Source organism: Carettochelys insculpta, chromosome 1 (genome assembly GCF_033958435.1).
Source record: "Carettochelys insculpta isolate YL-2023 chromosome 1, ASM3395843v1, whole genome shotgun sequence".
NCBI classification, from domain to species: domain Eukaryota; kingdom Metazoa; phylum Chordata; order Testudines; family Carettochelyidae; genus Carettochelys; species Carettochelys insculpta.
Genome location: NC_134137.1, coordinates 148,632,568 through 148,905,904, shown reverse-complemented (window position 1 = coordinate 148,905,904; position 273,337 = coordinate 148,632,568). Strand labels below are relative to the sequence as shown.

The following is a 273,337-nucleotide window of genomic DNA, read 5'->3' as shown; positions in this document are numbered from 1 at the left end:
TCACACCCTTATGGACCATAACTAAGAATACCCAATACAAGTCACACTGTGGAGAAATAGGAGAAATACACCCTGAAATGCTAGTGGTTATCCTCACATCAGATATATAAAACTAGCCACAAAGATAAACTTTTGTCTCACCACGCTGGCTAACGAAGTCCTAGAAGCAGTTTGCTGAAGCATTATGATCTTCGTATCATCCCCAAAACAACTAAATTTAACCACAAGTGGTTCTTTACAACCAGTCTCATCAAGTCACAGGTTCTTCAGAGCCCAGAGGACCAGCCACACATCAGGTCAATATACAATTCAGATCTTAACCTAGTGTTCAGCTTGGGAGAGAGCAGGGACAGCACCCAATAAAGGCAACCACTGTGGAGTTGAAAGCCTGTAAATGGGATTCCTTTGTGGACTATGAGGCACAAGTGCAAAGGGGCTGAATTGTGACAGTGAGAACTTTTTATGATGCCCACAGTCATATCCACCTGCTTATTCACGAGGGTCCTCCAGCCACCACCTGGATTGCCTTAACATGGTCTTTCCCTCTGCTTTGCAGCCACAGGCGGGCTAGTAGAAAAGACCTAGCAACACTAGCCAAGATAGTCCGGGTGATTAAGACTTGCAGACCAAACAAATTGGCTGCTACCTTTGAGTGAAGGGGTACAAACAGACACCTCTATTTCAAGACTGAAAGCAACCAAGGGCTAAGGTCCAAATCCAGTCTCTGCCTGCCTGCTCCGTTTCCAAGAGGATATACTCAAGTGCGGGTGGGTACAAAAGGTTGGCAGTTAGAGCACATGACTGTTTTTGTCATTCTGAATTCAGAGTGACAGTGTGTGATCATTGGGATTGAGATGGGGAGAAATGCGCTGTCAATTGTTCAATGTATTATGCAGTTGCCGCACCTTTATATGAACCTTATGCTTCACTTCTTTCTCTCTCTCTGAAAGAGATTTCTGAAAAGCTAGAATTCAACCTTAAGGTACAACAGTGGAAAGCAGCAAATTACTGTAATTCAGTGACTACATTATTTCAGTAATTAGTTTTACTAGTCCCAATTGAATATTTATGAACTTTCTGTAAGAGATGGTAGAATGTAACAAGGAGCCAGAGACCATACCACCCGTTTTAGAGAAATTGCCTCTGTCTAAAATAAAATGTTGTTCTTTACTGCATTCATATTGTGAAGATAATCTTTCCAATGTAAATCACTGTAATACCACTCTCTTAAGGCACACTAGCAGACTCTATGATGTACGCAGGTGAATAGATATGGTGTGACTTCCTTTGCCCAAACCTATAGGAGGTTCACGCTCTGTGACCACATGATTGCTTTGGGTTTTTTGCAAGGCACTAACATTTGATAATAAATCCAACACACAAGAGTAGCAATCTACCTTTCATCTGAATTATAATCGGGGGTCTCAGTGTGTCTCTCAAATTATTGCACAGGCCCACTTGATTTAAACTGGCTTCTATTAGAAATGGCATCCTGCCCTCAAGTTGAAGCTGAGCCTGCATTACTTAATGCAAGTGAAGGAGCAAATTCTGATTGCCTTACCCAAGTAAGCATCATCCTTGGCCAGAATTTTCAGAAGAACATAGAAGCAGGAGGGAAGGTTCAATTTTAGATCCCCAACCTTAAAAGATCTAATTTTTAGAAAGTGCTGAGCTATCAATCTTTGCCAAACATCTTTCAGTGTTTCCAGTTGGGCATTTTAACATAAAGGCCCCTCAGGTCACTAGTCATGTTTACAGATATTGTCCATACAAGTTGACTTTAGTGGGCTGCTCATTTAAATAAGATGGGCAAGATGTTGACCCAGATCAGGCACCATGGGAAACAACTTTTTTGAGGGTCTGGAGAAACAACTTGCTCGAAACTTTTTATGAGAAAATACTTGCTCTTGGATTGAGTTATGGCATGAACAAGATCTGAGTGTTGATTCTCCTGAAATCCAATAAGGGGAGCACATCTGCTTTCTGTGTAGTATTTCTCTAACTAAGTAGATTATTCCTAGGCAAGAGTCTACATAGTGGGGACTCAGACCCCACCATGTGTCGGGGAGCTGGCAGCCCTCTCACGGACCCCAGATCCTGGGGAGGTGGCCAGCCAGTAGCTGGGAACCGGCATCCTATGGTGGCCAGGCAGCTTCTATCACAAAGCTGAACTGCAAGTGACAAGAGAAATATCTATGTTTGTGCCTATTCTGCTCCTTTAGGAGGTATGGAGCTGTAGAGCTGGCCCTCCCTCTTACTGGGACCCCACTCTTTAAATACCCCTCTGAAACCCTCCCCCCCACTCATGCATCTGATGAAGAGAGTCTTTGCCCACGAAAGCTTATGCTCCAAAATATCTGTTAGTCTATAAGGTGCCACAAGACTTCTTGTTGTTTTCTGTAGAGCATATGTTTCCTTTCCCTTTTCTCATGTTTGATTTTACATTACACATCACAAATAAAATGTTGTTTTCTTTTTCTGGATGTTCTGTGGAGGATCTGGAAGTCAGCAGTACACAGGGAGCTGGCAAGCTGAGCTATCTCACACTAAGAAAAAGGCTACGCTTGCTTCCTGCTTGCCTTTCTAGGGCTCAACACAATGGAAATTGCTTAGGCCCTGAAAGGACTCCACAAGAATCCTGTCAGTGTGGATTAGGGACAGAGAGGAGATATAATCATAGAACACTAAAACTGGAAGGGACTTTGAGAGGTCCCCTGCCTTCACAGCAGGACCAAGTATCATCTGTATCAACCCTGCTAGTTATTTAACTAACCTGCTCTTAAATATCCCCAGTGATGGATATTCTACAGCCACCCTAGGTGATTTATGCTGGTGCTTAACCACCCTGACAGGAAATTTTTCCTAATGTCCAGACTAACCCTCTATTGCTGCAATTTACACCCCTTGCTTCTTGTCCTGTCATAAGAGGTTAAGGAGAATAATTTTTCTCCTTCCTCCATGTAACACCCTTTTAGGTTCTTCAAAGTTGTGATCATGTCCCCTCTCAGCTTTGTCTTTTCCAAACTAAACAGGTCCAGTTCTTTCAGCCTTTCCTTGTAGCTTGTGCTTTCTGGACCTTTAATCAGTCTTGTCACTCTTCTCTAGACCATCTCCAATTTCTCCACATCTTTCCTAAAACATGTTGCCCAGAACTGAATACAGTACTCCAACTGAGGCCTAATCAGCACTGAGTGGAGCAGAAGAATTACTTCTCTTGTCTTGCTCAATACACTCCTGTTAATGCATCCCAGAATCATGTTTGTTTGGTTTTTTGCAACAGGGTCACACTGTTGATTCATACTTCACTTGTGGTCCACTATGACCCCTACAGCCCTTTTTGCAGTACTCCTTGCTAGGGAGTCACTTCTCATTTTGTTTGTGTGAAACTGATTGCTCTTCCTAAGTGGAATACATTGTATTTGCCCTTATTGAACTTCATCCTATTTGCTTCAGACCATTTCTCCAGTCTGTCAAAATCATTTTTAATCCCATTTCTGACCCTATTCTCCAAAGCACTTGCAACACCTCCATGGGTCTTCTGCCCTCAGAACAGCTCACGAAGGGGAGTGCCTGCTGCCTTGTATTTTCACGGCAGTACAGCAGCTGTACTTACAATCACTTTGTGTTCCCACTAAAAAGGCACAGCTCTTGAGTCCTCTGGCTACAATGGCATGGCTCTTGATCCTTGATCAGCATTTCCTGGTTCTTTCAATTGTAGGTTGAATTTCACTTTTGACCTTTTCTAGACTAGGATTTAAAGGTAAAATGTTAGCATGTATGTAATAGGTTGTCTGCAAGACTTTACTGACCCATTGTCAGGTGTTAGAGAGTGTATGCTTTATCTGGATTAGACTTTAAAAGGTGTTATTTGGCACCTGTTAGCAAACATCTCTGCGGTGTCAAACTCCATTTCTCTAAAAAGTGCCAGTATCTTTCAAGAAAAAATTGTCAGGGTGGAGGGTCAGGTCCAAGGCGTAAGATTTTAATATCTATAGTTTACTCTTCAGGTTCACTTTTACATGTCATGAAAGCTGGAACGAATAGGACTATTTCCACATGTACATTCTAGCCTTCTTGTTATAAAAGGCCTTTTTATGTATTTATAAGTACCACAGTACTTTTGGGGGCTTTATTGTGGCTAACGCAATGTGAGTGTGTGGGTGCTATCAGAACCAAATAATAGACCCTTGACAGGCTCTCTAGCTTTGACTATTTTTAAAAAAAAATATTTTGCATATTTGTTTGTACCTGAACCCTTATTACTCAGACATCATCCTTGTATAGTCAGGTTGCCATCCATCTGGCTTTCACCAGGACAGTCTGGGTTTCAGATGGTGCATCCAGCTCCCAAATGACAAGTCTTAATGTCCATTTGTTTAATCGGGGCTGGGGGGGAAGAGGCAGAACAGAGGTGGGCCTAAGAGGAAGGAGGCGGAGCAGGACCTGTGGGGTCCAGTTACCAGCCATTAGAAGGATGGCAATCCCATATGTACTCACACCTTGTGGGGCTAAATCCCATTTGTTCTTGTTATGCACATAACCCCACTGCAGTCTTGAAATTCGTTCTCTTCTCACTTTACACCAGTTTCAACCTGGTTTAATTTCACTGACTTCAGCTGAGTTATTCCTGATTTACACTAGGGTTTGATCCCCCATTCACGCTAATATCCCTGCTCCAAAGTCTGACCCTCATCAGGACGCCACCTAAGCACATCTTTAACTCCAGCAATATACTTAAGCCCTACAGTGTGATGTAAGCACATGTCTAAAAATAAGCAAGCATGTGCTTTGCTGAATAGGAATAGATGCAAGCATAAGCATAAATGCTTTCTGAACTGGGCTTTAAACTTTAATTCCCTGAGTACTGGTAGCTGAATTTTTGTATGCCTGGTGTCTTTTAAAATGGAAATCCTGTTGTTTTTCTTTTAAGGCAAGTATTTAAATTCCTGGCTGGAGGTGAAAGATCCAACTGGCTGGACTAATAAGAGTTACATCAACGGCATTAAACGAATTCTTATGCTTTTTTGCAACAGTACTAAGATTTTTCACTGTGTAACAGTTAACTTTTGCAACACGCAGGTGCATGCCACCTAGTGACCAGATCAAGAAGTACAATTTATAAAGAATGGCTATATTGCATAGACTATAACAAAATTATACCCAATTAAAGTGCTACACCAAATCTTGCTCTCATCCTTTTTATGGGAGCTAATTAAACACTGGGATTTAACTAATCTGTCATGAAAATGTATTAGTCTATTTAATTGTAATGTACTCTGAAATCCTCTGACTAAAACACTGCAGTTACTAAATATCACATTTTTATTTTCAGTCTTAGTAAAGAAGCTGATTACGATTTGAGAAATCATAAATAAAATACAATAACTTCATCTCTGACTTTGCTAAACTGTGTCAATTTATGTTCATAAATATTGCCTGAGGTACCTCTGGTGTTAGTAATAACATAGAGGATTGGATTGTCATATACATTAGCTAGCTAGCTAGCTATATCTCATAGAGCTGGAAGGGACCTTGAGAGGTCATTGAGTCCAGCCCCCTGCACTCCCAGCAGGACCTGTCATCATCCCTGACAGAATTTTTTTTTAAATCCCAGGCCCTTGAAAGGCCTCCTCAAGGACTGAGCTCATAACAGTGGGTTCACCAGGCCAATGCTCCATTTCCATGTCCTTAAGTTAGGTGATATGTAATCATATTTGCCTTGGAACACAGGATCATTTTCCCTCCAAAATGGTAGTTTCTACCTGTGAGTTTGACAAGGTGAACGGTGTAATCATTTCTGTGGTAAAAACTGTGGCAGAAGGGGAGAGAGTTGGTTCTCTTGAATTGTAAATTTCCTGTTTCTGGAAGATAGCTTTCTAATTAAAAGTTCATTTCAAGGCAGACAATTGCCTTATTTTTCTTGAAGCTTCTGGAAAGCATTACCTTATTTTGCTGCTGGAAATATTTCTCAAAGGTTTTTCAGTACGGGGGCCTCAGGGCAGGGGGTCAGAATGTGTGCAGGGGGAAGGCTGAAGGCATGGATTGAGGATGGGGGCATGAAGGAGTCAGGGGATGGTTTGTGGGTCTGAGGGGCTCAGGGCAAGGGCTGGGGTGTGTGTAGGGGTAAGTGTGGGGAGCCAAGAGTGCCATTTGGGAGGATGGGGAAGGCTGCAACAGCACATAGTGGGACACTGCCACTCTTTTTCCCCTTCCCCTGACGATCAGGGAATGAGGGGAAAGTGTGCAGCTTGCGTGAAGTACTCCTTTGCCCCTCCCCTCAATGGCTGGGAGAGAGGGGAGTGCAGCAAGCAGGGCACTTTCTCCTCACCCCCTGAGAGTATGGGAAAGGGGAAGAAAAGTTAGAGTGCTCGGACATGTGCCCCCAGACCCCTCCCAGGGGCACACAGGGGTGAGGAGATAGGGGCTGAGGCAGGCCTGGACTATGGGGGTGAGGTGCACATGCCCTCAGGCAGCCCTTTTCACCTATTGCGCTGTCTTCTGCTTTGCATGGCAGCCTGCAGAAGAGCCCCCGAAGTCTGTCTGAGAGCACCTGCAACCGAGCGCTCCAGACGTCTGGCTTCTTGCCAGGGCCCTGCACCGGGGCACACTGGCTTACCTTCACCTCTGCATTTGTCCCATTTGCTCTTGCCTTAAGGGGATGCGGAGGAACATTTAGGCAAGAGTAAATGGGACAAAATCCCAGTTCTCCACCCCCCAGCCCTGCCCAAGCAGACAAAAGGCCTGACATCCAGGATATCAGTTTGGACCAGCCTGGTGGCCCTTGGAGAAGGTAGCAAGGCATGGAGGCGTGCGGGATGAGCAGCAAGGCTTGACAAGACCTGATATCCCATCATTTTCAGGTTCAGGAAATATAGTCACCTTAGACCTAAACCTTTCTGCCTCCTATGGGAGAGTGAATGTTCTACTGTGGAAAAAGGATATTACATTGGATGTTTCAGCCTATGCTCACTTCAAGGGAAACTTTTGAGCAGTAAACAAAGAGAGCATACTTCCTTTGCTCTGTGAGGAATGCTGTAGATGTCATCTTGCTTATCACAGCGCAACTGAATATCATTCGTCTTGTACCGCTTAGAGGACAATCTTGTGATCGGTAGCACTTATACATTGATATTTCCTCATGCTTGCTTCCCCTGGCAAATGGGATAATGACCTGAATAATGTAATTTTGCTCTTTTGCTAGGACACATCACTTTATGCAGTGCTTCCACTGGTCACTGTCTGCATCCTGTTGCTCTTGCTGTGTGCTACAAAACTGTGTGCATGTTTAGTGAGACTCCTGGACGACTGTCATTGTAGTGCACATACCTCCACTCAACCACCCAATCCGCACCTTTACATATTTCTTTTTTTTTTTTTTTTTTTTGCCATGAACTGCATCCAAGGTAACTTGAAGCCTCACTTTACCTCTGTTGGTCAACCCAGTGTCTCAAACCATTTGCACTCTGGCATAATTACTAATACCCTATGCTGGATTTTCTTACTACAGCCCATAGGAAGGTACAATATGTGTCCATATTCTCTGTTGTTGAGGGCCCGTCATTTTTCTTGCCACTTTCCTATTTGCAATCAGTAACTTTTACAGCCTTCTTCCAAAAGTCATGATTGTATATCTCACTGTTATGCACATTGGTTTCTCCAAGGTCTGATGATGTACAAGGTTTTTTGCCTCCCACTTGATTGTCTACCATCCTTCATTGCAAGGGCCATCCTACCCACAAAGATCTCCTCTCTTGTGGCTGGTTGAATCTTTATGTGCATTAGGATGGGCTGAATTACATTTTTATACACTCTACTTTTTAATTTTATTAACACATTTTATCACATAGGACTAGGATCAGCTGGTGCCATTTGCAAAAAAGTAGCTTTGGTAAAATGCCAGGCATCATTCAAGAGGGTAGCATCATTAGCAACCATTGAAACTAGTATTTAAATATTTTCACACTCTAAGGTCTCTGCCTCTGATGTTCTTAGGGTGAAACCTCTTCCTTCAGTTTTCAAAGCCCCGGCCTTACCGGTGTTCACGCTGAGTCTCACCAGCTCAGAACTGTGTTGTCACTGTTCAAAGTTGTTTTTCTGCACATAACTAAGGCACCAGTGAAACACATATTCCAATGTGGATCCCTTTGTTTCTTCTCATTGGATACATCTAAGATGATCACAAATTAAAAAAAAAATTCAATATTAACCCCTAATGCAAAATTTTGAGGAGTAAAGGGACTTCAAAGTACTCTGGCCACTTCAAAGTACCAGAAGGTTAGCCACGGCTAGACACGAGCCGGCACGTCGAAGTTTAACACTTCAAAGTTGCCGTGGGTGGGGGAATTTGCTTAATGAAGTGCTGCATATGCACCACAGCACTTCACTAATAAACTCCCAACACCCTACTTACCATCCTCCCTTCAAAATAGGGAGCTAGTATAGACAAGCCCTATCTCTTCCAAAAAACTAAGAAGTTGATATGATAATTAGACAAATAAAGTAAAAATTCATAATTTGGTGCCTCTAAATTCCATTTCTTGAATAAAATGTGTCAGAGAACACCTTTGTTTGGCACTGTTGTGTATTGGGTTGTTGTAGTCCTTGCAAACCAACTCCTGCCATTCTCAGAAGAAATTCTCTCAGAATCCCATTGTGGCTTCCCACCACTCCGAGGAACAGCAGACATGATAGTCACCACTGGGAAACTGTAAGAAAAATGTCCTGAACAAAACCAATCCTTACACATGAGTTTCATTGACTTGACCAAAGCATTCAACTTACTCAATTGTAGCGCCCTGTGGACCATTCTCTCAAAGACTGGCTGCCCCCAAAAATTCATTAATGTCTTGAGGTTACTTCATGACAACATGACTGCCACAGTACTGACCAACTACGGATCCCACAGTGACCACTTTGAGGTCAAAACAGGAATCAAACGAGGCTGTGTCATTGCCCCATCTCTGTTCTGCATCTTTATTGCCATGACCCTTTGCCTCATTGATGGCAAGCTTCCAGATGGTGTGAAGATTGTCTATAGAATGAATTGGAAGCTTTTCAATCTCAGGAGACTGAAGGCCAAAAGTAAGACCTCCACAGCCTCGATCATGGAGCTCCGGTACTCAAATGACAACATGGTTGCTACTCTTTCTCCCGCAGCCATTCAGAGCACCTTAAGTGCCTTTGCTGAAGCATATGAGAATCTCGGCCTCACACAGAACATGAAAAACATCAAGGCGCTCCACCAAACCTCACCAATTGGACAATCTCATGTACCTTCTATTGAAGTCAGTGGAGAACTGCTGGAAAACGTTGAGCACTTCCCGCACCTTTGAAGTCATCTTTCTGCTAACGTCGACATTGATGCAGAAATCCAGCATCAAATCAATCCTGTTGTTGTCATAGTAACTGATCATTAGGGGCTTAGGCCAGCCAGTTTTGGTTGGTTCTAGCTTATAGTGTGGGATGAAATAAATGTGTTCAAGCGATTTCTTCCTGATCTCGGTGACTCAGAACAATATAACAAAGCGGCGATGAGGATGGGATTCCTGTGCTGCCCCCAGCAATAGAAGACAATTTAAGAAAACAAACCCTTTTGTTGTTCTTATGTTGGGAACAAGGGGGGTGAGAACTGACTGTTACACTGACAGTACAAACTGAAACTAAAACCAGCATCTGCTTTGTTCTGACTGGAGTGAAGCCCTGAGGCTGGGAGATTTGAAAAACAAAACAAAACAAAACCAAAAAAAACCATGGCTATATTTACAGGGCCACTGGGACTTTTTGAGAAGACTATAGAGCAATGGCACATAAATACTGGTTGTTTTGAGCTTTTGGTTATTGCAAATGAAATTGAGGAACAAAAGATGTTACCAGTAGTTTTCAGCGTTGTAGGGACTAAGACCTACTCCCTGGTATGCAGTTTACTGAACCTAGTTAAGCCAGAGACTAAATCTTACAGTGACACTGTGGAAATCCTGGGGTCACATTATGCTCCAAAACAACTGGTAAATGAAGAAAGGTGCAGGTTCCACAAAAGACACCAAAAATAAAGCGGAACAGTTGCACAAATTGTAGCAACACTGAGAAAGCTTGCGGAACACTGAATTTAAGGAGATGTTAGATGAAGCCACACGTGACAGGCTAGTGTGTCACTCGCACAGTGAAGCTATATGGAAGTGCCTATTAACAAAGGCCCAGTTCACCCCTCAGAAAGCTATTGACATTTCATTCTCCATGGAACTGGCTACATGGAAGGTGTAATACCTCAGTGCACCCCCTAGGATGCATAAGGTAACCCAAGAACCTCCCCCAAGAACAGTGGGTAAGCTGTGGTAAGCAGGTCACAATGCATCAAAATGCTGGTGTAAGGACCTAGAGTGTCAACAACGTGGCAGAAAGGGACACATTGAGTGTGCCTGCAAGCATAAGAAAAGGAGGTCTGTGGACTTGGGGACCAAAAGGAAAATCTATGTATCCTCAGGCAGACTCAGGATGATAAGTGACACCACATCCAAAAAAGTGCCACTTCTCACTCGCTGACCATCGACCCCTGACTTCAATTTTTGATCCACATGCAGGCATTTCACCAATGGTTGCTAGTCATAAGCAACAATGGGCATTCTTACTTTCTAGACACACATATGAGATATTGGAAATCCATTCTGCATGGCAATTCAGATGGTCTCTCAAAGCTGCCTTTGCCAGTCAAACATCAAGATATTGGACAGAAGGAAATCTTCTACTTTGAAAAGGTAGAGAACATGCCCATCACCACTACTCAAGCTAAGAGAGCAACTCATGGTGACTCAGTGCAGCCACAAGTTATGGATCTAGTGGTTCATGGAACCTTTCTACAGGACTCTCAGGTCCCACCCAACTCTGCTTCCTAAATGTTCAGGAGGACAGAGTTATCGATCCATTCTGGGTGCTTGTTGTGGGAAATGTGCATCATTATTCCAACACTACTGAGACTACAGATGTTAGAACAACTACATTTAGGTCATTGTGGCACGGTGTGCCTGAAAGAAGATGCACAAAGCTATTTTTGGTGCTCTGGCTTAGACAGTGCCATTGAAGAGAAGGCAAGAGCTTTTACTTCAAGTCATGGTTTGAGAAATGCAACCCATTTAGCACCTCTACTCTCATAGGATTCACCTGAAAAACTGGCATTATGTTCACATTGACTTTGGTGGCCCATTTGAAGGAAACATGTTCTTGGTGGTGGTAGATGACCGTTCTAAATGGCCAGAAGTCTTTATAATGCTGTCCACTACTGCTGAAAGTACTATCCAAAATCTTTAATTGCTTTGGTCTGCCACAACAACTTGTGAGTGACAGTGGCCTGCAGTTCATCTCTCGGGAGTTTGGAAATTTTATGAAGGCAAAAGGAATTCATCACATCAGTCCAGCACCTTATCATGCGCCTGCCCATGGATTAGCTGAAAGGTTTGTGCGAACAATTAAACGAGTTTGAAATCAGCCAGGGGACATTCACCCATTCAAAAGCACCTGCACACCTTCTTATTATCCTGCAGAAAGACACCAAATACTACAATCAAAGTTTCCCCAGTCTTTCTAGTGATAAGGTGTCAGCTGTGCACTTGCTTTGATCTGCTGAAACCTTCTGAATCGCCACAAATTGTGTAACATCAACAGCAAGTCAAGTCATCAGGTATGCATCCAGGGCAAAAGATGAAAAGATGTCCAGGACAGCCAGTTTTGATTCAGAACTATGCTTCTGGAGCTACATGGGTCTCTGTCACCATCATCACTCAGATAGGACCTATTTCCTACACTGTCAGACTGCAGAGGATCACATCTGGCAGTGGCACATACATCAGCTGTTGCCAGGTTATACATGCTGTCAGGACACATCTCCAGTTGAGTTGCCTGACTTTACCACTACTGGTGAAACACTAAGTCAAGAGTCACCTGTTCCTGATTCTCCTCCTCCATCATCCACCACCTGCAGCCAATACAAACCCCTCCCTGAGCAGGCTGACTCAACAGTCTCACCTGTACATGCTTCAAGTTTTGAGAATAGTCAGCTCCAGATGCGTAACACCGGCGAGCGCAAGAACACCAGGCATCTGTTGTAATCTACCTAGAGAAAGGAGGCCCTCTCAATGACTGAATCTTTAGTTAAGGCTAACCCTCAGTTAAGGGGTAAAATAATCCCCAGGGTTAGCAGAGAACTGAGGCAGTCTACCCTCATTCCTTAGTTTAGTGTTTGTTCTGCTAAGAAGACATTCTTATTAAGGGAAGAGGAGTATGTTGTACACTTGGTTGTCATAGTGATAGATCTTGTGTTTTGGTTTATTGTAGTGATAGAGCTGGTTTCTGTCTTAGTAACTGAGTTAGATCATTAGGGGGTTAGCCCAGACAGTTTTGGTTGGTTCTAGCTTGTGGTGTGAGATGGAATAAAAGGAAAAGCAGTTCTCTGCATTGAAGTAATTTCTTCGTAATCTCAGTGACTCCAAACAGTATAACAAGCACATCATATATATTTGCCATACTTACTAGGGTAGGTCTATACTTAGTAGGAGATCGACCGGGTCAGGGGTTCGATTTCATGTGCCTAGTGGCGTGAAATCTAACTATCAGAGCTCAACAGTGGACCCCTGTGCTCCTCATTATCATCAGAGTAAAAGAGGTCAAGAAGAAAATTTCTCCCATCAACCTATCTCTGTCAGGGTGGCCAAATAAGTCAGTCCCAGATACGTGAATGCCAGCTATGCAATTGTTGTAGCTCGAACTCCATATCTAGGATCAACTTTCAGGACTATTGTAGATCTGGCCCTTAGTAGTGTTCGAGACACTTGAAAATATAATGAAAACAAAAAAGCAGTCAAGTAGCACTTTAAAGACTAACAAAATAATTTATTAGGTGAGCTTTCATGGGACAGACCCACTTCTTCAGACCATAGCCATACCAGAATAGACTCAATATTTAAGGCATAGAAAACCAAAACCAAAATACTGAGTCTGTTCTGGTCTGGCTATGGTCTGAAGAAGTGGGTCTGTCCCACTAAAGCTCACCTAATAAATTATTTTGTTAGTTTTTAAGGTGCTACCTGACTGCTTTTTTGATAGTATATAGACTAGCACGGCTCCTTCTCTGTTACTATTCAAAATATAATGAGTTTGACATTTGATTAAGCACAGAGATACTGGTGACAGAGAAAAGTGATGTCTGTTCTAAATAAGGTCTTCTGTTTCCTGAAGCAATGAAGGAACAAAAGAGGGGAGCTGTATATTCCTTATTTTGAATTCCAGAAGGTGGAAGAAAATAGTCTTATTCCTGTTTTTAGAAGCAAACCACTCCATAAAACACCAGAATTACGTATGCATTATTAAACACCATTACTGTAGCAGTGAAGAAAATAGTGGAAAAAAAGCTACTTAAAGAGGATGAAATGAGGTCACAGAACATTGCAATATCTGTCTTCCCTATGGCACAAAGGCTGGCATACGTACCACTAGTTGCTATTTGTTGTAATTTGTATGTTTCAAGGTTATTCTTCCACCCTTACTTGAAAGGTCTGCACAGTGCTCTTTTCTCAAAGGAAAATTGTAAGTGATAGCTTCAGCAGAATTCCACTTGATTCATCCAATCATGGACAGCTATCTTGTACAACAAACAAAAAGTAATTTCTTAGAAGACAGTGTTACAGCACCCTAGGCATCCAGTTGGGGAGGCTTTTCAGTGACTCTGCATCTAATATCTGAGAGACTAGAAATAAAAGATGAGGAAAGAAAGCCCAAATATCCTCTTTCAAATACAGAAAGGGTGAAATTCTGCCATCTCCTCTCACGTTGAGTAGTGATTATTCAGCAGCCCCATTGTAATCTGCACCAAAGGGACTGGACCACAAACAAAAGTAATTTAAGATTAAAACATGCCCCACCTCCACACCCTGCTCCCCCCACCCTTCAAAAGGGGAGGTGGAGAGAGCTCTCTTTCAGGCCTCAAACAGCCCCTTGCACAGTGGGTCTGACTCTTGGCTACTGCAGAATAGAATATTCTGTGATAAAACCATGAAATACTTTTTTTCTGGATGGTTGCAGTGTAACACTGTTGTATGTTTAAAAATCCAGACCTTTAACACACAAGCAGGGCTGCTGACTAGGGTGGGGTGGGGGAAGGAAAAAGTAGATAGCTGCCGCAGCACGTGGCAATTTTAAAAGGCCCAGGCTTCCTGGCTGTTGTTACCTCAGCCGTGGCAACAGCCAGGGCCCCAGACCTTTTAAATGGTCACCAAAGCCCTCCTGGTGTGTCTTGTGGCCCCAGTGGCAATGAAGGGCTGGCTGATGGAGCCAGTTCTTCCCCTTCTGCTGACCCCCCTGACCCTTTCAGGGGGGCCCAGAATCAGTCTCCCCTAGGGCCCAGCAAAGTCTCTTGTCTGACCTGCACAAAAGAGCCAAGCACAGAGGGAGAGAGAGCAGATACCTCCCCAAGGCAAGGAGGTACAATGGACCCCCTTCTTCTCGCCTGACTTTTACCAGTTCACTCCGATTCTAATTGTATTCATTCCTACAGTGCCCCCCCAGCCTGCAAGCATGACCAGGAAACATCTTACAAATTAAAGTGGCAGCTTATGTTTCTAATACTGTTTTCAAATACACTAGAAGCTGTGGGAGCCCTGGCTCTGGACAGTCTATCTGGTGAGCAGGCCTGGCCCTGGGGACTCTGGAAGCCCTGGCTTTGGGACAGTGCATGTGGTAGGCTGCCTCCCTGATGGGACGAGTCTGTCTGATGGGAAACCAGGAAGCCTGGACTCAAGCCAGGTAGCCAAGAAGCCAGGTGGTTAATCTTGTAGGAAACTAGGCAGGATTCAGATGGAAACTTCCCTGGCAGGCAACCTGCATGGCTTCCACTGAATTTTATCTTAATTGACATGCGCATATGGACCATTTCAATTTGGATGAATTATCAGTTTCTGTTGCAAACACTTTGGTGTCTGAACATATTTATACCTTGGATAGACTATATGAGAAAGCTTTCATTACCTTGTGCACCATGTGCTAAACTTCTTAACCCTCAGCTTTTGTTAAGTATGTGGTGTGGACTCAGCCATCAATCAATGGATCTCATCTTCTATGATGCTACTGGTGAACAGCTAAGCCAATCATTGCTTGGCAGAGCCAATTATAGATGTCTCATAAAAATCTGCCAACTGTGGGTGTTGTAGGTTCTTTTTGCATCCTACACTTTTCTTGTTGTGCCTGGAATCATTGACCCCCAAAGCATCTGAGGGCCTGTACAGTGGTCTGCTGCCAGGACACACAGTCCTGAATCAGAATTTCCAAATTACTAGAAGATATGCCACATGACTTCATGTTGACCTTTAAGATGTCTTTATAGCACGTATACTGACTGCCAATAGAGCACTTACCACAAACAAGCTGGTCATAGAAAACCATCTTTGGTATCTATGTATTATCCATCCTCATAACATGACCAATCCAGTGAAACTGTTCATGAGAATTTCTTCCATGCCTGTGACACCACACAACTCAAGAACCTCCATGTTAGGAATTTTGTCCCACCCATCAGTCTTCCTCGGACTGCACAAATGAAAGTGATCAAGTTTCAAAACATGGTGGCAATATATTATCCATGACTCTGAGCCATAAAGCAGGATATTCAGGACAACTGCTTGATAACCTGCTACCTTGGTTCGGAGTTTAACATCATGGTGATTTCACAGGTGTTTGGTCAGTTTTCCAAAGGCAGCGCTGGCTTTGGCTAATCAAGCAGCTACATCATGATCCATGTTTATGCTAGAGGACAGTACGCTTCTGAGTTAGCAGAACTTGTCAACGGCCTTAAGTATGGTATGGTGCTGGGCTTTTTACGAAAAAGCTGAAACTTAACCTTTGTCTTCTTGAGGCTCACTGTGAGTCCAATCTCCCATTAAGAGTACATATGTGGCAAATCCCTCTGAGTGCAATCCTCTACTAAATGTGATGTCAGTGACTACTCCCATTATCCCCCTCCCCACTGCACACCCCTTTCATACTGGCATGGTGAAGTCCTTGCCAGGAAGTGTTTGGCTCAGTCTGGAAGCACGGGCTGCATGGAAAGCAGAGAGCTGCAAAGAAGCTGGATGGAAAGAGGAATTCCCAGGAGCTCATTGCAGAGTCATGCTTTGAACAGGAATTCACTTTCTCCTTATCACATTCTCACTTCTGGGTTTTTTCCTGGAGGTGACATTGAATTCTGTGCATACCAGATGATTATGGGGGTCCTGACTTTGGGAGAAAATGAAGCTGTCATCCAAGTAAATAACAGCTTGGTCCAGTATGTCTCTCAAGATATCATGTATGAAATGTTCAAAGCAGTGCTTAATTTATAGTGAAAAAGATGTAGGACTCAAGCACTTTTTTTACTTTCAGAACTGCCATAGTGGACAGGTGCCCGGGTTTTGAACTGCCAAGCCTAGAGGTACCAGAGCTCAGTCCTGGCACAAATCAAGCACTGGTTGGAAGGCTGCCAGCAGAAGTGGGAAAAAGTACCCCAAAAATTACTTGAGTAAAAACTCAGCTGCTTTCACTTCTGGGTACTTGAGTACAATAAAGATGTGATGTGTGTGTGCGCGTGTGCACGCACGTGTGTACTTTTACTCAAGTAGTTTTCCAAGGGACACCAATGACTTTTACTTAAGTACATTGTCCCCAAAGCAGCTGCACTTTTACTCAAGTAATTTCTTGGGTACTTTTTTCACCTCTGTTGCCAAGGCACTGACAACCCAAAAAGTGTGACTAACTGCTCAAAATGACCATACTTGGTAAGGAAGGTGGTCTTCCATTCAGCCCTTGTCTAGGCCCTCACCTGGTTATAAGCTCTGTGGCAATTCAAGTTTTTGATGAGCTTGGCAAAGCAGAGTCTTTTGAATGGTTCATTTAATAAGTGCTAAGATGTACTACTTTGGGATTTTAATCTTGTTCAAAGCTCAGTAGTTCACTGAAGGATGGAGAAACCCTCCTTGGAAAAGGCTGAGGAAGCTGCAAAGACTTCGATACTACACTGTGTGGATTAGATAAATACATTAGGTGGATAGATTTGTTGACTCACTTTCTTTAGCATCAGCACTGAACAGAATGTCTCTGTCTTGGTTCTAGTAGACTGAATGATGCTATATCTTATCACTCTTCTCTATATGATCCCAGAAACCTGGCCAAATTCAACTTGAATAATTGTGTTTGCAGCTTCCTCAGCCTTTTCCAAGGAGGATTTCCCATGAAAATATTAACCTACCTGTTGCTGCTTGGTGTTTATTGAAGGGTGGAATAAGATGCACCTCTGAGATGGTATGGGTGCAAATCTATATGTGCAGCTATCCATCCTACCCACATTCCTTATTCTGTATTACCTTTTTGGTGACCCTTTCTGAATGCAAACACACCTCAATGAGGCTCTAAGCAGCAGCCATTGTTGGAAGAAAGACAGTTAGTACACATTCTGCAGAACGCTAGAACAACCCTGCCAGAAGGGTTTAGGTCCAGGGCTAAAGCGGAGGCACAAGTTGTTTGTGTAATTGCACATATTCCAAGGCCAAGTGAGCCGCTGTGATAATCTCCTAGTCTTCAAATTCTCACTCAGTGAGTCCAACACTTTAGAGCTACTTCATGTCTTTTGAGAGACATCCAGTCTTGATTCAAGCAATTCAAGTGATGGAGATCCCACAGCATTCTTGATGAGCTGGGCTTGCCAGCTGGCTCTTATCTCCAATAGGTGATATTCTTTAGGAAACATTGTAAGCACCCTTATACTGCTACAATGTTAGTAGTTTTCTTTAATGAGTTTTGTATTACTCTTGAAGGTTACACTTACTATTCCTAAAAAAAGTTCAGCATTGATTTAATGAAAACTTTTCTGGTATGCTTCTGAAGGATGACACAAAATTTGTAGGGGGATTTGAAAGATAATGTACAGGATTGTGAAACAATTTCAGGATAACTTTAAACTCAAGCTTTTGAATTGCTACAGACTTAATGCCAAAATCCTTGTGCAAACACTCTGGGATTCTTTTCTTCCTTCACAAATCTTCATCTTTTGTTCCAGGGGAAAAATGGAAGGCTACAGTCCTTCTTTCTTTCTTCTCCAATAATTTACATTAGCTCATACTGCTTTGTTAGAAACAGCTTTTCTTCTGTTTGTACTACCAAATCAGTCACATAGTTACAAGTAAATGAGGCCAGACAAAGCATCCCAGCCGCTCTTGCACTGCTCTTTGGCTGAGATCTGAGTCCAGGAAAAACTTCAGCCATCTTCCTGGCAGAAGGATTAAAAAAAGCATAAAAGGATGTGGAGGAGGCCGAGAGAGATTTTTTTGTTTGTTACCAAACGGGAGGGCACTGTAATAATTCACTGCTAAAAGAAAGCTTTTTATTTATAGACGGTCAGCTCAAACAAACCTGGAGTTCCCTGAGAAGTTGGGAGATTGCAATCTATTTCTGCAAGGTGTGTGATCTTCTCACATCATCTGCTGCAGACTCTCACATCACACACGTTTAAAGAGATTGAATCTTACAGGGAACTAGAAGGTTAAATAATGATGTGTCCAGAAACGGTGTGAATGTCTATGGAGGGAGTTAAAGGCACCGTAGATGGCACTTCCGTGGGGACAGGCAAAAGAACTCATAATGCTCCTCAGTTAGGGCAGTGACAGGAGATGTCCTGATTCCCAAGGAAACTCCAGTTGTTATCCTCACAGAGCTCTCTGCCAGCATGAAACAGCTTGCACTCCATGTGGCACAGGAACATGAACAGTAAACGTCACATTAACATTTATGGGGACCCAATGACCTGTCACTGAAGGTTTGGCAGCATTATCTGAACTCTCCCTCCCTCCATGGATGAAATAGATTGGCACACATAGGGATGGATTACCTGCCCTTGCAAGGGTGTATAGTGTGTGAGTGGGGGCATCCACGGGAGGTCTGCCCCCCACTTGTGTGACCTGTGCAAAGGAAGACACAATAATTGTTCTTGTGAGCCCACTTCTTGCTCCGTTTAAGAAACCACTTACTGAGAAAAGGGCTGGACCAGAGGTGACAAGATGGAGCTGTGGTCCTGAATTCTCTTTTCCCTACATGGAGATGGGGGCTGAAGCACTGTGGGTGTGGGGGGACAGGACATGGGATGCAATCCTTAGGGATGGCACAATGGCCACATGAAGCAAGTATGTGACGGATTGAATCCCCTAAGGCACAATCCCCTCCTAGGGGTTGGAACTCACAAAAGTTCTGCACTCACAGATGAAGGCTGTTTCCTTGTATTAATGATTACTATTCTTTCATTTCAATGGAAACTGCTCTACAAGTGCATGGATAAATGGATTGGAAAATTGTCTGTTCCACTCTGTCTACAATAAGTACCTTCCACACAGCAATGCACTTGGGTCAATTCTTCTGGCATTATTCTGAAGCAGATTTCTATCCCTTCCCAGTGTTGTATTAAGTAGGTAGGGAGGCTATCATCCTCTCTCCAGGAGTAGAAGCACGACCATGACAGAGGTTCCCACTTGACCCATTTTCTGTACGAAAATAGCAGAAATTACATTTTTTTTGAAGCAGTGGCAGGGGTGGAGAACATTAAGAATCATTGCTACAGCAACATATGGCTACTGACAGGATGCTTGAACTTGGGAAGACTCAGATCAGATGCAATAGCATCTGGATATGCTGTGTTCCTGTCAGAAAGGATAAACCCAACCAAGTAATGTGGAGCAATTCCTTCTCTTGACTTTGATATTCCTGAGAACTATTATAATGCTCCTTTGGAAGCCTGGAGTGAAAAGTGGGGAGGGAGGAGGGAAGGTGTGTTGCCTTAGGAAGATTTGTGGACAGCAAAGTATTTTTAGATATTTTTTTTCTCCCTTCTGTGAGGTAGTTGCTGCTTATTGCTAGCATATGGCAGGGGTCTCCTGCTGGATTTGTCTTCCTGGTAAGATGTATGTTCTTAAAGAAAGGCGAAGACAACTTTGGCGTCTTTTCATGTTTACTCTTCTAAACCCAAACAACGAAGCTGAACTAAGAAGCAAAGATAACTGAGATTTGAAAAGTGGAAGGGCCCTGTGAAAGCGTAACCACACTGCCTGGTTTATGAGGCTGGTTACAGTCTTGTCAGTAATTTAACAGAAAGAATGTCAGTAGAGTGAATCCGATTTACACTACTTTGAGGATCTGAGCCTCAATTTTGCAGACTGGGGCCCTGCAACAGAGCAAAAGAACAAAGAACTATCAGGCTGCAATTAATGTCCCAACTCCTTCCAGACTTCAGCTTCTGTTTAAGTGGAAGATATGCAATCAGTTTTCTTCTAACTTTTATGGTTCAGAATAAGAACAGAGGAGTCCAAACATGTGCTGATACATAGTCAAAATGGGTGTAAAGGCCCTGAGCTTAGTGAAGATGAGTTCAAGTGAATATGGATTTCCTACAGTTGAACCTCATTACAAACCCACAGGTCAGCTTTGCGGTCATGCCTGTTCATCTGGGCTCCCTGGACTCAGTAATGTAACTAATAGTGGTTAGATACAGAGATAAATGAAGCTGCTTTTTGTATGTGACGATATCAGGTAACTTTAAAGTAACTTTAAAAATGTGGGTAGACTAACCTAACCTCTGTGTGTGTGTGTGTGACAGGAGCAGAAGCAGACTGACTCTCACAAGTCCTGGTGTAAGGCATGTGGTAGCAGGTGGAAGATGGAAAAAGATACATAGTGTAGCTGTCGGCAGATAGGCAGAATCAGACTGCCATCTCTTAATTATTCCACAGGGCTCTTCATTACAGGAACTGTGTCTTCCTATATATCTGTAATGTTCATAGTATGTTTTGAGTGCCACTACAATATAAATATCATCCTCTATCTTATTTCTCGTTTCCTCTTTCCTGTGCCAGAAATTCATTCTTAAAGAAACTCTAAGAATACACTGGCATATTTTCATGTTTGTTCTTTTAAACCCAAACAACGAAACTGAAATAAAAAGCAAAGATGAAGCCCTGTTCCATCCTTTTTCTAATTTCTCTCATGAGTTTCTCTGTGCCTTCTTGAATAATGCCCAGTATCCATAGGGGGGAGCCCCAGTGCAAGGAGCAGTCTTGGATGGCTGGATCCACCAGTTTTCCAGGTCTTTGCTCTGCTCCAGGCATCAGAATTTTGTCCACAAACTACTGATTGTGATAGAAGTCCACAAAGGATGTTACAAAATAATTCTATAAGGTAGAATTTCCTTACAATGCATGGTGTAATGGAACTCTTTGCTAAAATACTTTATTATAAAAGTTAAGGCAGAAATTTTCAATGGTGGTTAGTTTTTGTCAGTTTTTGAGTGCCCAACTTGAAATAATTTAAAGGTTCCTTTGGAGCATCCCAGAAAATCGAAGCATTAAATTCAGCTGGGGATTTTTGAAAATCTGGCCTAGTATTTCCAGATTGAACAAACTGCATAATTTTTCAAAAAGAGACTAATGCTAGCTTCAGGCAGTTTCTGAGATCCACCAATCAAGGATTTTGAAAGAGTTTTCCTTGAAAGATTTTTCTTTGGAAGAGAGACTAATGATATTAGCTCTGAAATCTTATCCTGAGGTTTAGTAGTGTCAGGAAGGATCGATTTTTAACACTGATATTAATGGAGCAGCTGAAACTTGAAATGATATTAGTAGACATTTTCAGTGTTTAGCTTGTCTGTTCAGTACCAAAAGAACCAATGATATCATTGTTTTTGAAGGATTTATTCACTACAGGCAGCCTGATTTTCTAGATCTGTGTGAGACATAGTTTAAGGTGCTCTAAAGATGCTATGAAAAGAAATTCTGCATTCTTGAACTTTGGCAGCAGGATTTGAAAGGTGTAATTAAGAAAAAATCACACACACAGGCACTATTCCTGGACCAGTGATAGAACAGTTTAGCTCACACCTGTTTCAAAGGAGCTGCAGTAATTAATTATGGCAATGTATGCTTGGCAAGTCTTTAGCCATTGGATCTGCACTATAACTCAATATTAAAATTAATATTTGTTTTTAAAAAAAAGTTTGGTAATTGCAATAATTTTATCAAAGTTGCTATTCTGCTCAAGTATTCAGTTATTTAAATTGATATTTAGAGGGTTTTTAGTACTCAAAATATAAATTCATATCAAAGGCTAATAATGGCTCGTAATATTTCCTTATGGAAACTGAAGTTAAATGTGCAACTGGAAAAATAGCCTATATGAGAAATTTCTCCTCTTTGAGTGTCACTCCTGATCTTTAAACCACAATAGAGATCTCAGCTGCGCAGTAGTGGGTATGCAGAAATTTTTTGTGGCAGTGGAAGATTTGTATGGAAAGGGTAGACTAAAGACTTGTGCAGAGCCAGCACTAGGGCTAGGCATACACCAATTAACGCCTATAGATGCCTTTTTTAGGGCCTTAAGGACATGGAACTTGTATGGTTCTCCCTCTGCACAGGGGTCAATTACATCCAGAAAAAAAGCAGAATATAAAATTATATTGCTGTAAATCTTCAATGGCACCTTTTCATCTTCAAAACCACAGTGTAGACAGAACCTCCACCAGATGGTGCTGTATCTTTATCTTAGTGTTGTTTTGATGTTAGCATGTTGTGTTGGTTGCAAGAGAAGGGTCACCAGGAAACGTTAGTTCTGGCTAGGTATGCAGGAGATGTTACTCTTAGGCTGTGTCTACACTACATTCCCCTTTAAGAGGAGGAACGCAAATGAGGGACATCAAAAATGCAAATGAAGCACTGATTTGTAAATCGCATGCCTCATTTGCATAATCTCACATAATCTGAAACAAAACAGGAAGAAGGGTTCTTTTGAAAATGGGTTTTTTCCCAAAGGAACCCTGTCTACATGGCTGTTTTTGCTTTTGGAAAAGTCTCTTCCAGAAACACAATCACATGAGATTATGCAAATGAGGTTCAAGATTTGTAAATCAGTGCTTCATTTGCATTTTCAATCTCCCTCATTTGCATTACTCCTTCTAAAGGGGAATGTTGTGTAGACACAGCCTTAGGGTAAGTCCACACAGCAAACAGCCATTATTTCAAAATAACTACCCTAGCATCTAGGCAACACAACCGCTGTTTTGAAATAATTTTGAAATAAAGGTTGGCATATTTCAGAATTGGTAAACCTTATTCTATGAGGTGTAAGGAATGTGCCAGCAGAAGCTCCATGTTGCTGAAGGAGTTGGGGAATGTGTCCTGCAGAGATCATTTGCATGAAAATACAAAGGTGTGCATATGGAATGCCTTGTAAACAAAGCGTCATGGGAGCAGGCAAAGCAATGAGGTTTTGTCTATTGTGAACAACATGTTATTGTAAAGTCACAATTTATGCTATAACCCAGTGTGAGAACTGTCCAGTCTCAACCATGCTTGAAGTTTTGTGGGGGTACAGGGCAGTCATCACCACTGTGAAAGATATGGATTGCAGAGGTCTCCCCCACTTCAAAGCATTGTGAAGGTGAAATGGGGGTAGGTATAGTGGTTGAACTAGCTAGCTGGAAGCCTTTTAGCTCTACAGCTGTAAGAGTGGTTTGATGAGTTCTTCCTCTAGCTGTTCAAAAGTAGACCTAAAGGTGGGCCTATAGTTGTTCTGTGAGACTCTACCTTGGTGGATACTGAGATGCTGTGGCTAGGCCTGGAGCTGAATGCTACTATGAGCTGAAATCACTGACAGCTGGAATTGCAGGATTTTGCCTACAGCAAAACCCACAAGACAGCAGTGGGTGACTGGCAGACAGCTGGTAGGAGGAGCAGTGGACAGACAGCAGACACAATTGGCAGATGGCCAGTAGGAGGAGCAGTGGGTAGCTGGCAGGCATGACCAGCAGGCAGCTGGTGGGGCAGCTGGCAGGGAGCAAGAGGAACGCTGGACCAGCCTAAAGGTGGCATTGCCTCTGGTTCAATGAGGGAATGCATCAGGGTGGTGTGTCAGGGCTTGTTCAGATTGGACTGAGTTGTAAGTGGGGCATTTGAAGAGGGGTACGAAGAAAGTTTGGGTGTGTGGATTGGCTGATTACAGTATTGGACTGGTGAGCCTGAGAGGCAAAGTACACTGCTCAATCCATTTGAGCTGGGACAGTTACCTGAGGGCTGATTATGAACTCTGGGTGTGGTGTTTTCCCGTGAGTATGCCATATGACTTTTCTGCTTCTTTCATTAAGGTTACGTCTACCCTAGCCAAAAACTTCGAAATGGACATGCAAATGGCCATTTCAAAGTTTACTAATGAAGCACTGAAATACATATTCAGCGCCTCATGAGCATGCGGGTGGCCACGGCACTTTGAAATTGAAGTGGCTCGCAGCCATGTGGCTCATCCAGATGGGACTCCTTTTCGAAAGGACCCCGCATACTTCAAAGTCCCCTTATTCCTACGAGCAGATGGGAATAAGGGGATTTAGAAGTAGCTGGAGTCCTTTCGAAAAGGAGTCCTGTCTGGACGAGCCATGCGGCGGCAAGCTGCATCAATTTCGAAGTGCCGCGGCTGCTCACATGCTAATGAGGTACTGAATATGTATTTCAGCGCTTCATAAGTAAACTTCGAAATGGCCATTTGCATGTCCATTTCGAAGTTTTTGGCTAGGGTAGAAACAGCCTAAAAGTTTCTTTTCTACACTCAGACTCTGTGTTTGTGAGTGGGGAAGCATTACCTCTCTGAGGTGCCCAGGAATGTGTGAATTTCCCAGGTTACTGGGTCAGGGCTCGAGCAGGTTATGTGTGAGATGGACGAAAAGGACCCCCTACATATTGAACCCAGCCCTGCTTGCTGCCAACTCCTTCCAGCAGAAGGGTTACAGAGGAATAATGCCTATTTTGAAATATCTATTTTGAAATAGTGCTGTTAAGACAGGTAATAGAGTCCATTTCAAAATAAGTCATAGTGCATCCAATGGCACTATTTCAAAATAGGATCTGTGGGTACTTCTACACAAGCAAGTTTTTTCAAAAAAGCTGGGGCTCTTTTGAAAAATCCCTTGGAGTGTCTACACACAAAATAAGTTCTTTTTCCAGCAGCCCTCTTCCATTCCCAGATGAGGAAAAGGGTTAGGATGTGGATTAATAGTTAAGTGAAATTGTGTTTTATTTTAGACTCTTAAAGTGTGACTCAGAAACTTCATCCAAGAGCGCAAAATGCCTGCCTAGCAAAACACACAATAGTTATTAGTATTCTGTAGTTTGCTGGATGTCCAAGCTGTATTTCAGCTGATCTATGTATTTTAATCCATTGCAGTATATTAGCAGCTCAGACTTAATCAGTCTTTAGGGAGCTTTTGGACCTTATCCATAAACAGGTCACAGATAACTAAGGCAGATCATTCAGTGCTATAATAGCTACAGCAAGTGACATTTTCAGGGACATCAGCCAGCAGGAGAGACTAAAGAGATTAAGGGAGGTTAAATGAAGGGGGTGTGAGTAGGACACTGATATTTTCAGACAAAATCACTTACTTTGCAGTTATGTTTTCTCTGTTGTTATGCTGGTAAATACGGAAATTTGCTTTGATAATATATCCCTTTCCATTGACTTAAGGCAGCAGTTCTCAAATTCATTGTGCCATATACCCTTCTGACAACAAAAATTACTGCATAAATCCAGGCATGGGCACCAAAGCCTGAGCCTGCCTGAGCCCTGACACCTCAGATGGGGAGGGGTCAAAGTCCAGCAGGGCCTGGAACGTGAGCCCTGCCAACCAGGGCTGAAAATATCCATCTATGTCCAACAAGTCTAAGCAGCCTTGGCAACCCCATTAAAACAGGGACACAACTCACATTTAGGTCCCAACTTGCAATTTGAGAACTGCTGATTTAGGGCATGTCTACACTACAATCTTAAGTTGACATTATTGTTGTGGCTGATGTCCACGCCACCATTTTTCTTTCAGTGGTACATGTCCTCACCAAAAAGGCTTCCAGCAACAAACGTGGGGAAGTGCAGGGGGACCCAAAAGCCAAGGGTCTGAGCTGCACACAGCGTGGCTGACAGCCCAGCTGCCTCCCAGGGCCTCTCACCTTCCCACTCCCACCTGGGAATGCAAGAAAGCCACCTGGGACTTTTCACCTCTGAGGGGGAACTCTACACCAGAAGCACAGTCATCTGCTATGCACATATCAGGAAGCAGGTGGAAGGGATCCCAGGGGGCAACATGTCTCCTAGCAAGGAGGGGAGAGCCCAAGTGGCAGCCCAAGCTAGGAGCTTACGTGGCAGTCTACCTTGGAGCAGAGACCTGGCAGCAGCTCAGCTGGTGAGCTGGGTTTCTTATTAATTTCAGTGACAGCTAACAGCTGAGGTGAGGAATGCAGTGTCTCCACAGACACTGTGTCACCTTAACTATACTGACATACTCCTGACATCTTGCACAGAGGTGGAGTCATGATGTGATTTTAATAAGGCACTTGCATTGCTGTAGGACTGTAGCATGTACACTGACATCTTTGGTTGACATAAGATGGCTAATGTTGGCCTAACTCTGTAGTACAGACCAAGCTTTAAGATCAGAACAAATCACTGAAATTGAACAGACAAAGCTAGATTAGAAATATTGAGTGCCAGAAGTCAAGCAAAACCATTGCATACTGAAATGAACATCCAGATGGTTGATATTCATCAACGGCTAGATCCAGTCGTGAAACAGTTGGAAAGAGTTTCTGTTTAAATGAAAAAAAAAAAGTACTGAAATACACTGTTAAGGCAATAGTTTATAATTATAGACTTTAATCAGAGGAGACTTTGCTTAAACACAGTGAATGTACTTAGCAAATTCTTGAGCTTGGTTTTTGTTTTTTGTTTTCCGTTTTGTTTGTTTGTTTGTTTGTTTTTTCTTTTTGCATTTTAGAAAGTAATGGACCTCAATTCTTGGAGCTTGTGTGTGTGTGCGTGTGTGCAAGCGCGCGCGCATGCATGCACAGAAGCAGGATTTCAAACCTGCTAAGTGCATCAGCCTGCCTTTGTTTTTGGTTTGAGCTTGTAAAAGAGAGAAGGGGTCTCAAGAACTGAAGTGTGGGTAGAGGACTGTGATATTCTTCTGTGTAAGGGACAGATTTCCCCTCTTTACCCTATCCGCAGTGCTACCATGTTTACCTGTAGCATGCAATTCTTTCAGCTCTCATTCTGCGCTAAATGCTGGACAGTGACCCCTTTCCTCTTTTTCCACTGAAAGTAAGTATGGAAACCTCTTTTTAAAGCAACCTTGAAGATCTTGTGTCCACCCGCACCGCCCTCAGGAGTGCATTAGCTTGTCATGGGAAAAATATACTCATTCCTGTCAGGCAAAAGTTATTTGATCACCTCAGGCCAGTGGTGATGGAACTATTTTGGAGGTGGATGTGCTGAGGGGTCTCTCCCTAGCCCTGTTTGTCTCGCTAAGTGGGGTCATACTTAGAGCCAGCTCTCCTGGACTGGATGCCATTCCCACAAATGGTGTTCAGTATGTGAAAGCTGGCAAGCTAGTCACAGGTAAAGGCGGCTGTGGAGCCCCAAACCAGTGGCGGGATCCCAAGTGACAGCGCAGCGTCTAGGGTCAGTGACTGGAAGCTGAGAGACAGTGAGCTGCAGCACCTGAGGGGACAAGGGTGCCATTTAGGGAGAGCAGCGGGAGGGGCTGCAGCCACACATACCAGGATGCTGCTTGCTCTTCTTCCTGTTCCCCTCCTGACCAGGGAGTGAGAGAAAAGCACACAGCTTGTGTGAATTACTCCTCCCCAGCTGGGAGTGAGAAGAATGCACACAAGCACTTGCTCCTTGACAGTCAGGGGAATGGGAAGAAGAGTAAGCCATGGGCTGGTATGCATGGCCGTAGTTGCCCCACCCCCACCTGTCCTCCCCGGAAACGCTGCCTCTGCTGAGGATGCTGGGAGGTGAGCCTTGGGAAGATGAAGCTGGCAGTGGGTCAGCAGCAAGGTGGCCCCTGTGGGGAGGGAAGCTGGGTACAAAATCTGAGGGTGCTGCAGCAGCCCCACACCCCCACTTCCCATGACTATCTCACAAGAATTTGAATGTGCAAATAAAGTCTTATTAATCTCTTAAAAAATTATGACACTCCCTGGCACAGCTGTGTTCAAATGGGCCATTTTTAATTGCATAGTGGCAGACATCTCTGTTTCAGATTCCTATGCTCGTTAACATCCTTTGCCTAACAACAAAAGGAAGATGTACTGTCTCCCGTGTGAAATAAATGACCAGTTCTTTTATTTCCTCATGGAAATCTTGCTAAAACCTCTCTTTCCCTATTTGCAGGATTCTATTCTTCTCTTCCTTACAGCACCATGTGTCTTGTTAGGCCTTTTACAATAGGGTTTTCAGTTGTATTACATTCCCTTAAACTTGTTCCTAGCAAAGGAATGGCAGTACTATTTAGCACAGTATTGTAAACATGCATTTTAGAGTCTGTCAGTAGGTTTAAAAAGGTTTTCAGATCTGGATTGTGGGAGTCAGGAAACCTGGTTTCTATGATAGGTCTTGTCATTTATCCATGGAGTGATCTTTGGTAAGTCACTTCCAATTTCTGTGATTCTCCTTTACCAGCCGACCCCTCGTTTGTCTTTTTTACTTAGACTGTAAGGGTTGCGTATGGGGACTGCCTCTCTCGGTATTCGTTCAGCACCTAGCTGTAATATAAAAAATATATATCAATAATAAGTTTTCTTTGTGATCTTGTCTATCTTTATCTTTTCTATAAATACACATCAAATGAAGGATGATATTTTGAGAGCATTAGATCCCAACATTCAGTACCGTAGCACACTTTATAAAGGACCGTCTAGATTGTTCTATCATGGTTAACAAAGGGAGTACCCATCAAAAGGAAAGGCAGCCAATGCTGGAATTGATCATAATGAAAACAGAGATATTGCAGAAAAAGTTAGGTTTGGGATTTTCAAAGGCAATCAGCATTGGCCTAACTCTGCTGCCACTGACATTAGCCGTAAAACATCCATTGACCTCAACGTTAGCAGAGTTAAGCCGACGCACAGAAACAGCTTGTAAAGTCAACAAAAGAAATACCACTGTAGCCAGCTAAAATTATGGAAAGGTTAGAACACCAAAGGACTCAGAGACTTGGTTTGACCTCACAGCAATCTGGGAAGTGGCTGCTTGTCCCAGTCTATGGCAGTTGTGCATTAGTTCAGAGACTAGAAAACCTCTTATATAACTTATACCAGTACAAACATTTTTTTCTGCCATGAAATAAATGGGGTTCTAAATTAAGATAAATGGACATATTGCTGTCAGCACCACCAGCACTGGCTGTGTTTTATTAACTGACCCTTCAAGAACTTCTCTGCAGGAGACTAATAACATTGATTCAGTATTTTGGTTTGATAGATTCTTAAGCTCAAGGAATTAGAAATATTCTTGACACTGTCAAGTGTTTTTTTTTTCCAGTTACTGCCTGAGATATGTTGAGTTCTTGTTCCCCTTACTCCTGACTGTTAGGCTTGGAGGATATTGAAGTGAAGTGAGCCATCTACTTCTTTATCTCCTGCTAAATGAATCAGACCGTTAAATGTTTTAAAGAAATCGCTTATTAGGGATTGACCTAAAACCTAGTCAAGTCAAAAGACTGCCATTGATTTCAGTGCGGTTTGCATCAGGCCCTTGGAGAATGTTGTTTGTTTCGGAGTAGTTCCGAATGTCTTCCACCAAAATCAGGGACCCACTGTGCTAGGCACTATATGGATACATTGTAAGAGACAATTCCTGCCCCAAGTTGCTTACTTTCTAAATAGACAGGAGAATTAGAGTTATTTGGGGAAAAAGCACAAAGAAATAAAGTGACTCAAAGTGACAGCAGATGAGAGAAGAGAATTCAGCTTTTTTGAAACCTAATCTGTATCTACCAGACCATGCTGTCTCCAGTTGACATAGGCCATTGCTTTTGTATTCATGTATTAATAAACTTGTGTAACTGTTGATACAAAAGCTAGGTGATAAAGGACAATGAGATTTATTCTGTGCAGATAGGATGATTATTTTTTCCTGACTACAGGTTGAACCTTCCTAGTCTGGCACTCTCTGGTCTAGCAGCTACTGTGGTCTGGCTTGATTTTAGTTAGCCAGCTGGCCACTTACCTTGGGTGTGGCTGAGTTTCCAGTAGTCCCATAAAGTTTGTTTACAGCCACCAGTCCTGGCTCTCAGTGTTCTGTGCCATTATTTAGCTGTAATTTACCCTGAATATCTCCTAAGAGCCCAGTAAGCAGTGGAAGTGTTGGTAATGCTGCTAGACAATATTGACCTCCCATGGTTTGGCAAGTTGTCTGATTTGGCACCAGTCAGGTCCCAAGAGGTTCAACCTGTAATATACTTTGTTTTTCCAATAGTTTTTACAAGTTGTCTGAAATTAAAGTGGAAAGAGCAGCTATTTCCATTCAAATATTAGAAGCAAACTAGCTAGTTTGAAATTGGCGATGTTCTTGATGCATTTGAGGTCACCTCAGAATGTGCTGAAAACTGGATTCATAGGCAGTGAAACTGCTAGTCTGGTGGGCTATGGAAGAACATTTAGGGTTGCCGATACTTTAAGGAACATATTTTTATTTACTGGAAAACTGGAGCAAATTACTAGTTAAAAACAAATAAAAAAAATAAAACCCCACTTTTTGAGAGCACAGTTATGGAAATATGTACAAGTGTGGTAAGACTGACTCTTCTGCCAGACAGCCTTATTTTGACCCCGGGGAAAAAAGAATGAGAGAAGAGGATTTTTATTTTCCCATTCACGGTATTAAATGATTTTTAATTGTTTGAAAATGTTAGCAATAATTTTCATTTGCAAAAATCCCAGGTTGCAAATAATTTTAAGACTTATATTCAGTTTGTCTGTTTTCCTGCTGCTCAGTAATACATGGGTACCTGCAACGTCTTTCTGTATCTTTGTTTATTTCCATGTTATTGTCATGTAAATTGAAGTGCATGAGAAAAAAGCTGCATCCACAACTTTATTCCTGTTTTTCTAGTCTGCTTCCAAATATAGAAAGATAGATGTTAATACTGTATTGCTCCTGGTTGTCTGAATATAACCATTAAGTGTGACTTCCTTTTGATATGGACTTTTGACATACCTCCAGAATTTTCAACTAACTCCATTAAGTGGGGAAGTGAGGTAGCCAGATTATGTAAAATGTCTTCTGCCTGCCTTTTAATTTTGGGCGCTGTTTTATTCGCATTGCATCCTTGCTGCTTTCCACTCTATAGCTGGGGTAACTATGACATAGAACCATTCATTAAGACTGATTCAAGCACAGCGCTTTACAGGCTCTGTAGCCAGTTCTGTAGGGCTGGACTGCATTCAGAATTGCTTTGCACTGCCATCAAATAGTCATTCAGCCCTCTCAAAGGCCTTTTCAGCATAAAGAAGATAAGGCTACAGATTGATTTCTTGACAGTTAGCGCCTGGAATATTAAGTGAAATATTTTTGTAGGTGTCATCTGCCTCAAACCTTCCTTTGACAAACCCTGCTTGGTCCTTCTGTATAAAGGTAGAAATAATTTATCTGAGCCATGTTGCTAATTTCCTGGACATCCTTACTTGCCATTTGCAGGAAGGAGATGGATCAGAAATTGCCAAAGCTAGGCTCGGCATTATCTTTTCACTTTAAATGAGTGAAATCAAAATTCCTTTCTCATGCCACATGACAGGTTTGCTTTCTGAGAAATTGCTGTGAATCCATTGTCTGATTCATACCAGCTGTGCTCAGAATGTTTTTAAAAATATCAGCTAGAAAGTCATCTGCACCAGGTGTTATTCCTGTGTTTGGGTCCTGTGTGACCTTTTCCTTCTCCCCAAGTATTATAAACCTATCTGATGCACCTGAGTCTCAGTGAGTGCACTGAAGTGAAATGTGTGCAGGAGGTGTTCAAACCAACCCTCTTAGAATAACTGTTATTAGCAAAAAGAGATTTGTAAAACTTCTTGAACCAGGTTGATGAGGATGCTGGTTCCATCATTTCTATCTACTCTTTATGTGGTGAGTGTAATGTTATAACTTAAGCCCACAGTAGTAAACTCATTCTGTGGAGAAAGGTCAAATTCCATATTTAAGGATGCTGTAATAATATCAACAGGTGGAAGTACACATCTCATGGAACTTAAGGGGACCTTGGGAGGTTGTTGAGTCCAGTCCCCTTCCCTCTTGGTAGGGTCAAGCACCATCCCTCATGTTTCCTTTTATTTGCCCTAGCTCCCTAAATGGTCCCCTCCAGGACTGAGCTCACCACCCTCAGTTTAGCAGGCTAATCCTCAGACCACTGAGCTACCTCTTCCCCTGTATTTTGAGGCACTATGTACACTGAGCTTGACACACCAGGCTTACACTACACCACATTTCCCACTGATGCCAACAGTAGTTTTGCACAAAGCTCAAGGGCCGTGTCTACACTAGCCCCAAACTTCGAAATGGCCACGAAAATGGCCATTTCAAAGTTTACTAATGAAGTGCTGAAATGCATATTCAGCGCTTCATTAGCATGCAGGCGGCCACAGCGCTTCGAAATTGACGTGGCTCGCCGCCGCGTGGCTCGTCCCGATGGGGCTCCTTTTCGAAAGGACTCCGCCTACTTTGAAGTCCCCTTATTCCTATAAGCAGATGGGAATAAAGGGACTTCGAAGTTTTCGGGGTCCTTTCGAAAAGGAGCCCCATCTGGACGAGCTGCGCAGCGGCGAGCCACGTCAATTTCGACATGCCGCGGCCACCCGCATGCTAATGAGGCGCTGAATATGTATTTCAGTACTTCATTAGTAAACTTCGAAAGAAGTTTTGGGCTAGTGCAGACATAGCCTTGGAAGTATAATTTCTTTTTGGAGCATCTCCTAGGACAGCACAACTATGTCCCTAACTCGTGACTGAGACGCCGAGATCAGTCTGCCCTGTTTTTTGTACAATGTAACCCAGCAGCTTTCGAGGTTGTCTTGCAGAATGAAGAAAATGGAAGAAAGAGGAAGAAAAGGGGGCAGGAAGAAAAACCTATGCATTATTATCCGCATGTTTTCCAACCTTCTTCCAGGTTTTGTGGGCTTTTAAAAGACTGCTCTCTTTTTCTATAGGATTGAAAGAGCTGAATTGCTTCATTAGGAGTTAAAAATACAGGTCTCTTTTTTTTGCCCACAAATCAATTACCAAATTTAAATTGACTAGACATTCGCATGTTCTTGAGAGCACCTGGACTCTGTTAGTGAAGCACTTCTGGTCACCAAAAGGACTTAGTAGGTTCACCCAAGTCCAGTGTGAAATATCAGAACACATAACAGCTCACGTGAAAGGCTATGTTGTAGTCATGGGTATTTTTAGTAGAAGTAATGGGCAGGACGTGGGCAGTAAACAAAATTTCACAGTCTATGACCAATCTATGACTTGTGCTATATACCCCTGACTAAATCTTGGGTGTACTAGGGTAGGTGGTGACCCAGGGGTGGCTGGGGGTGTAATGGGTTTTCTGGGGTAGGCAGTGACCCATGGGATGTCACGGGTGCTGTGGGGGGCAGTGGCAGTGCACAGCCTGGGACTCCTGCTGTTGCTGGAGGAGGGAGCTCAGTGGCTGGAAACTCTGCAGCTGCTGGAAGCATGAGGAGTGCGTGGCCCAAGACTGCCCCAGCAGCAGCTGGTGCGGCTGGTCACGGGGCTGCCCGAGCTGCTCAGACAGCCCTCAGGCTATTCACACCAGTCATTGCACAAGTCATGGAGGTCCTGGAAAGTCCCAGAATACACGAATTCTCCACCCCTCGTTAACAGACCCTGAGCCTTACTTATGTGACGTCAGTTCCTTTGAAGCTTTTCTTCAGGCAGCAGAATGCTGCTCCCTTTTCATTAAGCTCTGTCGGGAAGTCTGCATTCATTATCATCATTTTGTCACAGTGAGTAGCTTAAATATCATGGGCTTCGTTTGTCTTGATATCCTTATCTTAATGTGGTACTCTCTGTCTCAATCGGAGGCACATGTGCCTCTGCAGCTTTAACAAGGCAGGGAGCAGTTTTTGCAGCAAGGTCATTGGCTCCCTTCCCCTTGCCTCCCCCTCTGCTAGGCTTAATATATGAAGGTTACTCCTTTGGGACCTAGTCTCAAAATCCTCTTGTTTCTCTTCAGTTTTCTCCATATGTGCCTTTAAAAGAAGCTGCCCTTTGGCAGCATAATTTTTTTTAGTTTGATTTCCCCCCAGATAAGCATTCATTTCAAAGACAGCCTTTGAGAGACTTTTAATATTCCCCACAACTCAGGGCTAACTGTGTGGACATCATTTTTCTGAGCACAATTTCCTGTGAGAGTTCCTGATGCTGAGCCGCCATTGTTTCATTGTTAGGCCAGTCTTCTGACACACTTGTTGTTCTACTTTTTGTCAGTGTGGTCTATTTTTTGTGGTTCATCTTCTGTTTTGCTATTCTGTTACCAAGAACTTTGTAAGTAAAAGCTTGGGTTTTATTTTCTCTGGTGTGGGAGAGGTGAGGCGTACACAGAACAGGCTGCTGTCCTTCCCTCCTCAGACCTAACCACAGCCGACGTTTTGTGCTGCTACCTGTGACGTGCTGTATATATAAATTAGTTAATAGGTTAATTTGTGTTTGCAATTTTCCTATAGCCGTAAACTTTGTCTTTAAAAAATTGTACATCTAGTATAGCTCTAACAAACAAAGACCTTGGCTTATTTACAGGGCAACAGAAAAACAAGGTTCTTCTCTGATCTTCAGACCATCTGCTACAAAATTTTTTAGCAACTGCTAACAGTCAGTTAGTCTAAGTGTGTTGGTAATCTTGTGCTGCATGAGCTGGACCTGAGACCCACCAAATTCATCTCACATAGGGACCACCGAACCTTCTCTCAGTGAGAATAATTTTTAATCTCAACTAAATTGAACAGGTTGCCAAATTAGTCTCTAACAGGCTTCAAAGCTCCTTTAAGATGTTTTGAGACATCCACCGCTACACCTTCGAGATTGGAGCGCATCTTCTGGAAAGACAAGTTTGTTAAAGTTCTCACCTTTTTGCATAGGCAGGGTCTTCCCCTCTGCACATACAAACAACATCCCGTCCATTGCTGGCACGGTGAAATCCTGATCCTCATCAAATGGCAAAACTGCCATTGAATTCAGTGGGGCCAGGAGGTCATCTTCAGTGTTTTTAAGCTATCCCTATAATTTGTGTCCCAGTTAGTTCTTATAAAGACATATTTCAGGAAATGGGAGTTAAACACTACAGGGACAATAAAAGAAATAAACGCAATACTGCATCTTCATTCACCGCTAACTAGAATAGTTCAGTGCTTTTTTTGTGAAAAATGAAGAGCTGGCACGTCAGCTTCTTGCCTCGCTCCCTGCATCCCTGTGCTGGGTACCCACGACTGGGGATACTGGAGGGGCAGTGGGGGCTCCAGCGCCCAGCTCCTGCTGCTGCGGGGCAAAGGGGGTCTCTGGCTCCCAGCCTTGCTCCATCATAGGGTGCCGGGGCTCTGGCTCCCAGCTCCACAGCAGCCTCCCAGTCCCTGTGCTGCTGTAGGGTCAGCAGGGGCTTGGGCAGCCCTGTGGCTGGGACCCAGCTGAGATGCAGAGCCCCACTGGAGTCCCAGCTGCGGTAACCCTGGCAAGGAGGTTCTTGTATGCATTACCAGCACGTACTGCCAGCAAATAGCCCCGGAATTGTCAATTATGCTGGCGTCCTTCCCTTCATATACATATTTTTATCCCAGTGATTCATCCGTTAGGTTTGAAGCCACAGCCATTAGCTAGGTAACAAAGACCTCTCCCTCTTCAACCATAGGAGCATCTGGTGGGCAAGACCGATGATTGTAGTGTTGCAGAAGAAGACAACACAATCCAGTTTATCATTGAGTTACATGACTTGTGAACTAGAGTGCTGGTCATCAGGATTCCTGGGTTCTCTTCCTGGCTCTAGGAACACAGGTGTGTTTGAGTTAGCCAGGGAGTAGCTAAGTGTAACAACATCCTTGTTTGGGTTGGCTGTAATGAATAAACGTTGTTATCTCTGAGCATGAGCTTCCACTACTTGATCTAAAAAATTATTGCTTATTAGTCAGGGGGGCTGTAGCAGACTTAGTAACCTTTCTATGTAGCCTTGCCACTTGAGGGGTACTAAGAGCCTTATTGTGACTGTGGGTTACACAAGTTCACAATGTGGGCCATTTCGTCTGGTGGGCCGTGTGGCCTCACTCTGTCCTGTGAGCGAGCTGGCTTCTATTGTCAGCATCCCTGCACTGGCCATGTGCAAACTTCTGCTGTCTTACTTGTTCAAGTGGTAGGCACTTCCCTTAAAATAGGGTATGTGAGGCCTTAGTTGATAAAGGTTGTGAAGACCACAGAACCATTAAGACCACTTAGGAGAGAATTAGAGCCAAGAGGCTTTTGACTTGTAGCTCAGTATTGTTTTCGCAAAGGCGACAGGTTATTAGGCCCAAAGGTTGCCCTTCCCTCCTTTCCTAACCTGCAATTCAGGGGTCTGCCAGGGGTGGCACCCTTTTCCTCAAAGGTACTTCAGGGCTGATTTAACTTGTGCTGGTGGATAAAAGCCCTCAAGGCTCTGCTTACCAGAACAAGATTGCTGCCCTTGTGTTAAGATTCATTCTCACCTCCGAGCCTGCCCTGGAGTGCTTCCTCACGTGAGGTAGGGGAGTTCAGGAGGGACAAAGTCAGGCTTTGCAAGAGTTCCCCCAGGTGATGCTGTCAGTCAATTTTCTGCTGCTGTAACAACCAAGAATCGGGCTTTGAATACTAATTGCATAACCCCCAATGAAAAAGGAGCTTGAAAAGCAAAGAAAAATCAGTAGCACACTTAGCTTTATTGAAATTGAACAAATAACTTTTTTAATAAATGCTCTTACAGCAAGTGTAAAATTTTAATGCTCTTGTTATGTTTTATCTTAAGGTTTGTCTTTTGTCTGTGTAAGCAAAAATACCTTTTTATTTCCATTTTTATTTTTTTCTACTTTAAAACATGTAGCAAGTATTTGAACCACGTAGCTCTGGCACCAAAAGGTAACAGGTTATGAAAATCACAGTACAGTTTTAAAATTCTTAGGTTAGTCAATGATATTTAAAATGGTAGCCACTTTGAGTAAAGATACAAATTAGAGGTCTGTAAACAAGTTGTGTTTACCTACAGAGCTATCAATCGCAGCTACAAGGAGAGCAGTAACAGAAAGTCAACGCTAAACTGAGCTACACCAGCTAGGAAACAAGTTTTTAATAAATAGTGTGGTACAGGGTAGCACAATAGGAAAAATACAGTTTGGCACCTCAAGTTGCATGTAAAAACAGCAGAAATTAAATGAAGTAAGTGCACTCTCTTAGAACAAAACCAAAATAGGCAGTTTAACTGGTTTCTGTGAGTGTCAGCTGTCAAATAAATAGCACAATACACAAGTTTGACCCCAAAACTGCACTTCTAATAAAGCAAGATAATTTTAAAATGTACACCTACAAGGATATTAAAGTATAAATCATTCTTCCCTGTTAGTAAAAATAAGTTACAATGCACAAAAGGACTTCTTGGTGAACTGCTAACTACAGACATTTTATGGAATGTAGCTCAGTAGACATATTTCAGATAGAAAGGCAGCATTATCCTGAATAAGTTTGGTCCTCTTTTAACTCACTGTACTCTAGCAATTACAGTCCCATAGTCGGTGTTTCATGTTGCTCAGTGGTTTTTATTTATTTTCAATACATTTGTGATATGGTTGGGTAAAATTTGGCCCTGTTTAAGAATGTCTGATCAATGCAGAATCTGGAAGAACAATATTGAGTGTATGTAAAGGGACCTTTATTGCACGGTCCTACTGCATCTTGGTTTTGCAATCGGTCACTTTTTGCCTATGCTTCTTCTGTTCCATTTTTGTCTTATTCTCTTCAGTAGCATGGGTGAAAAAAATTCCTCAGTCCAAATGACGGAAAGACTCACTGTTTATTTACAAGCAAATAGCTTTGGCTGGAAGGTCCCTGAACTCCAGAGAGCCGCCTATTTCTTGTGAATATCCTCATGCCGTATAATTTTGTACGTAATCCAGTAGAAGATGTTGAAAATGAGGAAAGCTAGTGGGAATGCAGCCCGGGAAATTGTATCAATCCGTTTTGCACGGTCAACAAACTTCTTTTTGATGGACTCTGAATCCTTGGGTGGTGCCACAGGAGGGTTTGGAGGTGTGGCCTTGACTGTGGTGCCATCTTTGACCTGGAGACAATGACCCATTCCATAACCACTGAAGTTGAATCGACTGTCACGGGTGACATCATCTTCCTGGAGAATAAAGGACAGAAATAAGAGAGATTCAACTGTCTGCAGAATACAGTTATGGTGGTTGCATCAAGGTGTGCTGCCTAGCTTCTTAACGAACCAGCAGACAAACTTTGGGGGTTTGTGATATGAGTTCATATAACACTGCCTTACAACATTCCACTGGTTCACTTGCCTCAAGCTGGATAATGTTTTTTGTCAGGTGAGTAAATATTATGCCTGTTATCATCGTTCTGATAACTGGGTGATGACTTTGTACCTGACCTGTATCAGAAGGGTAGCTGAGTTAGTCTGTGTCTTAAAAAACAACAAGAAGTCTGTCCTGTGGCCTCTTATAGACTAACAGATATTTTGGGGTATAAGCTTTCGTGGGCAAAGACCTGCTGTGTCAGATGCATGCATTTAACAAAGTGGGTCTTTGTCCACAAAAGCTTATGCTCCAAAATATCTGTTAGTCGAAAAGGGGCCACAGGACTTCTTGTTGTACCTGACCTGGTAAATTTTCATGACCATTCTGCCAAACCAATACAATCATAATGTTTGAGCTAAAGTTACTGGCAGCCTCCATGAAGGATTCAAAAACACCAGAAAAGAGACGCTGTTCTCCTGCAGTCTGCTTGAGATGAAAATCAAGCTCCAAAGCAGCCCTAGGTTACAATTTGATTTGGCTGAGGACAGGACTACTCAGTAACAGCTGGAAAAGCACTCAGAACCCATAACCTGTTGTGCTATATTTATTTCACTGTTGTCATTACTCCACTTTTTGTGGACAAATGTTTCACTGATGATTTTTAAACAGGCTCTCCTCAGGCTCACAAGTGCAGGACACTCTCTCATGTCTCTGTCTCACCCTCAGCCTTCTGATGGCAATACAGGGCAAGGCATTGCAAAAAAAGCAATGGGCCACATCCACAGCTGGCACAAAGCTTGATAACTACACTCTCTCTTCGCCAGGGGAGGTTTACCCATCTGTATCACTCTGTATCATCAACCTTGCTTTACTTACCTTACAGCTTATATACTGAGGCGAGCAAATAACAATGCATCACGAGCCCATGATAAAAGAAATTGTAGTGAGTGAAGGTAAAAGAAGTGAAGATAACAATACCGCCATGGATAGCCAAGTACTTTGGTTTGAAGACTGCCATAATTATATATATATATATATATATATATTCACATCTCTATATTAGATGTATATTAACACAGGGCTTGTTACCACTTGAGTCCCTTTCACCTCAAATCATCAGCAGTGTGAAAGTGATATGTTTTGCTCTTATTGCAATTTATTCGTGTACAATTGTCAGTCCTTCTGGGAAAAGCTAAAAAGGTAAAAGTTCTGCTCCTACTAGCTATTAGAAATAAAGTGCTTAAAGGTGACACTGCTCAGACAAGAGTTATGGGCATGGTGCTTCTCTTGCGTTAGTTAATGACATTTCTAAACCCTGCTACAGCACAGGGAGATCCATCGCCGGCAGAGTTTTCTGTGTCACTCGCATAGTAGACAAAAAACAAACGCAGGACGCAGAAGATGATTAAAGGGTAGCAGATTTGCAGCAGCTGTGTTAGCACAAGTATTTGTTTTCATACAGACATTCTGTAGTTTGTGAGATAGCTTTGCTGGGGGGTGCAGGGGGGATTACAGTCTGTCGGACAGAGCACAACACTGTGAGATTCTAGAGTTCTAGTCCTAACTCCGCCACTGCCTTGTTGTGTGTTGCTGCACAAATCAGTTCAGCGCTCCAGGTCTGATTCTGACCTTACACTACTGTAAATCCAGGGTAACACCCCGGGAGTCATTTCCAATTTATACTATTGTAACACTATGCCGATTTCTAGCCCCTGTATGCAATTTTTCTTGTCTGGAAAAGGACTATCATAATAAACACCTACATCATGACTTGTAAGGAATAAGTCATTTTCATGTATCAGAGAGGTAGCCATGATAGTCTGTATCTGCAAAAATAACACGAAGTCCTGTGGCACCTTATAGACTAACAGATATTTTGAAGCATAAGCTTTTGTGGGCAAAGATCCACTTGTTTGTTAGTCTATAAGGTGCCACAGGACTTCTTGCATTTTCACATGTGTAGGGTATCAAAGAAAGAAAATGCTATGCAGCGGGAATACAGTACTATTACCTTTATTCGTTTGGTTTTGTTTTTTTTTAAAAATAGCTTTTCCAGTAATGTTTAAAAATACTTAAGGTTTACACATATTTTTCTGCAGCACCAGCAAGCAGCAATATGTTCTTACAACAGCTGCCAAACTGGTTTGTCTATGTTGCATGATAAATTATTCTGACCCAACAGCACAAGGGAAGTTGTGGGGGAGAGAAGAGGTATCGTTATCTTACTTATTAAAAACACACTAGTTTCAAGGTGCCTTGATAAAATGTAAAACAATATCCATCATAATAAAACAGAAACAGAAATATTAACAGTCCCAATAAACCAAGTGCTTCTGAAGGAAACATAATCCAATTTCCCAATCTTTTGTACTCCCATCTGCTAATCTCTCCATCTCACACACTTTATTTAGCTCTTCCCAAAACAGTGGCCTTTGCTGTGTGACTTGAACATCAAGGCTACGTCTTCACGGCGGGAGCTATTTCGGGATACTGCAGTATCCTGAAATAGCTGCCTTGCATCTACACAACGCACATGTCATTTTACAATATTTTTCAAAAAAATGGGCATGCTATTTCAACATGCCTGTACACCTCAGAGTGGGAGGAGTAAGGATGCCACAAAATAGCACTTTATTTCGACATGTGGAACCATTTAGATAGTAACACGTGCCAAAATAGCTTATTTTGAAACTGACTTGAAATAAGCTATGCAATTTGCATAGCACAACTTGCATGCTTATTTCAAGTTGAGGCTGTCATGTAGATATAGCCTAACAGACCCAGGCTATATCAGCTCAAGAGAAGAAATGAATTCCAAATTGAATGTGCAAGCTTCTCAATGCAGTTGTATGCCAGAAACAGAAAACCAGCTTCTCAGGTCAGAGCTAACCATAAACTTGCACTAGTTTAACCACAGTTGTTTGGTTTTAAATAGGCTTAATTAATCCAGTTCAAGTGCATGTGTAGATAAGGCCTCATATAGTTAAGTCCCAAATTATTTATGGCTTTATAAATTAAAAATCTATCAATTTCCAGGTGGAATCCAACAAACCTTCATTGCGGAAGATAATGTGTCCGTGTCAAGTGCTCATTTCACAAGTGAACTTGCTTCAACTGCTAAATGAATGCAAGATTAGCTTAGTTCACAACATGGCTGCTATCCAAACTAGATGTAATGAAAGTATGGGTAATAGAGAGACAATGTTCCCTGGAATCTTTCCCATCCCTGTGTAGATTTTTTTCCATCCATGTGCAGAATAAACTTTTTATGTGCACCAAGGCATGTGTGAATGGGCACCAGCAGTAGAAACCAAAAAGCCTAGCTGGGTGGCATTTAAATATCTCCTGGGTGGCCACACAAGCATGCACATTACAGAGAACACTGGCCAGAGCTGAGTGAAACAGTCTCCACCTTCCTAGCAAGGTACAGACCAAAAATTGCTGCCATTTTCACTGGCTATGGTCTAAGAATATGCCCAAATTTCTCACTTGAGTAATAAATGGACACAATCTGCATCAAAGAAAAAACAGCTGTTGGCTTACATCCTGTACTGTGGCCAAGACACATTCAGAAATGGACTCTGTGATGTGGAAATGAAATGTGACAGTTGCCCTGTCATATATTCTTCTTAAATTTATGTCCTCTTATGGAACTAAGACAGTCAGGAGGGAAGGACCTGTACTTTTGTTAGTGTGGAGAGCTATAACTTGCATAATAGATGAAAAAGAAATACACAGCAAGATTGATGTGCCGTGGCCCTTAGCAGTTCTTTCCCAGATTTTCAGAAGAATTGTACTGTGGAAATTAAATACACTAAACTACATACGCGACTTCAAGTTGCGTTAACTTGCTTTAACATGAGTTAAGCACAACTTAATGCTGCTCTGCAGCCCCTTCTCCCTGCGTTCTCCCGGCCGCATGGCTGTCAGCCTGAACAGCTGTGCAGGTGGGGGAAGGTAGGGAGAAACAGCCAGGAAACTGCCCAGCCCTGGTGGGCCGCTCAGTTTCCCAGGTCTGCAAGTGGCAGGGATCTGGGAACCAAGCAGCAGCATGGTTCCAATCTCCCCCCTGACTTGCGTGAAAATGTGAGTTATGCAGGGGTTGCAGGAATGCAACCCTGCCCGACCCCCATGTAATTCAGGAGTTTACTGTATATTTGGTTAGTGCTAGGACAATAACATTGAAAATATGGCAAAGGATCTATTTCCTAATGCACTTATATTTTCTTCTTGTATCTTAGATGCTAGCTGCAGAATTATTTTGGTAAAGGAAATGGAGTATACTGAGAAGTGTAGGTGGGGGAGGGGTGTTCCTACATGTTTTGCTTAATGTTTTCTTCTTCGTGAATGGGATCCGCTTTTGTTTTAAAAGTGTTAGATCCCACTGAATTAGACCTTGAGTGGGACATACAAGAATATATTTCAGGAACATTAACTCTCCTGATTTCCTTTCCCCGCCCCAGTACAAAACTCACTTTTTGAATGAAAAGTACCACAGATTTCAATAATGCCTCCTCTGAGGCCTAGTCCTGAAATCTCTGCTTACTTAAAGCTCTGGTCACAGGTCTGGGTCCTACTGTTAACGTGAGGAAGTGAAGAGATGAGGAAGACTCATTAGGCCATCCAGATCATCTCTCAGGTGATGTTGGACTGTTAATTGAGTGTATTTTCTAGAGAGATGTCAGCTATAAATACTGTACAAAGAGAACAGCGAACTCAGCTCAGTGTTTTCACAAATAAAATAATCTGTTTCTTGGGCAGGTGTTAATAATTTGAAATCAATGTTGTATTAACTAGTTCTCAGCTTGTGATCAGGTATTTCTGTGATCTACTGCTAGGCACTGATGTGGCTCCCCCTGAGGTACCGCAGACACTGTAGTGGAAATTTGGGACTGGGGTAGAGAGCTTTCTCTTTACCTTCCTCTTGGAGAAGTGAATCTGGGTGGGCTCTGTTCGAGAAGAGAGACTGGTGTGATGGGTATAGCCAGCTGGTGGTTTTGATATTTAATCCATGTACCAGAACAGTGGTGCTACAGCTGGGCAGTATGGCCCCTAAGGCAGTGTAGATACTCCCAGCATCTCTGGCTCTTCAGCAGTTGGCTAACGTGAACAATTCATGTACAAGATGAGATAAAGGGAAAGCCTCGACACTTGTCAGTAGGAGGGGACAAAACAGTATAAGTCATAGTTCCTGTGCGCTCTACATGTTCAGCACGTGTGATGGTCAAATCCTGAATGAGTTGCCTGAAGAACCAAAATGTCCATGCTCCTGTGTGGTGCAAGAATGACTGACTGAGTATTACCTTTCTGGGTATTAAAGTCTGTCAGAGCAATAACGCCTGGATAATTCATTGCCTCTAAAGCACCTGCCACTGGCCATTGTTGGAAGACAGGATACCAGGCTAGATGGGCCTTTAATCTAACCCAGCATAGTCATTCTTACAACTTCATTACCAGGTTGCATAACAGGTCTGCCAGTTCATTTGTGATGTACACCAGAGTTGTCTGGTTAACATATCCATGGGAATCTCGCATTGGGTTGCCTCTGGATATACATAGCAGAAGAATGCATCCACATTATTTCGATCTGGGGGTTATTCCCCTTCTGCACCCGATGAATAAAGCATAACTCCCTCACTTCCCTTGTCCTGTTTGGGCTTGTGCAGCTGTGAGTAGACGACAGTACAGTTATTTTAAATGTATGTAATTAGTGCTTCATTTTAATTAAAATGTGAAACAATCATTAGCAGAGCTGCTAAATTGTAACAAAAGGAGACAGGGAAGTTTTGTTAAAGAAGTGACTGTGCACCCAGGAAAATCCTTCACCACAGCAACCACTGCTGAGATGAAGAAGGAAGGGCTATAGGGGCAAATGCCTGAAGAACCCAACTCGGAGAGACTCACAGACAGTCAGCGGAAGTGAGGGAGGAGCAAAGAGAATTCAGTTCCACTCTGGTTAAGTTTACAGCTGTACTAACTCAGCATAGTTACACCAATGTAAAAGCAGCACAGTTTGGATGGGGTCTCTGGGTCAGTGATGAATTCCAGAATCCTATCTGCCCACAAGACAAATATAATTTAACTTAAAAATATACTTCCTGAAACCAAAATTGTAAATCTGTAGGAGAAACTTCCCTGGCACAAGCCTGCCTGCCTTTCTCATTCATTTCTATGGGCAATAAATTGCTGACCAAAATAAGTGGCTCTCAGTGAGAGGGAAATGGTTGCTTCTGTAGGGTCCCTACACTTACTTCCCTGTATAGATGACCTACATCTTGGATCACAGTTCAGGCTGGGAACCCCTTGGTGGGGTTGCCACACTCCTTTCCATGCATATGAGTGGGGTTTCGGGAGGAGGAGGGGCAGACCAGGGCCAGGACAGAGCCTTAAATCACTTTTCTCCCCTTGCCCGTTTCACCAGCCAGCACAGTCAGCAGTGGCTAGTAAGAGGCTGCTGCAGGTGACACTACTTCTCTGCTGCAGCATATGGTGAGCCAGGGCATGCACAGTGACGCTGAGATAGGTGATGCCCCTTACATAGGGCAGGTTGTATTCTTACAATCTAGGCCTCAGTGCAGGCTCACTGAAAAGGGGGAAAACTGAAGGAATTGAAAGCAAGGGCTGAAAAAAAAAAAGCAGGAAAAGATTCGTAAGAGTCAGATCTGGTGAGCTACTGGCCGCATGCTAGAACTTTAACCAAGACCTAGGAGTTTGTTAAAGACACTACAACTTGATATCATTTTGTCTTCTGAACTGGACTGGGTGTCTGGGGCTGTCCAGGTCAAAGATCAATAGTGCAGTAATCAAGTCCCTCAAATTGATTCTACCTGAAGCATAGACCATAGAATAATTTCCCAAGGAAGCAGTGGAAGCCTGATTGCCTGAACCTTTTAAGGTTTGGCTGGGTGAAAGCACTAGGGAACTCACTGTCAAGGAATAATCCCAGTGGGTTCAAGCTCTTGTGGAGGCATTTCCCTTGCCAAATTGCAGTAATGAGGGGGACGTGGTGGTGTGCTCAGTGTGCCCACAGGGGGCAGTACAGGTGCATAAGACACTTCCTTATGTTTTTTAAATGAAAGCCCTCCTTCTCTAAGGCCATAACTAGACTGGGTGGGTGTGCACTAACATAGCTATACCAATAGCCTTCTCCCCATTCTCCTTCACGATTAATGCTCTCACCATCTGAATACTTCTAATCCCCCTCCTGCTTCCTAACATGATTTAGCCCCAACATATCCCTTTGGATTCTCTCTCTCTAAATAAAAGCATCCAGTATATTCTCAGTAAAATATCCTTGGATTCACCAGCCTGTCTGGCTTCCACCAAAACTCATTCTTTCCCTTTACCGCTAATTATTTTAAATATGTCATTTACAATTATTACCTAACGTTCACTGACCTCGGCCAGTCTGTGTTCTGTCCCCATCACTCCACCAAAACCACTCTGACAAGGGTCTCTAGTGATCTCTCTTAGCTAATCTCAAGGTCTCCACAGAACCCTCCCTCTTGACTTGTCCACCACTGCTGCAATTCTGTACTCTCCTCATTCTGTTCCTAATGTTTTAATTGTTACATTATCATCAATTTTGGTGGAATTTTCTCTTTCATCCTCCCAGTATCAGCTGAAGCACCACAGGGCTCTCTTCACCATGCTTCACGGTTGCTTCCTTTCTTTGGCTGTTCCCTTGGTTTCACTTGGTTTCAACCATCATCTCTATGCTGATGAGCCTCCAAGCTATTTCTATACTCATAGATGATATGTGAGGGGGCAAAATGGGTCATGTGCCCCCTAGATTTTAATTGCAGAAGCCAAAGCCCTTTACTCTGCTCCCTCCCTGCCCTGGTCCCCTGCAGGGCATGGGTCATATCTGACCTTTCAAAAAAGAGGACACCCCTGAGAGGGAGTATATCTCTATCAATATCTGCCACATGAGCTGGTAGATATTGATACAGATACACTTCTTCTTAGGGGTGTCCTTTTTTATATGGTAACCCTACTTCTGTTTGTACCCCACATTAGTATCTCTCCAGCCAATCCTTCACCTCCGTTTCCACTTTCTTAAAATGCTCCTAAACAAACTCCCTATCTTCCCACTCCAAACCCTCTCCCTTATCACCTTTTTCAATCACTGGGTCCCCTGGGATGTTTCAAAGCAGCTGTAGATTCTGGTGAATTTGTCCTTTAGATATTTAAGAAAGGCAAATAATTTCACTCAAGGCACTCATATTCAACATTTGAACACCTTGTTGACGTAGATATTTGCATCCTGATCCTTTGGCAAAAGCTACTGTTTATAGGGGAACATTTCTGCACTCCAGTTGGACTCTTAAGAACGCTAACAACTCCTAGTATAAAAATGCTGGGTCATGGGCGGTCAATTGCCAAACTGTTTTAGTGAACAACATACATGTGGCTAAGCAGGTATATGAATGTCTACTTCTTTAGTTTCAAGGATTGTAAATTACTCAGAAATGCAGATTTTTACATAGAAATTGAATAGAAAAATAATTAAATAGAAGAAAATGTATCTGAGTTTGGAAATTCTTATATTTTCACTTGCATGGTGGTAAGTATTAAAAGGGTAGCCTAGTTAATTTGTATCTTCAAAAACAACAAGAAGTCCTGTGGCACCTTATAGACTAACAGATATTTTGGAGTATAAGCTTTTGTGGGCAAAGATCCACTTCTCATGCATCTGACGAAGCGGGTCTTTGCCCACGAAAGCTTATGCTCGAAAATATCTGTTAGTCTATAAGGTGACACAGGACTTCTTGTTGTTTTTATATTTTCCCATCTCAGAATTGTTCTAATTATGCAAGACATTTCTGCAATAGCTTGTGATTTTTTTGTGCTACATTTCACATTCCTAGATCCTGACCTGAAATATAGATGAACATTGAATCATGTTTATCAGCACTTCCCTATCTTGGGTTGTTCTCACGGCTCAGAAACTTGCAGCATGATCCGCTTAGTGATTTTTTGAAAATGAATACTAAAAGTACTCAAACCCAGAATGTGGAATTTTGCTACTTTTCTAATTTTGGACCTTAACAAAAAGAGTTGTCAGTCATGCATATTAGGTGTTTCTGTATGCCATGCAAAACTCAGTCACTTGCTAAATTATCTGTAAAAGGTGAGATTAATGAATCAGCATATTGCTGGATCTGCAGTGCCATATCCAGTAATAACAGGCACTGTAATGGCATCTGCCTTATTTTAAATTATCTAAATTTATAGCCGTGCACTAAATTCTACATTAGCATACACACTGCCTCCAGGAACACATGCTTAACAGATAAGCAATATTTGTTTAAGCTTTAGGTGTTTGCAAAAGATAAGGCTCAAATGAATGTGTTTTCGACTACTGTTTGTTCTGCTCTTAGGGAAAGAAGTGCAGCGATCAATAACATTAATTGTATATATTCCTTTAATTCCGAAAGGAGTTTCAGTGTCTTGCAGTTAGAAAGTTATGTCCCTAGGGTTCTTGTATATTCAAATCTGTCTCAAATTTCAAGATGATATCATTTTCAAAGGCATTGCGGTTATTTGTCTCCCATCTACAATTTGCACACAAGTACTGTTATTCACACAAACCTATGAGGTATCCAGAATCCATTTTAACTGTACAAAAATCAACCACTCAGAACAGAAATATTAATAATAATTCAGTCTGCTGCTCTGGAAATCACTGCCATATTGGCTGGAACAGTGTAGGAAAACAGTCCTATAAAACACGTAATAGTGGCAAGGCAGTGCCACTACAGTTACAGTTGTATCACAACTTCTGTTTTAAGTCTGAGCTTTCCGTGTCCTCCAAAATGGACATAGTCCATATTTCTTCTAAAATTAGGTATAACTTGTGACTCTGTGTGTGTGTGTGTGCATGCGTGCGCGTCCATGCACGCACGCACGCATGCACACAGCACTTAGGTGGTCTTAGTCTGTCAAGTTTTACACAAGGTAGTGCATGGAACTCACTAAAGCTTGGGGATGCCCAAAATGAGACCAGTCTTTAAAAAGGCACCTCTTTTTACAATGTTCATGCATCAACTATGATTAGAAGGTTTCATTTCTGCCATTTTATATTCTTTGAAGTTTGATAAAAGCATGCCAGAACCCAAATGGTTAATCCAAGTACTGTGACATTTGATGTGTTTCATGGGAAGAGGGTTTCAAATCTGGGGTCATTTGACCAATGTGTTCCTGAGTTACAGAGAGATGAAATTTAAATTTCTTATGCACGCCCCGGGAGTCATTTAGCTATTACGGTGGCAGGGGCCAAGTAACTGGACACATCGTAAAATGAGAGCACACTGTCTGTGGATCTCTAGCAGTGGCCCAGTTTGCAGTGATGTAGTGTACCACCCACATTACGATGCTTCCTCTTTGATGTTCCTTTGCAAGATTCCAAAGCACAACAGGCAGATTTGAATTGGCAATGACGTCTAAGCCTCGGAAAGCTAGCATCAAAGCAAAGTTCCATTTCCAAGTGCCTCTGATGATAAAGGAATATATGTCCCACTGTGCAATAAAACATAGCCACCATCAGATAAAGCCCTCTTTGGGGCTAAATGCAGCACCCAACTGAGATCACATGACACAAAGAGGGAGGGAAATATAGGCAAGAAGATCAAGGCCAAGCCCAACTCTTACACAAAGTGCTCTGAAGTCTCTAATATCCCCTGTCCCCTGCAAAGCATGTCCTTTGTCTTTAAACTATCACATACGAATAAGTTACAGGGAAGGCAATGCCTCTGCCTCAGAAGGATAAAGGGCTGTGTCATCCCTAGCACCAGTGTGAGGGAATCTAGATATTTCAAAATGTGTGACATTTTGGCTACCACTTCAAGCGACAGCTACGCAGGGGACATTTTAAGTGTGTTTGTCATGTTTAAAAAGCTTTCTCTGCCTTGGAATAACTTCTAAAATAAATGAATATATAAGAAATACAATGTTCTAGTTAGTCCTGTCTTGAATGCCCAGGACTGGACTAGACCACCTCTTGAGGTTCCTGCAAGTCCTGCACTTTTATGATTCAGAGTTCATATCCAAATTATGACATATATCCAAGCTATGATCATTCCAATCACACCTTCATTTCAGTTTGTGGGGAAGGAAATAAACTAAGCCCCATTGTTATTCCTATTCTTGGTATGATTATATGTATGTATGCAACCTGACAAGCTAAGATATTAATTAGTTAATTGAGTCACCGGACAGTCCTTGATGCCATGTTCCATTTCTGCTCAGCAGGGCCTGCTGCCTGTATGTAACAAAGAAAACCAGACAGACTGTTCCTTTTTAGGTAATTATAAGATGATGTGTTTAGTGTGCCTAGCTCTATTGTCCTGCTTATTGCCTCAAAGGTTAAAAATGATATGATTTCTCGCCATTATATGTGGCTGCTCTTTGTTTGGACTGTCCTCAGGCAGAAATCCAATACTGCCTTTTTGTCACACACTTATCTAATACACACACTGGTGCAAGGCCCAAAATGAAATAACTACCTGGCAATTTGCCAGTATGGCCTTTGGAGCCTTGTAAAGGTTCTTCTGACGTAACCACCAAATGCTATGTCAGTAGCCCAGATGGCAAACTGCTACAATTTATTGAATTCTAAGAACCCACCATGGGCTCTATTTTCTTTTCATTCACCTGAATTGCCTGAGCATAATGAAGATTTCACATACCTTAAATATTATGTAAGCACTTCAAAGCTCTACTTTCCTGCCATCAATTTTAACAGACCTATGAATGCAAAGCTAACTGCAAACACAGCACGGTCAGATTAGGATGCCTTCTGAGACTGCCCTATGCATTTAAGTTTTTGTGTGCCACTGTAAAACAATGGTTGGATTACTCTTCGCTTATCACACAAAATTTGAAAATAGCTTCTTCAACCAACATATTAGTTAGTAATGGGAGTAACTTCTAAAAGGGTCTAGATAATGGGGAGCAGTTTGCAAGTCTGAGATGGTGAACAAGGCTAAAAAAAGACAGACAAGCTGATGCGAGCCTGAGAAGAGTTTTTGAAACATAACATCCCAATACAACTCACACTACATTATTTGAGTATCAAAAGCTGCTTCATCTCTGCTGATACAATAGAAAGAGAAGTCAAAGAGACACAGTTCTAGAATGGAATAGATAGTAATATTCTGGTCCCAGATAATGCTTAATTTTTTTTAAATAAGCCTTTGTTCCAAGTCTCCTTGGGGATCAAGGAAAATTATGGGATGCCATCAGAAATACTGTGTTTGAAGTCAGCACATCCACAAAGCAGGTAGAGCTTCAATGAAGAGCTGAACCCTCACAAATCTTGTTGAGGAACTCACAGACTGACACCATATGTAATAGCCACGCAAAGGAACAAATTATATGGAAACACTGATGAATATTTTCCCCTGCTCTGAACCGCTGAGTACACTGCATGATAGTTCTCTCCATAAGAGTGGGATAGAAATGAACAATCTACAAGGCCAAATTCTTTTCACAGTTCAAACTGCGGTGTGTGCCCAGACCAGGGCAAGAGAGCTGGAGTCTGGCAGTACTTGCCCAATTTAGAATTACGCTGGCTGGGCAGAGTTCTCCCTTGGTATCATGCTGTTGCCAGCTCCAACAAACATCACCCTTTCCTTTTGAGCCTTGAGGCTTGAGTAATGTCAGAATCAAATCTACACTACAGCGCTTTGCCAATTGTTAGCTGGCATGTTATACCTTAGGGAACATAATCAGCTGACATAAATCAGACCAGCTCTTAACCTGCTCTAATTTACACCAAGGCCAGAGGAGTTGCAGTGTCATAATCAAGGAGCCACAATTTACTCTCTAACATCCCTCAACCTTTTTGCATGTGCATTGAGTGGGCCTCAGTGCTCCAGATCTGGCCTGCTGGAACTGAGCTACACTTCTACACTGCAGGGCTACTGTTAGGATATGACATTAGTGTTAGAACACAGGGAACTGAAACCTAAGAGGAAAAACTAACAAAACTCAACATATGCTTTTGGTTGTAATGAAACCACATATAAGGTCACATAGGATGAAGAAACCAAATAAAATAACAAATGTCGAGATTGAACTTATGCAGCTGATACAAAAAGATCCTTCCTTTGATATTTGATCCAGATTCCCAAAACAACTACGAGATAACACAGAACTAGAACAAAGAAAGGTAACAAAGTCTGAGTCTTCACATGGCAACCGCAAGTTGATTATATTTACCTCAAAACAACACAATGTGAGCCACAAGAAAAAAAAGAGAATTAACAATCAAAGAGACAATAAGGGAAACAAACAATACAAAGATGTATCACCAGCATAACAAAATAATAAAGGAATAAGAAATGGGCAGCAGAACTCTCTGAGATTTCCCATGGTCCCATAAAGTTTGTTTACAGCCACTAGTCCTGGTTCTCAGTGTTCTATGCTGTTATTTAGCTGTAATTTACCCCTAAATGTTTTCTAAGTGCTCATTAAGCAGTGAAAGGGTTGGTAATGCAGCTAGATGATATTGACCTCCCATGGTCTGGCAAATTCTCTTGTCTGGCACCCGTCAGGTTTCGAGGGTACCGGATTAGAGAGGTTCAATCTGTAGTGGCCCTTAAAAGGGTTGTTGCATATTTGAAAAAAAATACAAACACAGGTGCTTCTTTATATAAACTACAAAAGTCTTCTTATTCACAACAAGAGCTCTGGACATCATTTTTGTGCCTGCAAAATTTGCTTGCGTCAGACTCTTAATACTCCTACAGTCCCCTTGGTCACTGGAAGAAGGAACAGCATTATTAATCCCCCCATGCTGACATCCAGAACATAAATATGTCAAGAACTTCAACCCTTTTATGAAAACTAGAGCTGCTTGACTTACTGTGCATGCTAAAGGAATACACAACACCTCCCAAAGAAGTAAATGGAGGGATTGTATGAATTTTGAAAGAGAACTGCAGCTGGTGGCCATTCAATTGCATTTATATGTAGACCCATCTATCTGTAGGAGCCTCTGAGTGTTGAGGGCTGGTTCTAGAGTCTACAACTCCCAGAAGGCATTGGGAGGAAAAGGGAAGGAAAAAGGGTTTTGGGTAGGCTGGGGAAGGAAGATGGTGTTCTACCTCTTTTTGGAGAGTTAAGGCTGATCAAACAGATTCCTGCAGGGCAGGCATGGAGTTTTCTTGCAGCCAGGAGCTTCTTTGGGAAGCTGCAGCCTGCTAATGAGACCCTGCAGGGAAGGAACTTTATCTGTGTAAAGTGCTGCAGGAGGCCAGCTCCTGTTAAGAGGGCCTGGTCAGCTTGTTGCCTCGCCTGGAGTGACATATAGAACCCTGACCAAGCTGTCTGCAATTCAGTGGAACAACAACCACATGCCAACACAAGCAAGTAACTGGAACTTGGATAATTAAAGAGTGTACACTCTGGGGTGGGAGAACTGATGGCAGCACATACGTCGATTATGTTTCATTTAGTGTTGTGTATGTTGTGAAATGATTTCATTCATGTTTAGTCTGTAACCTGTCTCCTTAAGTTGTTAAGTAAAGGGGTGTGTTGATTCTGATTTGGTCTGTTAGATATATACTATTTATAATTGCTGTTTGGAGTTAAACCCAGATTATAACTGGAATAAGAATTCCTGGAAGTTTCCAAGGCACACTGTTAAGTGTGTACAGGGGCCAGTGACGGGTAGACACAGCCATTTTACAGAGCTTTAGAAATCAGGGTGAAAGGGGACTCCCAACCATCCAACATCACCACTGGGACACCCAGGATTTCCTTTAATATTAAGCCCTTCAGGTGCACAAGTAAGTGCTGACTGCTCCCGAGTAAACCAGGGAGGAAAGAAAAGGGTTTACATATGTACTACTTCAGTTTGGTATAAAGTGAGAGTTGCAGCAAAGGTCTGAAAATGGAAACACTCAAGTCTCCAAATACTTGAATAGTGCAGGTGTGATGAAAAAACCTGCATCATCCTTAATTTGACAACTGCATCATCCTGAATCTCACAGGCTGCATCTGCGCTACAGCAGTTTTTCAAAAGATGATCATCCGGAAGATGTCTTCCAGAAGATCTTCTTTCTAAAGATCATGTCCACGCACCAAAAACTAGATTGAAGGTTGATCTGGTCTTTCAATAGAGACTGTCCACACAGCCCTTGCTCTTTCAAAAGAATGGGCCAGGGATCGAAAAATCCAGCACCATGAGGACTGCTCTTTTGGAAGAAGGGCCTGTGGAATGTCTACACACACTTTTTTTTTCAAAAGAAGCTTTCAAAAGGAGGTGCTCTTCCTGATCCGGGAGAGGAAGAGGAATTCTGGAAGAAGAGTCGTGTTCTTTCCATTTCAATCAAAAGAGCGCATTCTGTGTGTGGATGGTCTGTGTGCTCTTTTGAAAAAGGGCCTGATTTTCTGAAAGAACTTACTAGTGCAGACACAGTTACACTGTTTTAGCCCATAGGGTGATACAGCTTGTGCTCCCACCTGCAAGGTGCTTCATACATCTTGCTGAGTGCTACCTTTCATGGAAGCTGAGGGCTCTCTGTACTTCTGCAGTGCACCACCCTTAGTGTGATCAAGACCTTAAATATCGTACTAGAACTGGTGCACTCTGTCTCGCACCCACACATGCACACATCAGGAAATTAAATACAAAGAACAGGAACTCCTTGCAAAGCTAAGACTCAATCCTGAGTCTTGTTGTCTGGAGGGGTTCACGGCTGTGAATGCCAGCTTCAAAAAGCAGGGCAGAGATCACAATCTGGTGATATTGTTTGTTTTCACCAACCTTATAATTAATGTGAATTCCTGGATCACTGTGCCAGACTTACCATAGAGTCACAGACAATCCACTGGGGCAAGGCAACTTGGACTTAGTCATACATGATCACTTGCATCAAAAATCACAACATATTCAGATTGCTCCCAGTCCCAAGAGACCAGTCACTTACCCATGGTCAATTTGTACCTTAGATCTGATATGAAAGACAAATCTGGTGGCTGATCCTATAGCAAATTATTTTTTTGTTAACTAGGAAACAATTGCCTGCATTAACTTCTAAATAACTCTCTGCTTCCTAGGAAAGGGAAAAGCAAGTATGTTCTTAAATTCCAAAAGGTGACAAAGATGTAGTAATCTGCCCACTGAAGCTCATTAGGTCTAACCCAAAAAGACCCTGAGGATTTCTGCTTTTGTTTCCTAGCTCCAGTGCTTGCGAGTCTCAAAACATAAAAAAAAAAAAAAATCTTCATGTCAACTATCTTTAATTCCCGCTTCCAGACTCCACACTAATGGGATGAGACCGTCTGCCCTAACTTGTATTGAGGCAACAGGCCAAGTGTTTGTAATGTGATGTTTTACAATCATCCACCTAGATTCACCAGTTCTTTGATGTGTGGAGTGAACCACTCCTCCCTATGTCAGACTTGGCACCTCCAGTTGTAAAGCAAAACCTTCAGATTACCTTATTGCCAGGGTGGGATATCAGCACTGCAAGTTAAGATTAATTCATAAACTAATTTACAAGCATTTTAGAGTCGAACCATTAAACACACACTTACAAGTCTAACACCTATCTTGAATATTATTAATATACAGGTGGGCTGGTCTGATTTCCAGCTATGAATTCATCTGTGCTCAGCTGATGTGTACACCATTGGCAAGAGCTGGCACTTGGTCTGCCAGTGTCACACCTGCTTTCCTGGTGGACTGAAGTCAGTGACAACTTTATGCACTATGAATCCCAGATTGGGCCCCCAACAAGACACAAGCATTTGTAAAATATAATAAAAGTTGGAGCACTTTGGATCACTTATCTGTCCAACTTGCTTTCAGCTAAGACTTACTCTTTCTTCATTTTACTTATTACCTCTCTAGATTAATCTTATGTTATGTGGTCTCATTGCCAACTTTTTTCATCCACAGTGGACAGCCTATTCTAAGACCACATATTCTAAATACCAGTAAATATGTCATGACCAATTAAAGAAAGGTGCTAATTAATTCATAAATATTAATGCTGAGTTGACTAATATATATCATCTTTCTGGATTGGGCATTCTACACTGAAAAGACACAGCAGTTTCCTGCATGACTCCACTGTGAATTTCAATTTGCATTCTCTAATTTATTTGCAAATGCAAGAAACAATCAAGAGGTGACATCCCTACCAAACACTTTGTAGGCATAACTCTATTTGCATTGTAACTATGGATTACAATGCAGGACGACAGATTGTTTAGCTCAAGCAGTAAGCATCTTCCTTTTGCTCTCCATATGAAATTTGAATTAATACATTCATGGTTTTGCATTTCTGGCTGTATTATTGAAATTGCTTTCACATCTAGAGATTACTCCATGTTATTCCTAATAAATAGCTCTTACTACTACTCATTCAGATGTCCCATGATGACTCATTTCTGCTGTGATTGCTCCAATAAATGTCACACTCACACATCAGAAAATATGTTGAGGTAGAGGAACTTCTGGGGATAGAAAATACATGAAAATTTACATAGGAGAGGTTGTGCAGCCACCAAAGGAAATGCTAAAGAAGGAGAAAGATTATTAAAGCACAGCATTGGAAACATAAGGTACAGAAATAGGAAGAGAGTTGAGACCGACAAGGGGTTTGAAGGCAACAGACAAATCAAGAAGAAAAGAATGTCTTCAGCTTAGCTAAAACAACAAGAAGTCCTGTGGCACCTTATAGACTAACAGATATTTTGGAGCATAAGCTTTCCTGGGCAAAGACCCACTTTATAGCCGTGTCTACACGTGCATGCTACTTCAAAGTAGCGGCACTAACTTCGAAATAGCGCCCGTCACGGCTACACGCGTCGGGAGCTATTTCAAAGTTATCTTCGACGTTAGGCGGCGAGACGTCGAAGTTGCTAACCTCATGAGGGGATCGGAATAGCGCCCTACTTCGACGTTCAACGTTGAAGTAGGGACCGTGTAGACGATCTGCATCCCGCAACTTCAAAATTGCCGGGTCCTCCATGGCGGCCATCAGCTGGGGGGTTGAGAGATGCTCTCTCTCCAGCCCCTGCCGGGCTCTATGGTCACCGTGGGCAGCAGACCTTAGCCCAGGGCTTCTGGCTGCTGCTGCGGCAGCTGGGGATCCATGCTGCAGGCACAGGGTCTGCAACCAGTTGTCGGCTCTGTGGATCTTGTGTTGTTTAGTGCAACTGTGTCTGGGAGGGGCCCTTTAAGGGAGCGGCTTGCTGTTGAGTCCGCCCTGTGACCCTGTCTGCAGCTGTGCCTGGCACCCTTATTTTGATGTGTGCTACTTTGGCGTGTAGACGTGCCCTCGCAGCGCCTATTTCGATGTGGTGCCGCGCAACGTCGAAGTTGAACATCGACGTTGCCAGCCCTGGAGGACTTGTAGACATTATTCATCGAAATAGCCTATTTCGATGTTGCTACATCGAAATAAGCTATTTCGATATTGGCTTCACGTGTAGACGTAGCCCTGTAGTGCTATACGGGGACAACATGTGGTGAAGATAGTTATCTCCAGAAGAAGATGCTACAACAGGATCCAATTCATGAAGAGAAGGAAGATTCCTGCACAGAATAAGAAGCTTACTTGCAAGCTGGCTACAATAACTCCCTCTGAAAAATGCTCAGGCACCTGCTGCTTCTTCCATTCCCTACAGTTGTACCCACAAAAAAAAAGGTAATTTGAACGTGCACAAGAGAGGTGGCACCTTCAAAGACAGGCATACCCCATTACCTGATTTTCACACAAATTGCTGTCCCTTTTTGTGGGCACAGGAGTGCAGGTAAACACTTTTGTGAGCCTTAGATATTTTATAGACACACACCTTGGACCTATCTTTCAAAATGTGACCCTGAATAAATATATAAAAATACTGCTGAATAGATTCATAATGACTAAAAGACAGAGGATTAAGGACTTTGCAATACATTTTAAAGACAGTAGAAGCTACCGAGGGTGCCAAAATAGAGAACTCTTCTCATATGTGATATTGTGCCCTTTTGTGATAGTCTCATTCTCTGCTGGCCCTTTAAAGTGGAGGTTAGAGTCTGTACTTTAGCTTCCCTGGCCTGCTGATCTGAGCACAGTACAAAGCTTGTGTGAATGAAACTCAGAAGATGTAGCAAACAAGAAGACTGACAGTATTTGATTCTACTCTATGCTCTGTTAGGCTTGAAAACAGTCACCCCAGCAGAACTAGGTCTGTGCTAGAGTTGTCTGTTGTATCGCTCCCTTATCGACTTGAAGACACAAGTAAACTACTCTACAGGGGTGAGACCTCAATACGAATATGATGATGAGGAACCTGTTACAAGTTACAAGGGAGCAGTTAGGTAAAACTCTTGAAAAGTGATATGCCAGAGGGTGTCTCGCTCAGCTGTCTGTAGAAATTTCAGAACTTTTCATTCCGGAGAAAAAGGAAAATGTATTCTCCTAGAAGGATGAGAGCTTTGATGATAACAGATTCTTGTAATTTAGCTCCTATTTAAGGAACTTGGACTGCAATTTTAATTCTTAATTGGCAGTTCTTTTGGCAGATGAATATTATGGAGCACCAGGAGGCAGCTCTCCATTACTGCTCAGGAAGGCACAGCACTGGAAATGAATGAGTGATTCACAGAGTGCTCTAAATGAAATCACTCCACGCAGACAGCTGAGGGATAGCAAGGGTGGGCTGAAAATGGGTAAGGTATGAAGATGAGGGCTCTGCACCTTCAGCCATGTTAAATGTGGCATTAGATATCACCAACGTTTCCAGTTGCTATCATAAAATGATTTGTAGTTACATATGTACATTTCAGAATGTTTGTGTAAGCGACGTCCATGCGATAAATCTCATAAACAAATTAGATACTTGACACATTAAAAGCCGGACTAAACAAAATGTATAAATATTTAACAGTGAGGTTATTTTATCATTAGTACAATTTATCTAGGGATGTGATAGTTTCTCTATAAATTGAAGTCTTTCAATCAAATCTGATAGGTTTCTAAAAGGTGTGCCAAACATTATGGGGCTGATGGTAACATCACTAAATGTGGCTATGTGGCTTGTGTTATGCAGGTCATGAGAACAGGTGATCTGGCCTTAGAACTTATGAATCTAAGATGTTGTTTTGAATTCAGTGAGCTCAAAAGACATCCCAGGCTCACCCTTGGAAAGCTAGCCCCATTAATAAGTGTCCATAACAGTCCCTGTGCACCCCGATGCCATCCCCCAATGCCATCACTCCTACCCGTCTTTTTTTTTTTTTGTTTTAAGTACTTGTAGGGAACAGGTGACACACTTAGGCATGTACTAGAGTTAGGAAAATACTAGTCTCCTAACTTTAAATGCATTAACAAAAGTTCAGTTTGGATGCTATAGGGTTGAAGTTCTACTTATGAGAGACTGTATAGGGTGAGAGACTGTATAAGGTACCGGGGAGAGCAAAGGGAAAAACTAAAATAGAAAATAAATAGTGTCTGTTTCTGACAAAACTTCTGTCGACAGATCTCAGCCACATATGAAAGTGTATCACTCTGTCAATCTATTCTGTCAACAGAGAGTGGCTGGACTGCCCGGCCGCTCTCTTGACAGAACGGTCATCTGGAAGCACAGCAGACAGGGCTGCCTGGTGACCCGGAAGTCCTGTCTGTTGAAAGATGGCCTCCTGGAACGTCCACACGGCTTTTTTGTTGACAGATTCTGGTGAGAAAGGTGTTCTGCCTCATGAGGGAGAGGCAGAAGGCTGTCAACAAAAATGCCAAGTTCTGTTGACAGTCTGGCTGTTCTTTGTTGACAGACTGATCTGCTTTCGTGTGTGGCATGATCTGTTGAGAGAAATTTTGCCAGAAGACATCTTCAGACAGTAACTTCTGTCGACAGATCACTGTAGTGTGGAAGTAGCCCAGATATGGCCTCAGCAGCGCTGAATAGAGGGAAATAATAGCTTCTCAAAATCTGCTAGAAATGCTCCTTCTAATACACCCCAATATGCCATTAGCCTTTTTGGCTACAAGGGCACACTGTTGTAATTTAAATTCCAGTATGTTGACAGAATGCATTTTTAGGGCAGATGCTCCAGTCCGTGAGTTTTGTCGACAAAACTGTCTAGTGCAGACATAGCTGTGGAGTATTGCATCCAGCTCTGCCCCCCCGCCCCGTATAGAAAGGATGTGGATGCATTGGAGAGGGTCCTGCAGAGGACAACCAAAATGATTATGGATCTGGAGCACATGACCTATGATGAGAGGCTGAGGGATTTGGGCTTATTTGGTTTGCAGAAGAGAAGACTGATGGGCAATTTGATAGCAGCCTTCAACTTCCTGAAAGGGGGCTCTAAAGAGGATGGAGACAGGCTGTCCTCAGTAGTGATGAAAGGCAGAACAAGGAGCAATGGTCTCAAGTTACAGCGTGGGGAGGTCTAGGTTGAATATTAGAAAAAACTGTTTCACCAGAAGGGTGTTGAAGCAGTGGAATGGGTTACCTAAGGAGGTGGTGGAATCTCCATTCCTAAAGGTTTTCAAGTCCCGACTAGACAAAGTCTTGGTTGAGATGATTTAGTTGGGGTTGGTCCTGCTTTGGGCAGGGGGCTGGACTTGATGACTTCCTGAGGTCCCTTCCAGTCCCAGGATTCTATGATTCTATGAATGGCAAAACTACAACTGATTTCTCCCTAGAAATTTTGCAAACCATCAAACTCTCATCCTAAGTAATTCAGTACATTTTGGGTATGCTCTACACCACAAGCCAAGACACACAGCTGGCCCAGATCAGCAGACTTAGGTTCATGAGGGCCCATGCTGGTGGGGTAACATTGTAGTGTAACTGTTTAAGCTCAGTCAGGGGTCCAGGGTCTGAAGCCTAAAGAATAGGATGGTCCCAGAACCTGGATTTCAGCCCACGCCTGAATGCCTGCACTACAATTTTATAGGTCTGCAGCCCCAGGGCTGCAAGCCTGAGTTAGTGGACACATGCTAGCCATGGCTGTGCCCTGGCTTTTTTACCGCTGCATAGACAGACCTTTTTATTGCTCAATGTTGTTTGGACAAAGTCATTACAGAATGCTTGACAACCACTTACGTTCAATCAGCAGCCTTTATTCCTTCTGGAGAAGGGGCTTAATTGGGTCACAGGTAAGTGTACATTTCTTGGATCCTACTAGACACTTGCCTACCCACGCATTTGCCATGTAATTTGAAACCATTGGTGTTATGTGTTTTGAAGAGGCTCAGCACTGGCCTGGCAGATCAGGATTGAAATACATTGGTAATCTTGCACAGGCCTTTCTATGTGATGCCCCTGGCTGCAGTGCTGTGTGTTACTCCCCAGCTGTCCTGCAGGAATCCTGATGTATTTATATATACTTAAATGCTGTTGTTAAAAAGCAGCTTTCAGAGATGCTGTGAAGGGGAGACTTGTATTATGTTCTGTGGTTTGGACTGTCCTCTGACCATCTGAACTCAAAAGGGCCTCTTTTCACATGGCTCTCTCCACTCCCACACAGAAATGGGGGCTCAGCCATTTTTATAACGCTAATCCTCCTCAGTCCCCATAATGCTCTGGATCTTGTGGATCTTGGCAAGGAAGAGGATAAAAATTGGATAGGATGCAGGAAGAAGACAGCAACCCAGGTTAGAATAATAGAATCATAGGGCTGGAAGGGACCTCAGGAGGTCATCTAGTCCAGCCCCTTGCTTCAAGCAGGATCAACCTCAACTAAGTCATCCCAGCCAGGACATTGTCAAGCTGGGACTTAAAAACCTCGAGGGATGAAGAATCCACCACCTATCTGGGCCACACATTCCAGTGCTTCACCACCCTCCTGATAAAGTAGTTTTTCTTGGTATCCAACCTACACCTCTCCCTCTGTAACTTCAGACCATTGCTCCTTGTTCTGCCATCTGACACAACTGAGAACAGTTTCTCTCCATCCTCCTTAGTGCTCCCCTTCAGGAAGTTGAAGGCTGCTATTAAATCACCCCTCAGTCTTCTCTTCTGTAAACTAAACAAGCCCAGATCCCTCAGCCTCTCCTCATTGGTCATGTGCTCCAGCCCCTTAATCATTTTTGTTGCCCTCTGCTGAACCTGCTCCAGCACATCCACATCCTTTTTATACTGGGGGGCCTAAACTTGATCACAGTATTCCAGATGTGACCTCAGCAGTGCTGAATAAAAAGGACAACCCACTTCTTTAGAGCTGCTCAAAATGCTTCTCCTAATGCATCCCAATATGCCATTTACCTTCTTGGTACCAGGGCCCACTGTTTACACATATCCAGCCTTTCGTCCACCATAACCCCAAGGTCCCTTTCCGCTGTATTGCTCCTTAGCCAGTTGGTCCCCAGTCTATAACAATGCTTGGGATTCTTCCGTCCCAAGTGCTGGACTCTACACTTGTTGAACCGCATCAGATTTATTTTGGCCCAATCCTCCAATTTATCCACGTCACTTTGGATCCTATCTCTACCTTCCAACGTAACTACTTCTCCCCTTACCTTAGTGTCATCCACAGACTTGCTGAGGGTGCAATCTAGTCCCTCATCCAGGTCATTAATAAAGATGTTGAACAACACTGCCCCCAGAACTGAGCCTTGGGGCACGCCGCTTAAAACTGACCACCATCCAGATATTGAACCATTGACCACTACCCACTGGGCCCAACTGTGAAGCCAGCTTTCTATCCACCTTATAGTCCATGTATCCAATCCCTACTTCCTTCAGTTATGGAAAAGAAAGCTGTGGGAGACTATCAAAAGCTTTGCTGAAGTCAAGGTATATCACGTCCATTGACTTCCCCATGTCCACAAAGCCTGTTATCTCCTCATAGAAGCTAATCAGATTGGTCAGGCACAATTTAACCTTGGTAATCCATGATGACTACTTTTGATCACTTTCCCCTCTTCCAAGCGCATCAAAATGGATTCCTTGAGAATCCACACCATTTTATTTTCCCAGGGATTGAGGTAAGGCTGACCAGTCTATAGTTCCCTGGGTTGTCCTTCTTTCCTTTTTAAAGATGACCACTAAGTTTGCCTTTTTCCAGTCATCTGGGATCTCTTCTGATCTCCACGTGTCTTCAAAGATAACGGCCAAAGGTTTGGCAATGGCATCTGCCAATTCCCTCAGTACCCTTGGGTCCATTAAATCCAGACCAATGGATTTGTGTACATCTAGTTTTTCTAGATAGCTCATAATTTGTTCCTTTCCCACAGGTAGCTGGCCTCCACCTTCCCATACTGCACGGTCTAGTGTGGGAGCTGTAGTGTAGGAGCTGTCCTTGTCCGTGAAGATTGAGGCACATCATCTGTCACTAGGTTTCCTCTCTCATCCAGTAACAGTCCTACACCTTCTCTGATAACCCGCTTATTGTTAACATGACTGTAGAAACCTTTCTTGTTACCCTTCACATCCCTTGCCAGCTGCAGTTCTAGTTGTGCTTTTGCTTTCTTGATTACTCCCCGGCATCCTCCAGCCATACATTTATACTCCTCCTTTGTCAACTGTCCACGTTTCCATTTCTTCTATGCATCCTGTTTGAGTTTAAGCTGTTTTAGGATTTCCCTGTTAAGCCAAGCTGGTTGCCTACCGTAGTTGCTTTTCTTACGGTGGATTGGGATGGTTTGTTCCTATGCTTTCAGTAAGACTTCTTTAAAATATTGACAGTTCTCTTGAACTCTTTTCCCCTTCATCTTTGTTTCCCAAGGGATCCTGCTCATCAGTTCTCTCAGGGAGTCAAAGTCTGCTCTTTCAAAATCAAGGGTCTGTGTGTTACCACTCACCCTACTTCCTTTTGTAAGGATCCTGAAATGTACTATCTCATGGTCGCTGCAGCCCAGGTTGCCACCCACTTCCATTTCTCCTACTAGTTCTTCCCTGTTTGTGAGCAGCAGGTCAAGTTGTGCATGGCCCCTGGTTGGTTCCTTCAGCACTTGCACCAAGAAGTTATCCCCAGCATTCTCCAAAAACTTCCTGCATTGTCTGTGTGCTTCTGTATTGGTCTCCCAACAAATGTCCGAATGATTAAAGTCACCCATGAGAACCAGGGCCTGTGATTGGGAAGCTTCACTTAGGTGTCTGAAGAAATCCTCATGTACCTCATCTCACTGATCTTGTGGTCTATAACAGACACCAATTACAACATCACCTCTGTTACTTCTGCCTCTAAATTTAACCCAAAGATGCTCAACTGGATTTTCTCCTTCCTCATACTGGAGCTCTGAGCAATCGTACGGCTCCCTCACACAGAGCGCAACTCCTCCTCCTTTTCTCCCCTCTGTCCTTCCTAAACAGTTTATTACCTTCCATGACCGTGCTCCAGTTATGCGAGTCATCCCACCAAGTCTCCATTATTCCACCCACCTCAGACTTCTTTGACTGTGTCGGGGCCTCTAATTCTTCCTGTTTGTTCCCCAGGCTTCTGGCATTTGTGTACAAGCATCTTAGAGAAGTGGCTGATTGGCCCACTTTCTCCTCTTCACCCAGGAAACCTACTTGATTGTTCCCTCTTCCTTCCCCACTTACCTCAGGTTCAGGGCAAACAGTATCTCCCCCCCAGCCCTATGGAACTTAAGCCAAAAAAGGTAAAAACAATATATACAATCTCCTGGGAGTGCATTATCATTTTCACAAGATGCCTATTATGCACCAGAAGTCTTGGGGTGCAGCTAAGGTTAGAGACAGACCCTAGAACTCCCCTCAGTTTTTGTTGAAAAAAAATTGATGAATGTTTTTCCAACCAGTTTGACTCCAAAAGATGAGCAGATCCACGAGCCATAACTCGTGAAAGGAGTCATAACTAAAATAGGTTTGTCATGGGCTCCAGTGGGCCCAAAACCGGGATCTTGGGTAGATAGAATGATGATAGAAAATTATGATGACCTTATTTAAAACACTGGGGACAATAAAGGTTTGGTAATATAACCTGGACCCTACTTGAATCATGGGATGTTTGTCAAAAATAGTGGCTGAGCTGTGGAGAAAACATGGAAAATTTCAAAAAAGTAATAATCGATCTTCATTAATTGCCAATGACAGTGCATGGAGTGGGGCTGACACCCAAGTTAATTAAAAGCAAAATTGCAATGGAACCCTAATATTTCAGGATCCTCAATGTCTGCAATATTGTGAATTAAGTAGGGCTTTAAATATAACACATTTCTTCAAAAGGTGCATTTAGAGTTTGCTCTTGTTACTTTTAAACATGAAAATACTCACTTTGCTTCCTGGCTGTTTTGCAATTTAGCCTGCCCTATTTTCAGTTTGCACTCTCCTCTAGGTACAATAAAGAACGAGGTATTTGCACACAGCAGGAGAGCACCTTTCACGATTTGGAGAGTTCATTTCTGATGTGTTCCCTGCTGCTTATGAGTAAAGTCTATGACAAACTCAGCCAAGTGAAGTACAAACCCTTTGGTAATTTAGGCCTGTCACCTTAGCACTTATTTCATGCACTACATGTTCAGTAATAACACGAGAGGACTTGTTTCTAGCTCTAAACTGGTTGTTATTAAGAGATGCAGTCCATGTCTACGCTCCCTGGCTCATCTCTGACACATCTTTATCCTGAGATGTGAAGTATGAGTCCATCTCATCAGCTCTTAAACCTGCTGGAATTACTTCTTGGTCCTCTTTTAGAAAAACCATCTCAATTTGCACACACAGCCCATCCCTGCCCCAGCAGTAGAGGGCAACCTCCTGTGACATTTGCTTCTTGTGATCAGGTCAGTCCTTGATTATGAACTGTTTTACTTCCTGTAGCACTCCATTCTTCTCAGTGCAGTGCTGCACTGCATGGGGTCGCCCATTAGAGAGGCAAAGCTAGTGTAGCATCTCTATAGATTCTCGCTCCAGTTCCACCGAACCATCTGTAGCATATTGTGGATGGTGTACGCTGTGCAGTGCACCTGCCACCAATAGTGTCTTCCCTGGGCAGGACCTTACCCTGACCTCATAGTGCTGCAGTCTCAATAATATATCATAGTCACTTCAGTACACGCAGCAGCAGTGTCTTCAAGGCCCTTTCTATTGGTTTGTGAGCAGACTGCATGTCCACCTGTGCCCAAACACTCCAGTCCAAAGAGCACTGCAAGCAGCTCATTTTCTGTTTGAGTGTATCCTCTTTTTATCAAGGCTCTACACTCAGCTTCTAGCTTTGCATCAGTGCTTCTCCTAGTCCTCCTTATCTCCCTCTACCTCTAGCTGCTCCCCTGGGTTTGCAGTACTTTAGGGTTGATGCCTTACTCACTTAATGCCTGTTTTTGTGTCTCTGACCATTCCCATGCTGCTCCATTGTGCATTGACTGTGTCAGTTCACAGGCTTCTGATAGGAGTGTTCAGAGGCCAGAAAGATAGTTGACCATCACTATACACCTCCTGTACTCCTTTCAACATATTTTGGCCTATTCATTTCCTTAATGGCTCCCTGCTTCTCATGGTCTGGCTGGAGTCCCTCAGCTGGCGTCCCTCTGAAGTCATCAGATGTTCAATACAGAGGAGCTCCAGTTCTCTTCAGCTTTTCTATATTCAGCCTCATATTCTACTCCCAGCACCTTTTTAGGAGATGTCACAGCTTGGTACCCTGATCCTGGATTGCCCCTCCCTCCTCTTTCTCTGACAATAAGAATGCCTCCATTTATAATCTGGATGCCTGAGAGTGCCTCTAATGCAGCAGTTCTTAACCTTTACTGCAGCCTGCGCCCCTTTGGTTCTCAGAATATGTTCTCGCACCCCTCATCAAAAATCAAAAAGGAGATGGGTGGGGCCTATACACTTTTAAATGCATATTAAATATATGTAAAATAGTTTCACGTTACTACTCACCACAAATAATAGTGCAGGAGGCATGCAAAAACACGCAGGTCCTACCCAGAGATGTTGCAGAGTTCTGCTGTGGAAGTAAACTGTAACCTACCTGCTAACAGGTAGCAACTAACTGAAGTCATACACAGGTTGGATGAAACAAAGGAGCTGTACTTACGTGCCTGTGCGTAACTGGTGTTTTGGATGAGTTATTTTCTAAAAAATGTGGCAAGTCTTGCACCCCCAAAAAGGGTATCCTGTGCGCACAGCTCGGGTTAAGAACTACTGCTCTAATCCCTGGTTCACTTACACTTGAAGAACTCTGAGCAGAGATGACTCAGGCCTGCTGATGGGGTTTGGATGGAGGAGGGTAAAAGGGACAGTTGCCTTTCAAGGGGGCCTGGAACTCTAGCCACCTCTGCTGCTGTGGCCAGAGCTCTGGGCTCCCTTGAAGTGCTGGTAAGTACTGCATTGTTGCTCTGCGTGGCTGTGGGGGGGCCAGCATTGCATACCCGGCAGCACTAAGAGTGTCTGCTGTTGGACCCACCCCTTCCATCCCTGGCCCTGCCCCTTCTGGGGGCCCAGAGCTGAGCCCCTCCCCCTCCCCCTTTGCCCCAGGGCCCACAGTGGCTGTCAGCCCTGCTGCTGCTAATTGGGGAAGGCAGGGCAGTGGAGTGAGGGCAGTTGGCTTCAGCAGTGTTACAAAGCATGTTCAATCCATGTGAGCATGCTCAGTACAAGCCAATCAGATCGGGGGCAGGGGAGGACATGTGGTCCCTGCAGGTCCCTTCCACACACACTCATCAACTCTGCCTCTGAGTCTGAGCTGATGGCCTTGGGCATTCATATCCAGCAAAATAAGGACCTGCAAAAAGGTGTGGAAAACGTTTTCGGGTGGCTGAAAGGCTCAGTTAGCTCAGTGTTCAAGAATCCACTATTCAGTGAAAACTTCTGCCCTGGATAAGTTGGGTAGCATGTCCTAAATCATTGGTGACTTCTTTTCAATGCATGGTTTGGTTGGTTTTGGTCAATGCAAGATCCTTTGCTTACCTGAAGTTTTTCTCACCACTAGTAGGCTGCTTAGCCACTCGGTACTTGTTTCAGTGCGTGGAATGATGCCTCTTCTTTGGGAGCCTTCCAAGTCCTCCTTCAGTGACTCCCTCTGGGCTAGTGGGCTAAGGCATTCAGTGGGCTAATGCCTTGGCTTCCCAATCAACTTTAGCTTTCCATGTCCATCTCCTTTCAGTATGAACTTGTATTCCTTTCGACTTCTGGGCAGGACCCATTGTGACCGTTTTCCCTCCTCTCTCCCACTTTGGATAGTCTGGTGTTGTCCAGCAATGAAATCCCCGGCTTGCCCTGCCTTTGGCTCTCAACGGTGGGTGGTATTCCTGTGTGCCAACTTATATCTTGTTTCACAGGCTTCTTATCAACAGCCTGCATTTGCTTATTGGCCTCGGAATGGCTTTACTGTACATCACCAGCACTTGGTTATATGTCTTCAGTGTAATGTTGCTGCTTATCAGTGTTGCTGGGATTGTACTGAAGCTGGCTTCACAAGCTGTCTGGAATCAAATTTTTCATTGGTCTAATAGCCTGATTTCAGATGGCCGGCAGCCTTCTGCAATGCATCTGCACAGAGAGTCTTTGGACCTGCTAGTCATACTGCAGCTGGTTCTCTTCTCCACTGGAAATCTTTACATTCTCAATCACAGCAAGTATTGCTGTTTTCCAGTTTCTGGAGTAGCTGTGGCCATGGGATACAAAGTGGTCTGTTTCATATATCCCTTGCACCACTGCCTACTGGCAGGGCATTTTTCATTATGCCTCTCATATTGTTTTCCACAGTATATACACTGCTCAGTCTGTTTCAGTCATTTTGGTTCATCATTTTCAAAATGAAAACAATACAGTTTTCTGGGTCGAAATGACTTTTCAACCAATAAGTGATGTATAGTAATATATATATAAAAATAAAAATAGCCAAAACTAAAGTGAAATGTTTCTGGATTATCAGAACAAACTGTTTCAACAACCCCAAACTGAATTTGTTGGGGGATTCCCCCCTGCCCAGATTTCAACTTTTCATCCTAGTTTGGAAAGAAAATTTTCCAGAAATCTCAAAAATTGTAATGGTCTGGGAAAACAGTTTCCTGCCCAGTTCTATTAACAGCCTTTCATTACTAGGTACAGAAATTTTCCTACTGAGCTTTCAAGAGAAGAATAGTAAAAGGCAGAAGTGTAGGCAACATACAATTTTACAATGAAAGCATCACGTAAGAGAACATGTAGTTTGATCGAGATACATGTAGAGACATACACTAATATTTGTGACAAATTAGTGTATCAAATTGCTTGTGCATTCATATCTACAGTAGTAGAAGTGGTTGAACTAAACATTTTAGCCAATTATTTGTTGGATTTTACCATTTTCCACCCTTTGTGTTTGGGGATTGGATGTGAGCCATTCATTGTTATTATAAATGTGTTCATTATTCAGAATTGCTAGAGAATCGTTTATATGACCATATTGAAATAGGAGTTTTTATGAAACAATTCATAGTGTTGTTTCTAGTGGTTGATATTCAGAATTCAATATCTGTGGTCCTAGGGCAGTTTCTGTCCCCTGACTGGATACTTTTATGAAGAAGAGACATGCCTGAAGAAACCACTGGGACACTGACAGTGCTCTAGTCCTTACAGAAAAGTAAGTGTTGGAATGAGTAGCACACCCAGAATTTTCCTCAGAAGGATTGAGGGGGTGGACCCTTGCCCAGTAGGGTACCCGTCTTGGGGCAGAGAAGATGGTGGGACCAAGGGTGCCCCATGGATTTGGCTTGACAGGTTTGTAGGGCTGCAGCCGGGGAAGGAAGTGCTGCAGTATGTGAAGTCGGAGACTCAGGGCCAGTGCATGGCATAGCCCAGCGTGCAGTCTTCTAGGTACACAGCACCCCTACTCCTTGTGGAAAATTCTGGCACCTAGCTGCATCCTTTCTCCCCACTCAAAGAAATACAGGGGCCTCCCTGTCACTCTGCAGCACAAGAACTTTAAGCAGGGCTTCTCCATTGGGTGGATGCTCCAGCCTATTACTTGCTGCATGGGCGGCAGGTCTGAGCTGCTGTCTTGGGTGTGGCCAGGAAGGGAAGAAGCAACTGCAGTCTCTGCTTCAGTCCTCTCCTGTCTGCACCCCCTGGGCCATGGACCAGAAAGTATCACTGGTACTTCCGCATCTCCCTTTAAGTGATAGTACAGGAAGTACCAGAATGGTATTCCAGTTCCCCAGGAAAGTGCCAGAATGCCATTCTGGAGCATTCCAGCAAAACTCAAACCCTGGACACCAGATCTCTCAGGGAGAGGTTGGACACGACTTTGGGGAGAAAGATAGCAGGACGTAAGCAGACCTATCCCTCTGGAGCACGCTTCCTTGTGCTGGTGCTACCTACCTGGCTTCTGCTGTAGGATTTGCTATGACCCATACGTCTGATCTGTGCTGCTGCTGCTGTCGCTTATTAGCTCCATGATGCCGGTGACGGGATTGGTGTCCTCCTTTCGTCTGCTGTCCTTTGACATTATACTGGTAGGTGATCTCCCCGCTCTGCCTGCCTACATCATGCATAGGTGTTGTTCCATAGAGCAGTTTTGCATTGTATACTGATGCCTTCACCTCAGTACCTGGGCACAGAACAGGTTTTGAGACTAGAACAGATGCAAAGAATGGGAAGGAAATGGATTTTTCTGCTACTTATGCTGCACTGTTTGCCAGCCTCAGTCATGGCTGCCCATGAGGAACAGCTGGTGTGATTGTTACAAAGAAGAAGGCAAGAATGCAGAGTGTGGGTTTCAATAAGGCCTCATCTTTTATTTGTCAGATTGAATCCAATGTTTTCATCAGGGAATGGCTCAGTGCAGTCACTCACACCCTACTGATATGTGGCTAGTTCTTGGGGGCTTCCACCACAAGGAAGCCAAGCAACATGCTCAGATGCTCTTTGGCCACTTCCATTCACCCCCTTGAATCTTTCGCCCCTTTTGGGAGCTGAGGCAAAAGTGGATCTCAGTGATGCCCCTCAGGGTAGCATCTCAGCCCCTGGTTTGCATTTGGCCCCAAGGTGTTGGACATAATGTCCCCCCTCATAAGAAGATGCCCTTGGGATGCCCATCCTGCTACATTTTTGGATCTAGAGCCTAAATCTGAGAGTTCCTCCACTGGGCACCTATTGTAAGTAGGTGTTAGCATCAGAATGGCCAACCCAACCCTGCCCTGAAAGGGCTACCTACAAGTTCAGCTAATGCAGTACCAAGATTTTCCAGGAGCAAATTGGCTTCTGTGCTCAAGGGTGCACTCCATCCTGTTGGCAGAGCTCAGATGCGCTCTGCCCTGTGCAGCCCTATCTGATAACTGAGCCACTGGGACTGCCTGGATTCCAGCAGTGAAACTTTCCAGTTGGCCTTCCTCGAGGCCCCATTCATCTTTTGTGGGTTGACTGCAGCAGTCTGCCAAACCCTGCAAGCCAGTATCTCCAGCCACAATGATAAGCATGTCTCCAGCAGTCCAATTTCGTGCATAGTCTTCCAAATCAGTTCAAGCCCAGGCTGTTCTCCCCTAGATGAATAATGACACTATACAGCATGTTCACATGAGGTGCCAGCCTATGCAAGATGGGCAGAAGCTAGCCCTTGTGAACGTCCTATCTGCCCAGTTAAGACAAAATCACGTCCTATCTGAAGCCCAGCTGCAAGCCTGTCTCTGAATTGCATGCTCTCATGTAAGCACACTGCTGTGCCTGCCTTAGCTGTGGGCATGTTCTGACACATTCTGTTTTATAGACATGGTGGAGAACAGACCTGGTCAAAATGTAGGGCACTTATGGCCCATCCACTGCATTGACTTACCATCAGGCAGCTGTATATAAGACTTATAGGCCCTGGATCAGCTGGGGCCTTTAACCTGGTCCTCTGATGCACCCAGACCCAATTTGTTAGCTGCCACCAGGGTTCCCATATGTAACAAGTGGGAGCCACAATTTCCCTCAGGCAAGGCCTTTCCTAAACACTCCCACAAACTGGAATTTGATTAGAAAGGAAACAGACCTGTGCAGGAACAAGGGACCCTCACCGGGTAGGTGTTGACCCACATATACCTGAAGTTTCCTGTACAGATCAAGGGTTCCTCTTGCTTCGCAGCACACAGCAACAGCTTTGGGACCCCTCTTTAATAAGTTTTTGACCCACAGGCCTTGCAAGAGCAGAGGTTTTCAGATGGTGACTGGGAGTATGGAATGTTTTCTGTGGGGCATGAGAAGCTTTAGGAGAGTGGTAGCTGCTGACTGGGTGCCCAGCTCTGAAGATAGCAGTGCTGCCAGCAGCAGCAGAGAAGTAGGAGTGGTGTTGCCATGCCATGCCACCCTTAATTCTGCACTGTGGTGGGTGGCAGTGGTGCTGCCTTCAGAGCTGGGCACCTGGCCAGCAGTTACCACTCTCTGCTCTGCCTGCAGAGCTGGTCAGCTATATGTATACTTGTGCAGCAGGCTAGTGGTGGATTTAAAACATTACGGACACAAAGAAGGATGAGGTGCAATCAAATGCAGTTAAGAACCACTGCTGTACAGAGTCATCTTCCCACTGCACATCATGAAGTTCAGGAGCCCTCCCTGAAGAGACTTCCTTGACCAAAGGGACCAGCTCACTGATATGAAAGCCGCCCCTCCCAAGGAATGCCACCAGAAAGGCTGCCTAGCAGAGTTCAGCCTCACCCCTGGAGGCAAATCTGAGGAAATGTTGCAACTAATTTCGTAAGGATCTACAAGTCACGGCTTCCCAACATTGCTCCATGTCCCAGTCACCTGAGCCCAACCCTCCAGCATTTGGTTAGTTAGGAATCCCTCACAGGGGCCTGGATGACCCATAGGCCTACAACAAAAGTCATCTCAGCTAACTGGTTATTTATTGTCGGGGTGGGGGCAGGGAGGCAGCCCCTGCCTATATAGCAAGACCATGAACTATCAGATATGGGGTTCTGATATAGGCCAGGCCCTGGGCAGATGACAACCCCCCAGATGGCTGAAACTCTTTAAACACCATTGTAAAAGCCAAAATGGTACATGATGCTCGTGATCCCTTGCCCACAGATACTGCATCCAGGAATCCAGATTCCACAGGGCTGCCAACATCTGGTTGGGCACCTCTGTAACCTCCGACACTAGTGATCAGAATCTGTCAACCCTGTAACAAGTCAGGAGTCTCATCTTTCACTGGACAACCATTTTCCAGGAAACAATCTTGTCCGACATGGACTGCATCACCTCCATAAGTTGCCTTATCCCTGGCCACATCGGAAATGGTTTCTTTCTTGGCCTCTTTCTCTTTTCCTTCTCCTTCCTGACCTCCTCAAGTGCATCCTGTTCCAGCATAAGCAACACGTGGCTCCTGAATTAAGTGCCTGAAGTGGGTCTATTAGTCTGTCTTGCTGTCCCACCAGATCTTTGCCCTGGCCCTTCATAGCCACCCATGTCTAGTTTATGGTCCACGTGATCCGCATGCTCTGGTCCTCTGGCTGCTTGACACTAACAAATGGGCAGCGGCCCCGAGAACAATCCTATCATGATTCTAAATGCCATGCCCTATCCCACAAAACCTGCAGCCCAACCCAGAAGACCCAGGAGGGCTATAACATTTGTGAGATCCCGCCCATGCTATCCTCCTCATCCTCTCCTTTTGTGGAAATCACCATAGTTCATTTGCTAGGCCCAGGGCCCTCTTTGCATCTAAGTCACTCTTCTATTGTCCTCCATCTCTTAAGATCCTCAGACCCTCCTTTGCTAACACACAAACTAAAGAAATACAAAATAGCTGGGCAACCCCTGTATTGTGAATATTCTCATTCCCGTGCAGCTAGCCCTTTTGCATGAAAAAGGGTATGCATGGTCAGATGAAATCAAAGATTGGTGTAAGCAAACATGTTTGTGAATTTACCACCCTGCCTTTTGCCTGGGTCTATGCAGTAATGTAAGTCTCACTGTAATACAGAGCTAAACACCCAATTTTGATACATTTATCTTCTGTTAGCCTTCCTGGTTAGAATGCTAATGTAATTGCCCTCAGGAAAAAAAAATCCCAGAATATTTCTACTCCCTCTTTAATCCATTCAGTAAACAAGAGGTTAAAGCGAGAGAAAGTCATTCAGACTTGGAGTCTTGTTTTTCACAATGAAACTCACATGCCTGAGCTTGCTAAAAGTATGCCAAAAATAGCACAGCACAAAGGGTTTTCCTCAACCACTTCCATTATTCACATGATGCGGCATGTTACATAATGCAGACTGTGCATGCTAGGCCACAGAGTGCTGTACACAGAGATGTTGGAGCATAAAAATGTCCACCAGGGACAGTAGTACTGAATGTTTTAAAGGCAGTCAGGCTTCAAGACCACACTGTTTCTACACACAAGGCTACGAAAATGAATTGTTAGGAGGTCTGTTAGATTTCAGTAAAGCCTTCTTTATACACAAACCTTAATCTGTGTTTACTTCCTCGCAGGTCACCCATTATGATAAGAGAAGGTTCCAAATCACAGGCACTGGTTCTCATGGGAGATTTTAATCGCCCTGACATTTGTTGGGAGACCAATACAGCAGCTCACAAGAAATCTAGGAAGTTCTAGGAGAGTATTGGACATAACTTCCTGGTGCAAGTGCTGAAGGAACTAACCAGGGGCTGTGCACAGCTTGACCTGCTGCTCGCAAACAGGGAAGAACTAGTGGGAGAAATAGAAGTGATTGGTAATCAGGGCTGCAGCGACCATGAGATAGTACATTTCAGAATCCTGACAAAAGGAACAAATGTGAGCAATAAAATATAGACTCTTCATTTCAGATGAGCAGACTTTGACTCCCTCAGAGAACTGATGGCCAGGATCCCTTGGGAAATGGATATGAAGGGGAAAGGAGTTCAGGAGAACTGGCAGTATTTTAAAGAAGTCTTATTGAAGGCACAGGAACAAACTATCCTGCTGCGCAGTACGAAAAGCAAACATGGTAGGCAGCCAGCTTGGCTTAACAGGGAAATCCTTGACAAGCTGAGGCTCTAAAAGGATGAATGTAAGAAGTGGAAACTTGGACAGATGACGAAGGAGGAGTATAAATATAAGGCTGGAGAATGCCAGGGAGTAATCAGAGCTGCAGCTAGCAAGGAATGTGAAGGGTAACAAGGATTTCAACAGGCACGTTAAAAATAGAATGGTAATCTGAGAGGGTGTGGAGCTGTCACTGAATAGGGGAGGTAACCTAGTGACAGATGTTGTAGGTAAAGCTAAACTACTCAATGCTTTTTTTCCTCCGTCTTCACGGACAAGATCAGTTCCCAAACTACAGCACTAGGCAATGCAATACGGGAAGGAGAGGGACAGCGCTCAGTGCAGAAAGAACAGATTAAGAGCTACTTAGAAAGGTAGAGGTACACAAATCCATGGATCCAGATATAATGCATCCACGGGTACTGAGGGAATTGACAGATATCATTGTGGAGACTTTGGCCATTACCTTTGAAAACTCATGGAGATCAGGAGACATCCCAGATGATTAGAAAAAGGCAAATGTAGTGCCCATCTTTAAAAAAAGGAAATAAGGGCAATCCAGGGAACTATAGACCAGCCAGTCTTACCTCAGTCCCTGGAAAAATCATGGGGGGATCCTCAAGAAATCCATTTTGAAGCACTTGGAAAAGGAGAAAGTGATCAAGAATAGTCAACATGGATTAACCAAGGGCAAGTCATGCTTGACCAATCTGACTAGCTTCTGTGACAAGGTAACTGGCTGTGTGACATGGGGAAGTCAGTGGATGTGATCTACCTTGACTTTAACAAAGCTTTTGATACAGTCTTCCACAATATTGTTGCTCATCATTTAAGGAAGTATGGATTGGAAAAATAGGCTGTAAGGTAGCTAGAAAGCTGGCTTGATGGACAGGCCCAGAAGGTAATCGTCGATGGCTCATTGTCTGGCTGGCAGCTGGTTTTAAGTGGTGTGTCCCAAGCATAAGTTCTAGGGCCAGGACTGTTCAATATTTTTATTAATGACCTGAATGAGGGGATGGATTGCACCCTCAGCAAATTTGCAGATGACACTAAGCTAGGGGGTCAGGTAGATACATTGGAGGGAAGGGATAGGCTACAGAATGATCTAGATAAATTGGAGGATTGGGCCAAAAGAAATTTCATGAGGCTCAACTAGGAGAAGTGCAGAGTTCTGCAGTTGGGATGGAAGAATCCCAAGCCTTGTTGCAGGCTGGGTACCAACTGGCTAAGTAAAAGTGCAGCAGAAAAGGACCTGGAGATTACAGTGGATGAGGGGCTGGATATGAGGCAACAGTGTGCCCTTGTAGCCAAGAAGGCTAATGGCACATTGGGATGCATTAGGAGAAGCATTTCCGGCAGATCTAGAGAAGTTATAATTCCCCTCTCCTTGGCACTGGTGAGGCCACATATAGAGTATTGCCTCCAGTTCTGGGCCCCCCAGCATAGAAAAAATGTGAACACATTGAAGCGAGTTCAACAGAGGGAAAAGAAAATGATTAAGGGGCTGGAGCACATGACCTACGAGGAGAGTCTGAGGGATCTGAGCATATTTAGTTTGCAGAAGTGAAGACTGAGGGGTGATTTGATAGCAGCCTTCAACTTCCTGAAAGGGAGCTCTAAAGAGGATGGAGAGAAACTGTTCTCAGTTTCTCCACATTAGCAACTGACAATGTGCCACATCCCCCCGACTGAATTGACTTGATTTCTCCTCTCTTGATGTTCACAACTCCACATTAACTGCTGATAATGGACCACATCCACCCTGACTGAATAGACCTTGTCAGCTCTGTCCCAGCCCATTGACTGAGACTCCTTCTTTAAATCTTCCTCTGAAACCCACCACTCCTGCATCTGATGAAGCAGGTCTTTGCCCATGAAAGCTTATGCTCCTAAATATCTGTTAGTCTATAAAGTGCCACAAGATTTCTTGTTGTTTTTGAAGATAGAGACAAAGTCAGCTATGCCCCTAATACTTGTTCTCAGTGGTGACACAGGGCAGAACAAGGAGCAATGTTCTGAAGTTACTGAGGAAGAGGTGTAGGTTAGATATTAAGGAAAACTATTTCACCAGGAGGGTGGGTGGTGAAGCGCTGGAATGCGTTACCAAGACAAGTGGTGGAATCTCTATCCCTAGAGGTTTTTAAGTCCCAGCTTGACAAGGTTCTGGCTAGGATAATTTAGTTGGAGTTGATCCAGCTTTGGGCAGGGGGCTGGATTAGATGACCTCCTGAGGTCCCTTCCAGCCCTAGGATTCTGTGATGCTCTACACAAGATTGCAGTCCTGGTTTAGTAAAACTGCCTGTTTCTGATGTGATAATTTAATTTCAGGCCTAATTAAATAATCCAACTGTGCCCACTCATGCTAGTTTGCATGTAGGTATGTTTAGTGGGGAGTGGGGAGTAAACACATTCCTCTGGGCCTGATCTCTTGGAATGCAAGTCTGTTATAACCACCTGCTACAGACCTGAGCCTTTAGTTCAAGCTGTGGAACGTTGCACTGTATTGCTGTTAGTCACCAGTCCAGTCCCTGGTTTTAGCCATGATAGCAGACACCATAAATACATCAGAGCTAAGGGAATAATTATCAAATTTTTTGCAATGTACTTACGTGCTGTAAAAGAAAAAAAACTCTACTGTAATATCTAAAAGTGCAAATATCCTCTTGTTCCTTTTACCTTCACTGTGTTTCTCTATTTATAGGTGTAATTGTTACTCCTTTTTCTAATGGGAATATCAAATCTGATGTAACTAAATTCTTATGCTCCTTCGGAATCATGCCATTTGGAAATATAAGTAAACCTTACCTGTAATTATCACAAATTAAACTAAAAACAGGTCTTTCTCTGCCAAGCAATCTGGAAATTTTGCAAAGTAATATATTAATGTAGTAAACAAAATTATAATACGTTTCGTATCTAATGGCAAATGATCCCCCAAATTTACTTCTCAAAAGTAATTAATATATTTAATATAGCTGAAGAACTTCACCTGTGATTGAAATACAGTCACCCATGGAAAGAAATCTGCAAGTTTTTAGCACTGCACAGAAAACTACACAACTATCCGAGACAAGAAGTGACCACTATAGCCGCCTGAAACTGTAAGGAAAGCCTGGGACACCAAAAGAGGAAGTGATCACACACAATGAAACTTCGATACTGGGAATAATCCCTAATACTGTGGGATGTGTAATGATCGTATGTGGTCACAACCATCTCAGGTTTTATTTTGTATGAAAGTAGATATCTCTTAATAGCTCAGGGCTCTCCATTGCAATGGTGGGGCATTGTTTCACCACTGAAGCAGAGAGAGGAAAGCCACTTACTAGATTATTAATATTGCTTCCTGAAGTAACCTAGGTTTTCCCTGGAGGTCACTTAGCCAAGTATTGGTTGGGTCCAACTTTGATCTCATAAGGTAAACAAACTCAGATTTTCTAGCTCTCCTATGGAACTCCATCTCTGATTACACTACTTTTTCCACAGAAGAATGACACTTCTCCCACTTCTCTGTGGTTCTATGTGTATAATATCTACACCTATCAAAGTAGATAGGAAGGCTCCTGCTGACCTACTCAGATGCTATGTCTATACTCACCAAAAAATAGGAAATGGCCATGCTAATGGCCACATCGAAGAATACCAATGAGGCACTGAAATAAATATTCAGGACCTCATTAGCATGCCGCCGGCCATGGCACTTCAAAAGAAATAGCAATCAGCTGATAGGAAAAAGGGGATTTCGATGTTGGCAGAGTCCTTTCAAAAAGGACCCCCATGTAGACGAGCCACGGGGGGAGCGAACCGTGGCACTTTCGAAGGGCCGCAGCCAGTGACATGCTAATGAGGCACTGAATATTCATTTCAGTACGTCATTAGTATTCTTTGATTTGGCCATTAGCATGGCCATTTCCAAGTTTTTGTAAGTGTAGACACAGCCCTTGTGTTCCAGAGGTAAAGTGGATACATGGGGCCTGCACATAAAAGTCCTGGCTCTTCAGCAGTTCCCTTTGGAACTATGCAGATATGAGTCAGTCTTGGGGGATTTCTAGTGTGATGGTCATTCTTGCTATTTCTTCCATAGATATATCCCTTCACCCCAAACCAAAGACCTCAGAGAAAACTTGATGAGTGGAACCATTGCAGTTTTCTTCCCCTTAGGTCCCATCTCAGGCTTTTATTCACGTAGGTCACAATCTGTTTTTTTGTCCTCTAGCTCTGCCTAAAGGGAAGGAAGCAGGAAGTGCTATGAACCCACAAAGAGAGGCTCAAGTAAAGACTGGGAGAGTAAGCAAGACAGCTGCTTGTATATTGTGTTTAAAGCCCAATGTCTGCGTGAAGTATTAAGCCCCGATGAAAGATAAGAGACTCCGCACTAAGGATGTACAGGAACCTGGGTGGCTGTTCTGTGTGTTCAGGTACCACACGTACACCTGTGGAAATGGTTTACGTGTGTAACAGACTAGATTTGTGTATACATTCAGGCTGTGCTCTGGTGGTTGCCTCACAGAGAGGAGGAAGAGCTAGTGGCACTTGAAGAAAGACTCCATCAGATCAATGAAAGAAGCCTTTTAATTCTTCTCTTATCTACAAGCTGACTGCTGACTGCAGCATGTGCATTCACTGTAAATTCGGTCCAAGACTTTCAGTGCAGTTGATGACCTGCAAATCTCCTACACATCTGTGAGCCTTCTCAAGGCCCCAAGATCTAGGTCAAGGATCAGCAACCCCTGGCACAGCTGCCAAGAGTGGCATGCGACCTGATTTTCATCAGTAAGTGAGGCAGGATCTCAGCTCTGCCCATCATCCCCCATGCAGCCTGCAGCTTGCTCAAAGCTATGTTGCCTGTTGATTAGCAAAAGACCAGCTAATGCTACCACAACCACTACCTAAATGGTAAAGCTCTACATCTTCATTTATTTATTAATGAAGCTGTTGTAAGTAGGACTGTTACCGACTTTGAAAAGTATCACCGGCACTCGGACTGTACATAGAGGTCAAAAGGTCAATTTCTGGCACTCTGGCTTGGAAAGGTTGCTGACCCCAATCTATGTTCTACAGGTTGAAACCCTGGAACAGGCATTCTCTTATCTGGCAAGGTCCGTCATCCAGAAGAACCACAGGTGTTACTGGACCAGAAATGCCATGGTTGGGGAATCTAGTACTGAGAACTTGGCTGCCCTGGGCACGGGAGCCCAGCGGGGCTTATGTCCCTGACCAGAGGCATAGCCAGCTTCCACAGGGACAGAGTGGCACCTGCTAACCATGGAGCTGGGGCCATGCTGACAACCTCACTGGGGCTGCACCAGGTGTTCACAGGGCTGGAGATCCCTGATCTCCATGAGGCCGGGGCTAGCGCTGGCAGCCTGTCCCATGCTACAGCCAATCTTAGTGGGGCCAGGCCTGTGCCAGTATCCTGGCCTGTGTCACAGCCAGCCACGAGCCTCAGGGGCTATGCTGGCAGCCCAGTCAGGGCTGAGCCAGTGCCATGTGGCCTCAGCCATGGCCAGACCCATGTCAAGAGCTGGTGCCCACAGGGCCTGGACCACGTCTGGCAGGCTATCCAGGGCTGAAGTGATCTCCACAGCCAGTAGGCTGATGTGGCCAGGTCAGTGTCAGCCTAGTAGGGGCTGAGGTCCAGGCAAGAGGTTAAGAAGGCTCAGCAGCTGGAGTTTGGGGGACGGTGGGGGCAGAAATAGGAGCTGGCAGCAGACTAGGTGGCCTGAGCAGGGGACCACTCTTCATCTGGTGAATTCCCTCACCCAGGACCAGTCAGGTCCCAAGGTTGCCAGACAAGGGAGCTGGACCCTGTGCTCTGCTTCACAATCATCTACACTGTACAGTTGGGTGATCATCTACGTCTCCAACAGCATCTTCCCTGGAACTTGCTCCATATCTTCTCCTGGCGAGGTGACGCTCGTGTGTGTTTTGCGGGGGGGAGGGTGGGGGCAGAAGTGGCTAGCCTGGTACGTGACCACGGGGAATATGCATTCTCTCCCACTGACATTGTGAAGATTTCCCAAGAGCAAACTGCTTTTTACAGTGGATGTTCTCGTGGCACAGTTCATGGCCAACGAAACCTTGATAATGTAACTTCACTGGAGTCCAATCTGCCAAAAAAGTGGTGCCAAAAATACTGCAGAGGTCTGATGCCTCTATGGTGATGATCACAGGCTTATATGCAGGAGTAGTGCCATCATGGAAGTCAAGGAGGGACATCTCTGTGGCCTTTACTCAGGAAAGGGAAATCAGGCTCTATGCTGGCCTCCCCTAGATGTATCCAAAAGTTTTATCGGAACTGCACAGCAGAGCATCTATTTCAATTAGTTTTGCTATAATGAGTGTGGTTTCCAGGCATGTATATTATTTTTGCAGTATAAACACATTAATTTCACCTTGTAGAGAAAACCTGACAGTTCTCTTGTTTTGGCTAGTACTGCATATGTCTAAATATGGTCACACCTAGGGCAAAAACACTCTGTTCACACTGCAAGGCCACTGCTGAATCTTCTGGGTTGCATATGGAATCCAGCGTAGCTAGAGGCTCCACCAATCAGTTTATTGAATTACACAGGAAAAAACAGAAGAAGGGGCTCACACAGGGGACTGTGTTGTTCTGCTTTGAGCAGGAAAGCTCATGCTGCCTTTATAATGCAGCAAAATCTCCCGAAACCACTTTTTATTGACCTTGGTCAGTATCAGAGGCATTAAACAAGGCAGCAGTTTTAGAGCAGAGATGATCAGAGGAAGCTGTGTTTTTGTTTTGGGAAACCAACTCCAGGGAGGTTTTGTTTTATCTGAACCTCTAGAGTTTTATAGGTCAGCCACTAGTACTGCATAACAAGCAATATCCCTAAAACTATTTCTCCCACTGGTACTGGATTTACCTCCACTTTTCTCCCATAATCTGTATCTATCAGCTGCCAGTACATTGCTGCAAAAATAACCTGTAAATAGAAAAGGTTTCAGACCACATGTTCCTCACAAAATATACTACTACTAATAATAATAAAATCAGTTTCTTTTTAACTATTAGCTGTTCACACTCCAAAAAAATAAGAGTCAGAGCATGCTGAGGAAGAACAGAGTAGGGTTCAGGTTTAGGAATGAATATCATGTCGATCAATATGCATTTCACTACACAAACCTTGTTTTGTTCGAACACATTCATCTGAAAGATGAAATCAGAGAGGCTTTTTCTTTGGGCACTGTCTACTCTCCTGTCTCCACTCACTATACAGTAAAGACATTTGTGGGGGAACGAGGCTATAAAATGCAAATGTACTCTTCCGAAGAAAATTTGTGATAACTGTTCTATAAATGTAGTTATGAGGAGGCGGGGGCTGAAGGAAAAGTATAAGGACAGGGCATGACAAGTGGAAATGTTTAGCATGAAACAGTTTTTCATGCTGGAGATAGTACTGTATATTTCACTGTGACATTTAGTAAAGAGGACACAAGAGGTGAAAGGTGATGCCATGAAAATAGGCTGTGCTGCCAATTTATGACATTGTTTTTACACCCAGTGTCTCTCTTGGTCCCTCTTTCTCTCTATAGTTTTACCCTTGAGTTTGAATTGTAGATCTGATTCTCCTTCCTGTATGTTGGTGACTCTTTATTCCTCAAGCCATTCATGCGCCGCACCGACTCAACGCTTTCATTTCCAACAGTAACAGTCTGTGTCTGTCCCCAGATTGTCAGAACATATAGCAGAAATGAGAATGGAAATAGCACAATAGTGAAAGAAAGAAAGCAAGAAAGAAAGAAAAGCGCAGTTAGAGAAGACCATCATGCAAAACCTCATGCGTCAGCTCAAAAGGAAATAAATTGTGAAAGTCAAACTTAAGCAAATAACAATGGAAATAATAAAATTAAAAGGATGTCTTAGAAACTTCATCTCTTGTGAAAAACTAGCACCAGGGTTCCAAGGAAAATCCAACAAAACCAAGCCAAATGGATAGCTGACTTGTTTATTTTGCATTCTTTTAGCCCAACAAAATACTTCCATGTATCTTTCCCATTTGATTAATGTACTAGAGTCAAATTGGCAAAGAGTAAAAACAGGTCAGCACAGCAAGTGATCGTAGACCGTAAGAAGAACGAGATTGGCCAGTGCCATATGCTTCAAAGGGAATGAACACAACAGGTAAGCATTAAGTCATCCTTCCCTCGCCACCCATTACCAACCTCTGTCAAATAAAAGGCACCATCCCTACCCATTCTGGCTAATAGTGATTGATGGATCTATCCTCCATGAAACTGTCAAGTTCTTTTTTGAGCCATGCTATGGTCTTGCCCCTCACAACATCCTCTGGAAAGGAGTTCCACAGGTTGGATATGTATTATGTGCAGAAAGAAGAGCAGCACAGCTCCTGACTGCCTTTTACTGTTGCTGATCATTGCACACACTTTTAGGGCTGGGTAGTTACAGTACAATCACTTGCTAATATTAGCCCCCTAACAACTCATCCCCTGCCAGAGAAGTCAGGATTTCCAAAACTGGAATTACGATGCACATGAAACAGCTTCTGCTGCCACCACATGATGCTTGGACATCAAGGGCTCCAGAAGCAGCACTTCCGGCACACATGGTGTCAGGTTGGCAAGTGTATTTTACACATACCTATGGGGTAAGTGACTCTTAAAGGGCTCCTCTCTTCACCTGACAACAGCATTAAATCAGAGGACAAAACGTGGATTCTATCCAACACTGCCCCCCAGGTAATACAGTAACAACCACAATTCACAAGTTAAACAAAACTGTGCCATTGCTGCCAGCCCTTCCTGCCTGAAGCATACACCCTACTAGAAACTCAATCACAGGGTTAACCTTGATTTTTCCTACTATCCCGACCAGTTTTCCCTTTAATTTATTTTTTCTACCCATAGGCTGAATACATTTTGTTATGTGGACCAAGGCATGTGGGGATGTGTGCCACCAGTAGAAACACACACTAGTGGATGGGCGTGCACTGCTAATGAGCTGGGCAACACCTGAATCTCTCCTGGGTGGCTGCCCAAGCAGACAGCTTACATAGAACTCTGATTATGACTAAGGGTACATCTAAAATGCACATGAGAATGTGCGGAACAGCACTAAAAACAGCAGTGTAGCCAAGTTAGCAGGGGCAGAGGCTCAGGCTAGCCACCCACAGTGGGCTTGCACTCAGCACCTCCTTATTATTTTTAGCACACAAACGCAAGCAGGGCTAGTGCACGTGCATCTACCCGTGGCAGGACGCATGCTTTCAACTGCAGTGGAGACACAGCTTCAGATACAAAGAAGGTGAATAATGGAAAGCTCTTATAATTCTGGGAATGACCCCGCTGCCCTAAAATTGAATTTAGTGCCAATTTGAAGTGTTCCTTTCTTGGATGTTACCCTGAAAATTCAGACACAATGTCTCTGTGTCCTGAATAAATAGGAAATGCTCAGAGATGGATGTTTAGGATAAAATAAGCTTCTGTTCTAAATGTCAGGTTATGGGATGACTTAGTCTGTTGGGTTTTTTAAACAACAATTTCAGGTCTGCAGAAGTCAACAAATTGCAAAGTAGTAGAACATGGACAGGAGATATCAGTCTTTGGCCCTGATCTCCCTTTTAGCAGTTTCACACTCCACTCTGCTGAATGACAACTTTCCTAATGTAAACCAGTTCAACTGAAGCAGAATTGTAATCTTTCCTATACTAGATTTAAAACAATAATAATAATAATTAATAAAAACTCTTCTATGTCATGAAGTTCTTGCCTCAGCAGGTCTAGAAGACACAGAGGTTACAAAAAATATTTGAAAACTTTGATGCCCTGGTTACTTTAGTGCTCCCAATTTTCTACCCACTAATGAAGCTGCATCCATGGTAGTATAAGAATTGAAAATTAAAAATAACTACCGCCTAATATATCTGGCACTTAACACTTGAAATCACAATTGCCTCAGGGAGTCTGATTGGAGAATGAGACACAGAGGATCAATGACCAATCCACTGACACCTATTTATAAGGGTAATGAACTGCAGATAGAACCTGTTGCAAGCTTTCATTGTAGTTTTATCTGTGAGTAATCAATCACTGGAAAGGAAGCTTGAGAATGTGAATTTAAAACAGCTGTACCTTGCTTTGTCTCTTTTGTCTTCTTCTAAGCCTCAGAAACTCTTTGTGCTGTCTTGAAACAAAGTTGACTGCTGCATATTCCAGTAGTGCAGCAAACACAAAGAGAAGGCACACAGCCATCCAGATGTCAATAGCTTTTACATAGGAGACCTAAAATAAAATTGAAACAGGAAACAGAATGCCCGTTAAGTTTCATATATGGAATCACAATTCTTCTTAAATAGGAGATGCTTATAGAAAAAAATGTATAACTACAAAAAAAAAATGAACAGACTTCAGCACAGCATTAGTTCCAACTTTGTCTCCTTTGTTTGCCAGGAACCACACCACATTTAGAACACTATGGCTATGTCTACACTTGCTCCCAACTTCAAAGGAGGCATGGTAATCAGGGCCACGGGAGATTACTAATGAAGTGCTACAGTGAATATGCAGCACTTCATTAGGCTTATTTTCCCCCGCGGCAACTTCGAAGTGGCAAACTTCGAAGTGCTGGCATGTGTGTAGCTGTGTGCACTTTGAAGTGTCTGCGCTACTTTGAAGTCCCTTTACTCCTCAAAATCAATAAAGGGACTTCGAAGTAGTGTGGGCACTTCGAAGTGCCCTCAGTTACATGCATGCCGGCACTTTGAAGTTTGCTGCTTCAAAGTTGCCGCAGGGGAAACTTAGCTTAATGAAGTGCTGTGTATTCACCGCAGCATTTCATTTGACATTGGAGGCAAATGTAGACACAGCCTATAAAACACATTGAAACATCTAATGGCTGAACAATACACTTCAAAGTAAACATGTCTGCACTCAGTCAGTACTCATAGCTGTCTCAATGACAGAGCAGGTAAGGGACACATCATATCTGTCTTACTCTTCAGTACTTTAAACACATGTTGCCAATTCTCTAAAATGGGTTGCTTTGTAGATAATATCACAGCTACTTTATTTCTTTGCTATTGCTCACTGTAGTGAGTTGGTATGGCCCTCTTCCAACTCAGAGGCAGAGGAGGATGAGCAGAGGCCCTGGTGGGCGGGTCTGGAGCCAGAAGGCCAGAGCCCCGCCCCTCAGAGGGCAGAGCCCAGGGCTAAAAGAGCCCAGGGCGGGGCTCAGGGCTCATTAAAGGCTGGGCCTCCGGGCAGGGAGGACGTGCCTGCCCGAGCTCCCCGGCGCCCAGGGCAGAGGGCTTGTCGCCGCCCGGCCAGGCCGGAGGAGCAAGCCCCCAGCGGCCCCCAACATTCCCAAATCCAGATGCCCAAGGGGGACTACCCGGACTTCCCAGACCTGCCAGGACCTTCATGCCGGCAGAGACCCCCCGCCTGGGAAGAAGCCCCGGGAGCGGCCTGCCACAGAGGCCCAGCGGACCACTGTAGCCCTCAGGCCCCGGATCACCACGGGTCCCCTGTGCTACCGCCGCCCGACTACCCCAATGACATTGAGATGGGCGACTGGCCGGAGCCCCCGAAGGTGGATGACCTGGAGGAGACCGACCTAGAGAGACCCCCTGACCAGATGGACTGGGACCTTCCACCCGCGGAGGTAGAGGTAGGAAGTGGCCCGGGGAATGATGCTCCCGAACCCATGGCAGTGTGTTGCGGCCTGGATCCCCACTGCCGTGGTCGTGTGTGAGCGACCCCCCAGGCCGGGTCGCAGTGGAGTGGGAGGGCCTGCGACCCCCTACCCCCTCCTTGACAGGGCCAGCCCGTGCTGGGCCTGTGCTTAAGCCCTTGTGCTGGTGCCCCACCCCAAACTGAGGGCTGAGCTTGTACTGCTACTTTGAACTGCTGCCCCGCCCTGGACTGAGGGCTGGGCTGAGCTTGTATTATTACTTGGTGCTGCTGCCCTGCCCTGGACTGAGGGCCGGGCCCAGAACTGTATTATTACCTGGGGACTGCTGCCCTGCCCTGGACTGAGGGCTGGGCCCAGAATTGTACTATTACCTGTGAACTGCTGCCCTGCCCTGGACTGAGGGCTGGGCCCAGAATTGTACTATTACCTGTGAACTGCTGCCCTGCCCTGGACTGAGGGCTGGGCCCAGAACTATACAGCTCTTGTGAACTGCTGCCCCGCCCTACATTGAGGGCTGGGGCCTGTATGGTGTTGTAGCGGTGAGCCGCTGACTGCCCGAACTGAGTAAGGGTTGGTGCTCTAACCCCCTTTTTGCTGCCACCTGCCCTAGGCCAAGGGGCTGGGCGTCACTGGACTTGTTACACCCCCTTTTTGCTGCCGCCCGCCCTAGGCCAAGGGGCTGGGCGTCACTGGACTTCCTACACTCACCTTTTCACACTCCTAACAGAGCAAGCCCACTTCATTTATTTTTGCATATGAACAGCTTCAGTCATGTGGGTCTGATCAAAAACCCACAGCAGCCTATGGAAATAGTTCCATGAATATTAGTGTGCTAAAGATGGCCCTATGCACTGGGGGTTTGGGAGGCCCCATGTGCAGAAGAATTAAATAATTAAAGAATTGTAAAACAAAAAAGCAGTCTGGTAGCACTTTAAAGACTAAAATTAGTTTATTAGGTGACCTTTTGTGGGACAGACCCACTTCTTCAGATCATACCCAGACCAGAACAGACTCAAGAACTGTAGAAAGGATAAAGGCCTTCACCCTGCATTCACTGAGCAGGATGCAGAGAATTTCAGAGATTCTCCCTGTCTCTCAATGTTGAGTGGAAAACATGGCTGTGTCCGGGTGAGGCATGGTGATTAGGCTTGCCAGGGCCATTTCTACACAGGAAGAAGGGGCCTCCGGAAGGAGGATTTCCTTCCGGGAGATCCCCAAGGGACTGTGCCTCTACACGCTGTTTTGGAGTCCGGAAGAGCTTCTTCCGAACTCCAAATCATGTGACCATATGCTAATGAGGCTCTGGAAATTTACATCTGTGCCTCATTAGCATTTTTCAGCCCATTTATTTATGTGCCACTTTTGGAAAAAGTGGCAGGTGTAGAAATGGCCCAGGTGTCCAGGTTTCAACAGGAACAACTGGTTGAAAAGGGACCTTGGTGGTTCCAGTCAGCACCGCTGAGCAGGTTGCTAAAAGTCTCGTTGGGGGCACAAGCAGGCTCTGTACCTGGCTCCGCACAACTCCTGGAAGTGGCTGGGATGTCTGTCCTGTTCCTAGGTGTAGAGGCAACCAAGAGGGCTCTGTGCACTACCCCTGCCCTGACAGCTAGCTCCACAGCTCCCATTGGCTGGGAACTGGAGCCAACAAGAGCTGCAGAGGAAGTACCTGAGGGAAGGGGTAGCACACAGAGCTGCCTGGCCACATGTCCACCTAGGAGTTAGAGAGACAAGCCTGAGGTAAGCACTGCTCGGAGTCTGCAGCAGTCACCCCCTCCTGCACCCAAACTACCTCTGAGAACCCACAACCCCTCGTGCACACAAATTTTTCATCCCACCCTGGACTTTCACCCCATTCTCTCCTGCACCCCAACCTATGCTCCAACAGGGTGAAAATGAGACAGTGAAGCCGTGTCTACACGTGCACGCTACTTCGAAGTAGCGGCACTAACTTCAAAATAGCGCCCGTCACGGCTACACGCGTCGGGCGCTATTTCGAAGTTAACTTCGACGTTAGGCGGCGAGACGTCGAAGTCGCTATCCTCATCAGGAGATGGGGATAGCGCCCTACTTCGACGTTCAACGTCGAAGTAGGGACCGTGTAGTCATTGCGCGTCCTGCAACTTCGAAATAGCAGGATCCGCCATGGCGGCCATCAGCTGAGGGGTTGAGAGACGCTCTCTCTCCAGCCCCTGCGGGGCTCTATGGTCACCGTGGGCAGCAGCCCTTAGCCCAGGGCTTCTGGCTGCTGCTGCGGCAGCTGGGGATCCATGCTGCAGGCACAGGGTCTGCAACCAGTTGTCGGCTCTGTGGATCTTGTGTTGTTTAGTGCAACTGTGTCTGGGAGGGGCCCTTTAAGGGAGCGGCTGGCTGTTGAGTCTGCCCTGTGACCCTGTCTGCAGCTGTGCCTGGCACCCTTATTTCGATGTGTGCTACTTTGGCGTGTAGACGTTCCCTCGCAGCGCCTATTTCGATGTGGTGCTGCGCAACGTCGAAGTTGAACGTCGACGTTGCCAGCCCTGGAGGAAGTGTAGACGTTACTCATCGAAATACCCTATCGAAATAAGCTATTTCGATGTAGGCTTCACGTGTAGACGTAGCCTGAGTGAGAGTGGGGGGAGGGAATAAGGTAAGACTTTGGGTAAGAGTGGGACAAGTGTTTCCCATTTTCTGTGATTAGAGAGTTGGGAACTCTCGGTGGAGTTAGTGGCCTGGTATGACATCAGGAAGCCATGCATTCAAATTAGATGTAGCGCAGGTGTAGTTGAAGTTGCGGGCTACACCTTGGTAGGAAGGTTCGGCAGCAGCTTTTAATCATTCTGCATAGCCTAATGAAAACCCCTCCGCATTCCAAGCACCCTGCAAAGCATGGGCAAAAGACTGAGGCATTGTAATAATCAAGGCACCACAATTATTTCAACTATATAGCTGCAACTAGCCTTCTGATAGTTTGTTACCATCTTTCAAGGTGCAGCTTGTTTTCACATAGAAATACTTTAGTAATCACATTTGGAATGCACAAACCCCTGGCATTTGCTGCCAGGAACATTGCATTGTGGGACATGCAGCTCCATGGATCAGCATTTCTGGCTGAGCAAGTCCTGCACTCATGTGCATAAGGCACTGAAGGCAACATCATAAAGAAATTCCTGAGTTAGCCATCCTGCCACTTGTATAGAACTGCTGTAAAGTTTGTGCACACAGTTGCTTAGCAAGCTGAACTATTTTAACTCCATCTCGTTCAGCTGGGACTAGACAAGCAGCAAAAGCAGCATGCTTCATCATGATCATCATCGTCAGCAATAAAAACAACCACCATTGGCTCAACACCCATTGGTGTCTGATGCCTCCCTCACTATTTCCTTCCATCTTTCCTTGTCCAGTGTAGAGTGGCTTAGTTTCTCTATACTAATTCTGCACCAATCTACTATCTCATCTCCCCATTCTTTGTGGGGTCTGCCTGTCCCCTTCGCACTATCCATTATGCCGAATCCCAGGGTCTTCATATTTTGTTCATTGTTCATTCTGCAGATCTGCCCGACTTGCTGTAACTTCTGTTGTATAACCAGTGGACATAATATACCTAGATTTCCAGAAAGCCTTTGACGTGGTCCCACACCAAAGGCTTTTATGTAAATTAGGCGGTCATGGGATAGGAGGAAAGATCCTTTCATGGATCGGGAATTGGTTAAAAGACAGAAAACAAAGGGTTGGAATAAATGGTGAATTTTCACAATGGAGGGGGGTAACTAGTGGTGTTCCCCAGGGGTCAGTCCTGGGACCAATCCTGTTCAACTTGTTCATCAATGATCTAGAAAATGAGGTAAGCAGTGAGGTGGCAAAGTTTGCAGATGACACCAAGTTGTTCAGGATAGTCAAAACCAAAAGGGATTGTGAAGAACTACAAAAAGATCTCAGCAAACTGAGTGATTGGGCAGCAAAATGGCAAATGAAATTTAATGTGGGTAAGTGTAAGGGAATGCACATTGGAAAAAATAACCCAAATTACACATACAACATGATGGGGTCAAATTTAGCTACGACAGATCAGGAAAGGGATCTTGGAGTTATAGTGGATAGTTCTCTGAAGACATCCACGCAGTGTGCAGCGGCAGTTAGTAAAGCAAATAGGATGTTAGGAATTATTAAAAAAGAGGTAGATAATAAGACAAAAGATATCATACTTCCCCTATATAAAACTATGGTACACCCACATCCTGAGTACTGCATGCAGATGTGGTCTCCTCACCTCAAAAAAGATATTTTGGCATTAGAAAAGGTACAGAAAAGGGCGACTAAGATGATTAGGGGTTTGGAACGGGTCCCATATGGGGACAGGCTAGAGAGAGTGGGACTTTTCAGTCTGGAAAAGAGGCGATTGAGGGGCGATATGATAGAGGTATATAAAATCATGAATGGTGTGGAGAAAGTGAACATAGAAAAATTATTTACCTTTTCCCATAATACAAGAACTAGGGGACACCAAATGAAATTGATGGGTAGTAGGTTCAAAACTAATAAAAGGAAATTTTTCTTCACACAGCGCACAGTCAACCTGTGGAACTCCTTGCCGGAGGAGGCTGTGAAGGCCAGGACTCTATTAGGGTTTAAAAAAGAGCTCGATAAATTTTTGCAGGTTAGGTCCATAAATGGCTATTAGCCAGGGGTAAAGTATGGTGCCCTAGCCTTCAGTACAAGGGCAGGAGATGGATGGCAGGAGATAAATCACTTGATCATTGTCTTCTGTTCTCCTTCTCTGGGGCACCTGGCATTGGCCACTGTCAGCAGACGGGATACTGGGCTGGATGGACCTTTGGTCTGACCCAGTATGGCCATTCTTATATTCTTACGTTCTTATGTTCTTAACCTTCTGCAGTAGGTTCTTGTAGCCAGACAAAGTCTCCCCCTTACAAGCCAGCTTGCTCGCTGCACCCCCCCCACTGAGAAGCACACAGGGCACAGAAATGGCTGCTGACAGCACAGTCTTTGATGCCCTCATTGAGGCCCAGATGTGCTAGCTTATCGTGACCCTGAGAAGCAGAAAGTACAGATAAGCGGCTAACAGGCCAAACTGTCAACAAGAGGGCGGGGGGAGAACCCCTCAGGAAATCACCCCAGCTGGCATTGATGAATTTGATGACCACACAACCATCCCAGAAGGGGAAGTCCCCACCCACACAAAAAGAATGTCCTGTACTCTCAAATTGCTTATCTCCTGTCTTACAAGTGCAAATTAAGTAAGAAATGCCCTTGTAACAAACTGGCGTCACAAAGACAGACCAGTGTGATCTGGCACCTTAGATAAGAAAGAGAATACGTAACCCAAAAAAGGGGTATAAAAGATGGGTCCAACAGAACTCTAACTTTGAGTGCATCTCCACCAACTACCTGCTGGTCGGGTCAGGTGATTGCCTCCCGAGGTGCGCAACTGGGGGCGTCCAACCTTGTATTCGTCTTTCCATGGAACTGAGTGACCGATCCGGCTTGGCTACGCTGGTATCGAGAGACGCAGAGAGGGTAAGATATAGCTATGCTAGGTCTCCGTTCCTTTTTTTGTGCACAGCTAAAGAATTAGAGCTCTGTAACTAGATGTCGTTGTATCAAGATATCATTGTGTTAGATGGTAACAGATCTTTGTATTGGATTGTAACGTAACTTGTTAACACCTGTACTTTGCTAGCATATAAGAAGTAGACAATAGCCTTTTGTAACCACACACTTATAATTGTAGCTTAATAAACTTGTAACTAGTTAAGATCTAAGCCTGACCCTGTTACCCTTTTGTCACTACAACACAGCCGGCACAACAAAAGAACTGTAACCGTTTGGTTACTACAGCCTGGCCGTGGGTGAGAGTGCTAGCAGCTCCCTGCTCTAACAGTAAAAAAACTGGGTTGCTTAGGACCCAGGGGAATCCGTCAGCCTGTCTCGGCTGCTTGCAGCGACGGGCTCCCTGCTCTTGCAGTTTTAAACTCGGATGATAACAAGGGCATAGTTGGTACCTCACCGCACATTACCCGGCCACCGGCTAACAGTTCTCTTTCAATAATATCTTACTATGTAATTCACCATTGGTGATCTGCATCCATCCTGTTCTCAGGATCTTTCTATAACAACTCCTCTTGAATGCCAATATCATTCTCTTTGAATCTTCCATTATCACCCATGTCTCACATGCCTACAACATGCTGCTTAATACACGTTTTCAAGCTCGACTTTGTTCCTAAGCTAATCGCTTTGCTTTTGCAGATCTTACACATTGCCTTCAAACTCGCTCTTGCTTTTGCTACTCTAGTCGCTATTTCCTTCTTTACAGTCTAGATCCTATGTTATGTTGCTCCCCAGGTACGTGAACTTCTCTACGTTCTCTAGTTTGATCCCCTTTACACTGATCTTCCTTCATGTTGCCTTATCTCCAGGTACCATTGGTTTTGTTTTATCAATGTTCATAATCAGTCCATACCACTTCCCTTCCTCATTTAGCATGTGCACCGTTCTTGGTCACGTCTCTTCATCTTCCTCAATGGTAAATATATCATCCACAAACCTCAAGTTGTTAATTCTTTTCCCAGGCACTGATATCCCTTGTACCTCTTCCATGATAGTTGGTAGCTGCCTAATTTGTATTACCCTCTACAGACTCCCATGCGTGACACAGTGCTCATTGAGGAAAAGAAAGCAATCACAGTATAACACTGCATTAAAAAAAAATCAATAGTTCTCTGATAGGATACACCAACTGCTTAATTTCCAAAACACTGTGTATTATTTTATATATGTAGTCCTAGCAAACAACTTATGCCTTCTTCCACAATTCACCAGCAAACTGAACAGTCTCTCAGCCCATTGCCTCTGCTTGTTCCAAACCTTACAAAGGACACACGTCGTTGCAAGGCCCACACAAACTAACTCACAGTAGTCACAGGATTGTTTGTTTGTTTGTTTGTTTGTTTACACCACAGTGTAACATAAGGGCTACGTCTACACTAGGACACTATGTCGAAGTAGCCTATTTTGAAGTAAGAACATCAAAATAGGCTACTTCGATGATTATCGTCAACACGTCCTCCAGGGCAGGCAACGTCGATGTTCAATGTCGAAGTAGCCCCGGGGAACATTGAAAAGAGCTGCCCCGGAAGGAAACGCGGAGCGTCCACACACACAAGCCCCCTCTTTCAAAATAAGGGGCCAGGAAAGCCTGCAGACCAGGTCACAGAGCACACTAGCCCTTCTGGGGCAGCTGCAAGCCGCTCCTTTAAAGGTCCCCTCCCAGACACACTCGGTCTGCATCACACGAGCAGCCCTGCGTTGGTGATACAAACCTCGCAGACCTCGAGCCCGCAGACATGGATGTCCAGCAGCAGTTGGAAGCCCTACAAGCTGCCTCCCATGGAGCAGGCGCCCTTCTAGATGCTGCCTGGGCAGCCGCCCAGCAGCTTCTGGAATGGGATCCCTCCCCAGGAGCACCAGAAGACACCCCCAACCATCGGGCCCTCCCCCCCCCCGCCGGGTGCCCCACCGACTCTGGAGCTACCCCTCCAGCACCGAGTGGTGAGAGCACCTGGTTATGGGGGAATGGAATGATGACCAGTGGCTGCAGAACTTCTGCATCAGCCAGCAGACTTTCCTGGAGCTCTGCCAGTGGCTCGCCCCCGCACTCAGGCACCACGACACCTGGATGCAGCGCACCCTCGCCATCGAGAAGAGGGTCGCAATAGCTGTCTGGAAGCTGACCACTCCAGACAGCTACCGCTCCATGGGACACCAGTTTGGAGTGGGAAAGGCCACAGTCGGGGCTGTCCTCATGGAGGTAAGGAGGCCCGGGGCTGAACCCCCTGGGTGAGGGGGGCCTGGGTGAGGGGGGCCTGAGGAGGGGGGCCTGGGTGAGGGGGACCTGGGTGAGGGGGTCACACTCTGCAAACCTTCACAGGCACCCATGTTCCCTTCCCACAGGTGGTGCGTGCACTCAATGCCCTGCTGCTGAAGAGGGTCGTCCGAGTTGGGGACCTGGAAGCGGCCATCGAGAGATTCGCCACCATGGGATTCCCCAACTGCTTTGGAGCCCTTGATGGGACCCACATCCCCATCCGCACCCCAGACCACAGTGGTGACCGCTACATCAACAGGAAGGGCTACCACTCTGTGGTCCTGCAGGCCATGGTCAACAGCTGTGGCCACTTCCAAAACATCTACATGGGCTGGCCCAGCTCTACCCACGACGCCCGGGTTTTCTGGAATTCGGGACTATGCTGCTGACTGCAGGCGGGGACCTACATCCCCCAGAGGGAGATCCCTCTGGGGGATACCACCACCGTACCCCTCTGCCTTGTGGGGGATGCGCCATACCCCCTCCAGCCTTGGCTTATGTGGCCCTATACAGGCCATCTCACTGATAGCCAGGAGTGCTACAACGCCCAACTCAACCATGCCCGACAACCGGTCGAGTGAGCCTTTGGGTGCCTGAAAGGCCGCTGGCGTTGCCTCCTGGCACGCCTAGACCTGGGCCTCCCAAACATCCCCCAGGTTGTGGGGGCCTGCTGCACACTCCACAACCTGGTGGAAAGGAAGGGGGAGGCCTTCGTGCAGGGCTGGGCACAGGAGGCCGCAACAGCCTACCCCCAGCCAGCTGCCACCCCGAGCCGCCAGGCCCACCAGGACAGGGTTCGGGTCTGGGTCCAGGTCTGGGAGGCCCTAAGGGAGTACTTTGACCAGGGGGCCCAGTGAGCAACACCCCCAGCCATTCCTGCACCCCGCCCCAGCACCCACACCCCACCCTCACCAAAAGCACACGGGACACAGGTTTCTGGAAAAATAAAACTATTATTATTTACAGGAACAAAAATGTCACCTCTTTTCAGCATATAATATTAGCAAATAAAACGTATTCAATGAAAATAACTATATACAAGTGGGGACACCTCTAATAAACCATGTACAGGGGGGGTCAACTATAGATAACTATAAACAGGGTGGGGACAACTATGTACAGGGGGAGAGAGGGGCAGGCCACACATCGGCCCATCATTCTGGGGCAGGGGTGGAAGGGCGCAAGCCTCACCGCATTCGGCTGGCCGGTCCCCCTCTCAGCCGGGGTCCCCGGCGAGGCCGGCTGGGGGCCTGGAGGACAGGGAGGTATGGCTGAGATGGGTCCTCGGCCCCGGGTGGCTCCTGCCCTGAGGAGCTGGTGGGTGGGGCAGCAGGCAGGACATCAGCAGGCGGGGCAGCAGGAGGGACATCAGCAGGTGGGGCGGTGGGGAGGGCAGCACGGAGGACATCGGGGGGGGCAGACGGGCCACCAGCTCCTCAAAGGTGTCGGCCACCCCGGTTGAAGGTGGCCATAAACTCCCACCAGGCCTCCCAGCACCAGGTGGCCTCCTGCTCCTCAAAATGGAGCCTCCGCTCCATGAGGTCTGCCTGGTGCCGGAGGGCTGCAGCCACCTTGGGGTCATATGTGATGCGGCGGTGGCCCCAGCAGGGGTGGGCCCATCCCGGGGCAGGCGGTGACCCCGGGACTTGGTGTTCCGGTGGTCTCAGAGGGCTGTCTGGGACCACGGATGGTGCAGCTGCAGAAATAGGGGGAAATGGGGAAGGGAGGCCATGAGTACCCAGCCTTGACCCGTGGCCCACCCCCCATCCCTCCAAGGGCCTGTGTCCCCCGCATCCATCCCCCATTGGTGCATGCAGTGATCCTGTGGGTGGCCCCTTCCAGTGGTCCGCCCCTCTCCTCTCCCATGGGGGTGTGGGGCACAGCACTGTCCATGGGCGGAGGTGCTGCTGGGCACTGGTGGCTGTGGCACCATCCCTGTGCCATGGTGTGCCCAGGCCATGGCAGGCTGGGGTGTTGTGGGGATGCGTGGGGCCCCCAGGCAAGTGGTGCTCCTGCCCCATGCTCAGGGGGTCTGTGCCCTGTGGGGTATGTACCTGATGGTGCACTGCCAGGATCAGGAGATGCCCATCTAGCAGACACCCAGCTGGAGCTGTGGGATGAGATGTCCAGCATGAGCTCCCCCTCCTTGCTGGACCACTCGGTGGCTGGGGTGGAGGGTCCCGGCTCTAGCCCTGGGGGGGGGGCAGGTCTGGCCTCCGGACCTGACCCTGGCTCCGAGGCCGGCTGGGGCTCATCGGCCATGGTGTCAAGTGTGGCTGGCAGGGAGGAGGTGCCCCAGGGTCCCAGGATAGCCCTGAGCTTCCGGTAGCAGGGGCAAGCAACTTGGCCAGCCCCAGACTGGCTGGCCAAGTCCCAGGCCTGGGCATAACCCTGCCACAACTCCTTGACCTTACTCCTGACATGATCAGGAGTGTGGGCAGGGTGACCCTGGGCAGCCAGGCTCTCAGCTAGACGGGCGAATGCCTCCGCGTTCCACTGCTTGCTCCCCATGATGTACGGCACCTCCTCCTCACCCCAGAGCTGCAGCAGGTCACGGAGCTCAGGGTCAGTCCAGGAGGGGCCCTGCTTCCTACCCTGCTGGCTGGAGGCCTGGGAGCCCTGGGATGGCCTGGAGGGGGAGCTCTGGGGGCGCTTGCGAGGCTGGCTGGCTGCCATGGTGTCCCTCTGGGCTGTGCAGGGACACCTCGTGGCAGGGCTGCTTCGTGCACGCTGCCAGCTTCCTGCTACAGGGTTTCCAGGTCCGTGCAGCTTTAAGAACCATGGGGCACAGAGATCATAGAGACCCGCAGGGGCTGGCCAGCATGTCTCAACCCCTCAGCTGATGGCTGCCATGGAGGACCCCGCTATTTTGAAGTAGCAGGACGCGGATCGTCTACACACACCCTACTTCAACATTCAACTTCGAAGTAGGGCGCTATTCCCATCTTCTGATGGGAATAGAAATTTCGATGTCTCGCCGCTTAACGTCGATTTGAACGTCGAAATAGCACACGGCGCATGTAGACGCGACACATGCTATTTTGACATTGTGCCGGCTACTTCAAAGTAGCCGGCTAGTGTAGATGCAGCCAAGGGCTACGTCTACACGTGCCCCAAACTTCGAAATGGCCATGCAAATGGCCATTTTGAAGTTTACTAATGAAGCGCTGAAATGCATATTCAGCGCTTCATTAGCATGCGGGCGGCAGCGGCGCTTCGAAATTGACGCTCCTTGCCGCCGCGCGGCGCGTCCACACGGGGCTCCTTTTCGAAAGGATCCCTCCTACTTCGAAGTCCCCTTATTCCAATGAGCTCATGGGAATAAGGGGACTTCGAAGTAGGCGGCATCCTTTCGAAAAGGAGCCCCGTCTGGACGCGCCGCGCGGCGGCAAGGAGCATCAATTTCGAAGCGCGGCTGCCGCCCGCATGCTAATGAAGCGCTGAATATGCATTTCAGCACTTCATTAGTAAACTTCGAAATGGCCATTTGCATGGCCATTTCGAAGTTTGGGGCACGTGTAGACACGGCCAAGATGTCCCATGGACTTCCTCCACTACACATTTAGCTACTCTTCCTTCAGTTCTGCCCTATTCCTTGCCAAACACAACTATTTCTCCAGCATCTTTGACTTCCATGCCAACAACCCCAGCTGCTTCTGTGCTACAGCCTGCATCAGAGATGGGATGGTTTCCTATTTATGCCTTGAAATAATTCCTGGATACAGAAAATACAGTGGCTACCTTTGAAAAGTTTCCACTCTTGCCGTTGACATCTACACAAATTTATCTGATCATTAGCAGCCTTTCCTGTATCTCCTGATACAGAAAAAATTGCAGATTCTTAGGAAATATTTTTTCTTTCTCAAGCTTAATTGAAAAGAGTTGCATGTTTCTGAAGCTTGACCTCCAGAAAACCTTCAAAAAACCATAGCACATTGACTCACTCTACTTAATGTATTTTTAGAAATTGATGTTTGGAACCATTGCCTTTTTCAGTTTTATCACATTCAAAAAGTCCATTAAGCATTTCTTGTATTTTTCTTTCTTTAACTCACTCAATTGTCATGAACCTTGTGTTACAGAGCTTCCCCTCTAGTGGCTTTTTTAGAAAGTTTAATGGCTTCCTACCAGTCACACTATAAATGATATAAATTATTCAGAGACCCTGTAAATGTTTTAGGATGAGTTAATGAGGAAAATTTTTCAGAATGAGGTCTGTTGCGCCAAGAGCCACACATGATAAAGCTGAGAACAATAAATGTAACAAAGCAATTCCTCTTTTCAGCATTTACACCTTTTGTATCTTCACTTAATTGATATTTGGCCAAACTATATTACACATAAGCAGAAATAATTTCTGCTCTGACTCATGTTTCCATTGACTTCATTGGAGCTCCCTAAAGTGTAAGTCAGCACAGACTTTGACCTTTTCAAATGTTTCCTCAAATTAATTCCTCCAACCTCTTAATCATTTTAAATTGAATTGTCTGAATTTTCTCCATCTTATAACTTGCTAAATGTATCCAGGTGCCATTAACTGAGTGAAGCATTCTTGGCTGAATGTGGGAAAAAGAAAGGTCTTGGATTTTGTGGCTAAGGCATTGTTTTATTATTTACTGACTTGTCATTCCTGGATCAATCCAGAGTTCAATTTCTTGTTCAACACAGATGTCCTGTGTGAATTTGGGTGAATCATTTAATTGTCCTGATTCAGTTCAGCAGGCTGTAAACTAGGGATTAAAGTACTTCTCTTTTCCCAGGTTAAATGTGAGGGTAACAGCACTGGTGATAGTAAGTGCTTAGATGCTGTAGTGAGGAGAACCATACAAACACCTGCATTGTTACACACATTCTCATGCAAGACATGGTCTCTGTTTCATAATATGAATCACAAAATCATGTCAGCTTTCATTTTTGCAGCATCTCACGTTGCAAACAGAACTTCTTTGAATTTTCATCCAGCGGGAAATTTTAAAATTAGTTTCTGATCCAAATTGGAAAATGCCATAGAATGAAAATTTCCAAATGCGTATCAAATTGGAAAAAGTGGAAAATTGCTGTTACTTTGGATCAAAAATAAATGAAAATTCTTGTGTCAATCAATATTTCAGTATGAATGTATTTTTCCAAGGTTCTTATACCCTATGGTAAATTTTGTGTCATAATAAAACAAAAACTGTTGTTTTACTTCAAATTAGTTTAAAATGAACATATTCATTTCCCAGTCTCTTCACCCTCAAAATATCTACATTAGCTGAATTCTTCGGTTTTATTGAAACCATATTTTCCCACAGAAAAACTCCCTGCATAAAAAAATTTCCATTATCTATGATTGCAAGTTGTTCTAGGATGACTAACGCCTTTAAGAGGAAGCAGGGTTCAGTATCCCTGTCATTTAAAAACAGCCTTCCAGTTGGGGTTAAAAGAAGGCAACAGGGAAAGCAAGGAGAGGGGCAAATGAGACTTGCCTTTCAATAATGAAGCAAGTCAGGTGACAGCTGCCTCAGGAGGTAAGGAGAGACCCAAAGGAAAAACAGTAGAACTGGTAGGAAGAGCTGTTAGGAGAGAACAAGTTTGATTTGGAGGAATAATGGCCATGACAGCAGGAGACCTAGTGACAAGAAACCTTGAGAAACAAGGGGAAGAACCAGATTGGTTAAGGGAAACTGAGCCCAACTCCAGAGGACAGATGTGGGATGGTGGATCCTAGGGTTAAGGGTTACAGGCAGAAAACAGGCCTGAGTAATGGGCTGCATGAAACTGAGCTCAGATGAAAGGCTGATTCGGGGAGATGTTCCCTGAGCAGGGGCAGGATTTCAAGGTAATGAAGCCTGGCTGAGTGAGTGAAACCTCACTGGTTGTTCTGTCCTGGCATACCTGACTTGGGGCTACCTACCAAACAAGAGTTGCAGGAAAGAAGTGAATCTGGGAGATCTCTGGTGTACGGCCTAGAGAGTGGAGCCTTAGAACAAGGTGGAAAGAGCTTGGGGACAGACTGGAAATTGACTTGCAGGAGGGTGAACTAGAAATTATGTCCTGGGAGCAAGCATGGAAAATGGCGGTGATTGCATTGTTGTAGTTTGGAGTTTGGGAAGACAGGTTTTATCATGATTGTACATGCACAGGAATAAATTATACCTAGAAGGAGGGTTTTGAATTGGACACAGAGATGATATTTCTTTTAAAACTGGATTAGGAGAAAATGATTGGTGCACCAGTCATGCAAAAGAGCCCCTATAATGACCCAGAAAATTCACATCCCTGTTCAAGCCACGTGTTAATGTGTTGAATTGTTATATACCTCCTGAATGGCTTACTCAGAAATATCAAATGATCTTTTTATTGTGGCCATTACTTTCTGAAGTTTAATTTTTTTCAAAATCATCCTTAACTGAGGTCCATACAAACTCTTTTTTTCCTCTGAGGAAGCATTCAGAATATGTGCATGTGCTTATGCTATCTGATTGGTTCATCTGAGGTGAATAATAATGTTCATTCAACTCAGCTGCTGCCAGCTAGGATGCTGTCATTAGATTTGCTACCTGATTGGGCAGATTTGCTCCAGATCTCAGTAATCTTTAACCCCTGAATAAAATGGCCATGCATGTGGCTGTTTTTAAACAATAAGGAGTCAGGATAAATGAAACCCATTTTTCTATATAAGCAAAACAATAATCACAAAATTGACAGCTGGCAATGTAGTAGTTATGACCAATGCCATGCATTCACGTATACATAGCTATATTGTTTTTCTACTTGATAATGCAAAAATAGTGCTCCTTTTCAGGTAACTACAGTACATTTTGAAACACATTTACCATACTATAGATTCTGTGGCAGTCACAACTAAGCAAATTGTAAAAGGTGATCCAGTTCACTGAACCAAACAACAAGAACCAAAATTAGAAAAAGTAGGCCTAGGGTAATAAGCTTTTTAACTCTTGATATCTGCTGTTTGTGATTAGACAAAGATTCATGCATTTCCTCCCTCTCTTTCTGCTCCTCTTCCCTACATTGTAGATTTCTTGTTGTTGTTATTATTATTATTATCTCCAAGGCATAATTTGGAGATAAAAGGCGTTTGCTAATTTTTGTGACTGTCAGTCTCTCCATATTAGTAGTAGATATACTAAAGAAGTCCTTTGGCTAGTGACAATTGCCTTACCAACACTAACAACAACAACATCAGTTTAAACAATTGGGCATGGGGAAATGAGATGTCCCAGTACATTATGCTCGGTTTTGACCACACATACCGTCTTCCTAATCCACTATTTGAGCACATGGTAATGTTTTTGGAGGAGTTAAACATCATAATTATTATATGTCTGTCTGTCTGCTTCTTTTGGCATTATGTTGAGAATTGCTGCTATCCTCAGACCAAAACATCTAAGCCAGGCAAGAGTGTTTTTTGTGTGCAGATTAAGAATTTTTAGATAATGATCATGTGATATAAAGTGCCTGAGGCTACGTCTACATGTGCACACTACATCGAAATAGTCTATTTTGATGAATAACGTCTACACATCCTCCAGGGCTGGCAACGTCGACGTTCAACTTCGACGTTGGGCAGCACCACATCGAAATAGGCGCTGCGAGGGAACGTCTACACACCAAAGTAGCACACATCGAAATAAAGGTGCCAGGCACAGCTGCAGACAGGGTCACAGGGCGGACTCAACAGCAAGCCGCTCCCTTACAGGGCCCCTCCCAGACACAGTTGCACTAAACAACACAAGATCCACAGAGCTGACAACTGGTTGCAGACCTTGTGCATGCAGCATGGATCCCCAGCTGCAGCAGCAGCAGCCAGAAGCCCTGGGCTAAGGGCTGCTGCACACGGTGACCATAGAGCCCTTCAGGGGCTGGAGAGAGAGCGTCTCTCAACCCCTCAGCTGATGGCCACCATGGCGGACCCTGCTATTTCGATATTGCGGGGCGCGGATTGTCTACATGTGCCCTACTTCGACGTTCAACTTCGAAGTAGGGCGCTATTCCCATCCCCTCATGGGGTTAGCGACTTCGATGTCTAGCCGCCTAACGTCGATTTCAACTTCGAAATAGCGCCCAACACGTGTAGCTGTGACGGGCATTATTTCGAAGTTGGCGCCGCTACTTCGAAGTAGCGTGCACGTGTAGACATGGCTTGAGTGTGCATCCTATCAAATTACCTTCTCTTATATTTGGCAAAAAGTAGACAAAGTATTTACAGAACATCTGAGTTGAGCTTTTAGACAAGGTGAAGTCAAGAAATACAAATTCAGATTTCCTTTGTAACAGTAAGTCAGTCACATTTCATATATTTTAAAGACCATAGGGAGAGATAGAACTGAAAGAAAATGTAGAAGACAATTAAGAGAAAATGGGTGGTAGAAGAAGAGGGAGAGGGAAAACCAGAGGTGAGGAAGAACAGGAGCAGCTAATAGGGAGTTTGCCTGGGAAAGCACCCAAAAGGAGCTCAGGTGAGTGAGGCAGTTGGAGTGCTGTGCTGGGAGCTGGTGCGTTGAATATCTGTCTTTGTGTCTGAGCACCTGTTTTGTTTTGCAGAGAGGGGCAGTTTGAAAATGTGTTTGGCAGTTTGGCAAGTTTTCAAGGTTTGAATTGGGAGTTCTTTGTTCCAGGTGGGCCATCAAGGGCTGATTAAATTGGAGACAAGGCTTTGAGCTGGGCCTAACCAGCCACGGCTTTATAAGAAGGCAGCCACAGCAAACACTGTGAGCAGCGAACAGGGAGTTTGCCTGGGAGTTTGCCTTAGGGAGGAAACCCCATATCAGTTTTCCCTTTCTTATAGGTTTGTCTCTCTTGTGCCCTTCAAGGCAGCACTAGAAACATCTAAGGGAACTCTCTGAAAAGGGAGAAAATGCACAGTGACACGTCTACTGAGAACTCTGCTGTTGTGACCTGCATAGTTTGTGCCATGTTTGTCTTCCTCCCAGATGACAGAAAAAATTTTGTGTGTACCAAGTGCAAGCTGGTAACCTTTTTGGAAGAGAAGGTAGAGGACCTGAGGCCGAAATATCAACCCTCAGGTCCACTAGAGAAGGTGAAGACTTTCTGGATAGAAGGCACCATATAATACTGCAGGAGCAGCAGGCTGTTCAAAACAGGGAAGAGAACTGGAAGCATGTTACTTCCAGGATGAGAAAACCAATTCAGATCTCTCCCATTCCAGTGAGTTAAGAAACCTCTTTCAGCCTCTCTGCACAGGTGATATGGTGGAGATAGCTGGGGCTGATGCCAATAAAGGAATGGATCAGAAGTAGACCCCACACTTTCTAAAGCATGGGATGCGCAGTCCTGGGGATACAGGTTCTATCACCACCACCCCTAAGAGAAGAAGACAGGTGGTGGTGGTTGGGGACAACCTCCTAAGAGGGACGGAGTCACCATTCTGCTGTCTGGACCTAGAATCCCGACAAGTTTGCTGCTTGCTGGGAGCCAGAATCTGGGATGTTACCAAGTCTCTGCCAAAAATTGTCAGATCTGTAAACTATTGCCCCTTCCTACTTCTCCATGTAGGAACTAATGACACAGCCAAGAGCGATCTTGATGAGATCACAGCAGAGTATATAGCCCTAGGAAGAAAGATCAAGGAATATGGTGCACAAGTCGTGTTCTCATCCATCCTCCCTGTGGAAGGAAAGGGTCTGGGTAGGAATCGTCAAATTGCAGAGGTAAATGAGTGGCTGTGTAGGTGGTGTCGCAGAGAAAGATTTAGTTTCTTTGACCATGGGATTCTCTTTCATGAAGAAGGATTGCTGGGAAGAGATGGGATCCACCTAACAGAGAGGAAAGAGCATCTTTGCAAGCAGGCTTGCAAACCTAGTGAGGAGGGTGGAAGAGTGTGAGAGGAAGGTCAGGCAGGGCAGGAGTTAAACAGAACCTGTTGGCCCAATCAGCCCCAGCCAGGTTCACCTGCAGCCAATGTCAGGCCTGGAGGGGTATAAAAGGAAGGAAGCCAGCCCAGGTGGGGGCTGACCAGCCAAGAAGCAGGAGTTGGCTCCGAGGCAGCAGGGCCCAAGCCAGAGCCACCACCCGGTTGGCCACCGGAGGGCATGGTCTCAGGACCCTCCCTCCAGGCACAAAGTGGGGGAAGCCCCTCTCAGGGAACCCCTCTGCCACCAGAGGGAGAACTAGGTTCTGGGCATCATGCCCCAAACTTATTCAATAGACGCTTGGGTAGGGCTGAAGACCCACACCCCAGGCCCTGGCAAGGGGGCCTAGTTACTAGGCCACATGTTCACCGGTGGAAACTGCTCACAGAGGGCTTTAAACTAGGTTCATCGGGGGATGGTGACACAAGCCCTAAGGTAAGTGGGGAAGGAGTAGGGAACAATAAAGTAGGTTTCCTGGGTGAAGAGGAGGAAGTGGGCCAATCAGTCATTTCTCTAAGGTGCTTGTACACAAATTCAAGAAGCCTGGGGAACAAACAGGAAGAATTAGAGGCTTTGGCACGATCAAAGTATGAGGTGGTTGGAATAATGGAGACTTGGTGGGATGATTCGTATAAGTGGAGCACGGTAATGGAAGGGTATAAACTGTTTAGGAAGAACAGACAGGGAAGAAAAGAAGGAGGAGTTGCGCTCTATGTGAGGGAGCAATATGGTAGCACAGAGCTCCAGTATAAGGAGGGAGAAAAACCAGTTGAGTATCTTTGGATTAAGCTTAGAGGCAGAAATAACAGAGGTGATGTTGTAGTTGGTGCCTGTTATAGACTGCCAGATCAGGGAGATGAGGTAGATGAGGACTTTTTCAGACAACTAAGAGAAACTTCCAAATCACAGGCTTTAGTTCTCATGGGAGACTTAAACCATCCAGACATTTGTTGGGAGACCAATACAGCAGAACACAGACAATCCAGGAAGTTTTTGCAGAATGTTGGGGATAACTTCTTGGTACAAGTGCTGAAGGAATCGACCAGGGGCCATGCAAAACTTGACCTGCTGCTCACAAACAGGGGAGAACTAGTGGGAGAAATAGAAGTGGGTGGCAACCTGGGCTGCACTGACCATGAGATGGTAGATCTCAGGATCCTGACCAAAGGAAGAAAGGTGAGCAGTAAAATACAGAGCCTTGATTTCAAAAGAGAGGACTTCATCTCCCTGAGAGAGCTGATGGGCAGGATCCCTTGGGAAACGAAGATGAAGGGGAAAAGAGTCCAAAAGAACTGGCAATATTTTAAAGAAGTTGTACTGAAGGCACAGGAACAAACCACCCTGCTGCATAGTAAGAAATGCAGATATGGTAGGCAACCAGCTTGGCTTAACAGGGAAATCTTTGCTCAGCTTAAACTCAAAAAGGATGTGTACAAGAAATGGAAAAGTGGACAATTGACTAAGGAGAAGTATAAAGATAGGGCTGGAGAATGCTGGGCAGTAATCAAGAAAACAAAAGCACAATTGGAACTGCAGCTGGCAAGGGATGTGAAGGGCAACAAGAAGGGTTTCTACAGGCATGTTGACTATAACAGGGTTGTCAGGGAAGGCGCACGGCCGTTACTGGGTGAGAGAGGTAACCTAGTGACAGATGATGTAAGAAAAGCTGAAGTGCTTTTTTTGCCTCAGTCTTCATGGGCAAGGACAGCTTCTACACTATGGTGCTAGACAATGCAGTATGGGAAGGAGGGCAGCCATTGGAGTGGAAGGAGCAAATTAAGAGCCACCTAGAAAAACTAGATGGACACAGATATGTGGGTCTGGATTTAGTGCATCCAAGGGTACTGAGGGAATTGGCAGATGTCATTGCCAAGCCTTTGGCCATTATCTTTGAAGGCTCTTGGAGATTGGGAGAGATCCCAGATGACTGGAAAAAGCAAATGTAGTGCCCATCTTCAAAAAAGGAAAGAAGAACAATCCAGGGAACTGTAGACCCATCAGTCTTACCTCAGTCCCTGGGAAAATAATGGAAGAGATCCTCAAGGAATCCATTCTGGTGCCCTTGGAAGAGGGGAAAGTGATCAAGAGTAGTGAACGTGGATTCACCAAGGGCAAGTCATGCCTGACTCATCTGATTAACTTCTATGATGAGGTAACTGGCTGTGTGGACATCAGGAAGTCAGTGGATGTGATATACCTTGACTTCAGGAAAGCGTTTGATACTGTCTCTCACAACATTCTTGCCCATAAGCTGAGGGAGTATGGATTGGATCCATGGACTATAAGATGGATAGAAAGCTGGCTTGATGGTCATGCCCAATGGGTAGTGGCCAATGGCTCAATATCTGGATGGTGGTCAGTTTCAAGTGGAGTGCCCCAGCTCTCAGTTCTGGGGTCCATGTTGTTCAACATCTTAACTAATAACCTGGATGAGAGACTGGATTGTAGCCTCAGAAAGTTTGCGGATGACACCAAGCTAGGGGGAGAGGCAGATACATAGGATCCAGAGTGACCTGGATAAATTGGATGACTGGCCAAAAGAAATCCAATGAGGTTCAACAAGGAGAAGTGTAGAGTCCTGCACCTGTGGCGGAAGAATCCCAAGCATTGTTATAGGCTGGGGACCAATTGGCTAAGCAGCAGTGCAGCGGAAATAGACCTAGGAGTTATGGTGGATGAAAGGTTGGATATGAGTAAACAGTGTGCCTTTGTAGCCAGGGAGGCTAACGGCATATCAGGGTGCATTAGGAGGAGCATTGCAAGCAGATCTAGAGAAGTGGCTTTTCCCCTCTATTTGGCACTGGTGAGGCCACATCTGGAATATTGTGTCCAGTTTTGGGCCCCCCCAGTATAAAAAGAATGTGGATGTTCTGGAGCAGGTTCATCTGTGGGCAACAAAAATGATTAAAGGGTTGGAGCACATGACTTATGAGGAGAGGCTGAGGGATTTGGGCTTATTTAGTTTAGAAGAGAAGACTGCTAGGTGATGTAATAGCAGCCTTCAGCTCCCTGAAAGGGAGTGCTAAAGAGGATGGAGAGAAATTGTTCTCAGTGGTGTCAGATGGCAGAACAAGGAGCAATGGTCTGAAGTTACAGAAGGAGAGGTGTAGGTTGGATATTAGGAAAAACTACTTCACCAGGCATGTGGTAAAGCATTGGAATGTGTTGCCTAGAAAGGTGGTGGATTTTCCATCCCTGGAGGTGTTTAAGTCCTGGCTTGACAAGGTCCTGGCTGGGATGACTTAGATGGGTTGATCCTGCTTGAAGCAGGGTCCTAGAATAGATGACCTCCTGAGGTCCCTTCAAGCCCTAGGATTCTATGAGTCTATGAACAGATATAGCAGAGTACTATATAAGGGGAAGAAGGAAAGAATGAAACATAATAGTAGGAAATGAAATATCTATTGGAGAAACAAGAAAGAAAATGGGATGGAAAATAAAAGGCAGGTGGAAGAAGAGAAAAAGAAGTAAAAAGGGTGGATGGCAGCATTTAGGGAGACTATAGATCAGGAGCGGCCAACCTTCTTGCATCAAGGGCCACATGGCAATTTTCTACATTCTGGGGGCTGAAAACAAATAGGCCCAAACCTGTCTCTCCCTTTCCAGACTTCACCCGCCTCAGCCCCAAACACCACCCCCCTCATTTCCTGGCTTAAGCCCTCTCAGCCCTAATTCCCCGCCCCCCCCCCCAACATCTCTAGGATTACCCTGCCTCAGGCGATGAGCTCCACACACTGCCACTGCTCCTCCATGACCGCTGCCGCCTCCTCCTCAACGTGGCTCCAGCAGGGGCACACTCAGCTACTGCTACTCTCCTGCCCACTTCCCCCACCTGGAGCATGGGTGACTGCCTGCCCTGCTGTGCTGAAATAATAGAACTAAATTTAATTGGTTTAACAGCCAGATCCCTCCTGCCTCCCAGCAAGGCAGAGAGCCACAACACAATGTGGCTCCAGAGCCTCAGGTTGCCAGCCCCGGCCTCAACCTGACTACACCCCTCGCCCCACTCTCACTTTGGTTGGTTTGGGTAAAACGGCACCGCTGCTGCAAGAAAAAGCTTTGTGGGCTGGATACAAAGGTTTTGTGGGTCAGATTCTGGCCTGTGGGCCGTGTGTTGGCCACCGTGATATAGATTCAATGGCAATAAATTATGTTAATCATGTTTCCTATTGTGACTGGATCATGGGCATAAAATTAGTGCAAATGCACATAAGCACAGGTTCAAATTAGCTGAAGGTCTCAGGTTCATGGCAAGGAACCAGGGCTACCCTTGGTGTCACAAAGGCTGTGCCCACTGAGATACAATAAGGACAGACATCCCACAGGTACCTTTCTGTTGTCCTGGACCGTTTCCCTATTCACTCAGATTGCCCTTTGTGCTCCAGACTCAGGCCCTCAGTCAGGTGCAGCAGCTTTGCTAAAGGGAGCATTCAGTTTAGAAAAGGGCAGGTGGCAGGACCTCTCACCCCTTCCCAGAGATTCCACAGATGAAAGGCATTTCTGACCTCACCACCAGCTCCACACACCTGACAGTAAGGAAATTATAAGCAGCTTGCATTACCCCACCACTGAACTAACTGACTATGGGCTGGCATCCTGGGTTGAATGACTCTGAGATCAAACTGGCCCTAAACAATCCAAAGCAGACCTAAGACCACGAGCAACCAATTCACATGATAGTTTTCCTATTTGCATCATGCTGGCTTAAATGACTCAATTCATTCCTTTTACAATTTCACTGCAGGATTTGTAATCAAGATCTAATTGGCCGGGATGGTCTGAGATGTCTGACCCAGAAACTTCTTTCTTTTCTGTTTTTTAATTAAAGCTAATTATGCTCCAGCTATATTTACAAACCTAGGGAGAATAAACTCAGCCTTTGGAATGAAGAAGCAGAAAAACAATTGACTGGGAATATATTTTCCCCTCTGTGCACACTTGTAACGCACAGGAGCTTCAAAGAGAGCATAGAACAGAACAGATAGCAGGACATTTTCTATGCATTTTCTGTGCGTGATGCCGAGTAAGCAGAATCAGTTTCTGAAATGTTGCTGCTCACACCACAGACCCCATGTGCTATTTGGGAAAGAAATTAGCCTGTTGATATATGGTACAAACTGGCAGGGATTTAAATGCTTGGAAGCAGAGGCAAGTTGTCTGCAAGTGCCAAATTTTGGGCAAAATGCCATTCTCCCTTCTAGTATCTGATCTGTACTATAATCTTTGCACCTGAACTCTACATTCTCATTTGTACCCTGTTGCCAAGGCCCTTGGCTGCTTGCAAGTGCACTGCCACAAAGCAAGGCTAAGGGAAGGGATCCTCAGGTACAACCTATGTTGCGGGGCCAGCGATCTAGCATAGATGGCCTGACCATGACAACTTCTGAAGCTGATGAGAGGGAAATGACAGCAAGGAATGCTGCTCTCCCCCAGAAGGATATATGGCGTCTGTTATGTTCAGGCCCATTAAACAATACGTTCATTTGTAAGGGGTCACACCTATTTTCTTTCTTCCACATTCCAGAAAAGTAAATAATTCACTTTTTGTTGCATAAGGATCTCTTGGCTGCATTCTTGGTAGCTGTGCCTCCAATCCCCCAGCATACCAGAAATGCACGAATAAATAGGCCCATGCTTCAAGCGTTGATGCTTTGTTGCTAACCCATTGGCAGCTCCTAAACATAGCAGGTGTATGATGATATTCTGTACTTCCTGCAGCCAAAGTTCCAGCTGAAAGTTTCTGCCCTGTGGATTGCAAAAGCCCATATCTGAACATCTCCAAGCTATAAAAGTGTCTGCAATGGCTTCCCTCCATGGATGGAGGCAATCCAAAAGCACAGCAGGGAGATTAAGAGCAGCATTTTGCAATTTCCTCAGTGAAGAGTTGTCTTAGGAACTGTAGGACCATAACATCTCAACCAGGGTTGGTGGAAATGGTTTGCACAGGAATCTGACCCCACATGATCAAGACACGTCCAAGTGGTGATGAACTTGAACAAGGAAGCTTAGGGTGACCTGACGTTTTCAGAGCAACTTCGTGGGATTGCAGCATGAACTCTCAGAGCAAACAAGGCTGGAGAGAAACTGTCTAGTCTCTGCATTGCCCTGTTTGGTGAAGAGTGTGTTCTGCTGTTCAGGGCAAAGATAGCACCCAGGGCCAGGCTCCCTGTATTGTGCAGTACACACAAAATCCCTCCAGGTCCCTTACCTCTGCTTGTGAAGTGTCAGACATATGCTCGTATATCTAAAATATGGGATTAAAGATGCAGCTCGCTATGACCCTTGCGGAGAGTATGTTACATCTCACAGAGTCCAAAGTCACAATGTCCTGTGGCAGATCCCCAGCTACTCCTGTGTCGTGTATGGAATAAGTAGGTTTCTTCCATTGCATCTCTTCTCTGCGGTTCCTGGGCTCCTGTTTTACAAAGCAAGAAGCCATTGCTCACCAGGCCTATGATTCACAGTTGCCCTGAAATGCCAGCCTGAAGAGCAGCCAGATATCTTTGGTGCAAGCGATCTTCTAAGGATGACATAGAACCAGCTTTGTGTTTCACTTCCCACAGGAGACCCAAGGGACAGGCAGAAATTACTGTGTGCAGGGGGCATATGTTGAGTGCAGAAGCAGGATGAGTCAAGTCATGCTTATGTGTAGAGGCTATTGCAGTCAGAGTTAGCATAGAACACTAGGGCTGGCCCAACCTGTGCCAAGTAGGAACACAGTTTTGTTGGCCCTGGAATTGGACACAAACTGCCCCCCTTTGGCCTGCTCAGAAGTCAGTGAAGGCCTGAAGTTTTACCAGCAATGTAACAAGTCACTTTAACTCCTTTAACTCTAGTCACATTAAAGAAGTTCACAAAGCACACTGCAGATTTTAAAATTATGTACCCCAAATTTTGAAATCAGTTTTTTTTTTCTGAGATTCTAAAACACCCACATTTTTGTTTACTAGAAAATGCTATTCCCAGGACATGCTAATTTTGGTACAGAAGAAAAATGTTAATTGTAAGTAGCTATCATTTCCACCTTACTTTCCGGGCATTGGCTTTATTGAGAAATCAAACTGTGGGACTCACCCTAAGTTTTCTCCCCAACGCCCATTGGCCCTATGGTTTCCTGCATTACCAAGCTCTTTTTGCCTCTTCTTCCATCTGACCAGAGAAAAGGTTCACACCCACCTCTCTGGTAGCCAGCTGAATTTATAAGCCACATCTTCCACAATAAATCATCAGAATTAGCAGCAGCACGCAGCATTTTAACTCCAGTAGAGGCCAAAAGAAGAGTTCTGAATCTCTATGCAGACTTGTAGAACATAGCACCCCAGTAGAGGATATTTTTATTATAATGTATATATGAAAGGTGAGTATGTCTGAAAAATTCTTGTTTAAAAATAGTGACCCTGCTAGCAAATTGAAGAGAGGGGTGACACATTGCTAGAAACATGAAGAGCAAAAGCTTCAAAGCTATATTTAAAAGATATCTTTATGCCTGATAAGATATTAGTGGATGTCAGAAATTTCAGTAACACTTCCTCTATCACTTTTTATTAGGGCTTCAGTGAGGTGTTTGCCTTTTTGGTGAACTCTGGAAAATGCTTCTCACATAAGCTGGCATTTACTCACCTGCCATTATGAATCCACAATGTTTGTGATGAAAAACAAACAAAAAACTAAAAATCAGGCTGCCAAGCCGGAAGATGATCTAGGCTACATCTACACGTGAACCCTACATCGAAGTAGCCTATTTCGATGTGGCGACATCGAAATAGGCTATTTCGATGAATAACGTCTACACGTCCTCCAGGGCTGGCAATGTCGATGTTCAACATCGACGTTGCACAGCACCACATCGAAATAGGCCCTGCGAGGGAACGTCTACACGCCAAAGTAGCACACATCGAAATAAGGGTGCCAGGCACAGCTGCAGACAGGGTCACAGGGCGGACTCAACAGCACGCCACTCCCTTAAAGGGCCCCTCCCAGACACAGATGCACTAAACAACACAAGATCCACAGAGCCGACAACTAGTTGCAGATCCCGTGCATGCAGCATGGATCCCCAGCTGCCGCAGCAGCAGCCAGAAGCCCTGGCCTACAGGCTGCTGCACACGGTGACCATAGAGCCCTGCAAGGGCTGGAGAGAGAGCGTCTCTCAACCCCCCAGCTGATGGCTGCCACGGAGGACCCCGCTATTTCAATGTTGCGGGACGTGGATCGTTGAACGTCGAAGTAGGGTGCTTTTCCCATCCCCTCATGGGGATAGCGACTTCGACATCTTGCTGCCTAACGTCGATTTCAACTTCGAAATAGCTCCCAACACGTGTAGCCGTGACGGGCGCTATTTCGAAGTTCGTGCTGCTACTTCGAAATAGCGTGCACGTGTAGACACGGCTCTAGAGAAATAAAAACTCCAGCATGAAAGAAGATCACATGGGAAGGGAGTAGACTGTATTTAGTGGTTATTTAAATAACAATGCTCAGAATTTGTTTAAGTCTTCCTATCAAGGATCTTCAGCAATTTACAAATATTAATTATGCCCCATATTATCCCTGCATGACAAGGAAGTGCTGTATTATTCACCCCACCTTTCAGAGGGGAAAACCAAGGCAGAAAATTTTAATAAACAACTGTCTCAGGTTCACACGTAATATCAGCAACATAGCTGAGAATAGAAAACCAGCTTTCTTGTCCATCACATTAGCTTTTAGACTCCTACCTATCCTCACCATCCAGCTATAAATTGCTGGGAATAACTTTTTGGAATTCCAGTGAGCTCCTGAAACCCAGACTAACTTTCATGGCAAGATCATGGTATCATGAATTCATTCCTAATGAGACTTGGGCAAAAATTAGTATGTGTGAGGTAAGCAATCCCAAACTACGAGAGGGGAAGGCAGTCAAACAACATAAAAATGTTCAGTGTCTTTTTATTGTTTATGGCAATTTTCTCTGTGCTATGAAATGAGACTGGTCAAGCAGTAAAGAGATAATATATAAAAAGACTTTCCATTTGTTAAGTACAGGCTACGTTAGCACTGAAGTGCTTCTGTCCTCACAGCCAGCAGCAAGAGATGTATTTTGCACAAGGTCTCATTTTCAATGCCATTTTTACATTGTAAATGTATTTGTCAGGTTCAGAACACTTTTCCTTTTAAAAAAGCCCCCGGAACCTAATGCAGTTTCAACCACCACACCTCTGATTACCGTACAGGATGGTTAAGTGCAGACCCTGCTGACTCTATCACTTAACAGCAAATACCATGTAAGGGAAGCTTCTTTAACATGATACCTTAACACCCACAGGTGACAAGCAGTTGCACAGACATGCGCCTCCACACACAACTCCCTTGTCCTTCAGCACATAAAGACAGAGACTGCACACACCAAATGCCTCTAATTTACATGCAAACCATAATGCCAACCTGATGGTTAACGTGTTTGTTGTGAACTTGTGCTGTTGTCTGATGTGCTAAGTTCCTGGGCAAAACGTAGGGCCTGAGTTCACATTCTGTGTTGGGGTGCCAGTGGGAGGGATTTTGGTGTGAGCTTTGTGCTGCTTTATGTATTTTCATGGCGGGGGGAGTGGTGGAGAAAAGTTAGCTATGTTATAAAAGGAAAAAAGCAGCAGGATTGGAATGTGGAGGTAAACGTAGACAAAGGAGATGGAAGAACCAAAGGTGGTTCCCCACAACGCCGTTCACATGAAAGGGGAAATAATGGTGTTTTAAGGACTCATATTCCCATTCCTTGCAATAATATTACTTTTTTCAAAAGCCCAGTGAAATCACCCTGAGTACCTCTGATATGATTAGCTGTGAGGAGATCTGCTTCCTCACACTTCATCTCCTTGCCCCAGATCAGCCCAGAGGGCTTTCCTTCCCATTAGCCCCATCCCCCACAGCCCCACCTCCCCTCAACAGAGGCTCTTGTGTGCTGTATCTGGAGGCTGCACTGAGGAAGAGATGGTAGTTAAGCAGGAAAAAGAACTCCACTGCTCTTCCTTCTCTGCCCATCACTCCCTCATCCCTTCATAACTTCTTCTGGTCCCTTACAGGTTTAATGACTCCTACATCTATACAATCTATCTAGCTACTATATGAGCCCCCTTCATTTTAACACAGGGTTTCCTAACCTATGGATCGCGACCCAAGTGTGGGTCAGGATTACTTTTGAAAAGGGTCGCAGGGTAGGCTGAGCAGCTCCGGGCTCCACAGCTGGCTCTTAAGGAGCCTTTCATGCTGAAATGGTACTCAACTTCTCAATTGGTTGAAAAGCCATCAGGCAGTTAAACCAATCAATCAACCTGAGTACCGTTTCAGCCTGCAGGGCAGGGAACTGCTCCCCTGTGTGGGGAAAAAGGTATAGGGCAGAGAGCTATGGAATCAGAGAAGAAGCAGCACCCAGCTCAGGTGAGGTAGGCAGGAGAGAGGGAGGGGGGCAGGGTGGGGATGGGGCTGGGAATCTTAAGCCTGAGCGGGGGCTGTAAGCTGGTCCAGGCTCCCTGCCCCAGCCAGCTTTCAGCCTCTGCCAGAAGTTGGGGTTCCCACACCCCCAACCAGGTTCCCATGGCTAACGTTTACTGACCAGGGTTCTGCCATGGCCAGCTTCCAGCCGTGGGGGTTCCCGCCCCCCGCCAGGTTTCCGAGAGGTGGCAATTACAGGCTTACAGACATGGGGGTCAAGGTCCCTCCCCCACTCTTGGCTGGGGTTCCCACAGCTGTGGTGATTGTGTAGTTCCTCTGATTGTGACTTCCTTAGCTCCCTCCAGCCCCTGAGTGTGATTCCCCTAACTCCTCCAAGTGTGACTCCTAGCCCCTGACTCCCAGCCCCTGAGTGTGACTCTCCTGGGCCCTCAAGCCCCTGAGTGTGACTCCCCCTCCAGCCTCCAAATGTGGGGTTTAAGCTGGAGGGAACGGTTTGGGGATGAGTGTCTTTCCTCCCACCACAACTCAGATTAACTACAATAAATGTAGTGTTAGTATGTCTTTATTAACGTATGTCCTCCTTTCTATGAAGTGACTGCTATGAACTTATAAACATGAGGGGGCACAATTTTATATTCTTGCCTCAGGCACAAAACTAGCTAGTTATGGCACTGCCTCCGGTTTTGAATTGCTTTGGGTAACCGAGCCTTCCTGAATTGTCAGTATGGCTCCCTGTCTGGAAAAGTTTGGGAACCACTGCTTTAGCAGAAGAGCTTCTCTGCTTCCATAAGGTGTGTTATCAAAAATCTGAGGTGGAAGGCAGAAGCAAAAAGCTTCTCATTCCCCAGCTTGCAACAGGGCAACAGCTGGAGATAGTCAACCTCTTCAACCTCGGGGACCAACGTTCTGGCCTCTTCTTTTTTCTCAGTTCGCTGGACTAACCGCAGCACGATGTCTCTCTCGTTGCGGCAGCCCCTGTTGTCTTAGGTCTACATATCATTCTTATTCTGAAAGCACTTACTTGTTTCCAGTACATTTGTGAATATACAGGCACATTAGCCCATTTCTAGACAGTGAAGAAAATACACAAACTAGAAATAACTCGCTAAATGTATTTTGTGGAATTAACTTTAATTGTGGAGAATGGAAAACACAGAATTTAAGATAAGGCGTAAGTCAAGGGTAATGTATAGAAAGAAAGCCTTATCTTGTACGGATTTTCTGACTTTTAGGGAATAGACTTGTATCATATTTTCAGAACATCTCAGGTAGATGGCTAAGGAGCATTGCACACAGAGTTTGTGAATTTTTTGACTGTGACACGGAAAAGCCTGGAAAGACTTCATATGTCATTGTCTGGCTATACAAAAAAAAGGACAGAAGATACTTGATATGGTTTTAATCAGGCTGCAAGTTCATTCTTAGATACCTGGGATACCCCAGCATATAAAAGTGTACAGTTCAGATAACCCCCATTCATTCAATATCTTCCCAGACTCCACTCTTTTTCTATCCAGATCTTCCAGACAATCTGTTTCTGGGACCTTGTGATCCAACCCCTACCTTCTAAGAGAGTTAAACAGATGGTGGGGGGAGAGGGGGAGTTCTCCTTGCTGTACCAGACATAGGAGCCCCCCGCCCCAACACACACTCTGTTGTTTTAACCAATACCTCCTTTGTAAGTCTTTTATCAAGCCATTTATCTGGTCACTGTCCCTTCCTTATGGAGCACCTGCACTGGACATCTGTCCACAATTAGATCATGATTTGAACACAGTCTAACTCCTTTCATACCAGATCTCAGCAGTGCCTTCCCTGAATCTGCTGTGGGGAAGGAAAACTCCACCCCAACAACACACGCATACTGCACCAAGGCCAATCCAGTAGTGAGAGAAAAATTCCTTTCAGCCCTCCTAAGAAAGGGGTCAGCTAACACAATGCACGCAGACAGTCTTCCTAAAAGGGAGGAGGCAGCTGCCTCAGCCTGCTCTGTGCAAAAGGGGTCTTCACTGCATGGCTTGTGCCTTTTTAACCCTTCCAGACTTCTGGTTCCCAGGGGATGAGTCAGCTTCTCCCCACACCTTTTGCAACAATTTCTGACCTCTGCCTGCCCCTGTCCCCAGATGTACAGCACAGTAGCCCTTCCTTCCCCCTGCCAGCCAAATTCCTCCCCCACTTAAAGGGTTGGTGCATTCCTATTCTTTGTGAGGAGACATTGAAATGATCAAGACTATCAAGAGACTAATAAAAAGGGTATGATGGAGAATGTCAATAATGCACGTTATAAGGAGCTTCTCATAAATAAGGACAAGGGATGGTGCCATAAAATTGAAGAGCAACAAATTTAGGGAAAGACTGCCTCCTACAGAATGTTTAATCAGATGGTGGAACACATAAGCTAGGAGTGGGGAGGGATAGCTCAGTGGTTTGAGCATTCACCTCCTGAACTCAGTGTTGTGATCTCAGTCCTTGAGGGGCCATTTAGGGATCTGGGGCCAATAGATTTAAAAACAAATATCTGTTAAGGCTGGTGATTGGTCTTGCCATGAGGGCAGGGGACTGGACTCAATAACCCTACAAGGTCTGTGCCAGTTCTATGACAAGATTAGTTAGGACAAAAATAGGAGCAGTAAACCTTTATCTCAAGGCATAACCCACTCACTAACTAGAGCAAGGCAGAAATTACCCCTGTGGTGAGGTTACACTACAGTTGTTCATTATGGAGTTTTTGTATTTTGAAGTATCTGGCCCTGGTTTCTGTTGGAAATAGGACAGTGAAGTCTAGGAAGAATTCCAGCATTCCTTTGGGGAAAAAAATCTGAGAACTAAAGAATCTATTGAAATTTGCTAAGCTGGAGGTTAACTTGCAAATCATTCGGAAATATTGCTCCAAAACTGAGTACCTCCTCTTACCTCTTAAGACCTTACTGAGATAGATCCTCCCATGGAGAAGAGCAGTTCCCTTGGGATTAAACTGGTATACCTATTTAATGAAATTCAGGGCTTTATGGAAATAATGTGATTAAAACACAGTTTGAAAAGGCCTTCAACTCTTCCATTTATTAAAAAGTGTATTGTTTAATCACAGATTTCTCGTGTTTATACTTTGGGGCTTTTTAAATCAGTGTTTTATTGTGTTTTGGCATGATTAGAGCGGAAGCTTTATAATAACCAAATAATATGATAGTCTAGTCTAATAATTTGTGCATACTTATGATGTTCAGGAGAATTACTAAAAGCATTTTCTCTTGTTACAATGTTAGCAAGGCCAGGAACCCTTTTTACCTAGCTATGTTCTTGGCCCATGACTTTTCACAGCAAATATATTTAATATAATTCTATGCAGAAGACTATAATGGTATATGTTAAAATAATCAACATCATTGAAGACCCTAAAGGAACCTTGTCGTTCCCTTTTTTTTCACCGAAAATTTTTGAAAGCAAATTTTGGTTTAAACTGAAAACCAGAATCCCCAATTGCAGATGAAGACCAAATATGTGTTAGTCTGAGAAGCTTTCACTGATTGAGTTAGAATACTGATACTGTTAAACCATCCCCCTTTATAACAGCTTTAAAAAATCAGGCCACTTTGCAACAAATTGGAACAATTTAAGACTGTAAAGTTTGATCTATACATCAAAGCACATTAAAATGAGGATATACTCCTTAGAATGCATCGCTTAAGTATAACTGCCAATTAGAACAGAGAGACAGAATAATATTAAGCAGTGCCTTTTTTGCAAAAAAAGTGGAGTCGGTACTCAGCTCCCCCTCCCATCTCCAGCCAATCCCAGGCACAGGGATGCTGAGGTGCCAGTACTCAGTACCAGCAAGTACCAGCACAGAAAAAAACACTGATATTAAGAATCATGAACATAAGTACCCTTGTGATAGAATTCTTTGGTCTGTCACATCATTTAGTGCTGAATTGGATAATTTTTTAATTTCAAAGCCATCGTCCTCCCTCCTCCAATGTAACACTTTGAAATGCAATACCTTCTTATGTATGCTCATGTCATGGAGGCGCTGCCACACAGTTTATGACTAAATACTTAGTACTATTGAAGATCTTACCACCTAATCTAGCAACTGACTACTGGAAATGCCCGATAAATGACACTTAGAGGAAGTGGCTTGACAGAATTCATTTTTTTATATTTTCAAATAATATTGATTATTTTAAAGCATTTTTTTAGATTGTCATCAATTTAAATTTTTACAATTATACAAAATTACAGATTTTATTATTTTTTATTTTTACGTCTAAAGTTTCACAGTTGTGGGAAATTGTGGTAGGGTCAGATAATAGGGGAATTAGATAATAAATAATGAAAACCGACATTGAGGCCAAAATATTAATGCTTGTAATTGTTAAAACACAACTTGTCAGAACTTCAAGTCAAAATATACACGGTACATACGTTAAATTAAAATCTAATAATTTCTGAAGCAGCATTTTTCTTACTTGCCTATATGTAGAATTTGATATTATTGGTGGAAATACTTTTGTTGGTTGAAAGTGCATGGTGAAATTGATGTTCATGAACATTTCCCAAATAAAAATCTAATCCATCAAGCCTACCAGTAGTTTGGTAATGATCATAGACAAATTGCCTGTAATAGATGATCAGATAAATATAAAATGAAGTTTCACAGATTACTGAGCAGCCACTGTCATGACATACTTTTTCATGGTATTTGCATCTCACTTTATAATTTGAAAAAAAATTTCTTCTGGTTTTTTTCTAACATTTTTGTAATCAGTATTTTGTTCATCCTTGAATTATTTTAGATTTTTGTGGTTAAATCACAAAAAACAGGTTAAAAAGTCTTCTTGTCAGCAGCCATTATATTTTCATCTGTACTAATGAGCCATTCTCAGAGACCTTAGGCTGAAAATGATTGACCGGCTCTTTGTATAATTCTGCTGCTTTGTCTTGATCTCTGCAGAGTTTAATATTTACCTCAGCTTCATTTAACGTGAGATGAGCAGATGAGTCCAGATTGACATGGTTTCATGACCTGTAATGACCTACCAAATTCCTACTGATGTAAATAAATAGCTGTTGTTATTATTAATCTTTTACATTATTAAATGTGGGTACATCCACGGATGTGCTCCTGTCAACAGCTCTGTGCATTTTTCACAAAGAATTTCTGGAATAAGCAACGTGGAATACAAACCTGTACTTATCTATTATACAGTGCTTCATTCTCTGTCTATTTCTGGAGTTTGGACAATTGTATATATCAACATTATAACAATAAAAAGTGAATAACTATTATCATTTATTATTTTGCTACTACTTTTATGCATACAGATCCACCAAAAACCAGTATTTCATGGATAGAAGACATTTTGCTAGCAGCAGTAGCAATGGTATGAACTCTTGGGTAGAGTTATTGTGTTTTCAACTAGCGAGCCTGGGAAGCTTGCAGAGGGACTTGGGATATTGCATTGGACTTCAATTTGTACATAATTTCAATTTTATTTCTAGAATAACTTTGATAAAATATTGAGGAAGAAAGAACTAACAACTATTTCATAGCATCACAAGAACCTACCTAGTAACAAATAGCAACAAAAGAACCCCTTTAACAGCACCCACGGAAACTATTATTGTACAGAATTTATGACAGGATGCTCATGAGCCCTGCATCATCAGTCTCTACTTTCCATTATGAGTCAACAAGGGCACTAAAAAGCTATAAGACTGTGCAAGACAGCAAACACTCTACAAAGATACTGCCTTAGCTCTTACATTTTGTGCCACCTACACGGACTTTTTTGCTGCTAGACTACCCATTTTGGCTAATATTGACCCTCAAGCAGTGGATTGACTCTTTTCAGGTTTTTTCCTTCTCATAAGAAGGAATAGCTATGAAAGTAGAGAGTCTTTGGGGAGCAAGCTGATGGTTGTTCAAGCTTTACCCTTATTCTCTCTGCTCCCAAATACAGTAAATCCTTGAGTTACACAGGGATTGCATTTCTGCAACTCCTGCGTAACTCAAATTTTCTTGCAAGTCAAGGGCTTGCAGGAGCCGAGAAACTGACCACTGGTTCCCTTCTCCCTGCTGCTTGCGGGACCCAGGAAACTGACCAACTGGTTAGTTTCCGGAGGCCTGCAAGCAGCAGGGAACTGGGAGACAGGCACCAGCCTGGCTCCTGGCTCCCATCTGCTTGCAGAGAAGGGAAAGAGGCAGCAACCTTGGCTTCCAGCTCCCCTCCACTCCTTGAAGCCAGGAAAAAAAATGGGCCTGCTGCCCTGCTCAGTTTCCTGGCTCTGCAAGCAGAGGGGAGCCGGGAGCCAGGCTGCTTCCTGGTTCCCAGCTCCCTCCTACTCTGAGGACTGGGAAACTGCTCCTGTCAGGTGCGGCAGCCACAAGTCAGGCTGCCGTCTCTGACAAGAGTGGGGAAAACCCATTAACCCAAGACATGCACAACTTTATTACGCGTATCTCAAGGGTTTACGGTAATGCCATAATTGAGCAGATATTTCCTTTTTTAATTGAGCAATTTTCTCTCAGTCTAACCAATTGTTACCCTTTACTCTCCTTTTATCATTAGAAAACTAGTTTCCTTTCTGAACAGTAATTCAGGACCAATGCCTGGAAAATATATTTTAGTCTTAAATGCAGTAATATGGTTCTAGAAACTTTAAACCAATATTTTCCTTACATTTTTGGCAAAGGTGTCTTGCAAAATTTGAACTGCTGGGGATCATTGCATTACATCTGAGAACTGGATTTCCAAGTATTCAAGAGCTATACACAACTGGTTTCTGTCTCTAATGAATCTTGAGATAATGACTGATGGAATTATGTTAGAAATCAACTAGAAAAGGTGGTAATCAGGATGACATGATTTTAAGGGCTCATAATTTGCAACGTGTCAGTAATGACAATGCATGCTTATGCCATATGGCATCTGTGTTTTCAACACGCACAAAGCATTACATTCTAGCTGTGGGTATTCAATAAAATAGTAGACCACAAAACTATGGCATAGGTACGCTCATTACCAAGGCTCAAGATACTTTTCTGGCACTAGTCCAGGAATGAATATAATAAATCCTAAACCAGTGTTATTTTCGACCTGTATTTCTATTCTCCAGTGACCCATGTCTGAGGCTGCCAGGAGACACTGCCTCCAGATAAATGTTTTCTTTGTTTTTTTAAACTTCTTTAGTGAGCCATTGCATAACAGGTCACACGACCTCAGATGGAATTCCCCCACCCCCAATTCTCTGTGATCCTGACACAAGATATATGTGTGAAAAGATGTCATAATTACTATTTTAAGAGAGTCTATTTGGGCCTTCTTCACCTGACCTTAAATTTTCTGGTGAACAGCTCTCTGTAGTTTACTTCTTATCATCATCACTGTCATTAATGGACTCATCTTCATTCATGTGTAACAGTGGAATCTCCTGTCTCCATTTCTACCCTTAGGTAATGGCACAATATCAATGATTTGTGGGTAGTGATTGTTTCTTTCAAGACTGTATTTGTCTTCATTGAGAAATGCAACATATTAGCTGTACCACTTTTTTTCAGTTCTGCCAAGACAAGTAAAGTAACATGATGGTGCCTTAGTATTTGAGAAAATCTGATGTCATGGCAACATGTCATATTATGCAGCATCATTAAGGTCCTTTTCCTTTCGCAGCTGGGAAACAAATCAAAACATGCTCTCGGCTCTCTAGAGAAACACCGTTAGTCAAAGGGCTCCTGCCCACACTACAAGACTCTCGTGCCACTCACAAGGCTTATGGGCTTTGTTGGAATATGGCCAAAGTGCTCATCACATGGCAAGACTGAGCCCCAACAGAGCATACCAGCAAAGACAACGAACTAACTTTTGAAAAATGGAAGTCTCTGAAATAGTTCCACAAGCTATTATTTTATCAGTTTTAAATAAAATCATGCAGAAGTCTCATCTGATTAGATCTAAATGAAGAATAACTTCTGGTGCCATTTCCAATTATTATTTTCCTCTGTCATCATGTTAGCTCCTCACCTAAGGCAGACAGCAGAAGCTCAGATCCCTCTTTCACTGTATGTGCATTGTGTCTATGGTAGTGCATGCCTGAATAATGACCCAGATCCTGAGTTGTCTCAACAGGGAAGGTCAAAAGGTGCCATTTACACTTCATGTTTCTGTGTTGGCCCAGTCCTTGGCCAGTCCCCTACCAGGTTACAGCAGTAAACAGCAGTCATGAGGACACTCAGACCCACCAATTCCATTCACTGCAATGCAGGTATATGTGGGGGGTGGGTTGTGGCACAGGAACCATTCCAATGGATCTATGTCACCTAAAGATCTCACATTGGTGACTTCTCAAGAAGGAAGTTAAACTCTCTTTGGAGCAGTTACATAGTGCTGGAACAGAGCAGGGCCTCCTTGAAGCTGAGGATGCGTTGGTTACTTTTGCGCCCATTTACCTTGAATAATGATGGCAGGTTTACAACTGGAGCCTTCTTTTCTTTCATTCTGTTACTGAGCAGGGCAAATATCAATGTGGTCTGTATCAGTCCCCTTGTCTTCCCCAATAAAATGTAACACTTTGTGCTACGCTAAAGGTACGGTAAACCCTCAATTTTACGGACCCTGATTTAGCAGACTTGGAGCCAACAGACATCCCCCATTGTTCCCGAAGTCCACTGGGGTCCATAAAATCCTATATCCTCTCCACCACAACAAAAAAAAACAGTGGGGAGACTTAGTGATGCCACAGACTGCACTCTGGTGGAAGGGGCGCAGGGTGGCAGCTCCTGCAGGTCAGGAGGTGGCCCCTCTAATGGTATGTGGTGGGTGCCTCCACGCACAGCGAGGCAGCTGCAGCCTCACACGGCAAAGTGCCATTAGCCACACTCAGCAGGTGCCTCAAGCCATGTGCAGTGAGGTGCCTCCAGCCGCACATGGCGAAGCAGCTGCAGCCATAAGGGGCACCTCTAGCCATGTGCAGTGGCAGGGTCCCAGACATGTGGCAGGATCTGAACCAGGGACTCCTCCAGTGGAGGTTTTGCGGAGTGGCAGGTTTCTTTTTTTTTGTTATTTTATTTTTTGGTTTTGGGGGGTTGTTTTTCAGGGGGAGGACTGGGGCTAGGAGAACTGTGGGGAGGCAGTAAAGCCTCACATTTAACGGACTTTCGAGAATAATGGACACCCCTCGTCCCCAGTAGCCTGTTAAATTGACGGTTTACTGTATTTGGTTTTAGTGGAGAACAGGCATTCTCCTTTCTTTTTATAGCTCTTGATCTCATTTTGAAAACAAATTCACAAGAAGAAACTCTAATATTTATGAAGTCAGTAAACAAAATGGAGTGGAAAATGCCTGTACAACAGTGACTCAAAAGAAAGTCTTAAAAACAATGTCCACATGAAAATACCTTTGAAATGCCACAGTCTATGTACAATGATGAAGACAGTTATTCAGCATCCCTAGGAAAAGTAGCATGATATTAACATTCACAGCTGGCATTTTGTTCTTTCAAATAAGTTATCTGAAATCACACTGCTGAAATAATGACAATGGTAGCATCATTTGCACTCATTTTGCAAAGGGCTCTGTTAAATGACTATTGTATCTGACATATTGACATTTCTGAATTACTTATTCATAACCTGTGAGTAGGTGGTGGGAAGGGAATGAATGAGTGTGCATTTTAGTACATACTGATTCACTGCCTTTTTTTGTTCTCTAAAAACAATGTTTAACTTAAACCTTTGCTTAAATTATTACAATTCCTCTTCAGGTTTTAATTTGGAAAAATCTGTATGCTGCATCTGGTTATTCTGCCAATCTTAAGCACATGGCTCCCAAAAAGACACACGTGCAACTAATGGGATAAACAAGCCCCATGAGTGCAAAACTGGCCACATGGCAACATGCAACATCTCCTATATATTTCAGGAACTATTGTGTAGGCTTTTATAAATCAAAAAAGACATTCATAAACAGATGCCTGAGGTACCATCCTTCACAACAAATGGCAAGACTTGGTCACAAATGAGAAGCTTTGGAACAGAGCAGGACACGAACCACTTGATGTTAAGTCAAGAGAAGAAAGTGTGGATGGCTTGGCCACACTCTCAGAAAACCATCATCCAGCTTAGTTCGTCAAGCTCACACTTGGAACCCGCAAGGAAAACACAAAAGAGGAAGATCTCAGACAACACGGAGAAGATCTACTGAGACTGAAGGTCAACAACTGGGGTATTCCTGGGGTCAACTAGAGCTTTTGTCCCAAGACAGAGTGAAGTGGAAGAAACATGCAGATGACCTGTGCTCCACGAGGAGAATAAGGATTTAAGTTTAGTTAAGTTAGTTTATAAATCAAACACAGCATTGTCTCTGTGAACTTGCCTACATCACAGAATGTACAAAGCTTATCACGAACAGCCAAGCTGTCTGATATGACGCAAGAGCAGATCTCACTCAAAATCATCCAACATGACGTCTCTGATTGTCAGTTAACGTTTTAATCATGATTCTGATCCAATGCTGAACACAGTTTCCTGAATTTACGCTCTTTGGTCACTCATGCTCACCATTGTCTCAGCTAACGTGACTTTCACAGTGGTGTTCACATGCAAAAAAATCTAGTAAAAACAAGTCCCAGAAAGATATTCATCAGCTCTCCAGAGAACATTTCACCCTGTCAGCCTGTTTAAAACATTCTCTTATAACAACTGACCTCCTCTGGATATCCTCAACCACACCAGGAATGTCTACACCATGTCTGAGCCTTGATCTACATTAGAAACTTATGTTGATAAATCTGTTATTCAGCGGTGTGGAAAATCCACACATCTCAGTGGCACAGTCCTATGAATTTAACTCCGAGTGCAGCCAGCATTATGTTAACAAGAAGGCTTTTCCCACTGACAAAGCTACCATCTCTCAGGGCGGTGTAGTATCCATGCTGAAGGGAAAAGCTCTCCCATCGTCATGGATTCCGTCTTCACTGAAGCACACCTGATTCAGCTGCACCACTGAAGTGATTTAAGTGTAGACAAGCCCTGAACTGCAACGAAGGGATGAACAGAGTCACTATATTGACACAGGCTGTATGGTTGACAAGCCCAAAATGCTAGAAAAAGAACATTAGAAATAAACTATTCAGTATTTTGCTTCTCTGTCCTTTTTTAAAATATGAGTTTGTTATGCTAAAACTTTTACAGCTAATAAAACCCTTGGAAGTTGATTGGTTTAGATGCCTGAAGCTACTGGACCAAATTTTGACATAAAACATGACCTTCACAATACTTATGGATCTTTGAAGTCCTCTGATACACTCAAGTAGGGTTTTGTGCATTTTGAATGAATAATAGTAAATAATGTCGAGTCTTACATTGTAACATTTCACTTACTAACCTCACTTCTAACATTTCCAATCACTTTGTTGTGACCCTTGTGATGAATGCATCTCGGGAAGAGGAAGTTGAAGTTGCTGCTGGCTGTGCATACAGGCAAAGGAAATGCCCAGGCAAGGCTATAAAATTCTCTTTCCAGGAACATAGTTCTAATTATGCCACATTTCTGCCCAGGTGGGTATCACCCTAGCAGACATCTCCCTGCTCAGGGTAAGCAAGGAACCAGGACACCACTTCCCCAGGTTTGTGGTTTCAGCCCTGCTCCATAGGCAGCCCACCTATGTTGTGGTTTGGTTCCTGCATATGTGATTGGTGACAGAGATGGACTCATAGAATCAAGAGACCTCGCGAGGTCATTGAGTCCAGCCCCTTGCCCTCACAGCAGGACCAAGCACTGTCTAGACCATCCCCAACAGATGTGTCTAACCTGCTCTTAAATATCTCCAGGGATGGAGATTCCACAACCTTCCTAGGCAATTCATTCCAGTGTTTGACCACCCTGACCGTTAGGAACTTTTTCCTAATGTCCAACCTAAACCTTTCTTGCTGCAGTTTAAGCCCATTGCCTCTTGTCCTGTCCTCAGAGGCCAAGGAAAACAATTTTTCTCCTTTCTCCTTGTAACCTTCTTTTAGGTACTTGAAAACCACTATCATATCCCTCTAAGTCTTCTCTTTTCTAAACTAAACAAGCCCAGTTCTTTCAGTTCTCTCATAGCTCATGATTCTAGTCCTTTAATCATTCTTGTTGCTCTTCTCTGAACCTTTTTGAATTTCTCCACATCTTTCTTGAAACGTGGTGCTGAGCGAGTATCCTGAAATGGGCACTAATGTCCTTTCCAAAATGGTAGGTCTTCAGTGAACCACTGGAGCATTGGTTTACTTCAAGGACCGTATGATCAACTTGTCTGAGTTCTTTAATCTGTGTACAGCAAATGTCCTCCTCATACCCCTTTTCACACAACGCTTGAGAAATGTGCCCATATGTGTCCCACTCTCCCCGGGTCACTCTCAGCTGCTGCTGAACAGACACCTCTCTCCAAGCCTGGATCAGTGCCAACAAATCTGCAGTGATCCAAGGAGGGGTGGAGAGCATGTGGCGAAATGACTGGAAATGGGCGTCTGGGAAGATGCCACAAGACCACTGCACTCTGAGCCAACTGATGAGAGAGGGGGATCTAGGTGCTCAGATGTCAGCCTTGGATGCTATATACCTCATCCATTGCATCAAATGCCTCATCAACCATCTGGATGATACTTGACAGACACTATCCTCTGCAATGAACTCACACAGAAAAGCCAGCCAGCAGGAAATGACATTTATTTCACGGGGCTTGTAAGGCGGGAAGGTGGGTAGGTCACCTGACGGCAGGATAGTGGAGTTCAAAGTGCTGACCAGAGTGGCTTATTGGGAATTGAAGGTCATTTCCTGGAGGACAGAATTAGCAACAAAACACCTTGAGGTGTCCACAGTGTATACTTGTTAACAACAATGGGAGGGAAAAAGACAAAGTCCCCCATGGAGCTGGAAGTTTTTTCTTAAAAATGGCAATTATCCTTGCCAAAATTGTGTTATAGTGTAAATGCTCACACAGTTTTTGTCACTAAAATGTTCTTTTCCTTTACAAAACTTGCCACTGCACACAAAGGCTACATCTACACGTGCAGCCAACATCAAAATAGCTTATTTCGATGTTGCGACATCGAAATAGTCTATTTCGATGAATAACGTCTACACGTCCTCCAGGGCCAGCAACGTCGATGTTCAACTTCGACGTTGCTCAGCCCAACATCGAAATAGGCGCAGCGAGGGAACGTCTACACGTCAAAGTAGCACACATCGAAATAGGGATGCCAGGCACAGCTGCAGACAGGGTCACAGGGCGGACTCAACAGCAAGCCGCTCCCTTAAAGGGCCCCTCCCAGACACAGTTGCACTAAACAACACAAGATACACAGAGCTGAGAACTGGTTGCAGACCCTGTGCCTGCAGCATAGATCCCCAGCTGCCGCAGAAGCAGCCAGAAGCCCTGGGCTAAGGGCTGCTGCCCACGGTGACCATAGAGCCCCGCAGGGGCTGGAGAGAGAGCATCTCTCAACCCCCCAGCTGATGGCCGCCATGGAGGACCCAGCAATTTCGACGTTGCGGGACGCGGATCGTCTACACGGTCCCTACTTCGACGTTGAACGTCGAAGTAGGGCGCTATTCCTATCTCCTCATGAGGTTAGCGACTTCGACGTCTCGCCGCCTAACGTCAAAGTTAACTTCGAAATAGCGCCCGACACGTGTAGACGCGACGGGTGCTATTTCGAAGTTGGTGCCGCTACTTCGAAGTAGCGTGCACGTGTAGACGCAGCTAAAGTGTTATAAAGGCAGTTTGGAAGAAGTGCATTCACCAGTCTGTACTCATTGTACTATGTCCCATTAGAATCATGCTAATGAAGCTTCTATTCTCCACTCTGACACTCACTCATATGATCTGGCTCTCTTGGTTCTGAAACATTGGTCTGCAAAAGCGATAAGAACAGGCAGTTGCACACAATATCAGTCCCTTCTGCTTCCGATCACATCTGGAACACCCGAGAGAACAACCTTTCTTATGGTTTCCTAGCAACTCCACTTCCAGATAGAAAAGGAAGTGTGTATGTGAGAGAAAGTGAGTGTGGAAGATGGAACCTTGTGTAAATATTTTCAAAAAATTTTAAAAATAAATACAGTCCTTTCAAATTTGCTCCGAGAAATGGACACATTAGCAAGTACTGGGGTGAATTGTTCTCACTTCTACTTACCGCTGAAACCACCTTACCTAAATTTGCTAATTTTAGGCCAACCTGGTCACCTTCAGAAATCTATGCCTAAAAACAAAAAGGCAATGTCTGCACTAGAAGCTACTGTCTACAGAAGTTACTGTTGGAAGAAATATTCCAACAAAACTTCTGTTGACCAATTGCATCTACACATAAAAGCAGATCCATCTTTTGACCCCCTCTTTTGACAAACAGGCCCCTGGGAGCATCTACACCCCTTTTTTGTCAACGAAACTCATTTTGTGTGTAGATGCTCCATGAGTTTTGTCAACAAAACCCCAGTTTTGGCTACAAAGCTCTCTAATGTAGGTGTAGCCAAAGGGTGCAAAATCCAATTTAAAGCAAGAAGTCTTCCTGGTATTGCTTCTAATCACCATAATTCATACTTCTTATTTTTAGGTGTTAATGGCAATTTCTGTGTATTCTGCACCCTCTTGGAAGACTTTACTGTGCTAGAGTTGTAAGCAGAGGTATTTAAATGTACCAAATACAACTTGCCCTGGCAAAATTCCCGGAGCAGGTGACGGTTGTTTGCAACAGTTCCTTGGCAAACTCCATGCTTATTTGTCAAACAAGATTAAATACTTACTGTTTTTATATTCTAGTCCATATTTTGGAGAATATTAACAACATTAATGTAAGAAAAACCTCTTTGAGATTAACATTTATGTAAGTGGTCTGAGTCAATGTAAAAGTGAAATTTAAAAAAACTAAGCAGATACAGCAAGATGCAAGATACTAGCTGTTTCCAGCTCTAGAACAGAAGACGTTGCAAGTGAAGTTCATCAAGCTGAGCATGAGAAAAACAAACCAGTGTTGCACAAGATTAGAATTTACTGGACACTGACTGCAGATCTAGTGCTGTATTTATCAAACAGCCACAGTCCCTGTTGATTCAGGATCACAAAAGACCAGGTCTTAAAGGGGACCAAGTGAGCACAGCCTACAGAAAGTGGAAATTATATGAATGACAGAGCAGATTTCTATTGTATGTTCTGCATCCTTTCTTTTCAGACCAAAAAGCTACAGTGCTCACAGAATTGAAAGATTTTATCCATATTATCCACATTATCCAAGCAAGCTTATCATTTAATTTTCCTATGCTAGCAGCGATACACAAAACGCGCTTTTTTGAATTCCTTTCTAAAGAATGCAGCCCTTCTTTCAGAGGCTCTATTCTGCTCCCAGACCAGGAATAGCACCTTCTTCTGAAAGAATCTTTCACAAAAAAAATGTGTGTAGACTCTGCACAAGCCCTTCTTTTGAAAGAGCAGTCTTCAAGGCGCCGGATTTTTTGATTGCTCTTTCGAAAGACCGGGACTATGTGGGCACTCTTTATCGAAAGAGTGGATCGATCTTTTGATCTGCTTTTTTTGTGTGCGGACACAGTCTTTCAAAAGAAGATCTTCCGGAAGGTGTCTTCTAGAAGAACCTGTTTCAAAAGATCACTGTAGTGTAGACATAGCCAGAGAGTCTATAATTTATTCTCAAGGCAGTTGGGCCAAATGAAGTATAGGAGAGCATTCATAAACATACATTGGATGTTGAGAGCCTCATGCTGCCCTCACTCTGCGTCCAGAATGCCTTCTGAAGCTGTGTAAAAACAGAAAGTAAAAAACAAGTATGGATTTATGAAAGGAGGAGTTGGGCCACTCCTGTTACAGCGACTTGCAGATGCTGGCTTCCGACTTCATCCTCATTCAAACGTGCAGATTCAGAGTAGCTCTACAAAGTCCTCAAAATACTGTGTGAATAATTGCAAACTGAGATGCCCTGATGCCATGGTGAGGAATGTACTATGGTGTGGGTCTAAAAGCGACACTTGTTCAAACAGGAATTACTCCAGAAGAGCCCAAAGGTCTGTGCTACACAGGAGGTCAGACTACACAGATGATCATATTGGTCCCTTATAATATATGACTCTATAAATGCCCCCAGTATATGCATATACTGTGGAATGGAAAGTATACAAAAGTACCAATCGAGGTCACAGACCATACTCAAGATGAAATATATGCAGCTTTAAACTAAAGTGTTTGGGGCAAGTACAGTGAAGTGGTTATGAATTCCAGAAATGTTTAATGATTTCAACTTACAAAGATATAATTTTTATATCTTAGAAAACCCCTTTCATTGAGTAGATCATACAAAAGCCTTTTTGAAAGGACCACTCCACTTTAGAAGTGACTTCATTTTTTTTTAAATCCATTGTGTAGCTAGCTACCTGTTTGTTGTTTCAGTAATTACAAGTTCAAATGTGCTCAGTTTACAAATAAATACGGCTCTTTTCTCTCTTTTCTAGCTGCAATAGTATAACTGAGTCCTTTCGGACACACACTTCTTCACCTGTTATAAAAATTTTGCATGCTGTATTATGCACTTTGTGCAACTTCATAGTCTGTATATCACAGTGTCCTTTGCCTAACCCACTTGCCCTAAGTAGCTTTGCAGAGGTGTAAGGAAGTGGAACAAAATAAACAGCTGTTTGGATGATACTTGAGATAGAACATCCACAGATCACTCATTGTTTGCTGTTTTGACTCTGTGGGGCTAACAGGAGTAAAAATAAATGTAGTGAAACTTTTTTTATTACTAAAAACTGGAGAATGGATTCTGGCTACACACAAGGACCAAATGTAGGTAAGAAGGTACCAACTATACATGGCCACTTTGTAAAGTAAAATTGCACCTTACCATTTTCCGTGTTTATGTATTATGACAAAAATTTCAACTTTTGCCTCATATTATTGTGTCTTTGGTCTAAAAGCAATTGTATATTTTCTTTGATTTAAAAATTGGTTTCTGTGAAACAGTGTAAAAGTTTCCAGGAAAAGTGCAAAAAAATGTCATTACTATAGGAGCTAAGAATCAGTATTACCTTTGTGTTTTAGAAACACAATAAAAAAGGCCACGGGTCAAAAGTCTGGGTTTATTACTCTCTTGTTAATCTCCTATTATGAACACATAAACAAAAATAATTTCATACTCATGTCTTAAATATTAATTTACATTTGCCTATGAGGAATTTCTGTGTATGTATAGTTAATGAAGCTCATTTAAAATAAATCAGTAAAACTCTCTCTCTCTCTCTCTCTCTCTCTCTCTCTCTCTCTCTCTCATTTATATTTGGCCAGTTTTCTTCTTTTTGCTGTTTATTCTTCAGAATGTATGAACATAAAAGCTACACTGTAAACTTACTAGTTTTAAATGCCAAATCCCATGTGCCTTTTTATTTTGGTAACACTTTAAAAAAGGTTATAATAATCTTTGCTCATTCCAAGTTGCCAGAATGGTTGTTTATATACTTTAATTTTAAAAAGGGCTCTATCAGTTTTATTTCTTCTATGGCTAAAGTTGCCTGTGGCACTTTGTTGTCTCATAATTAATGAAACCCAGAAACTTGTACTTTTTTTTTCTCCATGATCCTATCATTCATATTTAATGTTACATGTACTTTCCTTCATATTTTTTGAAAAAATTCACCTCAGTAAATAGAGCAAACAAATAAAGGCAAAAATAAAGCATATCTTCCTGATATTCTCATTCGTAAACACTGCCACTGTCCATTTAGATAATTTGAGTTAGTTTGGTAAACATCATATTAGCACAATTACAAGATCTATTCAACTCGAACATAAAATTCAGTTTAAGAAACAAGACAGACGTATGGTCTAGGAATTTGGTATTTCATTGACATTTCCCCATCGAGAGTTCCATTCAGCTCATTTAGGAATTTGGTTGGTAGGTGCAGGGGTATACCTTCATGGTACTTAATATGAGTTGATTGCATTTCATTAGCTAAATGAATTTGAATCACTGTACAATGGAACTGCTCTTATATCCTTTGCAAGTTATTACTCAAATTTACTTAATTGTTTGATTTTTTTATTCCAATTTCATCAGCAATACATTCACATATTCCATGACTGGTAAGAAAATGGCCATAGAAGCTTCCAGAGTCCATTTTCCCCCTTATTATTCGAGTTCTAGTGCCTCTGTGTCTGTCATCAGGATTTTGATAGTTAGCTATCTGACACCTGCATGAAAGTTACACAGTTAGTGAATATAGTGTCGTTAATAAGCTTAGCCTTAAAGGAAGAAAAGTGATAGAGCCCTTTGCAGCAGCAACCATTTATATACAGTAATAAAAATTAATTAAAATGTCTTTCCTGGTAAAAATGCAGGGCATACATCAAAAGCATCTTGGCTTGAATTTATTCTGGACAAATGTAAGACATTTCAAAAATATTTTTATTGGTGTTAGGTATGTTTTAATTATAAATGGTATAAAAAGGTAATATGTCATAATTCTACAATATCAAAAGATAAAAACATTGGTTAAAAACCCCTCCCAGCTAAAATGGAAAATAAAATAGAAATTTAAAATTCCCAGCACAACAATATCTAACAAATGGGGAAAAGGGGATTTTGACAGCAAGACATATAACTTTGAAGTTATGAATTATAGGAAATTGATAAGGGAAGCTAAAGAGATCAATGAAAAGTCCATAACCATCAGGTCTAAAACAATAAAAGCTTTTAAGTGTGTCAGAAACAAAAGGAAAACATATATCTATTACTAGATGAAAAGGGTGAAATTGTTTAGATGACTGCAGAAAGGGCTAAATTGTTCAATCAATCCTTCTGTTTTGTACTTGGAAGGAAGCAGAATGATATATTTATATTTTATGAGCATAATGAACTAATTTCCAGGCTATTAGTAATAGTAGAACACTGAAATGCATCTTTCAGAGAGACACCTGGTGAGTGAGGTAATTTTTTTTATTGGGCCAACTTTTGTTGGTGATAAACACAAGCTTATGAGCTTACATCCAGCTCTTCAGACTTGGGGAGAAATATTTTAATGTCAGCAAGTCCAAAACATCCTGAAAGAGATGGCTGACAACATCTGTGGTCCACTGATATTAATTATTCATTTTGAAATATGCAGGAGATTTGAGAAGACTAGAAGAATGTTAATGGAGTATCAATATAAGACAGCTACTGTAATACTTCATTCAGTTCTGGCAGGATGCTGGAAAAAATGGAACGGGCGCAGAGAAGAGCCACAATATGATTCAAGGACAGTGAGAAATGCCTTACAGCAAGAGACTGAAGAATAACGCTTATCAAAAAGAAGACTGAGTGGTAACTTGGTAATGGATTATAAGCACTCACATGTGGGGAAAATACTGTGTGGTAATGAGATACTTAATTTAGTAAAGAAAGGTGTAACAAGAACCAATGGCTGAAAATTAATGCCAGATTAAAGTTAAATTCAAATTAGGTACAATTTTTTAACAACGAGGAGAGGATGACTGAGCTTTGCAAAGCAGTTATTTCTCCATTTCTCGAAATCTTCAAATCAAGACTGCATATCTTTCTGCAAGATGTGGTTTAATCAAACAAGAATGATTTGACTTATCATAAGGGCTAAGTTAAAAATAACTGGATGAAATTCAGTAGTCTGTGTCACGCAGATCAGTATAGCATTGAAAAACCACCTCTGGACTATGAATCTCAGAAGTTGCTAAGCAACACTGTTCTGCCCAGATGATAGACACAGGCAATGATATTTTGTTCTGAGGATGCAATATTGTAAATTAATATCCTTGCTAGAGTTTGTATGCATGGAGCACTTTTAACTGGTTTTCTTAAACCACTCTGAAGTGGTCTCTTACACTCAGCGGCTATGTCTACACATGCCTCCTGCTATTTGGTTTTAGGAGGAAGGGGCTTTTGAAGTCAGGTGCGTCTTTTCAAAAGGCCCCAGTCTACGGTCTGTCCCACAACAGCTCATCACCTAATGAATTATTCTGTTAGTCTTTAAAGTGCTACTGGATGGCTTTTTTGTTTTGACAGTGTATAGACTAACACGGCTTTCTCTCTGTCTACTCAGGTAGCCTGTGTTACAAAAGAGGTACTTTCAAATCATGTGTGGCCGCCATTATGTTAATGGGGTGTGGCATATTCATGTCAATGCCTCATTAGCATCTTCCAAACTGTCTCATTAACATGTGTAGGCAGGTCATGTGTAGACACTGCCAGAATGTTTCAGATCTCTAGATTGCTCATGTGATTGAACTGTTTTTTTGTTAAAGTGTGCCTCTAAATTCCTAATGTCATTCCAAGCACATAAAGGGCCCACAATCATTTCAGTACACAACAGAAAGAAAAAGGAAATAGTTTTCCTATCCCATGAGAATTTAAGATTTCAAAAATATTTCCTGGCTTGAACCGTGACCAAAACAAAATTCCAATTTTTTTCACATATTGAAGAACCAAACAGCTTTTCAGAACTGGTCAATCCATGTTTCATTTCAATAAAAATTTCATTTCAATTTCAACCTTTGAAATCTTATTTGCTTTTCAGTTCCATTAATATTTGAATTAAAAAGTTGTTTCAAACTGAAAAATGAAACATTATCATTTTTGTTAATGGGCCACTTCTAGTGCAAAACTTTAAAATGGAACCTTTTCTTTGGTTTTGACAAATCAGTATTTAATGATGAAAAAACATGCCATCAAAAATCCCCAACCAGCTCTTATTGTTCCAACAGAATCCTTAAAATCCTGGTAGAATGTATATTACGTGCAAAGAGACATTAAGAACACATTCTAATAATATGGCTCAGAGTTCACATTCAGTCTTAATTCAAAAAGATTTGCAATTATTACAGTGCTTTCGTCTTTGACAAGGGCATGAATTACAAGCATATGATGATGATGATGCTTAACAGCTGGCAAGAAAAGAAATCAGTGAAGACATATCTGAACTTTGTTGGGTTCAACAACTGCTATTAAGACTGCTATTCTTTAGAAAAGGCAAGTACATCTGGAGGAAGCCACTCTAATCATCCAAATCATGAATGAGGCAGAACAAACTGTATGGTGCATTATACAGACCCAAGAAGCCCAGCGTCTTTAAACTAGGTAAGTGGCCAAAGCCCTATCTTGTAAATTGTGAAAAGATTTTATTGAAACTTCATTCATATGTGGAAGACATCAAGCAAATCAACTTTTATAGCCATTGTCACTAAGGGAGTTTTACATTAGCCAATTTACTAATAAAAAGCCCTTGTTGTTGCTGTCTTGTGAAGTCAGGTACAGGACACACAGTTTTGCCAACGTTACCAAACATCTATATCATGAAGCTACCCACCTAGAAAACATGAATTCTTATCTCCCTAAAGACACCATCTGAAAAAATGACAAATACACCACAAATGTCTAAGAAATAGCAATAATGCATTACTCTTGCTACTCATTAGGAAGGAGAGAGAGAAAGCAGCACATAAATAGAAGCTAAAACTGCTATCTGGATTACTATTTCAACCATTCCTGGATGTGTACAGGCAATGCTATGGCTTGTCTGCAAATCCAGGGATCCTGCTAGATGTGTGCATGACCAAGCTACTGTGCTTGGGCTTCTTAATGATATAACACCTAAATATCACCCCAATCTTAGGGACAATATAACAAGCCATAACAATGACAGTGCCGTCTGAACTGTCTCTTTAACTTATGTAGATCCCACTGGCAGGATTTTAATTTCATTTGGAGCAGATTTAGTTTCTGGTGCACAGGCCAGCAAACCACACAATGCAACAAAAACATCTAACAGAACAGGACTTTTCACAGCTCCATAAAAGCAAAGAAAGTAATTTGTTTTATTCATCAAACAACAGCTGATTACTCTGCCTGGCTCTAAGAGTATGGGCATTTTCATAGAAATATCCACTACCACCACCCCACACACCACCCTTCCCCGCTTCTTTGCAAATCAGACAAATGGAAACCTAAAAACTTGTTTGACAAAAAGTCCTCTCACTCATGTATTCCAGATGTTGATTTGTCCTCCCTATTAAAATAAGTTAATCATTGATATATATATATACCTATATACCACTATGGCTACATCTACACTACATTACTCTTTTGAAAGAGGAATGCAAATGAAGGAAATGAAAAATGCAAAGAAAGCACTGATTTACAAATTTTGCACTTAATTTGTATAATCTCATCCAATAGCTTTTTTGGAAGAATTTTTTTTTTTCAGAAAAAAAGAAGAATTTTAGATGGGTTTCTTTTTCAAATGAACCCTGTAAACCTTATTTTTTTCAGGAAGGGTTCTTTTCAGAAGAACTCTGTCTACTCTGCTTTTTTAAAAAAAAATCTCTTCCAAAAAAGCGATCCAACAAGATTATAAAAATGAAGCACGAGATTTTTAAATCAGTGCTTCATTTGCATTTTCCACTTCCCTCATTTGCATTCCTCTTTTGAAAGATAAATATAATGTAGACGTAACGTACATGTACTGAGAAAGTATTTTTGTAGTTTGCCCACTTTAAAGAACTATCTATTTGTTTACTTTTGTATGGTGATCATGCAAACCAACTCCTTAAATCAGCTCAAATTTAATATTTTCAGAAGATGATTATCTTAACCTTTTCATATGGTATAATTTGTACATCCCGGGAACCTGACTGGCTACTTCCCATGTAGAGCAAATCAGCATAGCAATGTTTCATGACCACTCTCAACAGGTATAAAGTACTACACAAATGCTCAAGCAAAGAACAAAGCTCTTCCTATTTAGCCTTCCCTCTCCCTTCAGCAAATATCACAAGGGGAACCAACCCAACTTCTATAAAGAATAACAAAGAAGGAGACGAAAGAACTTTGTTATGGTTTCACGTTTACTATCTAGGTTAATCAGAAACTGCAGTCATGACTTAGACACATATATATTTACATGCCTTAAGAGACAGACTAAATTTCTTGCCAAGAACACTTTTAGAGTACTCTTCCACTACAACGATGAATATCTTTAACGCTGAAAAGGAAAACATTTTTTCTGTACTGCTAACAAGGAAGTGTAAGTGCGGTCATATTGGCCTCATCTACACTACCAAGCCCTTTCGAAAGATTTTTCAAAAGAAGGGGCTCTTCCAAAAGATCCTATAGAGTGTCTAGACACAAAACCTGCTCTTTCAATCCAAAATCAAAATAATGAAGCGCTTCTTCTGGAAGCCATCTTCCACTCTTGGATCAGGAAGAACACCTTTATCCAGCAGATTCTTTCAGAAAAAAACATGTGCAGACTCTCCATGGGCTCTTTTTTTGGAAAAGCAAGCCTTATAGTGCTGGAATTTTCCATCCCTGGCCTGTTATTTCAAAAGAGCAGGAGCTGCATGGATACTCACTTTTGAAAGAACGGATTGTTCTTTCAATCCCCTTTTTTGTGTGTAGATGCGATCTTCCGGAAGATGATCTTCTGGAGGCGATCTTCCAGAAGATTGTCTTTCAGAAGATCACTGTAGTGTAGAAACAGCCATAGGGTATGTCTACACAGGAAAGTTGTTTTGAAAAAATGGCTGTTAGCATCTATATAATGCAGCTGTTACTTCAAAATAATTTTGTATAGTGGTTGGTTTGTTTTGAAAGAGGTAAACCTCATTCCATGAAGAATAGCATGTATTCTGACCTATTTTGAAATAGCTATTTCAAGATAGGGGCCTTGTAGACAGGGAACAGAGACTATTTTGAAATCAGCCATAGTGGCTGACTCTACACTAGCAAGTTCTTTCAAAAGATTTTTCAAAAGAAAGGGGGTCTTTCAAAAGAGCGCAAGGAGTGTCTACAAACAAAAAGCATTCTTTCAAAAGTAAATCGAAAGAATGTGGTGCTCCTTTCAAAATCACGCTTCCTTAACCTTTTGAAAGCTCCTTATGAAAGAAAACACGCGTAGACACTCCGCAGGTCCCTTCTTTTGAAAGAACAATCTTCATTTGCAGTCCCAGGCCTGTTCTTTCGAAAGGGTGGGGCTGTGTGGACACTCTCTTTCAAAAGAGCAGATCACTCTTTTCATCCGCTTTTTTGCGTGTGCACGCACTCTTTTGAAAGATCTCTTTAGCGTAGATGTAGCCCATGTGTCCAATGGCTCCATTTTCAAATAGGCTGTGTTGTGTATAGATGCTGTATTTTGAAATAGCTAAGCACCATTGCAAGATGAATTTTTGTGTGTAGCAGAATTATTTCAAAATAAACCATTCTGGAATAGCTTATTTTGGAATAAGGCTGCTGTGTAGACATAGCCATAGAAAAAAGGCCATATTAGATCATCTCATTCATCCTCCTGACAGTGCAGGATTATTCCGTATATTATATATGTTAATGCTTTGTTTCGTGCAGTTTAAAATAACTACATACTAGGGAAGCCATCTTCAGAAATTAAAATTTTATAACATAGCACCACTAGATAAAATGGTGTCCAATAATGCTGCAGATGAAGCCACTGTAAGTGTTTTTTTTTCCTATGGATTTCTGCAGGATCTATAACAGACTAGTTCCTCACACGAACAACTAGAGGAAATAAAGTTTTATACGTTTTGTATGTTACTTTGGCTCTTTTGAGCATCAGTCATTGAGCTGAATACTTGAGTTTCAAAATAGTAATTCCAAATGAAAAAGCTGTTGCTGAAATCACTTATTTCCAAAAACTAGTTGATGAATAAAATTTAGTTGGTCCAGCTGCCCAGAATATGTTATTTTACAGTGCTGCACTGATTGTCATCTTGGGACCTGCAAAGAATAATGCTTTGCGCAGAATCCAGGAGTATTTCTAGTAACATTATTTCAAATAAAATATTAACAGCAAAATTTTCGTAAGTAATTCTCCATAACAAACCTGATGCCAAGGGGGTCCGGGGCTTCCAACCACCAACACTACTACTTTAAATCACTGCTGGAGTGCTGCTCCACAAGCTGAGTGTATCTCTGAGGGCTGGGGCAGGGAGCAGAGCCAAGGTCCGGGCAGTGCTGAGGTCTGGCTACCCTGACCCTCCCTTGTTGTGCCCAGGGACCCCGCTGTTCCAGAAGAACTGTTAATTAATATACAAGAATGAGCTGCAGTACTGTACACTGCTAATCTCAAAGAGGATTCATGGACTGGTGTGTGTGAATAGTGGTGCTGCACACCCTTCTGAGAATTGTTAAAAGCTGTGAGAAAGTAGTGAAGGTCATGCAAGATAACACAAAAAACACTATCAAAACAAAAAAGCCACCAAGTAAAGGTCTGAAGAAGTGGATCTGTCCCACGAAAGCTCATCACCTAATAAATTATTTTGTTAGTCTTTAAAGTGCTACTTGACTGCTTGTTTGTTTTGATAGAATACTGACTAACACAGCTCTCTCTCTGTCACAAAACACATTACTATCCCACCAGTGTTATGAAATAAATGCAGGGACTAGCTGGACAATAACTAGTGTTTTGGCAGAGGCTGGGAATGGGCCTTGATGAATGACAGCACTCTTAAATGGCAGTACTATCAGAGAATGTACCAGAAGTACTCAGCCCGCATCCCAGAGGTATTCAGAAATGCAGTGCATTTTTAGCAGTCATGCATGACAGCAGCTACAGTGTTTGTCATACAGTAACTACTGTTTACTGTAGGGGTTAGTCAGTTTTACAGTATGAAATTAGTGTAATGCATTAACAATGCAAAGACTGGCAATTAAACACTTGGCTTTTCTTCTCCCTTAAGTATTGATGGAATTAATATGATATTTACTACAGAGGTAATACTAAATATTGTTACATAGAAAAATCTTTTTGACAATGTTTACCTCACAGCATACACAGGCTATGTTTACACTAGCAAGTTTTTTCGAAAAAGCTGGGGCTCTTTCGAAAAATCCCATGGAGTGTCTACCCACAAAATGTGTTCTTTCAGTATAAAATCAGAATGCAGTACTTTTTCCAGCAGCCCTCTTCCACTCCCAGATGAGGAAGAGCGCCTTTTTCTGAAAGAGTTTTTTGGAAACTAAATTGTGTAGATGCCCCGGGGGGGCCCTTTTTTCAAAAGAATAGTGCTCCATGGTGTTGGATTTTTTGATCCACGGTGTTTCCTGGCCAATTCTTTCAGTGGTCACATTCTACCAAATGAGCGGATCGATTTTTTGATCCACTTTTTTTTGTGTGGTCGCAATCTTTCAAAAGAAGATTTTTTGGAAGAAATCTTCTGAAAGAATGTCTTTCGAAGGACCACTGCAGTGTAGACATAGCCACAGTCATAAACTGGAATTACTTCCATTTCATTTGGTTCAGATTACAGTAAACTCCTGTTTTATTTCTGTTTTGTGTGAATGCCTGGCTTATATGTGAACTACCATTACAACAGTATTGTGGGTCAAAATGAGTATTTGTTATTAATGCAAGGAAGTGTAATTTCAATCAGCCCTTTTATATAATCTCATATATTATTACAGTAAGATATACAGTTTCTAAAAGGGAATTACTTCTAACCAGCAATTTATCACCAGCAATTTGTCATCATTTAGATAACTGCTCAGAGACTGATACAAAACCAAACTAGCTATGAATCTCCTCAACTTATTTTCTCTTCAGAAGGGAAGGGAATTACTGCTTTAAAAATTGTTGGTAATTTTATTTGTTTTTGTGCATGTATAAAGAAGAGGAAAATATTTTGTATGATGCAGTCCATAAATTACAGAAAAAGCTAAACTCTTTAAAAGCGTATATCTAAAAAGATGTAAATAAGATAAATGAACATTAATAAAAAGGATGCAGGGGAAACAAAGGACACAATTATTAAACAGCAAAATATTGTATTCAAAGCTGGACTGTTTTCATACAGTTTTCACGCAAAGTGGTATCTAGTTTTTCCTCAATGTTTTTACACTAATAAATCTGGCTTCTATTATTCTGCTAGATATTTACGCTTGCAGCCAGTTTTAAAATGACGAAGTGTCAGCAGATTAGCTTTTTATATCTTGGCAGATACGTGGACAGGATTTGGGAAATCCTTTTTAAAGAGTCATTTAGGATTTCATAGTTGATAATGATATGTTTCATATTTTTTTTTCTGTAAAGACAGCTAGGTCATAATTATACAGATGCCTAATTTTTATTATGAAATGCAATTTATTAGCTTAATTACAAAGCACCTTTAAAAAGACTGTCTCCCTTTAATCAACAAAAATTGTTTTTTTTTTCTTTTAAACTAGTTGTGAATGGCATAGCCAGCCAGGTGCTATAGAGGAGCCAGCCATAACAGAGGCTAGAGACGTATGCGTTGTCGGATTACCTTTGGGACACTTTTGTGAATTTGTATTTCTTAAGGTAGAAAGCAATCTTTTCAATTACACATTAGAACATGGCACATATGTTGGTATTAAACTCCAGATCTCCATGGCAACAAGACACAACTTTTCAATATGTTCTATCTCCAGAAACATGAAGGCATTTGAAATTGTTTATATCTACATTTATCTGCAACATCTTCTGTCATTTTTATCTACCAATCCCAAGTTGTCCATTTTACATTCTAGGTTAAGTCATTTCAATTAATATGCACGTCTTCTTTTAAACATGCTCAAATGTTACTAGAGCATGTAACCACAGACAAGCCAAACTATTAGCACAACTTTGGCTAGAAAAGTAGCACAATTTATGCTCATTTAAATACCTAATCCTTCAGACTTCTACTCATTGGTAAAATTCTATTCCCCTACATAGGCATGCAAATTCAGGGTCACTTTACTGTTGTTCTTGTTTCATACCAGAGCAAATGAGCACAGAATTTCACCACATGTGATTAATTCTTAGTCACAAAAAAAGTTCATTACCTTCAACACAGCATGCCACTGTTGTCTACAGGAGGCCTAGCAGGAGTTAGGACAATCTGTGAATTTGGGGATGCAGGATTAGACCCTCAGGGTGACATTTTGGCCCAATGAAATCAAACCACTTTTGGGTAAATCTCAAGAATCACAAGACACGGGACATTGAATGATTAACTAAAGAACTCAAAGGTACTTTCCATGACCAGCAGAGAGACATGCTGGCCTTCTCTGATTTCTGATTCTGATAGCACTTAGGTTTCAGTCAAGGGTAACTCCAACAAAATAAATAGGCAAGATCCTCTAGTAAAATCCATCTCTCTGGCAACAATCCCCTGGAGTAAGGCTGCAGGAGGACGTGCATTGCTAACTTCGACAAGCCATGGCTGGCAGTTGCCCCTTTGGGAGCCATGAGCACCCTCATCTATGCTGAGCCTGTCCTAGAACTGCTCGCAGAATCAAGGACCCAATACTAGCTCTTTTGCTGCTATGCCTCTCCTCTATTCAGTAGATATGTAAAACCAGCCAGAGCACAGAATCACGTCCGGTATTTCCCCATCCCCACAAAGGAGAATATAAACAAAAGAGGAAATATTCCAACAAGCAAAAGGGAGGAGAAACCATTCTCAGGGAACATTTTTTTCTAATCCTGTTCTGAATTCAGCATCCAGAAGCTCACCGGCACACACTGATTCAGGAACAAGTTAGTTCTTTGGTAATGTTCTTTCAAACTCTTTACTTGGTACGGCAAATGAAATAAGCTGTGCTTATGACAGGTAATCACGCCCTTGAGAGACCAAACGCCATACACGAGCATTTTTCTTCTTTACAGTGTTGTCGGGGAATTACACCAACTGTAAGTGAACAAGTGAAGTAGAACCAAGTGAACAAGTGCAGTAGTTGCCAGATTTTTAAATGCCTGTTCACATTACCAACTGAATGGCAACAGCAACAAAATCTGTGCAGTTTTCCAAGCTTCCCCACATATGCTCCACTTCAGTAGATTACAGTATGTTTAAATAAGACAAATTACGACAATGAGAGTACAGTGGAACAGAACGCAGCAGACTTTCGGGAACAGATCTTTCCCTGTGCAATATGCAGAAAGGGATTACGCCGTTACTGAGTTAACTCAGAGGATTGACACCTGGATCAGCTTACACCACGAGTGAGGAGACACAATGCCAAACCTACCCAAATTGCTGTGTTCTCCGTTGTGTTGCATGACACTAGGTTCCGGTGGGTATTTCCAATGATTATTTGTGCTGCCATGCTGTGGCTCACTCTGGGATTGTTTCACAACAAATTGTGAAGACTTGTCTGCACCTGGCAGTAATTGTGGAGGACTTGGTGGGGAGGGCTTTAGAGGACCATCAGCACTTGAATTGTTTAAAGTCATTCCCGTCTCACGTGCATGACAATACATTTCTTCTCTCTCAGGCAAAAGTGCTTTCCCCTCTTTGAGCAGCTGCCCCAGATGCTTGCTGAATCAAAACAGTTATTGGAACACTGCAACTAACAACTCTAGCACATGATGGCTACATCTACACGTGCGCGCTACCTCGAAATAGCTTATTTCGATGTAGCGACATCGAAATAGGCTATTTTGATGAATAACGTCTATACGTCCTCCAGGGCTGGCAACGTCGACGTTGAACATCGACGTTGCGCAGCACCACATCGAAATAGGCGCTGCGAGGGAACGTCTACACGCCAAAGTAGGACACATCGAAATAAGGGTGCCAGGAACAGCTGCAGACAGGGTCACAGGGCAGACTAGCACTTCCGGGGCAACAGCTAGCCGCTCCCTTAAAGGCCCCCTCCCAGACACACTCAGCCTGCACAGCATGCGGTCTGCAGAGCCACAGGCACGCACACCTTGAGCGACGCAGTCATGGACCCCCAGCAGCAGCAGCAGCAGCAGCAGCAGCAGCCAGAGGTCCACCCAGCTGCCCCTGCAGGAGCAGTGCTCGCCCTGCTCCATGCCATGCAGGAGGCAGCTGAGCACCTCCTTGCCACAGAGGAGGAGCTGCCTGCAGGGGAGGACGATGCAACCCCCAACCCTGCAGCACCCCGCCCCCCCCCCCGCCTCATACGCCGCCGGCTGTGGAGCTACCCCACCAGCACTGACTGGTGGGAGCGGCTGGTGCTCGGAGAGTGGGACGACAACTGCTGGCTCCAGAACTTTCGCATGAGCCAGCAGACATTTCTGAAGCTATGCCAGTGGCTCATCCCCGCACTGAGGCACCAGGACACCGCCATGCGGTGTGCCCTCACTGTGGAGAAACGGGTCAGCATCGCTGTCTGGAAGCTGGCCACTCCAGACAGCTACCGATCCGTGGGGCAGCAGTTTGGCGTTGGCAAGGCCACCGTCGGGGCTGTCCTCATGGAGGTAAGAGGACCCATGGGGGGAGGGGGAGGCAGCCCTAGCAGGGGAGGGGGGCCCTGGCAGGGAAGGGGAGGGGAGGGGAGGGGGGCCCTGGCAGGGGAGGGCCACACACACCCTTCACACCCCTCATTGGTGCTCTCCCATGTGCTTCCCCTGCAGGTCATCCGCGCCATCAACGCCCTGCTCCTCCACAGGCTCATGAGGCTTCGGGACCCGGATGCTGCCATCGCGGGCTTTGCCACCCTGGGCTTCCCCAGTTGTTCTGGGGCTCTGGATGGGACCCACATCCCCACCCACGCCCCGGAGCACAGTGGAGGACGCTACTTAAACAGGAAGGGCTACCACTCAGTGGTCCTCCAGGCCTTGGTGGACAGCCGGGGCCGTTTCTTGGACATTTATGTGGGCTGGCCTGGCAGCACCCAAGACGCCCAGGTATTCCGGAACTCGGGCCTGTGCCGCCGGCTGGAGGCGGGGACCTACATCCCCCAGCAGGAGATTCCTGTGGGGGACACCACCATGCCCCTCTGCATCATCGCAGATGCGGCGTACCCCCTCCGGCCCTGGCTCATGCACCCATACACGGGCCACCTGTCAGCCAGCCAGGAGCGCTTCAACCTGTGCCTGAACCATGCACACCAGGTGGTGGAGCGCACATTTGGCTGCCTCAAAGGGCGCTGGGCGTGTCTCCTCACCCACCTTGATGCGGGCCCCACCAACATCCCCCAGATTGTGGGCACATGCAGCACCCTCCACAACCTGGTGGAGAGCAAGGGGGAGGCCTTCTTTCAGGGCTGGGCTGTGGAGGCCGGCAGGGCCAATGTGCAGCCACCCGCTGCCCCCAGTCGCCAGGTGGACCCCGAAGGGACCCGGGTCTGGGAGGCCCTGCGGGCCCAGTTCAACGAGGCCACAGGGTGAACGCTGGCAGGCCCCCCACTGCACCCCCCCCATCCTCCACAACACTCCCTGCCCCTACGCCCACACCACAGAGCACCCAAGAGCACACCCCGCCGCACTTTTCTTGTAAATAAAAGCAGACATTTGCTCGTCAAATCAAATATCTGTAGAACTCTTATTATTATTATCAAGACTAACTATTTACAGGCAACATCAAACTTATATATATATATATATATATTATAAATAAGGATAAGATGAAAGGGGAAGACAAGGAAGGGGAGAACTATGTTCATGGGGGGGGGACAAGGATCAGCATAGCAACAGGGGTCTACTATAAAAACTATTTACAAAATTACAATAAACCGGGGGGAATATATACAAAGGGGGGGACCACGTCCTGGGCCCCACACCCCCTAATGTCCAGCATTGGGGGTGGGCGGCCGCAACCCACGCCTTGGCCTCAGCCCTGGCCAGGGCTGGCTGGGGGCTGGGCGGACCGGTAGATATGGCCAGAGGGTGTCAGCTGGCCCCAGCTCCCCCTTGGCGGAAGGGCCCTCGGTGGCGGGTGGCGGTGCGACGGCAGACGGCGCAGCGGGTGGAGCAGGCAGGGCAGGCGCAGCAGCGGCCGGTGCAGCATGGGGAGCCAGGTAGTTGGCAATACGATCGAATGTCCATGTAAAGGCCCCCCATGCCTCCTGGCACCAGGCCAGGGCCCGCTCCTGCAGCTGGAGGCGGCGTTCCTCCACCCGTAGCCGCTGCTCGGCGACCTCCAGCTGCTGATGATGGATGGCCAGCAGCTGGGGGTCCGTCGCTGGCGGCTGCTGGTGCTGGGTCCACCGTCATCCCCGCCGCGGGGCTGGTCAGTCCTCCGCCGAGGGGCTGGCCTGGAGTGATGGCTCTGGTGGGCTGTCCGGGACCACTGACACCTCGCCGGCGCTCTCCGGTCCTTCCGATGGTGCAGCTGCGGAACACGGGGGGGAAGAAGAGTGGAGACAGCTGTTAGTGTGGGCCCCGAGCCATGGCCCTTGTCCCCCCACCCCTCTGCTGCTGGTTCCCCATCCCTGTCCCCGGGATATGCTGCTCATGATGATGATGGGTGTCCCACCCCCTCCCTCCGGGGGACCCTAGAGGTTCCGCTCCCCCCAGCCCTGGGGATGGGGCATGGTACTGTCGTGCTGGGGGCCAGGGGCTGATGCACTTTTCTGAGGGACATGCCCCTGCTGTCCTTGGGGCCATGGTCATCTAGGTACATGGAGGGCCCTGGTCATATCTATTAGCCCTGCCCCTCAACCCTGGGGGTGTGCACCAGGGCGGTACATACCTGATGGTCCACTCCCATGGTTGGGGGACAGCCGGTGGGCGGACACCCTGCTGGAGCTCCGCGATGGGATGGCGATCCGCAGGCTGGCGTCACTGGAGGAGGACTCCCCCTCCTCCTCCTCCTCCTCCAGTGCCCTGGGGGTGGGCTCCTGGGAGAGCCCCCGGGGTGTGGGGCTTGCCTCCGGGGCGGACTCCGCCTCCGGGGCCTGCTGGGGCTCGTCAGCCGAGGTATCAAGAGTGGCCAGAGGGGAGGAGGTGTGCCGGGGGCCCAGGATGGCCCTGAGCTCCCTGAAAAAGGGGCAAGTAAAGGGGGCGGCCCCAGATCGGCCAGCCGCATCCCGGGCCCGGGCGTAACCCTGCCGCAGCTCCTTCACTTTACTCCGGACATGATCCAGAGTGCGGGCAGGGTGACCCCGGGAGGCCAGGCCCTCGGCCAGCCAAGCGAACACATCCGCATTCCGCCTCTTGCTCCCCATTACCTGGAGCACCTCCTCCTCACTCCAGAGCCCCAGCAGGTCCTGAACTCGGCCTCCGTCCAGGAGGGGCCCCACTGCCGCTTCCCCACCTGGCTGCTGGGCTGGGAGCCCTGGCTCTCCTTGGGGGAGGTCACCTGGAGGCGCTTGGGGGGCTGGGGGGCAGCCATCGGCGCGGGTGGGGGTGTGTGGGCGTGGAGGAGCGTGAAGGCTAGCCGCGTGGCAATGCTGCTGCCTGCACGCTCTGTCAGCTTCCTGCACAGGAAGGCAGGGGGCGGGGAGCTTTAAGGGGCCGCTGCACATGGCGACCATCGAGCTCAGGGGCTGGACAGAGCATCTCTCAACCCCTCAGCTGATGGGCGCCATGGAGGACCCCGCTATTTCGATGTTGCGGGACGCGCAACGACTACACATTCCCTACTTCAATGTTGAACGTCGAAGTAGGGTGCTATTCCCATCCCCTCATGGGGTTAGCGACTTTGACTTCTCGCTGCCTAACGTCGATGTTAACTTCGAAATAGCACCCAACATGTGTAGCCGTGAAAGGCGCTCTTTCGAAGTTGGCGCTGCTACTTCGAAGTAGCCGGCACGTGTAGACGCGGCCGATGGGTGAGGTATTAACTTATATGAGACCAATTTCTGCTAGTGAGAGATGCACACTTTTGAGCTTTAACAGCAACGAAGGGTCCTGTGGCACCTTATAGACTAACAGAAAAGTTTTGAGCATGAGCTTTCGTGAGCACAGACTCACTTCTTCAGATGCTGGTCTTGGAAATCTGCAGGGTCAGGTATAAATAAGCCAGAGCAAGGGTGGGGATAACAAGGTTAGCTCAGTCAGCAAGGGTGAGGCTTACTACCAGCAGTTGATCTGGAGGTGTGAACACCAAGGGAGGGGAAGCTGTTTCTGTATTTAGCCAGCCATTCGCAGTCTTTGTTTAAGCCAGAGCTGAGGGCGTCGAATTTGCAGATGAATTGTAGCTCAGAAATTTCTCTTTGGAGTCTGGTCCTGAAATTTCTTTGCTGTAGGATAGCTACTTTTAAGTCTGCTACTGTGTGGCCTGGGAGATTGAAGTGCTCTCCTACGGGTTTTTGTATATTGCCATTTCTGATATCTGATTTGTGTGCATTTATCCCTTTATGTAGAGACTATCCAGTTTGTCCGATGTATATAGCAGAGGGGCATTGCTGGCACATGATGGCATAAATTATATTGGTAGATGTGCAGCTGAATGAACTGACGATGGTGTGGCTGATCTGGTTAGGTCCTGTAATGGTGTTGCTGGTGTAGATACGTGGGCAGAGCTGGCAAAGAGGTTTGTTGCATGGATGGGACCCTGAGTAAGAGTGACTGTGGTGCAGTGTATAGTTGCTGGTTAGGATTTGCTTCAGGTTGGCAGCCAACCTCTGCAGGGCTGGTTGTTCATCATCACCTCCATCAACCTGCTGGGAACATCACCACATCTACCAATATACTCTATGCCATTATGTGCCAGCCTACACCAGACTCCAAAGAGAATGTAGAATGTAGGGGAATCTGGCTGCCTACATCCCAGCATCACCTACAGAGCCTGAGGGAGCAAAAGGGATGTCACTGAGCAAGAGGGATGTCACTTCCCTGCACATCAACATCTGTTACAATGCTGCCTGCCTGAAATATCTGCAAGGCAATGTTCAACAGTGAGATCTTCAACCAAACACAGTCACCAAACTCATCCTCATCCATAACAACTTGATATTTAAAAAAGACACTTTTGTCCAAACTATGGGAACAGCCAAGTCTGTTCATGTCACTTTCTAGTACAACCATCTTTTCATGGGCCTCCTGAAGGGAGACTTTCTATATAAATGCACCACAAAACCAATGATATACCTGAGATACAGAGATCAGATTTTCATATTCTTGGTAGATGACTTAAACCGCCTCATGGATTTCCACTGCATATTGAATAATCACCATCCATCCATCAAACTCTCTCTAGAACATTTTCACACCAGCATCACCTTCCTGGACACCATGATCAACTTTATCAATGGACTCCTACAGGCAGCTATATAGAGGAAACCAGCAACACCATATCTACTGTGACAGATCCAGTAACCAGCCCAAATGCACTAAGAAATCTGTTATCTACAGCCAGGTATTCAGGATATACACTGAGGAGAAAGCCCAGGATATACACCTTCGCATACTTAAAACCATCTTCACCAAACAAGGACACTCGACCAGCAAAGTAAATCATGTCATGGAATAAGTCATCAAAATGCTCCAAGAAAACCTACTTCTATATAGAAATAAAACTCTCTCTAATTAACATAAGAACATAAGAATGGCCATACTGGGTGAGACCAAAGGTCCATTCAGCCCAGCATCCCATCTGCCGACGGTGGCCAATGCCAGGTGCCCCAGAGAAGGAGAACAGAAGACAATGATCAAGTGATTTATCTCCTGCCATCCATCTCCTGCCCTTGTTCTGAAGGCTAGGGCACCATACTTTACCCCTGGCTAATAGCCATTTATGGACCTAACCTGCAAAAATTTATCAAGCTCTTTTTTAAACCCAAATAGAGTCCTGGCCTTCACAGCCTCCTCGGGCAAGGAGTTCCACAGGTTGACTGTGCGCTGTGTGAAGAAAAATTTCCTTTTATTAGTTTTGAACCTACTACCCATCAATTTCATTTGGTGTCCCCTAGTTCTTGTATTATGGGAAAAGGTAAATAATTTTTCTATATTCACTTTCTCCACACCGTTCATGATTTTATATACCTCTATCATATCACCCCTCAATCGCCTCTTTTCCAAACTGAAAAGTCCCAGTCTCTCTAGCCTCTCCCCATATGGGACCCGTTCCAAGCCCCTAATCATCTTAGTCGCCCTTTTCTGAACCTTTTCTAATGCCAATATATCTTTTTTGAGGTGAGGAGACCACATCTGCACGCAGTACTCGATGTTACCTAATATTCCACAGGGGAACTTATAGGGCTATGATTAAACAATTACAACCCATCTTTGATGGAGATCACATCCTGAAAATAATCTTCCTTGAATTTCGTCTTTTGTCCTTCAAACAATCTCCCCCAGCTCTCTAAGATCTCTATGAGATGCAAGCTCCCCATAGATCTGAACACACCAGCTCAAAGTGGTGCCAGACACTGCCATAGCAACAGATGAAAAATCTGTGGAAGTATCTCCACCAATATGCTGATCAATAGCCTCCCTACACACTCATGATCCATGGATCGTGCACATGCCTGCTGCAGCATGCACCCAGTGCACTAAATGCCCTGATTACAACTCTGGATGAAACCAGAAAACCACTGTGCTCTCCAATAAACTGATGCAGACCTGATGAAGGAGATAGGGGGACAAAAGGGGCAGTTCCCCAGGGCCTTGTAATTCAATGTATCCCAGAAGTCCAGCCACCATCACTTCTACTTTGGCAGCAGCGGCTGCCAGAGCTGAACCCCTTTGACGTGTACTGTATCACTGCTCTAACTCTATGTGGCTTTGCGGGGGAGGGCCCAGCTCCACGTTCCATGTAGCACTGAGAGCTGACTGCTCTTGGCCCCGTCCCCTCTGGAGTATGGAGCCATGCCCCTCTCCCACCTTGCGTGTGGTGTCTGTTGGTGCCGCTAAGCTGATGAGGAAAATGATAAAACCAAACCCACTATATTACCTGTGGGTGGATACATTTCACAAAGTGACCACTTGTGATGGAGTGGACTAAGCCCAATGCCCTCTACGGGAGGCCATAGGACTTTCCACACCATATCCCAGAGAGAGGATCAGACAAGAGGTCCTTCAGGGAGGATATAGCATCTGTCTCTGCGACAGCCAATCAGGGCCTAGCAGGCCAATATAAAAGAAGCCTGGGCTAGGGTCAGGCAGTTACACTCAGGAGCTCAATCCAGACAGATCTCCATACTGTCTGGGAGACCAGTAACACTTTGGACAGCTCCAAGTGTGAGCAGAACTTAGACCTGGGCAAGGCGCAGGCCTCGTGGCCAAAGACAGGCCACAAGCCTGACCCATGAGCTGACCGTACTGCGGACAGAGCTAGTCAAATACTAGCACCAGAATCTTGTCAGGTGACCAGGCCAGACTGTATGGGGCATCCTTTGGCTACAGAGGGGTGCTCAGAAGCAGGTCACCTTGTTACACCACTCCACATCTGACATCTCAATCCTGATCCAGCACAACGCCTTTGAAAGAGAAGACTGGGAACTTAAATTCATAACTTTGCTAGACGCTAAAACTCATGGACTTCACAAAGAGGTTTGATTTATGGCTTATTACAACAATTTATGTCCAATAACACCCTCTCCCATTCTCCCTTTTTCTTCCTTATGACTGCAGACATGTTAACTGGCCGTGTCACCTAGGCTATGTCTATACTAGCATTCCTCTTTTGAAAGAGGCATGCAAAGGACGGAAATCAAAAATGCAAATGAGCTGTAGATTTACATATCTGGCACCTCATTTGTATATTTTTTTTTCAAAAGAGCTTCTGTCGAAAGAAGGAAAGCAATGTGGATGTGGCTCTTTGGAAAGTAATCTCCACCTTCAAAAGAATCCTTCTTCCTATTTTAGCAATGGAGCCCTACAGACAACCCAAGGAAAACGGCGGCCACGAGCGCTTCCCACCCAGAGCCCCAGGGAAGCAGCAACTGCAGGCACTCCCACCCCCAACCCCCGAGGGCCTAAATATGAGACAATTCATCTGTTTTAAAAAATGTCAGGATGCCTTTTTGGCATCCCAAATACAGGACCATCCCACCTAACATGGGATGGATGGTCACCCTCCCCTATACGGACACTCATTTTGGTTTAAGAGTGGCATATTTCTGTTTAGCTTAAAAAGCTTCCTAACTGATTTAAACTTACACCAATAAAAGCCTGTTCAAATAAAAACAAAAGTGCTTACACAGACTTTTTCACTAGTTTAACTACATCCTCACACCGTTAGTTGAACTGGTGCAACTTTCTCATAGTGCAAACAAATTAAACTGGGTTTGCAGAATATCTAAAAAATGTACAAACGCTTCTTGGCACAATACCAGCCAACACGGAATGCATATTAAGCAGAGACTTCTTACTTTTGGAAGAGATGCTCTGGATCCTGAACTCTGAGTAGTCATTGTCAAGACTGTTGTGATGCCTAAAGCGACTCTGGCTGGAGCAGCATCCATGTTGATCCAGAAGGAAACCCAGGACAAAATGACAATCAGCAGGCTAGGAATGTACATCTGGATTAAATAGTATCCCATCTGACGTTCCAAGTGAAACTTGACTTCAATGCATGTAAACTTTCCTAGAATATGAAATTGCTTTTATAAATGTTTATTGTATATTTTTTTACCTTACCAGCATAAATTAGGTTCCTGACCTCCGGTATGTATAGATTCCATGCTATCATAATGCTTTAGCTCAAAAAGTAGAAACAGTTATTCCAGTTTAGCATTTTAGTAACGTCATCATTTGGTAGAGTTAACACCATAATTTTCACTTGAAACAAAGGGTATTTTGTAACAATATAACCAATACGGTTTTTCTATGGCCATATTGAGAGGCCTAGAGCTCTTCTGCAGTCAGAATAAAGAGCACCTGACATCAACTGTGAAGCTACAGGTCACATACTCACATTCCATCTACATTTCAGTACAACAGTGTCACATCAAGCTGTTAAGAAGAAGACCACATCCTAATGCCACCCATTGTCTCCAGATAAAGAAAGGAGATCTCAAGATGGGTAAAGAAAACTTATCATTTTGTCTGGCAAGCAATGACTTATCAATAGCTGAGGTTGTGGAATCACCATTCTATGATGATTGTCGTCACTCTTCTACTGTTTTCTGCCTGATCTCTGTCTGGGTCATAATTTTTTAAAATTAAAGCTAAAAAACACTAGAGATGATCAGAATTTAGCTAACACCAGTCGGTGATCCTATGAAGTGAAACATTTGATTTGCAGGGCACATTTTAAGAGGTTCAGAGGGTATACATATTTATGGGCATTGGAAGTGAAAGTTAATGACATGAGAACAGAAAGCAATACCTGAAATGGACAGTAGATAGATAACGAGATAGATTAGGAGAGGATCATGCAGAATGTAGTACTGTAACTACCCACCAGCAGACTCAAACCCAGGACCTCTAGAGCTTTGTGAAGGCATCTCTACACTTCAGTCTAAGAGCCCCTCACCACAGGCTGTGGAGGCTGATCAGGCTGTCTCTACGGTGCCATCTGAGTTCCACTGCATAGGATGCTTAACCACACATAGGCTACGTACTGCCCCTAGCTGAGGAAGCATGTCCCAAGCTTCAGAGAGACAGCTGAAATCTCAGAAGAGCCCCCACTTGGAACTGCCCACAGGCAGACTTGAACCTGGCATCTCTAGAGCTTAGTGCAGGGGGCCTCTACAGTTTGGGCTAAAAGCCAACTGCCTCTCAGCTTAAGCTGGGGAGGGCACTTATTCTTTCTCTCTGAAGTGGTCTCGGCACCACTACATGGGACAGGGTATGGGTTACTCTATGACATTTGCAAACCTCCAATAATAGCAATCCTACATAAGAAGGGACAGCCGAATCCAAACTCAAAAACAGCCTGATTAGAACACAAGGCGTTAAGCAAAGGAATTTTAGTTGTTTAAAAGGAAAGTAACATTTTTAATGTTCCTGGCTTCCCTACTTTGCCTAAGCCTCTATTTTCAAACACCAAACTCAGTAAATGAGACCTGTTACAAAACTGCTTGTGGATAAGAACAGAAGTAATGACTAATGGAAAAATTAGAAGAATGCTCACCAGTATTGTAGTGTTTTGTGCAATAGCCAAGTTCCTTATCTTCTTTCAAAATAAACTGTGGCAGAGTTAAGCCTTCTGCAACTTGCACTGGACCGTCACTTAGCCACTCAAATATCAGATCATTCATCGTGTACCCAACTATAATAAACAAATCGCAGTTCTTTAGATAATAGAGTACCGTTTCAGACGGAAACAAACGATGACTCAGAACGTAACCTCACATTTCAATGGGCAAACGTCAATACAGGCATGTCAAATTCATCCATGAGCTAACTGCAATAACTATAACTATCATTAAAAATTTGAAAGAGCATCAGATATGTAATCCTACTAGAGGCAAAATATCCAACTAAAACCTCAAACACATGTTGTACCTCTGCTTTGGTTTATTTCCCATAAAAAATTAATGCTATTAGCCTGTCAAATATATTACTGTTCACAGCACAGATTATATTTCACTGTAGCTAGGTGTCAGTTTCTCTTCTTTGTTTCATTCTTGTTACTCTGGTTACACAATTCTTACACTTCAACAACATGAGTATTTCTAGATCGTTATACATTGCATGATATCAGTAACAAAGTGGAATGAGTTCTATAATTCTTTGAAACTCAGAATAGAGAAATACTTAGTAGAATGAGAAAGACAGAGAACAGTGTGGACAATACAGAGAAAAAAAGAGTGAAAATGCAAAAGGACAGGCGCTTAAAACACCCCCCACTCTTGTCTCACGCTAATGATACAGCAGCTCTGTGTCTATGTAGATTATAGTTTGCAGAGACTTTCTGGAGTGATGATCTCTGCCGTAAGGCATGTTAGTGAAGCTGTGAAATTTGATTTAAAAGAAAAACCTGCAGTTCCTCACTAGTAAGTCAGCTGGTTACTCACAGCTTTCTAGTTGCATTGTGCAAGTCTGCACATCCATAGGAAAATTCTTCAAGTCCATTGGACACGATAAGGTTAATGTTAGCCTAAATAAGGGCAAGAAAGTAAAGTACATTTAAAAGTCTTTACAAGTTGTATCCGAAGTATAAAATATATAGTTCAGCTATGTTTAAAGTTATGCAGTGAGCTTTAGAGACTCGGATGTTTAGCCTAGAGTCAGTTCAAAGTCTTCAGTAATTTTGGTGGACTTTGGTACAAGCCCTAAATGAGGTATTGGTATGATTAGAACCATGAGACTAATTTACAATGGAAAATGCATTGCATGAATTTTGCCTCGTTGCTCTTGGGCATTCTCCCGCAATTTTTTTTTCTGAAATTCTTGAATTTTTGTAGGAAATTAATCACTAATTTCTTCAATGAATAAATCTTGGTCTGCAGATTGCATGCAATGAACTATTTATGAGCATTAAGAATTCATGCCATGTTATTGACTTCAGTGAGCACAAGCCGTTAGATCAGTATTTAAGCGTTATGGTGAAGGGTGCTACAGAAATCAATAGTTTACACAGATATTTCTCCAAAATGAGGAATCAGCAAGGACATGGATTAATCAGCCAGAAAGGAACTAATCAAATCAGTGTCTCACGTCAAGTGAGGCTGCACGTGAAAAGAATTTTCTCTGTGGAAATATAGTTGTAATAGTCATAAGGCAGTTGTCTATCACCCACAGACTTCCTTGGCTTGCCAGGGAGTATCTACACTGCACTTAAAAATCCACAGTAAACCTATACCAGTCAAATTATTCTGAAAGCCCCAAGGCTATTTAATTGCAATGTAGACACTGGGGTTTGGGCTCGAGTCTACATTGTGGAGCCCCAGACCTTGGGCTCTAGCCTGAGCCTGAATGTCTACAGAGGAATTAACCAACACTTTATTCTGAACCCTGCAAGCCTGAATCAGGCACATTAATATGAAAAATCCAACAATGGTAAAATATTTAAAATTAGACAGATTATTTCAGTGGGTCATCATTCAATCTACATATCTAATCTTGATGTTTGAATCCAAATGCAGTAGCTGATCTTGTAAAGTTAATGCATGTGAACAAATGAATGAATGAAAGGATCCTTTTTGTGCAACATGGGTATTTAAACTTTAGATGATCAAATACTACAATAATATACCCAATGATACTGTGGGGAAATCAAAGGAAGAAAATATATACCCAGTATATAGAATACTGAAATATTCTGTTTCTTCCTCTGATTTTCCTACAATGCTAGACAAATACTTCGAGATACATATAAGCTATGTATACACTAGAGCGCTCTTTCAAAAGATAAGCTTTCGGAAGATACCCTGTGGAAGAAGATCTTTTGAAAGAGTGCTCTATTCTTTCAAAAGAGAGGGTCTACACAGCTCCAGCCACTCTTTTGAAAGAGAAGAGCAGGAAACGCTGTGGACGAGGGGTGCATGCTGGGAGCTGCAGCTAGCTGTGCCCTTAAAGGGCCCCTTTCCAACACCCCCACCCTGTGCATGCTGATGCCTGCCAAGCTGTCCCAAGCAACACAGAGCCCGTGCAGGGACCAAACAGACAGCACACAGTCAAATGGATCCCCAGCAGCTACTGCTGCTCTTAGAGCTGTCCATGCTGGACGTCGTGGTCAACATTTTGGCCACATTGGTTGCAGCTGCCTTCCACCTCCTCTGGTGGGTGAGTCTGGTGGCATACCCCACGGGTGCCCTGGCACCTCTGGAGCCACTCCAGCAGCTCCGACTGGTGGGAATGGGTGGTGATGGAGGGAGTAGGATGATGCCAGATGGCTCTAGAACTTCTGTATGAGCATGCAGACCTTCCAGGAGGTCTGCCACTGGCTTAGCCCCGCACTCAGACACCAGGACACTGGTGTACGGCCCGCTCTTCCCCTCAAGAAGCAGGTCACCATCACGATATGGAAACTGGCCACCCTGGACAGTTACTGCTTCCTGGGGCACCCGTTCAGGGTGTGCAAGGTGACCATCAGGACTGTCCCCATGGACGTAGATCATGCCGAGGTCATACACCTGCCACAGGGAGTGGGAGGGGGCTCCTGGGCAAGGGGAACCCTTGGCAGTAGGGGGCCAGGAGAGGGTGGGGGGTGGGAGCTGAGAGGAGGCAGGGGCCAGGAGCACCCCTCCACACCCTCACAAAAGCGTATGTCCTACATCCCATGCAGGTCGTCTGGGCCATCAACTCAATGCTGCTCCAGACGGTCATCCATGTGGGGGATCTGGACGCAGCCATCATGGGATTCACTGTGCTCAGCTTCTCAAACTGCTTCAGCACTCTGGATGGGACACGCATCTCAGTCCACACTCTGAAACACAGTGCCGGCTGCTATGTTAACCGCAAGGGCTACCACTGTGTAGTGCTCTAGGCCCTGGTGGACTCAGATGGCCAGTTCATGGACATCTATGTGGGCTGGGTGGGCTGAACACATGATGCTTGTGTGTTCTGGAACTCTGGCCTTTGCCAGCACATGGAGGCCAGGACCTACATTCCCTAGAGGGAGCTCCCATCAGGGATGTCATGATGCCTGTCTGCATGGTGGTGGGTGCCACATATGCCCTGCTGGTCTGGCTATTGCAGTCCTATACTAACCACCTGGACTGCCCCCAGGAACTTTTCAATGACAGGCTCAACCAGGATGTCAATGTTGTTGAGGGAGCCTGCAGGTCTGAAGGGCCAGTTCAGGTGTCTCCTCATGTGCCTGGAGACTGGGCTGCAGAATATACCACAGGTAGTGAGATCCTGCTGCACCCTCCATAACATCATGGAGGGCAAGGGTGAGGCATTGTCCAGGGGGAGGCAGCTGAGTCCAGCCCCAGCTATGAACAGATGGCCGCTGCCCCAAGTCACCAGGCTCACCAGGACAGGGTCTACATCAGGGAGGCCCTCTGTGAGAATGTTGCTTGTAGGCCCCAGAGACTCCCACCCACAGCCACCCCACACAGGGCCCCCCCACACACACATTCAACCCTCACTGTCCCCCGTCACCAACACCCCACACATACACTCCTCACCATCCCCCCCATGAAGAGTACGGGACATAGGGATGGTGGACAAATAAAATGTTTAATGAAAACTATTCTGTTGTACAAACATTGCCATAAACTATTTACAGTGGAGAACGGGGGCAAACTACATACATGGGGGACGGGTCTGGGAAAACAGGGCCTCAACATGGAGGGGGGAAGGGTGGCATCAGTCCAGGGCAGGCTCTGGGATCCCCTCTCTCTCCAGGTTTGGGGTCCATAGCAGGACTGGACTGGGGAAGGCAGCACTGGGAGGTGGGGCCATGGGAGAGCTTTAGCAGCGGGGAGGTGGGTGGAGCAGAGGAAGGAAGACAAGGTGGCCCAGGTAGCTACAGACTCCCCTAGTATGGACATTATCTCCCTCAGATTTGCCATCAGGTTGTCCCTGAGTGCCCTCCACCATGCCATGGCCACCTCCTCCAGGTGGAGATGCCACTCCGCCACCTCAGCCTGGCAGCAGCTGGCAATGTCATCCTCCAGCCACAGACCCACCGTGGTGCTGGTGTGTGTGTGGTGGGGGGGGGTCCCCAAGCCCTCTCTACCACCTCCAGGGGACTGTCCAGGATGGCAGAGGTGATAGGACTCTCTCTGCCTTCTGATGGCACGTCTGTATGGAGAGACAGAGAGCATGTCAGTACTTCAGTACTGCCCCACGGACTATGCTCCCCACCCCACCCTGTGGGCAGCAGCCCCTCACCCTCCCATCCAACTGCAAGGTAGCCATAGGGTATTGCGGGTGCTAAGGGGGTCCCTGCGCATGTGGGGCAGTCCCCAGCTGAGGTCCAGCCCCGCCCACCCCCTCTCCATGTGGGTGGCTCATAGCAGATGGGGGCAGGTGCTGAGTGTCACTGGTGGCTGTCATGGCATGCTAGGAGCCACAGCCAGCCAGGAAGTGTCTGGCTCAGGGCTGTGGTCATGTGGGTGGCCCACAGGCAGCTGTGGTGCCCCGCACTCTGTGAGCCAGGGTGTGCACCCCTCTGGACACTTAGCATATGGTACCTCTCTGAGGTCAGTTGATGCCTGTCTGGTTGTTGCCCAGCTGAACGACCATGAGCAGAGGTCAATCATTAGGTCCCCCTCCTCAGTCAACCACTCAGTGGGTGGCTCTTGCTCCAGCTGGCAGGGCAGCCCTCGGGTCCCGGCTCTTCCTCGGTCTCTGGCTGCAGCTTGTCCACTGCAGCATCAAGGGCACCAGGTAGTGGTGGGGTGTGCCAAGGGCCCAGGAGGCTACACAGCTCCCAGCGGTAGGGGCAGGTTGTGGGACCTGCCCCGAGTGGTCATCTTCATCCCAGGCCTGGGAATAGCCCTGGCAGAGCTCCTCGACCTTGCTTATCACCTGATCTGATGTGCAGGCAGAGTGTCCCCAGGTGGCCAGTCCTGTGGCAAGGCAAGTGAATGCAACCGCGTTTCACCGCTTGCCCCCCATCTCTTGCAGAGGCTCTCCTCCTGCTTCCAGAGGCCCAGGAGGTCCTTAAGCTCCAGCTTAGTCTGGGAGGAAGCCCTTTTTTGGAAGGGATGGCTGGGCTACTGCAAGTCCTGTGAGGGCTCTGAGGGGGACCCAGGGCTCCTGGGGTAGCTGGCTCCTGGGCACATGACTCTGCTCTGATCTTTGGGGGTGGCTGTGAAGGCTTGCTGCAAGCAGGCTGTAGCTTTGTTGCTCCCGCAGATCTCTACTTCTTGTCGTGGAGTTTCTGGGTTAATGCGTCTTTAAAAGTGGCCTGATGCAGAGATCATAGAGCCCTGCTGCTGCCAGCCTGGGCGTCTCTGCGCCCCAGCTGGCCATCCTGGAGGATTCCTCTTTTGAAAGAGCAGGCTGTGGAGCATTTACAAGTTTTGTTTTGAAAGAATCTTTCAAAAGAGGGTGCTCTTCCTATTACGGGACCTGAGGAGCTCTTTCAAAATCAGCGCCACAGTCTTCTGATTGTCTTTGAGAGGGGTATGTTTTATTTGCAGATGCTCTGTGCTTTCTTTCTAAAGAGGGATAGAATCATAGAACACTAGAACTGGAAGGGACCTCAAGAGGTCATCAAGTCTAGTTCCCTGCCCTCTTGGCAGGACCAAACGCCATCTAGACCAGCTCCTATGGATGTCTATCTAACCTGCTCTTCAATATCTCTTGCGATGGAGATTCCATAATGTCCCTAGGTAACTTATTCCAGTGTTTAACCACTCTGACAGGAAGTTTTTGCTAATGTCTAATCTAAACCAAACCTCCCTTGCTGCAGCTTAAGCCCACTGCTCTTTGTCTTGCCCTCAGGCCCAGGAGAACAATTTTTCTCTCTCCTCATTGCAACCCTCTTTGATGTACTAGAGAACCACCATAATGTCCCCTCTAAATCTTCTCTTTTCTAAACTAAACAAGCCCAGTTCTTTCAGTCTTCCCTCATAGCTCATGTTCTCTAGACCTTTAATGTTTCTTGTTGCTCTTCTCTGGACCTTTTCCAATTTCTCCATATCTTTGTTGAAAAGTGGTGCCCAGAACTGGACACTGTGCTCTAATCTAGGCCTAATGAGCGCTGAGTAGAGCAGAAGAATGACTTCTCATGTCTTGCTCGCAACACTCCTGTTAATACATCCCAGAATCACGTTTGCTTTTTTGGCAACAGCATCATATTGCTGACTCATTTTTAGCTTGTTGTTCACTATAGCCCCTAAGTCCCTTTCCGCAGTACTCCTTCCTAGACAGCCGCTTCCTATTCTATATATATGAAGCTGATTGTTTCTTCCTAAGTGGAGTACTTTGCATTTGTCCTAATTAAAATTCATCCTGTTTACTTCAGACCATTTCTCTAGCTTGTCCAGATCATTTTGAATTATGACCCTGTCTTCCAAAGCAGTTGCAACCCCTCTGAGCTTGGTATCATCTGCAAACTTAATAAGCGTACTCTCTATACCAATATCTAAATCGTTAATTAAGGTATTGAATAGAACTGGTCCCAAAACAGATCTCTGTGGAACCCCATTTGTTATGCCCTTCCATCATGACTGCAAACCATTAATAACTACTCTCTGAGAACAGTTATCCAACTAGTTATGCACACGCCTTACAGTGGCCCCATCCAAGTTGGATTTGCTTAGTTTATTGTTAAGAAGATCGTGCAAGACTGTGTCAAATGCCTTACTAAAGTCTAGGTCCACCACATCCACCACTTTTCCCTTATCCACAAGACTAGTTACCCTGTCAAAAAAAGCTATCAGATTGGTGTGGCATAATTTGACTTGATGGATTTTCCTTTGTGTAGACCCAACTCTAATGTATACGTAAGATACATATCATCTAAGGCTACACTATTGTTTTGATTTTGGGATACATTTGTATCCTGAAACCATGCAGCCAAACACTGCATTTCATTCCTCGTACCCCTTGTTGTATGAGGTTACTGAGAAGTTCAAAATAAGCACTTCTTTTGAACTCTGGTGCAGTGTAGCCTGCACTGGGTTCAAAACAAAATGCCTCAGAATATGTTATCCACAATGCAAATTATGTAGCTTACTTCAAGGTAGGTTTACAGTGTAGCCCTAGCCATGGCATATACATGGTGAATGGTCAATTATGCAAAAGTAAAATCAAGAACTGTTAATACTTGTATTAAATCTTTTAAGAAATTATATGTATAGTAAGTAATTCAAATAAAAGCCTTGCTTACTCTGTTGGCAGTATAACTGAATATCTAACTTTAATTAAGATTTAACAGATTGTTAATCTATAGAAAACATTAAACTACTGCATGAACTACTCCATATTCGTAAGGACCTAACTTTCATTAGTCTGATGTCCTGTGACTCACAGCCAAAAATCCCATTTGAGCTAAATGACAAATCTTATACAGGCATAGAATAATGATCCTGAAACAAAAGGGTGCCAAAACCTCACAGTATGGTATGCATTTAAGAAAGACAGACAACAGTATTTTCATTTTTTTCTCTGAAAACGTAGTGGTTTGCAAATAAAATTGAGAACAGCCTTTTTTACACAGCTTATCCAGTGAAAAATAAATACAATCAGTGCCATTAAAACAGAACGCTGACCACTTCGCATGATTTATTTTTAAAGAAGTATTCCTTACACTGGGAATGGGAATCCTAAACAAGAGACGATCAAGAACGAACTCTTCAGACTAGAGACTCTCATAAACATGGCAGGACTTTACACAGGATAAGCTATTTACAATGTTCACTTCACCTCCCTACAGAAAAAAAAGGATAGTAAACCATCTAAACTTCCACATGCCACAGGGAACTACAGCTAAGGTACTCTCGCCTCAGCAAACAACATTGGTAATCTTTCCAGCTTCAGACTTAGCCCTTAGTTATCTTGGGGACTCTTTCTGCCCCACCATCTACACATCTATGATACTGTTCTGTGGTGACCTGGAAGCCTGTTTTCACTATCTCCATCTGAAGGAATATTTCCAACACAATGCCTACAAGACCCTCCCACAAACACCACAAGAAGACGCATAGGTGGACTCCTCCTGACAATCATAGTGACTTTCTAGACTTCTACATTGAATGCTTCTGCAAATGTACACAGGCTGACACTGTGAACAACCAACATCCTGTGACACAGCCTCAGCCATGCAGAATGCAATGCTATTCACAGCCTCAAAACCAACTCTGGCATAACTGAAGTTTGGGAGTGGGAGAGGCCCGATTCCCCTTAGCTGGTGTGTCTCCCACATTTTTTTCCCCTGAGGGACAGAGATTTGCTCCTGTGGCTGCTGAGTGGACAGGCTCTGGCTTGCGCCCTAAGATCAATGAAAAACGCTCCTGCCTCCTTACTAGTCAGAACCAAAGTGAGCCAGGTTCCCTCCTCTTCTCCCCCTTTTAGGCCTCACACTGGTAGTAGATAAAGTGGGGTGTGTCTAGCTGGGTTTTCTTTAACCCCTGGGATGCTGTGACCTCCTTCTTCTGCTCGCTCACACCGGTTTATAATCATGTAAAACAGCACTGTGTCATTGGAGATATCTGCAGGAATGGGCATAAATTGGAGGGCAGGGAGCAAAGGCCCTTCCTCGGGCCCCTGACTGGTGCTGGAAACTTGGCCTTGCAGTTGGGCCAAATTTGAATGCTGCTGCAGCTGGGTGCCAACCTGCAATGCCATTCACTCACATTTAGCCCAGCCACCCTCTTGTGTTGGAAGGGTGGACAGGCCAAGTTTAAGTCGTGTTGCAACGTTATGCATCTCACTATTCTCACAAAATCTCACCATTTTGGGTGTTTTTTTTTCATACAGGCCCCAGTCCCAGAAGCAGGTGATTAAGCGAAAAAACACAGCATTTATTTTATTTTTCAGAATAAGTCTCTAGCCCTCTAGATTGCTAAAAAAAGCTTGAAAATGTGATCCAAGTAAACCCATATAGTTCAGAGAGCAGGCCAAGAAAAACAAACTCATGTTTTAAAAGCTTTTCATGTTTAAGCTCCTGTTGTGATTTGGGATCTGACTTGTGATTGTTGACTCCCCGGGGCTGGTTATACTAGTATTTGTATTATCGACTAGCAGTTTCCCTTGATTTCTAAAATGGAGCGGCCAACCTGCATGTTTTCTCATGTTTTCCACAGTTGATGGATTCATTTGTTACAGTATACAACAACCACACCTGTATTTCCCCTCAGGGGTCCAGCCAGGGTACCCACCCTCAGATTTCCAGCTCCCCAGAGGCTGCCTTTCTTGAGTGGAGATCTGCATCTCAGTCCTTTCTGATTGGGCTATGTCCAGGCTGCACAGTTCCCTGCCTTCACTGTGTATTTCTCAGTACAGGCAGTCTGCTGTAGACTTGTGTGCTTTCTCTTCAGAGATTGATAACAGAGGGATTGCTGCAGATATAAGCTGTCACACAGCACTTCTTATGCAAGCCTACTTTATTCTCAAGGTAAAAGCACCACAGAGAAAACATATGCAAAACAATAAAAAATCTACACAGGGGTTAATAAATTTACTAGGAACCTCAACATGGAGTGTGACAGGCCTAGTCCTTCCATCCTTACCCTAAGGACTGGCATCCTCCATGACTAGGGCTTGTTTGCTGGATCAGGAAGATGTCCCTGAGGTCATCTAAAACCAGGTTATTTTTTCCAAAGTCTTTTCTTTGTCTGTTGGTCTCTGGAGAATCCAATCTGAATTAATATGCATATCTCTCCGAGGGGGGATGTCTCCACAAAATTGATAACAGGGAAGTTCACTAACAACCCCGCTTCATACAGGAGAAGGTACTTATAGTGCCACAGCAACTCTTACACAATCTCATTTTCAATACAATATGCCCCAGAAGATATTAGCCCTATTCCACTTAAGCTTAACTTAACTCTGGCTTATGGAAAATATAGAACATCCTCCATTGTGGCAAAACATGAAATACAGACTGAAACGTCCTATGCTTCCAATTCTAAGAATATTCTGTCTAGCATCCCTTGATGACTCACAGGGCTTCATTTTGGTTCACATATTGCTTCACAACCCAGTGCTGGACTCGAACTGTGTAGTATGTTTCTCATTAAAGGTGAAAAATTGCTGCGCATCTCATTTTTTTATTGTAACTCAGTGACTCTTTGTTGGTACGCCATGCCAATGAATATAATGAGCTTCCAATTATTGCTCAAGCAGTGCAATGAAATTAAATTTGAGTATGATTCTATTTAATAGTTAAAATAATATAGCCCACCTGTTTCCCTGGTTCCTAAAGAAGAGTAAATTGCTATTTTCGATATTTCTTGTGTTGTTTCTTATCCCAGTAGTATTTAAGTTTTCAGGACCTGGATATTTACTCTACATTACTGTAGTGTGATGTGGTTGTGTTTTCCTTCCAGCACCATGATTCCTCAACCTGAGTAATATATTTGAAATCCAACTTATAGGAGACAATAATTTATTCCAGGAAGCACACGATACAGGGACAGGATTTTTTGCATGTTCAGAATCAGCCTCTCAGCTTTCATTGACAGGGTAACAACCCTTGTGGACTGGGGGAAAATGGTGGGCATAGTATATCTTGACTTTATTAAATCTTTTAATACTTTCTCCCATGACCTTCTCATTAACTAACTAGGGAAATGCAACTGACATGGAGCTTCTATAAGGAAGGTGCAAAACTGTTGGAAAACTATTCCCATCGATGGTTTGCAATCATGCTGGAAAGGCATATCACATGGGGTCCTGAAGGGATCATTTCTGGGTCTAGTTCTGTTCAATATCTTCATCAGTGTTTTAGACCAGTGGTTTTCAACTGCTGTGCTGCGAGTGTGCCATGGAAATTTCATCAATTTCCCCTGCCTCCAGCTCTTTGCAGATGGTTGGAGGGAATTGACAATCCTGCATCAGCTCGAGGTTCAAGTGTCAAGGCTGCCTGAGTCCCATCTGGCGTAGGGTCATCCTTTCCCCCTGCCCCTACAAATCGCTGAGGGGAGGGGAAATTGACCAACCCTGGACCAGCTGTGGGCTCAGGCAGTAAGAATGCCTGATTGACAGCTGGTGCAGGATTGGTCAATGTCTTCTTGCAGAGCCTTTGCAGAGTGGCTGCAGGAGGAAAATTGACAACCCTGTGCTAGCTGGGACTCAGGCAGCAAGGTGGTCAATTCCCCGACCCCCCTACAAAAGGACGAGGAGAGGGGAAATTGCAAACTTCTCTAACAAGACTGTAATCATAGTAAACATTAGTGAATGTTGACATTTATGAGCAATTAGTTCATCCAGAAAAAATGGCTGTGCCATGGAATTGTTTGTCTCATTGAAGTGTGCTGTATTACTGAAAAGGTTGGGAACTACTGATTTAGACAATGGCATAGAGAGTAAGTTTATAAAGTTTGTGGTTAACACCAAGCTGGGAGGGGTTCCAAGTGAATGGAGGGTAGGATGAAAATTCAAAATGACCTCAACAAACTGGAGTAATGGTCTGAAGTAAATAAGTTGAAATTCAATAAGGACAAATGTAAAGTGCTCCATTTAGGTAGGAACAATCAGTTGCACACTTATAAAATGGAACATGGCTGTCTAGGAAGGAGTACTGGGCAAAGTGATCTGGGGGTCTTAGTGGATCACACATTAAAAACAATTGAACAGTGACACCATTGAAAAAAACCAAACATCTTTCTGGGATGTATGAGCAGGAATGTTGTAAGCAAGATATGAAAAATAATTCTTCTGCTCTATTCTGCACTGCTTGTGCCCAGTTCTGGGTGCCACATTTCAAGAAAAATGTTGACAAATTGGACAAAATCCACAAAAGAGCCAAAAGAATGACTGAAGGTCTAGAAAACATGACCTATTATGGAAGGTTGAAAAAACTGGGTTTGTCCAGTCAGAAAAAGAGAAAACCGAGCAGGGACACAATAACAATTTTTAAGCACATGAAAGGTTGTTACAAGGAGGAAGGAGAAAAAATGTTCTCCTTAACCTCTGAGAACAAGACAAGAAGCATTGAGTTTATATCGAACCAAGGGAGGTTTAGGTTGGACATTAGAGAAATATACCCAGCTACCAGGGTGATGAAGCACTGGAACACAGTGCCTAGAGAGGGTGCGGAATCTCCACCACTGGAAATTTTGAAGAGCAGATTAGACAAACATCTGTCATGGATGGTGTAAATAATACTTAGTCCTGCCATGAGTTCAGGGAAGAAGACTGGAGGACCTGTCATGGTCCCTTTCAGTTCAATGATACTATGCGTACTTTGGTAGTATCCCATTGCCATTGATAGGATATGGATAGTCTGCAGTATCCTATTCGCATATATTTCCACAGCTAACTACCTGCCAATAAGTTTTCATCTTTTCAAGCAAGAACAACTCTACCTGTGCAGAGTATTCACAAGATAAGCAATAAATAAATAAATAAATAAATAAATAAAAACCATCTCTAACCAAGATTTTTATTAAAATTACAGGGTTTTTTTGTTGTTGTTGAAGCAATGTATGTTTGTGTGTATGCGTGTAAAAAGGGGTATAAATTTGGGCTTTGCTAGGTAGCACCTACTGATCAGAGAAGAGCAATCAACTTCAAGCAAAACTGTCTATGTGGGTTTGACAAGAGCTGCACTGTGTGCATAACAAACACTCATACTAGTCTTTAACATACTCAAAACAAATACACAGGGCCAAAGGAAAGTTAGAAATATAACAGATACCATCAGAATCTCTGCATGGATCTGGACACTGTAGAATTGGGGAGTGCGAATGAGGATGATGAAAGACAAGCAAGAGAAAAGGAGGGAATTGGTCCAAGGGTTGGGGCAAATATCAGGAAGGAATCTGAGGTGCCTTAATAAAAAGAACAAAAAAAGGAAGAAAAAGAGCAAGAAAGGGTGGGGAGAATCTTTGTGGGTACCTGATTATAGCAGGAGGACACCAGTTTCTGTCATGAAAATGGCTGACACCTCAGTTTTAAGTGCAGTAAAACCTGTCAGGAGTGATCACTTGTGGGGTGAGCAAAAGCATCTGTTGTAAGAAGTGGTCTCTTTTCAAAGGTTTGCACACCAGAGACTGACGGTATTTGATGGCCTCTGCAAGTAGTTGTCATGACAGATGGTCTGTAAGGCAGATTTTACTGTATTTGATACCAATACTATTTCTGTAATCAAGTTCATGTGAAGATAAATCTGGGAAAATCGCTAGATTCATGTATGAATCAATTACTGCTCAGAGATTCACCACGTCCCTTTAGTATTGGGTGTATTTAAAACTACCAGTTTGCTCTAGTGCTAGTCATATATTATGAATACATAATCTCTTCACAATAGGTAGACAGTCTAGCAAAATGATAAAAAAGCATTTTACATGTGCCAACCTTATGAAGGCACTCTGCTTCAGTGCGCATTTCTGCACTTTGTTATTCTCAGATTGCACTTTCATTAATTCAGGAAGTTACTTCAAGGCCATATGGAGAGCTTTATGTTTTTAAAAAGTCATTGCAAAGAACACTGAATTTTTATACAATTTTGCCTTAGGATAACTGAATTAGTGTTCATCTGCCAGATAAAAAAGCACCTGAAATTTCCCCAGAGGAAACAGGAGCCTATGCTATCAAAGCTTGGCTTCCCCAAGGAAATGCCACCTGGACATTAATGATCTTGGTAGGCTGTAATAAAGCCAATAAGATCAGAAAGAAGTGTTCACAACATACACAGCTTCTCATATATCAATCAGTGGTGGTAGTCATAGTAAGGGCCTCTCTCCTCCCACTCTCTGTTAATCTCCCATGACAAGACAATGCTGCTAGTGAAGTCACAATCCTCTTAAATCCTACCTTAGATTATAAAATACATTGAAGTAATCAAATGTAAGCATAAAGATTCATACCTTATTTTAGATCTGTGGCACTAGACTTTTCAAATAGTATGTCCAGTTGGACTGGACATTATAATTTAAGTACCACATGCCAAATCTTTAATTGGTGCAAAATAATATAGCTTCATTAAAGTAAATGGAGCTGCTCCATTTTACACTAACTAAGAATTTGACCCCAAGACAATCTTAGAACACATATACCTAAATCAGTTGACTGTGCCATGCTGCCAGCTTCTGCAATGGCCTCAATAAAACTCTCTCAGAGGCTATTTCCACTGGTCCTGAAGTGACCATTACACATGACCACCATTCACCAACACCCTTTCAGGCCATTCAGGATAAGAAGGAACTATATTGCACTACAGCCTCTGACTTTGTTCAGAGCCACCCATGCCCTCGTCTCCTTTAGTCCCTTGAATCTCCTTCTGGCACCTGGAACCTTTGGCACTGAAGTAGACACTAGTTCTACTGCAAAAGGAGCAGACACACTGTCTGGATTTGCTTCTAATAGCGTCTATTTTAGAAGAATATTTAAGGTAAAATTCCCCACTAGAGTAATGGATTTTATAAGCTGGCTGATATTGCCTTCTCTCCCCAGAGGCAAATTTTGACTCTATCAGCTTTTTAGCTGTTTTGTATTTCCCTTATATAGGAAAAAGGATGCAGGTACAGAGGAGATTATTCAATGATTGCAGTTTCCTTCATTGTGGCTACTGCATTTCCACCAGCACTACAGCGTTTGTGATTGCTTTTGGCACTAAGTATCCTGGATGTTGTAATCTTTATTATTTAAATTGTGCTTGGAAGGCTTAGATTTTTATAGGTAAATGTTGATACATGTTGATTTCACTGTACACACACAAACTGAAGAAAAATATTTCCATTGCTAATAGACATTTACAGATAGACAAAATGAGAAAAATGCTGCCTGAGAAATTATTAGAGTTTGATTTAGGGCTTTTTATTATGTATATTTTGCCATGTGATTTTGACAATTAGTATTATAGCAGTTATTAAGTTTTAACATTTGAATCTCAACTTTTATAATAAAATAATTATGGTCTGTCCCCCCTAAGTGCCCACAACTGAAAATATAAAAGCAATTTCAAATGCTTGAAGTCCATAATTTTGATCAATCAGTGAAAATTTGAATAAATAAAATTAAAATGTACTTGAAATAAATAGTTATATTTTCCATTGAAATGTCGTTAAAAATTGAATTCTCTCAAGCCTTGTAATAATATAATGAAAAATTTGTGCAGGGAATGGAGCAGTTGCTCCAGCACTCAGCACAACTGTCATGGTATGAAAGAGAAAAAGAGAAAACAGGAAAAAAGAGGCAGTTCAAAGAAAGAAGCTGTGGAATGAGATTTGATTGTACTTTGGACTGTGATCTCCCAGTTCACAAAACAAGGCAAGCAGTCCTGCAGGACCTTAGAGACTAGCGATTGCATTTATTAGATAACGAACTTTCATGGGAAAGACACAGTTCTTCAGAGTCTGGAGCAGAACTGAGCTCCAGAATCTGAAGGAGTCTTTCCCATGAAAGCCCATTACTTAATAAATAAAATTGTTAGTCTTTAACAGGGCTCATGCACATCTGGACTCAAGGGCATTCACCAATGCACACGCAGAAGTAACAGGAATCATGGAGGCTTTGAAAAGTAGCTTTATGAATGAGAAGACAGCCACACGATTCTGTTGCATTTAACTATTGTGATGCCACCCCCCGCCACAGTGAAGTGTGCTTGACCTTTATGGAAGCCCTCCCAAGTACACCCCACCCCATGTGAACCAATAAATGACACTGTGGTTTTCATAAAAACATTATTTTTATTTGGGGAAGGGGTGAGGGTTAAGTAGTAGGAAAAAGAAAGGAATCCTAGCATCACATGTGGTAGCATGTGCACCTTTTGCAGTATGCAGAGATCCTGGACATGGAGCGAGAGACTGTCCTTGCCCTCCACCCTCCCACATTCAGGAGCCCTGACAAGGGCGGGGAGTTGAGCCATATCAAGGGGATGTTGGCCAACAGGGTGTGGAGTCTGCATAATGAGTCCTGTAGTGGGTGTCCCTCTGCAGCTCAAGCATGGAATGCAGGATCTCAGTTTGCTCCCTGACAGCCATCAGGAGCTGTTCCAAGTCCTCTTTCCTGGACTGGAACATGCTTTGTCCACACTACAGGATCCTCTCTTGCCACTGCAGTGTCTGCTTCTGGTTAGCAGTGACTCTGGTCTCTCCCTGTCAACCTTCTCCAGCTGCTGCAGGATAAGGTCCTGTTAGATCTGTTTTTTTCTCCTCATTGTAGCAACCTTGTCGTCTCCATTGATGCTGCCTGCTGAAGATAGTGAAGATCAAGATTTAGATACAATTTTTAAATTTGACACAAAGCGCTTACCCATAGAATGATTGGGTCTTTTTTTGACGAAGTGGGTCTTTACCCATGAACTCTTATGCTCCAAAATATCTGTTAGTCTCTAAGGTGCCACAGGACTTCTTGTTGTTCTCGAAGGTACAGACTAACACGGCTACCTCTCTGATACTGGGTCTCTTTTTGACAATCACTGCAACTTTATTTCTGCAAGGCCCCTTTTGGCTTCTTAAGGATGACAATGAAACAACTTCTACAGAACAGAAGCTATTACTGATCCATCCAGACCATTTCATTCCACGCATGGTAAAATCTTGACAGCTTATGAATTGGGGGCAGGGATGGGGGGAAGAATTTGAAACAAACCCCTGTGAACTGTACATCTAAAGTAGGGAAAACCTATGCTGGACATACTGGTGTCTGGGAGCAGAGTCTGCACAGCTTGGCAGCTGTGAGGCAGGCAGAGAAGTTGCTTCTGCCAGCTGCATGGCAGGCTGGTGGGGGGTCACCCCTGTAAACTGTAAAGCATGGAAAAAAGGATTCTTGGTGGCTCCTCATCAACCCTGTGCAGCGAAAAAGCCAGCAGCGTGGTGAGACGGGAGAAGACATGGTATGGCAGGGCAGTCCTGGGAAATTTAAACAGCCAGAGAACAGTGCAAAAAACTCTTATAAAAATTCCTGTGCTTCTTCTAGATGGCACAAAGAGACATCAACCTCCTAAGAATAACAGAGAGTGAAAAAGAAAATATGCTCATAGTGTGTGAGCACAGGGCTGGAAAATTTGCCAGAATGGTGTGTGACCCCATGATACTGGATTACTTACAGGTTGCCTGGTGTGGCCAATGTGCTGTCATGGAAGCTGCAATAAGTCAGGCCTGCCCCAGAACCTCATGCAAAAAATCAAAGAGTACCTGGAAATCTCCAAAAAGGATAAGCACTCCACCCCCCAGAAATATTAACAAGCTGTTCTAAGGGGCATAAATCCACCACACCTGAGCCGCACCTGTAGCAGTTTAGAAAAGTGTGCTCCACAGAAGTAAAACTATATCTAACCCCAGCAGCAACCCACTTGCAGCATTCTAAAAAATACTCACCAGAAGAGCCCTCTGCACCATTGCAGGACCCTGGAGCTTCAGTTGTTGATGTAGAGGGGACTGGTTTGAGGTGAAGATTGACAAAGAGATCTAGAATGGCAGGATCAGTTTCATCAAGAACCTGCAGATGACTGTCAGCATCCTCCTCTTCATCAGCCTCCAACTTCCGCTCCCCCTCTCGGCTCCCATCAGAGTCCTGAGTATGGCCTCCTGAAGATTCCCAATTAAGATTGGGGACTGTGGTTGGGTTCCTCCTAAGAATGGTGTCCAGCTGCTCACAGTACTGACACGTCTTGGGAGATGACCCAGATCACCTTTTCAGACTTTATGATAGTTCTGCTGGAGCTCCTTTACTTTTACCCGGCTTTTACTTTTACCCGAGCATCCCAGGAGTAACCCTTTGTGATCATCCCCCATGAAATCTTTTCATAAATGTCCACATTTCACTTGCTGACTCACAGTTCGCTCAGCACTGATTCCTCTTCCCAAACAGAAATGAGATCCAGGATCTCATTATGGCGCCATGCTGGAGCTCTCTTGCGACCTTCACTACCTTCAGCAGACAGTGTCAATGGGGGAGACAAGGTTGCTATAATGAGGAGAAAATAAAAGTTCTAAACAGGAGCTTATTCTGCAGCAGCTGGAGAAGGCTGACAGGGAAAGAGCCAGAGTCACTGCTAACCAAAAGGGGACGCTGCAGTGGCAAGAGAGCATTCTGTGGAGTTGACAAAGCATGCTCCAGTCCAGGGAAGAGAACTCAGATGAGAAGAATCCTGTGTGCTCATGATGGCAAGATGCCTGGATGCAATGTGATGGACTCCTGAGGTGCGCTCCTGAAGTGTGCTATCCACGCTGATCATAAGAAAATGAATTAAAATTCCTGTTACCTAATTCAAATTCCTGGCTTCCTGTTCCCTACTTTCTGTGCACCTGGGGAGCAGTGGAGGTGAACGCAGCTAGAATGGACACATGTGGTGCATTGTGGGACACCTCTGGAGGCCAATAAAATTGATTTAAAGAAACGCTGTTTCCACACTAGCATTAGTCTGACCTTTTAAATTCAAACTTGGCATTACACTGCATAAGATTGTCAATGCAAGAATGTCAACCTTAGCGCTCCTTAAAATCTACCTAATGATATTCACAATGAAGATAGTCACCTTGTAAAATCAATCTAACTGCCTAAAAATCGACCTTATACTGTAGTGTACACATATAACTCAACAAACTCTAACATCTTATATTTTTAAAGCTTGACAGTTTGCAGACCTGTACATGGGGGGAGAACAGAAATGCATATAGGAAACCATTACATTTTTATTTTAGAGAAAATATGTTTTACGTTTATTTCAGATCAATTTCTCATGATTTAATGAACTCTACAAACATATGATAGGGTGGCCTGAGACGTAACTGGTCAGTCATATTTGTAAAGTGGTTTGAACATTCAAAGCACAATAAATGTATAATTATTATGCCAGAATTAAGTATTGTGATTATGGTAGTGAGAATGGCATAGCAATTACAGCTGTAACATCCTAATGCAATGGGGTTAACAAGTCATTGCATTAATTCAGTTTTATGCCAATACAACATCACTAAAATCACTTGAGTTACACAGTGATCAGTCAAGGCCACTATATAGAGAATAGATTTAAACAATTATTTTTTAAATTGCTTCTAACGAGTAACTCTCTTTTATCCTCCAACCATAGGTTCTGTTCACTGTAAATTTTATTAATGCGTAAGTAACACGCTGCTGTGGCGTACAAACAACAGGTACAATGTACGCTAATGCTGTGCAATGGCAATGAGAAACAATACACTGTTTCTTAGCACAAAAGATTAGTCATGTTTACTCTACTTCCATTTAACTTATATTTAGTTTGCGATTTTTACAAATAGGACAGGACAGCTTGAAATATTACTTTTGCAGCATGGAGAAATGTCAGGAAAATTATCCATATGTGCTCAGAATGGCACCCAACTGCATCGTTGCCTCTAGTAAGATGGTGCCTGATGTCACTCAAATGAACAGAAGCATTCATTTCTTTTGTGAGATTAAATAAGAGATATCCATACGTGACAGAATATTTAAGACATGGTATATCACTCTGTGAGTTGTGTTTTCATCCTGCTCTTTTTCTCCTACTGCGAAGATATGCCAATTTAAAATTCTGCTCACTGAACAGTTACATTATCTACCAACCCTTCCACATACTGTGGTGCTCCTATTACAGAATTTCCATGGGCATTAAGTAAATAGAGCAGGCATAAAATTTTGTCCACTGCAAATCAACTTTCTCATTACACAGAACAATAATAATCCATTATTAAAAAATCTGTGTTTCCACAAGCTTAAGAAAGCCTAGTCAAAAGTATCCATTTTATGAAATATCTCACTCTCCTATAGCTCTTCCACATGAATAGCTCCCATTAGAGATAATAGGAATTTTGTTCAAGTTCATAAAGAAACAGCTCCTCAAGCAACTAGTTAGACACCTGAAAGAGTGTAAACATTATATAAACCAAGCACTGCAAAAAAAATCTGCTTGAATTCAGAAATTATGATTAATTTCTGTAATAACTGTAATAGCATTTAGAGTGTTTTACATCTTCAGATCCCATTATAAGTGTTAAGCAATTAATCAAATAAAAGTGCACACTAACTTGCATGTCAAATGAGCACTGTAGATTATTTGCTGCAGCAGACTCTTAAGAAATCCTGTTTTTTAACTATCATTTGGATTCCCTGCATGTGTCTCATTTCATCAGGTCACATCAAGTTATGTTGTGTCAAATGGTATTTATTAACTCAGCCTAAACTCAATCAGCGTGACATACACTGCATTACACTTGGTATCAAATGTAAAAAGCCATTCCATTGATTTTTAAATGCATGCAAAAGCCAGCAGATAAATGGGTGATTTTCATATTTATTGCATATATAGTTATTATGACTTCACTTAAAATGCCGTTCAGCCATTTAAAATAGCATTTGCTCTTTCCTTTTAAAATTCAGCCCAAAAAAGACTGAAAAGTTGATTTTTCTCCTCCAGGTAGGAGAGTAATTCCATCTGGTGCTCATGGGAATTACTTATGCGTATCAGTAGGATGCTAAACCCATTCATTTTTCAGCCCTGCTGAAGATACATAGGCGATACCACTGTGCCGCTTATCTTTTAATGTGTGAAAACTAAAAGATCACAGAAGGGAACGAAAGAGTATTTCCTTCTATTCTGCTGAGCTTATGTCTCACTAAGGAGTATAGAATGGACAACTAAAATGAATAATGTAATTCTTAATTCTGTCATCGTCAAATTCTGTAAGTTTGACCATGTCAAGAAAGGCATAGAAGCAAGGGAACTTAAGAACTAAAACAGCTGGTTTACCTGATACTGTATAGCACTTTCCCAGTCTTTGAAATCCTCAGCAACTTGTTGTCTGTTGTAACATCATGGAAATTTGCACCTTTCTCATTGGCAAAGAATAAATCAGGCTTCCAAATTGAGTCTAACATAGATGGATCCAAATCCAAGGAGTCATCGGGGTATTCACTGTAAGCCAGGCGTGAGTCGTTCCACTGTTGTCTCAAAAAGATGTTCACTCTGTAGTCCTACAGAAATGCCGCAACACAAAGTCAATCTCTTGCAAAGGTGAGAGGTTCATTTTAAATTTCCTGAAGCTCACAATGATTTTTAGGCTCAGTGCTGTACCGATGATCTAATAAGAGTGATCTACCTATCGCTCTTCCTTTTGAATGAGAGAGCTATATAAAAGTAAGGCAGGGCAAGTGGCATATTGCACCAAACGAGTGCCGCAGATACATTTTCCAAATCAAAACCAATAGCCCCTTTTCTGCCAATGAAAATAATATCCACTACAACCATAATATTATACAATCCCCTCTGTGATATTTTGGATTAACTTGTAGCTCAGAAATATCGAAGTAGTATGAGCTGTACAGTGTTCAGTAATCACGGTGTAAAATGGAAAATATGCAACTAGCCCAAAGAGCTACTTAACTATATCATTCGCAATCCATAAATCAACAGATTCTAATGCTCAGGGGCTAGGTACTAATTCCATGAAAGGTGATTATGTGATAGGAGAAACTATATCTCCATCTGATTTCCTGTTCATAACCTTTGTATATCTATGGTATAACCTTTGTATATCTATGGTATAACCTTTGTATATCTCTGTGTCATCTCTAATTCTTTGAGCTTTTCTACTTTCTACTAAAAGTACATCTTTTCTACTTATCTTTTACGCTAATTGCATTCTTCTGCCCAGTAGTCTTTTAGTTGAAACTGGGAGGATAGCAATTATTAAATGCTTCATTTAGAGATAACTACAACACCGTGGCAAAAAATGGCCATTAACAAGGAATGTTATAAAAGAATTTAGGCCCTGATCTAAGTCAATTTAAGTTGTTAGGAAAGACATTCACACTGCCCCACATATTCTTTGCATTATCATTCCTACAAAGTTCCCATGCTTAGCAAATACAGCTCTGGCATTTCTGGCTTTGTTGCTGTTGTCATATATTTAACTGAAATCAAACCACCTACATTCAACTGCCCTGAGAATAGTTTATCAGACATCCACATATCATTCAGCTTGAATATTTTCATTTCAAGGAACTTTTAAGGATATTAATAACGATAATGGAGAAATAGGTTAATGAAAAGGGAATCAAAATAATTCCATCTTCTGCCCAAAAATCCTGCATCTAGAATTTGTTCTGCAGTACCTAGAATATATGCAAATGGCTGCAATATGCTTTGGACTTGGAAAATGTAAGTACTGACATTTGCTTATTAAGGCCACTGAGTTGCACAGTCTAAAAATGATCGTCACTGAAAGGAGAATTAATAGTTTCCCTACGATTCGTGATGTAGTACATTATTTGCCAAACATGCAAACTCAGATGAATAAGCCCCTCCAAACTTGAGTTTCCTGGCGATCACTCATGAGGCTCCTGATGAAAAGCGTGACGCTGAACTGCAAAAACATTTCAAACAGCTCCAAGCACCATGCCTGACAAAGCTTTCTCTGAAACCAGAGGATAATGTTTCATGATTGCATTGGAAGCAATTTTTTAAAAAAATTGTATGGGTAGGTTTGAGCAAAGAATGAGTGTCTCAGAGTAATAAGTGGCTGGTAGTGGGAGGCTAGCTCAAGGGTAGTCAGTTATTAGGGGGACTGATAGGTTTTTTCAAAGATATTCCTATATATATTTTTTCACAGCCAAGTACAACTTCTTCTGTGCCATGGAGTTTTATGTGGTTTATGATTAAATATATATTCTGAGTTCTAAATTGCCATTACATAAGGATACAAATTCTAGGTGTCTCCTTCTCTTGTTTTCTCTGCTTAGAAACACAATAATTATCTTTTAAATATGCAAGGCACTGTTTCCACTACAAAGGTATGAAACTACACTACAAAATTAGTACTGGAAAGAGGGGAGGTGCTAACATCACTTTATATATTCGATTATGTGAGTGGTTTTAATTTCACTAAAGTTGGACACATACTGAAGTTTAATGAAAGCAGAGGGATTTTTTTTATTTTCAGGAAACTTCTATAATTTTTCAGTTATATCATTGCAGCCTTTAAGTTTCTTAAATATCTATGTAAATGCTATGCTTTCATCAGTCGTAACACTCTCTCATTTATATTAGAAGGAATGAATTGCAAAGTCCTTTTTTGTAAAAGAGTTTGTATAGGATGATATACATTATACCAAACCGGAATTTAACTACCAACAGCTTTAAATGATCCTTTATTGACACATCTGTAAGGATAACATTCAGATAAATCATTTTGGTATGCTTGGAAATGCTCTCTCTGAACACATCCATGAGAAGCAGAATAGCATTATTATAGCCACCATTTGTCTCTAATTATTTTTGCTTCCAGGCTTGATGAGCAATTAAAATGAACCACAAACTTGCAGAGGTAGTCCCAGTTTTCTTTCTCTGCTTCCTCTTGGTAACCGGGTGAGCAGAAGGGTATGAAATGTTAGCAGCCTGTAAATTAAGTACAATGATACAGTATCCTGGCTAGCGTTTTGTATTTCTTTGAGACAGTGGGGTTTTATTTTGTTTGCTTTGTTGTTGTTGTTGCTGCTGCTGCTATGAATATCATCCTGTGAAGTACTCTCTTCTGAAATCATATGGATTATTTGCTAAATTCCTGAAGTCAGGCATTGGTGGAATGTATTAAATCACTCCCAGAGGGCTGCATTACACCAGCTGAAGAACTGATTTACAAATTTTAGCTGCATTTGCTAATCTCAGAAATGTGGCCTGAACGCAGACCTGGGAACCAAGCATGCTGAGTTCTACTCCCAGCTATGCCCTCTGTATGCCATGGGGCCTTTTTGCATTCCACCAACAACGGCTTTATTCACCCAAGGATTTGATTCAGGTGTTTGGGGGAATCAGCTGCTTCACCCAACCCCAGCAGCACAAAGCATTTGGAAGAGGGCCAGAGAATTGTGCTATATAAATTCTAAATATTGATAGTAACTGGCAGGGAGCTGTTAAATCAGGGGTCTCAGACTTATGGCCTGGAGGCCATCTAAAGTCCACCACTTCCCAGCAGCTCCTGCTGCCCTGGTGAGTGCGCATGGGGGACAATCACTGCTGCCAGCCCCATCCCTCCCAGGGCCCGGCAGTCTAATCTGAGTATGGGAGACCTAGGGACAGGATGGCTATGCACTCGTCTCCCTGGGGCCACAGTGACATGCCAGCAGCAGCATGGAGATAGCAGCGGGAAGTGGTTCTAGCCCCACTGCACAGCCAGTTGTAGTGGTGGGGCCCTGGGGGAGGTTAAATCACGCAGTCCTGGCAGGCAGGGATGGGGGCTGCTTCGGGGTGAGCATACAGGCCGGCGGGTGGGCCTGGAGGACACACAGGGGCAGGGAAAGTGGAGAATGGGTGGAGACCCTGGGCTCTCCCATGGCCCTGACAGAGATGTTGCCCACTGACCCACTAGAAGGATTTTAGAACTGGCACTGGCCCTAAGGTAAATTGAGTTTGAGACCCCTGTGTTAAATGAGCTGTTGTAAGGCCCTGAATCAATCAAGTCCTTGAATATATGGACTTCTGCGGGATTATTTATGTGCTTGATGGAACGCATGTGCTTATTAAGGGCCTAAGTAGCTAACTTGGTGTCCCATTTTTTTGCTAGCGAAAAGATGACACTGTCCATGCAGCCACTGCAAAGTTCTACCGCATGTTACTGGTTATAAAGACAGAGCTGAGTGGTGCTGGAGTAAGTTTGTGGAATACTACTGAAGCAGAGAACTTACCTCACATGTCAACCAGAGACTCAAGTACACACCAGCAATAAAATATCCTGGCAATTAGTCATTTCTAGAATTAACAATTAGTTTGTCAATCTATGATCTGTTTTTTTCTTCTCCAAGGGCAGTAACTAACTGCCTGCCTCCTGGATACTTAGCTACAAAGAATAACTGAATTCTATGGAATCGTTGCTCAGTTTGACATAGATTACTCATCGGTGGTTTTTAGTCTCGTCTTTGTGCCATACTGAGGCTTTACTGCTGAATTCTGCATGTGTAAGTGCAGTCAAAATAGTTATCTTATCAGCTGACCAAATTCATCCCCACTGGATCTCTGCATTTTTTGGTGGAGTTACATGAAGGGATGTGTTTGGCCCACTCTTCATCATAGACCTGATCCAAAGGCTAGTGAAGAAATGAAAAAAAAAAAAAAACCATTGACTTCAGAAGGTTTTGTATTAGGCCCTTTATTATCTATCATTGTTTTGGCATAATGTATATCAGCCTCACAGGAAAAAAAATTCCTTTGGAATAAAAAAAAAATGATACTGTCCTATTTGTGTATTACAATTCAGAAACATTAAGAAGGCTGCATTCTAGCTCTCTGGATCATTCCATAGAATTTAGAATAAACACACAGTAGTACTGCAAGCTGTGCTTTATAAACAGGATTTTTAAAAATATTTTTTCATAAACACACACTTTTAAATTTATTCATGCCACTCTAAATAAAAAAATATTTAAAAAAATCCCACAGCTAAAGTATTCCAGTAAAGACGAGGAGCAATCAGGTAAGAAAAGTGGTTAGCCTCGGCTTAACTCTGTTCTCTTTCAAATCAACAGTAAAACTCCCACTGACTAAAATGGGAGGGCAGTTGGGCTAATATGAAGCTTTTTTAAAAGAAAAAAAAAAAGAGAAAGTTCATCAACAAAATACAGAATCACCTTCAGTTTCCCACCATCCCATCATCTTTAGCACAAAGGTGTCAAACTATAGAGTCATTTCAAAACCACTGCTTGCTGTGAACACAGAACGTGTAACTGGTTAAGGACCAAGGGCCCAGTCGACCACTCTACTCATGATCAGATTGGTTTCCTGCATATATTGGAACTTGTGCATAACACATGAAATTCACTCCTCTGGCGGGGACACACACAAGGTATGTCCCCCACTTATGCTCCATTGAAACCTTCAAAAGAGGGCTTGAGTGGACTTAAAGGTGGGAAGGAACTTATGCTGGGCTACAAGGGTGAATTTCATTTCTGTATCAGCCCTACAGAGAAGTCAAAAAGGATGCTCATAATGTTGATGTTCATAAGAATTGTGTCTGAGCAAATACTGTGGGCTTGGGCCCAAAACCTTGCCTTTTCTCAAGTGAAATCATTTGAGAGCAAAATTTGGTTCCCAAAGGTTTTCAAGATGCCTCTTCAAAGAAGTGTTCTGAAAAAAAAACCCTTTAGTACTTAAAATCCAAGTAGTTTAAGAATTTTGTTCCTCTGAGACATGAGCATCTTCTTTTGATTTTCAATCTGAAGTATAATCTACTTATGATTTTTTTTCTTTTTTAAGTTTAATGTTATGTCAAAATCATCCAGAGCATTTGATGAGAACAAAATGAGTCCTAGCTGGCAAAAGAAACCCCTTAATATTTATCACAAGGGATGCAAAACTTTTTACCACATAATTAAATTTACTTTGGAAAATGGAGGAGATGAACAGTAATTAATATCAGCCTTCAGGAACATTTTAAAATACACACTCTAAACTAGTCATTAATGAGGTAAGAGTATTAAAAAATTCAATATCAAACGGCTGAACAGCACCCACTTAAAAAGAATTCATTATTATGAATAAAGCAAAACAAGGAAGCCAACAGTCTTTGTTTTCATTTACTTGAGTGTTTAGCTGTTTTCAGCAGAATGTGTTAATGAACATTGAAAAGGTGCACATTAACATATTTGATAGATAATAAAATGAAATGAGGGGATTTAATCAAAGCAATGAAGGAGTCTAATTAATGCAATCTGCATTAGATCGTGCAAATATTCTCATTGAATGCCATCTTGTAAAGCCAGTGACGTGCAGGATTTTTTCTACTTAATGCTGTGCCTCTCTCTCTCTGTGCTAACACCAACAGACAAATATGTGATTGAATGCAAAACCCACAACTATGTGCATAGAACTTTCTTCTCAGAATCCTTCCAATTTAGCAAATCTTGCCAAGACTTTAGGATACTGAAAATAAAGTCTGTTGATTGTTATAAATTACGCAGCATTCTTATCTTTCCCTACCTCTCTGTTTCAATGTTATTTTGTTTTTCTTGACCAGGTCATTTTTAAAGACTCTGTATAAATACTGTAAGTCAGATCTTTTCAACCTTTTTCATTTGCAGACCCCTGAAATTTTTTAAAGCAACTGTTGTCTCTGGAAATTCAACCTGTGGTCCATGGACCTCTGCCATGGAGTCTTAGACTAAAAACTGACAACAGAATTCAGCTATAAATGTGCCATGTGCTCATCGTGGTGTTTCACACAGAGTGAGGAAGCGCACTAAACTGAGGGCTTTGATGGTAATGGCATCACTTCTAGATTTTTACCTGTAAGTTGAGATATTCATATACTTTTGACTGAGCAAAAAAACCACCCAAATGTTTTTGCTGGGATCTGAAACTTTATTTTCATAGTCACCTTGTGTGGATCCTTTAAATATAGACTGTGGATCTCCATGGGTCTGCATGCCATAGGCTAAAAACCTTGCGATAAGTTATAACCTCTACTCTCTCCACTCTGCTGTAGCCCTTTATTGTTTATAACAGAGCCATGCTCTCTTCATATTATGTAAGACAGTTACCAAGCCTATTAAAAATGCAGTTCACCTTGAATGAAAAATTAGATGTCTTTTTTAAAAAGCATCAAAAGATTTAGGAGTATAAGTCCCATTTGCTTCAGTAAGACTTCAGCTCCTAAATCTCTGTAGTGCTTTTGAAAATGTTTCCCTAAAGTGATGGACTGATTTAAATAAATATTTAAATAAGCTACTGACTAACTAGCTAAGATACATTTGTTCTTTCAGAATGCAGACCTTACAGGGCAACATTTATAACCACGTGACCTAAAAGCAGTCTTTGATTTGCCATGTCTTTTTATAGATAGTCAACCTTTTGAGGTTGATTATAAAGATCTGATCCTGCAAAATGCTGAGAAGACGCTACTGCTGTTGACTTCAGCAGGTATACGAGGAACTTGGTGGCCTCGATGGAGCCATAAAGCAACTTAAGAAAACAATGTCAGAACTACCAAGTGCTTGCTACAGATTAGCTCACAGCTTCTTCATTAACATAGTGCACAGGAATCTAACTGGATTTTGTTGTGGAGTGAGCTGTAGTCTCATTTCATTGTAGGTGTGAATACACCTGATTTTTAGACAGGGAAATTTTAAATACGAATCCAAATGTGGAGGTATTGCTAATTCTTATCTATCAGAGACTGAAGTAAACCCCTGGGTCCAAATACTCCAGAACTGTCAAGTATTCAGAATATGAATCCACCCTGTAGCTCCAACCCATATCTAATTTCTACAGAATGGGCTGAAAATTTAATATGTTATGAATGATACTCCACCACCCTCAGTTCCCTGTACTTTCACTCCTTGTGTGGTCTCATCAAAATCGACAGGCCTTTTTGTAGAATAACAATCCATTAATGATGGCAGAAGGTTACCTGTCTGGAGTGCTATACTATTTTTTAAAAAGTCCTTTCAACATTAACAGGAGTTATGTGCACCGGAAGGGAGCATATGCACCAGAATATTTTCTCAGGTTCTTCTTTTTTTAATTATAGTAGAAATATAGGGGCTCGGCAGTTAAGTTCAGCAAAGAATTTGTTGTAGTTTTTCCTTGAACCTAGTTGTACGGCTTACCATTCACTCTGTTTTGCTTTGAGTTGACAGTTTCAAACAAAAAGAAATGCTCAGAGCAAATATGGGGGGAAATGGTCACAATCTACCTGAGGGTGGGTTGAGATTTTCCTGATTTCAAGCTCAAAACCATAAATTGGCCAAATTCACTAAACAGTAGCAAAGATTGGACCTGTAGATTCACACACATTTCGGTGAAGCCAGCCAAAGGCTGTGTCTACACTACAAAAATAACTTGGAAGTAACAGACTTCAAAACAGAGCATCTATACACACCCTACTTTGAAGTTAAACTTCAAAGTAGGGCACTACTCCATTCACAGGAATATAGTAAGGACTTCAAAGTTGGGCTCCCTACTTTAAAGTTAATTTTAAACTAAGGGAAAAAGTGTGTGGACTCTCTGCTGGCTACTTCGATGTAGTGCCTAACTTCGAAGTTAACTTTGAAGTTAGGCGCTACATCGAAGTAGCCAGCAGAGAGTCCACATACTTTTTCCCCTCAAAATTAACTTTGAAGTAGGGAGCCCAACTTTGAAGTTAACTTCGAAGTTAGTTCCTAGTGTAGACTCACACAAAGGCTACATCTACACTAGCCCCAAACTTCGAAATGGCCACACAAATGGCCATTTCAAAGTTTACTAATGAAGCGCTGAAATGCATATTCAGCGCTTCATTAGCATGGGGGCGGCCGTGGCACTTCGAAATTGACGCGCCTCGCCGCCGCGCAGCTCATCCCAACGGGGCTCCTTTTCGAAAGGACCCCGCCTACTTTGAAGTCCCCTTATTCCCATGAGCTGATGGGAATAAGGGGACTTCGAAGTAGGCGGGGTCCTTTTGAAAAGGAGCCCCGTCGGGATGAGATGCGCGGCGGCGAGGCGTGTCAATTTCGAAGTACTGCGGCTGCCCGCATGCTAATGAAGCGCCGAATATGCATTTCAGCGCTTCGTAAGTAAACTTTGAAATGGCCATTTGCGTGGTCATTTCGAAGTTTGGGGCTAGTGTAGACACAGCCGAAGATTCCTATCTGTAACAAAATCTAACATCAGAGGAGTGATAGCCGGTTCATTTCCATTTTATTACAGAAATTTCACACAACCTAATTTAGAGCTCTGGGGATTACTAAATTAGGTAAATCTCTAATTATGGCATTATCATGCAAATTTCAGACAGAATCATCACACATTTCTCATAGGCTTAGCTTTGATTTCCAGGTATATTTCCATAGGATACATTTATTTACATCAGTAACATCTTTTTTTTTTATTCCATTGACTAATTATTTGTTATTTAAAGCATTGTTTTTGACAAAAAAGCAACCACCAACAGTGGTTATTTCTGAACCTTAGCACTATGGTATTTAAAGTTTTTGTATTTTAATTCTATATGTACATTTTTAGTAGCTTATGATCTCAGTAACTATGCCCACATCTATCATAGCGCTACTATATGCCACATCCCACTCCTTCACAAGATGGCTTCAATGGTCAGTCCCACTCACCATTGTAGTTTCTGCTATTGAACCAAAGCTGTTGATAAATATGTTGCAGGTAACATTTACAGGAGGACCTGCAAGTTGAACAATAAATAGAAAAATTGACAGGTTCTGTTCATAACATATCGAGTACTGTTGTTTTCTTGCCAGTGGCATCGTAACACTTACCATTGTTGTTTCTGTGACTGATCCAAAACTGTTGATAAAAATATTGCAAGTAACGTTTACTGGAGGACCTGTGGAATGCAATAAAAATGTTGCAATATACACTGAAGCAAAAGCACAGATCCATCAACATCTGTACAGACCGGTACAGATGTGGATGAAACTATGTAGAAAAGTGAGATTTCACTGACAAAGTCATGTGCGTGTCCATTTAAGAAACAATATGTGATTAGACTGGCTTTCTCAGAGAATACTTTTGCATTTTCATGTCAGGAACCATGAAAAGTGTAAGATCAGTAACATTAGCTACAAAAGCTCTTTGTTGATCCATCAGACCAGAACAACACAACCAGAGGAACTGCATTCTTCCTACACCGCCCCACATCTCAGCCAAGTGATGGAGAGACCATCTCTGGTGGTTGAGTCATCATGCTTATTCTATTCAGTTCCTGGCCTTTTGGCTGAGGCTTCCAATAAGGGCATTTATTACAGTAGATTCCTGTCCACCAATGACAGGATTCAGACAACCAACCCTTTTAACATCAGACATGAAGACTCCCTTTAATCACAACAATATTTGGACACTACTAGTCTTGAGTGGGCACAGCTTTCTCGTAAAAGAAACAGTGAATTCCCCCTGTATCTCACTCCCCAACCTCCCCTGTATTTAGGAACCACTGAAGTGTACAAACACGATGGGAGCCTAAAAGATACTTAATTTGTATCTACTAGCTATTTGGCTATAATGTAACAAAGAGGTGGTTTTACTTGAGTTCTTAATCAGCTTGGATGAAGACTAGATGTTTGAATTCAGACAGTGGCAGGTTTCACAAATACAGTTAATATTACATACTTAGTTTTCTTTTCCCATTAAAATATTGAATCTAAAATTTTCCTAATATTGCAATATTCTGTGTTTCACATTGGCTGGGTCAACATGTGCCCCTTCCTTTCGAAAGGGACATGTTAATGAGCAGGTTTGAAAGGCGCTAATGAGGCGCTGCAATGAATATGCAGCGCCTCATTAGCATAATGGCAGACGCGGCGATTCAAAAGTGCGGCTTTTTGAATCGTGCGCCACCTGTGAAGACGGGACCTTCCAAAAGGAACCCCCCCCCCAGGTTTTGAAAGCCCTTCTTTCTTTCTGGTGATTGGAAGAAGGGCTTTCAAAAACTTGGGGGGGGGGTCCTTTCAGAAGGTCCCGTCTCCACAGGCAGCACGCGATTCGAAAAGCCTCACTTTCAAATTGCTGCAGCTGCCATTATGCTAATGAGGCACTGTATATTCATTGCAGCACCTCATTAGCATCTTTCAAACCCACTCATTAACACGCCTCTTTCGAGAGGAAGGGGCATGTGTAGACACAGGGATTTGCATTTTTGTGAAAGATACAGAAAAATTCATAAAAGTAAAAAAAAATAATATTCGTTGGGGGTGTTTAAAAGTGAATTTTCTAATGCAAGCTTTTTCTTTTTGAAAATGTCTCTTTTCAATCTTGGAAGAAAATGCCAGCCTATAAGCTACTGCAAATAAAGTGCTGAATTATTTGTTTTTTCTCAATCAGAGGTGTAATTTTTAACAGCATTTTCTTTTCTTCCCTTTTCCTAAGTTTCAGTCAAGTAAAGCTATTTCTCATTTCATATCTTCTCACTCAAAATATTCATTCCAGCTGTGGAATTTTGGCCAACAGTTTCAGTATTGCCCATGTATCCACTCTCCTTTTGTCTTCACCTTGGTGCCCTGAAACAATAATTTTCAACTGAAAGTTAAAAAGAAAAAAATATTCTTCATCTTGATTTCTGACTAGAATTAGCCCCCAAAACCCAGTTGGATGGTGAATCCACCAGACAGAGGTCAACTGGTAGCTAGGTAGCTAGGGTTACATAGCATGTACAATCCCTTCACATCTCCAGCAGGCCTGCACTTGCTGCCAGCTAACCAGATTTCTGACTGCATCCTTCTAAAAGAGGTCTGATGCATTAAAGTGTGGCACACCTATTGAACCTAGAGGGTACTTAATACCTCACAGAACATTTTTTCAGTTGTTAACTCTGCTTTTGTCAGATGCGCATTCTCTGGTGCTTGTGTCTTATGTTTAATGCCTCGTTTCTTGGATATGGCCATTTCTAGATGTATCTTTCCTTCTGTCCCTGGAGAATTTTTTCACTTTCATGTGACCTCTGTATTCTCTTGTGCTCAGTCTACACATGGTGACTTTTTTTCTTCCTGTGAATTAGATTTCCTGTATCTAAAACATCAGTGGTGTTGTCATTATGTAAGAGGTATTAACAATTCCCTAGTGTTGGGCAGTTTTCTTTGGATGTTTATTTGGGTAAATGGGCATGTAAGGAAGTAATAATTATTAACAAACAATGGGACCCAGACACACAGATATTCACATACCCATGACCTGGAGGAGAGTGGAAAGGAGTGTAAGCAAAACCAGAGACAGAGAAGGAAAACACTTTTTTTTTTCGCATACATACACAAAAAAATATGAAAGTCCTTACAGGCTAACTGCCTGAGGAACAACAAGAATATTTAGGACCTAACCTGGAGCTCACATATCGGTGTAAATTCTTTCTTTAAGTTCACCCTCTCCACAGAACTATGTGCTGCCACAGGGATGTAAGCAAACCACTAATGGCTCAGCATAAGATACACACATTTTGGGGCTGCGCATACAAGAATAAGATAGGGAGTGAGCAGAACAGAACCTTAACTCCACTCATGAACCTGCCAGTCAGTACAGGTGATCTGTCCTGAAGAACTCTGCACCACAGGCAGGGTCACCCACAGAAGGGGCAAAAGGGGCAACTTCCTTGGGGCTCAAAGATTTAAAAGGGCCCGGGCTCTCGGCTTCCACCAACACTACCTCAGCAGCAGTGGTGGCTGAAAGCCCCAAGCCCTTTGAAATCATGGCCAGAGCCCCAAGCAGTGCCCAGCAGGTGGCATTGAAAGGCTGGCTGGTGGATGCTAGCCCCTGAGACTGTAATCCATACACCTAGGTGTGGTTAACTGTCCCATGTAGTGGTACCGAGACCATGTCACAGAGAAAGAACAAGTGTTCTCCACAGCCTAAGCTAAGAGCCAGCTGGCCTTCAGCTCAAGCTGTAGAGGCACCTGTGTGAAACTCCAGAAGTCCCAGATTCGAGTCTGCCTGTGGGCAGTTACTACCTGCCTCTTCTCCAGAAGGACCTGGCCCTTCTGTGGCCATGGAAATGGGTTCCCATCTTGCCCAGGAGACTGGCAAGTCTGCCAGCCACTCTGCATACTAGATAGTAGCATATTACTCTATCATAACTTCCCAGAGCAAGTGGAGACTGTAGAAGTAATTGTGCTTCAGAAAGCTGCCAGTTTTGAAGCACAGTGCCTCCTGGAGCTACTCCCTGAAGTGAAGCAATAGACAGGCCATTTGCTCAGGCTATACCTCAAGGCATAAACTAGCTCTAAACCAGACAAATTCACATTGAAATCTGTGAGTTTGCCTAAAGAGCAGGTGAAAAACTGAGAGCCAGATTGAAGGTGGGCCTTATGAAGGTGAACAGGGGATGAGTAGGGAAATCAAGGAGCCTTCCTCCTATTTTGCATGGTCTGTATAACTTGCAGTGCTGGTGCTCAAAGGGATACAGGCTCCACTTACTGTCTGCACTCCACAAGGGTCTAATACTCCCCAACATGGACTGAGGCAAAAATCTTGCCATAACCCCAGCCCTTTGCCATAGCAGCCTGCAGAAGCAAGACAGGTGGAACTGAAAGAGGAGCCCTGAAAATATAGCCGTTAGCTGCCATGAGTATTTGACAAATACAGCTTCTTCCAGCTAAGCATAACTATCTATCTGGAGCGTTAACTGTGAGGAAAGAGGGAGCAACACATCACTCACAAGAAGCAAAAAGCAGGAGGAACAAGAGTACATGTGGCCACCCAAATGCTTACTTACAAATGTGACATTTCTCATCAAAGAGTGATGTTCTTGGCCTACTATGATGTCTTTTAGGCCAGTGCTTCTTAAACTACATACCTCAGAACACTGCTGTTCTGTGAACAACTCGCAGGTATGCCATGAGCCTCTGACACTTTTTTGATAACATACACAGATGATACATATTTTCTGTTATTTAAACAGATACAATGTTACCTCTTCATTACTATGATACTTGATTGAATTACTTTTTTTTTTTTTTTGCTGTACTTGTTGCTGTTTAGATTTTTCTTTTTTGGTCTGGCAACAATTTTTTGAAGAAAATTTTCATGGGTGTTCCACATAAAAACTATTATTGGTTGGTGTTCTGTGGTCTCAAAAAGTTGAAGAAACACTGCTTTGGAGTGCATCCTGCTGTTTCCCTAAGTATGATAATACCTCGTAAAATATAGATCCATTTTCCATGGTGCATATTTAGAAACATTCACCTTATTGTGATGTATTGTACCCATTAATATCCTTAAATCTGTTTTGCTCTTCATTGATGACAATTTCAGCCAAGCACAAAACCAGGCAAAGCTCTCTAGGATGTCTGAAATGCAGTAATTGTATGATATTTTACTAGGATCAAATGTGCTGGAACAAACAAACAGACCCAAATTATTCTGCTTCATCAAGCTAAAGCCAATATCAGCTTTAAGTACTTCCCTATGTACAATGGCTTAGGTAAGTGAGCATGTTGTGTCTAGCATAATCTGACTGTAGCAATGCACGATTCTGGGCCCCTGCTGTAGAACTGAGATGATGGAATTTTGTGGAACTGACTTATATGTATCAACAATACAATAAACCTAGTGCGCCTAGCCTGATTCTACCTGAGCTTTTCACAAGTACGTGGAGATGGGGGTAGAACTTGAAAGGGGGAAATGTGTAAGGAGCAGAAAGCCAGGCAGAAATGTAGCTTTGAGTACAGGAACTGTTCCAACCCTATGCCTCTGATGATGCACAGCAGCCCAAAGTGGACCTGGAGAGATGGACATAAGATCTGGGCTCTACTTCTCTCCATGTCTATGGAGCAGCAATCCATGGGAGGCAGGAACTGCAAGAAACATGCTGGGTGGAAAAAATATTATACATGAGCAGGGCCCTGCCAAACTCACAGCCATGAGAAGTGCTTCACGTGCTGTGAAATCAGATCTCCCCCATGAAATTTAGCTATTGGAAGAGGGAGGGTGGGGTAAGGTTGGGGGTCCCAGTCAGGGGCTCCTCCTGGGCAACAGGCTCCAGTTGCTAGTCTCAGCAGGGCTGTGGGAGATGGGACTTTCTCTTCCCCTGAACATCCACTCTCAGGGCAAGATCAGATCCACCTCTGTGCACCTCCTTTGGCGGTGAGGAAACTCCACGGTTAGGCTGCCTTTGGCGTGAAGGTACTTCTTTGCTGCCTTCAGAGGCTCCAAAAGGCAGGAGCTGTGAATTTTCTTACAGCCAGGGGAGGTACCCAGAGGCAGTTCTGATATGCCCCCTGACACTGACCATGCAGGGGAAAAGGAAATGTTGTCTCTCCCCAGCCCTGCTGGGACTAACAGGAGCCTGCAGCTAGGACACTCCCAGTAGTACGGAGGAGATGAAACCTGCCTCCTTCAGCTGTAGGAAGCTCTGTGGCTGCCCCCTTCTTTGGAAAACCTTTCAAAAGAACTTGTTAGTGTAGACACAGCCTAAGTATAGTAGAATCACTCTTCTGATTTGAGTGGCGGGATCAGTGTACTGTTGGAGTGGTTGTGGGGCAGGATTTGACAAGTGAAAGTTTGGACTGCTGGAAAGCTGGGTTGCATGGTGTTGTTCTGAGCGGCTTGGTGTGATACTACTGATGTTTTATAGATTGTCCTTTGTGCTGAATGCATGTAGCATGTCAGTCCTGTTCCCTCTAAGCTCAGTGAGGGACTTTCCAGTGACTTCACCTGGAGGTGGATCATATCTACTGTGTTCATTACAGCCAATCAGATAAGCAGGGTAAATGTAAGATAAAATACTCATGACTTCTGAGGCTCTTTTGCCTTTTTCCCCCATGACCAATCCATAAATTTTGACATACTGAACCACAGTTTAGGTACGTCCTTATTTATTTGAGATGTCTCGATTTTACTTATGTTTCAATTTACAGATCACATGCCTGATATCCTCCACCTGTATACAAGAACAGTAAATAATTACACACACAAAACAATAAATCTAAATAAACACAACTGCAACAATAACAAAACTGTTCTCCCTCACACAAAGGATTAACATGCTTTCTGCCCTGGATTCACCCCAGGAAAACACCTGAGCAAATACACAGTCTCATAACACATGCCCTGCACAATGTCAATAGAATGGGTCTAGCAGATGAAAGAGATGCACGTTCCAGAGTTAAAGGTCCTCCACCAAGAATGTTCTGTCTTCCCGCCAAAGACAGAGGCATGGCAGACCAAGGTGATTACAGAATGAGTCACAAAAAATGAAGCATTTCCTCTAGAGCAGCTACTGCCAGAGCTATCTGCATAATGATGTACACAGAGGTCAAACACTACACATTCAGCAATACAGACTTGAAGTGTTCTGGCTGAGCAACTCCTGCTGAATTTAATGGGAGTTATGCAGGTAAAATCTCAGCAAAGTTTTGAGAAAAAAAAACCTCAGTCAAGTCCAATTAGTATATGCACTAAAAACTCTTGTGAAAGATGCTGGATTAACATACCAGAAGAGAGATGACCTCTTTCCATAGTCCAGGAACCAGAGGAGCTCTGCAAGTTTCCTCACATCACACAAGAGCCTCAACTCTGCACCAAGGGATCACATTTAGGTAGTATAAGATGCAACTACATTCACCATGTCTATTAATTTCTGTCCCTTTCTCACGAGATTCCCAGTAGAAATGCATGTAGGAGCCACTGACGGGATTACTGTACTGAAATAATTTCATTTAGGGTTTGTCTACACAGCAAGTCGCTTTACAGCAAGCCAGGGTATGAAGCACCAACTTGTCACTCAGTAACATCCCCTGTGATCACTGCTGCAGTGCTGTGAAATTCCTGCAGAAAGTCTTAGTGTACTAGGTTCTGAAGCCATTATATGCTAAACTGCACTTCATGATTTTCACAGTATTGTAGTAGCAATCATATGGGATGTTACTGTGTGGCAAACAGTAACTTGACATGTAAAGAAGTTCATGACTGGCTAACACTGAGTCTTTATTTAGCAGCGCTGCACCCGGATCGGTGATCTAGAAGTGAAAGCTCTTTATGCAATTACCAAGCTCTGAAGCTATCTGGTCTCCTTACTTTCATAAGTCCCATTGACTTGCAATAAGCATTAGAGTCTTAGATTGTAAACTCATTTTTGAAAACTTTCTTTAAGACCTTTAAATCTTTTCACATATTTCCATGCAAAATGTCTTGTAAATCCTCTTCTTGCATGTCCTTCCATTCCAATTTAATTCAACCACTCCACTGCAAGCCATTTAGCTCTGCAAATCTGTCCTCACTACTCCATTGTAACAGCAATTGCTACTGCTTATTTCTTCCTCTGGGGAATTGGAATTGATTATCTTTATCTTGGCGTGTGAAGATGCAGGAGTGTGCTTCTTGTCCAGAGTCTAGGGAGTGAGCATTGGACCCAGAGAAGGGGAAGGTAGCATCTTTTCAGACATCAGAGCAGACAGCTCCAGGACAATCAGTGTGAGCAGATTGCAAAGGCAGTTGTTTCCCAAAAGTCTATGAAAAGAGCCAGTTGCTTTGCATTCATGGCTCAGTGTTGTTGATCAACATGAAAACTGCATAATCTGAGCTGAGGCATGAATGTGAGCCTAAAGTGTCCTACATACTACTGCAATGTCATTGGTACAAAATATACCTAGTAAAGCATTATTTGAATTAACACACTGGTCAATAATAGCATTGTGAAATGTGTATGACAGTGTAGGGGGTGACTTTATGGCTACTCACTGATATAATCCTTTAAAGTCTGTGACTAAAAGATGTTTAAACCAGGCATGTCAGGAGTTCATAAATAGGTTTTCTCCAGACAAAAAACAGTGTCTAACACCGCAAACCAGGTGTAGCCAAATTCAATGGGCTATTCATTTGTATCAAGAGTTGCAGGAAGAAGATATTTACATTGTAAAATTGCATCAGGATGCACCACACAGGAGCACCCCAGTGATACCTTAATCAAGTTGGAGCTGGCTCCTGACAGGAGGCAGGAAACTGAACCCCAGGGGATCGATGTCACCCTGAAAACAGGGGCAGACCTTGAGAGAGAAGGACATACTAAAAAATTAAGATGTCTTTTACCTGTAGAGACAAGGAAAACCAGCACTCTGAACGCTTTGAAGACCCTGGCTAAGAGTTAACAGCTATCGCCGGGCAAGTAAGAGTACTATGGACAAAGACTGCTGCTTGTTAAAGTAGGTCTTAGATATTAGAAAGTGTATCTTTACTTTTCCTTGTTTGTGACCATTTCTAGCTTTATTCTTTATACTTGCTGTCACTTAACCTATGTCCTTTTGTTAAGAAACTTGTTCTATTTTTACTGTAAATCAACTCATTGCTGTGTTTGAAGGAGAGCATGTGCTCACACCAGATAAGATAATAAGCTGTGCTATTATACTGTGATCCTATAATAAAGCTGCAAACTTAATATCTTCTGTACATATAAGTGCTGTGCAGTTCAGAGACCTATCTCCGAAGAGCTCAGAGGGGGCTGGAGTTCATTGCTTACTACCTGCTAGGCAAGGTTAAGACTGGTAGAGTCTCAAGAAATTTGCAGATAAGGAAAACAGACTGGTGTCTCAGGGAACTGACACACGGGCGACACCACCAGATAAATTTGAATTTAAGTGTCCACAAACCTGCTCGAAATTCGACCCATCATTTTTCTGTGTCGAGTTTCTGTGTCCCCATTACCCTGTGCAAGTTCAACTGCATGAGCAGTGCATTGTGGGTACCTATCCCAGAGTGCCTTAGCCCTGGTTGCTTGTGGGTGTTTCATGTTAGAATCCCAGAATGCAAAGCAGTATCCCAGAATTCAAAGCACCCAGTAACAGAATTCAGCCCTTCCCCAAACCTGCCTGGGTTCCCTTTGCTGCGCATCCTCTGCAGACATTGGCACCTGGATGGATAAAAGTGGAGAAGGATGCGGCCATACATGGAAGGTCACTGTGTAGCTTTGTGGGATACATACAGGGCACTTCTGGAGGCTAATAAATTCAAATTAAAGATACGGCACTTCCACATCAACCTTGATTCAAAATTGATGCTATACCCATCTGGTAATATTGACATTTTGTTGTCTGTATTAGGACTCTCTAAGTCAAGCTAATGGTATTTACAGTGACAACAATGATGTTTTAGCATCACGCTAACTCCTTTAAATTCGATTTTATCTCATAGTGAAGATGCAGCCACAGTCTAATCTCCTGCAAAATCCCTTCTGGTTGAGGCAGCGGTGTAGCACAGCTGCTCACAGCTCTGGGTGTTTCCAGAAGCATATTACAACGAGATGTTCCTTAATACGGCCAAATAAAAAATCATGACATTTGCATTCCAGCACATGATCAGCCAAAATCCTGCCAAGTATTTTTAATATTTCATGAATGAAATTAAGCCAGCTCATCCAAACTACCTCATAGTGGAAGCATGAGATTATAAGAGGGATGCACTGAAAAAGAAAGGCAGATGTTGGTGAATGTGGATTAACATGAAAACAGATTGGCTATGTCTACCCTACCCCTCCCTTCCAGAAGGGGCATGTAAATGCAGCAGATCGAAAATGCCAATGAGCTGCTGATATAAATATTCAGCGCCTCATTTGCATAATGGCTACTACTCACTCTACTGAAAGTGCTGCTTTCAATATGCAAACTAACCATATAGATGGGGTTCCTTCGAAAGCTAGCCCTGCTTTTGAAAGCACCTCTCTTCCTGAAAAAGATTAGGAAGAAGGGTGCTTTCAAAAGCAGGGCTATCTTTTGGAAGAACCCTGTCTACATGGCTAGTTTGCATTTCGAAAGCAGCCCTTTCAACACGGCAAGTGGCCACCATTATGCAAATGAGATGCTGAATATTCCTATAAATGCCTCATTGGCATTTTTGATCCACTGTATTTACATGCCCCTTCCTTTGATGTTGAAATTTTCATCTGTACAGTCTCCCTGTGTCTACACGAGCCCCTTCCTTTCAAAACAGGCATGTTAATGAGCGGGTTCGAAAGATACTAATGAGGTGCTACAATGAATATGCAGTGCCTCAATAGCATAACGGTGGCCACGGTGATTCAAAAGTGCGGCTTTTCAAATTGCACACTGCCCGTGGAGATGGGACCTCCCATAAGGGCCCCCACCCCAGTTTTCAAAAGCCCTTCTTCCAGTCACCAGATAGGAAGAAGGGCTTTTGAAAACTGGGGTGGGGGCCCTTATGGAAGGTCCCGTCTCCACGGGCAGTGAGCAATTCGAAAAACCACACTTTCGAACTGCCGTGGCTGCCATTATGCTAATGAGGCACTGCATATTCATTGCAGTGCCTCATTAGCATCTTGCAAACCTGCTCATTAACATGCCCCTTTCAAAAGGAAGGGGCTCGTGTAGACCCAGCCTCTGTAATTCAGTTTTCAGTCACAAAGCACTGCTCCATTGTTCTGTTCTATGTACCTCCCTTTTCACGTAGCCTTATGGACTCACAGACATGTAGGACTGGAAGTGGCCTAAAGAAGTCATCTGGGTCAGCACCCTGCACTAACGCAAGCCAAATAGTAACAGAGAGATAGCCGTGCTAGTCTATACACTATCAAAACAAAAAGCAGTCAAGTAGCACTTTAAAGACTAGCAAAATAGTTTATTATGTGAGCTTTCGTGGGACAGACCCACTTCTTCAGACCATAGCCAGACCAGAACAGACTCAATATTTAAGACACAGAGAACCAAAAACAGTAAGCAAGGAGGACAAATCCGAAAAAGATAATCAAGGTGAGCAAATCAGAGAGTGGAGGGGTGGGGCGGAAGATCAAGAATTAGATTGAGCCAAGTATGCAGACGAGCCCCTATAATGACTCAGAAATTTCCCATCATGATTTAAACCATGTGTTAATGTGCCGAATTTGAATATAAAAGTCAGCTCGTCCACTTCTCTTTCTAAAACGGTAAAGTAAAGTAAAGCCAAGTAAAGCTAGACTATCTTTGAAACATATTTGTAAAAACTTATTCTCAAATGCCTTGAGTGACAGGGATTCTACAAGCATCACTGGATGTCTATTCCGGAGTTTTAGTGCCCTTAGGCCGGGTCTGCACTTGGCCAAAATTTCAAAAGGGCCATGCGAATGACCAAATCAGAGAATACTAATGAGGCACTGAAATAAATATTCAGTGCCTCATTAGCATGCTGCCAGCTGCAGCACTTTGAAAGTGCCGCCTTTCAATCACAAGCAGCTCATCTACACGGAGCCCTTTTCGAAAGGACCCCACAGATTTCGAAATGCCCTTATTCCTATCAGCTCGCTGGGGATTTCAAAGCCTGTGGGGTCCTTTCGTAAGAACCCCCGTGTAGATGAGCTGCTTGTGATCGAAATGCGGCATTTTCGAAGTGCTGCGGCCGGCAGCATGCTAATGAGGAGCTGAATATTCATTTCAGTGCCTCATTAGTATTCTCCGATTTGGCCATTAGCATGGCCATTTTGAAATTTTGGCCAAGTGTAGACACTGCCTTATAGTTAGAAGCTTTTCCTAACATCTAACCTAAACTTTCTTTGCTGCAGATTAAGGCCATTACTTCTTTTCCTTTGTTCAGTGGCCATAAAGGACAACTGAGCGTATTGCTCATTATAACAGCCCTTACCTTATTTGAAGATTGTTATCAGATCACCCTTCAGTTTTCTTTTCCCAAAATGAAATTTACCCAGTCTTCTTAACCTTTCCTCACAGGTCAGGTTTTCCAAACCTTTAACATTTTTGTTGCTTTCCTCTCTAGTTTGTCAACATTTTTTCTTAGGTGTGGTGCCCAGAACTGGACACAGATCTCCAGCTGAGATCTCACCCAATCCAAGCAGAGTGAGATAATTTTCTCCAATGACTTTCTCTGACACTCCTTTTAATACATCCCATAATTACAATAGACTTTCTCATAATTGTATCATATTCTTGACTCATATTTAACTTTTGATTCACCATAACCCTCATATTTGTCTCACAGGTAGAACCTCTTATTCAGGTATTCCCCATTTTGTAGTTGCATTTGATTTTTCCATCCATGAAGGTTATACTTCAAAAGCGTGTCTTTTATTGAATTGCATCTTGTTGATTTCAGACTAATGTTTGGTTTCTCAAGGTCATTTTCAATTCTAATCCATTCTGGATTCATCCTCCCATTTTAACATCAAACCACTGATAGATACTCTCTGGAAATAGACTTTCACCTCTTGCAGAACACAACTTATAGAAATGTCATCTAGATACATTTTCCTTGTTTGGCCATAAGACTATCTTGTGGGAGTGTGTAAAAACTTAACTAAAATATGTCTTGACTACTCTCTCCCCCAACCCTTTTCACAAAGCCAGTAACCCTATCAAAGAGGAAAAATAGGTTGGTTTGGCATGATTTGTTCTTCACAAATCCCTAATATCACAGAATCACAGAAAACTAGGGTTGGAGCAAATCTCAGGAGGTCACCTAGTCGAAATCCCTTCTCAAAGCCCAACTAAATTATCCCAGCCAAGGCTTTGTCAATCCTGGCTTTAAAATTCTTAAGGATAGAGATTCTACCACCTCCCTAGGCAATCCGTTCGAGTGCTTCACCACCCTCTAGTGAAATATTTTTTCTTAATATCCAAGCTGGACTTCCCCCACTGCAACTTGATACCAATGCTTCTTGTACTGTCATCTGCCACCATTGAGAATAGCCTGGCTCCATCCTTTTTAGAACTAGACTTCAGGTAGCTGAAGGCTCCTATCAAATCCCTCATCTTCTTCTCTTCTGCATGCTAAATAAGCTCAGGTCCCTCATCATCTTCTCACGAGTCAAGCACCCCACTACCCTCATCATTTTTTTACCCTCTGTTGGACTTTATCCAATTTATCCACATCCTTTCTGCAGCGGGTGGCATAAAACTGGACACTATTCTAGAAGTGGCCTCACTAGTGCTGAATAGTAGGGGATAATCACTTCCCTCAATCAGCACAATGTTCCAACTAATGCAGCCCAATATGCCTTTGGTCCTCTTGGCAAGAAAGGCACATGGTTGACTCACATCTAACTTCTCATCTTCTGTAATTCTCAGATCCTTTTCTGCAGAACTGCCACTTAGCCAGTTGGTCCCCAGCCTATAGCAGCGCACTGGATTCTTCCATCCTAATTTCAGGACTCTGCACTTGTCCTTGTTGAACCTCATCAGACTTTTTTGGTCCAATCCTCTAATATGCCTAGATCAGCGTACCTTAACCTTACCCTCCAGCACGTCTACCTCTCCCACACCTTAGTGACATCTGCAAACTTAGGGTGCAATCCAACCCATCAACCAGATCATTAATGAAGACATTGAACAAAACTGGGTCCAGGACTGACCCCTGGGAACTCCACATGATACCTCCTGCCAGCTAGATATCAAGCCATTGATCACTACACATTGACCTCAATGATCTAGGTAGCTTTCTATGCACATTATAGTCCATTCAACCAAGCCATATTCTTTAACTCTCTGGCAAGAATACTGTGGGAGACTATGTCAGAAGCTTTGCTACAATCTAGGTAAGTCACTTCCTCCACTTTTCCCATATCACAGAGCCAGTTATGTCATCACAGAAGACAATTAGGTTGGTCTGTCATGACTTGCCCTTTGTGAAATCACGTTGGCTATTCCTGATCACCTTCCTCTCCTCTAAAGTTATGTCTATACTAGACATAGAAAATGACTATGGATACTCAATTTTAGCTATACCACTAAATTGCTCCTAAATGCCATCACAGCCATCTACATTTTTGCTCACCTTGTGTCCTTCTGTACTCACCTTTCTGCTTTCCTCCTTTGCTGCTACTTAGGTATGAAACAGTTTCCCATTCCCTATGCACTGAATGACCAGTCTTTCCTCATTCAAATTCCTTCTTAAAACACCCTTCAGTGATTCTTTTCACCAAGAAACTCTTATTGTCACCAATTCTTCTCATTCATTAAGTGAAAAGAAATGGCACCAACTTGTAAACTGGGCTAGCCACTGTATTTTATGCCTGTGCTAGAATAACTATTTTTTTGAAATTACTCAACATCTATAAGTCGGCATGATTTTAGTTAGCTGGGTGGTCACTTATAATAGGTGTGGCCAAGCGTCCTGTGGTCCCATAAAGTTTATTTCCAGCCTCCAGTCCTGGCTCTCAGCGTCCTCTTCTGTTACTGAGCTGCAATTTATGCCTAAATGTCTTCTAAGAGCCCTGTAAGCAGTGGGAGTGTTGGTAATGTGCTAGACAATATTGACCTCCCATGGTCCACCAAATTCTCTCATTCAGCACCAGTCAGATCCCGAGGGTTCTGGACTAGAGATGTTCAACCTGTAGTTGAGCTTTAAGAAAGTCTCTGACAAGGTCTGTCACCAAAATATTGGCAGGCATGAGATAAGAGAGGAGGTCCCCTCATGTATCAGTAACTTCATAAAAGATAGGAAACAAAGTATAGAAATACACAGTCTGTTACTAGAGAGGAAAGAAGTAATAGTGGATTCCCCCATAAATCTGTATTGAGACCAGTGATGTTCAACGTGTTTATTAACTAAAACGCACACAGTGTGGTGGCAAAAGTTTGCAAACAATACAAAATTACACAAGATAGTTAAGTCCAAAGCTGACTGTGAAACGTTAACAAAGGGATCTCACAAAACTGAGTGACTGGGTAAGAAAATGGCAGATAACATTCAATTTTGATAAGTGCAAAATAATGCATACTTGAAAACATTGTTCCCGCTATACATACTAAATTATGAGGTCTAAATTAACTGTAATCACTCAAGAAGGAGATCTTGGAGTTCTCAGTGGATATTAGCCATAATGGTTAGGTGCTCATTGGATGTACCTAAACCTCAGACTGCTGGAAGATGGGACCAGGTGGCAAGGGATGGATCATCGATAAAGGTGGATGTTACTGACTGTAACTGGAGGCTGTATGAACATTTCCAGATGTTTGAAAGTCAGATCCATGAATGCTGATTGGACAAAGTTAAGGCCCAGTGAGATGTAGCTTTAAGCACTTGTGGGAAGTTCTTGATAAGACCTTTCATAAATCCTGTTGTAGCAGGGTGAGTAAACATGGCACATTCTGCCCCCAAAGGGAGGAAGGTGCTAATCGCTATTAGGTTTACTCTCAGCAAACCAATAGAAAGACCTGATGTCTTCAGGGTCAAAAGATAGTCTAGGATAACCAGTATGCTTTAAGAACTTGCTTGGTGGAGTTATCCCGTGACCAAAATGCATCTCCATTTGGCCGGGTAGCTTGTCGTGAGATCCTTTCTACTTTGGTTGAAGATCTTCTAATTAGGTACAAAGCATAAGCATTTTATTTCTGATTCTCATCCAGATGCCAGGCAATGAGGTAGAATGAGCCCAGATTGGGATGTTAGATTTTTATCCTGTCTTAGGAGATCTGAGAATTGGCAGATTCTGACTGTTGAGGGGCAGATGCTATTGGAAGTTCCATGACCCAGAACAGGCTGGGTCAGTAGGGAGCTAGAAGAATCATATTGACTCAGTGACAATGCATCTTCCCCATGACATGCAGAAGGAGGGGAATGGAAAGACAAATATATCAGAGGAGGTTTACCCAAGACAGCAGACAAGCATTGCCCTTGGAGTTGAAACCCCTGGCTCCTGTGGAACAGTACAAGCACAGCTTTCCATTCATTCTAAGGCAATCAGAACACATCAAGATGTTTGGAATGAAGAGAGATCCAATAGTGGAGTAACTCGCTGTGAAAATGTACAGGGAGGGGGATGTCTCCTGGGCACAATTTGGAGCAGGACCTGTTAGCTTTCTCCATCAGATACTCTCACAGGTGAAAGTTATGAGCTTCTTGAGTTCTGAATGGGAAGGAGCAACAGATATTGTACTTTACAGAGATATGCACCTTGCCCGAACAGTGCAGGCACCACTGATGTCCGTTACTGATGGAGAAGGAGCAAGGGCAGAAAATGCAATTTTGGAATCTCAGGACTCTGTGCACAGTTTTGGAGGCAGGGAAAGATTCCTCAACTAGAAGAAAAGAAATACTTTAAAGATTAAGTACTAAGTCAAGATATATTGCTAGTTACAAATGTTTTCTTTCTTTGCAAGTTATACAATGGGTGGAAAGACACAGTTCCAACTCAGTCCATACATTGGGAAGAAGGAACATGGGAGACATTGACCCGCACTGCCTCTTACGCCCTAAGTTGGGAGCACAAGGAGACCTACTATACATGTGTGGGCCAATGGACACTGCTTTGAAGAATTTCTGGACACAGGCACATGGTGTGCCTGAATATCCCTTGTGTGGAATATACACGGTGACTGGTACTCAGAGAAGAATGTCCTGTTCTGTTCATTCCCTTTGAAGTATCTGACATCTGCCACTGTCAGAAGACAGGATATTGAGACAGATGAACCATCAGTCTGACTCAGTATGGCCATTCTTCTGTTCTTGTGTATGTGCAAGTTCATATATAAATACATAAAGTGTTTATGTATCACTTACAAGTGTTTTCTAAGGTAATCTGAACACATCAAGATGTTAGCTGAGTGAGTCATTTCAGTGCATCATCCTCCATTACATGAAATATTTAATTCTATGTAGAACATTTAGAAATCTGATATGATCAAAATAAAACAATCTAAATAAAATTTTATCAGAAGAAAATTGTCCTCCTCTTTGACTTCAAAGAGCTTAGCTTTTGTTTTTGACCTCTGTAGCTTAAGCAGCAGCAGGCCCATATTCTACAACATCAGTCAAATCCACTGATATTGCTTATTTAAATCACTAGTTCTGAACAAAGCCAACATACCATAACGACAGTGATCACTTGCAGTCCCTGGAACTCCCTTTGGCCACACTGGTATATTGGAAGAGAACCCTAAATTAGAGAGTGATGGGCATGAATCATAAGCCTCCACCAGTGGCTTCGCATACTAAAGCAGGTATACAGGAATTTAAACTCACTAGAGAAGATGTTGGTTGCAGAGCTATGGTAAATCGGTTTAGCCACTAAAACAGCAGGCAAGCTGTGCATGTCAGCCCTCTGAGGCTCGATAGCATTTCCCTTTACTGTGTTTCACACAAAGAATCAAACAGCTGTTTATGAAGGGTTTGTCCTTATATACCGGCAAAGTCGTCACACAACTTTCTCAGAAATTAGTTGGAAGTATTTTGGGCAAAATATTGGCCATAATATTTAGGTACATAGCCAGGCTCCCTCTTATGCTCACAGGAAATGGCAGCATAGACATAAGGAGGATGACTGCCTGGCCATGTCCTCACTCAGACTGACAGATTGTTGGCCAGGCCATCCACCTACTTCTCAAAGGAGAACCCTGCCTGGTAACAATATGGCAGCACTGGCAGAAGGATAAGATGGGTCCTTTTATTCCTTTGGCAGACCCAATCAGGAAAAGACAGAATTTTGCCATCTGTTGGATTTGTCCCTTATGGATCTTGAATGGTTTGACATACCCAGTTTTTCATATTCATTTTGCCTGGCCTTAAGAAGGTTGTTAGCCATGCTCAAATCAAGCTCCACAGTTCCAAAGCCAACTCTGCATGGTAAGACTTTCCATATTTATCTGTTATATTTGACAGGGTTGCTTTAAAAGGTATTTCATTCAAATTGGCATCTTTTGGCTCGTGTTGAGCCATTTGTACACAGGGCATCTTCTTAGCACATCGGGAAGGGACACTGTCTTGCAGGTCTACTGACAGGAAGGGTAAAAAGGGGTGGGTGCCCCTGGGTCCAACATTTCGAAGGGGCTTGGAGCTCCAGCTGCCACCACAACTAAAGTAGCAGCAGTGGAGCCAGAGTTGCAGGCCCCTTTGAAACGTTGTGGAACACTGAGCCATTGCTCCATGTGCAGCTCTGAGGGAGTTTGTGAGGGAAAGGGGGTTGCACATCTTAATGCCCTAAGCCCCACCCCTTCCACCCTCGGCCCCACCCATTCCATTGCAGGGAGCCGGAATCTCTTGTTCCCTGGGACCACAGCAACCATCAGTTTTGCTGCAGTCATGTGTTATCTGTGGCTGCATTCTTTCCACTTCCCTTGTCACACAATATACCTCTTATTAAATGCTTATGTAATTTATTCCAGGTACATCCAGTGGACAAACAAGTAAGCAATGGTTTCAAACATACAGGAAAATCTGACAGCCATTTTCTGTAACACTTATGAAGCTAATTTTTAGCCCATGTATTTATTTTACTGATTTAAACCCACTGACTAAGCACAAAAATGACACAGCCTGATTATAATCACAAACTACTCTGTCATAATAATAGCCATTATATGCCCAAATGTCCTCTCTCTTCACAAGTCTTTTCTGTGTTTGCAGAGCTGTGTTTCAACCATACCCTTGCCCAAGAAGCAACAACTTTGGAGCAAGACATCACAGGATCATTGAATCCTAGGGCTGGAAGGAACCTCAGGAGGTCATCTAGTCCAGCCCCCTGCTTCAAGCAGGCTTAACCCCCACTAAGTCATCCTTGCCAGCACCTTGTCCAGCCAGGACTTAAAAACCTCGAGGGATGGAGAAACTACCACCTCTCTAGGCAACGAATTCCAATGCTTCACCACCCTCCTGGTGAAGTAGTTTTTCCTAATATCTAACCTACACCTCTCCCTCTTCAACTTCAGACTATTACTCCTTGTTCTGTCATCTGACACCACTGAGAACAGTTTCTTACCCTCCTCTTTAGAGCTCCCCTTCAAGAGGTTGAAGGCTGCTATTAAATCACCCCTAAGTCTTCTCTTCTGTTAACTAAACAAACCCAAATCTCTAAGCCTATCCTCATAGGTCTTGTGCTACAGACCCTTAATCATTTTTGTTGCCCTCTGCTGAACCTGCTCCAACACAGCCACATGCTTTTTATACTGGGGGGCCCAAACTGGACACAATATTCCAGATGTGGCCTCACCAGTGCCAAAAAGAGGGGAACAACTAGTTCTCTGGATCGGCTCGAAATGCTCCTCCTAATGCACCCTAGTATGCTGTTGGCCTTCTTGGCTAGAAGGGCACCCTGTTTACTCATATGCAGCCTTTCATCCATCGGACAATAAATTACAGTAACACTGCACTAGCTGGAGAAGGACACCACTGGACCAGTAAATATGAGCGTATACAAAAAATGGAAAGATTCTTTACCAAATCGTGACTGAAGGGAAATCAGCTAGCTGTGAGTACAGCTATGAGCACGATGTTTAACAGTCACTGTAATTAACATAATTATACTCTGCTACGAGAATGTAGAGTGTGAAATACGGGACAATGGGACCAAATCTTCTCCACACACACCCCCACACACAGACCTCCATTCTCAGTGGAACAAGTGGGCCAACATGGTCCAGTATGCTGGACCAGCAAGTTATTATTATCCAGGACAGCGTACTGCAGAGCCTGCCTGCCGGCCTTCCCTAGCTGCTCCAATGGCAGCCGTGCCTCAGCATACAGGACTGAGGAGTGGGGGACATGGCTGGGAGCGCTACAGCAGCCAGAAGAGCTGCCACTTTCTGCTCCTTTGCTCGCTGCCCCTCCCAATGGGAAAAGGAGCAGAACACCAGGTCCTATCCCCACCCGCAGCCTCTCCACGGAGCTCTGTCTCTGTGCACAGTGCTGGAGGGTGTGCTGGGACTTCTGCTCTTTTCCTTGCTGAGGAAAGGAGCAGAACTGTCAGCAGCTCCTACCACTGCTGTACCACCTCCAGCCCTGCTCCTGCCAGGTAATGTGGAGTGGAGAGTGGAAGGGCCCGCGTGTCCTGGCTGGGGGCAGACCAGAGTCATGTGGGACATCATGTACCCCCTGCTTAGCTGGTGTTCCCCTCGCCCCAAACCAGTAAGAACTTTTGCTTACTTGCACCACTTCCATCTGCTTACTGCCACCCCCACAGCTCAGTGCAGGCAGATGTCACCTTAATTAGCCTGATGGGACACCCCTGGCATAACTGTATCTAGACCACCACCTTCTCTGGCAGTAGCTCATGCAGGATTGGTCCCAAAGCATACAATAATGACACTAAATTACTATGCCATTTTGCGGGTGTTGCATAACATCCTTAATGTAAAATTCCAGCAAAACAGAAAGGTGCATTAACACACAGGGCTGTATTTTTCAAGGAAGCTGGGGAGGGTTGTGAGAAATCCACTGTGAGTCACTGGTGGAGCCCAGTGGGTTTTTTTGAGCCTCATGATCCTGTAAGGAGTTAAGCCGAGTAGAGTCGAGTAAAGCTGAAGGGAGATCATGCTTGTGGATGGCAAGAACAATGCACTCAACGGTTGTAGTAAGCCACTGGCTGTGAGAGAGAGAGGCTGAGGCCACACTAGCACCTCCTCTTGGCAATATGGCACTTTGGAATATGCTAATGAGGCACTCCATGAATATGCAGCACCTCATTAACATAATGGCAGCTATGCACACTTTGAAACTGCCAGTTGAAATGCATGCCACCTGTGTAGCTGGGGGCCTTTCAAAACACTCCCCCCCAATTTTGAAAGCCCCTTCTTCCCAAAACCAAATGGGAAGAAGGGGCTTTCGAAATCAGGAGGTTGTTTCAAAAAGCCCTCAGCTACACAGGCGGCGTGCATTACGAAACCAGCAGTTTCGAAGCACGTGCGGCTGCTATTATGCTAATGAGGCACTGCATATTCCTGGAATGCCTCATTACCATATTCCAAAGTGCCACATTACCATAGCTTCCCTGAAAGGAGGGGCTAGTGTGGCCACAGCCAGATCCTCACAAAAGTTCATGCAGGGAACATAAGCACATAAGGATGACCATCCTTGCTCAGACCAAAAGGCCAGCTAACCAAATATCCTGCCTTTTAGCAGTGGCCAGTGCCAGATGCCAGAGAGGGGATGAACAGAACAGATAATCATCACATGATCCATCCCCTGTTGTCCGTTCCCAGCTTCTGACAAACTGAGGATGGGGACACCATCCCTGCCCGTCCTATCTCATAGACACTGAAGGACCCATCCTCCATGAATGTATCTAGTTATTTTTTGAGCCCTACTATAGTCTTGGCCTTCAAAATCTCCTCTGGCAAGGAGTTCCACAGGCTGACTGTGCGCTGTGTGAAGAAAGACTTACATTTAGTGACCTCCTAACTCCTGCCTTATGAGTAACTAGCATTTCCTTATCTATTTCCTCTACATCAGTCATGATTTCATAGACCTCATCATATCCCCCCTTAGTCACTTCTTCTCCAAGCTGAAAAGTTCATTTTATTAATCCCCCCTGGAAGGGAAGATGTTCTGTACCCCTAATAATTTTTGTGGATTTTTTTTCTGAATCTTTTTCAAGTCTGAATTTTTTAGATAGGGCAACTGCATCTGCACGTAATATTCAAGATGTGGGTGTACCATGGATTTGTACAGCAGCAATAAGATATTTTTGGCTTTATTATCTGTCCATGTCTTGTTACTTCTACGCATGCTCCTTCCAACTACACCCAGTAATTCCCCTGTGCCCCAGAAGGGAACTGTCTTGTGATGTCAGTATGTCAGTCAGGTTCAGTAGTACTGTCACCACCCTCACTCAGCATTTCAACTTTGAGGTGCAGCTTTAGATTAAGGCGGGGTTCCACAGAGAGCTCCCTGTTAGAGATTACCGAGAAGATGTGTTACTGCAGCTTCTGACCACCCAGTTCACCGTGTCTTCTGGGCTTTGTCACTCACATTATCCACATATCCCCAACTCCCTAGCAGAAGCCACTGGGTCCCTGATTCTGAATTCATATCAACCCAGGGAGGCTGAATATGGTCAGTCGTGTCATGAGAGCTGTCCGTTGAAGGCATGCCAATGGTTAGTCCCTCACACCTGCACCTAGTCTTTCCCCCTTCCCCGCCACCACCACTTTAACTGCAATTATTAAGCACATAGAAGTGACCTGCCCCTAGCTGGCAATAGGAGTAATTGAAAATCCTAAAATAAAACCTAAGATATTTCTTGAATTGCATATAAGCACCTACGTCCTCTAAACCAGATTCTGAACTTGTGTAAATGAGTTCAGCTCCTCTGAAATGTATGGAGCTGTATCCATTTACACCAGCTGAGGACCCAGCACCCTACCTCTACTCCTTCTCATGCCCATTGTGTCTCCTTGTCGCCTGGGGACTTCTCATTGTGGACATAGAGATCTGCTCGCATGGGTGAGGGCTGTGTTCATTTTTTCTAAACATCTGCATACGAGAGCTGAGCACACAGTGGGGATGAAATCCTTGCTTCACTAAAGACAATGAGAGTTTTGCCATTGGCTTTGACAGAGCAAGTATGTCACCCATCACAGGACTGACCTTTTGGTTGGCTCTTCATGTTGCTTTCAGCAGTGCAGAATGGCTTGCAGGATTGAATTACGGTGGGAATTCAGTGCAAACTTCTGCTCATATACTGTCATTGCTACTGCATATGGTGTGCAAAACATACTAATATAACTGGAAAATATGGGTTTTCTTCTTTGCTTTCCTTGAGTGTTTAAAATTTCAGCTTGTTTTTAGATTATACGGTTGTAGGAAATGAAAGTTAGAAAAAAAATGAACTAACTTTAAAGGTCAGACAATGCAGGAGAATTTTAATTTTAGATTGTCGTTCTGTCGTCCCTGTGAGCCAGGTGATTACGTTGTTGATATGCATGGCCATCATAGCATTGCATATGCTTTTGCCCATCATCTTGAGTCAGCCTGAGGGAAGCAGGTGATCTTCCATGACAAAACACTGCAACACTACTGCATTCTCGCTCTTGTCTATGAAGAAAGTATTTCCTGGACTATCACACTGCAGCACTAATGCCCTCTTCTGTTACCACTGCTATCCCTAAGGAAAATGAAATGAAAAAGGAAGTACCACTCTCCCTTCAGAAGTTCTTTGGTTTTATAATTTAAGGCAGGATACTCATGTCATTTCAGTGACTTGTGCCCACGGATCCACTTGTACTCAGTGTTCTTTGGAAACAAGGTTCTCCTAACAAGGTAGCAAAGGGAGAGAAATATCAGCTTGAACCACAGCACCCGAGGCAACACTGACCTGAGTCAGTGGAAGGATTTGCGTGGTTTCAGTCAGAACTGGATCAAGCCCTTAAATGTTTCAATTTAAATATGGCTTAATATTCTTCTGACTGTCCTTTGTTAAGCTATTAGGACCTTCAGCTTCAGTAAAATGCAAATGTAAGGCCACCTGTGCTGCATTTGAACACCTGCTACTGGCTTGCATTCGTTTTGTCCGGCTCACAGAGCTCAAGATAAGGGGCTGTTTAATAGTTGTGTAGATGCTAGGGATTGGGCTGGAGTCTGAGCTCTGAAATGTGTGAAGGGAGTCATTCCCAAAGCCCAGGCTCCAGTCCATGCCCAGCATCTACTCTGCAATTAAACAGACCCTTAGCCCAAGCCTGACAAGCCTGCATTGGCTGGAACAGGCCAGCCACAGATGACTAACTGCAATGTATGCATTCTCTTAGTGCTTGACTTACAAGGCTAAAAGCAAAAACATTCGTAGCTGATGGCTGTCACCCTGTCCTTACCTCAATCTTTAGTGCCTATCATGGTGACCATCAGTTTCATGCCCTTCTGATTATCCACACAGTATCTTATTGGACTGATAGGAACTGGAAAACAACTTTCTATTGAAAGTAACAGCAAATGGGCAATGACAATTCAAAAGGCCACTAAAGGAAGGCTTTGCGCTGAGCTGTGTTTCTATTAAAGAGCTAAATGTTAACTTGTGTCATCAACGGATAATATTTAAATTATCTCTTATTCACCCTGCTGCTTTCACTTAATCCATCTGGATTCTTGAGTGAAAAGTACAAATAAGAAAAATGCTATAGTCAATTACTCTATCTGGGTAAAGCATTTTGCTTAAGTGAACATTTTTCCCTTGAGCTAAGGTGAGTTGCCTTTATGTCACAAGCTTATAAAATAGTGGTCTGATTTAAATGACTCAGATTTTGAAATCTGGCATATTAATGCATTTGAATTAATGAAGTAGCGTAAAATAAGAGGATGCAACAGAATTGCCTTCTTCATGAATACCAGTTTCTTTACTGACAAAGCAAAAATGCCAGTTATAGACTGGAGAAAAGCAATGCGACTGAGCTGTTATAGGCATGAAACAGAAGCAATCTGGATAAACTGATAAACAATATCCAAAGTACTGTGGTTCACCATTTCTTTTGTAAAATGCAGTTAATATTTCCCTATTCCATAACCATATACAAAGTGCTTTAATACATTTCTCTTATTTTGAATGTTTATATTGTACTTATGGATCTGATCACAAAAGCAAAGCCAAACAGATCAGTAAAATCTCAGAAAGTGAAATATACTTTATTTCATAATCCTGAATTCAGTACAAAAACATCTTTATAATATACAAACTCACAACAGATATGCACTATGATCCTCCACACAAGCCATCTGACTTTTTATGTATATATTAATTTTAAAGGGAATACTGTGCAAATCAGAAAGACAATCCCTTCTGCTTGTACTTATTGGAAAATTTTAATGAGATTTGAGCATTGGTCAAAACTGTGGTTTTCAGTTAAATAACTGGAACCTGGAATATACGGTAAATAGGCCAAGAAGGCAGCTATGATTTTTGAGGGTTTTCCCAGGTGTCATGAAAGTCAAAACTTCTGCCATAGCAGCTCCACTCTGGCCCATCAAACATGATGGTTTTGTAGAGAGGATGGGATAATAGAAAAGATGACATAACCTGTTAGAACCTTCAGACAAAGATTCAGAATAAGGGAAGTTGTGCAAATGTTGAAGATGAATTTCTGATTTAAAAGAGCTACACAGTACAATTGTGCTCTGAAAAATGACTTTGTGAAAACAGCACTGTGGGGGGTTCCATGTTTTTTTGACACTTAGGGCTTTGCTGTACCTCTAAGGCACAACCCTCTTTTTGAGCCAGTGGGGAGCCACCACCTCCCTGGGGGAACACTGGAAGTAATTCATGTCAGGCTCTTTGGAATGAAACAGCATCCCCACTTTTATTGGGTATTGCTTATTACCTCCAACGCAGTCAGTCAGCTCTGCTACCAAATGCATCGAAGGCACAGCACAGCAGGCCTAATTGCTCCTACTCTTCTCCCTTGGAGGTGCTACATGTTTCCAAGGCAGCAGGACAGAAGCAATCTGTGCACCCTTGTGTATATAGACTGCTATACTGTCTAGTCTTATGTACACACGGTGTAGAGTGAGATGGGTTCCTCCATTCTCATACCTTACTCCACCCCCCGGGGAATGTATCCTTCACAATTATTTATCTGATCAGTTCAGGACAAATTCTTCTTTCTTTTACATCATGTCAAGTTTTACTGAGGTCCTGTGACTGCATGAGGTGTGAGTGGAAGCAGAACATTTTCTGGGTTTTTGTTTGTTTTTTACTACTAACAATACAGCCACCGCTACAGAAAGGACTTAAGCATGGGTTCAACTTAGCATACGTGCTTAAATAGCATTGAAGTCAATGCCTAAGGACTTTCCCAAATTGGGGCCATGGTTTGGCTGGCAGTTTCATCTGCTTTACTTGGAATCTGGAAGTCACACTAGCTTCTTTCCAGCTCATGCATCATAAACAGTAGAAAAGGATTCCACATTCCAAATTCTTCCATTTGCACAGGAGGGAGTGAAGACAGAAATTGGTTCTTGATTTGAAACATAATGAACATTGCTGTCACTGGTGGTGTGAGCTCCCTCGTAGTAGCAGCACTCACCACCTGAACAACATTCTTTCACTCTCACACTGACAGCTTTCATTGCTCACAGGAGTAAAAAGTAGTAATCATTAAAAAAAATTGTCGGCAAAGTCAGCATATTTGCAACTGAAACACATACAGGGAAGCAGACCCACTGACGAAGAAAATACACTTTCACTTTTCAAAAAAGTGCACTTTGAGCTTAGATTTCTTTGTTCGAAAAATGGGGCAGGTTGGTAGAACCATAGCACTCTCAAGCCATACTAAATGCTGAAGGGAAAATTTGATCTCTCCTCGCTTCTATTCTAGGGACCAGATCCTGAACTCACTAGCATAGATGAGGAAAGGGCAAAAGCAGCACAAACACTGCTCATCCACTGACTAGCAGCAAACCTGCAGGAACCTCCTCACCTGCAGCCTTACATGTGCTGATGGTGAGGTGCTTTTGGTGATTCTTTAAGCTGCAATGAAAGAGGTGTGAGAAGAATAGCAGGGCAGGGAGTAGCCAAACAAAAGCACAAACCTAGGTAACCCAAAATCAGCATAGGAAATGGGAATTGGCTATGTCCATTACCATACCCCATAGCCGCAGTGCTTGAAAAAAGCCTATTATGCAGGTACCCTGGTCCCTAGTTCCCTGATCTCCCTCACAGCTTTACATGGGCACTGCACTTGTAATTGGACTTTGCATGAGAGTTCAAGATTTGGTCCCATGTGTCTAGAAACTTCAGAAATCAGTAAATCCTATAGTACTTAGTAAGGGAACATGGAACTCTGTTTCTAGTTTAGAGTTGTAACTACAGAGATTTTCAGAAGTGACTTATAGCAAAACCAAACTTTGATCCCTTTACCAATACCATTTAATGTATGACTCGGAGGGGTCTGATTCTCCACTGTGCTTCTTCAGCTTTATGCCAATGAAATAATTGATTTCAATAGAAGGACTGTTCTGTAAAACTGGCATAATGGAAAGGCGAATCGGGCCACAAATGTAACATTATCAAAGCCCATAACACTGCAGGAAAATTTCCAAGGAGTTGATCCATATACATAGAGAAACTTACCTTTAAAATTTGGTCTGATTCTTGCATCATACCCTGATGTCCTTCCCATCAATTTGTCCAAAAAATCTGAAGGAGACAGGGTCTGTGAGGGAGATTTTCCAGATCTGGATTCATGTTCTTTACAGAAAGCCGTCCTAAACAAATTATTAGTTACCATTAGTGACTATTCAGCTTTCATTACCTTTGAAATGATAATATTATAATAATAATACTTGTAACGCATTGATTGTTTGAATGGATCCTTGTTTTCATCAGAAAACTTTATTTTAGAAGTCAAAGGAAGTTTCTGGTAAAAGAAATATATCAGTGTCTGACAATTTGTTCTATGGAATACTTACACTAGAAAAAGAAAATCGTTAAAACTTTAGGATTTTAAATAGAAGTCTTCAACATATATGATTATTGAAAGCAGTCTCCAAAGGACTGCAATCTCTGAATTTATGTTATTATAACAGTTACACATACGCAAATGAAACCATTTTCACATTTGGTTGGTCCTGAAGTTTAAACTTCCATGCAGTGACTGATAAAACTCATCACACAAGAGTTGTTGACTTTGTTAATACCCAAAACAAAACAAAAACGTTGGAAGAGCAATAGTCTTTGCAGAGTCCATCTAACTTGGTCGAAAATTGTATTAATTAAGGACCCATTTCTTTACCAGCTGTAAGTTTATTTTCCCTGAAAAGCATTTGAAAAACAAACATATCTGATTTTAAACTTTTACCAGTAAGCAACATCCCCCATCTTTCCCATCAACTTGTATTTATAGAAAGACCTCTTCACATAGGTCTGTGTCTTGAGTTTTTACATTAAGGTAATGGCACCATCATGTCTTTGTAGCATTGTAGATATAGCATTTGAGGTATTTCAGGGGAAGGGACTCTCGGCAAGGTGGTCCCTAGAAAAGAGAACCCAGGGACACTGGACTGTAGGGACATGAATTCTGTCATGCCTGTTATTAAATCAGTGAGGTTAACATATAACTCTTTCTGTTGGTTCCTAACCTATCTGTTTTATTTGTTTTATGTTTTAATGGACACACTGAGAGGCATTGGAAGTAACCCTATTACAATGTCTTCTACAGTGTTGGTGTTAAATATGTGTCCAAAAAGCAGCTTTCAGTTTGAGCAGTATTTCTTGTTACTATGTTTGTCGTCAACATGTATGTAACTATCAGTCAAACAAACATGATTATCTGAAATCTAAAGCAAAAAAAAAACTTATTTCCCTCTAAAATATTTGAATTGATAAAATACCGTTATCTTCAACATTTGTGATGGTATCAACATATTTTGCGGCTTCTGTTTTTCTGATGATCACATGGTACTGCCTTGATATTTTAACAAAAGTAGAAATTATTCTGCACTTCACTGACAGAAATGTAATATACAATGCTAAAAAGTGAGTAGCCATTCAACATACTTATTTGGCATGACCTCACACAAATCACTCGTATCTACATTTGGAACCACTCTACTGAGTGATGTGGCCATCCCAAACTCGTGAATATAGATAATATTTCACTATGTCACTTTGCATACAAACACATGCACACACACACACACACACACACAAACACAAAACATATTAAATTCATGAAACTCAGGTGAACCAGAGCTTTGACAAATAGCCCTCCAATGTTTTTTGGAAAGATAAGGAAAACTCAAGAGCTGAAGCAATTTCTTCCCCATTCTTTGAATTTTTAAGAACATTCCTATATACTGCTGCTTGAAGGCAGGAGTGTAAGAGAATGACTGACTGGTCCAAGGCTGTCCCAAATTCAGAGGACTGGTTCTCCAGAGACAAATAACCACATCCCTGAGAAAATGAGTTCAATCATTCCCACAGCCTGGAAGAAACAAGGCAACCTAGTAAATAACTTCCAGTGGGAGTGGACAGACTACGCTGCGTTCCAAAAAGGAAAAAAAATGATGAAAAATGTTGTTCAGCTACGTAGATGTTATTAATATATCATTATAAAAACAAGTCTTTAAATCAGAGAAGGGGAAAATGTATTGCACAAACTTGGTAATTTTTGTGTGTTACCAAGCAACGAGGCTTTTCCAACAAAGATGTTGCCTATATCATATTAATATGAAATACCTTCAGAGGAGAAAATACACTAGCTTAATGTAAAGTGCTTTCATATAGCTATGTTTTGCACACCTTTTGGCAAATATCAGTGCACAGTTATTTCACCTACCTCAAGTGGTTTGTCTCTAAGAAAAATGCAAACAAGGCTGTCAAAATTTTCACTAGCTGCCCGTTCATTCCTCCTGTTTTCTGTGATGATTATGAAAAATATCCCAGAAACGATTCCAGAGAGAAGCAGGGGGGACTACCTTGTGCTGACTAGATTTCCAAATCCAACAATAATCTGATTTTCTTGAAAATCAAGAAGAGGAGATCTGGATGTCTACGAATTGGGGGTAAAACATAAGAAGTGCCAGTCCTCGGAATCATGGTCAGGTCAAAGCCAGGCTCATCCCCAGCAGCCGATACAAAAGACACAAAGCATCGGAACTGGTGGATCGATCCCTCAGCTGTTTTTCCTGAATGATGAAAAAAAATAACCCCCAGTAGCCCCGCTACCTTGAGAACATCCTGCAAAAGAAAATCGCTGCTGGCGAGCTGCCTGCAGGGGCTCTGTTTGACTCCCCTTTGGCTTTGGAAATCAGGATCTCTGAGTCGTTGTGGGGCTGTTTCTTTGGTGCCTCCCGCCCTGTCCCCGGCCCCGGCTGCGAGTTGGAAGTACTGCTGGGGACTGATCGGCGTGGGCTGCAGACCCCGCTCAGCTCCTGCGCCGGAATGAGAGAGACCGGAGCTTCCCCTGCTTGTAAATTTCAGCACTTGGACAGCTCCCAGCCCGGCTTGTGCGCATGCCTCTTGCCCCCGCCGGGGGAGAGGGGTTTCAAGCGCAGGACGTGCCTGGGGTTCAGAGCCCTGCGCTCCCCGTAGAGTCGCTGACTAGCTCCCCCTGGGCTCCAGTGCCCTGCGTCGGGGGCAGCGAGGCGCCTGCCTGCCGGCAGAGGAAGTCAGGCGCTGGGGCTGGCCTGGCCCATGACCAGCTGGCTGGCGAGGCCGGAGAGCCTGGGGGAAAGCGGCGTGGAAACGGGGTAACCCCAGGAATCCCCAGCCGCTGTCATCGAGGCCCCCTCCCCGGCCCTTCCACACCAGGGCAGCACCGCCCGGCGCTGGGCTGGGCACTGAGGGGAGAAGGGAACCAGTCTACTGGGACTGGGGGAAGGGCAAGGTCGAGGTGGCCTGGGAGGGGGAGGCAGGTGAAGGCCCATGGTTCTGTCTCCCCACCCCCGAAGAAGCAGGGACCTCTGTGCTTCTGGCCCCTGTGGAGCAGAGAGGTCAGGGCAGGACTGGTCACTGGCCCTAGGAAAGGAGGAAGAGGAGTCTGCCTTTGTCAGTCCCATTGGAAAGGTTGGGGGAGCTGCCTCCTGCCCTGGCTGTCCAAGGGAAGAGGCAAAGAAAGGACCCGCTGTGGTCGTCAGCCTCCCTCTCGACCCCAGCATGGTGTGCGTGGGAGTGGGGCAGGGGAAAACAGCTGCTCCCTTGTCTCAGTGGGAATGGGCGAGTTAGAACAGCCCCCATCCTCTGCTCAGATATGTGGGGGCTTTGGGTGTGATAGCGTTACCCATGGGACAGGAAAGCAGCCCTGTGTGCCAATAGGTGCTGGAACTAGGGGTGTGGAGTGCTGCAGCGCCCCCCGGCTTGAACTGGTTTCCATTGTATACAGTGTTTCCAGTTTGGTTCACCAGCTCTCAGCAACCCCCGTCCCCCCACTGTACAATGTTTCCAACACACCAGGGTGAGCCCTGACTAGGTGAGGTGCATGCTTGTGAAAGGCTGAACAAGTCCCTTCCTCAGCCATTATGAGGAAGAAAAAAGGAGCCCCAAGACCGGAGCACTTGTGGAGAAGTGGGGCAAGTTCCCCTGAAGCATTTGTGAGAGCAGCAAGAGGCTTTTTGCCCTTCGTGAGGAAGGAGACAGGTGAAATGCTTCCTTCATCCACTCCCCTGCTTCTCTTTCCCTGAGATTCCCTGAAAAGGTGAGGTGAAGAGACTTGATGGAGTTCATTCAGTAGGTCAATGATAAAACCCATGCATACAGGCCTTGCCTCTTAACCCAGCCCACTCCCCAACCATTGTGTCTCCAAGACCCTGTACTGTTTATTTATTTGTTATGTCTTTCTGTGGTAAACTGGAGTGAGACCTGATGTGATTGAGAACTTAATTCAGGGAAGACATGACACATCATTTGGTGCATCTGAGACACATAAAAGCTGACATTGGTAATGGCAATTGGTAGACGCTCCTGTGATTGCCTTTCTGAGTTTGTTACATACAGGCATAAATTGGAGAAGCCCCAGAAGGTACAAAGGACTGAAGCAGTCTGCAGCTGGCCCCAGCACCGGGGAGGGTAGACAGGTAGTGCTGTATCTTTATCCTTCTTAGCTGCACTAAATAGGGCCCAGCACACATGAGGATGGAGCCTATCACATAAAATATTTTGGTAATTTATTTTAGGTAGCTAAATGACAATGTTGTGGAGCCTGTTGTTCATGTGAGCATTATGGAAATCAATCAGTGGAAAAAGAAATTATCTTTTTCCCCTTTTACACCTCCCAAATAACATGTTACTCTTCTTACCTCAGTTTTATGCCCAGTTATATCCCCCTCCTCCTTCCCCTCCATCAACTCACTTCACTAGAAACACTATTTTATTCCTTCAAACAGGCTCCCCTGAAAACATACACTTTGAAACACCAAATACAAAGATATTTTCATTCCCTTGTATGTAAAAAAACCCCACAGTTTATGACACATTTTTTTCTAATGGTTGTTTTCATCTTTAAACATTGCCTGTGAAGAACTGTAGCTGTGTTCCCAAGTTAGTCAGGGATCAAGGCTATTTAGGATTGCTCATTAAACCAAAAATAGGTGTTTGTATTTAGTTAGGTACAGTACGTGTACAGTACAGTACAGTACAGTACAGTAAATATATATATATATATATAACTGTACAGTTAGGTACAGTACGTGTACAGTACAGTAAATATATATATTTACTATGACCTATTGGCCAGGAACAGAAGTTAGCAATCATTCATTTTCTGGTCCTTTATGGTAGCACGACTCTCCTACAAGCTCACAAAGAGGAGTAAAATGTACAAGTATAATCCAAACACAACTATGTCCCCTCCTTTCTCTGCCAGGGTAACAATATCAGCTGTAATATGGAAGTTCTAATACATGAAATGTCAAAGACACGTGTATTTGTTAAATCACTACCACAAATGTCCGATCCACACCACATCACAAATATTTGCTGACTCGCTGTACTCTGACATCCAACAATACCCTCAGCAGACAGTTCTGATTAAAATGGGATTAAACAAGAGAAGCCATATGATTGCTACTGTGGTATCTCATTTTGGGAAGTGCTGCCTGAGAGATGATGCTACAAATATCATAATACAATGGGATTCCTTTTCCCTTAGATAACAGCATTTATTTCAAAATGTCTTCCTAACCTCCCCACTTTCAAGCAGGGAATTGCTGCTACTGCTAGGTAAATTACTCCTGCAATTTTGGACTAAAGAAAAATTGTGAAGTAACAACTTCTTCCAACAACCAGATATATCTATTATGTCTCTTTACCCTACACTGCCACCTGCTTAAAAATATGAGGAATCTCAGGGATGCTTGTGGATGTCATACCACAGAAATCATTGTATTATGTTGGTATATCTTTGCAGAGCGTCTTTAAATAGATTTTTGTGACAGCACTCTTGCTTTTATGGGCAGGAAGATATATAGCTATATGCCTCAAGGTGCACCAACTGATACTCCAATTGTAAAGATTAGAAATAAATAGGTTCTGCATGTTTTTAACTAGCCAAGTTATTCTAAGCCATGCCTCTGAACAGCTGTTTCTCTGTTTCTCAGCTGTCTTTCTCAAAATAGTCCTCCAAGTATCCTGTCCTCCATTTTTTTAAAAATATTTGTAAAAATGCCATAAGAGGCATAACAGGCCATAGCCTAATGTTATATGAGGGGTTTTTTTTTTCCTCCTTAGTGATAAAAAGCTCCTGCTAATTTCAATGAGAGGGCTTTTTTTCTTTTTAGGAAATGACTACATTGAAGGACTGAATTAAAAAAATGAATACATGTTTTAAAATTAGGTCTAACAATGCAAAATAAGAAATAGTATATTTGGGCAACACAAAACAACTAGGACCTCTATTTTAGGGTGTCGGGCATGCTACCATTATTCACCCATGGAGGAGACCTTCCATGCACAGATGCCCCACTCCTGTGAAGCAGTTGTCAGTGGTCACTGCATGGGTTTCTGCCTCCCACACAAATTCTGTAGAAGGCAATGAAACAGGGACAGTCTTTAAGGACTTCCCCATATCAGGACGCTTAGGAAAATATAAGTGAATCAGCTAAAAGTGTGAAGTCATTATGTATAAATTAAAGTGCCTTAACAGCCCATCCCACCAATACTCTCACTCAGAGAAAGATTTAAATGACAGGGAACTAAGGCAACTTTTGCCCTAAATGGAAGTGTCCCCACAATGCATCTGGATCTCATACCTTTAATTGATTCGTTTTAACTCTCTTGAATGACCCCAAGTAGCTATGCCCTAATCTGTCATTTTGTCTAGAAATGGATTATTTTTTTAAGGCGTAGCCTTTTGTGAGGGACAGTACAGAGAATAATAAATCACAAGGGAAATATTGTGCCCCAGAAATATACATTGATGCCACGTATCCCCCTGCTGCTCTTGAGAGAGTAATTTACTATCTTCAAGGAGAAAAATGTGCTTCTCTTGAGCCTGTCTGGCTGATCATCGGCACATGATCAGACACAGCCATGGCTCTACCAACTCTTTTCTCCCTCTGTGCCATTAGTAGCTCCTGGGGAATGACCTTAGCGGCTTCTTCTATAAGCCCCTATGCTCAGAGGTTGCTATTGGGGCAAACCTTACTTCAGGAGCACCATATTCCCTCTACCCTCTTGGACAACTGCCTTAGGTGTAGACTAAACTTTTAGCCTGTAATCTTCCTGGGGCCTGTCATTTATATGTCTGCAACATTCCATGCAACCTATGGCACTGTATAAACAGCAGATCATTGACTGAGGGGAACTGTCGCAGGCTCTGAGGCCATCAACTGCGGCTTCTTGTAAACATGTTTAATAAGCGAGAGTTTTTCATTTTAGGAATATGTTTTAGCTGTGAGATATTATGGAGTCATCCTTCTGCCTTATTTCCAGTAGTTTTGTGATTGTGAACTTAGGGAGGTTGTGTTTAACTGACAAGTCATCAAAAGAGTAAAAAAAAAAATCTTGAGTTGAATCTTTAGTGAGAGTATTTCCTTTTAATTTTTTATAATTCCACTCTGAGTACAATAATCTTGATTCATCCTAAGGGCAAAGCTTGCTTAAATCCATCCCTGTTCAGCAAAGCACTTAACCCCCCTTGCTTCAACAGGTCTTGTGTCTTAACAACCCCCTGACAATCTGCTAACTCCAAACTCATGTTGCCTTCATGACAGAAAGGTTCAGTACCTGTTTTGCTTCTTGGCTTCTTGGCCATCCTACTACCTCCTTCAGCGCCTTCAGGGAGTCTAGCTCATCCCCATTTCTCTATGACACATGAAAAATTAAGCTCCAAAGGGCTTCATCTGACCATTTTGAACAATTTACAAGCCAGTCAGGAGTCAGAAAGAAACAAAATCCACCTAAACCAACTCAAAACTTGATAACAGACCATGCAAAGTTGTATTGAATTTTTAATACTGATAATCAGATAGTGAGGAGAAAAGCTATATCCCTTTTTGATGGCATACTGGCAAAAATATCTATTTTCATGAAAAATCTAAGATCTAGGAAAAGGGCAGCATTTGACTATTTGATAATAACATACTTGGAAAATAGTTACAAAACTTGTCATAAACACTCATTGATGGACCTAAGCTATTAAGCAACCTACAGTGTATCTAGGATCCTGAAATAGGAATAATACTTAACCTTAGCATTGATGAAGGCTTCGTGATGTGCAATTTCTTTCTATGACTCAAAGAATACACATAATCTCATCACATGCCTTTCAGCTGCAGGACATCATCCCTCCACATTCAACATGCTTATCACAGAGGAATACCAAGGGGAATGATCAGAAACAGACTGGAACATGTTCTACTAATAAGATCTCATTTAAAAAATGCACACAAGTTTGTGGTATGTTCCTGAAACAACCGTAATAAAACTCAAAAGTTCAGAGGCAGAAATAAATAAACTCATATGATTTGGATCAAAAGTCATTGATAGCTCCTTGAAACTGTTTAATGTAGGTCACTACAACTGAAAAGAAAAATGTAAGAGGTCTGACTGGATTAATAAGGGTGCCAAAATTGTGGACTGATATTAAAAACTGGATTTCCCAGCTAGGGTAAATTGATATAGGTCAGTTGATCCCACTGAAAATGTACCTGTTCACAGACAATGAGGATCTGACTCAATGGCTATGCCTACACTAGCCCAAATCTTCGACATGGCCATATTCAGAGCCTCATTAGCATGCCACCAGCCGCGGCTCTTTGAAATTGCCGCATCTCGCTGCTGCGTGGCTCATCCAGGCAGGTGCCCTTTTTGAAAAGACCGCGGGAACTTCGAAATCCCCTTGTCTCTATCAGGAATAAGGATAGGAATAAGGGGATTTCAAAGATCCCGGGGTCCTTTTGAAAGGGAACCCTATTTGGACGAGCCACGTGGCAGCTGGCCGCGGCAATTTTGAAGAGCTGCGGCTGGCAGCATGCTAATGAGGCGTAATATGCATTTCAGTGCCTCATTAGTAATTTCCATGGCCATTTTGAAGATTTGGGCTAGCGTAGACATGGCCAGTGTGTGCACTGGCTGCCATAGAATAAAGAAAGGGTCTGATCCAAAGACTATTGAAAGTAATTGGTAGACTTTCCATTGATCTTCATGGGATTTAGACGAGGCTCATGGAGTCAAGCAGAAAAATTGTCAAGTCCAATATATGGACTTAGTAGATGGACTAAAACAGAAATGTTTGAGTTCAGCTAAAAAGTTATAATCCTGAACTTGTATATCTTGACTTCATTGGTACTAATTTGATTCATACTAAGTGAGAGTCTGGCCCAGCAAATCTTCTGATCCCCCAGATCCCTGAGAAATAATGTAATGTTGGATTATTTAACTTTCCCCCAACCTGGAATCTTAGAGACTGGGCTCCAGTCCAAGCCCAAATGGCTACGTTGCAATTTTATAGGCCTATAACCCGAGCCCAAGCCAATTAACTCAGGCAAGCTGTGCCCATGTTTGTAAGTCTTTTATTGCAATGTAGATATCTTCTTGGGGTCTTAAATGGATGCCTACGTGGACACTTTGCAAATCTCTTCTGATGAAGCTCAAGCATTCTTCACTTTAGAAAGTATTTGCTGACTTGGAGGAAGGAAATGTGCCAAGACATCCAAAAGTAGTTTCAGCCCTATGCCAGCTGTAAATTACAATCTTTCTGTACCGTGCAGGTCCAGGCCTGCCAACCAAGGTTCAGGAAAATTGGAACCAGAGCTCTGCTCATTCCCTGTCCCCCTGCAGTGGTGCTGGGGAGGGAATAAGCAGGAAACCCTGTTTACTTTTACACACCTAGATCTAAGGTCTGGTCGCCCAGGTATGTATGTAAGGTCAGGGATGGGAAGTTTTATTCCCCTTTGAGGGGCTTGCATCCTAAGTCACAATCTGGCCTGTAGTACATACCAGGAACATGTTAAGAATCTGCCTTTCCACTGAATATGGTTTTCTTCTCCAGAGAGTGGAAATATCAAGTACAATTTCTATACACTACATCATCCATAAACTGAGGTATGGTGTGCACCATCCCACAGGGCAGACTACAGGGATGAGAATAAGTTTGTTCCGAAGGGCTCTAATCTCTCATGTGAACAGTATTTCTGTGAATGAAACAATGTCTAGTTCACTTCAGGCAGCAGAACAGACAGCCACCATGGGCCCAGAGACAAGGATGTGTGTAGGCCCAGCTCCACACTCCCAGACGGGGAGGGGCCTTCAGTGAAAGGGGTGGGACCAAAGACAATTAGCTCTTAACACTGCCCAGAGCACAGTGCAGGTCCCCCAGCCCACAGAAGCCACACAGAATGGCAGAGCAATGCTCCCAGAGGGGCCTGAAGCTCCTGGCCCCTTAGAAATGCCAAGCTCCTATGAGTTGCTCCCCCAGCTCCCTCCTGTGTTGGCAGGCCTGACTTTAGGTAACCCTCTTTGTTAAGGTGAGCTAAGAACCTTTCAGTCAGCAGCTGCAGCATCCAGAGCAAGGAGTTCCATCCCAGCCCTTTGGAGTGTGCTGTTCTTCACACCCCTGTAGCTTGAACTGCAGACTAAAGTAGACATCACCTAATTGTAGCCATTCTCATTAAAATCAATGATGTGAAATAAATCACTCTTTCATTCATTATGCACAAACCTACTCTCAACCACATTATGAGTATTAAGCATGCTCATCTCATTTGTTTCGTTTATCTGAGCTAACCACAACCATGAAAGACAAGTCTTCCTAGAATGTCAGCAAATGCTGTCTTTTAGTTTTGAGAGCTCAGTTGGATTTTTTATTTGAGTTTATGTTTAATGTTTCTCATTTATTAAGTGCTGAGGAGTGGAAAGAACACCACAAAAGAGGTGTCTAATGCAGGCCTGACAGGGTGGCTAATAAAGAGTTCTGGTATATCAGACTACCGTATTAAGATGATTTATCTAGCAAATACTACATTCCAATACATATGGACATGAAAACTCTGTCACAGTTCTTGCTTTCATTTCCAGCAATTACTTTGTTCCAGCTATTGTACATTGACCTAAGGCACAAAACATGTTGCTTTATACTGTAGATTGGTCAGTTTAGTAGACACAAGAATGCAATAGTAAGATATGCCCCACATTATACAGTCTTCCCTGAAAGCCACCAAGAAAAATGTGCGTATGTTGTGATACTTATATTTGTGAATCTTGAACTTTGATCTTTTAGTCTAATCTGCATCCTCCTTGATTTGCAACAAAACTGTTTTTTCTTAACTTTACCCCCTTTAGTGCTCACTAAGCTTAGTCACAATACCATTATGTAAATTGTTTTTGTAATATGGCAGCCCATCAACTGTTAAGTATGTTGAGATCTAGCATGATGTAATCACGTTTACAGACAAAAGAAGACTGGCAAAGCTTAATTTATTTGTAAATGGATTACAAGAGTTTCCTTAAGCTGCTCTCTCTATTTTTTATGCCTGGTGAAGAACATGCTGAAAACAATCGTAGTACAAAATATGAATGATTTAGATAATTAGTCATGTTGGATCTGTGCTATTGCATGCAGTTCTCCTGGTTCTATCTCATCAAGATTATGTATGCCCCAGTAAACCCAAAGGCTACGTCTACACGTGCACGCTACATCGAAATAGTCTATTTCGATGAATAACATCTACACGTCCTCCAGGGCTGGCAACGTCGACGTTCAACTTCGACATTGGGCAGCACCACATCGAAATAGGCGCTGCGAGGGAACATCTACACACCAAAGTAGCACAAATCGAAATAAGGGTGCCAGGAACAGCTGCAGACAGGGTCACAGGGCGGACTCAACAGCAAGCCACTCCCTTAAAGGGCCCCTCCCAGATACAGTTGCACTAAACAACACAAGATCCACAGAGCCGATAACTGGTTGCAGACCCTGTGCATGCAGCATGGATCCCCAGCTGCCGCAGCAGCAGCCAGAAGCCCTGGGCTAAGGGCTGCTGCACATGCTGACCATAGAGCCCCGCAGGGGCTGGAGAGAGAGCGTCTCTCAACCCCTCAGCTGATGGCCACCATGGCGGACCCCGCTATTTCGATGTTGCAGGATGCGGATCGTCTACACGTGCCCTACTTCGACGTTCAACTTTGAAGTAGGGCGCTATTCCCATCCCCTCATGGGGTTAGCGACTTCGACATCTCGCCGCCTATCGTCAATTTCAACTTCGAAATAGCACCCAACACGTGTAGCCGTGACGGGCGCTATTTCAAAGTTAGTGCCATTACTTCGAAGTAGCGTGCACGTGTAGACATGGCCAAAGTGTGTATAGTGTCCCAGAACGTAAAAAAAAGAAATAAAGAAAAAAATGCTGAGTGATATCCTGACATTGCCATACGTGCTATATTTCATTGTCCACAGTCCCACAGAATGTTTAGTATTGATGCAACATCAAAACCATGTCTACGCTAGCAAGTGTATTCGGAAAATCCAGACCTCTTTCGAAAAAGAGCATAGAGCATCTATATGCAAAAAGTGCTCTTTTGAAAAGAAGTCAGAAGAATGTGGCACTGCTTTTGAAAGGGCTCCTCTGGTCCTGTTTCAGGAAAAGTGCCCTCTTTCAAAAGATTCTTTCAAAAGAAAACATGTGTGAGTGCTCCACAGCCCACTCTTTTGAAAGAGGAGTCCTCCATGGTGCCGGCCAGCTGGGATGCGGAGATGCCCTGGCCAGTGGCAGTGTGGCGCTATGATCCGCACATCCATCTGCTCTTAAAGCCACATGGGCCCAGAAACCCCATGGCAGGAAGCTGAGAGCATGCTAGCAACGAAGCCATGGCCTACTTGCAGCACACCCTTACAGCCACCCTCAAAGAACATGTGAGTGCCATGGCCCACAGCCAGCCACCCCAGGAACCCGTGCTCTCAGGACCTCAGTCAGCCCCCACAAAAGAGGGTTCCCTCCTGGACTGAGCTGGAGCTCAGGGACCTCCTGGACCCCTGGAAGGAGGAGGAGGTCTACCGTGAACCGGGTGACAAATGGCAGAATACCCAGCAGGGTGCGCACCCCAGCTCATGGGGCAGGGCCACCCACATGCTCAGCAGACGCAGACCGGACACGTTCTGGCTGGCCGTGGCTCCCAGCACACCATAGCAGCTGCCAGCAACACTCAGCACCTGCCCTCATGTACAGTGCCATGAGCCACATGCACAGGGAGGGGCTGTGTGGGGCTGCACCACAGCCGGGGCTGCCCCACATGGGGGGGGGCCCTCAGCATTCGTGATACCCCATGGCTGCCATGCCATTGGATGGGGGCTAGTGTCCACAGGGGGGTGGGGGACTGATGCCCATGGTGGGGGGTGGAGTGCTGGCCTCTGCAGCGGGGGTGGGGAACATGGCCCTCAGGCCAGTATTCAGGGACTGGCATGCCTCCCATCTCTTCCTCTCCATCCTTACAACTATGCTGCAAGAGGGCCAGGAGAGCTCCAACCTGTCTATAGTCCTGGACAACCCAGTAGAGGTGGAAGGGGGGCCCAGTGACCCCCCCCCCAGCAGCACCCCAATGGGGCCACGCAAGGAGGGCATGACAGTGCTACATGGAGGAGGCTGCCATCTGCTGCCAGGCAGAGGTGGCAGAGCAGTGCCTCTACCTGAAGGAAGCAGACCTGAGGTGGCAGACAGCAGCCTGGGCAGAGTTCATGGGCAACCTGGGGGACATTACATCCATCCTGCAGGAACACCTGTCCTGCATGCTTCCCTCCACCATCACCCCGACTCTGCTGCACCTAACCCTGCTGCCCTTGCCACTGAGCCTGACTCAGCCGAAGCCCTCCCATGGCCCTACATCCCCATGTTTTCCACCCCATCCCGGTCCCACTGGGGACCCTGAATCAGGGGTGGGTGGGGATCCTGAGGCTGTCAGGGCTCATGGCCCCCAACCCCTACCCCAGACTGATCTCCCTCTCCCCGATCCAGGTTGAAATCCCCCCACTTCCCCACTTTCTCATCCCCCCATGTACATAGTTTGTCCATGTTCCCCACTGTAAATAGTTCTTTTCACCATTTGTACAAATCACCAAATTAATAGTTTTGGTTAAACAGTTTATTTTCGCACCATCGCCATGTCCCTTGGTCTTGGTGGGGGAATGGTGAGGGGTGTATGTGTGTGGTAGTCTGAGGTTTGTGGGGATGGGCTGATGTGTGTGTGTGGGGAGAGGGGGTGGAACCACAAGGGTTGTATGAGAAGGGGACCCTGCATGGGGTGGGTGTGTGAGAGGTCACTGGGGCCCAATGGGAAAAGCTGTCTCAGAGGGCCTTTCTGATGCAGACTACATCCCAGTATACCTGGCAACTCAGGACAGTGGCGAGCTGCTCATAGTTGGAGCTGACTCAGCCACCTACGCCTTTATGAAGGCCTCACACTTTCCCTCCACTACATTATGGAGGATGTAGCAGGTGCCCACCACCTGTGGAATGTTCTGCAGGTCCACCTCCAGGCACATGAGGAGGCATCACCACCAGCCCTTCAGGAGCCCAAAGGCCTGCTCTACCAGATTGCAGCCTGGTTGAGGCAGATGTTAAAAGCCTACTGGGTGGGGTTGGGGTGGCCAGTATAGGGCCACATCAGCCAGGGCTGCAGGGGTTAGGGGGCATCCTCCACTATGCAGAGGGGCATGGTGACATTCCCGACCTGGAGCTCCTGCCGGGGAACTTATGTCCCGGCCTCCATACAGTAACAGAGCTTGGAGCTCCAGAACACACAGTCATCATGTGTCCAGGCCACCCAGCCCACGTACATGTCCATTAACTGACCTCTCAAGTCCACCAGGGCCTACAGCACTACGGAGGGGTAGCCCTTTCTGTTAGTGTAGCACTGGTGCTGTGTTTTGGGGCGTAGATGGGGATGTGCATCCCGTCCAGGGTGCTGAAGCAAAGAGGAAAGCTGAGCATGGTGAACCTCACAACAGCCACATCCACATCCCCCAAACCGTGGAGCAGCATTACATTGATCCCATGGATGACCTGCATGGGAGGGAGGGAGAGCACTCTTGTGAGGGCATGATGGGGGTGTGCCCGACCCCCTCCCTCATGTCCCCAGCTGCCAAGGGTCCCTCTTAACCCCGGACCCCCCTCCCTGTGGTGGGTGCCTAACCTGAACATGCCTTACCTCCATGAGGACAGCCACGATGGTGGCCTTGCCCACCCTGAACTGGTGCCCTATGGACCAGTAGCTGTCCAGGGTAGCCAACTTCCAGATGGCAATGGCAACCCTATTTTCGAGGGGCAGGGCAGGCTGCATGTGGGTGTCCTGGTGTCTCAGGGCAGGGGCAAGCCAGTGGCAGAGCTCCTGCAAGGTCCACCTGCTCATCCTAAAGTTCTGGACTCAGCTGGCATCATCCCAGTCCCCATCACCAGATGCTCCCAGCAGTCAGAGCAGCTGGGGTGGCTCCACAGGCACTGAGGCACTCAGGGGTGGCACCAGTTGGATCCCAGGTGGAGGGGCTCCAGGGCCTCAGTGGAGGGGCCTGCCTCCAGCAGGTGGTGGAGGGCGGCTATGACCACATTGGCCAGGAAGGCCAGCTCTACCGCCAGGAGTTGATAGCGTGGATTATCTGGCTATGTGATGGCCATTGGATCCGTGCACGGGCTCTGCTTTGATTGTGGCAGCTCTGCAGGCCTCAGCATGTACAAGGAGAGGGTGCTTGGGAAGGACCTTTGCAAAGGGTGGCTGGCTGTGGGCCCCTGAAGGGCTTGTCCACCATGCAACTCCTCTGTGGCATTTTCTGGACCATTCTTTCAAAAGAGCACCTAGAGCTGCATGGATGCTCTCTTTCTAAATAGAGGATCACTATTTCCAAAGAGTAACTCGAAGGCTCAATCCTCTTTTTTATGCGTAGATGCATTTTTTCAAAAGATGGTCTTCCAGATGATATCTTCTGGAAGCTTATCTTTCAAAAGAGCTCTGTAGTGTAGACTTAGATCAAGACACAAATATTACAACGAAACAATGATTATTTTTGTGGATCTTCATTGCCCTCATTCTTCAGAATGTCTCCTCTCTTATTTTCTCTCTCCAACCTTAAATTGTTTAATTAAGAATAGGAGGGATGGGTGTTTGTGTGTGTTCTCCTCACAGTTCTGGATGGTGAGATAGAGGGCTGTTTTTCTTCTCTGTCTTGCATACCATTTACCTTCTTTGGCAGTTAAAAAGGAAATGGAGTGATTTCGGAGCCTTCATTCCGATTATCCCAGGTAACTCTACCGCCTCACGGACACCAAGCTGTGTTGTGAGCATTCTAGCGATAAGAACTCCCATTAAATATCAGAACTGGTTGAAGACCTTAGGATATCTTTGGTGATTCTGCAGTCACAGGCTCAGTATCACTGGATTCAATATTCAGACTTAGATTGCCCTATGTTTTACAGTTGCAGTGAACTCTCAAGATATGCACAACCAAGTTGCGCATCTCAGGTTAAGTATCAGAGGGGTAGCCGTGTTCGTCTGGATCTGTAACAGCAACGAAGGGTCCTGTGGCACCTTATAGACTAACAAGTGTCTAATGTAAATCTCCTGTCTTATTTTAGTAAAGTTCAGCGGTGTGGAAGTTTGTGTTGAAGGTTGGTTTTTTATGAAAGACTCCAGATTTGAGAGCTCTTTTTTGACATTCTCCTGTTTGTTGTACAGGATGCTGATTAGGTGGTTCCTCAGTTTCTTCGAGAGCGTATGGCATAATCTCTCACTGTAGTCTGTGCAGTATGTAGATTGCAAAGGATTTTTCACCTTTAGTCCATTTGGTATGATGTCCATTCGTTTGCACTTGGAGAGAAAAATGATATCTGTCTGAGTTTGTGCAAGCTTCCTTGTGAGGTTGATAGATTTCCATTCCATACGGCTAAATGCAGTGCCTTGCATGGTGTCAAGTATCGGAGGGGTAGTCTATGAGGTGCCACAGGACCCTTCGTTGCTATCTCAGGTTAACATGACTGCAGCCCTTGACAGGATCAGGAAACCTCTCCTGTTGGGGTAGCAGCCACAAATCAGGCTGCCATCTCTAAGAGGAGCAATTTCCCTGCTCCTGTCAAAGACAGCAGCCTGACTTGTGGATGCCATGCTTGGTAGGAGAAGTTTCCTGGTCCCCAGAGAGGCAGGGAGCTGGGAACCAGGTGGTATCCTGGCTCCCAGCTCCCCTCCACTTGCAGAGCCAGTAAACTGAGCAGGGCAGCAGCTCTGGTTAGTTTCCTGGCTGCAAGGAGTGGAGGGAAGCTGGGAGCCAGGATGCCCCTGATTCCCAGCTCCCCTTCACTGGCTGGAGCCAGGAAACTGACCACAGCTGCTGCCCTGATCACTTTCCCCTCTCTTCAAGTGGAGGGGAGCTGGGAGTCAGCCTGCTGCCAGGTTCCCACCTCCCTGCCGTTTGCAGGACTGGAAAAATTGACCTAGTGGGCTGGTCAGTTTCCTGGCTCCTGAAAGCCCAGGGGAGCCAGAAACCAGGCTGCAGCCTGATTCCCATCTCCCCTTGACTTGCACAAAAATCCAAGTTACGCGGGGGTTGAAGAAACGTAATCCCTGAATAACTAGAGGGTTTACTGTACCTGAAAAGAATAATCTAAACTGATGTTACTTTTAGAGCAATTGTTGTGTTTGCAAATTTTATAACATTGAGCTTTTCTCTATGTCTTTTGATTAGGATAAGGGACTGAACACTTGAACATAGATCTCTGTTCTATTCCCAGCTCTGCCTCTGGCTTGGGCAAGTCATTTATCCTAGCAGGAGCTCAGTTTCCATTTTTTCCTGTGTGATGGGGCATTCCATGTTCTTTACAAAAATTTGCTTATGATATAATATGTCATAACACAGATATGCTTTATGCAAGATGGGTAATGTAGCATATCATCGGAAAGGCTGTGATTTACTGTGATTTCATCCCATTTGTATGCATGTATCATGTCTGTAGATTAAGTTACAAATATTGACCTGTGTATCTGTAATTTCATATTTGCTGCTTTGGTTCATACCTACTGTTGACATTTCAGGTACAACAATAAAATAGGCCACAGTGCTGATGGCACATAAGCATGAGACAATGAACTGTGAAAGATCTTAACCTTTCTGCAAATGTTTGGGTCGGCCCATGAAAAATGGCTACAGGGCCCCTTTGGAGACATGTGGCCATGTCACCTGATAATGGAACCCATCTTGAATTCTATAATTTTCCATGAGAAGCTTGGAGGAGGTCAGACTATCAGGGAAAGGTCTTATGCAAATCCCATTTAAGCGTGGGTCGTGATGTAATCTTGGTTGCCAGTTCTCCCCAGCTGCTCCAACCACGATGACTGCTAGAAACAACTGAGAGTGAACTGGCAGAAGGATCTGGGCCCAGGCTGGAAGGGTGTCTGGCCTGTAGAGATTATTAGAACCATGATTAGGGTGACATATAAGTAGTCTCTTTAATGTATCTAACTTAGATTGTATGCTTGGTACTATTTTCTTATAATCAGCATTTTGACCATTTAAAATTACACATCTTCATAGTTAATACACTACTCTGTTTTATAATATAATCCAGTTCATGTAACTTCTAAGTGGGCAAAGGGGTGAGAGGCTGGGCATACCTTCCTTCACATTGAGGGAAGAGGCAAACATCATGTAACTTTGTGTTTCTACTCCAAGGTGGAGTGAACATCTGGATGCCACAGTAAATCCCGTAAGGTGAGTCTTCCCAGAGCTGATCTCAGTGTGTGTGTTTTCTTTAGTCCAGTGTGGCCATACCTGTTAGAGGAGGCCTTAGTGCCTGGCTCAGAGAAACAGGGTTTAATGTGGGTCCCAGGCTGACTCAGTGGTATCTCAGCAGCTCCTCAGCTGGCATCTCAGGGATCCTGAAAAATCACATCCCCTTAAGATATTATTACTGGTATCTGGAGATCCCACTGTGCTCAGCAAAGCACTCTCTCTCTCTCCACACATACATACATACATACACACAGATTGTTCACTCACCTCAGAAATGCAACCACATCTGCATGATCAATTTGTTTTGGGAGTAAGGGCATTTCTAAGTGTAGGGTTTATTTCGAAGTACCTGCATCTATGGAGCCTGTCTACATTTCAAAAGCAGCACTTTCAAAACGTGACTGGCCACCATTATGCTAATGAGGTGCTGAATATGCACGTCTCTACCTTATTAACCTGTTCCGAAGTGCCTCATTAGCATGCCCCTTCCAAAAGGGAGGTCAGGTGTAGACATGGCAGACTGTTCATATTAGTGAAGGACTTCGAAGTCCAAAGATGAAAGCTGCTATACAAGTATTATTTATCAAATATTGTGTCGCACTGGCATAGCAGGAACTTTTCATATAGATGACATTCATGGACTTAGTCCTGCATGCACAGAATAGTACATGGTACTACAAACAGAACACACTTCTACTTACCTTTGTAGAAAAAATTTTTGAGCTGTAAATTACATGCTATTAAAAACATATGCTGTAAAACCATAGTGAGACAAAGTCAAAGCTGCCTGTGCATTTCCTGGTTTCTGAGTGCTTAACTGTGCCATCTTTATATTCTCTTAACCTAAACTTCAAAACAAAACCTATGTCCTCAATGCTATGTTTTAAAATATTAACTAGTCCTTTCTCACATTTGGTGATGTCCTCTGGCAGCAGCAATACGGAGTGACAGCTTACAGCTGTGAGGGAAGAAAAATACTTTGCAGAAGATATTTGTATGCTAACCTCTTTCATTTTTGAGAAATAATTAGGCAAACAGGCAAAATTTCCATCTGGAATATTTTACTCATTTTTTGCAGCACCCAACATATGTTTAACTTATAAATATTAGATCAGTGCAGTAAGCCAGTGATTCCAAACCTGGGGTCAGGGGACCCATGCAGGTCCATGAAGGTATTGCAAGGGGTCCATGAAAAAAAAAACATAAATAAAAATTATCATAGAAAATAAGTTTTAAATAAATTTCAAAGTGATGATCAATTATAATTTTTAATAAATATCTTCCAATACCTGCCCAAAAATATATGCTGTGGTGTCCTTTTTCATGTAATGATGTATGTACATAGTGGCTAGAATTGACTTCATTGGGGACCCATGAATGGTTTGGGGGGATGACTGGGGAGTCTTCACTAGTGAAAAAGTTGGGAACCACTGCATTTAGCAGTAGTCTGTACAGTAAAAATAATAAGATCTTGTGAAAAGTTACAGAAAAGTTTCTGTTCCCCCTCACTGCATAACTATTGACAATAACTATTGATACATACATGAATTATGCGTTCGTTACAACATACTGAAAGGAGAAAAGACTCCTACAGAGATTCTGGATACTTTCGTATCTAATCTTTTAATGTTTACATACAAGAAAATAAAAATAATTTGCGCAGACTTTTCTCCTTTCCTAGCAAAATATAAGACAAACTGAAGTCAATTGGCATTTCAATTGAAATTGGAGCTCATTCAACTGCCCACCATGACAAAAACTGGGCCTGTTAAATGGGTCGGTCTTTAAGGCATGTCAAAATGAAGAGCTTGCTTTGCCTTCAAACAAGTGCAGGAACTTTTTTGCTAATGGGAAAGCTTTAGTCATTTTCACTATGAAAAATAATGGTTTACAATAAGGCACCTACGGTATACTTCTAAAAGAATCTAGGTCAGTGTTGCTCAACCATTTTTTATAAAGTTCCCCTTTTTCAATATATATGTATATATATAGAACTACAATTAGACACACAGAATTTCAGACACATAAAATAAGTCCCATTTTTAATTAAAAAAGGTTGAGAAACACTGAGGTAATGTGCCCTCTGGAAGAGGTCTGAATACCCTGATCAAGTTGAGAACCACTGATCTAGGCAGTAATGTTCTCCAGGAAACTGCCCATCCTGATAGCCCTGAAGGACTATACTCCAACAGCTGCGTACTCACTTTGTAGTAGTGAACTGTTCAGTGTCTTTGCTGCTTCAGTAGTGAGAACACGAAGAGTGGATTTTTTTTTAAGCAGCCCATCAATGGATAGTAAAAATAATCAATTTTTTTCCAGCTATTGCTATTTACACTGGAAGCTTTGATATAAATTACTTTTTCTTCAAAGGAGAGAGGCTAATTAGTGGTTAGCTCAGGAGGGAGGAGGGTAGCAGCCCCCTGAGAATGCAGGGGGTGTGACAGAATAGCAGAGGGAGTGAGGGAAGATATGAATAGTTATTAAGGGATGAGGTGAAGGCAGTTCCCATCTGGGAACATGGGTCTCTGGAATTCCTTCCTACTTCTAGGCCCGTTGCAGCCTTGACAGCTCCTATTCCTTTCTTCCCTACCCATACCCAGCCCCTGAGTGAGCTCCTCCAGATCCCACCTCCATCTTCACCTACTTCAGACATGCATGAGTCTATGCAGAGGTGGGCTGTGTCTACACGTGCACGCTACTTCGAAGTAGCGGCACTAACTTCGAAATAGCACCCGTCGCGGCTACACGCGTCGGGCGCTATTTCGAAGTTAACTTCGACGTTAGGCGGCGAGACGTCGAAGTCGCTAACCTCATGAGGGGATCGGAATAGCGCCCTACTTCGACGTTCAACGTGTAGACGATCCGCGTCCCGCAATGTCGAAATTGTGGGGTCCTCCATGGCGGCCATCAGCTGGGGGGTTGAGAGACGCTGTCTCTCCAGCCCGTGCAGGGCTCTATGGTCACCGTGGGCAGCAGCCTTTAACCCAGGGCTTCTGGCTGCTGCTGCTGCAGCGGGGGATTCATGCTGCATGCACAGCGTCTGCAACTCGTTGTCGGCTCTGTGGATCTTGTGCTGTTTAGTGCAAGTGTGTCTGGGAGGGGCCCTTTAAGGGAGCGGCTTGCTGTTGAGTCCACCCTGTGACCCTGTCTGCAGCTGTGCCTGGCACCCTTATTTCGATGTGTGCTACTGTGGCGTGTAGACGTTCCCTCGCAGCACCTATTTCGATGTGGTGCTGCGCAACGTCGATGTTGAACATCGACGTTGCCAGCCCTGGAGGACGTGTAGACGTTATTCATTGAAATAGGCTACTTCGATGTAGGCTTCACGTGTAGACGTAGACGTGGAGTCCATACAATGCTTCCACTGTGGAGGTGCTAGCCTTCCCTGTCCCCCAGTTCTGCCACCTCTGGGTTAGCTCTTGGGACTGGGACTTTACGGAATGCTCATTGTTGGTCCAACTCTGTTCCCGCTGAAGTCAACATGAATTTTGTCCACCCAATAATTTTGAAAATCCCCCCCTGGAAATTTAAATGTGCATGTTTTAAATCTGAGTAAAACAAACTGAAATAAATAATATAAAGTGTTCAGGTAGCATTTTCATCAATGGGTCCCAAAACACTCTACAAAAGAGGGCAGGCTCATTAGAGTGTTATGTATGCACACCACTTAGGGGTATGCACCTCACTCAGGTTGTGAGAAGTTCTGGGCTCAAGTCCCAAGTAAACCATTTTTCACCAGGAGGCATAACTAAGCGGCTAAAGGATTAGCCTTATAAACCTAGGGTTGTGAGCTCAATCCTTGAGTGGGCCTTGCAAGGTTCTGGGGCAGGTTAGGTTTAAAAAAATCTGTCAGGGATGTTGATAGGTCATGCTGTGAGTGCAGGGGCTGGACTTGCTGACCTCTTGAGGACGCTCCCAGCTCTATGAGATGTGTATTGTCTTCAAGCATTTTAAACCTTGCATTATAATCCATCTCTCAGAGAAACAAGGTGAGTGAGGTAATATCTTTCATTAGACCAGCTACCATTAGTGAGACACACAAGATTTCAAGCTTGCACAGACTGGCCTCTGAAATGGAAACTTCACAGATGAAGGAAAAGGAAACAAAACTTAACAATGACATCTGCTGCCTGGGCAAACTTAGTAAACAAAGCTTCATCCCCAGAGGTCTTGCAACCTGTAGCACTCTCACTACTACATTCACTTCCAGAACCGCAGGCAGAGCTCTGTGTAAGCTCAAAAAACCTTGCCTTTCTCACAAACAGAAGTTGGTCTAATAAAAGATATTATCTCACCCAACCTGTGTTGCTAATATCCTGAGAGCAAAAAGGCTATATGTTCATATCTCATTTCCAGTAAATCTACAGCATTTTATCATCACATTCAACCATTGCACTAGAATAACCTCCTGACATTTGAAGATGGTTGTCCTAGGTAATTCCAGTTAACATCCAAGTAGCTGTCCTAGATTCTCCTCCTTACTAGTACTAGTTAAACCCTTGTACTCTGAGTGAAGCATAGGTCATCTACAAGTTTCCTCCATTTCATTCTGTCTTGGGACGAAACTTGTAGCTGACTTCAGGAGTACTCCAGTTTTTGTCCTTCCATCTCAGTAGATCTTCTCCAAGTGGTCTGAGGTCTTCTTCTTTTGTGTTTTCCTTGTAGGGTCCATGTGCGAGTTTGTCATACTATGCTGGATGATGGTTTTCTGAGAGTGTGGCCTAGGTATCCCCACTTTCTTCTCTTGATTTGAGCATCAAGTGGTTCTTGTCCTTCTCTGTTCCAAAGCTCTTCACTTGTGACAAAGTCTTGCCATATATGAAGGATGTACCTCAGGCATCTGTTTATGAACGTCTGTAGCTTGTGATTTGAAGACTTTTTAGTATGCCAGGTCTCACATCCATACAAGAGCACACTCTTTACATTTGTGTTGAAGATCCACAGTTTTGTCTTCACAGTCTTTATTTGTGAACTTTATATAGGATGTAGAGTCTTGAATGCAGCTGTTGTTTTCCCTAACCTGGCATTGATATCCTTATCTGTTCCTCCATCTCTGCCTGTAATACTCCCCAAGTAGGTGAGCATCTCCACATCTTCCAGGTTATCCCCTTCCAGTGTGATGGTGTTGTTGTTGGACAGGTTGAGCCTCATTGTCTTGGTCTTTCCCTTGTTAATGCTCAGTCTAGTCATTGAGGCAGTTTTGTCTAGAGTTGTGACCTTTTCTGCCATGCTTTCATAACGGTGAAAGAAGGACACCATCATCAACAAAATCAAGATCCTCTAGCTGTTTGAAAAGTGTCCACTGAATGCCCTGTTGATGGCCACCTGTTGTCCTGATCATAATTAAGAACAGGAAAGGTGACCATAGGCACCTTTTTTCATTCCTGACAGTATGCTGAATGAATCTGTCAAGACACCATTGTTAACAAACTGGCATGTTGAGGGTTTGTACTTGAATGGATCAGGTTAATAATTTTGGATAGGATGCTGTAGCATTGCAGTAATTTCCACAAAGTTCCTCTATCTGCGCTGTCAAAGGCTTTTTCAAAATCTATTAAGGTTATGTACAGAGGGGAGTTCTACTCAAGCAACTGTTCTATGATAACTCTGAGTGTTGCTATTTTGTCAGCATGAGATCTCTAACTTCAGAAGCCGGCCTGTTCTTCCCTGAGCTGTCTATCAGTTTCTGTCTTCATTCTCTCCAAGAGAATCCTATTGAACACTTTTCCTGGAAGAGACAGATATGTGATGCCCCTCCAGTTCTTGCATTCCTTTAGGTTGGCTTTATTTAAAAACTTGATAAGTTAGCCATGTTTCCAATCTTGAGGGATCTCTTCAGTGCCCCATATTTTCCCAGATAGATTATACACCATGTTGATTCATATCTCACTACCTGCTTTGATTGTTTCTGTGGGGATGTTGTCTGGACCAGGTGCTTTTCCACTTTTCAGATGGGCAATGGTTGTTCTGACTTTTTCTTTTGTAGGTCTGTTGTTGTTAATTTTCAAAAGTATATTTATTTATTTGCAAGTCGTAACTCGGGAGTTCCATCTGGGCAGGGTACTTCAGTAACTCCATCCATCTACTGAGCTGTTCACTTGGGTTTGTTAGCACACTCTCCTCCTTATACTGTACTGGTTGATCCACTTTCTGCCATGACCCAGCCAGCTTCAGTGTGATGTTATACAGCTCTCTCAAGTTTCTCTGTCCTGCAGCTTGTTCCACTTGTTATATGAGGTTTTCCACAAATTTCTCCTACTTAGGGCGTTACAATGTGAAAATTCCAGGCTGAGTGGGATTGCAACAAATATTTCAACCACATTCAGTCTCTCAGGGGACAATGTTGTATTAAGTTACGTATCACTAAGAGCCAGGGACTAGAGGGAGCTCAGGAGGGGAGGGTGTGGCAGCCTGTGCAGTATCATCTGAAAACATTACCTACTGAACATTATAACCCTTGTAAAATATATGTGGCAATTTTATATGTAAAGGGGCAAACTAGTTTTTCAAGGACTCCCTGTATGTACTCCAAGAGAGGCTGGGAAAGCCCATGGGAGGGGTGATACTGGTTCAGTAACTGTGACAGTGATCATTAGGCATTTCAAGATGTGAAGGCTCCAAACCAGATCATTTTATTTCATGGGAAACAATGTCCTTCCAATTACATTAGGTATCCACAGTGCTTGTCGAGAAAGTAATTCGTGCCTTTGAATCAAATTCAAACCCCTTATATTTCAGCTCCTCGTTATCTTCTGCTTCTCTCCCTTCCCTCTACCTTGCTACTGAAGGTATGATTTTCTGAACATCTATTAAGCTTGTCATTCAGGTTAAAGGACAGTGGCATGTTTAAGGCAAAGAGACTAAGATGTGAAGAAAAGGAATTCATCCTGTTTAAAAAGATCTTCTGTGGTGCATGTCTGCTGAAGCCTCTCCCTTCAGCTATTATGGTATGTACTTATACTTAAAGTCAGCTCAATCCATGTCAAGGTGTGTGGCATTTACTAAAAGCTCCAGCCTATCAAGAAGATCAATTTCTTTCATGTTTTAAAATCTTGCATTATTTACCAAATGTACAGAAAAGGTCCCTTTACAGTAGTGCTAAAGAAGTCTGTTCATACTTGGTTTTCCTCTCTGAAGGCTTATTGTGAGACATTGGTGATGCTTTTTCTGAATATGCAATGCGCAGAATTTAAAAGATTTATTTTCTGAGTGTTCTGCCTAAGTCTTCCCATTAGCTCATTAGCCAATTCCATGGCAAGAAATAGAAACTGCCCTCAGTTTATTAGGAAATTTTTGCTCACATAAAACCAGATGAGCAGTCAACTCATCAATAATGGCTTAAATAAGTTTTGCAAATACTTTTACAGAAGTAAAGAATTTTTAATTTTTAAAGTTATTATTTTAAGTTTCAGGCTAAATTCTCCTTCCTAATTCACAGGTATGAGCTCATCAAGGCTTTGTGTAGAGCACATTGGCATCAGTGGGAGTTCTGGTATTTTGGACCTGATCCGCCACTCACTGAACTCAAGGGGTGCCTGTCTATTGGCTTTAACTAGAGTTCAGGTTTGCCCTGGGGTTTACAGAAAGGAATTTAGACACTCATTTATCTTTGTTACATTACTGTAACATCCTCTTAGCGACACAAAAATATTACTTTGGCTACCAATGTTTTTCACTTAGCAAATGTTTTGTTTTGTGTTCTCGTTGAAACACATTCTTCATTAAACTTCCTTCCAGGTGACTGAGTTTCACTCATAAGGTCATGGATGTGTTGCAACACATCACAAAATATCAGGTCCGATAAACTGTGCTGCTGCAACAGATGGGTAGTTCCCTGTTATTTATTTATTTATTTTCAAAGATTTCCCTCCAGTAACCTCCGTTAGTCATCTGGTAAGCTGTCACTGAGTCCCCAGAGGCAATGCTATGCATGGCCATGCATTTTAAGGTTAATTCACAGAAAAGTTCTCTCAGATCTCAGGTTGTCTCACAGCATATGAGATACTATGGCTATCTGACATAATCCAGAGGCCTCTTCGTCCAGTACAGAAATGAGACCATTCATGGAGTGCTGAATGAGTTATCACAGAATCACAGAGCTGGAAGGGACCTCAGGAGGTCATCTAGTCCAGCCCCCTGTTTCAAGCAGGATCAACCCCCACTAAGTCATCCCAGCCAGGACCTTGTCCAACCAGGCCTTAAAAACCTCAAGGGATGGAGATCCACTACCTTTCTAGGCAACACATTCCAATGCTTCACCACCTGCCTGGTGAAGTAGTTTTTCCTAATATCTAACCTACACCTTTCCCTCTTCAGCTTCAGACCATTACTCCTTGTTCTGCCATCTGACATCACTGAGAACAGTTTCTCACCCTCCTTTTTAGAGCTGTCCTTCAGAAAGTTGAAGGCCGCTATTAAATCACCTCTAAGTCTTCTCTTCTGTAAACTAAACAAGCCCAAATCCCGCAGCCTATCCTCATAGGTCTTGTGCTACAGACCCTTAATCATTTGTGTTGCCCTTCGCTGAACCTGCTCCAGCAAATCCACATCCTTTTTATACTGGGGGGACCAAAACTGGACGCAATATTCCAGATGCACCTCACCAGTGCCAAATAAAGGCTACGTCTACACGTGAAGCCTACATCGAAATAGCTTATTTCGATGTAGCAACATAGTCTATTTCGATGAGTAACGTCTACACGTCCTCCAGGGCTGGCAACGTCGATGTTCAACTTCGACGTTGTGCGGCACCACATCGAAATAGGTGCTGCGAGGGAACGTCTACACACCAAAGTAGCACACATCGAAATAAGGGTGCCAGGCACAGCTGCAGACAGGGTCACAGGGCGGACTCAACAGCAAGCCGCTCCCTTAAAGGGCCCCTCCCAGACACAGTTGAACTAAACAACACAAGATACACAGAGCCGACAACTGGTTGCAGACCCTGTGCTTGCAGCATGGATCCCCAGCTGCCGCAGCAGCAACCAGAAGCCCTGGGCTAAGGGCTGCTGCCCACGGTGACCATAGAGCCCCTCAGGGGCTCGAGAGAGAGCGTCTCTCAACCCCTCAGCTGATGGCCGCCATGGTGGACCCCGCTATTTCGAAGTTGCGAGACGTGCAACGACTACACGGTCCCTACTTCGACGTTGAACGTCGAAGTAGGGCGCTATTCCTATCCCCTCATGGGGTTAGCAACTTCGACGTCTCGCCGCCTAACGTCGAAGTTAACTTCGAAATAGCGCCCGGCACGTGTAGCCGTGACGGGCACTATTTCGAAGTTAGTGCCGCTACTTCGAAGTAGCGTGCATGTGTAGACACAGCTAAAGAGGAATAATTACTTCTCTAGATCTGCTCGAAATGCTCCTCCTAATGCACCCTAGTATGCCGCTAGCCTTCTTGGCTACAAGGGCACACTGTTTACTCATATCCAGCCTTTCATCCACCATAACCCTTAGGTCCCTTTCCATCGTACTGCTGCTGAGCCAGTCGGTCCCCAGCCTGTAACAATGCTTGGGATTCTTCCGCCCCAGGTGCAGGACTCTACACTTCTCCTTATTGAACCACGTCAGATTTCTTTTGGCCCAGTCCTCCAATTTATCCAGGTCCCTCTGGATTCTCTCTCTACCCTCCAACAAATCTACCTCTCCCCCTAGTTTTGTGTGATCTGCAAACTTGCTGAGGGTGCAATCTAGTCCCTCATTCAGGTCATTAAAAAAGATGTTGAATAACACAGGCCCCAGAACTGAGCCTTGCAGCACTCCGCTTGAAACAGACTGCCATCCAGATATTGAGCCACTGACCACTACCCGTTGGGCCTGACCATCAAGCCAGCTTTCTATCCACCTTATAGTCCAAGGATCAAATCCATATTTCCTTAACTTATGGACAAGAATGTTGTGGGAGACGGTATCAAAAGCCTTGCTGAAGTCAAGGTTAATCACATCCACTGACTTCCCCATGTCCACACAGCTTGTTATCTCATCGTAGAAGCTAATCAGATTAGTCAGGACGGACTTGCCCCTGGTGAATCCATGTTGGCTACTTTTGATCACTTTCCCCTCTTCCAAGTGCTCCAAAACGAATTCCTTGAGGATTCCCTCCATTATTTTCCCAGGGATTGAGGTAAGGCTGATGGGTCTATAGTTCCCTGGATTGTCCTTCTTTCCTTTTTTAAAGATGGGCACTACATTTGCCTTCTTCCAGTCATCCGATATCTGCCCTGATCTCCACCAGTCTTCAAGGATGATGGCCAAAGGTTCAGCAATGACCTCTGCCAATTCCCTCAGTACCCTGGGGTGCATTAAATCCAGACCCGTGGACTTGTGCACATCTAGCTCAGAACTTGTTCCTTCCCCACAGATGGCTGCCTCCGCCTTCCCATACTGCATCGTCTAGGACCGTCATATGGAAGTTGACTTTGTCCGTGAAAACTGAGGCAAAAAAAGCATTGAGCACTTCAGCTTTTCCTGCATCATCTGTCACCAGGTTACCTCCCTCATCCAGTAATAGCCCCACACCTTCTCTGATAACTTGTTTATTGTTCACATGCCTGTAGAAACCCTTCTTGTTACTCTTCATATCCCTTGCCAGCTGCAGTTCCAATTGTGCTTTCACTTTCCTGATTACTGCCCAGCATTCTCCAGCCATATGTTTATACTCCTCTTTAGTCAATTGTCCAAGTTTCCATTTCTTGTATGCATCCCTTTTGAATTTAAGCTCACTAAGGATTTCCCTGTTAAGCCACGCTGGTTGCTTACCATGTTTGCATTTCTTACTACGCAGTGGGATTGTTTGTTCCTGTGCCTTCAGTAAGACTTCTTTAAAATACTGCTGGTTTTCTTCAACTCTTTCCCCCTTTCATCTTCATTTCCCAAGGGATCCTGCTTATCAGTTCTCTCAGGGAGTCGAAGTCTGCTCTCCTGAAATCAAGGGTCTGTATGTTACTGCTCGCCTTTCTTCCTTTTGTCTGGATCCTGAAATCTACAATCTCATGGTCGCTGCAGCCCAGGTTTCCTCCCACTTCTATTTCTTCTACTAGCTCTTCCCTGTTTGTGAGCAGCAGGTCAAGTTGAGCATGGCCCCTGGTCGGTTCCTTCAGCACTTGTACCGAGAAGTTATCCCTAACATTCTCCAAAAACTTCCTGGATTGCCTGTGTGCTGATGTATTGGTCTCCCAACAAATGTCCGGATGATTAAAGTCTCCCATGAGAATCAGGACCTGTGATTTGGACGCTTCACTTAGCTGCCTGAAGAAAGCTTCATCTATCTCATCTCCCTGATCTGGCAGTCTATAGCAGTCATCAACTACAACACCACCTCTGTTACTTCTGCCTCTAAGCTTTACCCAAAGACACTCAACTGGATTTTCCCCTTCTTCATACTGGAGCTCTGAGCAATCATACTGCTCCCTCACATAGAGCGCAATTCCTCCTCCTTTTCTCCCGTCTGTCCTTCCTAAACAGTTTATAACCTTCCATGACAGTGCTCCAGTTATGCGAATCATCCCACCAAGTCTCCATTATTCCAACCACCTCATAGCTCTTGGACTGTGCCAGGGCCTCCAATTCTTCTTGTTTGTTCCCCAGGCTTCTGGCATTAGTGTACAAGCATCTTAGAGAAGGGGCCGATTGGCCCACTTCCTCCTTTTCACCCAGGAAACCCATTTGATTGTTCCCTCCTCCTTCTCCACTTACCTCCAGGCTTGTGTCACCTTCCCCCTACAAACCTAGTTTAAAGCCCTCCTCACTAGGTTTGCAAGCCTGTCCGCAAAGATGCTCTTTCCTCTTTTAGTGAGGTGGATCCCATCTCTTCTCAGCAATCCCTGTTCACAAGACAGAAGCCCATGATCAAAGAAACCAAATCCTTCCCTGCTACACCACCTACGCAACCACACATTTACCTCTGTGATTCGATGATCCCTACACAGACCCCTTCTTTCCACAGGGAGGATAAACGAGAAGACCACCTGTGCTCCATATTCACCCGAGACTCTGACCCAGGCCATGCCAGGAAGGATAGTTAAGAACTCTTGAATGGTGAAAAGGAAGTCCTTAGTGCTACCTTGCAGATCCTGCTACTGACTTCTGCTGTGTACTTCGGTGCCATAGCCCAAAAGTAAAGTGTTTCATTATACATTGAAATGTACCAAGACAACAAGATATACACAACACTCCTCTAGTATCCATCCAAGATCAGTTTTAGGTGATGTTAAGTTTGCAAGGTGTTTACTCCGTTAAACATAAAGCTTCAGGGTCATCATCAGAAACTGTGTGTGCCAGGAGATCGTACCTGAATATTTTCTTGAATGGTTTGCCTCAGGGCTTCATTCTGGTTGAGAATTTAGTGTAGCTGGTCCTTGGGACCCCACGGAAAGCTTTGGTTGAAAAGGTGCACCCAGGAATGTCCCTATCTGTTATCTATCTTGTTCAAATCCAAGGGCATCTATTCTTCCTCCTCTGGAACCCTTAAGACATCAGCATGAATTCCAAGTGTGTGAGTGCCATTTGAGATCCTGATACTCTGCGCTTTGTTACTAAGGAAATATATCAAGGGGATTTAGCTGATTAATGAAATAATTGATAAATGTGAACCTGAATTTTCATTCTCCATTTCCACTGATGTATGAGGATTAGATTTCTCTTACATTCCACCAGTCCATATTCTCTAGTCTTAGACATTTACTCTTTTGATAGACAACATTATTTATATGCTACTTCCAGCTATATTGCAAGAACGGATAGTCCAAGAGATTCCAACTTTCATAATACACCTTGATAATGAAAAAAAAACAAAAAACCACTACTGAGATAGGAAGATTCCTGTTTGCATTAGTTATGTACACCGAGATTTGTGTAAGAGCCTAAAGGACCAGATGCACAATTCCCATTGAATTACATACTCCCTTTCATCCAGAGATTCCATTTATGCACAATCAAGTGTACATGTGATCTATCTGTGCACAGGAATATGTTCACTTGCCACTAAAATACAGCCACATCTGCATGGTTCATGCACGTAACGCCATACAACAGTTTGGGACAGAAAAATGGAAGAGTACCTAATCCAGTCAAATGTAGGCAGAATGTTACTCTCCCACCAACATAGCACTGTTGTGAAGACAAGCCTTGAGTTGTCCCTGCAGGGATTTGCTCTTTATTACCAATGGAGTAGAGGGACAGGGAATGCAGGGCTTGGAGCTGCGCACAGATCAGTTGCCAAAGAAAAGAACTGCTCCCAGCTAGTTAAAGAGTCTGCCCTAGAAAGCAGAAGTTTCCAATACTGTAGGCTTTGGTTGCCTGCTAGCCCACTTTTTCTCTAATTCACATACTCCAGGGCAATATCCATCTTGAGCAGACCTTGTGGAGGTACTTAAATGTCTTTATTTCATGGAAATGTACCTTTTTAAAGGAGGGGGGACTAATAAAATTAACAGCAGTGTGTCTCACCCTTTTTGATACCAGGGATTGGCTTGCTGCCCTCCAAAACTGTGTTAGGGAATTCTAAGGGTCTGGCATTGGTCCACAAATGAGTCATTGAGAAACACTACTTTATAGGCAGCCTGGAACAAAGTGAACTCAGCCTGTTGCCCAAATCTGTCACGTTTCCCCTTCTAGAAACTACAAAGCACTCTTGAGGTAAAGCCATGGTTTAACACACGCATCTGTTTCACACATGACTAAATTTTAAAAAAAAATCTATAATTCTGTTTTAGTTCAAAATAAAATAAAAGTTTAGTCACATAAAAAGATTTGAAACAATTCACGCCAAGTCAAGTGAAATATTGAAGGTGTATCTGAAGCTATTTTTGAGGGTCGGGTGAGCTGCGGGGGGGGGGGGGGGGTTGCTTTGTTTTGTTTGTTTTATGTATTCACCTGGGAGGATCAGTAAGTTTGGTCACCCTTGGTATAACAATTGCAGGAAAAAAGTGGGTTGAAATATTGACTATTATACAAGAAATGTAAAGGACACTGTTTTGTTGCCACTTAGCGCATTGAAAAAGGAAGTTGCTCATGGGAGTTCCTTGCTCAGAATGGCTGCAGGGTTGAGCTTAACACAGTACAAAGTAACTGTATGCGTGTTCCCTAAAGTGTGCCAAAATACAAATGCTTTAAAATGCCATGCTAATCAGATTGAACACAGCATCTCATTTTTGCTTCTTACAGCGTGAGAAGAATTTCCCTAGATTTTGGTTGGGTGCTTTTTCTGAATCAGAGTACCAAGTACACTGATTTTATGCAATGTCAGAACTATTAGATCTGCCCAGAAATACAATCAGAGCAAGTAGAATACAAAAGATATAGGATAAAATTCTCCAAAGTGCCATTTTCAGAACCATTTAGGCACTTAGGAGTCTAATTCTCACTGAAAGTCAGAGACTGAGCAGGCAATAACATAGAGGTGTATGAAAATAACTGCTTCACCCTGTTCTTCTATCTGCAAAGCATATGCATTAGGTTCTCGGCCTTTCGGGCCCAGCTCCTAAGCTTCTTACTACCCAGCCTACTATCTGCTCCCAGGCTGCTTGTCTCTCACCTGCTGCTCCTGGTCTCATGCAACCTCTGGCTTTCATTTCCCCTGAGAGTGTGCCTTCCAGTTCCTGTGCTCTGGAAGCTCACTAGTGGCTGGATGTTGTATAGTGCTTAGTAAGGAAGCAGCAGGTTCATTATCATGCTTGAGCATCTGACAGGATGAGCACACACAGCAGTCAGCAGCCTAGAAAGATGTATTCTAAATTTTGCAGCAAAACAATGGGCTGTGACCCATAAAGTAATGAGTGGACGTTGCCATTGTGAGTCATTTGAAGGTGCTCAGTCCTGCACACAATATTCCTGATGCATTTCCAGAGGGCCTCATCTAAAATTATAACAGTTTGTCAGCAGGAAAGAGAACATCTCAGAGTTGTTTGGTTATTTCTAGACTTCTCTTGGAGCACCCCTAACGACAACATTTTTGGGTCCCCAGCCAACACAGCACACAAATTACACCTTACCAGGATTAGCAAGGAAAGTCAGAAAGAGGTGCCACAAATAGAGGAGACTCTCCCTGCTTTTTACTCTAACTCATTCACATTCATGAAGCCTGCTGTTCCTTCTGATAGCAAATTACAAACCACAACACTTAGGCACAATTTGCATCTGTTAATTGAAAATGAACTCCAAAGATATTCTGCTGGTTTTAAGTGTCATTTGCTCTCCTGTTAGACAAGCTCATAGATTTCAGTCAAAGATGCAAATATATGTAAAGCAATTATGAAAATCTTAATTATTTATCTATTAGTTGCAGAGGAAAACATTTGTGATTATTTTTATTGGTTTTGCAGGACAAGTTGAATCTCTCTAGTCTGGCACCCTCAGGATCTGACAGGTGCCAAACAAAGAATTTGCTGGATCATGGGAGGTCAACCTTGTCTAGCACATTACTAACATGTCCACTGCTTAGTGGGCTCTTAGAAGACATTTAAGGGTAAATTAGAGCTACATAACAATACAGAACATTGAGAACCAGGACTGGTGGCTATAAATAAACTCCATGTGTCCACGGGAAACTTGGCCACATCCATGATAAGTGGATATCCAGCTAGCTAAAATTATGCCAGACCACAGATGTTGTCAGAGCAGAGCATGCCAGACTAGAGAGGTTCAACCTGTAGTCAATTTTCCATTTTCCCTGGCTTACTAATGCCTGTGAACTTATGCTTTCTAATGCCATTCCCATAAAAGAGAAAGGTACCAATCCAGTTAAATGGACAACCCTTGCTGAAGGCCTTGTTCCTAGATAGCTTTTTGTATATACGAGACAGCTAAATAGCTACTCTGTCTGTGCCATTCTCTGTGGGACGTCCTTCTACCACCCTGCTGTGAAATGTAATTCTTCACCATCAGTTGAAAAGAGTCTTAACTGAAACACATTCTTGAATTCAGGCTTTCCTGGGCAAAAATATGGCAGAAAATAATTTAAATATGTTTGGTTTTGCAGAACTATGCTACTGATTGGGATCAACTGACTTTTGGAATCAACTGAAGTAAATATGATCACTGCCAACAGGTAGTTCTCCAGGCTTCATTTTGTACAGATCTCTCCTTTCTCTTCTAAAGCGCTAGATTGCAAGATTTTGGGTAGAGTTGTCCCTGAAACAACCTCAGTGAAAAAGTGAACAGTGATATTTCTACTAGATCCAGAAACTCTTTCCTAATAAGATCATAGATTCATTCCTCCCTTCTCTTTCCTCATCCTCTTCCCCTTCCCCTTCCCCTTCCCTTTCCCAAAGCAATATTAATTTTTCAGAACAACAGACTTTTTGGGATATGTGATTCCCAGACAACATGCTCTATTAACAGGAAAAATAAAGGAGAGATACATCATTTTTCTCTGTAGAGTTTCAACCACCCAGATCTGGAAATCTTCTGGAAACAGTACAGCACCATTGGTACTGCTTTTAATTAATTACAGTGTTAAACATGGTTAAGATAACTGAGATAATGCAGATGTAGTTCCAACTAGATGGTAGACAGCTTTGTTCCAGAAATATTGAGGCTTTAACTAATTTGCATTTCTCTAGACAGTGAGCTATAGACAGCGGCATCTGATTTGAGCATGCATTAACATGAGAAAGTAGCATAAAATAACCACTAAGGAATCCCTGGAGCAATATGGATTCTTTTAAATAAGCTAAGTAGTGGAAATATTAAGGGCATCAGGGAAAGTAAATGTTCAGCATCTCTGGCTTTTAAATTTTTAATAAAAGAATAAAATGTGTAAGAATTGTTTTTTGGTTAGATGAATTTATTGTGTGTTAAAGATTAGGTGGATGTGAAGTAAAAATTCTCACCTTATCTCTCACCCTGAGAAATGCTATGGCCTGATTTTCAGAGGAATATCTGCAATCTCCATTGACCTCAGTGAGATTTCTGAGTGCTTGGCATTTCTGGAAATGAAGCCAACAGCTCCTAAGAGTGACTTATTTTGACAACTCAAAGTACAGTACGGGGTAGGCTGGTACCAAGAAAGCAGCCTGCACTCTCAAACTGCACCTGAAACAAAGCACTGATACTCTTCTGTTCTTTTTATCTTTTGCTAATCTTGCTACTTAAGAGACATACATGTATTCACATGCACTCTTCCACACTAACAGAGGTGAACAATTGCCTGGTGTCAGGAGATTTGAATTTTTATTCCCAGCTCTGCCAGTGGCTTCCCATGCATCATTTAAAATGTGCCTAGCATTGTGATTTTCAATATTCAGCATGTCAATAATTCCCATGTTATATATGCTTAGTTAACACGTACGGCCTGGGTTCTCATGTGGGAATTCATCCCTGGAACCAGTGCTAGGGCTGATGCAGACAAAGAGGGAAAATGACTTTCATAAGAGAATCCCAGACTGGATAAAAACTCACTTTTTTGTGTGTTACTTTACCAGCCCAAAGCTTGGGGTGGGTTCACAGAGGAGAACATTCTGACTTCCCAGATAATATCTTTTCATTGAGAAGGGGCTGGAGGAATAGAATTTACCCACCTGCTGATCATTATGTGTTGTATACACACCAAAGTCATTTCTAAGCTGGCTCTGGAAAAAATAGCAAAAATCCAGTTGCTGGAGATGGGACATGAGGTGGGAAGGACTCTGAGTTACTACAGAAAATTCTTCCCCAGATATCTGGCTGGTGGGTCTTTCCCATGTGCTCAGGGTTTAACTCAAGGGTGAGCAATCAAACACCTGTGGTTTGCCAGGGTTGGCCCCTGGTTGACCGCTGCCACTGTATTTACATGTGCCTCTGAAGGTACAGGTGATCACAGCTCCCATTGGTCACAGATCACCAATCTCCGCCAGTGGGAGCTGCTGGAAGCAGAGCAGACTGGGGCACCACTTCCCACAGCTCCCATTGGCTGGGAAGGGTGATCTGTGGCCCATGGGAGCTGGAATCACCCCTGCCTGTGGAGGAAGAGGTAAATACAGTGGCAGTGGCCCACTAGAGGCTAACGCAGGGGAACTGGATCCAGCCCATAGGCTGGTATTTGTCCACCCCTGAGGTAACTGATCACCATATCAGGGGCAGGAAGGAATTTCCACCTGTCAGGCTACAAGAGGTCCTGCGTGGGCTCACCTTCCTCGGCAGCATAGGACACTTTCAGGTTTAAACTAGTGCAAATGGTAACTTATCTGTAACTTGAAGTCACTAAACCATGCTTTGAAGATTTCAGTAAATCAGTCAGAGGTTAGAAGTCCATGTCTACCATTGGCGGGGTTCTGCAACCTCAACGTGTTGGCAGTCAAACTAGATGATCACAGTGGTGCATTCTGACCTTGAAGTCTCTGAGATTAAGCAATAATGACCATTTCAGACATGTTGTAATAAAAACTAGCGACATGAATTGGCAATGGTGCAAAGGCAGTCATAGGCCGGTGTGTGTGAGATGTGTGAAGGGAAGGGAATTTGTAATTACTGATAACACAGGTAGGCAAATGTAAGCAAATTAGAGCTCTGAGTTGAAAAGGGAGATAACAGAGAGGCCACAGAGCTACTACACTTGAGGAATGAACGAACTCTGGTGTGTAATGTTCTCTGTGAACTAGACAGGGAAAATAAACACATTAATCACTCAGCTGCCGCCAAGCAATATTTGAACTCATATATTCAGATTATATAGTAGGATCCCCATTAACTACAACCCCACCTCCAGTTCTCTCACATTTCCATAGCTATCTGCAGAAGCCTTAATTAAGCATAAGAGCAAAAGAATTGAAATCCACATATTGAATTCAAAATATCTTTTGTCAGGAAAGCTCAATTCACTGCAAAGTGGAAGTATTGCTGTCCTGTCAATTAAACTGAAAAAAAAATAGGGGCTGAAGGCAGAGGATACTCATATTGTTTCCTTGAACTGAAAAGACCAACAGCTCAGGCAGTCAGAAATAATTGCCTGCATTACTGCCTACAATTACTTTTAATGGGACTGAGGTAACATCTGCACAATCTGCTGATAAAGACTTGAGAGTCAGAGAGTTGAAGAATTATTTGTTCAGCTTTGTGAAATGCATTAATTAGGAAAAAGGTTCTTCATTGTGAAATTGTAGGTATAGTTCGGACAATAGCTACACAGCAACTAAATGCTCTGTAAGTCTATGTCTACACTACAGAGATCTGTTGACAGAAATCACTCTCAGAAGAGATCTTCAGGCAACACTTCTGTCGACAGAGTGCAGCCACACGCACAAGCGGTTAAAAGAAGTGATCCGCTCTGCTGACAGAAGGTGGCCAGATTCTCCTATTCACTTTCTCAACAGACAGGGTTGCATGGCTGGCAAGCCCTTCTGGAAGCCCTTGCCAAGAGTGTCTGCAAAGAGATTCCCCCAGCCCATGTTCCCTGCCCATGCTGAGGCTTGCATAACTCCTCAAGGGACAGCAAAAGTACCACAGCGTTCCCCCACTTGCTGTGAGAGAGTTTGATCTTTCCAGTCAGCATGATGCCAGAGAAGCCCCTGGGCTCACGCTGGACCCACTCCCACACGCTCAAGCTGCTGATCACCTTGATCGTGGCTGCCTTGCACCTCATCTAGTGGGGACAGACCTGCCACCGGGATCAAGGCAAGGGCCCTCAGTGCCCCACCGGCACCCCCTCCCATGCCCCAGGTGACCAGGTGAGTCTGGAGGTATACCAGCAGTTCATGACTGCCTGGTCATGGGGCAGTGGGATGTTTAGCAGTGGCTCCAAAACTTCTGCATGCAGAGGAACCTTCCTGGAGCTCTGCACCTGGCTTGTCCCCAGCCTCCTCAGACAGGACACGCAGCTGTGGCCCACCATCTCCCTGGAAAAGCAGGTCAACATTGCCCTCTGGAAGCTTGCCACTCCCAACAGCTACTGCTCCGTGGGCAACCAGTCTGGCTTGGGAAAGTCCACCACTGGGGCTATCCTCATTCAGGTCAGGCACCCCCGGGCTGCAGACCCTGCATGGGAGGGGTGGGGGGGGAGAGGAAGTAGGGGGACCGCTTAAGGGGGACCCTCAAGGAGTGGATTGGGGGTGAAAATGATCAGGTTGGGGTGGGGGGAACCCCATCCACATGGGACCGTGCAATCCCTCCCTCACACAGAACTGCTGCTGCAGGACAAGGAGTGGCTCTATGGGGGGCACCCAGAGAACCTTGAGGGGAAGGGACCCAGGACAGAGCATGGAAGCCCAACTGGGACTGGGGACACCCCTTTACTCCCCCACAAGCGTGCTTGGTCTCTTCTCCATGTGGGTAGTGATGGCCATCAACACCATCCTGCTCCAGAGTCTCATGGCGAGCTTTGGCAATCTGGAGTTCTCCAACTGCTTCGGAGTGATTGACAGGATCAACACCCCAATCTGTGCCCCGGACCACAGAGTGGCCCAGTACATAAACCAAAGGGATATTACTCCACCATGCTGCAGGCCCTGGTCGACCACTGGGGATGGTTCCTGAGCATTTACGTCAGGTGGTCAGGCTGGGCACATGAATGCAAGGGTGTTCCACAATTCTGGCCTGTTCCAGAGGATGGATGTGGGCACCTAAGCCCCCTCTGGGAACTGGCTGTTGGGGATGTGAACATGCCATTGTGCATCATAGGGGATGCCGCCTACCTGGCCCTGGCTCATGAGGCCCTACACCGGCCACCTGGACCCCAGCCAGGACCTGTTCAACACTCGCCTCAACCAAGCTTGCAACCAGCTCAAGTGTGCCTTTGGTTGTTTGGACATGGGGAAGCACAATGCCCACAAGTTATGAGGGCATGCAGTGCCCTCCACAAAATTGTGGAGAGGAAGGGAGAGGCCTTCCTCCAGTGTGGGGGAGACGACGCTGGCCACGGGTATGAACAACCAGGTATGACTCCTGGTTGTTCAGGGACACAGACAGGATATGGACCCACACAGCCCTATAGGAGACCTTCTCCTGCAGCACCCAATGACCCTCCCCAGGACACCCCCTGCAGAGGCCTCAGGCTCATGGCCCAGCCCTGTCCCCAGCCCAACCCCTCCATGACTCTTCCCCAATAACAAGGGACACAGGAGCGGTGAACAAATAGACTGTTTACTAAGGAACTGGAAAAAACTTGTGTAAAATGAAAGTTTTTAAGAAAAACTATTTACAGAGTTAAATTTTTATACAGTGGGGTGGGGCTTGAGACAGAGGAAAGGGGACACCCAAACCTGGAGGGACCTTGGGACAAGGGATGGGGGGCTTCAGTCTAGAGAAGAGGTGGGGCTTGTGACCCTGCAGGGCAGCAGGACTCCAAGTGGCACCAGCCGTGTGATCTCCTCCCACCGTGGGTTCAGGGTCCCTGTCAGGCCTGGGTTGGGGCCAGGAGAATGGGCAGGTAGGGATGGCTGGAGGGGGCTGTGGTGGGATCAGTCTCAGCAGGGGGAGCAGGGAGAGCCTGGGGCGATAGGGGTGCTGGCAGGGCAGAGGGGATCTGGGAGGCAAGGGAGGGGGTGACCGTAGCCATCAGCCAGCAGGTGAAGTCTGCAAAGCTTGGGGCAATGTCAGGCGGGGGCGGAGGGGGAAGAGGGAGCGGGCGCAGTCGGTGAGGGTGTCTGGGCCAACTGGTCCGACGTGATGTTGGTGACTGCAGCCATAAGGGACAGCACTTCTGCCTGGCTTGCAGCCACCACACCTGGTCCTCCCACAGCCCCTGCTCCAGGAGGTTGTTCTGTCTCCTGGAGGTGGCCGTGTAGGTCCACAGGGTGCCCTCCTGTGGGCAGTAATGGGCCCTTCAGCAGTGGCCCACGCTGCTGGTGGTGGTTTGCCGGCCCTCCCTGTCACTGCACCTGGACTGCCCAGCTGTAGTACGTGCATGGGGCTGGCTGGCTCTGGCAGCATGGTGGGGCTGGCACAGGCCTCAGATGGTGCAGCTCTAAGGAAGACAGGGAGAAGACACAATGAGTCATTCCCATGCCACCGCTCCTAAAGCCCTGCCCCCCACCCCATGAGCAGCAGCCCCATCCCTGGGCCAAGACACAGGGATTTCCCAGGGACTCAGGCATATGTGCCCTGCATAGCGGGCCCTGCTGCACATTGACCCCGTAGTGCCATAGGTACTGGCTGACTGTTGTGTCCCCATGCCCCCCTGTGCAATGAGACAGTGGCCTGGGGGGACTCTGGCCACAGAGCAGTCCATGCATAGGTGATGCATGTGCTGGGCACAGCCTGGCCCTTCCCACATCCCTACCTGCACATGCAGCTCATGGCGCTGTTCCTGGGAGCAGGTGCTGACTGTCACCTGTGGGCATGCCCGTGAGCCAGGAGATGCAACAGTCCATGGTGTGTCTGTGGTCAGACCATTGTCCGTGGGGCTGGCCTGCTTCCAGCCATGACAGGGGCAGGCACCCCCCATGCCTCAGGGTGTCCCACATGCTGGTTACTTACTGGAGTGTCTCCTGAAGAGATCCAGGGGTGTCCTGTTGGATGTGGCCTGGCTGAAGGATCTTGAATCCATGGCAATCACAAGGTCCTCATCAGTGGACTTGGAGTCTGAGGGTGGCTCCATCTCTGGCTCCAGCTTCACCTGTGGCACAGTCCCGGTCTGGTCCTCTTTCGGCTCTGGCTCCTGCTCTGATGGCAGTGGAGGTCGTCCACGGCCATATCCAGAATGTTGGGAGGGGAGCTGTCATCACCCCTGAGGAGGCTGTGCAGTTGGTGGTAGTAGAGGCATGTTGAGGGTCCTGCCCCTGACCTCCTTGCTGCATCCTGGTGTACCACTGCCACAGATCCTTGACTTTTGCCTGGACCTGCTCCACTCTCTGAGTGAGATGGCCCCGTGCCACCAGGGCAGTGGTGAGCCGGGCATAGGCAGGCACATTCCACCATTTGATGCTGGGGTCTATCAGCAGGGGTCTTCTCCCCAGAGGCCCAGGAAGTCCTGCAGCTCAGGCTCAATCCAGGATAGGGCCCTGTGTTTGGTGGCCCGGGGGGGTGCCTGGGACTCCACCACCAGCTCCCTGGAGGGTCCCAGGAGGTCGTGGGTCTGCTGGCTGTCAGCCATCGATGTGCTATTGCTGTAGTAAGGGGGTGTAAGGGGGTGTGTGTGTCAGAAGTCCATGCACCTGCTGCTTCTACTTGCTCAGCTTCCTGCCACGGAGTTTCAGGGGCTCCTTGTGCCTTTAAAAGTGGCTGGAGGCAGATAGCATAGCACTATGATTGTGGTGGCTGGGGCATCTCCTGGATCCAACCGGCTGGTGCCATGCAGGACCTCTCTGTCAACAAAAGGACCCCCTGGAATGCCCACATGGCTTTTTTCTCGACAGAACCTGTCAGCAAAGGCGTTCTGCCTCATGGGGGGAGGCAGAAGGCAGTCAACGGAAGTGCTGAGTTTTGCTGACATACTGTCAACAAAACGCATTTTGTGTGTGGACTCTGCGAGTTTTGTCTATATTGGCCTATTTCAAAAGCAATTACACTTGTATCATAAACTGAACCTACAATAGCACTCAATGGCTGGGTCTACTTGTGCCCCTTCCTTTCGAAAGGGGCATGTTAATGAGTGGGTTCGAAAGATGCTAATGAGGCCCTGCCATGAATATGAAGCACTTCATTAGCATAACGGTGGCTGCGGTGACTCGGAAGTGCAGCTTTTTGAATTGCACGCCACCCATGGAGACAGGACCTTCCAAAAGGACCCCCCAGTTTTCAAAAGCCAGATAGGAAGAAGGGTTTTCAAAAACTGGGGGGTCCTTTTGGAAGGTCCTGTCTTCACAGACAGCACGTGATTCAAAAAGCCACACTTTTGAATTGCCACAGCTGCCATTATGCTAATGAGGCACTGCATATTCATTGCAGTGCCTCATTAGCATCTTTTGAACCCACTCATTAACATGCCCCTTTCGAAAGGAAGGGGCACGCATAGACACAGGGAATATGTTTAGCGTACTTCTACACTAGAGAGTTTTGTTGACAAACTAGTAACCTTTTCATAAGACATGTTTTCTTGACAAAATTCTCTAGTGTAGACATAGGCTAAATGTGCCGAGTGCTAGTGTAGATTCAGTCTGTGATTCAAGGGTAATGACTTTTGAAATAGGCCAATGTAATTCAGAAGGTACATTACCAGTGATCTCCTTGAAACTCACTAACATGGCTGTATCTGAATTGTGAAAACAATGGCTGTGTCTACATTATGGCCGCGTCTACACGTGCACGCTACTTTGAAGTAGCGGCGCCAACTTTGAAATAGCGCCCGTCACAGCTACACGTGTTGGGCGCCATTTCGAAGTTGAAATCGACGTTAGGTGGCGAGACGTCGAAGTCGCTAACCCCATGAGGGGATGGGAATAACGCCCTACTTCGAAGTTGAACGTCAAAGTAGGGCACATGTAGACGATCCGCGTCCCGCACCACGGAAATAGTGGGGTCTGCCATGGCGGCCATCAGCTGAGGGGTTGAGAGACGCTCTATCTCCAGCCCCTGCGGGGCTCTATGGTCATCATGTGCAGCAGCCCTTAGCCCAGGGCTTCTGGCTGCTGCTGCCGCAGCTGGGGATCCATGCTGCATGCACAGGGTCTGCAACCAGTTGTCGGCTCTGTGGATCTTGTGTTGTTTAGTGCAACTGTGTCTGGGAGGGGCCCTTTAAGGGAGTGGCTTGCTGTTGAGTTTGCTCTGTGACCCTGTCAGCAGCTATTCCTGGCACCCTTATTTCGATGTGTGCTACTTTGGCGTGTAGACATTCCCTCGCAGCACCTATTTCGATGTGGTGCTGCCCAATGTCGAAGTTGAACGTGGACGTTGCCAGCCCTGGAGGACGTGTAGACATTATTCATCGAAATAGACTATTTCAATGTCGCTACATCGAAATAAGCTATTTCGATGTAGCGTGCACGTGTAGACGTAGCCTATGAGATAAAACCCAATTTTTTAATATCGATTTTGTTACTCTGGAATTTATAAATTTGATTTTGACTATTCTCCCCCTTTCCCATGCTCCTCACAAAATCGACTTCTGGCTGATACACTAAATTGGTAAATATTGACAGTTGCAGTAATGCATTGTGGGATGCTATCCCACAGTTCCCTCAGCCCCTGTAGCATTCTGGGCATGGTTGCTGGTCTCTGACATCATCTTCCCACATTGCATTTTCCTCATTCCCCTCCTGTGATAACAAAATGTCCATTTTTTTCCGTTGGAAGGAAGGAAAAGTACAGCATCCACAGAGATGGCAGAAAAGTTTACAGAAATCTTTCACTTCTCTAGCTGAACTTTCAACTGGCCATCCACTGAGTGTCCCCTCTCCTGTGATTGCGTCTGATCCCTGAAAATAATACAGGGACCCTGAAAAACTTGAAGAATGAGAAGTTTTTGAAAAAAGAGAGTTGCTGAGGGGAGGGGCTTTGGCGTTCTGGTGCACTACAAAGCTTCTGTGCACAGGCTGTGTTCTCAACTGGCCATCCACTGACTGCTATACTATCACAGCCACCTTGCTCCTTTCTCCCCTGAATAACCATAATCTGAGTTCAAATGGTCTATGAAGAGCTAGTTGTGTGTGTTTTATCATGTGAGTTAGACTCCTGGGCTATCCACTACAGCTATTTGTCCTTCCCTCTGTCCTCAGAAGCCACTGGGTCCTGTCAGACATACAGATAATTAGACAAAAACAGTGGTTAAAATTCTTCTCTACCACCCGCTCCTCCTCTCAGACATGAGCCACAAAGAAAAAGCAACAAGAACTAAACGCTCCCTCTCCCACCCTGACACAACAGGAGTTAGTGGGGCACAAGCAAACAATGTGGTAACTTGTGCCCTCAGGATTACACCTAGAAGAGATGTCTGGGGGTAGGTGGTGTCTGTCAGTCCACTCAGTTCTTTAAACATGGTACTATGGGGCAGCGGCTGGCTCCAGGCAGCGCAGAAAAAACCGACAAGTGTAGAAACAGAACCATGAACTCCCTGCAGGGGCTATTTGCAATGGGTAGATGCAATCACAGTGCTAATAGCACAGAAAGAAAGACATTTCTCAGGCTCTCATACAACCATGAGCCCACAGCCACAGGCTTCCTGGTCTCGCTTTGAAATCCTCTTATCTAATGCCTTCACGCCTGGAGAGCAGTGGCCAGAGTGGAGCACTGAGGGGCATTGTGGGTTACATACGGGACTCCTCTGGAGGCTAATAAATGTGCTTTTAAGATGTGGTGCTTCCACACGGGCCTGTAATCGAACTTTTGAATTTGAGCTTGATGCTACACCCAGCAGGTACCGACAATATTGTAATATTGATATTAGTACTCCCTAAATCAAGTTAGTGATATTACAGTGAAGACAGTCACACGGTAATATTGAGCTAACTGCCTTAAATTCGAATTTATCTCCTGGTGTAGACACATCCAAAATCACTTTCAGCTTAGTTTGACATCTATGCTAGAATCAGTTTTAAAGAAAATCCAGTCTGTTTTAACACTGTGGAAGTGCATGTAAGTAATCTTCCCCATGCTTTTAGGTGGGACAGCTGTAAGTAATAGAAAGTTCTAAGTCGGAGTGGAAAGGAAGGATAGTCTAGGGTATCCAAAACAGCAAGAAGAGCCATTTTTTTTAATTTGGTAAAAACTCAGTAACTCAAGAGCCGCAATGCACGTGAATATGAAAAGGTCCTTAATAAATAACGTCAAACCATACTTGTTGCAACCCCTATTTTAAGAACAGCACACACACAACAATTTGTAATATGATACCTGTTTACTGCAGGATGTTCACAAACTTTTTACATATTCTATTTCCTCATACTTTACATGTGTGTGTTTGTACCAATATCTTTTTGACTTTCACTCTCAAACCCACTTTAATTATGCCAATTTTACTTCACTTTTAATTTCAGTTTTCTTTCTTAAAATGCATGTTGCCCTTCACAGGAGGAATGCGGCAAACTTCTTTTTCCTTTTCAAAATCAAGACTTTATTAGCATCACTATCAAAACACAGATACAGCATCGTATCCCACAATTCACTGCCCATATTAAAGAAGGAGTTATCCGCCATTTGGAGATCACATAGGCCACTTCCACACATGCACAATCTTCCAGAAGACGATCCTCCGGAAAACAGATTTCAGAAGATCATCATCTGGAGGACGTGTTAAATGCAGTCTGAAAGAGCAACGCCTTCTTCTGGAAGAGCATGTCTACATATGCACTGGTGGTCTTCCAGAAGAACAGGGCAGGAAATGAGGCAGATGGGGTCACATAGCTGGACAGCTATGCCGGGATCACCAGCCATGCAGCCCTTTAAAGGGCCCCACACAAACAGCCCCTTTCTGCACAAGCTGCCGAGGACTTGTTCTTCTTGGCCTCTGAGGACAGAAGAAGCAATGGGCTTAAACTGCTGCAAGGGAGGTTTAGGTTGGACATTAGGAAAAAGCTTCTAACTGTCAGGAAGGTCAAACACTGGAATAAATTGCCTAGGGAGGTTGTGGAATCTCCATCGCTGGAGATATTTAAGAACAGGTCAGATAAATGTCTATCAGGGATGGTCTAGACAGTACTTGCTCCTGCCACGAGGGCAGGGGCTGGACTCGATGACCTCTCAAGGTCCCTTCCAGTCCTGGCATTCTATGATTCTATGACTGCCATGCTGCTCTCAGCAAGGCAGACCCAGGTCCCTGTCCTGACTGCCCCAGCTAGCAGTCATGGACCCCCAGCAGCCGCAGGTCAGCAGGGTTGCTCTGACCCACAGGCTGGCTGTCCTCCCGGCCACCCTCCTCAGCTTCCTGCAGCGACAGAGACCCAGGCTCGTAGGTCCTAACCCCACACTGTCCCTGCCGGACCACACCCGTGGCTGTCCAGTGCATCTGGACCCATGCCACCAGCACCAACTGGTGGGACAGGGTCACCATGGGGGAGTGGGACAATGCGCGCTGGCTGCAGAATCTCCAGATGAAGAAGGAGACCTTCCTGGAGATCTGAAGCTGGCTCTTCCCCGTGCTCTGACATCAGGAAACCTGGATGCAGCTGGCCCCCTTCGTGGAGAAGCACGTGGCCATCACAATATGGAAACTGTCCACCTCGGACAGCTACCAGTCCATCGGGCAGCAGTTCAGGGTGCACACATCCACCATCGGTCTGTCATACTACAGGTAAGCCCTGCCCTGGGCCCCACCCAGACCAGTGGGGAGGGAGGGGGCTGGTGGACATGCGGGTGGTTAGGTGTTGTCCAGGGGGACCGACACATGCCCACTGCCAGAGGGGTACTACAGTGGAGGGGAAGCTCCCTGTAGGTGAAGGGGGGGGGCTGGGGAAGGGGGCAGTGGCACCCCTGCATGCAACCATGAGTATGCCCACTCTCATTCCTCTGCAGGTCATGAGAGCCATCAGCCACATGTTGGTGCAGCGGCCCGCGCGCATTGGGGATCTGGATAATGTCATCAAGGGCTTCGCGGAGCTTAGGTTCCCCCAGTGCTTTGGAGTGATCAACAGGACGCCTATCCCCATCAGAGCTCCAGACCACAGTGGCGGCCGGTACGTGAACCACAAGGGTACCACTCCATCATGCTCCAGGCAGTGGTGGACTCATGGGGGGAGGTTCACGGACATTAATATCGGCTGGCTGGGCAGGGTTCACAACATGTGCATCCTTTGGAACTCCATCCTGTTTTTCTGGATAGAGGCTGGAACTTTCATCCCCCAGTGGGGACGTGCCATTGGGTAGCTCTCCATGCCCCCTATGCCTCATGGGCGACCTGGCCTATCCCCTGCAGCTCTCGATGATATGCCCGTACCTGGGCCACCTCAGACCCTCCCAGGAGCTGTTCAATGTGCGGCTCCTATTGGAGAACGAGGGTAGTGGGTGGGCGCAGCCCACTCACAACTAAAAGGTCCCTCTCAAAAAGGGGGATCCGTTAAAAACACATGGTTCCCAAATGATTGTGTGGGACAACTAAAGAGAAAGCAGGCCTGGGTGTGGAGGTCAAAGGTTCTCAATGTCTGGCTCACGTGGGCCCGATACCCGGCTGAGTGTGCTTTCAGCCATCTGAAGGTGCGGTTCAGATGTCTCCTTATGCACCTTGATGTGGGTGTGCAGAATGTCCCACAGGTTGTGGCTGCCTGCTGCACCCTCCACAACCTCTTTGAGGTGCATGAGGGGACGCTGCCCCCGGGGCTGAATGGTGGAGCCAACCCCCAGATACCAGCAGCCCACCGCGGCCCCTGACAGGTGGCTCAACTATGACATGGTCCACCCCCAGGAGATGCTGTGGGAGGCATTTACCCGAGGGAAATACTAACCCCCCAACAGGTCCCTCCACTTCCCCTACCTGCCCCCTAACCCCACAGATCCGCCCAATCCCTACCCTTCCCCACAATAACCGGGGACAGGGGAGGGTGTAAACTGTAAAACCTGTATATAACCCACAACGCAGAATCATAGCAAAACGTTGTACATAGTAATTGTAGTTAGGATCCAATAAACATACAACATTGTAAAACAGAACATGTAACTATACACATAGGGGTTGGGGAACAGGAGCATGTTAACTTGGATGGCCTCGGACTGGAATGGAGGAGTCCCTACTAAGGAACAGGGTGGAGGGCTGTGAGCTCCAGTGCCCATGGGTGCCCCTCCTGCCCCCGGTGCACAGTCCCCTGAGGGATGCTGATGGGGCTGTGAGTACCGCGAGGTAAGGGTGGTCTGTCGCAGGCATGGGCTCAGCAAGGGGCACAGGGGAGACAGATCATGGCTCAGAGGGCCCTCTACAGGGCCTGCATGGCCACAAGCCAGGCCGTGAGGCCCCTGAGGGCAGCCACGGGCAGGCCTGGGGCAGTAAGGTGTCCAGGGCCTCAGGGTCATGGGCTGGGGGGCAGGAGCAGCAGGGGGGCCAGATCAGCAGGGGCAGGGGTGGGGGAGCAGCAGGGGGCAGGGGGAGCAGAGAAGGGTGGGGGCTTCAGTGGGATTGGAGCCTCCGGAGGGGCAAGGGGCAGTAAGGGTTGGGGGCTGCTGGGGGCTAGCCAGCCAGGGCCTCGCACACTATGCAGAGCATCTCCACGACCTCCCCCAATGTGTCCCACCACCAATTTAGTTCGGCCTCATTCAGTGCTGGCCGCCTCTCCACCAGGGAGTTCTGTGTAGGCTGCAGCCTCACCCTTGTGGCCCCAGCATCGAGCCCTCCAGATCCATGGCTGCCTTGCCATGGGAGCTGGGGCTGGTCTGGTCCCAGCTGCTGGGCTGCTGGGTCCTCCAGCCTGGACAGGGCTGGTGGGCCCCAGGCTCCTCATCCAGCTCTCCCACACCTCAGGTGGTGCTGCTGTACGACAGGGGGTGAGGAGAAGGTCGGGGGGTTCAGTACGGCACCCAGACCCCAGGTGCCATAACCCTGACCCCCTGTGTGTCTACCTCCACCCCAGACCCATGGGACAGCCACACACCTGCGAGTTCCCACACACCTGGCACACTGTCCCCATGGCATGATGCCAGCGGGGTGGCACTGTCTGTCATGGCCCCCCCAGAAATGGGCTGGTGGGCCGTGGGTGGCTCGACCATGGGGGGGGGTCCCTGCCCAGGGAGCGGATGGGCTAGGTGCAGCCGTGCCATCTTTGGGGCCCCACCACACTTGTGGGGCTCTCCACTGAGCAGGGTGCCAGACATTGCCCACAGGCATGGCCGTGGCCCTGGGCCCCATTCTGTAACGGGCCATCTGGGGTTGGAGCATCGCATTGGAACTTGGGCATTCCCCCCCCGACCCGGGGCTGCACCATGGCGTGTGCTTACCTGGGGTGGCCTCGAACAGGTTGGATGATGCCCTACTGGAGATGGCTTGACTGCTGGTGGCGGAGGGCTGCTCTAGCACCAGGGAGCCATCGGACAACTCCCCACCTGATGGGACATCTGCTGTAGCAGGGCCCTCCTCTCCCTCCCACGTGGCAGGGGGCTTGGGTGTGGCCATCTTGACAGTGACCCAGGTGGTGAAGCGTCATCCCCTGCCAGGAGGTCCCGAAGCTCCCTGAAGAAGGGACAGCTAGCTGGAGCTCAGCCAGATCTGCGGGCACTGACACAGGCCTGCATGTATCCCTGGTGCAGCTCTTTGACTTTGCATCGGACTTGCTTAGGGGTTCAAGAGGAATGGCCTTGGGCAGCCAGGCCCTGGGCGAGCCGTATGAATGCAGACCCATTGTGGCGGTGGCTGCTGGAGTCCCGGAGGACCTCTTCATTGTACCAGAGCCCCAGAAGGTCCTGGAGCTCTGGCTGTATCCAGGAGGGGACCCTCTGTTAGGGAGCCCAGTCTGGCTCTATCAGGTAGGGATCCCTGCCCTCATCTGGGTTCCTGGAGCTGCCCTAGGGGGTGAGGGGTTCTGGCCTACTGGCCATCTGGCTGGCTTGGGGCTCAGTGCCTGCCGTAGGACCTCACCGTAGTGTGGCTGGCAGACCGGCACATGCTGCCTGCTTCCACACTCTGAGCTTCCTGCCACAGGGTCTCTGGGTCCTTGCAGCTTTAATGGCCGCAGGACCCAGAGGCCACAGAGCCCCACTGAGGCCACCTGGAGCGTCTCTGCTCTCTGGCAGACCGCTGCCATGGCGGCCTGCTTCTTCTGGAAGAAGTGGTCTGAAAGCATCTACACTTGCTTTCTTCTGGTAGGCTCTTCCAGAAGAAGGCGCTCTTCCTGGTGTCACAGTGGAATGCAGACTCCGGAAGATGCAGTGCCTTTCATCAGGATTCTTTCCAGAGGGGTGCCTTGCACATGTAGACGCTCCACTGATCTTCCAGAAGAACGCACTGCTCTTCTGGAAGATCATACATATGTAGAAGTGGCCATACTGTTTGCCATTTAGACATGAGTTGTTTATTGTTGGGTTTTTAGACATTCACTGTTTATCAAAAATAATTAGGATGGTAGGTTTTTTTTTTTTAACTTTGCAATTACAATGTTGGGAGCCACGAAGAAGTTCTTAAAGAGATGTTTGTGGCATTCCTGCTGTGAAGGGCAACACGCATTTTAAGAAAGAGAACCGAAATTAAACGCAAAATAAAACTGACATCATAAAAGTGGGGTTGGAATGGCTTCAGAAAAGAGGAGAATGGAAGATGAGCACAGAGAATTTCAAACTGAATGGACCCAATCCTTTGCATTTAAATCGAGTTCGGCTGAGCTCCCTTTGGCCGCATCTACATGTGCACGCTACTTCGAAGTAGTGGTGCCAACTTTGAAATAGCGCCCATCATGGCTACACGTGTTGGGCGCTATTTCGAAGTTGAAATCGACGTTAGGCGGCGAGACGTCGAAGTCGCTAACCCCATGAGGGGATGGGAATAGTGCCCTACTTCAAAGTTGAACGTCGAAGTAGGGCACGTGTAGACGATCCGCGTCCCGCACCATGGAAATAGCGGGGTCCGCCATGGCGGCCATCAGCTGAGGGGTTGAGAGACGCTCTCTCTCCAGCCCCTGCGGGGCTCTATGGTCATCGTGTGCAGCAGCCCTTAGCCCAGGGCTTCTGGCTGCTGCTGCTGCAGCTGGGGATCCATGCTGCATGCACAAGGTCTGCAACCAGTTGTTGGCTCTGTGGATCTTGTGTTGTTTAGTGCAAGTGTGTCTGGGAGGGGCCCTTTAAGGGAGCGGCTTGCTGTTGAGTCCGCCCTGTGACCCTGTCTGCAGCTGTTCCTGGCACCCTTATTTCGATTTGTGCTACTTTGGCGTGTAGACGTTCCCTCGCAGCGCCTATTTCGATGTGGTGCTGCCCAATGTCGAAGTTCAACGTGGACGTTGCCAGCCCTGGAGGACGTGTAGACGTTATTCATCGAAATAAGCTATTTCGATGTAGCGTGCACGTGTAGACGTAGCCATCATGTCTCATTTGCAATGTGAAATTTGCTAACAAAAAATGCAACCTCAAGAGAATACATAGAGAGTTTGTGACTGTCCTGCAGTAACCAGGTATCTCATTACAAATCAGTTTGCTTGTGCACTGTTCTTAAAATAGGGGTTACAAAAAGTATCATTTGATATTATTTATTAAGGACTGGTTCATATTCACATGCATTGTGGTTCTTGAGTTCTTGAGTACTTTATCAAATGCAAAAAAATGACTCTTCCTGCTATTTTGGTTGCTGACCCCGCCTGAGCTTGTTAGCAGAATCCCCACAGCCGCCCCCAGAGGGCAGCATGTGTTTTTGTTGGTGGTGTACACCTACACATGCCTTGGTGCACATAACAAAATTCATTCCACCCATGGATGGAAAACAATAGCAGGAACACTGCTAGCTGCTCTGTAAAAGTCTGAGAAGAAAAAGTTATTGCACCAGCTTATATGACACAACAATGAGGTACACTGGAATAATGCTTTTAATAATTATTTGCAGAACGATTTGCAATTTAGCCTCATCTGCTGGAAAATTGGTGTCCAATCTAACTTGGTAAGCATCTGCTCTTCTGACAAAATCCAAAATAAAGCCTGAGATTTTGGAATGGGGTATTAATCCATTGCTGAGAAAAGATTAATTGCCACTTTATAATCCTCATATACTGGTACGCCACCATCTGTTTTTGCTACAGTTCAAATACCTAACGGGAGATTATCCCATCTTTCTCTACCTCCCTGTGCTTCTGTTTCACAGAGTCTCTTACTTTGCAAGCTTGGTCTAGCTTTACAGAATTTTGGAATCACTCACTTTGAAATTCATTTTTTTGCCTCAATGCTATCAACAAAACCTATTCCCAGCGTGAACAGAGAAGTCTGTTTAATACATAATTCCTCTACTGGGTCAGTGATTTGGTTATCTCTCAACGGGCCTAAATTCAGCCTTGGAATCCAATTTCTACCAAAAAGAGGTGGACCATTATGTCCAGTTATAAACAGTGTTAAATTGCCACCTGCTCCTGGTGCTTCATTTTTCCTGGCACATTCTCCTAGATTTCTAAATGTGCTGCTGTATGTGTCTTGGAATACTTATTATAGAATCCGAACTCCATGTTGCGGAATTGACTTCTGTATAATTTTCCAGAAATAGATATAATTGCCTGGGTATCATTCCCATTTGGATATTCATGAAACATGAATATGGATTTTCAGGGAAATTATATTTAGTAAATGCAGTTCCATATTGGGGTTTCTTTTCCAGTGCCATCACCTTCAGAATATAGCGGTAAAGTAAAATTCCATCCTTGTATTATAAGTGTTGCTCTCAAGGCACATCTATACTTCTGGGAAGATCGATTTCACATGTCTGTTAAAGACGTGCCAAATCAATCTGTCTGAGGCTGGCAGTCAAAGGGTAAGACAAGTCAAATGGAGACATGCTCCTGTCAACCTTCCTTCTTGAATATAGGCACATAAGTCGATTTTTGATTTGGTGACTCTAGCTGTGCAGTTGCCATAGTTAAAATCTGAAACTGACTTCCAGGTCTAATGTAGACTTGGCCTCAAATTTATTTGGTCGGATTCTCAGTCCTACTCCAGATACTCCAGGCACAGATACGGAGGCTACATTTGTCAAATGGAGTATTTACTACATATTGTTCACTTGTATTAAATCAGCACAGGCATACCTAGGAGGCTGGGAGGGTTGGTACTTGTGTGCTAGCCTGATCCACAGTCTTTGCCTCCTGCCATGCCCCTGCGGCCTCACTGCTGTTTTTAGCACACTAGCTCATGCAGAGCTAGTGCCATTTTGTCTACCTGCAGTGAGGATCGTGCTCCCAGCATTTGTGCGAGCTGTAATTACAAAGTTATTGGGGTAGACACTGGCCCGTGACTCATCAGGCTTTCAGTCCTCCAATGCACCCTGAAGTTGGCTAACTCAAAAATCTAGCCTCTTGTGGATTCTTCCTGTGCAAGGGAAATCTCAAGGGACATAGAACCATTGTAGTGGCACCTGTGCCATCCATCCTGGTCCCCAGCACAGGAAATAAAACTGAGCTGTCTCTGCACCCCAGCGATCCCTAGCTGCTTATGCCTCTTGCCAGCTGACAAAGTTTACCACTGCCTTGAGGATGCTCTACTCAGGACACAAAAATACATTTGTATCTCCCTGCCTGAGCTACCTACTATTCATAAGGATGCAACTTATTCTTTTTTTGGTTTATTAAACATAATGGTAAAATGTCCTTAACATCATATACTAACAGCTCTGTCAAGGGATATTGAACATGCAAATTCAGCACATCATAATCATAAAACTAGTCTGCATTACCTTTTGTTTCAATTGTAATAATGAGTTCAACAGGTCCAGAAAAGCCTACAATTACTTTTGGACAATTATGAGTGATGTGTTTTCATAACAACCTGCATAAAAAGCATAATAAAAATGAGATAGTAATACGAATAAATTCAAAGGCATTCTTTATGACACTGTATTTGGAGTTTGCTGGCCCTAAAAATAGTTGGTATAATGCATTTTTGGCAGCATGCCTTGCTCAGACTAAGACAAGCATATGTTCTACCACTATCCTTCTTGTTTTGAAAACATAGTTCTAATTTTTGTAGGTTTTAGAATGGCTGGGCCAAATTTTTCTAAACTCTTTCAGTGAGCAAGGGATTGTTTTCCTGTTCAGATTTTAAATTATCCCCAATAATAGAGTCCAGCAGTGAAGAAAACCAGAAAACGTTCATGTTGCCTGATCACATCATGGCACTTTGCGGTAGCTTTCAAATTAACTGATTCCACCATGCAGAGATACCACTTAGTTACAATCAGGTAAAAGCCAGGGAATGCAGACATGCCTTCCACTTACACTGGTCTTACATAAGGGAACAGCACATCTATTCCTGAAGTCACTCTAAACAATACGGTTCAGAACTTGAGGTACAGGAGAAATTGTCATTAGCTGGTATCCAGCAGAGTGATAGGTCACTAAAAATTGAGGAAGTAATTTGGACCATTTGTGAAAGACTTTACAAACTCACTTCATTTATTTGATGTAACTGACACAAAATATGATTGGTGATAACCAATGCAACTTAACACCCAGCAGAATCAGACTATTGGAACTGGACTCTGTACCTCTGTACACGTGCAGTACATTCGAATGTTCTGGCTTTCTTTTGGAAGAACGCAAGGAGCACCTCCACACAGAATGTGTTCTTTCAAAAGGAAATCGAAGGAGCGCGGAGCAGAATTCAAAATCCCTACCCCAATCCCATATTAGGAAGAGCATCTCCTTACATAGAATCATAGAACAATAGAGCTGGAAGAGACCTAAAAAAACCATTGAGTCCAGTCCCCTGCTCTAAGCAGGACGAAACCCATCAGATCAACCCAATCAGGGCTTTGTCGAGGCGAGACTTAAACACCTCCAGGGATGGAGACTCCACTACTTCTCTGGGTAGACCATTCCATCGCTTCACCACCTTCTTAATGAAAATGTTTTTCCTAATGTTCAACCCGGACCTTCCCAACCACAACTTGAGACCATTGTTCCGTGTTCTGCCATCCGTGACCACTGTGAACAGCCTCTCTCCAGCTTCTTTGCAACCTCCCTTCGGTAAGTTGCAGGCTGTTATCAAGTCCCCCCCCTCAGTCTTCTCTTCTGCAGACTAAACAGTCCCAGTTCCCTCAACCTTTCTTCATAGGTCATATGCTCCACTCCCCTAATTATTTTTGCCCTCCGCTGGACCCTCTACAGCGTATCCACATCCTTCCTACAACTGGGGGCCCAGAACTGGACACAGTACTCCAGATGCGGCCTCACCAAAGCCAAATAAAGAGAAACAATCTCTTCTTTGGATCTACTGGCAACGCTCCTCTTGATGCAACCTAATATGCCATTAGCTTTCTTGGCTACAACGGCACACTGTTGACTCATGTTTAGCTTCTCATCCACTACAACTAACAGGTCCTTTTCTGCAGAACTATTACAGAGCCAGTCGGACCCCAGCTTGTAACAATGCTTGGGATTCTTCCGGCCCAAGGGCAGGACTCCACACTTGTCCTTATTGAACCTCATCAGATTTCTTGCAGCCCAGTCTTCCAATTTGTCTAAGTCACTCTGGACCCTGTCCCTACCCTCCAGCATATCTACCTCTCCCCCTAGCTTAGTGTCATCCGCAAACTTGCTGAGGGTGCAATCCAGCCCCTCATCCAGGTCATTGATAAATATGTTGAACAGAACAGGACCCAGAACCGAACCTTGGGGCACTCCACTAGAAACCGACCACAATCCCGACATCGAGCCGTTGATCACTACCCTCTGGGCCCAACCTTCTAGCCAGCTTTCTATCCATCTTACTATCCATTTATCCAATCCACATTCCTTTAACTTGCTGACAAGAATATTGTGGGAGACCGTATCAAAAGCTTTGCTAAAGTCAAGATAAATCACATCCATTGATTTTCCCCCATCCACAGAGCCAGTTATCTCACTGTAGAAACAAATCAGATTGGTCAGGCGTGACTTGCCCTTCATGAATCCATGCTGACTATTCCTGATCACTCTCCCCTCCTCCAAGTGCCTCAAAATGACTTCCTTGAGGAGCCCCTCCATGATTTTTCCAGGGACTGATGTGAGACTGACCAGCCTATAGTTCCCTGAATCATCCTTCTTCCCTTTTTTAAAGATGGGCACTACATTTGCCTTTTTCCAATCATCCAGGCTCTCTCCCGATCTCCACGACTTTTCAAAGATAATGGCCAAGGGTTCATCAACAACATATGCCAACTCCCTCAGAACCCTAGGATGAATTAGGTCTGGGCCCATCAATTTATGTACATTTAGCTTTTTTAGATAGCTCCTAACCTGTTCTTTCCCCACCAAAGGCTGTCCACCTTCATCCCACAATGCATCACTTATCGCATTAGTCCAGGAGCTGTTCTTGTACGTGAAGACAGAGGCTAAGAAAGCGTTAAGTACTTCAGCTTTCCCTACATCATCTGTCACTGGGTTACCTCACGCCCTCTCTGATCACCTTCTTTTTGTTAACATGCCCGTAGAAACTTTTCTTGTTATCCTTCACATTCCTTGTGAGTCGCAATTCCAGTTGAGCTTTCACCTTCCTGATAACTGCCCTACATTCTCGAGCTATACCTTTGTATCCCTCCCTAGACATCTGTCCAAGTTTCCACTTTTTGTAAGCTCCCTTTTGGTGCTAAGTTTTCCAAGGATTTCCCCATTAAGTCAGTCTGGTCTCCTACCATATTTACTTCTCTTGCTGAGCACCGGGATTCTTTCTTTCTGCACCTTCAATAGGGCTTCCTTAAAATACTGCCAGTTTTCCTGGACTCCTTTTCCCTTCATGGTAGCATCCCAGGGGATTCTGCCCATCAGGTTCCTGAAGGAGTCAAAGTCTGCTTTTCTGAAGTCCAAGGTGTGTAATTTGCTGCTTGCTTTCCTTCCTTTGGTCAGGATCCTGAAGTCTACCATCTCATGATCACTGCTTCCCAGGTTGTCCCTCACCTCTGCCTTCCCGATTAGTTCCTCCCTGTTTGTAAGCAGCAGGTTGAGCTGTGCATGACCTCTGGTCGGGTCCTTCAGCAATTGTACCAAGAAGTGATCCCCAATATTCTCCAGAAATTTCCTGGACTGCTTATGTACCGCCATATTGGTCTCCCAACAAATGTCAGGGTAATTGAAGTCCCCCATGATAATGAGAGCCTGCAATCCGAAAACTTCTCTCAGTTGTTCAAGAAAAGCCTCTTCTACCTCATCATCCTGATTTGGTGGCCTGTAGCAGACACCAACCACCAAATCTCCAGTGCTGCCTACACCACTAAACTTGACCCATAGATTCTCAACAGGCTTTTCTCCCTCTATGTACTGGAGTTCCAAGCAATCATAGTGCTCTCTTACATACAGTGCAACTGCTCCTCCTTTTCTCCCTTGCCTGTTCTTCCTGAACAATTTATACCTTTTCATGGCAGTGCTCCAATCATGCGAGTCATCCCACCAAGTCTCTGTTACCCCAATCAAGTCATAGTTCTTGGACTGGGCCAGGGATTATAATTCCTCCTGCTTGTTACCCAGGCTTCTGGCATTGGTGTACAAACACCTTAGATAACCAGTTGATCTCCCCGCCCTCACTACTCGAACCAGGGTCCACTTTTGCTGTACATTCTTCTTTGCATTTCTTCCCAGCCTCCAAGTTCCTTTCTACCCACAGGGTTTCAGTCACCTTCCCCCAGCAAACGTAGTTTAAAGCTCTCCTCACCAAGTTTGCAAGCCTACTTGCGAAAATGCTCCTTCCTCTCTTGGTTAGGTGGACCCCATCTCTTCCCAATAATGCTTGTGCCTGGAACAGTGTCCCATGATCGAAGAATCCAAAGCCCTCTCTCCGACACCACCTGCGTAACCATGCATTTACTTCCTCAATTCGAGAGTCCCTACCTAGCCCTTTCCCTTCGACAGGAAGGATGGACAAGAACATCACTTGCTCTCCAAATTCTTTGACCCTTCTTCCCTGCACCACATAATCCGCAGTAACCCGCTCAAAGTCATTCTTGGCCATATCGTTAGTTCCCACATGCAGAAGTAGGAAGGGGTAGTATTCCAAAGGCTTGAGCAGTTTTGTAAGGTTCTCATTCACATCCTGAATTCGAGCTCCTGGTGAACAGCACACCTCACGAGATTGCAGGTCTGGCCAGCAGATGGATGGTTCGGTCCCTCTTAGGAGGGAGTCCCCTACCATTACCACCCATCTTTTCCTTATAGGGGTGGTAGCCATTGAACCCCCACCCCTAGGACTACACATCCCATGTCCTGCAGTAGAAACAGTTCCCTTGCGATTTTTTACCTGTGAGGCTCCTTCCAAAGCATTCACCACTGCAGAACCAGTAGACAGAGCCTGAAAGCGATTACTTATCTCTATATCAAAAGGCTCTTTTGAAAGAAGATGCTTGTAGATGCTCCACGGGCCACTCTTTCGAAAGAGGAGTCCTCCACAGCACAGGATAGCTGGAGCACAGAGACAGCCTGGCCCGCAGAAGCAGGGGTCTATGATATCAGTGTCTGGCTGCCCTTAAAGCCATATGGACACAGAAACCCCATAGTGAGAAGCTGAGAGCTTACTAGCCGCAGAGCCACGAGCTGCTTTCAGCACATCCTCACACACACGCCCCCAAAATGGAAACAGCCACAAAGGCTAGCAGCTGCCCATACCAGGAGCCCCAAGGCCCTCCCACAGAGCCCTCACAGGGCTCACAGGAGCGGGGGCCTTAGAAGTAAAAGCTTCCCCTCCCAGACCAAGCCAGAGGTCAGAGACCTCCTGGGACTCTGGAAGGAGAAGGTGGTGCTCTGGGAGATGGAGGTAAAGCAGCTCAATGCTGCAGCCTTCAGCCCCCTGTCCCATGGCCTTGTCACCCAGGCACACCCTTGGTGGAATCTGGACCAAGTGCAAAGTAAAGGGAAGGAGTGCTGGCAGGGCTCCTCCAGGGCCCAGGATGAGGCTGACCACTCAGGGACAGGTCCTGCAACCTGCCTCTATAGCAGGGAGCTCCAGGCCATCCTGGGACCCCGGGACATCTCCATAACACCCATTGCCCTGAACACATTGGCAGAGCAGCTGGAGGCCCAGAAGGAGCCAGCACCAGCGAGCCAGGGCCAGGAGCTTTACTGCTCCATGAAGTGGTCCCGCAATGAGTGGGACCTTGTTATTGATGTGCCCTCCTGGTCATCCAGGTGGGTGACCAGAAGCACTTCACTGCTGGACCTTGGCAAGGGACCGTCTGGTAAGTACCCAGTGGGGAGTGCACTCTGGCATGTGGAGTGGGGGCAACACAGCTGCCAGCCAACCATGCACATGCCTAGTGGTCTCTGCCCAGACACATCCTGTCTGGCCATGACCCTCAGCATGCCATGACAGCCACTGGAGACACTCAGCACTCACTCCTAGGAACAGCACCACTAATTGCATGTGCAGTGAGAGGTAGGCAGGGCTGGACTGTACCTAGGGACTGCCCCACATGGGCAGGGGACCTTTCTGTGCTCATAATACCCCATGGCTGCCATGCCTTTGGATGGGGGAATGCTGCCCTGAGGGGGGAGATGCTGCCCCATGGGACACAGCCCTTGGAGCTGTGATGAGGGACTGACATGCCATCTGTCTTTCCATACAGCCATGCCATCTGAGGGCCAGGAGAGTCCCATGCCCTCCGTCGTCCCAGACAGCCCTCCTGGAGGTGGTGGAGAGGGCCCAGGCATGTCCCCAACAGCACCACAGTGGGCCCACAGCCGGAGACCTTGGAGGCAGTTGGGAGATGACAACGCCAGCTGCCAACAGGCTGAGGTTGAAGAACAACACCTTTGGCTGCAGGATGCCAACATGACCCGGTGGAAGGGAGCCTGGGACAGACTCCTGGAGGGCACAACCAGCATCCTGTGGTTGTATGTGGCAAATGTGGCCTGCCTTCTTGCCCCCCCCATTACTCCCACTGCCACCCCCCCGCTGTGCCCTCTGCCACTCACCCCTGGCCCCCCGCTAAGTCCCCCCACTGAGCCACCTGCTGTGCTCCCAGGCACCCCTGCTGCTGAGCCCACCCCCCTGCTGAGCCCAATCCCACCAAAGCCCTCCCATGGCCCTACCTGCCTGTGCAGCCCCCCCACCATCTCAGTCCCAGTGAGGACCCTGAACCCAGGGAGGGAGCGGATCCTGGGGCCAACAGGGCTTGAGGCTTCCAACCCTACCCTTCATTGACCCTCCAATCCCACCTCCAGGTTCAGGCCCCTCCCAGCCCCTCAATGTACATAGCCCCCCCCCAGCACCGTGTACATATTTTGTGGCTCAGGAGATGGATGCTTGGTTATAATTTATAGTAAATGTTTTATTTTCCAAATATCCCCATCTCCCATGTTCTTCGTGGAGGGATAGTGGGGGTTGATGTGTGGATGTGGTGGTGGTGGTGGGGGGTGATGAGAGTCCACTGTGGGTGAGAGTCAGTGGGGCCCATGAGCGAAGCTCTCATTAAGGGCCTCCCTGATACAGACCCTGTTCAGATGGACCTGGCAACTGGGGGCCACATCTGGCTGCTCATACTCGTGGCCAGACTCAGTCACCCACCCCTGCAAGAAGGTGTCCCCCTTGCCCTCCACTGTGTTGTAGATGATGCAGCTAGTGCCCACCACCTGCGGGATGTTATGCACCCCTACCTGCAGGTGCAAGAGGAGGCACCACCACCTCCCCTTCAGGTGCCCGAAGGCTCCCTCCATCATGGTGTGGGCCTGATTTAGCCGGGTGTTGTACAGCTGCTGGATGAGGTCAAGGTGGCCAGTAAATGGCCACATGGGCCATGGCTGCAGGGATTAGGTGGCGTATGCCACCCTGCAGAGTGCCATGTTGACATCCCCAACCAGGAGCTCCTGCGGGGGGACGAAGGTCCTGACCTCCATGCTCTGGCAGAGGCCTGAATTCCGGAACACACGTCCATTGTGTGTCTGGCCCGCCCAGCCCACAAAGATGTCCATGAACCAACTTTTGGGCCTGAAGGACTACCAAGTGGTAGCCCTTCCTGTTGATGCAGTGGCTGGCACTGTGAGCCAGGGCACAGATGGGGATGTGCATCCTATTCAGGGCACCGAAGCATTTTGGGAAACCAAGCACAGCGAATCTTGCCACAGCTGTGCCCAAATCCCCCATGTGGATGACCCTGTGGAGCAGCATCACAATGATGGACTGGAAGACCTGCACAGGAAGGAAGACATGTGCTCTTGTGAGGGCATAACAGGTAGTTCCCAGCCCCCACTCCTCCTACCCCCTCCCAATCTATGGTCCCCTAGGCCCTGGAGCCTCCTTCCTGCTCCCTGTGGCAGGCATGGGCCCCAGGAATGCCTCACCTCCATGAGGACAACCCTGACAATGGCCTTGCCCACTTGTGCCTGACAGAGTGATAGCTGTCCGGGGTGGCCAGCTTCCATATGGCTATGGCGACCCTCTTTTCAAGGGAGAAGGCGGGCCACATGGAGGTGTTCTGGTGTCTGAGTGTGGGGCCAAGACAGTGGCAGAGCTCCTGGAAGGTCTGCCTGCTCATGTGGAAATTGCACAGCCATCTGGCATCATCCCACTCCTCCAAGACCAGTCACTCCCACCAGTCCAAGCTGCTGGGGTGGCTCCAGAAGTGCCAGGGCATACAGGGGTGACACCGGCAGGATCCAGGCTTGTGGGACTCCATCACCCCAGGGGGCAGCTCAGCCAGCTGAGGAGATGGGGGGACAGCTGCAACGACTATGCAGAGCATGGCGAGCCCAATGTCCAGGATGGCAGCGTCCAGGGCCAGGAGCAGCTGCTGGGACTCCATTGGGCTGTGTGATAGCCCTCCAGTTCCTGCACGGGCTCTGCTTGGCTTGTGGCAGCTCAGCAGACCTCAGCGTGTGCAGGGCGAGGTTTAAGGACGTGACAGGCTGCAGCCCCTGAGAGGGCTTGTCTGCCATGCGACCCCATCCGCACAGTGCCCTGCTCCATTGTTTAGGAAGAGCACCTGGAGCTGTGTGGACGTTTCCTTTTGAAAGAGCGGATCAAGGGTTCGATCTGCTTTTTGTATATAGCAAAGGTCTTTTGAAGGGCTAAACTTTGAATGTTATCATTTGATTTTTAACCTTTCAAAAGAGCGCTGTCGCATCTACACAGCTTGTGT

General features: G+C 44.5%; 1 protein-coding gene across 2 annotated transcripts; it reads right to left on the bottom strand.

Annotated features, from left to right (window-relative positions):
- Positions 1 to 37,922: 37,922 nt before the first annotated feature.
- On the bottom strand, positions 37,923 to 213,567 carry GLRA2 (glycine receptor alpha 2). 2 transcript variants are annotated; one of them, XM_074983351.1, is made up of 9 exons: positions 213,500 to 213,567; positions 211,294 to 211,427; positions 184,370 to 184,437; positions 174,867 to 175,090; positions 154,660 to 154,742; positions 153,774 to 153,911; positions 152,068 to 152,282; positions 84,346 to 84,495; positions 37,923 to 38,260 (listed from the first exon to the last, which is right to left on the bottom strand). In XM_074983351.1, the coding sequence occupies exons 1-9, from the start codon at positions 213,565 to 213,567 to the stop codon at positions 37,982 to 37,984; spliced, it is 1,359 nt and encodes a 452-aa protein (XP_074839452.1). In that variant the 3' UTR covers positions 37,923 to 37,981. The 2 variants fall into 2 exon arrangements, with proteins under 2 accessions (XP_074839452.1, XP_074839453.1); XM_074983352.1 differs by lacking the exon at positions 184,370 to 184,437 and adding an exon at positions 184,208 to 184,275.
- Positions 213,568 to 273,337: the final 59,770 nt, after the last annotated feature.

Excerpts from the sequence above, each read along its gene's own strand:
- GLRA2 (XM_074983351.1), bottom strand. The coding sequence starts at position 213,567 with ATGAACGGGCAGCTAGTGAAAATTTTGACAGCCTTGTTTGCATTTTTC. Across the intron at positions 211,428-213,499 it reads TTAGAGACAAACCACTTGAG|GACGGCTTTCTGTAAAGAAC; the intron begins GTAGGTGAAATA and ends TAATTTGTTTAG. Across the intron at positions 153,912-154,659 it reads CACAATGCAACTAGAAAGCT|TTGGGTACACGATGAATGAT; the intron begins GTGAGTAACCAG and ends TGTTTATTATAG.